General features: G+C 62.9%; 13 protein-coding genes, 2 long non-coding RNA genes and 1 pseudogene across 34 annotated transcripts; 9 read left to right on the forward strand and 7 right to left on the reverse strand.

Moving 5' to 3' along the window:
* Positions 1–8,642: 8,642 nt before the first annotated feature.
* Positions 8,643–12,952, reverse strand: LOC127036917 (lysoplasmalogenase-like). The gene is given in 6 exon segments (XM_050928202.1): positions 8,643–8,828; positions 8,830–9,038; positions 9,881–10,133; positions 12,254–12,370; positions 12,658–12,720; positions 12,935–12,952. Coding segments are annotated over 6 exon segments (846 nt in total).
* A 543-nt stretch (positions 12,953–13,495) lies between these two features.
* On the reverse strand, positions 13,496–38,943 carry PPP6R1 (protein phosphatase 6 regulatory subunit 1). 8 transcript variants are annotated; one of them, XM_050927928.1, is made up of 24 exons: positions 38,764–38,943; positions 33,468–33,700; positions 32,385–32,571; positions 31,686–31,823; positions 30,907–30,972; positions 30,490–30,602; positions 28,144–28,257; positions 27,897–28,062; positions 26,968–27,120; positions 23,554–23,685; positions 23,121–23,185; positions 22,428–22,543; positions 21,884–21,969; positions 21,432–21,521; positions 21,199–21,296; positions 20,531–20,554; positions 19,915–19,972; positions 19,470–19,606; positions 18,170–18,267; positions 17,721–17,886; positions 17,084–17,163; positions 16,159–16,261; positions 15,874–15,987; positions 15,463–15,561 (listed from the first exon to the last, which is right to left on the reverse strand). In XM_050927928.1, exons 2-24 carry the CDS (start codon positions 33,692–33,694, stop codon positions 15,558–15,560), a joined length of 2,535 nt encoding a protein of 844 aa, XP_050783885.1. In that variant the 5' UTR covers positions 33,695–33,700; positions 38,764–38,943; the 3' UTR covers positions 15,463–15,557. The 8 variants fall into 8 exon arrangements, with proteins under 8 accessions (XP_050783880.1, XP_050783879.1, XP_050783881.1 ...); XM_050927926.1 differs by having other exon boundaries at positions 16,159–16,264; positions 38,764–38,942; XM_050927923.1 differs by lacking the exon at positions 16,159–16,261 and having other exon boundaries at positions 13,496–15,561.
* Positions 38,944–40,007: 1,064 nt separating this feature from the next.
* Positions 40,008–48,366, reverse strand: HSPBP1 (HSPA (Hsp70) binding protein 1). Of its 5 annotated transcripts, none has more exons than XM_050927955.1 (9): positions 48,241–48,366; positions 45,172–45,252; positions 44,033–44,208; positions 43,639–43,852; positions 42,990–43,214; positions 42,526–42,681; positions 41,825–41,921; positions 41,546–41,657; positions 40,008–40,783 (listed from the first exon to the last, which is right to left on the reverse strand). In XM_050927955.1, the coding sequence occupies exons 3-9, from the start codon at positions 44,159–44,161 to the stop codon at positions 40,706–40,708; spliced, it is 1,011 nt and encodes a 336-aa protein (XP_050783912.1). In that variant the 5' UTR covers positions 44,162–44,208; positions 45,172–45,252; positions 48,241–48,366; the 3' UTR covers positions 40,008–40,705. The 5 variants fall into 5 exon arrangements, with proteins under 5 accessions (XP_050783912.1, XP_050783910.1, XP_050783909.1 ...); XM_050927953.1 differs by lacking the exon at positions 48,241–48,366 and adding an exon at positions 46,081–46,147 and having other exon boundaries at positions 45,172–45,249; XM_050927952.1 differs by lacking the exon at positions 48,241–48,366 and adding an exon at positions 46,081–46,144.
* A 1,754-nt stretch (positions 48,367–50,120) lies between these two features.
* Positions 50,121–82,596, forward strand: BRSK1 (BR serine/threonine kinase 1). 2 transcript variants are annotated; one of them, XM_050927938.1, is made up of 19 exons: positions 50,121–50,375; positions 58,387–58,481; positions 58,704–58,789; positions 61,652–61,792; positions 62,214–62,330; positions 62,604–62,637; positions 64,701–64,769; positions 67,516–67,662; positions 67,832–67,863; positions 70,456–70,620; positions 72,691–72,788; positions 76,091–76,241; positions 76,554–76,614; positions 78,248–78,455; positions 79,045–79,093; positions 80,185–80,308; positions 80,891–81,071; positions 81,876–81,965; positions 82,390–82,596. In XM_050927938.1, exons 1-19 carry the CDS (start codon positions 50,267–50,269, stop codon positions 82,560–82,562), a joined length of 2,130 nt encoding a protein of 709 aa, XP_050783895.1. In that variant the 5' UTR covers positions 50,121–50,266; the 3' UTR covers positions 82,563–82,596. The 2 variants fall into 2 exon arrangements, with proteins under 2 accessions (XP_050783895.1, XP_050783896.1); XM_050927939.1 differs by lacking the exon at positions 50,121–50,375 and having other exon boundaries at positions 58,392–58,481; positions 58,704–58,793.
* A 4,161-nt stretch (positions 82,597–86,757) lies between these two features.
* On the reverse strand, positions 86,758–90,221 carry TMEM150B (transmembrane protein 150B). Its single transcript, XM_050927966.1, has 6 exons — positions 90,157–90,221; positions 89,873–89,932; positions 89,442–89,509; positions 88,985–89,112; positions 88,482–88,659; positions 86,758–86,957 (listed from the first exon to the last, which is right to left on the reverse strand). The coding sequence occupies exons 1-6, from the start codon at positions 90,219–90,221 to the stop codon at positions 86,758–86,760; spliced, it is 699 nt and encodes a 232-aa protein (XP_050783923.1).
* Positions 90,222–92,894: 2,673 nt separating this feature from the next.
* On the forward strand, positions 92,895–102,394 carry KMT5C (lysine methyltransferase 5C). 2 transcript variants are annotated; one of them, XM_050927934.1, is made up of 9 exons: positions 92,895–92,962; positions 96,412–96,552; positions 97,214–97,379; positions 97,508–97,617; positions 98,446–98,609; positions 99,205–99,224; positions 99,575–99,711; positions 100,220–100,407; positions 100,520–102,394. In XM_050927934.1, exons 2-9 carry the CDS (start codon positions 96,443–96,445, stop codon positions 102,076–102,078), a joined length of 2,454 nt encoding a protein of 817 aa, XP_050783891.1. In that variant the 5' UTR covers positions 92,895–92,962; positions 96,412–96,442; the 3' UTR covers positions 102,079–102,394. The 2 variants fall into 2 exon arrangements, with proteins under 2 accessions (XP_050783891.1, XP_050783892.1); XM_050927935.1 differs by lacking the exon at positions 92,895–92,962 and adding an exon at positions 92,985–93,053.
* LOC127036756 (galactoside alpha-(1,2)-fucosyltransferase 2-like) lies at positions 102,395–134,125 on the forward strand. 2 transcript variants are annotated; one of them, XR_007770221.1, is made up of 4 exons: positions 102,395–104,891; positions 105,822–106,965; positions 133,337–133,664; positions 133,757–134,125. XR_007770221.1 is itself a non-coding variant. In XM_050927950.1 (3 exons), exons 1-2 carry the CDS (start codon positions 104,681–104,683, stop codon positions 106,919–106,921), a joined length of 1,311 nt encoding a protein of 436 aa, XP_050783907.1. In that variant the 5' UTR covers positions 102,395–104,680; the 3' UTR covers positions 106,922–106,965; positions 133,337–134,125. The 2 variants fall into 2 exon arrangements, 1 of the variants encoding a protein (XP_050783907.1); XM_050927950.1 differs by having other exon boundaries at positions 133,337–134,125.
* On the reverse strand, positions 109,514–110,584 carry LOC127036767 (galactoside alpha-(1,2)-fucosyltransferase 2-like). 2 transcript variants are annotated; one of them, XM_050927972.1, is made up of 2 exons: positions 110,437–110,584; positions 109,514–110,373 (listed from the first exon to the last, which is right to left on the reverse strand). In XM_050927972.1, exons 1-2 carry the CDS (start codon positions 110,555–110,557, stop codon positions 109,514–109,516), a joined length of 981 nt encoding a protein of 326 aa, XP_050783929.1. In that variant the 5' UTR covers positions 110,558–110,584. The 2 variants fall into 2 exon arrangements, with proteins under 2 accessions (XP_050783929.1, XP_050783928.1); XM_050927971.1 differs by having other exon boundaries at positions 109,514–110,572.
* Positions 111,985–139,389, reverse strand: LOC127036770 (uncharacterized). The gene is made up of 3 exons (XR_007770225.1): positions 139,183–139,389; positions 138,820–139,026; positions 111,985–112,190 (listed from the first exon to the last, which is right to left on the reverse strand). It is a non-coding gene; the product is annotated as an uncharacterized LOC127036770 (long non-coding RNA).
* Positions 131,242–133,342, forward strand: LOC127036762 (galactoside alpha-(1,2)-fucosyltransferase 2-like; annotated as a pseudogene).
* On the reverse strand, positions 134,531–137,034 carry LOC127036758 (galactoside alpha-(1,2)-fucosyltransferase 2-like). Its single transcript, XM_050927957.1, has one exon. It carries the CDS (start codon positions 137,032–137,034, stop codon positions 135,919–135,921), a length of 1,116 nt encoding a protein of 371 aa, XP_050783914.1. The 3' UTR covers positions 134,531–135,918.
* Positions 139,390–155,353: 15,964 nt separating the features above from the next.
* Positions 155,354–157,310, forward strand: LOC127036769 (uncharacterized). The gene is made up of 3 exons (XR_007770224.1): positions 155,354–155,434; positions 156,576–156,629; positions 157,113–157,310. It is a non-coding gene; the product is annotated as an uncharacterized LOC127036769 (long non-coding RNA).
* Positions 157,311–165,036: 7,726 nt separating this feature from the next.
* TNNT1 (troponin T1, slow skeletal type) lies at positions 165,037–168,162 on the forward strand. The gene is made up of 8 exons (XM_050927973.1): positions 165,037–165,146; positions 165,896–166,012; positions 166,279–166,356; positions 166,465–166,575; positions 166,841–166,950; positions 167,437–167,527; positions 167,682–167,722; positions 167,983–168,162. Exons 2-8 carry the CDS (start codon positions 165,914–165,916, stop codon positions 168,026–168,028), a joined length of 576 nt encoding a protein of 191 aa, XP_050783930.1. The 5' UTR covers positions 165,037–165,146; positions 165,896–165,913; the 3' UTR covers positions 168,029–168,162.
* Positions 168,163–168,526: 364 nt separating this feature from the next.
* PPP1R12C (protein phosphatase 1 regulatory subunit 12C) lies at positions 168,527–189,062 on the forward strand. Of its 3 annotated transcripts, XM_050927931.1 has the most exons (23): positions 168,527–168,829; positions 172,309–172,439; positions 173,609–173,727; positions 173,835–173,994; positions 174,817–174,961; positions 175,156–175,230; positions 175,606–175,694; positions 176,553–176,692; positions 176,849–176,934; positions 180,251–180,427; positions 180,669–180,791; positions 181,362–181,447; positions 181,630–181,722; positions 182,103–182,193; positions 182,714–182,845; positions 183,300–183,390; positions 184,075–184,202; positions 184,538–184,590; positions 185,100–185,205; positions 185,525–185,629; positions 186,696–186,746; positions 186,937–186,987; positions 187,609–189,062. In XM_050927931.1, the coding sequence occupies exons 1-23, from the start codon at positions 168,557–168,559 to the stop codon at positions 187,693–187,695; spliced, it is 2,592 nt and encodes an 863-aa protein (XP_050783888.1). In that variant the 5' UTR covers positions 168,527–168,556; the 3' UTR covers positions 187,696–189,062. The 3 variants fall into 3 exon arrangements, with proteins under 3 accessions (XP_050783888.1, XP_050783889.1, XP_050783890.1); XM_050927932.1 differs by lacking the exon at positions 180,669–180,791; XM_050927933.1 differs by lacking the exons at positions 180,251–180,427; positions 180,669–180,791.
* A 6,047-nt stretch (positions 189,063–195,109) lies between these two features.
* EPS8L1 (EPS8 like 1) lies at positions 195,110–213,361 on the forward strand. The gene is made up of 21 exons (XM_050927940.1): positions 195,110–195,294; positions 196,335–196,383; positions 196,689–196,723; positions 199,765–199,823; positions 200,452–200,613; positions 201,431–201,580; positions 202,733–202,815; positions 203,361–203,503; positions 203,723–203,766; positions 204,192–204,318; positions 204,954–205,042; positions 205,461–205,535; positions 206,143–206,291; positions 207,291–207,432; positions 207,749–207,777; positions 208,965–209,064; positions 209,447–209,617; positions 209,776–209,875; positions 210,581–210,743; positions 211,732–211,864; positions 212,037–213,361. Exons 2-21 carry the CDS (start codon positions 196,367–196,369, stop codon positions 212,121–212,123), a joined length of 2,058 nt encoding a protein of 685 aa, XP_050783897.1. The 5' UTR covers positions 195,110–195,294; positions 196,335–196,366; the 3' UTR covers positions 212,124–213,361.
* A 4,511-nt stretch (positions 213,362–217,872) lies between these two features.
* CDC42EP5 (CDC42 effector protein 5) lies at positions 217,873–231,805 on the forward strand. Of its 3 annotated transcripts, none has more exons than XR_007770222.1 (4): positions 217,873–217,971; positions 222,225–222,521; positions 229,121–231,064; positions 231,216–231,805. XR_007770222.1 is itself a non-coding variant. In XM_050927970.1 (3 exons), exon 3 carries the CDS (start codon positions 229,121–229,123, stop codon positions 229,688–229,690), a length of 570 nt encoding a protein of 189 aa, XP_050783927.1. In that variant the 5' UTR covers positions 217,873–217,971; positions 222,225–222,521; the 3' UTR covers positions 229,691–231,805. The 3 variants fall into 3 exon arrangements, 1 of the variants encoding a protein (XP_050783927.1); XR_007770223.1 differs by lacking the exon at positions 231,216–231,805 and adding an exon at positions 231,141–231,156; XM_050927970.1 differs by having other exon boundaries at positions 229,121–231,805.
* Positions 231,806–233,606: the final 1,801 nt, after the last annotated feature.

Here is a 233,606-nt window from a genome sequence, read left to right on the forward strand (position 1 = left end):
CTCTCCCCGGCTTTGGGAGGGGAGTGGGGTCTAGTGAGGAAGGGGAGACGGAGGGGGCGGGGGATTAGCTAAATCTCTCTCACCATCCTCTGGCTACCAGCTGGCCCTGCCACCTGCATCCTTCCTTGTTGTCACTTGCTGCCTCTACAGCTGGGCAGCTCCCTGGGGCCTTGGCTCTGGAACTGGGGACTGACCCACATCCTGTATCCACAGCCCTCCGCTCCCCTACTCAGCCAGGAAGAGCACTGCCTAGGGGGGGGGCTGGATAGAATCCGTGGGGAGCTGGAAACCAGGACGCCTGCATTATCCAGGGAGCCCTCACCCGGCCCTGAGATGCAGCCCCTCTAGGGTGGAGCACAGGGGCTGGTTTATTCACTCCTCTATATAGCATCCCCCATTGATATAAGCACAATTGGGGGGGTGTGTGCAAGGGGGCAGCGACCTCAATGACCACCCCATTAAAGCCCCACAAGGATGGGATGTTCCACCCCACCTACCCCCATGCCTTGGATCTCTCCTGGATGGCGTCATGAGCTCGGCCTTTGGTCAGAGGCTCGACTTCAGGTCACTGGCTGGAGGGGCCAGGGCAACCCACCGTCAACCCGCTCCCAGGGCTGGGGTGGGGGCAGGTTTCCTTCCCTGGAGCCACTGCGATTGGCAGGACCTCGGCCACCGGGAACCACTTCTGGGTGACGCTCAAGGTTGGCCAAGTCTCCCTGGCCATGGGCCGGCAAAGGTTTGTGGGAGAACTTCTGGATCAAGGGCCCTCCAGTTGGGCGGCCATGACGGGCGTTGTCATGACCATTGAGGGTCGGCGTCTCCTTGGCCCTGGTTCTGAGTCAGCTGGTCACACAAGAGCAGCCCCCGGGAGCTCTCCTTGAGGCAGGTCAATGGAGCAACGCCGAGGTCAACGGGGCGCATATGGCGCTCGCCAATGGGTGACTCCCTGTGGGGCATTGGTCATGGCTGGGGTTGTTCGCTCAGCATAGGGTCATAAGTCAAACAAACAACTTTCAGGTCAGCTCCTGGGTAGGCTGGATTTGTGGGTGGGGGGCCAGGGGGAGGTCAAGGGGTTGACCTCTGGGGACATTAGGTTGTCTCTTTCACATAGCACCATGGCGCTGAGATTTAAGCACAGAGTGGGGAGGGGTCAGGGGTCAAGGGAATAAATTCCAGGGCCGCCCATGACCGTGGGGTCATAGGTCAAGAGACTGACCTTGTGGTTGGCTCTTGGAGCTATTGTTTTTTGACATGGGGTCAGAGGTTTGACCTTGGGGGGGTCCATCTCTTGGACAAGTTCTAGGACACGGGGTGTAACTGTCCGGTGTTGGGGGCTCGGCCCTCTCAGGTGCAACTGGGAGCCAGGGCGCCTCACTACATGTCCCCCCTCCCCCAGGCTGGCTCTTGTGGAGCGGGGCCAGACCCTTCCATACCCCCCAGGTGGGAAAGGAAGTCCATGTTGGCGTGATCCTTCCCGGCCCGGTGGCGAACGGTGAAGGCATAGGGCTGCAGCGCCAGGTACCAGCGCTGCAGCCGCATGTTATGGTCCTTCATGTGGGCCCACCACTGGAGGGTGGCGCGGTCCGTGACCAAGGTGAACGGGGCCCCAAGGAGGTAGTACCGTAGGGCGTCGCAGGCCCACTTTGCTGCGAGGGCTTCCTTCTCAACCACCGCGTAATTTTCTTCTGGGGGGAACAGCTTCTGGCTGATGTAGAGGACCGGATGCTCTTCCCCGTCCACCTCTTGGGAGAGGACAGCCCCGAGCCCCACCTCCGAGGCGTCCGTCTGCAGGATGAACGGCTGGTCAAAATCGAGGCTATACAGGACAGGCTTACGGGAGAGCCTGGCTTCCAGTGTTCGAAAGGCCTCGTCACACTCGAGTGTCCATTTCACGTCTCGCGGGCGGTCCTTGGTTAGGAGCCCCGTCAAGGGAGCGGCGATCGCTGCGAACTGGTGAATGAACCGTCGATAATACCCGGCCAGCCCCAAGAACTGACGTCCTTGGCATTTCGTGGCTGGCGGGGGACAGGCTGCAACGGCCTGAACCTTGTCCACGAGGGGTTTTACCTGTCCATTTCCGATGGTGTACCCCAGGTAGGTGGTTTCTTGCCAGCCGATGTGGCATTTCTTCGGGTTGGCCGTTAACCCGGCCACCCGCAGGGACCTCAGGATGGCCACGGCCCATTCTAACTGGTTCTCCCAGTCGCAGCTGTAAATGACCACGTCGTCCAGATAGGCCGCAGCGTAGTCTTGATGAGGTTGGAGGAGGCGGTCCATCAGGTGCTGGAATGTGGCCGGGGCCCCATGGAGGCCGAAGGGCATCCGGGTAAATTGATAGAGGCCCGTAGGGGTGGCGAAGGCAGTCTTTTCCCGGGAAGCCGGATGGAGGGGGATCTGCCAGTATCCCTCACTCAAATCCAGGGTAGTGATATAACGGGCCTCTCCTAACCAGGCCAACAGCTCGTCTATCCGGGGCATGGGGTATGCATCGAATTTGGAGAGGGCGTTGACACGCCTGAAGTCGATGCAGAACCGCTGGGAGCCATCGGGTTTCGGGACCAACACCACGGGGCTACGCCACTCGCTCTGCGAGGGTTCAATCACCCCCAGGTCCAACATATTCCGTACCTCCTCGTCAACGACACGCCTCCTATGGTATGGCAGGGACCGGGTCGTGCCCTGGATGACCACTCCAGGCTCTGTCTGAATCCTATGGTGTACCAGGGTGGTGTATCCCAGTTGGGCCATGAAAGTGCAGGAAAATGCTTGTAGGAGGCACCGGGTTTGCTTAAGCTGCACCTCCATCAGCGTCTCCCCAAGCTGGGGTCCCTCCGGGTCCTCAGTGTGAGTTACCTGACGTCCTAGCTCAGGTTCTGGTGGGTAGGGGTTAATTAGAAGACCTTCTCTGCTCCCGCCACGGCTTGAGAAGGTTAATGTGGCATCGCTGTAGCTTCTTTCGCCGGTCAGGCTGGTTGATTTCATAGGTAACTGGGCCCACTTTTCTAACTACCTTCTATGGTCCTTGCCACCGAGCCAGGAGCTTGGATTCGTTGGAGGGAAGAAGGACAAGGACCCGGTCCCCAGGTTGAAAGTCGTGGGTCTGTGCGCCCTGATTGTAACTCTGGGCCTGTGTTTCTTGAGCGGCTTTCAAATTCTCTCGGGCCAGGGCGCCCGCCTGCCTAAGATGCTCCTGCAGCTGGATCACATACTTCAAAAGGCCTTGGGCGGGGGACGAGGCTTGCTCCCAGGTTTCCCGCATTAGGTCCAAGAGGCCCCAGGGCTGGCGGCCGTACAGCAGTTCAAATGGCGAAAATTTGGTTGACGATTGGGGGACCTCTCGTACCACTAAAAGGAAGGGTGGTAGTAGCTGGTCCCATCGGCGGAGGTCCTGCGGCGGAAATCTGCGCAGTCTGTCCTTTAAGGTCTGATTGAAACTTGCGACCAATCCGTCGGTCTGGGGATGATACACCGACATCCGCAGTTGCTTGATCCCCAGGAGTTCACATACTTGGTGTAGTAATCGCAAGGTAAAGTTGGTCCCCTCGTCCGTGAGGATCTCCCGGGGCAGGCCGATGTGGGCGAAGACCTTCACCAATTCGTCTGTGATGGTGCGGGCTCTGATGCTTCGCAGGGGAATCGCCTCAGGAAACCGGGTGGTATAATCCAACATAACCAGGATGTACCGAAACCCCGCGATGCTCTTGGGGAGAAGCCCCACTAGATCCATAGCCATGCGCTCAAAGGGGGTGTCAATTACGGGCATGGGAACTAAGGGGGCCTTGGGCATTCTGGCGGGGGCAGCCAGCTGGCACTCAGGGGCAGGAGTTGCAGTAGTGTTTTACTTCCTGATGTATACCCGGCCAAAAGAAGCGCCTCAGAATCCGGGCCAGTGTCTTTTCGTGACCCAGGTGTCCGGCGGCTGGGACGTCGTGGGCCAGCTTCAGGACCGCACGCCGATGACATCGGGGCACGAGGAGTTGGTCCGGGGCTCCCCGGTGTGTGAGTCTCTCTCAACCTGATACAGGCGATCTTGTCGCAGCTCAAAATGCAGCCACTGCGCCGCCCGGCCGGGATCGAGGATGGTTCCATCCACGGTGGCTAGTTGGTCGTACGCCGGCTTGAGGGTAGAGTCGGCCCTTTGGTCTCGGCAAAAATCCGTGGGGGCCGAGGGATCCTCCACCACACCCAGGCCAATGTCCTCCAATCCTTCCGGCTGGCCGGCAGGGTCGGGTGCTTCTGGCTCGTCTTCCTCGGCTTCTGGGGTCTCCCCTTCCAAGGCTGGCATGGGCTCCAGGCCATCCCCGGTGTGGTGGCGCAGGACTGCTGGAAACTCGGGCCAGTCCTGGCCCAGGATCACCGGATAGGTGAGCCACGGCGTGAGGCCCAGCACCATCAACCAACGTGATGCACTGTAGCTGGATTTTTCCCAGGCAGGCATCAACCGGGGGACCCAAGCGTTGCCAGATCAACGTCTGGCCACAGCCCGAGTCGAGGAGGGCCGTTGTCGGGTACCCCTAAACCATCACGGGCACGGTGATCTTGGCTGCCTGGGACCGGCGGGCACGGGCTTCCCCTGAACAGACCTGGCCAAAGGCGGACTCGAGTCCGGGGCAGTCGCGCTGTAGGTGGCTATACTCCCTGCAGGGGAAACAGGGCCCCCGGTCTGTTCGTCCGGGCCGGGGCCAGGCCCTGGGGTTGTCCGCCAGAGGACACCGGGGGCTCCCCCTCACTGTTGGAGTCGGGGTCCGAGCAGATTGGCCAGGGGGGTCGCTGTGGTGTGGGTCCGGTCCTCCGCCCCCCGACCTGAAACTCGTCCATCAGCCTGGACGAGCGCCATCTTCTCGGAGCTAGGGCGCTTTGCCCCCGGTGGGGCTGCTTGTAGCACTGGGCCCACCGGTACTTCGGCCGCCAGGAAGTCCTCCATCCGTGAGACGGCGGTGGCCAGGGTCGCAGGCCGATGGCGGAGGACCCAGGCCCTTCCCCGCGGGGGAAGGATGTGGGTGAACTGTTCAGGCACCACTTGCTCCATTAGCTCCTCCGTCGTCCGGCGTTCTGGCTGCAACCAGCGCTTACAGGTCTCGTGGAGTTCCTGGGCCACCATACGGGGCCGGGCCCTGGCGGGGTAGACCAGGCTCCTAAATCGCTGTCGGAACGTCTCCAGACTCACACCTAGGGTGTCTAGGACCGTAATCCTGCGCTGCCTCTGCAGACAGGCCGCAATAGACCGCCTGGGCAATCCCTGTCAGGTAGGGGGCCAGGATGGCAGCCCACTGATCGTGGGCCCACCCTGCGATGACCGCCACCCGCTCGAACGTGACGAGGAAAACTTCGGGGTCGTCGCTGGGGCCCATCTTCGTCAGTCGGATCGGGGGACTGGGCCGCCCCCCCACCTCCGTGCCCCCTGGCTGGGGTCCTTCTGGCGTGGACCGAGCCGCCGCGAGGTGCTGGAGGCATCGGCGTTGGAACTCCTGGTGTTGGGTGATCAGCTCCTGGAGCAGCTGGTGCTGCTGGGTTCCCAGCTGCTCGACACGTTGCTGTTGTTGTTGGAGGTGGGCGGCCTGCTGCTCCTGCTGCGACTGGGCCGCCTGCTGTCGCTCTTGAGTCTCGGTCACGAGCGCAAGGAGCTGGGAAAGATCCATCTCTCGGGAGGGGAGTCTCTCTCCCCCACAGCCCCCTTCTCACCGGAGTCGAGAGCCTGCGCCCACATCCTGGGCGGAGCTCCTCAGAGAAGGCACCACGTGTAACTGTCCGGTGTTGGGGCTCGGCCCTCTCAGGCGCAGCTGGGAGCGAGGGCACCTCACTACACGCGGCAAAGAGTTCCGGGTCCCGGCCCTTCAGCAGGGGCTGAGCAAACAAATAGTCTCTAAGTCTACGAGGACGGCCTCCTCAGGCCAGCGAGAGGGGGAGTCTGCCACCCTTGGACAGGTGGCGGGGGGACGTGGGCCCTCCTACTCCACTGCGTTCCGGCCCGGGGCCCTAGCAGTGGCCAAGAGTCGCTGCTGTCAGTGGGGATCCTGGCCGCAACACACTGACATGGGTTCAGGCTCTTCGGGAGCCAAACCAGGGTTGGCTACCACCTGGCCACTTCCGACCTCCTCGGGAGACCGGGCCCGGGGCCGGCTCGGCCCGTCCTCCTCGGGATCCCGGGCCCGGGGCCGGCTCGGCCCGTCCTCCTCGGGATCCCTGGAGCAGGGCCAGCTCGGCCCGTCCTCCTCGGGATCCCGGGCGCGGGGAAGCTCGGCCCGTCCTCCTCGGGATCCCGGGCCCGGGGCCGGCTCGGCCCGTCCTCCTCGGGATCCCGGGCCCGGGGCCGGCTCGGCCCGTCCTCCTCGGGATCCCTGGAGCAGGGCCAGCTCGGCCCGTCCTCCTCGGGATCCCGGGCGCGGGGAAGCTCGGCCCGTCCTCCTCGGGATCCCGGGCCCGGGGCCGGCTCGGCCCGTCCTCCTCGGGATCCCTGGAGCAGGGCCAGCTCGGCCCGTCCTCCTCGGGATCCCGGGCGCGGGGAAGCTCGGCCCGTCCTCCTCGGGATCCCGGGCCCGGGGCCGGCTCGGCCCGTCCTCCTCGGGATCCCGGGCCCGGGGCCGGCTCGGCCCGTCCTCCTCGGGATCCCGGGCCCGGGGCCGGCTCGGCCCGTCCTCCTCGGGATCCCTGGAGCAGGGCCAGCTCGGCCCGTCCTCCTCGGGATCCCGGGCGCGGGGAAGCTCGGCCCGTCCTCCTCGGGATCCCGGGCCCGGGGCCGGCTCGGCCCGTCCTCCTCGGGATCCCTGGAGCAGGGCCAGCTCGGCCCGTCCTCCTCGGGATCCCGGGCGCGGGGAAGCTCGGCCCGTCCTCCTCGGGATCCCGGGCCCGGGGCCGGCTCGGCCCATCCTCCTCGGGATCCCGGGCCCGGGGCCGGCTCGGCCCGTCCTCCTTGGGATCCCGGGCGCGGGGAAGCTCGGGCCAGGCGGGAGCTCGGCCACCCGCGTCTGGTCTCTTCAGTGGCCGGCGGCCAAGTGAGCACCGGGGCTGGGCTTTTATACTTCTTGTCCCGCCCCTTGACTTCCGGGAGGCGGGAACGGGCGGCAATGGCTCCGCCCACATTGGAGGCTGCAGGGACTCGGCCCTCTCAGGCACAGCTGGGAGCCAGAGCACCTCACTACACAGGGTCATTACTCAACGAATTAACCGCCTGGCATGGGGGTCAGGGGTCAAGAAGCTGACCTCTGGGGGTGCCTGTTGGGAGGGGTGACTCGTGTGGGAGGTTGTAGGTCAAGGAATCACTTCCAGGGCAGCTCTCGACCCGGGTGACCCCGTGGGCTTGGCCTGGATGGGAGATCACCGGGCTGGGTTGCCCGTTGCTCCAGCGTTGAGCCATGACTGCGTCTCTTTACCCACAATCCCCAGCGCTCTCAGGACCATCTCGCGGGCTGAGAACTGGAGGACGCCGTGATTCCCCCACCCACAAAGTACAGATAGAAAAACCAACCCAGCCCCCCCCTCACAAAACCAGATCATGCCCCTTTCCGGCCTCAAACCCTCCACCCCCAAGCACCGTCTCCAGCTCCCCGAGCTGCCAGACTGCTGCAACCGGCCACAAGAGGGCGCCGTGACACAGGATGTGCCAGAGGCTTCAATCACCATTCATGAGAGGGCTGGAGCCCGGACTCCTGGGTTCTCTCCTGGCTCTGGGAGGGGAGTCGTGCCTAGTGGTTAGAGCAGGGGACTGGGAGCCAGGACTCCTGGGTTCTCTCCCTGGATGTGGGAAGGGAGTGGGGTCTAGTGGTTAGAGCAGGGTGGGGCTGGGAGCCCGGAATCCTGGGTTCTCTCCTGGCTCTGGGAGGGAAGTGGCGTCTAGTGATTAGAGCAGGGGGAGGGGAGCTGGGAGCCAGGACTCCCGGCTTCTCTTCTGGCTCTGGGAGGGGAGTCGTGCCTAATGGTTAGAGCAGGGTGGGGCTGGGAGCCAGGACTCCTGGGTTCTCTCCTGGCTCTGGGAGGGGAGTGGGGTCTAGTGGTTAGAGCAGGGTGAGGCTGGGAGCCATGACTCTTGGGTTCTCTCCCTGGATGTGGGAGGGGAGTGGGGTCTAGTGGTTAGAGCGGGGGGGGCTGGGCTGGGTTCTATTCTGGCTCTGGAGGGAATGGGGTCAGGCTTCAGGTCCATAGAGGGAGGTCATAGGTCACGACTCAACATCCTACTCAACAGCTGGAGACAATAAAATAGTTGGGCCAATAAAAGCTCCCCTGGCCCTTGTTTCTACTGTCCCAGCCCCGACCACCTGCCAGGGGCAGCCCCCGCCAGCCCACATCAGTCAAGGCGTGTCATCAAATGAGCTGTAATTGGGCCTGCAGACAAATGAGCAGGGTCAAAGGTCAAGGCAATTACTTCCAGGTCATTGGTTGGGCAGGTTGGCACTCCTAGGTCACAGGGTCGTAGGTAAAGGAACCAACAGCCAGGACAGCTGGTTCTCAGCCCTGGGGTCAGAGGTCAACAGGGTCAGCAGTATGTTGGGGCTGATGAGGTCAGAGGTCGCTGGGGTCACAGGCGGGTTGGTGTTGATGGGGTCAGAGGTCACTGGGGTCACCCATGGGTTGGTGCTGATGGGGTCAGAGGTGGTGGGTGCCACCTGCCGGCTGCCCCCTGGGGTCAGAGGTCACGGGCGCCCGGCTCAGGTCTCCTTCCAGTGGGGGCTGGCGCGGGGGGCCCAGGCTGCGATCAGCCCCTGGGCCGCGTAGTAGGCCCCCATGATGATGAGCCAGGCCTGGGGCACCGGGGCGCAGAAGTGGTCCCAGGCCAGGACCAGGTCGGAGGCCACGAAGAGCAGGGAGCCGGTGGCCACGGCCAGGTGGGGGGGGAGGCCGGGCCAGAGCCCGCCAGGCCATGGCCGCCAGCAGCGCCCCGTAGCCCCCCACAGCCGGCACGTAGGGGCCCCCCAGGCAGGGCCACAGCGTCACGTAGGCCCCGGCCCAGGCCAGCGCCAGCAGCAGCAGGAGCCAGGGGCGGGCGGGACGAAGGCCCAGGGCCCAGATGTAGCAGACGTGAGCCAGAGCGAAGGCCACCACCCCTGTGGGGGAGGGGGGCATCAGAGAGCCGTGCTCCTCACTCCTGACCCGCAGCCCCCTGGGTGCTACCTCCCCTCCCCTCCCTCACCACTGCTCCTCACTCCCGACCCGCAGGCCCCTGGGTGCTACCTCCCCTCCCCTCCCCCACCACTGCTCCTCACTCCCGACCCGCAGCCCCCTGGGTGCTACCTCCCCTCCCTTCCCCCACCACTGCTCCTCACTCCCGACCCGCAGCCCCCTGGGTGCTACCTCCCCTCCCTTCCCCCACCACTGCTCCTCACTCCCGACCCGCAGGCCCCTGGGTGCTACCTCCCCTCCCTTCCCCCACCACTGCTCCTCACTCCCGACCCGCAGCCCCCTGGGTGCTACCTCCCCTCCCCTCCCCCACCACTGCTCCTCACTCCCGACCCGCAGGCCCCTGGGTGCTACCTCCCCTCCCCTCCCCCACCACTGCTCCTCACTCCCGACCCGCAGCCCCCTGGGTGCTACCTCCCCTCCCTTCCCCCACCACTGCTCCTCACTCCCGACCCGCAGCCCCCGGGAGCCACCTCCCCTCCCCTCCCCTCCCCCACCACTGCTCCTCACTCCCGACCCGCAGCCCCCTGGGTGCTACCTCCCCTCCCCTCCCCCACCACTGCTCCTCACTCCCGACCCGCAGCCCCCTGGGTGCTACCTCCCCTCCCCTCCCCCACCACTGCTCCTCACTCCCGACCCGCAGCCCCCTGGGTGCTACCTCCCCTCCCCTCCCCCACCACTGCTCCTCACTCCCGACCCGCAGCCCCCTGCTGGCCCAGCCCTGGGCTCCTCCCAGCCCTGCTGGTGCCCCTCACTCCTGGCCCCATACCTGGGATAAATAGTTGGGGCCAGACGAGGCGGAAGTCTCCCACGCTGGGGAATATCAGCCCCCAGCAGACCTGGCGGACGGCCGGGGTCCAGGCGCCGTCACCCCAGGCCTGGGCCGTCAGGAACCAGACCAGGCTCAGGAGCGGGAGGCCCTTGACACCGGCGCTGACCCAGCTGGGCTCAGGCAGCCACAGGGCGAAGTACAGGCCGCAGGAGGCCAGGAACGGCAGCAGCTTGTGGCGGCGGCTCTTGGCCTGCAGAGGGGGGTGGAAATGGACACGGCTGGGGCCTGTCTACACTAGGGAGAGCACGGCGCACCCGGCATGGACACTATCCCTCGGTCCAATCAGGGAGCAGGGAACAATCCCATGTGACTCAGACAGCAATGACGTGTCATTTCCCACTGGGGTCAGCTCTGAGGACTACCCATGCTCCAAAGCTAACAGACCAACCTGTTAACTCTTAAACCTACTGATCACCCACTCTGTAAGCACGAGCCTGTTAACTGCCATTGTATTAACTGACACACCTATCATTATGAGAATCCATAGTAATGCACAGTCTGGCTATTTCACCATGTTCACTCTGAAACCTCCTGCCACACAAGGGTTGGAAAACGGGGTGTCATTCGGTTTCAGGGTTAACAGGGAAATAACAGACATATTGATTGTTGTAAATTGGGTTTGGGCAGTTATTTTGCTATGTTAACTCCAAAACCCAATGATAATCTGTTGTAACCAACAATCCTGTTGGCTATTTCACGGTGTTAACACTGAAAACTAGTGAATACAATCAACGCGGATCACTAGCTCCCCTATTGATAACCCTGTGCGCAGTGACTCCTCACCTAACATTGTCCAGTTCATTGGCTAGTTCATCGTTTAGTAACCAGGCCGCCCCTGGGAAACATCCACCCTCTGACTCACCACCTCTCCCAGGCTTCACAATCATTCGTCGCTGGGTCCAGTGTTCAATTGTTTAACATTTATACTGTCTCCATCTATCACAGTTTTTGTCTGGCGAAATAAATTTCCCTGGAACCGAATCCCCCTTTTGACTTTCATTTTTCTGGGGAAATTGGATTAACTTAACATCGTTTGGCATAAAGTCACATTTCTCAGGAACGTAACGACCACGTTAAGTGAGGAGTTACTGTCTACAGCCTCCTAATGATTGGAATTGGAAACGTAACTTCCTTTTTATGACTCTTTCGTGAACTCTGGAACCTACTGATAACTTAAATGAGAGCGGCCTTATTAACTATTTCACCAGCAAGATGCCCCAGCTAAATTGACTCAGCTCATCTCCTGGCACCTTATCCCAGTGGGGCTGGGAAGTGACACCTTTCCCCACCCATTCACCTCAATGAAGTGTTAACTCTGAAACCTACAGCTCTCATGTAACACATTGTCCTTGGTAATTCAGCTGCCAGAGCAATCACAGCAACATCCCGCTACGGCCGCCCTATCCCTGACCCCATTCCTGATCCAGCCCCTCTTTCCTGACGCTAAGCTACTGCCAGCATCACTTCAACCAAAACTTTCCAGTTTCAAAGCCGAGCTAGGTTTCCCTCAGGAATTTCCAGTTGAACCCGGGCACTACACCAACCCTAAAACATCCACCCACCCAAAGTAAAAACGGCCCAGGCCCACTCAGCCTAGCAGCGTTCACTCTGAAACCCACTGATGGCACAATTTAACAACCATTTCACCATTTAGCAGGAAGGCCAAATTAATGCTGCTTTGTCGAAGGGCGAAGTTCTGCTCCTATTGATGCTAAAGTAGCAGCTTTAACTTTGAAACCTACTGATTGTGCAGCTGGCCCTAGACTCTTGGTAACTATTTAAGCACCAGGCAACTGGGCAGGAAGAGGCAGCTAACTTTGCTCCTAATTGTCCCTCAATTCTGCCATGAGCATGCCCCATTCACACCAACATGGTGTTAACTCTGAAACCTACTGATATTGTGCCTTCAAGGTCACCCACGTTGTCACTGTGATCAGGGCTATCCGCGCTGATCCTGCTACCAGCCCCGCTTCCCTTCCCCTCTGGGTCCAGCAGCGTCCCCAGCTCAGGCGGGCTATGGGAAATAGTGCAAACTGAAGTGGAAACAGTTGCAGGGAAATCTCACCTTAATTAACTGGCTCACAGTCCCAGGAGCCATAACAGCAGCACGACGACACACAGAGGACAATGGGGTTCAGTGCAGGGGGATGGGGCTAGGAGCCAGGACTCCTGGGTTCTCTCCCCAGCTCTGGGAGCGGAGCCCAGTGGCTTAGAACAGGGCTGGGGGAACTGGGAGCCAGGTCACTGAGAATCTCTGCCCCCCCCCCCCACTGCTTGTCCCCATTTTATGCCTGAGTTTCCCCCCCTTACATCAGCCGCAATGTTCCGTCGGTAGCGGGTGTCCGTCTCGAGAACATCCGTTCTGCAGGGCAGGGGCTCCGCGACGCACCCTGGCTGCTGTCTCCAACTCCAGGCACCCACCTGGGACTGTCACCTCCCGTGGCTTCAGAGCCAGAGATAAGACCGGGGGGAGGCCGGAGGAGACATAAAATCGATTTCTTCCGCCTCATCCCCACCCAGCACCAGCTGATAACAGGGAAGCAGCTGCTGGGAGGAGTGGGGCTCAGGGGGGCTGGGAAACCAGGCTCCTGGGTGTGATCCCCCCCCAGTGTGCTGCCTCCCACTCCCCCCTGTAGTAAGAGGAGGCCCTGAGATACAAACCCTCGTCAGAGGCCTGAGGCCTGAACTGAAGTAATGGTCAAGACTTTGCTCACATAACGCAAAGCGAAGCGGTGAGCGAGGCCGGCCCTGCTCACAGCCGCTGGCAAGGGCTGAGGCTGCAAAAAGACGGACCCGAAAGGTCCCGGACCCCAGATAGCGGGGGGAGGGAGGGGTCGCATCCTCGCACACGCCACACACGTAACAGGACCAGGCTGAGCCAGCAAAGGGGGATATGGTGGAGAAGTTGTTTTGTTTGAAGCAACACGTACAAGGTGCGAGGCTGCACTGTGCTGCACCTCAGTATGTCAGGGATGTGTAACGCGTCTGTACCTGCGTATAAGGCTGCATCCCTGGGGCGGTGTCTGTCCGGCCTAGGGGGCAGTGGAAAGTCCCACCACTGACTGAGCCGGGGCCAGTGGCAGGGGGCACGTATTCACAGTACGTCCTGTAAAGTCTAGAGGGCAGGGCCGCCCAGAGAACTCAGGGTCTTCGGCGGTGGGTCCCGGAGCGGAAGGAACCCCCCCGCCCCGGAGTGGAAGAAGCTCCAGGGCCCCCGGAGCGAGTGAAGGACCCCGCTTCAGGGGCCCCTGCAGAGCCAGAGGCAAATTGCCCCACTTCCCCCCGCCCCGCCGGGTGGCCCTGCTAGAGGGAACTATTAGTGTGGTTCGTTTGACAATAAACCCGGCCAGGTGCCTTCGTACCTTACTAGTCTGTGGCCCTGGGGGTCTCTCGGGCTCTGCTGCGCCAGCGGGCTGCAGAGCCGGGGCAGCGCGCAGGGGGAGCTCGCGCCCGCCCGCAGCCGACGGATCTCAACCCCTGAGCAGAGCAGAGCAGAGCACTGCCCCGGGAGCGCCTGACACCCCCAGGAAGGAGGCTGTAGCAGGTTCAGGCTTTAACCCATTGGTTTTTATTTTCATCCGGAATAACAAAAGAGACGAGCCGGGGACTCACGGCACAGGGGGGATGGTCGCCAGCCGGGGAGGCCCCGGGGCAACCCCCAAAAGGCCACTTGATTTGGTTCCTGTTTAAGAGCTTTTAAATATTGCCACTAAAGGGTAGCCGGAGGACTGGGGATGGCTACCAGGACATCACTGTTGGCTACTGCTGACTTTGGGAGGGGGCCGGGGGAGGGGGGGAATTCAGTGCTTTTCAAAAGGAGAAAGGTGCGTCACAGGCCCATCTGGCCTGGCGTCTGGCCCCATCTCCCCCCAGCCAGGGGCCGTGCGGGGGGGGGGGGGGTGTTGTTTCAAAGTCTCTTTGTGCAAGGGGAGGGGATCAGACCCCATGCCTCCCTTCCAGCCTCGGCCCCCCCCCAAGCATCTGGGATCCCCCCCAAAACTAGTGCAATGCAGAGCCTCTCTGGAGAGGCCGGGAAGATCAGTGTGGAGGGGGGGGGTAAGGGGGGCAGCCCCTCAACCAACACCTGCTGATTGGTGGGGGACCCCATGCCCCCTATGCCCTACAGCCTGAGCTATGGGAGCAGGGAACTTCCTAGGTCCCCATAAACCTTCCTCCACTCCTGAAGGGCCCTGAATTCCCTGGGGTGGGGAGGGAAAGAGACCCCCTCTCCGTACCGTATGGCCCCCCCCCGCCAGATCTGCTACAGGGTAGGTTTGGGGAGGCTCAGGGACCTGAAGCCCATTCCACGGGGGAGGGAGCTGCCCCTCTGTACCCAGATACCACCCCAATTGTGGGGAGGATCAACAGAGTTAACCCCCTCACCGGGAATATGGAGGGGAGACCATCAGAGTGGGGGTTGGGCTGGGGTCCAGCTCCTTCTCCTAGATCTTCCGGGGGGGGGGGGGGGGGGAGAACGGGACGACACAGCTGGAGGTGCCTGGAGGCCCCCATGGAGGCGGGGGTAGGTGGCCCTGCTCCCCTGCAGATGGGCTGTAGTCTGAGCTGGTGCTGGTGTCAGCAGTGGGATCCAGGAAGTGAGGCCACTGAGTCTGGAGGGGGGAGCACTGGGGGCTGTTTGGATCCCCTCTCCCCGCTTGAAAAGCAGCCAGGGTGGGGTGGGAGGGCAACTACGTCTGACCGGCTGGTGCCGTTTCCTGGGGCGTGACCCATCTCTGCCCCCCAACACCTCCAGCCCCCCAGGCCAGGGAAATAAATAACAATGGGGAGTGGAAAACATGGGGTTAAAGGGGTCACAGAACTAGCCGGGGGGGGGGGGGCGGGGGGCAGGGACCTGCCCCACAGCCCTGAGTTCCACCCCTCCCTTGTAGTGGCCTCCCCAACACCCCCAGCCCAGCCCAACCCAGAGCACTCACCATCCCCCCTCGGGCCCCATCTACCCATGCCCAAACCTGCCCCCAACACTCCCTGGCCCCACCCCCAAGGGCTCCTAAGCCCGCCTCCCCACTCCCTCCAGCATTTCTTCCCCTCCCAGCAAGCTGGGCTCTGGGGGGCAGAGCCCCACCCCAGGCTGAGGCCCTGGACCAGACAAAGAAGGGGCGGGGGAGTAGAGTTGGGGTTGTGCTTATGCTGGAACTGGGTGGGGGGGAGAATCTAATCTGTGTGGGGAGGGGGCCCCCTTCCCGTGCCTGGCCCCCCCAGACGAGGCAGGCTGGGGGGGGCATGGGGGCTGCTAACCTCGGGGGGTTGGAAGCATGGTGGGGGGCCGGTATGGGAAGTGGGGGCCAGCGGGGGGGGAGGTTAGTGCTTCCCAGAGTCACTTATCCGAACAATTCGCTTGGAATTCCGTTGCCCAGCCGCCAATTTCAGTGCAAAGGGGAGGGGGGGCGTGCCTGGGGGGGGCTCACACCAGCCTCCCTGGGGGGGTGCTCAGCCATCTCGCCATGAGGATCCTGTGATGGGGGACTGTGCCCCCCCGTCCTATGCTGCCCCCCTTGCAGGAATGAGCTGTCCTTGGGCAGGGCGGGCTTCGGGAGGGGGGGCTCCCCCCAGCCCCCCCACGATCAGCAGCTTCACCAGGCGCCCTCCGCGAGCTTTATCTGGGGAGGAGAAAGAGATGCACGGGGGGGGGGCGGTGTCACCACTGTTCCATTGTGTGCCCCCCCTCCGCCCAATTCCCAAATCTGGGACTCTCTCGTCTGCCCGGACCTCCCAACCCAGGGCCCATCTCCCTAGCCTGGGAGGGGGGTGGAGCTTGGGTCAATTTAACAGCCCCCCCCATGCACAGGACTTGATGAGGTCACAGGCTGAGCCCCCCCAGATCCTGAGGGGGATCCCCCCTTATGAGCCTCTCCCACCCAGCAGATCCCCCGCCCACCGGCTGAGCTCTCCTCAGGGGGGTCAGGGCTCACCTGGCTGCTGGCTGCTGCTGCCTCTGGGGGGGGCTGTTCTCTGCCTTCGGGGCAGCTGCAGCCCCCGGGAGCCGCTGGGGGGCATCAGAGGTAGACAGGGGGGCCCCTTCCGTGCTAGGGGAGGAGAAACAGCTGGGTGAGGGGTGGGGCTAGGGCTGGCTCCTCCCCCACCCAAGCCCCACCCCCAGCCGAGGGTTCAGCCCTGGCCTAGGGCACCCTTCCCCCCCATCCCCCCACGGGTGCTGGGCACCCCCCGTTGCCCCTCCCCTTCGGCCCCGGCCTTACTTTGGCCTGGCTGCGGCGGGGCCGGGCGGGGGCACCGATTGGCCGTTCAGCGCCAGGTCGCTGCTCTCGCAGGGCGATCCTGCACGGGGGGGCTCTGGGGGGGCTGCTGGAGAGAGGGGGCGTTAGATCCACAGACCCAGCCACCCCCAACCCCCGCCCAGACCCACAGGGCCAGCAACCCTCCCCCCACAGCCCCCCTGATCCACAGGCACAGGCCCATCTCCCTCCCTCAGACCCACAGGGCCAGCAACCCTCTCCCCACAGCCCCCCTGATCCACAGGCACAGGCCCATCTCCCCCCCTCAGACCCACAGGGCCAGCAACCCTCCCCCCACAGCCCCCCTGATCCACAGGCACAGGCCCATCTCCCCCCCTCAGACCCACAGGGCCAGCAACCCTCTCCCCACAGCCCCCCTGATCCACAGGCACAGGCCCATCTCCCTCCCTCAGACCCACAGGCCCAGCAACCCTCTCCCCACAGCCCCCCTGATCCACAGGCACAGGCCCATCTCCCCCCCTCAGACCCACAGGGCCAGCAACCCTCTCCCCACAGCCCCCCTGATCCACAGGCACAGGCCCATCTCCCCCCCTCAGACCCACAGGGCCAGCAACCCTCTCCCCACAGCCCCCCTGATCCACAGGCACAGGCCCATCTCCCCCCCTCAGACCCACAGCCCCCTGATCCACAGGCCCAGCCACCCCCAACCCCCTGCTCAGACCCATGTGCCCAGCAACCCTCTCCCATTCAGCTCAGACCCACGGGCTCAAGACCCATCCCCCTGCCCGCCCCAGAGGAAGACCCCCACTGCGGGGGCCAGTTGTGGAAGGATGATGCAACCCCCCCGGCTCCCACAGCCACCCTGGGGCTCACAGCCCAGGGGTCACTGCTAGGGGGAGCGGGGGCAGGTTGCCGTGGTGACACTCACCTCCCCCCGAAGATACATTGCTGCTTGTCGGTTCCTGAGGGTGGGGTCCCTCGGCAGAGCCTGACGGGGCATCTGACCGGCTGCAGAAACACGCCCCCAACTGGGTCAGACCCACGGTCCCATCGACCTCGCTCCCTCCCTGGCCCGTAGGCCCATCGACCCCTGCCTCCCACCCCTGCCCCATTCCCACGAACCCCAGCCTCACCCCCCAACCCCAGCCCTGCCCCACGGGCCCATCGACCCCTGCCTCCCGCCCACGGGCCCATCGACCCCCGCCCCATTCCCACGAACCCCGGCCTCACCCCCCCTTCCCGGCCCTGCCCCACGGGCCCATCGCCCCCTGCCTCCCGCCCCCGCCCCACGGGCCCATCGCCCCTGCCTCCCGCCCCCACCCCACGGGTCCATCGACCCCTGCCTCCCGCCCCCGCCCCACGGGCCCATTGACTCTGGCCTCCCGCCCCCGCCCTGGCCCTGCCTCACAGACCCATCAACCCCGGCCTCGCGCCCCCTCCCCGGCCCTGCCCTGCGGGCCCATCAGCCCCTGCGTCCCGTTTTCCACAGCAGCTGGTGCCAGCCCCCCCCAGAGACCAATGAGGATGAGGCCACCCCGTGGGGGGTGGAGGGGGTTGGGTCTCACCTGATCTGCGCTGAGGGCGTCTCTGTAAACAGGGCCCAGCTCCCTTCCGTGGGGGGGCGGGAGGCGTCCGAGCCGGGCCTGTCCCAAACGGCCACTCCAGTGTCCACCCCGCCGCTGGCGGGGGGCCGAGCGGGGGCAGCTGCAGGCTCCAGGTCAGGGCTGGCCCCTGAGAAGGGAGAGCAGAGAGCGGGGTCAGCGGCCCGGTGCGCCGATTCCCTGGTACCAGCGGGCGACATCTGGCACCCACCGGGCACAGCAGCTCCAGCTGGCCACCACCCGAAAGCTGGGAAGCGAGGCCTTGATCTGCATTTTTAATGAATATGTACCACCTAATTTACATATATTACTTACACACCACCACCCCCGAGCCAGAGCCAGCCCCCAACCCTCCCTCTGGCTCCAGGCCCACCCCCCCGTTGGATTCACCTCATTCTCCATTGGGGTCTTACCCTCGGCTTCACCGCCGCCTCCGCCCTCCACGCCCCCGCCGGCGTCTTCCTCCTCCTCCGAGTCCCGGCTGCCCTCGCTGTCCGTGCTGCCGCAGCTCCTGCCATGGGGAGAGAATGGGCCTGGATCACCCCCGGGCCCATCTACCGTGGTATCCCGCCCGCTCCCTGCCCCCAGGCCAGCCCCCCGGGCCCATCTACCCCGGTATCCCGCCCGCTCCCTGCCCCCAGGCCAGCCCCCCGGGCCCATCTACCCTGGTATCCCGCCCGCTCCCTGCACCCAGGCCAGCCCCCCGGGCCCATCTACCCTGGTATCCCGCCCGCTCCCTGCACCCAGGCCAGCCCCCCGGGCCCATCTACCCCGGTATCCCGCCTGCTCCCTGCCCCCAGGCCAGCCCCCCAGGCCCATCTACCCCGGTATCCCGCCCGCTCCCTGCCCCCGGGCCAGATCCCCCGGGCCCATCTACCCCGGTATCCCGCCCGCTCCCTGCCCCCAGGCCAGCCCCCCGGGCCCATCTACCCCGGTATCCCGCCCGCTCCCTGCCCCCAGGCCAGACCCCCCGGGCCCATCTACCCCGGTATCCCGCCTGCTCCCTGCCCCCGGGCCAGATCCCCCGGGCCCATCTACCCCGGTATCCCGCCCGCTCCCTGCCCCCGGGCCAGACCCCCCGGGCCCATCTACCCAGGTATCCCGCCCGCTCCCTGCCCCCAGGCCAGCCCCCCAGGCCCATCTACCCCGGTATCCCGCCCGCTCCCTGCCCCCAGGCCAGACCCCCCGGGCCCATCTACCCAGGTATCCCGCCTGATCCCTGCCCCCAGGCCAGCCCCCCTAGCCCATCTACCCCAGTATCCCGCCCCCTCCCTGCCCCTGGACCCATCTACCCCGGTATCCTACCTGCTCTCTGCCCCCAGGCCAGCCCCCTCGGCCCATCTACCCCGGTATCCCACCTGCTCCCTGCCCCCAGATGAGCCCCCCGGGCCCATCTATCCCGGTATCCCGCCTGCTCTCTGCCCCCGGGCCCATCTACCCCAGTATCCCACCTACTCCCTGCCCCCAGATCAGCCCCACGGGTCCATGTATCCTGGTATCCAGTCCCCTCCCTGCCATCCCTGAGCTCATCCAAGCTGGTATTTATCCTAGAGCTGGGGAGAGAACGCAGGAGTCATAGCTCACAGCCACCCTTGCCCCAACCACTGGCCCCCACTCGCCTCCCAGAGGTAGGGAGAGAACCCAGGTGTCCTGACTGCCCCCGAGAACAGGAGGCCCTGTGCCTGCCCCCTTGGAGTCACTGGGGGCCAGTACCTGGGCCCTGTGGGCTTTGGGCACCCCCCCGAGTAGCCCAGCTCCTTCTCCTGCCAGGCGTCCTCCCCATCTGAGTCGTCGTCATCAAACTGCTGGATCCGCTCCTTGTAGCAGACTTCAAACAGGTTGGAGTTGGGCTGGTGGGGAGAGGGCAGAGAGTCAGGGCGCTGGGTGGGGGCACGACGGGGGGGGACAAGGGGGCGGCCGGGGAACAGTCACGCGCTGCTCAGCGAGACGATGCTGGGAACGGGGGACATTGTGGTGGTGGTGGCTCAGCTACTGGAGGAAGGGTAGAGGGCACAGCAGAGGTGTGAGGGGGTGGGGAGTGATGTGGGGCTGGGGAAGGTGGTAATGGGGGCAGTGGGGATGGGACGCAGAGCTGGGGAACATTGGGGGCAGCGGTATGGGGGCTCGGGGGGGGCGACGGTGCGGGGCCAACACTCACACTGTCATCGTCGGCGCTCAGCGAGAAGCTCAGGCTGCCCGTCCTGTCGAAGGGGGCGCTGGAACGGAGAACACACCATGACAGGGGGCCGAGCCGCTGGCCATCCCCCACCACAAGCGTTGGGAAGAGACCAGGGGCTGCTGCTAGATCCCCGCTCCCCTCCCAGAGCCAGGAGAGAACCCAGGAGTCCTGGCTCCCAGCCCTCCCCTGCTCTAACCACCAGCCCCCCCTCCCCTCCCAGACCTGGGAGAGAACCCAGGAGTCCTGTTTCGGGCAGGCCTCCCCAACTAGGATAACGCCCCCTAGACCAAGGGCTCGAGCTGCCAGAGCTCGATTCCTCCGGGGGCTCTGTGCTGGGAAAGGGGGTGCCAGCCCAGGCGGGGGTGGGGGCACTGCCCATGGGTGCAGAGGGCAGTTAGGACCCCAAGGGCTGCTGGGACGGTTAACCCTGTGCAGCCTGGAGCCGTGCTCAGCTGAGTCCCTGATGGCGGGGTGGGGGGGGGGTTTGAAATGTGGTTCTCCTCTCCACCCCTTTGTTCTCAGGGATGGGGAGGGGTCCGGCTGCTGTCACATGCCCCCGCCGGGGGTCTCGGAGGGGGGCACGGGGGGCTGTTACCTCTTGAGTTGGCGGAAGTGGGCGCTGGAGGCAGCGGAGAGAAAAAGAGAAGCAAAGACATGAAACCGAGAGGGGGTTTCGGGGGGGTTTCTGGGGGGCTGGGGTGCCCCACACCGAGGGGGGGGCTGCTCAACGGGCAGGGGGCGCTACTGACAGCACCCCAGCCCCACGGTGGTGTGTGTGTGTGCCTGATGTGACGTTGCCCCGTTGTTCTACGTGAGGTCTCCGGGGAGGCAGGAAGCCAAGGAGGGGGTTATGGGGTGTCAGCCTGGCACGGACTCCCCTCAATTCGACACACAGCCCCCCGCCATGTGGGGGTCCTCGGGGAGGCAGGAGGTTAGCAAGGGGGCCGACGGGGTACCATGTGCAAAGCCGGGTTAGACACACACATTCAGCGACCCCCCTGGAAAGCACAGGGGTTCGTTTGTGCAGAACCCCCAGTTAGTGTGAATGAGTCGAGGGGGAGAGTCACCCCAAAAGGCACAGCACCAAGAGGAGTTGTGGCACAGCTGGGGAGAGAACCCAGGAGTCCTGGCCCATAGCACAGAAGGTGGATCTGGTGCCACCTACTGGCCCTGTTCCTCAGTGCACCCCACCCCAGTGGGTGTCTCCGCCCCGAGTGTGGGGCAGTGGGGGTGGAGTGGGGGGCGTCTGGGGCAGACACACACTTTACGCTCTCCTCCTGCTCCCCGAATTCCTCGTCGTTGAAGCCGAAGTGGTCGATGAAGGCCGACGTCACCTGCTGCATCTGGTAATCCACAAAGGCCTGGCGAGGATGGACAGACACAGACAGACAGGAGCTGGGCGGGCATCGGGCACAGGGGGGCCTGGGTATCCAGGACCCCTCGCCCGGCGCAGGGATGCAGCCCCTCTGGGGTGGGGCTCGGGGAGGCAGACCCACCTGCTGCAGCACGGCCTCCTGGGGGAAGTTAAACTCTTTCAGGTCGTTTTCCTCGTCGTCGCTGGATGAGTGCAGATTGTGCATGTTCACCTGTAAGGGGCGACGGGGCTTGTTAGGGTCATGGTACGGGGGGGGGGGGGGGGGGGGGGCGGGGGAGGCACGAGTCCCATCCCTCCCCCCGACACCTCCCAGCCACAGGGGGCAGCACCGGCCGGGTGGGTCCCTCAGAACGTGACAGAGCTTCAGACATTAGCCAGCGGAACTCCCTGCTACAAGACGGGGCTGGTGCTAAAGCAAGGATGTCTCACGGCTTCCATGGTGGTTGGCACGGGGCAGGAAGCCAGCGGGCACATGGCACTGCCCGGGGGGCTGGCATTGGAGCTGAGAGTGGGGTGGATGTGGGGGTAGCCACGGGCAGGATGGGCCTGCAGGGGCTTGGGGGGGGAACTCACCAGATCCACCACGTTTTTCTTGTTGGTCTCTGCCAGGGGCCCCGAGACAAATTTCTCCCACTGCTCCTGCTCCTCCTCCGGCAGCTCTGCCACGGCAGGGGCACCAGGGTGAGATGGCGCCCCCCATGGGCGGCAGCCCCCCCCCCCCACTGCCCCAGGGGGCCCAGCCACGCCCTCGCATCCACCCCCTATAGGCCCTGGGGGGGGGGCAGGAACCTCCCCAGCACAGGGCGCCCCAGCCCCTATCCACCTCCTACAGGCCCTGGGGGGGGCAGGAACACCCCCACCGCAGGACGCCCCAGCCCCTATCCACCCCCTAGAGCCCCTGGGGGGGGGCAGGAACACCCCCACCGCAGGACGCCCCAGCCCCTATCCACCCCCTAGAGCCCCTGGGGGGGGCAGGAACACCCCCACCGCAGGGTGCCCCACTGACTGCCCACTAAGGGTCACCGCAGGCCCACAGCCAGGCAGGGAGCTGGGAGCCGTGGGGCCAGTTCTGGGCCCAGTGCTGGCCCAGTGCCCCTCGCAGGCCACCGGCACCTACCTTTCAGCAGCTGCCCCACAAGGGCGACGTGAGGGCCCTTCTCAGAGCTTTGGACAAGGGCGTTGGCGATGCGCGTCAGGTGGCCCATGTAGCCCCTCCGCTGGCCTCCGGCCGCCCTGTAACGGGACCCGAGGGCCGGGCGTCACCGCAGTGCCCATCCCCAAGGCAGGGCTGGCCCCAGGGCGGCGCTGGGCTGCAAGGAGCAGGGCGGGGAGCTCGGCAGGGTGCACTGTGCTGCAGGGAACAGGGCGGGGGCTCAGCAGGGGGTGCTGGGCTGCGGGGAGCGGGGTGGGGGGCTCAGCAGGGGGTGCTGGGCTTCGGGGAGCAGGGAGGGGGGCTCAGCAGGGGGTGCTGGGCTGGGAAGCGGGGCGGGGAGCTCGGCAGGGGGTGCTGGGCTGCAGGGAGTGGGGCAGGGGCTCAGCAGGGGGCGCTGGGCTGCAGGGGGTGGGGCAGGGGCTCAGCAGGGGGCGCTGGGCTGCGGGGAGCAGGGCAGAGGCTCAGCAGGGGGCGCTCCCCAGCAGTCTGGGCTGGGCACTATGGGGACACTCTCACAGAGTTCACCCCAGCACAGGGCTCAGGAGAGCTGGGCTCCACCCCTCTCCCTGGCTTGGGGAGGTGGGGCTGGGAGCCAGGACTCCTGGGTTCCCCCCTGTCGTGAGGGTGTCTCGCTCCTCACCCCCACCCACCACTTACTGCGTCTGCTCGTTCTCCTCCCAGGCCGACAGGATTCGTTGCACCAGGCGGCATTTCTGCAGCAGCTGCAGGGGCGGGAGAGAAGGGGGCAGCGGGTCACGGGCGGGCAGGGCAGAGACGGGACCCACCACTGACTCGGGGAGCAGGAGGCAGTGCTGGTGCAGGAGGGGGAGCCAGGACTCCTGGGTTCTACCCCTGGCTCTGGGAGAGGGTGGGGTCCAGTGGGCTAGAGGGGGATGGGGGCTGGGAGCCAGGACTCCTGGGTTCTACCCCTGGCTCTGGGAGAGGGTGGGGTCCAGTGGGCTAGAGGGGGACGGGGGCTGGGAGCCAGGACTCCTGGGTTCTATCCCTGGAGCCAGTTATAACCTTGGAGGAAGAAGGCTGCTTGCCCGCCCCCCTCAGAACTTCGAGCCCTCCCCGCCCCCCCACTCACATGCTTGACGACGGGGCTGTATGGTGGGGGCTGCGAGTCTTCGGCGGGGGTGCCAGCCCGCAGCAGGGTGCTCAGACACGCCTCCAGCTGGGCGTGCAGGAAATTGTTGTAGGTGTATTTGAAATACAGGTCCTGGGCGAGAGAGAGAGAGAGAGAGAGAGATCGGGGCCGCGTGTGCAAGGGACACCGGGCAGCAGCCTGGCCATGGCGCTGAGCCGCTGGGAGCTGGGTATGCGGGGATCCCTCCCCTGGTGCTGGGACGCGGCCCCTCTGGGGTGGGGCGGGGCGGCTCGGTATGCGGTATGAATTCAAACTGGAACAGGTTCAGAGATGGGCTACTAGGATGATCCGAGGAATGGAAAACTTGTCATATGAAAGGAGACTCAAAGAGCTTGGCTTCTTTAGCCTAACCAAAAGACAGCTGAGGGGGGATATGCTCGCTCTTTATAAATATATCAGAGGGATAAATATTAGGGAGGGAGAGAAATTATTTAACCTTAGTACCAATGTAGACACAAGAACGAATGGGTATAAACTGGACACTAGGAAGTTTAGACTTGAAATTAGACGAAAGTTTCTAACCATTAGAGGAGTGAAGTTCTGGAACAGCCTTCCAAGGGGAGCAGTGGGGGCAAAAGACATATCTGGCTTTAAGACTAAGCTTGATAAGTTTACGGAAGGGATGGTATGATGGGATAGCTTAATTTTGGTAATTGATCTTTGATTACCAGCAGGTAAGTATGCCCAGTGGTCGGTGATGGGATGTTGGATGGGATGGGATCTGAGTTACTACAGAGAATTCTTTCCTGGGTGCTGGCTGGTGAGTCTTGCCCACATGCTCAGGGTTTAGCTGATCGCCATATTTGGGGTCGGGAAGGAATTTTCCACCAGGGCAGATTGGCAGAGGCCCTGGGGGTTTTCACCTTCCTCTGCAGCATGGGGCACGGGTCACTTCCTGGAGGATTCTCTGCAGCTTGAGGTCTTCAAACCACAATTTGAGGACGTCAGTAACTCAGACATAGGTTAGGGGTTTGTTATAGAAGTGGGTAGGTGAGGTTCTGTGGCCTGCGTTGTGCAGGAGGTCAGACTAGATGATCACATTGGTCCCTTCTGACCCTAAAGTCTATGAGTCTATGAATCTATGACCCCTCGCTTGGTGCTGGGACGCAGCCCCTCTGGGGTGAGGTGTGGGGGCTGGTACCCGGGGACCCCTTGTGTGGGGCTGGGACATGGCCCCTCTCAGGTGGGGGGGGGGGCTGGGTATATGGTGACCCCTCGCCCAGGGCTGGGACGCAGCCCCTCTGGGGTGCGGGCTGGCGCTAGAGCCAGTTGCTTTGGGACAGGAAGTGAAGCAATCTCCTTCCCAGATCTGGGATTGGAGATGGACCCTAGGGGTTGCACCCTGGTCTCGTCTTTTAACCATGGGGCAGAAATCAAAGCAACCCCGTCCCCTCAGAAACCTCCTGCGGTCGCTCAGCACAGGCCGAGCGCTGACCAGATACCGGGCTAAATGGGCCCCTGGCTCTGAGCCGGCGCAGGAGGGAGGGAGCAGGACCCCAGGGCAGAGGGGCCCCTGGCTCTGAGCCAGCGTGGGGGGGAGGGGGCAGGACCCCAAGGCAGAGGGGCTCCTGGCTATGAGCCAGCGCAGGAGGGAGGGGACAGGACCCCAGGGCAGAGGGGCTCCTGGCTCTGAGCCGGAGGAGAGGGAGGGGGCAGGACCCCAGGGCAGAGGGGCCCCTGGCTCTGAGCCAGCGCGGTGGGGAGGGGGCAGGACCCCAGGGCAGAGGGGCCCCTGGCTCTGAGCCAGCGCGGGGGGGAGGGGGCAGGACCCCAGGGCAGAGGGGCCCCTGGCTCTGAGCCGGGGGGGGAGGGGGCAGGACCCCAGGGCAGAGGGGCCCCTGGCTCTCAGCCGGGAGGGGAGGGGGCAGGACCCCAGGGCAGAGGGGCCCCTGGCTCTCAGCCGGGAGGGGAGGGGGCAGGACCCCAGGGCAGAGGGGCCCCTGGCTCTGAGCCGGGGAGGAGGGAGGGGGCAGAACCCCAGGGCAGAGGGGCCCCTGGCTATGAGCCAGCGCAGGAGGGAGGGGGCAGGACCCCAGGGCAGAGGGGCCCCTGGCTCTGAGCCGGGGGGGGAGGGGGCAGGACCCCAGGGCAGAGGGGCCCCTGGCTCTGAGCCAGCGTGGGAGGGAGGGGGCAGGACCCCAGAGCAGAGGGGCCCCTGGCTCTGAGCCAGCGTGGGGGGGAGGGGGCAGGACCCCAGGGCAGAGGGGCCCCTGGCTCTGAGCCGGGAGGGGAGGGGGCAGGACCCCAGGGCAGAGGGGCCCCTGGCTCTGAGCCGGGGGGGGAGGGGGCAGGACCCCAGGGCAGAGGGGCCCCTGGTTCTGAGCCGGGGGGGGGGGAGGGGGCAGGACCCCAGGGCAGAGGGGCCCCTGGCTCTGAGCCGGGAGGGGAGGGGGCAGGACCCCAGGGCAGAGGGGCCCCTGGCTCTGAGCCGGGAGGGGAGGGGGCAGGACCCCAGGGCAGAGGGGCCCCTGGCTCTGAGCCAGCGCAGGAGGGAGGGGGCAGGACCCCAGGGCAGAGGGGCCCCTGGCTCTGAGCCAGCGCGGGGGGGGAGGGGGCAGGACCCCAGGGCAGAGGGGCCCCTGGCTCTGAGCCAGCGCGGGGGGGAGGGGGCAGGACCCCAAGGCAGAGGGGCTCCTGGCTCTGAGCCGGGGGGGGAGGGGGCAGGACCCCAGGGCAGAGGGGCCCCTGGCTCTGAGCCAGCGCGGGGGGGAGGGGGCAGGACCCCAGGGCAGAGGGGCCCCTGGCTCTGAGCCAGCGCGGGGGGGAGGGGGCAGGACCCCAGGGCAGAGGGGCCCCTGGCTCTGAGCCGGGAGGGGAGGGGGCAGGACCCCAGGGCAGAGGGGCCCCTGGCTCTGAGCTAGCGCGGGGGGGGGAGGGGGCAGGACCCCAGGGCAGAGGGGCCCCTGGCTCTGAGCCGGGGGGGGAGGGGGCAGGACCCCAGGGCAGAGGGGCCCCTGGCTCTGAGCCAGCGCAGGGGGGAGGGGGCAGGACCCCAGGGCAGAGGGGCCCCTGGCTCTGAGCCAGCGCGGGGGGGGAGGGGGCAGGACCCCAGGGCAGAGGGGCCCCTGGCTCTGAGCCGGGGGGGGAGGGGGCAGGACCCCAGGGCAGAGGGGCCCCTGGCTCTGAGCCGGGGGGGGAGGGGGCAGGACCCCAGGGCAGAGGGGCCCCTGGCTCTGAGCCAGCGCGGGGGGGAGGGGGCAGGACCCCAGGGCAGAGGGGCCCCTGGCTCTGAGCCGGGGGGGGAGGGGGCAGGACCCCAGGGCAGAGGGGCCCCTGGCTCTGAGGCCAGGGCTGGTCCATGTTGGCCCCGCCCCCCTTCCCGTGCCATTGGCTGAGCCCGCCCCCAGCACTCACCAGCATGGTGTTGAGGGCGTCCAGGCCCAGCAGCTCCTCCTGCAGCCCCGCGTCCCCCGCGCCCAGCGAGCTGCCCAGCAGCTTCACCACCTGCAGCCGCGTGTTCCCCAGCGGCGGGTCCAGCAGCCCCCACGTCATCTGCAGGGCTGGCCGCTGCGGGGAGCGGGGTTAGCACAGCCGAGAGAACCCAGGAGTCCGGGGGCCCATTACCAGCCCACTCCCCTCCCAGAGCCAGGGACATCCTGGCTCCCAGCGCCCCCGCTCTAACCACTAGCTCCCACTTCCCTCCCAGAGCCAGGACGGAACCCAGGAGTCCGGGGGGCCCATTACCAGCCCACTCCCCTCCCAGAGCCAGGGACATCCTGGCTCCCAGCGCCCCCGCTCTAACCACTAGCTCCCACTTCCCTCCCAGAGCCAGGAACGGAACCCAGGAGTCGGGGGGCCCATTACCAGCCCACTCCCCTCCCAGAGCCAGGGACATCCTGGCTCCCAGCGCCCCCGCTCTAACCACTAGCTCCCACTTCCCTCCCAGAGCCAGGAACAGAACCCAGGAGTCCGGGGCCCATTACCAGCCCACTCCCCTCCCAGAGCCAGGGACATCCTGGGTCCCAGCGCCCCCGCTCTAACCACTAGCTCCCACTTCCCTCCCAGAGCCAGGGACGGAACCCAGGAGTCCGGGGGCCCATTACCAGCCCACTCCCCTCCCAGAGCCAGGGACATCCTGGCTCCCAGCGCCCCCACTCTAACCACTAGCTCCCACTTCCCTCCCAGAGCCAGGGACGGAACCTAGGAGTCCGGGGGCCCATTACCAGCCGACTCCCCTCCCAGAGCCAGGGACATCCTGGCTCCCAGCGCCTCCGCTCTAACCACTAGCTCCCACTTCCCTCCCAGAGCCAGGAACGGAACCCAGGAGTCCGGGGGCCCATTACCTTCGGGGGGTCGATCAGCAGCTGGTGGAAGTCCCGGAGGTAACCTCTGAGGGCCAGCAGGGTGCTGGGACTGGCCTGGCAGGCGCTGCCGTCCGAGCCCAGAGGCCCCAGCTCCAGCTGCCCTTCCAGGGGGCAGTAAAAGCTGCCCATCCCCCCAGCCTCGGACCTGCAGGGGGCAGAGTGAGGGGTGAGCGCAGGCAGGGGGGCCGGCTGGCCCCGCCCCGTCCCGCCAGCTCCGCCCCCTCACCTGGCTCGGCGCGGCTCCAGCAGCGTCAGCAGCACCTGGATCCCGCTGACGATGACGGACTCGTCCCGCTCGCCCGCCAGCATGTTCCCCAGCAGCTGCTCCACCGTCTCCTGCCTGCGGGGGGGGGCCCAAACACCCCACCCCCACCCCAGTCAGGGGAGCTGGCCAAGGGGATCCCCGGGTCCCCCAGTGCCTGGCTGGGGATCCCCAAACACCCCACCCCAGTCAGGGGGGCTGGCCGAGGGGATCCCCGGGTCCCCCAGTGCCTGGCTGGGGATCCCCAAACACCCCACCCCCACCCCAGTCAGGGGGCTGGCCGAGGGGATCCCCGGGTCCCCCAATTCCTGGCTGGGGATCCCCAAACACCCCACCCCAGTCAGGGGGCTGGCCGAGGGGATCCCCGGGTTCCTAAAGGCCTGGCTGGGGATCCCCAAACACCCCACCCCAGTCAGGGGGCTGGCCGAGGGGCTCCCCGGGTCCCCCAATGCCTGGCTGGGGATCCCCAAACACCCCTCCCCAGTCAGTGGGGCTGGCCGAGGGGATCCCCGGGTTCCTAAAGGCCTGGCTGGGGATCCCCAAACACCCCGCCCCCACCCCAGTCAGGGGAGCTGGCCGAGGGGATCCCCAGGTCCCCCAACGCCTGGCTGGGGATCCCCAAACACCCCACCCCAGTCAGGGGGCTGGCCGAGGGGATCCCCAGGTCCCCCAACGCCTGGCTGGGGATCCCCAAACACCCCACCCCAGTCAGGGGGCTGGCCGAGGGGATCCCCGGGTCCCCCAACACCTGGCTGAGAGGTCCCCAAACACCCCATCCCTGGGGCCCCAGAGGGGCCGTGTCTCAGCACCGGGTGAGGGTCTTTGGCTCATTGTTTGGGAGCTTCATGCTTCTGCTTTGCCATCGTTAACTTGAGTTGATACTGGGGGGGCCAGGACACCACCCCCCAGCCTAGAGGGCCCTGCCCCTCACTCCCGACCCGCAGCCCCTACTAGCCCAGCCCTGGGCTGCCCCTCCCCCAGCCCTCCCGGTGCCCCTCACTCCCGACCCGCAGCCCCCCGCTAGCCCAGCCCTGCCGGTGCCCCTCACTCCCGACCTGCAGCCCCTACTAGCCCAGCCCTGGGCTGCCCCTCCCCCAGCCCTGCTGGTGCCCCTCACTCCCGACCCGCAGCCCCCTGTTAGCCCAGCCCTGCCGGTGCCCCTCACTCCCGACCCGCAGCCCCCTGCTAGCCCAGCCCTGCCGGTGGCCCTCACTCCCGACCCGCAGCCCCTACTAGCCCAGCCCTGCCGGTGCCCCTCACTCCCGACCCGCAGCCCCTACTAGCCCAGCCCTGCCGGTGCCCCTCACTCCCGACCCGCAGCCCCTACTAGCCCAGCCCTGCCGGTGCCCCTCACTCCCGACCCGCAGCCCCCTGCTAGCCCAGCCCTGCCGGTGCCCCTCACTCCCGACCCGCAGCCCCCTGTTAGCCCAGCCCTGCCGGTGCCCCTCACTCCCGACCTGCAGCCCCTACTAGCCCAGCCCTGGGCTGCCCCTCCCCCAGCCCTGCTGGTGCCCCTCACTCCCGACCCGCAGCCCCCTGCTAGCCCAGCCCTGCTGGTGCCCCTCACTCCCGACCCGCAGCCCCCTGCTAGCCCAGCCCTGCCGGTGCCCCTCACTCCCGACCTGCAGCCCCTACTAGCCCAGCCCTGGGCTGGCCCTCCCCCAGCCCTGCCGGTGCCCCTCACTCCCGACCCGCAGCCCCCCGCTAGCCCAGCCCTGCCGGTGCCCCTCACTCCCGACCCGCAGCCCCCTGCTAGCCCAGCCCAGCCCTGCCGGTGCCCCTCACTCCTGACCCGCAGCCCCCGCTAGCCCAGCCCTGCCGGTGCCCCTCACTCCCGACCTGCAGCCCCCTGCTAGCCCAGCCCTGCCGGTGCCCCTCACTCCCGACCTGCAGCCCCCTGCTAGCCCAGCCCTGCCGGTGCCCCTCACTCCCGACCTGCAGCCCCTACTAGCTCAGTCCTGGGCTGCCCCTCCCCCAGCCCTGCCGTTGCCCCTCACTCCCGACCCGCAGCCCCCCGCTAGCCCAGCCCTGCCGGTGCCCCTCACTCCCGACCCGCAGCCCCCCGCTAGCCCAGCCCTGCCGGTGCCTCTCACTCCCGACCCGCAGCCCCCCGCTAGCCCAGCCCTGCCGGTGCCCCTCACTCCCGACCCGCAGCCCCCCGCTAGCCCAGCCCTGCCGGTGCCCCTCACTCCCGACCCGCAGCCCCCCGCTAGCCCAGCCCTGCCGGTGCCCCTCACTCCCGACCCGCAGCCCCCCGCTAGCCCAGCCCTGCCAGTGCCCCTCACTCCCGACCCGCAGCCCCGCACTCACTTCTCCAGCGTGGCCAGCAGCTGGTCGGGTTCGGGGCTGTCCTGGATCTGCATCATCTGCTCCCGGCTCAGACGGATGATGTCACACAGGGACTGGGAGGCGTTGGAATGTTGCTGGGGTGTGGGGGGAAGAGACCCAGTTATCGCGGCGATGGGGGAGGCAGGGCCAAGTAGTGGGAGGTGGGGCCAGTCCCTTTGCCCACACCCCATCGGTGCTGCCAGCTTAGAGGGACGGACCCCCAGCGCCAGTAAGGGCTGGTGGCAGCGGGAGTCAGGACTCCTGGGTTCTGTCCCCAGCTCTAGGAGGGGAGTGGGGTCCAGTGGTTAGAGTGGGGGGGTACTGAGAGCTCCCCTCCCATAGCTGTCCCCCCAACCCATGTCCCACCCCCCAAGGCAGGGGCCGCACAGAGCCGCTCACATTGTCGTCTTTTGAGGGGTGAATCATCTCGATCAGTCTCTGCACGATCTTCTCCTCGTTCAGCCACTGTGAAGAGAACAGCATGTCTCAGTGCCCCTCACTACCGACCCGCAGCCCCTGCTAGCCCAGCCCTGGGCCCCCCCATGAGCTAGTTTTGGGGCTGGGTTTCCCTCTGTCTCAGCCTGGCTAGAAGCGGTGACTTTCTCCCTGCCAGGGGGGCAGCAGGCAGGGCTGGCAGTTCTACCAATGGCGTGCCCTGCTGAGCCTGGGGCAGCCCTGGAGCAGAAAACGAGGCATGGGGAAGGGGCAGGGGCAAGTGTGGGGCAGCATGTGGGGCTGGGCACAGGGTAGCAAGTGAGATGGAGCAGGGGGACCCCTCCCCCGGCAGACAAAAAGGGGCCGGGCTAGCAGGCATGAAGGGGCGGGGCAGTGGGAATCTGGGGCGGGGCCAGCAGGCACGAAGGGGCGGGGCAGTGGGAATCTGGGGCGGGGCCAGCAGGCACGAAGGGGCGGGGCAGTGGGAGTCCGGGGTGGGGCCAGCAGGCACAAAGGGGCGGGGCAGTGGGAGTCCGGGGCGGGGCCAGCAGGCACAAAGGGGCGGGGCAGTGGGAGTCTGGGGCGGGGCCAGCAGGCACGAAGGGGCGGGGCAGTGGGAGTCCGGGGTGGGGCCAGCAGGCACAAAGGGGCGGGGCAGTGGGAGTCCGGGGCGGGGCCAGCAGGCACGAAGGGGCGGGGCAGTGGGAGTCTGGGGCGGGGCCAGCAGGCAGCCCCGCCCTTACGTTGAAGACATCCTGGCGCAGCACCGGCTGCTCCACGCAGGTCAGCAGGCGCAGCAGCAGGTCCATGATGGCCGAGGTGCCGATGTGCCGCAGCAGCAGGCTCACGAAATCGTCCTTCTTGCGCAGGAAGGCCACAATCTGCAAGGTCCAGGCCAGACCCCGTTAGCCTGGGGAACTCCCCACCACTGGGGCCAGCCCAGCTTCGGGGCCTGAGCCGATGAGGAGGGAACAGACTCCCAAGCTCTGCAGCCGGGACGCCAGGCTAGATGGGCAGAGGTGCCGCAGTGATGCCCTGGCCTGGAGGACATCTTGGGGGGTCCGGATGAGCCTGTCCCCCACTGAAAGCAGCAGCGAGTGTCTCACTCGCGAGACCAGCGGCACAGGTCTGAGGGGCCACAACAGCCACAACCCTGGGCCCATCTAGCCTGGTCTCCCGCCTGCGCCAGCTGCTTCGGTGTGTGTGTGTGGGGTGTCTGGAGAGGGGCCACCCCCTCCACAGCTCAAGGGGGCCAGCTACTGCCAGGCTATTAGTGGGATTATAGTAACACCCCCCCACACGCAAACACACCCGGCTGGGATCGGGGGGCCACCGCGCCAGGTGCTGCACAGAGGTGGCGTGAGAGGCAGTCCCGACCCCAAGAGCTGGCAGGTGGAAGGGAAACCGAGGCAGGGGAGGCTGGGGCTGGCCGCCCGGCGCACCTGATCTGTCTTGCGGTTGATGAGGATGCCCATGACCTTGCTGAAGAAGCTGGCCAGCAGCGGGTTCAGGACCCCGTGGCCCTGCAAGAAGCCGTAGAGACGCCGCAGCAGCCCCTCGTCCTCGCCCAGCGCATCCGTGATCGGGCTCACGTCTGACGTCAGGATCTCGCACGACACGCTGGGGTATCTGTGGGAGAGGGGACATGAGCACTGGCCAGCTGTGTGTGTGGGGGGGGAGCTGGTGCCCCTCACTCCCGACCCACAGCCCCCTGCTAGTCCAGCCCTGGGCTCCCCCTAGCCCTGCCAGTGCCCCTCACTCCCGACCCGCAGCCGCCTGCTAGCCCAGCCCTGCCGGTGCCCCCTCACTCCCGACCCACAGCCCCCTGCTAGCCCAGCCCTGGGCTTTCCTCCAGCCCTGCCGGTGCCCCCTCACTCCCGACCCACAGCCCTCAGGGCTCTCCCCAACCCTGCCAGTGCCCCTCACTCCCGACCCGCAGCCACCTGCTAGCCCAGCCCAGCTGGTGTCCCTCACTCCCGACCCACAGCCCCCTGCTAGCCCAGCCCTGGGCTTTCCCCCAGCCCTGCCGGTGCCCCCTCACTCCCGACCCACAGCCCTCAGGGCTCTCCCCAACCCTGCCAGTGCCCCTCACTCCCGACCCGCAGCCACCTGCTAGCCCAGCCCAGCTGGTGTCCCTCACTCCCGACCCACAGCCCCCTGCTAGCCCAGCCCTGGGCTTTCCCCCAGCCCTGCCGGTGCCCCCTCACTCCCGACCCACAGCCCTCAGGGCTCTCCCCAACCCTGCCAGTACCCCTCACTCCCGACCCACAGCCCCTACTAGCCGAGCCTTGGTCTCCCCCCAATCCTGCCAGTGCCCCTCACTCTCGACCCACAGCCCCTGCTAGCCCAGTCCTGGGCCCCCCCAGCCCTGCCACTGCCCCTCACTCCAGACCTGCAGCCCCCTGCTAGCCCAGTCCTGGGCCCCCCCCAGCCCTGCCAGTGCCCCTCACTCCCGACCCACAGCCCCTGCTAGCCCAGCCCTGGGCTCCCCCCGGCCTTGCCAGTGCCCCTCACTCCCGACCCACTTGTAGCGCAGCCGCTCGTCCAGCTCGACGGGGGGCTCCTCGGTCACGCAGGTCACCAGCGCCTCCATGTGCTGCGGCTGCACCAGGAAGTCCAGCAGCCGGCGGTTCACCACCTTGCACTCCTGCAGCACATCGTCCTCGTCCAGCAGCTCGCGCAGCGTCAGGTCGGCGCGCTCCAGCAGCGTCTCGATGTGCGAGCTGGAGTGCAGGTCGAACTTCCAGAACATGGCGCCCTGCAGGGGGATGGAAACGGGGGGGTCAGCGGCCACAGATCCCCCACAGCATGGGCGGGGAATGAACTCCGGGATCGGGGAAGCTGGCCCCCAGCCTGGACCAGCCCTTCTGCCCAAGCTCCCCCGGAATCCTCCCCCCTACTCCGGCATTCAGCCCCATGCGGGACGGTCACAGACCCCCCCTCCCCCGAGATCTGGACAGGTGAGGTTGGGGTGAAGGGAGAGATCAGGGCCCCCCTCTCCCCAACACACTGACAAGGGGCCAACCGGGCCAGATGCTTCATAGACCTGGAACTTGATCGGGGCAGATTGGAGCCAGCGCCCCCTAGAGGGGATAGACCCCATGTCCCATTCCCTGCCCCCCTGAGCCAGCCAGTCCCAGCCATGGGGCCGGATGGGAGACAGCCACCCCATCACCCAGATCTCTCTTTGGTTTCTTACAGGGATGCTCCAGCCGGTCAATATCCTTCTCTGGTCAGTCCCGGGCCAGCAGGGGAGACCGGCACAGCCCCCCACCAGCTGGGGGCTGGAGCGGCTCTCAGACAGGAAGGGGGGCGACTCTCAGACCATGGCGCACGGGGGGGAGCGAGGGATGAGGGCCCATCTGTCATGTGCCCTCTGGGCTCCCTGCTCACCAACCTGTTTGCGTTAGGATGTCTGAGATCAGGGCCCTGCCGTGCCAGGGGCTGCACAGACCCCACCCCCGACTGAGATCAGGGCCCCGGCGTGCCGGGCGCTGCACAGACCCCACTCCCGACTGAGATCAGGGCCCCGGCATGCCGGGTGCTGCACAGACCCCACCCCTGACTGAGATCAGGGCCCCGGCATGCCGGGCGCTGCACAGACCTCACTCCCGACTGAGATCAGGGCCCCAGCGTGCCGGGCGCTGTACAGACCTCACCTCCAACTGAGATCAGGGCATCGTCGCGCCTGGAGCTGTGCAGAAACACCCCACCCCCGACTGAGATCAGGGCCCCATCACACCGGGAGCTGCACAGACTCCACCCCCAACTGAGATCAGGGCCCCATCACACCGGGAGCTGCACAGACTCCACCCCCAACTGAGATCAGGGCCCTGTTGCGCTGGGCGCTGCACAGACCCCACCCCAACTGAGATCAGAGCCCCGGCGTGCCGGGCGCTGCACAGACCCCACCCCAACTGAGATTAGGGCCCCGGCGCGCCAGGCGCTGCACAGAAACAACCCCCTCCCCTCCAACTGAGATCAGGGTCCTGTTGCGCCAGGCACTGCACAGAAACACACACATACCCCCGCCTGAGATCGGGCCCATCACGCTAGGCGCTGCACACAGACCCCAGCCCCACCTGAGATCAGGGGCCCATCATGCCGGGCGCTGCACAGACCCCGCCCCCGACTGAGATCGGGGCCCCGGCACGCCGGGCGCTGCACACAGACCCCAGCCCTGACTGAGATCAGGGCCCCGGCACGCCGGGCGCTGCACACAGACCCCAGCCCCCACTGAGATCAGGGGCCCGTCGCGCCGGGCGCTGCACAGACCCCACCCCCGACTGAGATCAGGGCCCCGTCACGCCGGGCGCTGCACAGACCCCACCCCTGACTGAGATCAGGGCCCCGTCTTGGTGAGCGCTGCACAGAAACAACCCCCTCCCGCCCAACTGAGATCAGGGTCCTGTTGCGCCAGGCACTGCACAGAAACACACACTCACCCACAACTGAGATCAGGGCCCCGTCGCACCTGGTGCTGCACTGCCCCCCCCACAACTGAGATCAGGGCCCCGTCGCGCCTGGCGCTGCACTGCCCCCCCCCCCCCCACAATTGAGATCAGGGCCCCGTCGCGCCTGGCGCTGCACTGCCCCCCCCCCCCACAACTGAGATCAGGGCCCCGTCGCACCTGGCGCTGCACAGAAACACCCCCTCCCCACTGAGATCAGGGGCCTATCGCGCCAGGCGCTGCACAGACAACAAGACACTGCCCTGGGCCTGAACCTACACAGATGAAGGCAAGACCCTGCTGGAGCCGTTGCGTCACAGCGTGGACTCAGGAGCTGTCCTGGAGCCGGTGCTCGCAGTCAGCTCTCCCACGCCCTCGCCACTAGGCCAGCCTCCCTCCCGGGTGAGGCCAACAGCCATCGCCGCAAGGTTAACGAACAGGCTCCGGCCCCCCTCCCGCCCACGCAGCCCCCGTTCGTAGCCCTACCCCTGCGGCAGCCAGCTTCCTTCCAGAGCGCAGCCAGGCCCCGCCGGGCAGGGAACGCACGAGGCCGGCAGATACAGCTGCAGAGGCCTGGGTCCTTCCCCGGGCGGCCGGCTTTGGGAGCCGCAAGAGGAACGGAAGCGACAGGAAATGGGTTTGCAGAAGGGGAGCGAGAAAGTGACGGGAGAGCAGAACAGAGCGTGCGAGGGGTGGGGGCCATACCCCAGAACCCCAAACCTGCTGCCCCCAGCTCCCTGCTGGCGTGGGGGTGATGCCCCACACCGCTCCTTAGCCTCAGGGCCCTGTCTGTGCACCCTAGAACCTGCCTACGGCTGTCTCTGGGTAGCGCCTGGTGCAACAGGGCCCTGACATCAGCTGGGCTGGGATCTGCTCTCGCTGAGTCTGGACCGTGCCCGGCACGACGGGGCCCCAATCTCAGCCAGGCAGGGACCCTCTCTCGCTGGGTCTGGACCGTGCCCGGCACGACGGGGCCCCAATCTCAGCCAGGCAGGGACCCTCTCTCGCTGGGTCTGGACAGTGCCCGCCATGACGGGGCCCCGATCTCAGCCAGGCAGGGACCCTCTCTCGCTGGGTCTGGACGGTGCCTGGCACGACGGGGCCCCAATCTCAGCTGGGCAGGGACCCAGCCTCCCTGGTGCAGGGTCATCAGCTTCCTCCCATTCCCTGCCCTTCAGAACGGCCTCAGCAGCACCGCCATGGGCGAGTCCAAAGCTGGAACCGAGGCCCTGCACCCCAGCCCTTCCACGGTGAACTTGGGGCTCCCCGGACCAGCACTGAGCTGGCAACTAACGGCAAAGGCCGAACAGTCACTATCTTACAATAATGCCCCCCTGGCACGGGGCCACAGAAGCCCGTCTGGGTGGCGAACGAAAAGAAGAGGGGAGGGCTGGAGACACGCTGAGGTTACGCTAATTACACTGCCATTTCAGAACTGGATTGTGCGGGGAAGAGGAGTGACTTCACACTGAGCCCACCCGGCCACTGGCAGGTCTCGGCTCCTAGCAGGAGGATTTAGCAGCTGAGAGCTTTGGGCCGGGGACTGTGCTACCCTGTGCAGCGCCTAGCGCAACAGAGCCTGGGCAATGGTGAATGAAACGTGATTAACGATGAGGGCCCCGACTGGAGAGAAAGGGACCCTCGTGCCCCATTCCCCACCCCCCTGAGCCAGCCAGTCCCTGCCCCGGGGCCGGGTGGGAGCCAGCGCCCCTAGAGCGGACAGGCCCCAGGCCCCATTCCCTGCCCCCCTATCCCACAATACACGGGTGAGGAATTCTGTCACCAAGGTACCAGAAACGCCCGCACCCCCCCCCAAGTTGCTACCGATGCTGCTGGCACTAGCCATGGCATGAAGATGGGGCACTCCGCCTAGGCCATGGCACGCTGCCACCCAGCCACCTGCATAGGGCCTTCACCCTTCCGGTGGCCAGGTCAGCCCGACGCCAGGAGCCACGCAGGCCGTTGCCTCCCCAGAGAGCCGCCCGCTGGAGGCCACGGCCGCTAGGACATCCACCCACCAGGCTCATGCTGAGCCCCTCCACCTGCACACGCCGGATGCACCTTCGCCCCAACAATAGGGGAGTCGCAGGTACCTCACCCTGGGCCCCACTTCAGAGGAGAGAAACTGAGGCACGGAGAAGGGACTCACCCCTCCACTGTCACCTGGCCAGGCAGTGGCAGAGGCCGCGAGAGACCCCAGGAGTCCTGGCTCCCAGCGCCCCCTCCTAAACCCGCCACACAGAACTGGGGCACAGGCTCCGTCTCCCTCCAACACGGGGGCTGGATTCCTTTAGCTCCCCCCCGACCGTGACGCGAGCGGAGGGTGAGATTTGGGGGGGCTGCAGAGAGCACATTTATGCAGCACCAAGCAGGGAGTTGGGCTGAGACACCCCCACACCCCCCGAAGTGACTGGCGCCGTCCCCAGCCGGACAGAGCCCCCAGGGCCGAGGCAGGATCCCCGGGGTGTGTGTGTCTCTATGGGCCCGCGGGGGTATCCCCAGGGCATCTCAGGGGGACTCCCTCGACCCAGCTCAGGGGTCTGTGGGGGGCCCCAGCCATACCCAGGTGGGTCGATAGGGGGTCCCAATGGGGGGTCTGTGGTCGAGGGGGACCCTGCTTGGGGGGGCCTTAGAGAGTCCCTAATGGGGGGAGGGACCCCAGGGGGGTCTCTGAGGGTCCCAATCAGGTCAAGGGGGCAATGGAGGGAGTCCTGAGGGGCAATGGGGGGGGTCCCGGCCCAGGGGATCCGGGGCCCCGGGGGGGCAATGGGGGGGGTCCCGGCCCAGGGGATCCGGGGCCCCGGGGGGGCAATGGGGGGGGGTCCCGGCCCAGGGGATCCGGGGCCCCGGGGGGGCAATGGGGGGGGTCCCGGCCCAGGGGATCCGGGGCCCCGGGGGGGGCAATGGGGGGGGTCGGGGGGGGTCCCGGCCCAGGGGATCCGGGGCCCCGGGGGGGGCAATGGGGGGGGTCGGGGGGGTCCCGGCCCAGGGGATCCGGGGCCCCGGGGGGGGCAATGGGGGGTCCCGGCCCAGGGGATCCGGGTGGGGCAATGGGGGGGGTCGGGGGGTCCCGGCCCAGGGGATCCGGGGCCCCAGGGGGGGGCAATGGGGGGGGTCCCGGCTCAGGGGATCCGGGGCCCCAGGGGGGGGCAATGGGGGGGGTCCCGGCTCAGGGGATTCGGGGCCCCGGGGGGGGCAATGGGGGGTCCCGGCCCAGGGGATCCGGGGCCCCGGGGGGGGGCAATGGGGGGTCCCGGCCCAGGGGACTCGGGGCCCCGGGGGGGGGCAATGGGGGGTCCCGGCCCAGGGTCCCGGCGCTCCCCGCGGGGCTGAGAGGCCAACATGGCGGCCACCGAAAGACGCAGCTTACCGGGCCCCCCCTGGGTCTCCTGGCACCGCCGCGATCCCACAATGCCCCGCGCCCGGAACCAGCCTGCGGCCGCTCTGCCGCCCCGTCTCACTGCCGGGGCCCCCCCCCGTCTCCGGGGCAACGCGCATGCGCCGAGCGGACCCTTCCTTCGCCCTCGCCGGGAGCCGGCACATGCGCACACTTCGCACGATGGGGGGGGAGGACCGCGCCCGCGAGAATTCTAGGCCCCGCCTCCCAGCGGATACGCATGCCCAGTTCGGGTGCCTGTTTCCCCGGGAAGATGCGCATGCGCCACACTCCCATTTTTTTTCAACCCCGCCCAACACCTAATGCGGTGCCCATGCGCAGAATAACCTCTCCGCGTTCCAGCCCAGATACAGCGCATGTTACGCCGGTACCTCAGGAAGTGCGCATGCGTATATTGTGCGCCCCGCCTACGAATGTGCGCGTGCGCCTTGTAAATAGGCCGAATGGGTCCTTAGGCGCGCATGCGCCTGACGCAGAGCCAGTCCTCGCCCCTCTCCGGCTCGTTCCCGCCCCTACGCCACGCGCCGTGGCGCATGCGCAGGGGCCACTGGCTGCCAATTAACATTTAAATTAAGGAGGGAACGTTGCGGTGCTTAGCATACATTTGCATATCCAGGTAAGTAACAGCCTGAGTCTGTGACATCACCATGCCATGTGACATCATAGCTGAGCAACAGCACCAACCAACATGACATCATCACTCCACATGACATCACCAGTGTGTGACACCCAGTGCAGGCACATCCTCAGTGTGACATCATCACCCTGACACAGCCACTCCCAGGAGGTGACCTCATCTCCTGATGTGACATCACATGCTGGCTGGTGATGTCACTCTGCTGTGCTATCTCACTGCAGGGCACGTCATCATGGTGTGACAGCAAAACTGAGACTCACTGACATCATCACTCTAAACTGCATCATCAGCTAGATCACATGTGACATCAGCACTTTGGTCTAATTGCTGTGGGTGTGACATCATCACGGTAACCTCATCAGCTAGAATACCCCTAGAGGGGAAAGGCCCATTCCCTGCCCCACTGAACCAGCCAGTCTCTGCCCTGGGGATGGATGGGAGCCAACGCCCCCTAGAGGAGAAAGGCCACGTGCCACATTCCACAATGCCCCACACCTTTGCCTAGGTCCCAGCTCCACCCATGATCCCCCCGCCTCCCTGCCCCCAGCAGCCCTGGCATCCCCCAGGAAACAGAAAAGGATCCACCCACTGCAGAACTTTTATTAGAAAACCATCAGCAACAAGAACACAGGAACAGGCAGAGTAGGAGGACCCCAAGTTGCACCCCTTGCCCCAGCACCCCAACCCTGCCCCCTAGACCCTGCACGTGGGGAGCATGTGACAGCAATGGGCATAGCACCTACTCTCTGGTTTCCCAAGTCAGATGGCAACCCCCACCCTCAGGTGGGCCCAGCTCAGGGCCAGAACCCCCTAAAAGGGAAAGCCCCGTGCCCCATTCCCAGCTCCCCCCCGCATCCAGCCAGTCCCCACCCCGGCAGCACCCCCTAGAGACCTCACCGGAGGGGAAGTGTTCTCAGATTAACCCCTCGCTGCCTGGATTCACCATTACAAATCGAGTGGCAGGGAGGAGGGGGTGTCTCTCGCAGGATCTACACGGAACAAACAGGGGCCAGAAGGCTCCTGGTTCTGATCCAGCCAAGGGCCCTTTTTCTCTCTGGGGTGGCTCCGGCCCCTCTCCCCAGCCCCATGGGTTGGGGGGGGGTACAGCTGGGGGTCCCTCTTGGAAAAGCTGCTCACATGGGACACACAGAAAAGGCCAAGAGGAAACCACCATTCTGAGAGGTGGGCACCTCAGGGAAGCCACCGATCTGGGGGTGGACACCAGGAGCACCAAGACCAGTCACAGATCCAGGGGGGGGGGGGGGACACCAGGGGCAGTCACCGATCCATGCTGCTCTCCTCGGGGGGTGTCTGAAAGCAGACACGCTGGAGCTGCTCGCAGAACTCCAGCTCCTCCTAGGGGGACACAAGGTGCAGGGGTGAGCGTGGCCAGCCTCCTTGCCCCACACACGGCTTGGGGGGCAGCAGAGACGCCAGCGCGGTGGGAAAGTTCCCAAGCTAAGTGGGGTTCAGGTGAGTCGTAGCGTGGATGGGAGACCCAGCAGGGTGTTGCGGGGCGGGGGCTCAGCAGGGGGCACTCTCCCCAGGGAGTCAGTGCTGGCGCGGGCACTACGGGGAACTGTGCTGCAGACTAAGCAGGAGGCCCAGTCCTGGCACTGCTGCTAGGAAGTTCACCACAGTCCAGCTGATGTCCCGCTTGGGCAGGAACCTGGGGTAGGTGGAAGCAGGGACAGTAGGGAGCGAGGACTGCTCTGACTCCCACATACCCATCAGGGTGGAGCAAGGACAGAGATTTTCTAACAGCCGGGCTGCCTGGGCACCAGCTCACCCACAAATGCCTGGAGATGCTCGTGGAGGGGACGGAGTAGATCTGGGATCATTACTGGATAGCATATGGCATGCATTGATCCAAGTACCAGGCAGACGGGGGCAGAGGGCAGTGCCAGGTGGGACACAGCATGCGGCCAGAGGGGATGGAGGGTGGTGCCCCATAGCGCCAGGCCGGGGGGGAACGCGCAGCTAGTGGGGACAGGCAGGGGCAGCGCCTCCAGTGCCAGGCGGAGGAGATGAGGCACGGCTGGAGGGTGGTGCCTCTGGATGACACATGGATGGCTCTGTCCCGAAAGAGCTGCCACCTCCCCCAACCCCGATCCCTACCTGGAACTCCTCCTGCTGCTGCAGCAGCTGGCAGCGCTCCCTCAGCAGCTCCTCCAGCGCAAGCTGCGGCTCCCGGCACTCCCGCACCCCCTGGGGAAAATCCGTCACCAGGCTGCGGGGGGTGGGGGTGGGGAAACAGATGGGGGGTTATTCTCAGCACAGCCCCATTACTCCCACTGACTACCAGACCCAATCTCCCAGCTCTACCCACTAGGCCCCACGCCCCTCAAGTACTGGGAAGGGAACCCAGAAGCCCTGGACCCCCTGTGCCCATCTCACCTGCAGAGGGCCCCCAGGACGTGTTCATGGAAGGGGCTGTGCTCAGAGCGGATCAGAGCCACCAGCTGCTGCACCATCCCCATGGAGCACAGGGTCTCTGGAGAGGGAGAGCAGCGAGTCAGGGGCCTGGAGCACGGCCGGGCTGGGGGAGGGGGACAGGACACAGAGGATGATCATCCCCCCAGTGCCAGGTTGGGGTGGGAGAGGCAGGGCCAGGTGGGGGGCATAGGGCCATGCCTGGCCGGGCAGACGGGGCAGGGACGGGTTGGGGCAGAGGGCCGGGCGGGAGGCAGAGGGCTGTGCCCAGCTGGGCAGACGGGGCAGGGACGGGTTGGGGCAGAGGGCCGTGCCCAGATGGGGTAGGGCCATGCGAGAGGCAGAGGGCCGTGCCCGGCCGGGCAGACGAGGCAGGGCCAAGTGGGGGTAGAGGGCCGTGCCCGGCCGGGCAGACGAGACAGGGCCGGGCGGGAGGCAGAGGGCCGTGCCCGGCCGGGCAGACGAGACAGGGCCGGGCGGGAGGCAGAGGGCCGTGCCCGGCCGGGCAGACGAGACAGGGCCGGGCGGGAGGCAGAGGGCCGTGCCCGGCCGGGCAGACAGGCCAAGGCTGGGAAGAGAAAGAAGGTGGCACCCAGCCGGGCAGACGGGATAGGGCCGGGTGCGGGCAGAGGGCAGAGCCCCCCAGCCTCCCGGAGGCCCCTCACCTTTGTGCTCCGGGTGGTCCAGCAGCAGGTTCTGCAGCAGGAAGGCGGATTTGACCTTGAGCTTCTCCACAGGGCTCTGCATGGCGCGCATCAGCACCGAGAAGCCGTCCAGCCGCAGGAACTGCTGCAGGCCGCCCTCCTGGGCGCGCACCAGGCCTGGCGCCGGGGAGAGGGGCAGAGAAAGCCTCAGCAGGGGCAATGCACACAGCTCCTCCCCGCGCTGCAATGCCGTCCCTGGCCTCCGGGGGCAGAGGAGAGCAAGAGTTCTGCTCCCCCCCCTGCGCCCCCCCGGCTACCACGGGGCCAGTAATCTCTAGGGCTGTGGAGCTGGTGCCCCCTAGAGGGGACAGGCCCCGTGCCCCATCCCTACCTCTCACCCTGCAGCCAGACAGGAGCCAGCAACCCCTCCAGGCGACAGGCCTCGTGCCCCATTCTGCCCCCCCGGCACCCCCTGCAGGACTCACAGGAGATGGCGAAGAGCGCCTTGACACGCACCACGTCGGCCCCGTCGTGGTCCAGCAGGCGCAGCAGCTTACGCATGCAGCCCAGCGCCAGGGCCTGCTCCTGCACCTTGGGCACATTCTGGGCACAGGTGCCCACGAGGTGGGCAGCGCGCCAGCGCAGCTCCGGGATGGGGTGCTCCAGGTAGCGATGAGCCAGCAGCCGCATCCCATCCAGCTTGCAGAAATCTGGGAGGGGAGGGGGGCGCCCATGACAGCAGGGGCCCCGGAGACCATACGGTGCCCATGGGGGTTCTCAGGCAGCTCCGGCTGGGCACTCCCTAGGGTCACCCGCTCAGGGACTCACTTACATGGTTCACCCCCCGTGACCCAGCCCCCATTCAGGGGGCCCTAGCTCAGAGATCAGGCCTCCTTGGGGGGCAGCCCTGGTGCCCTGACAATCCACACCCCAGAACCCTGACTTCCATTTCTCCCAAAACATCACCCTCCACTTCCCAGTCCACCCACTGTTCCCACTCCCCCCCCAGCACTCCCAGGAATCATCCCCCTTCCCGGCTCCCTCCTGCGTGCTCCCCTCCTGCCCCCCAGAACTCCCTGCTCCGCTCCATGTGCCCCCCAGAATCCCCCCTGCCCCAAGTGCCCCACCCCGTACCTGCGGCGTTGTCCAGGTTCTCGCACAGCTCAGCCAGCAGCTCCAGCGCACTGGCCTGGCGGGAGGGGTCCCCCTCAGCTGGCTCCGAGGTCTCCCCACCTTCCCCCCCAGGGGACACGGCCTCCAGCACCCGCAGACACTCCTTCATCTGCTCCACCTCCTCCAGCTGCCCCCTGAATGCCTGGGCCATGGCCTCCTGCAGCCACTGCCGCCGCTGGGGAGTGGGGAAGAGAGGGGGTCAGTGTCCGTCCCCGCCTCAACCCTCCCAGAGCCAGGAGAGAACCCAGGCATCCTGGCTCCCAGCCCCCCCTGCTCTAACCACCAGGCCCCACTCCCCTCCCAAAGGCAGGCTAGGATCCAGGAGTGCTGCTGGCCACAGAGTGCAGCCCTGCACCTCGTCAGACATGGGCTCCAGCTGGCTGGGCTCGGCATTGCCAGCGGTGATGGCCATCTGCAGCAGCCCCTGCAGGTTCTGTGGATGCTCCCGCGGCGGCTGATTCCCCCCGGCGCCCCCTTCAGCCATGGCTGGAGCGGTGCGAGGCCAGAGACCAGGTGCCTCGGCCACGTGCCCTGCAGAGAAAGGCACAGACAACAGGAGTCAGGTATTGAGCTGGGGAGAGAACCCAGGAGTCCTGGCTCTCAACCCCGCCCTTCTCTAACTGCTGGGCCCCACTCCCCTTCCAGAGCAGGAGAGAACCCAGGAGTCTTGGCTCCCAACCCCCACCCCCGCTCTAACTGCTGGGCCCCACTCCCCTTCCAGAGCAGGAGAGAACCCAGGAGTCCTGGCTCCCAACCCCCTCCGCTCTAACTGCTAGGCCCCACTCCCCTCCCAGAGCAGGAGAGAACCCAGGAGTCTTGGCTCCCAACCCCCCCCGCTCTAACTGCTAGGCCCCACTCCCCTCCCAGAGCAGGAGAGAACTCAGGAGTCCTGGCTCCCAACCCCCCCCCCGCTCTAACTGCTAGGCCCCACTCCCCTCCCAGAGCAGGAGAGAACCCAGGAGTCTTGGCTCCCAACCCCCACCCCCGCTCTAACTGCTGGGCCCCACTCCCCTTCCAGAGCAGGAGAGAACCCAGGAGTCTTGGCTCCCAACCCCCACCCCCGCTCTAACTGCTGGGCCCCACTCCCCTTCCAGAGCAGGAGAGAACCCAGGAGTCCTGGCTCCCAACCCCCTCCGCTCTAACTGCTAGGCCCCACTCCCCTCCCAGAGCAGGAGAGAACCCAGGAGTCTTGGCTCCCAACCCCCCCCCGCTCTAACTGCTAGGCCCCACTCCCCTCCCAGAGCAGGAGAGAACTCAGGAGTCCTGGCTCCCAACCCCCCCCCGCTCTAACTGCTAGGCCCCACTCCCCTTCCAGAGCAGGAGAGAACTCAGGAGTCCTGGCTCCCAGCCCCCCCTGCCCCGCTCTAATCACTAGACCCCCCTTCCATCCCAGAGCCGGGGAGAGACCCCAGGAGTCCTGGCTCCCACCCCCCCCCCCACTCTAACTCACAGACCCCCCTTCCATCAGCTAGGTCCAGGGGGTCCAGGCGTTACCAGATACTGTGTCCGCGCTGGGCACTCGGCCTGTGGGGTGTCGCTGGCGTCCGACTCCCCCCGCTGGCACAAGAGGGTCTGCTGGGGGCGGGGAGGGAACCCAGATCAGCACGGGAGGGGGACCCGGCCAGGCTGTGGGGTGCAGGGTACCGAGGGAGGCGGGCAACGGTGCCCCCCAGTGTCTCTCCTGGCCCCCATTAAACAGCCTCCCAACACCCGTCACCCCTCTGCCCCTCCCCCAGCCGCCCCACCCCGTCACCCTCTGCCCCCCCACTCTCTGCCATGTGCCCTTCCCCCAGAGATCCCTCCCCCCTGTGCCCCCCTCTTCTGCCCCGCACCCCCAGAGATCCCTCCCCCTGTGCCCCCCCTCTTCTGCCCCGCACCCCCCGAGATCCCTCCCCCCTGTGCCCCCCTCTTCTGCCCCGCACCCCCAGAGATCCCTCCCCCCTGTGCCCCCCTCTTCTGCCCCGCACCCCCAGAGATCCCTCCCCCTGTGCCCCCCCTCTTCTGCCCCGCACCCCCCGAGATCCCTCCCCCCTGTGCCCCCCTCTTCTGCCCCGCACCCCCAGAGATCCCTCCCCCCTGTGCCCCCCTCTTCTGCCCCGCACCCCCAGAGATCCCTCCCCCTGTGCCCCCCCTCTTCTGCCCCGCACCCCCCGAGATCCCTCCCCCCTGTGCCCCCCTCTTCTGCCCCGCACCCCCAGAGATCCCTCCCCCTGTGCCCCCCCTCTTCTGCCCCGCACCCGGCCCCTCCCCCCAGTGTCTCTCCTGCCCCCATTAAACAGCCCCCAACACCCGTCACCCTCTGCCCCTCCCCCAGCCGCCCCACCCCATCACCCTCTGCCCCCCCACTCTCTGCCATGTGCCCCTCCCCCCTGTGCCCCCCTCTTCTGCCCCGGCCCCGCTCACCCCCTACCGCGCCGCGCGCTCCCCACTCCCCGCTCTGGGCGCCGCCATCTTGGCCGGACATGGGGGGAGGGGCAGGGGGCGGGGCAGCGAGGATGGGGCGGGGCGACCCCTGCTGGCGGGAGCGGAGCATTGGGGGCAGGGCGGGGTTGGGGGGATCCGGGGGGGAATTGCTGGGGGGAAGATCCGGGGGGCTGAGGGGCTCTAGGTGGGATTGCTGGGGGCGCTGGGGGGGCTGGGGGGCTAGGTGTGATTGCTGGGGGGGCGCTGGGGGGGCTAGGTGGTGGGGGGGCTGGGGGGGCTAGGTGTGATTGCTGGGAAGGGGGTTGTTGGGATCCGGGGAGTCTGGGAGGAGGGGGCTGGAGGCTCTGGGAGGGGCTGGGAGGATCTGGGGGGTATTGCTGGGGGGAGATCCGGGGGGCCGGAGGGGCTAGTGGGATTGCTGGGGGGCGCTGGGGGGGCTAGGTGGTGGGGGGGCTGGGGGGGCTAGGTGGGATTGCTGGGGGGCGCTGGGGGGGCTAGGTGGTGGAGGGCTGGGGTGGCTAGGGGGGCTAGGTGGGATTGCTGGGAAGGGGGTTGTTGGGATCTGGGGAGTCTGGGAGGAGGGGGTTGGAGGCTCTGGGAGGGGCTGGAGGGATCCAGGTGGGATTGCTGGGGGGGAGATCCGGGGGGCTGGAGGGGCTAGAGGGGATTGCTGGGGGGGAATTGGTGGGGGCCCTCCAGGGGGGTGGATGACAAAGTGGGATTTTTTTGTTATACATGGATGATGCCTGTGCCTGCCTCAGTTTCCCCCCCCCCCAGATGCCGCATTGCTGCCCAGGTGGGTGTGGAGGGCGGGGGTTACAGCCCGCTGAAGCCGTGTGGCATGGGGGTCACAGGGCCCGCGGGGGTGGAATGAATGGGGCATGAAAGGCCACGACCCAGATCAACTGGAGGGTCTGGAGAGACAATGGGGCACCTCAGGGACTGGGCCATTCACCCCAAACGAGGGGACTCTCCGGCTCTGGGCAGAGCCCAGGGCTCAGTCTTGGAGGCGGGCAGGCAGCAGGGCCTGACTCTGGTGGGAAAGGGGGGGTCTGCCACGCCAGTGACTTCCTCCAAGGGACTGTTTAAAAGCTGGGCCGTGGCCCCGATCCTGGGCAGGGGGATCCAGGAGGGGGCGACGGGGGGCAGGGGGACTGGAGAGGCTGTGGGGGCGATCCAGGAGCAGGCTGCCAGTGGGGGGGGAGGATAGCACAGGGGGAACTGGAGAGGCTGTGAGGGAATCCAGTGGGGTGGGAGTGGGCAGCAGGGGCCTACCACAGGGGGTTGGACAGGGGGCTGCGTGGAGGGAGTATTTGGCAGGGGATCCAGGGGAGGTTTGCAAGGAGGAGGGTTAGGGGGGCTGTGGCGGACTTAGGGTGGGGGGCAAGGCAGTGACTCATCCCCCACCAGCCCCAGTGGAACGAACCCCCCCACCCATCACTGGGATTTCAGCCTTACATTTGAAAGACCCCGAGAAGGAGCCAACCATGGGTTGGGGGCCATTGAATGGGTCCTGCCCCACCATGTGGGGGAAACATCAGGAAAGGTCACATCCCTTTCCGAGCACCAGCCCCCGCCCGCCCAGCGCCTCCCGACCCATGCCAGCAGCGTCTGCTCCACCAGAGCCAGCGCTGGCCCCGGCCCAGGTATTGGAAACAATGTGGGATCATGACAGCAATCCCCAGTGCCGGCTTGAAGACCAAGTGGCATAGAGGTTAGGGACCCAGATCTGGATAAAGCCACAGGCGGAGGGCCCCAGAAGTGGGTCCTGGGACGGCTCCCAAATCTCGGCTTCCCGTTAAAAAAGGAAAAAGGTTTCTAGCCTGCACAGCTCGGGACAACAGTTTGGAAACAGGACTGAAGAGGAACTGAAGCTGCCTGGGTCTGCAGAGAGCCTGAGCTGGCCACTCGCAGGGGTGTGAACTGCCCAAAGCATGATCAAGGGGGGGACATCAGAGCTTGTGTGTCAGCACTTAGCCCGTCTCTGATGCTTTGAGATCGGGAACAGAGCTAATGGGGAAGGTGCAGATCCTCCCCCATTCACCCTCCTGTGGGCTGGCACAGGCGGGGGGGGGGAATGGGGCACGGGGCTTTTCCCCTCTAGGGGGTGGGGAAAGTGATCCTGCAGCTAAAGAGTACCTTGACCAGTGGGCGTCTCATTGGCAGAGGGTCTCGTGGGTAGTGGGGGAGATGGGGGGGCGGATTTTCTCCCCTTTGAACTGTGGGGGGGGGTCGGATGTGGGGCAGGGGGCGCTGAGCAGCTGAGGCCAGACTGTGGGGGTCACATGCACACAGAATGCAGGGCCCAGCCCCTCCAGCAGGGGGCGGCAGACACGGGACATGCAGACACACACATAGACACACTGACATTCACTGTCTTTGTCACACTCTATAACACACAGATGACACACCCTGTGTCTCTTTGTCACAGCCTGTCTCTCTCACACAGTTGCACACACAGAATCACAATCCTACAGTCATACAATATCACAGTAATCACAGACACCATTACATACACTGCAATCACACTGTCACAGCCACAATTATACAACTACACAGCCAAACTATCACAGCCACAGTTACACAACAATCACACCATCACAGCCACGATCACACAGATACAGTCAGTCACAGACACAATTACACACCAGGCAATAACAGCTGCAATCACACAATTACCCAGCCATACAATCACGCTCAATTACACACACAACCATCACACAGTTACACTTATACAATCACAAACACAGACACACAACAATCAGTCATAGCCATGATCACAGAATTATCCAGCCATATAATCACAGATCCAATTACACACACAACAATCACAATTACCCAGTCATTCAATCACAGACTCAGTTGCACACACAACAATCACAGCCGTGATAACACAGTTATAGAGTCACAGAAACAATTATACATACTGCAATAACAACAGCCATCACATAATTACCCAGCCATATAATCACAGCCCCAATTACACAACAATCACACAATCACCCACAATCACACAATTATAGTCATACAATCACAGCCCCAATTACACAGACCACAATCCCCACAATCACACAATGACAGCCACACAATCACAGCCACAGCCACACAATCACAGCCATACAATCACAGTCACAATTACACACACCACAGTCACACAATCACAGCCGCAATCACACAATTACAGTCATAAAATCACAGAAAATATTAAACATGACAATCAATCACAGACACACAATTACCCAGCCATACAATCACAGCCACAATTACACACACCACAGTCACACAATCACAGCCGCAATCACACAATTACAGTCATAAAATCACAGAAAATATTAAACATGACAATCAATCACAGACACACAATTACCCAGCCATACAATCACAGCCACAGTTACACACACCACAATCACACAATGACAGTCACACAATCACAGCCGCATTCACACAATGACAGTCAGACAATCAGACAGAATTACACATGACAATCATACAGTCACAACCACAATCACACAGTTACCCAGCCATACAGTCACTGACCCAATTACACACCCCACAATCCCCGCAATCACACAATGACAGTCACACACTCACAGCCCCAATTAAACACCCCACAATCACACAATGACACACACTCACAGACCCAACTACACACACCACAACCCCGCACTCACCCAGCCAGACACCCGGACCCTCAGTGTCCTCCCCCCCGATCACCAAGACACGACACCTGGCCAGCGACAGCCCCCCCCCGCCTGCGCCCCCCATCATCCCCCGCCCCCCCGCCTGCGCCCCCCCCCCGCGCCGCGGGCCGGGTTCACCCCGCCGGTGGCTGTCACCCGGTGCCCGGATGCTGATGGGGGGGGAAGGAGGAGGAGGCAGCTGGGTGGGGGGAGCCAGGGACGAGCATCCTCCAGCAGCCGTCGCAGCATCCCTGGCTGGAGGGGGGGAAGGGCCCCCTCCATCATGCTGGTACCCGGGCGGTGAGCCTCCCTCCCAGCCCAGCCCCCCCCCGTCCCCGATCCCTCCTCCCCTCCCCGCCGGCCCCCCCAAATCCGCCGGCATGCGGGGCTGAGGGGCCGGGGCCTCCGTCTATTGTTCCTGCCCAGGGAGGGGAATCGAGGCGGGGTGGGGGGGGGAGGTGGCAGACAAAGGGGGCCCGGCCGTCATGTCCGGCGGCAAGGAGCCTGGGGGGCACCCCCCGGGCCCGGCCCCCCAGCACGCCCAGTACGTGGGGCCCTACCGGCTGGAGAAGACCCTGGGCAAAGGCCAGACGGGTGAGTCTGCGGCACCGGCCTCCCCACTCCCCTTCGGTCCCTGGGGTAGATCCCCCACCCCAATACCAGGGGGATGGGCCCCAATACACTATTCTTCCCCCTCATTGCCTGGGGTAGATCCCCTGCACTGAAACTGGGCAGATGGACCCCAGTACACAGTCTTCCCCCCCATTGCCTTGGGTAGATCCCCCGCCCCGATACCAGGGGGATGGGCCCCAATACACTGTCCTTCCCCCCCCATTGCCTGGGGTAGATCCCCTGCCCTGATCCCAGGGGGATGGGCCCCAATACACTGTCCTTCCCCCCACATTGCCTGGGGTAGATCCCATGCCCTGATCCCAGGGGGATGGGCCCCAATACACAGTCTTTCCCCCCCATTGCCTGGAGTAGATCCCCTACCCTGAAACTGGGGGGATGGACCCCAATACACAGTCCTTCCTCCCCCATTGCCTGGGGTAGATCCCCCACCCAGAAACCTGGAGGATGGGCCCCAATACACAGTCCTTCCCCCTCCCCATTGCCTGGGGTAGATCCCCCGCCCTGATACCGGGGGGATGGGCTCCAATACACTGTCCTTCCCCCCCATTGCCAGGGGTAGATCCCGCGCCCTGAAACCGGGGGTGGGCCCCAATACACCATCCCCCCCCATTGCCTGGGGTAGATCCCCTGCCCTGTTCCCGGGGGGATGGGCCCCAATACACAGTCCTTCCCCGACCATTGGCTAGGGTAGATCCCCCGCCCAGAAACTGGGAGGATGGGCCCCAATACACAGTCCTCCCCCCACACACACATTGCCTGGGGTAGATCACCCGCCCTGATACCGGGGGAGATGGGCCCCAGTACACTGTCCTCCCCCCATTTCCTGGGGTAGATCCCCCTCCCTGATACCGGGGGATGGGCTCTACAAGATATTTCATTTCCCCCCCACACACACACTTCCCAGCTTAGCTCACCTGCCCAGACGCCAGGGGGATGGGCTCAGGGTAAAGGCCCCCAGGAGAATTCCTCTCTACCCCCTGCCCGCGGCTGGAGCAGGCCAGCCTGTGGTCAGAGGGACACACTAGGTGAGTGGGCGGTGGGAGGGGGTTTAATCTCCCCCCGGGTGAGTTGGGGGTCAGTGGTGCCAGCAGTTTAGGGTTGGGAGGTTGATAGACTTATGGGGTCTGGGGCTAGGTCAGTGGAACTGTGGGGTCATGGAATGGGGGGGTCCCTGGGCCGATGGGGCTAGGGGGTCAGGGTAGCCATGGGAGCTGGGGCGGGGGGGTCCCTGGGGCGATGGGGCTGGGGGGTCAGTGCAGCAATGGGAGCTGGGGTGGGGGGGTCCCTGGTGCAATGGGGCTGGGGGTCAGTGCACCCATGGGAGCTGGGGTGGGGGGGTCCCTGGTGCGATGGAGCGGGGGGATCAGGGCGGCCATGGGAGCTGGCGTGGGGGGACTGTACCTTTCCTGGGTAGCCCTGAGAAGTGATAGTGGGGAGGGGGAGTCAGTTTCCCAGGAGCTCTGTGCATGGCGAGGGTGGGGGGATGGGGAGCAGCCCCTGGAACGATGAGAGGGGGGATCCCCGGCTGGCAGGGGTGCCTCTGTGTGTCTGTTTCACCTCTGTCCCGGGGGGTGGGGGGTCAGTTTCACACCTGGGCCTTTGGGTGGGATGTGCAGGGGGGCTGGACAGACAGACATGGGGCTTGAGGGAAAATCTCTAGGCAGAGGACAGGTGTTTGTGTGGTGGGGGGGCTCGTTCTGCTGCAGGGAGTGAAGTGGGGGGAGGCGTACAGCCCAGATCTCCGTTAGGTCCTAACCAGCAGCCCGGAAAACCCACCCTCCACCCCACCCCCTTGTGCTGGTGGGGGGGTTTAGAAACACTGGAGGTCACTCGGCCATGAGGCGACCCCCCTCCCTGGCTCTCTCATGCCCTTGTCGCTCTGTGTGTGTGTGTGTGGGGGGGTTATATTTGTGCACTGAGAGGTTGGGGGGGGGTATTTGCTGCAGTGCCGGGCTGTGGGAACCGCACGGATGTCTGGCGGCGGGGGGGGGGGGGGGGAGCTCAAGGAAATCCCTCTGGAAGGGGAGGGACATTGCTGCAAATCTCCAGGCCTTGCTTGGCTCACACAGAGGTCGGGGGAAGGAGGGGGCAGAGCTGACAGTGGATCTAATGTATGTGTGTAGGGGGGGTGGATTCTTGGGCTGAGGATGGAGGGGAGCTGGTTTAATGCAGTGGTTGTATGGAGAGGGGGGATCCAGCTTGTGAGATAGAACCACCCTCCCCGCCCCCCAGGCTGCTGGAGGGGTTAAACTTGCAGGACGGATGAACAGATGGACACGTCTGTCTGGAGATCTGCTGGGGAGAGGGGTCCCATCTTGGCCCCCTAAGTCAGGGGAGCTCTGTCTCTTTGCCCCCCATGAACTCCCCCCCCCATGCAACACAGCGTGGGAATCCATGCTGGGGGAGTTGGGTTTGTGTAGGGCCTACAGAAATGTTTTTTGTTTACTCCGGGGGTGGGGCAGAAGGAGGTGGGGCAGGGGTGCAGGGCCATGGGCCCGGAGCTGGGAAGACTTGAGCTGTATTCCCAGTTCTGCCTATGGGGCCGCATCGCTCTCTGACTCAGTTTCCCCTTCTAGCAAACAGGGGCGGTAGCATCTGCCCAGGGGAGCGAGCGAGAGGGGGGGATGGGCTGGGGTGAAGGAGGTGGACTCAGGAATCTCCTGGTGACTCTGTGGGTGTCCCAGGGCGAGTCCCTGACTCATTCTCTGCCTCGGTTTCCCCATCTTCCCTCGGTCTAGTTAGATTGTGAGTTCTTAGAGCTGGAGGCCGCCCCTTTGCTGCATGTCCGTGCACTGACGGGGGCCGTGCTTATTTGGCTGGAGGGGAGCTGGGGTGGATGGAGGGAGACAGGCGGCGAGGGGCGAATGCTGGGAACAACACCTTACCGAGACCCGCAGACCCACAGGTGGGGCTGGGTGGGTCCCCTGGCCAGACAGATGCATAGCCCTGTGGTGTGGGCTCACCTGGGATGGGGCTTGTGCAGAGGACGAGGGTTCGCCTGGGGTCCCGGCCTTGGCAGGGGAGCTGCTTCTCTCCCCCACCCCCCTGTCCCGACATCTTCCCATTGGGAACCAAAGACTTGTGTATCCCGGGATGCCCGGATCCAGTGAAAGGGGATCCCCAGGGCTCTGTGCTCCAGTCCCTTGGAGAATTTGGCCTCCGGACTCAGGGGAGCGTCTGGTTTTGCTCAGGCGAGATGCTGGGGCTCGAACAGCCTTCGAACCCAGCCCCTGTTGTCACTGGCCGCCCCCTCTCCCACTCCACTTCAGCCCTTGTAGGATAGTTTGACCCTGGTTCTACCCCTGCATGTCCCCCCTGCCATCCTGGAGTCAATCCTGGCCGAACCAGAGCAGATCTTTTGGAGAAACTCAGTGGGAAAGTCTCCCCCTGCCGGAGGATGTGCCCCTCGCCTGGGGAAGCCGGTCTCTCCTTCAATCCGCTCCCTGGTACAAACCTGCCCCTCGCTTCCATTGTGGGGGCAGCAGCAGGCCCAGCTGAGAAAGAGAACAGCGGGGAGGTCACAGCTTGAGACGCTCAGGCACCATTGGGATCAGAATCCAAGGAAGCTTGAAAACGGGCCCGGCCCACGTTCAGTGGGTTCAAAACTGGCTAACTGATGGATCTGAAAATGCGCCGGCAAACGGGGAAGTGACTGAGCTCCCCGGGCGGTGCTGGGACTGAAGAGCTAATGGAATTCTTGGATGCATCAACCGGGGATCCCTGCGTGGGAGCAGAGAGGTGGTTCGGCCTCTGGATCTGGCCCGGGGGCAAATCCGGTGCCCAGCTCTGGCCTGCAGTTCCAGGAGGATGTGGCGAAACGGCAGAGGGGACGGAGAAGAGCCAGGGGGATGACTGAAGGGTTAGAAAATCTGCTGGAGGGCGAGAGATGCCAGGAGCTCCAGCCGTGTCGCTGAAACGGCTTGGGGGGACTCGATCCCCAGCTCTAGGGACCAACGTGGGGAACAAATATTTCATCATGGGCTTTTCAAGCAAGCAGAGGAAGGCCAAACCCAACACGACGGCTGGATGTTGGAGTGAGACGAATCCAGCCTGGGAAGGGGGCCCATGTGGAGGGGAATTAACCCTCAGACCGGCTGGCCAAGGATCGGGGCGGATTCTCAGGTGCCGTGTCTCTGAGGGATCTGCTCTGGGAATGATTCCGGGGCGGCTCTCTGCTGTACAGGGTTATCCTGATGGGCCTTGGAATGGGCAAATTTGTCCTTTTGCTGGTTCAGTTTCCGGCTGTTTCTCCGGGCGCAAGGGGAGATGCTGGCCAGAGGACACGGTAGCGGGGAGAGGTGCACTGAGAGACGGGCCAGTCGAAAGTGGCCACCCTCCCCTACGTAGCAAAACGTCTGTTCACATGGGCCGCCAGAAATCCACGTGGGGTTGGAGGGTGCACCAGGGCGGCAGGGACGGGACGGACACACACACATTAACTGAACGGTTTGGACGATCCAGGGGTCTCCCCAATTCTGGGTGCTGGGGATTCTCTGGGACCCTCTGCCCCCTGGATCCCGATGGGCCCCCATCACAGAGCTGGCGGAGGGCCAGGGCTCCCTCTTGGATGCTGGAGCATTTGGGTCCGGGGAGAGGGCAATGCCAGGGACGAGTGGGTGAGAGGAGATGGACAAATAGACAGAATCAGGGGGAGTTAAATCCCCCCTCAGTCAGTTTCATTTGCCATCTCTAGTCAATTTCACTTAAAAAGCCGGAAGAGCTCACCCCTGACACCACAGCCCAGGCTCAAAGGGCCCCAATCTCGGTCGGGGGTGGGGGCCTCTGTGCAGCACCCGGCATGACAGAGACATTGTGGTTCACTAGGGGCGCTGCACTGCAGGGAGGAGGGCCAGCAGGGGGCGCTGGGCTGCAGCAGGTGTGTGGGGCGCTGTGGGGCAGGGCCAGCAGGGGATGCTGGGCTGCAGCAGGTGTGTGGGGCGCTGTGGAGCAGGGCCAGCAGGGGGCACTGGGCTGCAGCAGGTGTGTGGGGCGCTGTGGGGCAGGGCCAGCAGGGGGTGCTGGGCTGCAGCAGGTGTGTGGGGCGCTGTGGAGCAGGGCCAGCAGGGAGCGCTGGGCTGCAGCAGGTGTATGGGGCGCTGTGGGGCAGGGGGTGCTGGACTGCAGAGGGTGTGTGGGGCGATGTGTGGCAGGGCCAGCAGGGGGTGCTGTGCTGCAGCAGGTGTGTGGGGCACTGTGGGGCAGGGGGCGCTGTACTGCAGCGGGTGTGTGGGGCGATGTGGGGCAAGGCCAGCAGGGGGCGCTGGGCTGCAGCGAGTGTATGTGGCGATGTGGGGCAGGGCCAGCAGGGGGCGCTGGGCTGCAGTGGGTGTGTGGGGCACTGTGGGGGAGGGCCAGCAGGGGGCGCTGGGCTGCAGCGGGTGTGTGGGGTGCTGCTCAGCAGGGCCAGCCGGGGGCGCTGGGCTGTGGTGGGTGTGTGGGGTGCTGTGGGTGCGGTGCTGCAGCAGGTGTGGGGGGCGCTGGGCTGCAGTGGGTGTGTGGGGTGCTGTGGGTGCGGTGCTGCAGCAGGTGGAGGCGCTGGGCTGCGGTGGGTGTGTGGGGTGCTGTGGGTGCAGTGGGTGCAGCAGGTGTGGGGGGCGCTGGGCTGTGGCGGGTGTGTGGGGTGCTGTGGGTGCGGTGCTGCAGCAGCTGTGGTGGCGCTGGGCTGCGGTGGGTGTGTGGGTTGCGGTGGGTGTGGTGCTGCAGCAGGTGTGGGGGGCGCTGGGCTGAGGTGGGTGTGAGGGGTGCTGTGGGTGTGGTGCTGCAGCAGGTGTGGGGGCGCTGGGTTGCGGTGGGTGTGGGGTGCTGTGGGTGTGGTGCTGCAGCAGGTGTGGGGGCGCTGGGCTGTGGTGGGTGTGTGGGGTGCTGCAGCAGGTGTGGGGGGCGCTGGGATGAGGTGGGTGTGAGGGGTGCTGTGGGTGTGGTGCTGCAGCAGGTGTGGGGGGCGCTGGGCTGAGGTGGGTGTGTGGGGTGCTGTGGGTGTGGTGCAGCAGGTGTGGGGGGCGCTGGGCTGAGGTGGGTGTGTGGGGTGCTGTGGGTGTGGTGCTGCAGCAGGTGTGGGGGGCGCTGGGTTGCGGTGGGTGTGTGGGGTGCTGTGGGTGCGGTGCTGCAGCAGGTGTGGGGGCGCTGGGTTGCGGTGGGTGTGGGGTGCTGTGGGTGTGGTGCTGCAGCAGGTGTGGGGGGCGCTGGGCTGAGGTGGGTGTATGGGGTGCTGTGGGTGTGGTGCTGCAGCAGGTGTGGGGGGTGCTGGGCTGCGGCGGGTGCAGCAGGTGTGGGGGTGCTGGGTTGCGGTGGGTGCAGCAGGTGTGGGGGGCGCCGGGCTGAGGTGGGTGTGTGGGGTGCTGTGGGTGTGGCGGGTGCAGCAGGTGTGGGGGCGCTGGGCTGCGGCGGGTGCAGCAGGTGTGGGGGTGCCGGGCTGCGGCGGGTGCAGCAGGTGTGGGGGGCGCCGGGCTGAGGTGGGTGTGTGGGGTGCTGTGGGTGTGGCGGGTGCAGCAGGTGTGGGGGCGCCGGGCTGTGGTGGGTGCAGCAGGTGTGGGGGTGCTGGACTGTGGCGGGTGCAGCAGGTGTGGGGGGCGCCGGGCTGAGGTGGGTGTGTGGGGTGCTGTGGGTGTGGCGGGTGCAGCAGGTGTGGGGGTGCTGGGCTGCGGCGGGTGCAGCAGGTGTGGGGGGTGCCGGGCTGCGGCGGGTGCAGCAGGTGTGGGGGGTGCCGGGCTGCGGCGGGTGCAGCAGGTGTGGGGGGCGCCGGGCTGAGGTGGGTGTGTGGGGTGCTGTGGGTGTGGCGGGTGCAGCAGGTGTGGGGGTGCCGGGCTGCGGCGGATGCAGCAGGTGTGGGGGGCGCCGGGCTGCGGCGGGTGCAGCAGGTGTGGGGGTGCCGGGCTGTGGCGGGTGCAGCAGGTGTGGGGGGCGCCGGGCTGTGGTGGGTGCAGCAGGTGTGGGGGTGCTGGACTGTGGCGGGTGCAGCAGGTGTGGGGGGCGCCGGGCTGAGGTGGGTGTGTGGGGTGCTGTGGGTGTGGCGGGTGCAGCAGGTGTGGGGGTGCTGGGCTGCGGCGGGTGCAGCAGGTGTGGGGGGCGCCGGGCTGAGGTGGGTGTGTGGGGTGCTGTGGGTGTGGCGGGTGCAGCAGGTGTGGGGGTGCCGGGCTGCGGCGGGTGCAGCAGGTGTGGGGGGCGCCGGGCTGAGGTGGGTGTGTGGGGTGCTGTGGGTGTGGCGGGTGCAGCAGGTGGGGGGTGCCGGGCTGCGGCGGATGCAGCAGGTGTGGGGGGCGCCGGGCTGCGGCGGGTGCAGCAGGTGTGGGGGTGCCGGGCTGTGGCGGGTGCAGCAGGTGTGGGGGGCGCCGGGCTGTGGTGGGTGCAGCAGGTGTGGGGGTGCTGGACTGTGGCGGGTGCAGCAGGTGTGGGGGGCGCCGGGCTGAGGTGGGTGTGTGGGGTGCTGTGGGTGTGGCGGGTGCAGCAGGTGTGGGGGTGCTGGGCTGCGGCGGGTGCAGCAGGTGTGGGGGGCGCCGGGCTGAGGTGGGTGTGTGGGGTGCTGTGGGTGTGGCGGGTGCAGCAGGTGTGGGGGTGCCGGGCTGCGGCGGATGCAGCAGGTGTGGGGGGCGCCGGGCTGCGGCGGGTGCAGCAGGTGTGGGGGTGCCGGGCTGTGGCGGGTGCAGCAGGTGTGGGGGGCGCCGGGCTGTGGTGGGTGCAGCAGGTGTGGGGGTGCTGGACTGTGGCGGGTGCAGCAGGTGTGGGGGGCGCCGGGCTGAGGTGGGTGTGTGGGGTGCTGTGGGTGTGGCGGGTGCAGCAGGTGTGGGGGTGCTGGGCTGCGGCGGGTGCAGCAGGTGTGGGGGGCACCGGGCTGAGGTGGGTGTGGGGGGCGCCGGGCTGCGGCGGGTGCAGCAGGTGTGGGGGTGCCGGGCTGCGGCGGGTGCAGCAGGTGTGGGGGGCGCCGGGCTGCGGCGGGTGTGGGGGGCGCCGGGCTGACCCCTCTCCCCGCCCGCAGGGCTGGTGAAGCTGGGCGTTCACTGCATCACGGGGCAGAAAGTGGCCATCAAGATCGTGAACCGGGAGAAGCTGTCGGAGTCGGTGCTGATGAAGGTGAGGGCCTGGGGGTGCCGGGGGCTCAGGGAGGGGCTCAGTGCTGGGGGGCGGCTCTGCAGGCCCCCCTCTTCCCAAATCCAAATTCCCCTCGATCCGTCCCAGCCCCCCCGGGTGTAGAGGGGAGCCCGGCTGAGTTTGGAACCCGGGCTTGGGTGCCCCCACCCCTGTCCCCACCCCGATTCCCTTCCCCATCCCCCCTCTCTGTGTCGCCCCCTGCAGGTGGAGCGGGAAATCGCCATCCTGAAGCTGATCGAGCACCCGCATGTGCTGAAACTGCACGACGTCTATGAGAATAAGAAATATTTGTAGGTATTTATAGACGCTCCCTGCACGATACTCCCCCCCCCCCAGCCAGTCCCCGTCCTGGGGCCAGGTGAGAGCCAGCGACCCCTAGAGGGGAAAGGCCCCATGCCCCATTCCCAGCCCCCCTGAGCCAGCCAGTCCCTGCCCTGGGGCCGGGTGGGAGCCGGCGCCCCCTAGAGGGGACAGACCCCGCGCCCCATTCCCTGCCCCCCTGAGCCAGCCAGTCCCCGCCCTGGGGCCAGGTGAGAGCCAGCGCCCCCTAGAGGGGACAGGCCCCGTGCCCCATTCCCTGCCCCCCTGAGTCAGCCAGTCCCTGCCCTGGGGCTGGGTGGGAGCCAGCGCCCCCTAGAGGGGACAGGCCCCATGCCCCATTCCCTGCCCCCCTGAGTCAGCCAGTCCCTGCCCTGGGGCTGGGTGGGAGCCAGCACCCCCTAGAGGGGACAGGCCCTGTGCCCCATTCCCAGCCCCCCTGAGCCAGCCAGTCCCCGCCCTGGGGCCAGGTGAGAGCCAGCGCCCCCTAGAGGGGACAGGCCCCGTGCCCCATTCCCAGCCCCCTGAGTCAGCCAGTCCCTGCCCTGGGGCTGAGTGGGAGCCAGCACCCCCTAGAGGGGACAGGCCCCATGCCCCATTCCCAGCCCCCCTGAGCCAGCCAGTTGAGGTGCCCCATCCCAACTCACACACACACCCTGACCCTGCTTAGCTTTGGGGCGGGGACACTGGCTGCCTCCTACGCTGGGGCGGCCCTGTGATCTCTCTTAACCCCAGGCCATCCTTGATTGGCTGAGGAGATTGTCAGCCGCCCAATTGGAGCCCTCCAATCTATGCTGTTTCTTCTAAGGGTTTCCAACTGGCCGGGGAGATGGTGAGCCAGCCAATCAGAGCCTTCGAGTCTCTGCTTTTGCTTCTAAAAGGCAACTGCTCTGGAATGCGGGGCAGGGGTGTTCTAGAGCACAGTTCTAGAGTGGGAGGGACCATTAGCCGATGTTCTAGATCAACACTTTACTCACATGAGTGGGGTTCTAGACAGTGTTTCTGTGTTCTAGATCGGCCCCCTAGAATTGGCTGCTCTGGCTTGTCTGGTAGGAGGTTCTGTAGGGAGGCCGTCCTGTATGCAAAGCTCTGGAGTTTGAGTCTAGAATAAGGGCCCCTCTCCCTGCTTTGCTATTCTAGAGCATCGCTTTGCAGTGGGTGGGTTGGGTTTTCTAGATGGCAGTTCGGTAATAAGCACCTTCGCTCTCGGGTTCTAGGTAATGGATCTAGGACCAGGGCAGGACCTTGCTTAGCTGTTCTAGAGCAGCGCTGAGCCACGAGTGTGTTTGGTATTCTGTAGGATGACTCTGCAGTGCTGCTTTTCCTGAATCGAGTGGTCTAGACTCATGGTCCAAGACTTGCTGCGAGGGTCTAGATCATGGTCCTAGAGCTGGGGCAGGCTTTTTGCTTTGATGTTCAGTTTGGAATGGGTGTGTTTGCTTGTCCAGGAAATGGGTGCTGTGACGCTGCGTTCCAGGCGGCAACGCTCTAGCTTGCGTGTCTAGAAGCCGCTGGTATTGATGTTCCCGATCTTGGATCTAGAATGCAGCTGAGTTTGCTTGGTTGTTCTAAAGCCTCATGCGACCGTGGGCGTTTGCTTTTCTGGTGGATTTGCTCTGTGATGATCTCCCCTAAACACGACATTCTAGCTCATGGGTCTAGACCTGGGGCAGCCGCTGGTTTGAGGTTCTAGAGCGTGGCTCTGGAATGGGTGTGTTTGTGTTCCCGGCGGATGGGTGGTGTCACGTCTAGAACAAGGGAGCCCTGACGGCTCAGTTGGGGGAGGGAGGGGCAGATTCCCTGACAGGGCTCCGTGAGTGAGAGCCAGTGCGGAGCCCGTGGGTCCCAGGTCTCCAGAGTGTGTGTGTGTGTGTGTGTGCGTGTGTGTGTGTGTGTCCCTGCTGCCCCCTGCTGGAGGGGCTGGGCCCTGCTCTGTGTGTGTGTGTGTGTGTGTGTGTGTGTGTGTGTGTGTGTGTCCCTGCTGCCCCCTGCTGGTGGGGCTGGGTCCTGCTCCGTGTGTGTGTGTGTCTGTGTGTGTGTGTGTGTGTCCCTGCTGCCCTCTGCTGGAGGAGCTGGACCCAGCTCAGTGTGTGTGTGTGTGTGTGTGTGTGTGTGTGTGTGTGTGTCCCTGCTGCCCCCTGCTGGAGGGGCCGGGCCCTGTGCTGTGTGTGTGTGTGTGTCCCTGCTGCCCCCTGCTGGAGGGGCCGGGCCCTGTGCTCTGTGTGTGTGTGTGTGTGTGTGTGTGTGTGTATCCCTGCTGCCCCCTGCTGGAGGGGCTGGGTCCTGCTCTGTGGGTGTGTGTCTGTGTGTGTGTGTCCCTGCTGCCCCCTGCTGGAGGGGCGGGACCCTGCTCCGTGTGTGTGTCTGTGTGTTAGGAGCAGGGTGTGTTAGAAGCCAGGCAGTGACAGCTGGCTCCCCCCCTCCCCATGCCCACACAAGCTGCCTTTGTCAGCGCTGGGCTGTGACATAACGGACTGATGTGATATGGGGGGGGTGAAACCTGACACAGCAGCGCCCCCCCCCCAGCAGCAATGGGGCAATGGAGCCGGCCTTGCCTGCTGGAGGAGAGCGCCCCCTGCTGGGCTCCCGCCTCACTCCTTGCTGCACACAGTGGGGTCACTGACCCAGCTGGCCGCGGGGGGGGGGGAGGGAGTGGTATCAAGGGAGAGCTCTGATAGGTCGTGACCTTCCCCCCCACCATTCCCTCCTCCCCACCTAACCCCCCCTCCCCTTTCGGCCCTTTCCCCGGCCGGATCTCACTTCCCCTGCCCCTAATCCCTCTCCCCCGAGTCCCTCCTCCTTCCCCGGCCCTGACTCCCCCCCCGCCCCCCCAGGTACCTGGTGCTGGAGCATGTCTCAGGGGGGGAGCTCTTCGACTACCTGGTGAAGAAAGGGCGCCTGACCCCCAAAGAGGCTCGCAAGTTCTTCCGGCAGATTGTCTCCGCCCTGGACTTCTGCCACAGCTACTCCATCTGGTGAGCACCCCCGTTCTCCCACTCCAGCTCAGGCGGCGCTCCCCTCGCTGGGAGCAGTAGTATGGCTTTTATCCTCTCGTTTCTCCCCTCACCACAAGTGATGGGTTTGGGGGCCGGGCCAGGTTCTGAGCTAAGCCCCCCTCGGATTGATTTGAAGTCACCCCTGTTTGCACTGAGTGCAGGGCCGGTTCTGATCTCTGACCACTGGGCTCAATCTGGAGTCACTCCTGTTTGCACTGGGGATAGGTTTCTGATCTCAGCTCCCCAAGGGTCAATCTGGAGTCACTTCTGTTTGCGCTGGGGATAGGTTTCTGATCTCAGCCCCCCCAGGGTCAATCCAGAGCCACTCCTGTTTGCACTGGGGGCAGGGCCTGTTCTTAGCCCCCCGGGGGTCTCTAACCCTCCCTCTGCCCCATTGCAGCCACCGTGACCTCAAGCCGGAGAACCTGCTGCTGGACGAGAAGAACAACATCCGCATCGCGGACTTCGGGATGGCGTCCCTGCAGGTCGGGGCCAGCCTGCTGGAGACCAGCTGTGGGTGAGCCCCACGGGGCGAGGGGCCAGGGGGGCTGAGATCCACGGGGGCCTCGGAGGACTGGCCGGCAGGGAGGAGGGTCTGTTGGAGGCGCTATCTCCCTCGGTGCCCCCCTCCCTGCCCCGGCTGGGGGTTGGGCTGGGCATCCGTGGGGAGGTGTGGGGTGAGGGGGCGGGGCCTGTGTGATTCAGCCGCCCCCCCGGGACTGAGCCTCCTTTTCACTCCGTCTCTCCCTCTGTCTGTCTCTCTCTTCTTCCCCCCATTGCTGCCCCCCAGCTCTCCCCACTATGCATGTCCCGAGGTGATCAAGGTAAGTCACGGAGTCCCGCCCCCGCCCTGCCCCACGCGCCAGCCCCACGGCCCATTGACCCCCATATCCCACCCCCGCCCTGCCCGACACACCAACCCCATGGCCCGTCAACCCTGGTATCCTGCCCCCTCCCTGATCCACGGCCCATCGACCCTCATATCCCGCCCTCTCCCTGCCCCACGTGCCAGCCCCACAGCCCATCGACCCCTGTGTCCTGCCCTCTCCCTAACCCACGGCCCGTCAACCACCATATCCTGCCCTGTCCCTGCCCCACACGCCAGCCCCATGGCCCATCAACCCTGGTATCCCGCCCCCTCCCTGACCCACGGCCCATCGACCCTCATATCCTGCCCTCTCCCTGCCCCACGTGCCAGCCCCACAGCCCATCGACCCCTGTGTCCTGCCCTCTCCCTAACCCACGGCCCGTCAACCACCATATCCTGCCCTGTCCCTGCCCCAAACGCCAGCCCCATGGCCCATCAACCCTGGTATCCTGCCCCCTCCCTGACCCACGGCCCATCGACCCTCATATCCTGGCTTCTCCCTGCCCCACGTGCCAGCCCCACAGCCCATCGACCCCTGTGTCCTGCCCTCTCCCTAACCCACGGCCCGTCAACCACCATATCCCGCCCTCTCCCTGCCCCACACGCCAGCCCCACTGCCCATCGACCCCTGTGTCCTGTCCCCTCCCTAACCCACATGCCAGCCCCACGGCCCATTGACCCTGGTGTCCCGCCCCCTCCCTGTCCCACACGCCAGCCCCATGGCCCATCGACCCTGGTGTCCCGCCCCCTCCCTGTCCCACACGCCAGCTCCATGGCCCATCGACCGTGGTATCCTGCCCTCTCCCTGACCCACGGCTCGTCAACCCTCATATCCTCCCCCTCCCTGGCCCATGGCCCATCGACCCTGGTATCCCGCCAGCTCCCTGATCCACGGCCCGTCAATCCTCATATCCCGCCCTCTCCCTGCCCCACATGCCAGTCCCACAGCTCAATGACCCCTGTGTCCTGTCCCACACTCCAGCCCCACGGCCCATTGACCCTGGTATCCCACCAGCTGCCTGACCCATGGCCTGTCAACCATCATATCCTGCCCCTCCCTGACCCATGGCCCATTGACTCTGGTATCCTGCCCCCTCCCTGCTTCAATGCCAGCCCCATGGCCCACTGACCCCCAAATCCCACCCCCTCCCTGCCCCACACGCCAGGCCCACAGTCCATCGACCCTGGTATCCCGCCGTCTCCCTGACCCACAGTCCATCAACCCCCATATTCCGCCCCCTCCCTGCCCCACACACCAGCCACGCGGCCCATCTACCCCCATATCCCGCTCCCGCTCTGCCCCACACACCAGCCCCACGGCCCATTGCCCTCATATTCCACCACCTCCCTGCCCCAACATCGGCCCCGCAGCCCATCAATCCCCATATCCCGCTTCCGCCCTGCCCCATACACCAGCCCCACGGCCCATTGCCCCCATATCCTGCCCCTCCCTGCCCCACACGCCAGGCCCACAGCCCATCGACCCTGGTATCCTGCCCCAGATGCCTGCCCCTCAGCCCATTGACCCCCCCATATCCCGCCCCCTCCTTGCCCCGTATGCTATTCCCATGGTCCATTGACCCTTGTGTCCTGCCCCTCCCTGCCCCACATGCCAGCCCCACAACCCAGGTAGCCTGGTATCTAGGTGGGTGTGGATGGGTGGGGGGACAAACACTGTTGAAAGTAGCTGGGTGCTGAGTGCGGCCGGGGGTGGGAGGCATGGGGTGGTGGTGGGGGGTTCCCTCATGGTGGGTGTGGCTGGAGGAGGGGCTTTTCCCTGGGGAGGGGGCTAGGCTGTGGGTCCCTCCCTCCCCCTCTCCCCTCTGTTCCTAGCCTGGCCCCTCCCCCTCATCCTGGGGGCCTGTGGTCCCACTTGTTCAGGGGCTTGGTCCCCAGGGAGGGGCGGGGTGGGGGGGCGGAGTCTGTGCCCTGGGGAGGGGCGTCTGCCTCAGAGGGGGGGCTGGGGGTGTCCGCGGAGAGCCCCCCCCCCACTCCCAACTCTGTGTCTGTGCTGCGCAGGGTGAGAAATACGACGGGCGCCGGGCCGACATGTGGAGCTGCGGGGTCATTCTCTTCGCCCTGCTGGTGGTGAGTGTCCTGCTCCCCTGCCCCCCTGCCCCCCGTCCCATGGACCCCCGCTCCCCCTAGACCCCCACTCCCCCTCCCCCCCGTCCCATGGACCCCCGCCCCCACAGACCCCCATCCCCCTTTCCCCCGTCCCATGGACCCCCGCCCCCCCTAGACCCCCACTCCCCCTTCCCCAAGGACCCCCATCCCCCTGCCCCCCGTCCCATGGACCCCCGCCCCTACAGACCCCCATCCCCCTGCCCCCCGTCCCATGGACCCCCGCCCCCACCGACCCCCATCCCCCTTCCCCCCGTCCCATGGACCCCCGCCCCCACAGACCCCCATCCCCCTGCCCCCCGTCCCATGGACCCCCGCCCCCACCGACCCCCATCCCCCTTCCCCCCGTCCCATGGACTCCCGCCCCCACCGACCCCCATCCCCCTTCCCCCCGTCCCATGGACCCCTGCCCCCCTAGACCCCCACTCCCCCTTCCCCAAGGACCCCCATCCCCCCTGCACCCCTGTCCCATGGACCCATGTCCTCGTCACCCCAGACCCCTTCTCCCCCTGCCCCTCATCCCACGGACCCCTGCCCCCCCGTCCCATGGACCCCTGCCCACCCAGACCCCCACTCCCCCTGCCCCAAGGACCCCCATCCCCCTGCACCCCTGTCCCATGGACCCTTGTCCCCGTCACCGCAGACCCTCGCTCCCCCTGCCCCCCATCCCATGGACCTCTGTCCCCCATCTCCCCAGGCCCCTGCTGCCTCTGTGGCTCTGTCCCATGGACCCCTGTCCTCCTGCGCCCCTATCCCCTGTCCCCCTGCATCCCTGTCCCATGGACCCCCATACACCTGTGCTCCATCCCATGGACTACCGCTCCCCCTGCCTCCCCAGACCACTGCTCCCCCTGTCCCCTTGTCCCATGGACCCCCATGCCCCTGTGCTCCATCCCATGGACCACTGCTTTCCCTGCTCCCCCAGACCACCGCTCCCCCTACACTCCTGTCCCCCCACACCCCTGTCCCATGGATCCCATATACCCCCATTACCCCAGACCCCCGTTTCTCCTGCTTCTGACCCCTGTCTCATGGACCCCCATCCCCCTGTCCCCCCAGACCGCCGCTCCCCCTGCACCCCATCCCATGGACCCCCAGACTCCCAGATCCCCATTCCCCCTGCTCCCCTGTCCCACAGACTCCCGTCCCCCTGTCCCCCCAGACTCCCACCCCCCCTACGCCCCTGTTCCCCTGTCCTATGGACCCCATGTACCCCCATCCTCCCAGACCCTCACTCCTCCTGCACCCCTGTCCCATGGACCCCCGCTTCCCCTGCACCTCTGTGCCCCGTCCCATGGACTCCATGGACCCCCTGCACCCCAGACCCCCAACCCCCTGGGCCCCGTTCCCCTCCTCCACCTGTGCCCTGCTCCCCCTGTGCCCTGCGCCCCATCCCCCTGTCCCCCCAGACCCCTGCTCCCCTGTGCCCCAGACCCCCATCCCCCTGTACCCCCACTCCTCCTGTGGCTCACTCCCTGTTAGGGTTCCCTCCCCACTCTGAACTCTGGGGTACAGATGTGGGGACCTGCATGAATGACCCCCTAAGCTTATTGCTACCAGTTCAGGTTAAACCTTCCTCAAGGCACAAATCCTTCCTTGTCCTTGGAGGGTATCGCTCCCACCACCCAGTGATTTAGCCAAAAATTCAGGAAAAGGGTCACTTGGAGTCCGTATCCCCCCCAAATATCCCCCCAAGCCCCTACACCCCCTTTCCTGGGGAGGCTCGAGAATAAAATACCAGGTGAGCACAGACCAGACCCCTAGGTTTTTAGGACACTGAAAATCAATCAGGTTCTTAAAAGAAGAATTTTATTTGTAAAAAAAAGTAAAAGAAGTAAAAGAATCACACCTGCAAAATCAGGCTGGCCGGGAACTTTACAGGGTAAATACAACGATTTGACCCCCAGAGGATTCCCCTCTGGCTCAGCGTCACCGGTGCAAATCAGGACTGAAATGACCTCCTGGCGCAGGGAAAATTCACAAGCTAGAACAAGAGAGTCGCTAATGTGTTTCCTTGCCCCTACTGACAATCCTTGTCATCTTAGATGCTCCATCCAGGTCTGTTTTCAGGAGATGTGTTTCCTGCCTGGACCCCCTCTCTGCCCAGGAAGGGAACTAACCACAAATAACGCCCCCCCCCCCCCGCCATTTGAAAGTATCTTTTCCTCCATTGGTCTTTTTGGTCAGGTGCCAATTAGGTTAATTGAACTGATTAACCCCTCACAGGGAAGGGGATTCAGTACAGCTGCCCTGCGTATATTTATGACACTCCCCGTGCACCCTATTCCCCGGACCCCATTCCACTGTACCCCAATCCTGGGCCCCATCCCCCCCACCTTCCTGTCCCCATGTACTTCCATCCTGCACGCCATCCCTGTGTACCCCCATCCCTGCTCCCCCTGTGCCCCATCTCAAATCTCCCTGTACCCTAATCCCGGGCCCCTGTGCCCCATCCCTGCGCCCCCACTGCTGTACCCCATCCCCCAAACTCCCATCCTCGAATCCCCATCCTACCCCGGACCGCCACTTCTGGGCCCTCATCCCCCAGGCCCCCCTGTACTCCCCATCTCCCTGGAACCCCTGTATTCCTGGTCCCCCCTGGACCTCCCCAGGTCCCCTGGACCCCCAGGGCTGGGGGGCTCCTGTCCCCTGGAGGGATCTCAGGATCACCTCCACCCGCTGAGAGCGTCTCTCCCCCGCTGGCCTGCAGGGGGCGCTGCCCTTCGACGACGACAACCTGCGCCAGCTGCTGGAGAAGGTGAAGCGGGGGGCCTTCCACATGCCCCACTTCATCCCCCCCGACTGCCAGAGCCTCTTGCGCGGCATGATCGAGGTGGAGCCGGAGAAACGGCTCAGCGTGAGTCTGGCTCGGGGTGTGGGGGGCACTGGCTGGGGGAGCTGTGGGGCTCGGGGGAGCTGGCTGGGGGAGCTGTGGGGTGCATGGGGCACTGGTTGTGGGGATCTGGGGGCTGGGGCTGGGGCCAGGCAGGACCGGCCAATTCAGCTGCCATCTCCTCTCCCTATAGCTGGAGCAGATCCAGAAGCATCCCTGGTTCCTGTGAGTATCACACGCAGCCGCCCCCTGTCCCACCCCCGGGCCCATCACCCTGGTGCCCTGCCCCCCAGTGTCCAGCCCCCTGGGCCCATCAACCTGGTGCCCTGCCCCCGGTGTCCAGCCCCCTGGGCCCATCACCCTGGTGTCCGGCCCCCTGCCCCACCCCCTGGGCCCATCACCCTAGTGCCCTGCCCCCTGGTGTCCGGCCCCCTGGGCCCATCACCCTGGTGCCCTGCCCCCCAGTGTCCAGCCCCCTGGGCCCATCAACCTGGTGCCCTGCCCCCGGTGTCCAGCCCCCTGGGCCCATCAACCTGGTGCCCTGCCCCCTGTCCCGCCCCCTGGGCCCATCACCCTGGTGCCCTGCCCCCTGCCCCACCCCCTGGGCCCATCACTCTGGTGTCCGGCCCCCTGCCCCACCCCCTGGGCCCATCACCCTGGTGTCCTGCCCCCCGGTGTCCAGCCCCCTGGGCCCATCGCCCTGGTGCCCTGCCCCCCGGTGTCCAGCCCCCTGGGCCCATCAACCTGGTGCCCTGCCCCCTGTCCCGCCCCCTGGGCCCATCAACCTGGTGCCCTGCCCCCGGTGTCCAGCCCCCTGGGCCCATCACCCTGGTGTCCGGCCCCCTGCCCCGCCCCCTGGGCCCATCACCCTGGTGTCCGGCCCCCTGTCCCGCCCCCTGGGCCCATCACCCTGGTGTCCGGCCCCCTGTCCCGCCCCCTGGGCCCATCACCCTGGTGTCCGGCCCCCTGTCCCGCCCCCTGGGCCCATCACCCTGGTGTCCGGCCCCCTGTCCCGCCCCCTGGGCCCATCACCCTGGTGCCCTGCCCCCTGCCCCACCCCCTGGGCCCATCACCCTGGTGTCTGGCCCCCTGTCCCGCCCCCTGGGCCCATCACCCTGGTGCCCTGCCCCCTGGTGTCCGGCCCCCTGGGCCCATCACCCTGGTGCCCTGCCCCTGGTGTCCGGCCCCCTGGGCCCATCACCCTGGTGCCCTGCCCCCTGGTTTCCAGCCCCCTGGGCCCATCACCCTGGTGTCCGGCCCCCTGTCCCGCCCCCTGGGCCCATCACCCTGGTGCCCTGCCCCCTGCCCCACCCCCTGGGCCCATCACTCTGGTGTCCGGCCCCCTGCCCCACCCCCTGGGCCCATCACCCTGGTGTCTGGCCCCCTGTCCCGCCCCCTGGGCCCATCACCCTGGTGCCCATCACCCTGGTGCCCTGCCCCCGGTGTCTGGCCCCCTGCCCCACCCCCTGGGCCCATCACCCTGGTGCCCTGCCCCCTGGTGTCCGGCCCCCTGGGCCCATCACCCTGGTGCCCTGCCCCCCGGTGTCCGGCCCCCTGCCCCACCCCCTGGGCCCATCACCCTGGTGCCCTGCCCCCAGGTGTCCAGCCCCCTGGGCCCATCACCCTGGTGTCCGGCCCCCTGCCCCACCCCCTGGGCCCATCGCCCTGGTGCCCTGCCCCTGGTGTCCGGCCCCCTGGGCCCATCGCCCTGGTGCCCTGCCCCCTGGTTTCCAGCCCCCTGGGCCCATCACCCTGGTGTCCGGCCCCCTGTCCCGCCCCCTGGGCCCATCACCCTGGTGCCCTGCCCCCTGCCCCACCCCCTGGGCCCATCACTCTGGTGTCCGGCCCCCTGCCCCACCCCTGGGCCCATCACCCTGGTGTCCTGCCCCCCGGTGTCCAGCCCCCTGCGCCCATCACCCTGGTGCCCTGCCCCCGGTGTCCGGCCCCCTGGGCCCATCACCCTAGTGCCCTGCCCCCGGTGTCCGGCCCCCTGGGCCCATCACCCTAGTGCCCTGCCCCCTGGTGTCCGGCCCCCTGTCCCGCCCCCTGCGCCCATCACCCTGGTGTCCGGCCCCCTGTCCCGGCCCCTGCGCCCATCACCCTGGTGTCCGGCCCCCTGTCCCGGCCCCTGCGCCCATCACCCTGGTGTCCGGCCGCCTGCCCCGCCCCCTGCGCCCATCACCCTGGTGTCCGGCCCCCTGCCCCTCCCCCTGCGCCCATCACCCTGGTGTCCGGCCCCCTGCCCCTCCCTCTGCGCCCATCACCCTGGTGTCCGGCCCCCTGTCCCGCCCCCTGCGCCCATCACCCTGGTGTCCGGCCCCCCTGCCCCTCCCCCTGCGCCCATCACCCTGGTGTCCGGCCCCCTGCCCCTCCCCCTGCGCCCATCACCCTGGTGCCCTGCCCCCTGCCCCTCCCCCTGCGCCCATCACCCTGGTGCCCTGCCCCCTGCCCCTCCCCCTGCGCCCATCACCCTGGTGTCCGGCCCCTGTCCCGCCCCCTGCGCCCATCACCCTGGTGTCCGGCCCCCTGCCCCTCCCCCTGCGCCCATCACCCTGGTGTCCGGCCCCCTGTCCCGCCCCCTGCGCCCATCACCCTGGTGTCCGGCCCCCTGTCTCGCCCCCTGCGCCCATCACCCTGGTGTCCAGCCCCCAGGGCCTATCTACCCCGGTATCCTGGCCTCTCTGGTTAGAGCCTGGCAGCCCTTGGGGGTGGGTTTAATTCCAACAGCTGAACATTTTGTATGAGACCCCGGCTCAAACCCCCCCCACACCGGGATCCCCCCCCCGCCGGTAGCTGCAGTGGGGCTGTTCCCCACAGGGGGGGGAGGAACGAGCCGGAGCCGGAGCAGCCGGTGCCGCGGAAGGTGTCGATCCGGCGCATCCAGTCGGTGAGCGAGCTGGACCCCGACGTGCTGGAGAGCATGTACTCGCTGGGCTGCTTCCGCGACAAGGGGCGCCTCCAGCAGGAGCTGCAGGCCGAGGGGTACGGGGGGGCGGCAGGCTGAGGGGTACGGGGGGCTGCAGGCTGAGGGGCACGGGGGAGGGACAGCAGGCCAAGGGGTACAGGGGGGCAGGCCGAGGGGTACGGGGGGGCGGCAGGCTAAGGGGTACAGGGGGGCAGGCCGAGGGGTACGGGGGGGCGGCAGGCTGAGGGGTACGGGGGGCTGCAGGCCGAGGGGCACGGGGGAGGGACAGCAGGCCAAGGGGTACAGGGGGGCAGGCCGAGGGGTACGGGGGGGCGGCAGGCTAAGGGGTACAGGGGGGCAGACCGAGGGGTACGGGGGGGCGGCAGGCTAAGGAGTACAGGGGGGCAGGCCGAGGGGTACGGGGGGGCGGCAGGCTAAGGGGTACGGCGGGGCAGGCCGAGGGGTACGGCGGGCAGGCTAAGGGGTACAGGGGGCAGGCCGAGGGGTACGGGGGGGCGGCAGGCTAAGGGGTACAGGGGGGCAGACCGAGGGGTACGGGGGGTGGCAGGCTAAGGAGTACAGGGGGGCAGGCCGAGGGGTACGGGGGGGCGGCAGGCTAAGGGGTACAGGGGGGCAGACCGAGGGGTACGGGGGGGCGGCAGGCTAAGGGGTACAGGGGGGCAGGCTGAGGGGTATGGGGGGCGGCAGGCTAAGGGGTACAGGGGGCAGGCCCAGGGGTACGGGGGGCAGGCCAAGGGGTACAGGGGGCAGGCCGAGGGGTACGGGGGGGCGGCAGGCTAAGGGGTACAGGGGGGCAGGCCGAAGGGTACGGGGGGGCGGCAGGCTAAGGGGTACAGGGGGGCAGGCGGAGGGGTACGGGGGGCGGCAGGCTAAGGGGTACAGGGGGGCAGGCCGAGGGGTATAAGGGAGCGGCAGGCTAAGGGGTACAGGGGGGCAGGCCGAGGGGTATGAGGGGGCGGCAGGCTAAGGGGTACAGGGGGCAGGCCGAGGGGTACGGGGGGGCGGCAGGCTAAGGGCTACAGGGGGGCAGGCCGAGGGGTACGGGGGGGTGGCAGGCTAAGGGGTACAGGGGGTCAGGCCGAGGGGTACAGGGGCAGGCTAAGGGGTACAGGGGGCAGGCCGAGGGGTACGGGGGGGCGGCAGGCTAAGGGGTACAGGGGGTCAGGCTGAGGGGTACGGGGGGCGGCAGGCTAAGGGGTACAGGGGGGCAGGCCGAGGGGTATGAGGGGGCGGCAGGCTAAGGGGTACAGGGGGGCAGGCCGAGGGGTACGGGGGGCGGCAGGCTAAGGGGTAGAGGGGGGCAGGCCGAGGGGTATGAGGGGGCGGCAGGCTAAGGGGTACAGGGGGGCAGGCCGAGGGGTACGGGGGGCGGCAGGCTAAGGGGTAGAGGGGGGCAGGCCGAGGGGTATGAGGGGGCGGCAGGCTAAGGGGTACAGGGGGGCAGGCCGAGGGGTACGGGGGGCGGCAGGCTAAGGGGTACAGGGGGTCAGGCTGAGGGGTACGGGGGGCGGCAGGCTAAGGGGTACAGGGGGTCAGGCTGAGGGGTACGGGGGGCGGCAGGCTAAGGGGTACAGGGGGCAGGCCGAGGGGTATGAGGGGGCGGCAGGCTAAGGGGTAGAGGGGGGCAGGCCGAGGGGTACGGGGGGCGGCAGGCTAAGGGGTACGGGGGGGCAGGCCGAGGGGTACGGGGGGGCGGCAGGCTAAGGGGTACGGGGGGGCAGGCCGAGGGGTATGGGGGAGGGACAGCAGGCCGAGGGGTACTGAGTGGGCAGGAGGGGGAGGGGGCAAGAGAGACTGGTGCGGGGCTGGCGCGGGGGGACTGGCGAGTGAGATTGGGGGGACGCGGTGGGGGAAGGAGTGAGACTGGTGGGGGAGGGGCATGGCAGTGGTAGGGGACAGACAGACATGGGGGGACATGGGTGTGGGGGAGATGCGGGGAGGGGGGGCAGGAGGCCTGAGAGGCTGGGGTTGGGGGGCGGGTGGGGGGGAAGGGGGCGGAGGAAGGAGTGGAGCAGGAGCAGGCGAGGGGGCTGATCGGGGGGAGTTGGGGGAGGGAGTTAATGGCAGGAAGGGGGTGGGGGGGTTGCCAGCCCCCCCGGCACTGAACCCCCCTCCCGCCCCCCCAGGGAGAACCAGGAGAAGATGATCTATTACCTGCTGCTGGATCGCAAGGAGCGGTACCCCAGCTGTGAGGACGAGGACCTGCCGCCCCGCAACGACGCCGGTGAGACCCCCACCCAGAGCCCGCCCCGGTGCCTGCTGCCCCCCGAGCCCCCTCGGCCCCTGTGCCGCTCCCCCCAGAGCCCCCTCGGGTCGCTCCCCCCCGAGCCCCCTCGGCCCCTGTGCCGCTCCCCCCAGAGCCCCCTCGGGTCGCTCCCCCCCAGAGCCCCCTCGGGTCGCTCCCCCCCGAGCCCCCTCGGCCCCTGTGCCGCTCCCCCCAGAGCCCCCTCGGGTCGCTCCCCCCCAGAGCCCCCTCGGGTCGCTCCCCCCCGAGCCTCCTCGGCCCCTGTGCCGCTCCCCCCCAGAGCCCCCCCGGGTCGCTCCCCCCCGAGCCCCCTCGGCCCCTGTGCCGCTCCCCCCCAGAGCCCCCTCGGGTCGCTCCCCCCCGAGCCCCCTCGGCCCCTGTGCCGCTCCCCCCCGAGCCCCCTCGGCCCCTGTGCTGCTCCCCCCAGAGCCCCCTCGGGTCGCTCCCCCCCCGAGCCCCCTCGGCCCCTGTGCCGCTCCCCCCAGAGCCCCCCCGGGTCGCTCCCCCCCGAGCCCCCCTCGGCCCCTGTGCCGCTCCCCCCAGAGCCCCCCCGGGTCGCTCCCCCCCGAGCCCCCTCGGCCCCTGTGCCGCTCCCCCCAGAGCCCCCCCGGGTCGCTCCCCCCCGAGCCCCCTCGGCCCCTGTGCCGCTCCCCCCCAGAGCCCCCTCGGCCCCAGCACTGCTCCCCCCCGAGCCCCCTCGGCCCCTGTGCCGCTCCCCCCCAGAGCCCCCTCGGGTCGCTCCCCCCCGAGCCTCCTCGGCCCCTGTGCCGCTCCCCCCAGAGCCCCCTCGGCCCCAGCACTGCTCCCCCCAGAGCCTCCTCGGCCCCTGTGCCGCTCCCCCCAGAGCCCCCTCGGGTCGCTCCCCCCCGAGCCCCCTCGGCCCCAGCACTGCTCCCCCCAGAGCCTCCTCGGCCCCGTGCCGCTCCCCCCCAGAGCCCCCTCGGGTCGCTCCCCCCCGAGCCCCCTCGGCCCCAGCACTGCTCCCCCCAGAGCCCCCTCGGCCCCAGCACTGCTCCCCCCCAAACCCCCTCAGACCCAGCAGCACTCCCCCCCAGAGCCCCCTCGGGTCGCTCCCCCCAAACCCAGCACCGCTCCCCTCCCAGACCTCCCTCGGGTCGCTCCCCCCCGAGCCCCCTCGGCCCCAGCACTGCTCCCCCCCAGCCCCCTCAGACCCAGCACCACTCCCCCCTCAGAGCCCCCTCGGGTCGCTCCCCCCCGAGCCCCCTCGGCCCCAGCACTGCTCCCCCCCAGAGCCCCCTTGGGTCGCTCCCCCCCGAGCCTCCTCGGCCCCAGCACTGCTCCCCCCCGAGCCCCCTCGGCCCCTGTGCCGCTCCCCCCCAGAGCCCCCTCGGGTCGCTCCCCCCCGAGCCTCCTCGGCCCCAGCACTGCTCCCCCCAGAGCCCCCTCGGCCCCAGCACCACTCCCCCCTCAGAGCCCCCTCGGGTCGCTCCCCCCCGAGCCCCCTCGGTCCCAGCACTGCTCCCCCCAGAGCCCCCTCGGCCCCAGCACTGCTCCCCCCCAGCCCCCTCAGACCCAGCACCACTCCCCCCTCAGAGCCCCCTCGGGTCGCTCCCCCCTGAGCCTCCTCGGCCCCTGTGCCACTCCCCCCCAGAGCCCCCTCGGGTCGCTCCCCCCCGAGCCTCCTCGGCCCCTGTGCCGCTCCCCCCCCAGAGCCCCCTCGGGTCGCTCCCCCCCGAGCCTCCTCGGGTCGCTCCCCCCCGAGCCCCCTCGGGTCGCTCCCCCCCAGAGCCCCCTCGGCCCCAGCACTGCTCCCCCCCAAGCCCCCTCAGACCCAGCACCACTCCCCCCTCAGAGCCCCCTCGGTTCGCTCCCCCCCGAGCCCCCTCGGCCCCTGTGCCGCTCCCCCCAAAGCCCCCTCGGGTCGCTCCCCCCCGAGCCCCCTCGGTCCCTGTGCCGCTCCCCCCAGAGCCCCCTCGGGTCGCTCCCCCCCGAGCTTCCTCGGCCCCTGTGCCGCTCCCCCCCAGAGCCCCCTCGGGTCGCTCCCCCCCGAGCCCCCTCGGCCCCAGCACTGCTCCCCCCCAGCCCCCTCAGACCCAGCACCACTCCCCCCCCCGGGTCGCTCCCCCCAGAGCCCCCTCGGCCCCAGCACTGCTCCCCCCCAGCCCCCTCTGACCCAGCACCACTCCCCCCTCAGAGCCCCCTCGGGTCACTCCCCCCAGAGCCCCCTCGGCCCCTGTGCCGCTCCCCCCTCACAGCCCCCTCAGGTCGCTCCCCCCCGAGCCCCCTCGGCCCCAGCACTGCTCCCCCCCGAGCCCCCTCGGCCCCAGCACTGCTCCCCCCAGAACCCCCTCGGCCCCAGCACTGCTCCCCCCCAAGCCCCCTCAGACCCAGCACCACTCCCCCCCCAGACCCCCCCGGGTCGCTCCCCCCAGAGCCCCCTCGGCCCCAGCACTGCTCCCCCCAGAGCCCCCTCGGCCCCAGCACTGCTCCCCCCCAGCCCCCTCAGACCCAGCACCACTCCCCCCTCAGAGCCCCCTCGGGTCGCTCCCCCCAGAGCCCCCTCGGCCCCAGCACTGCTCCCCCCTCAGAGCCCCCTCGGGTCGCTCCCTCCAGAGCCCCCTCGGCCCCAGCACTGCTCCCCCCTCAGAGCCCCCTCGGGTCGCTCCCCCCAGAACCCCCTCGGCCCCAGCACTGCTCCCCCCCCCAAACCCCCTCAGACCCAGCACCGCTCCCCCCCCAGACCTCCCTCGGGTCGCTCCCCCCAGAGCCCCCTCGGCCCCAGCACTGCTCCCCCCTCAGAGCCCCCTCAAACCCAGCACCACTCCCCCCACAGAGCCCCCTCAGGTCGCACCCCTCAGAGCCCCCTCGGCCCCAGCACTGCTCCCCCCACAGAGCCCCCTCGGGTCACTCCCCCTAGAGCCCCCTCGGCCCCAGCACTGCTCCCCCCCAAGCCCCCTCAGACCCAGCACTGCTCCCCCCTCAGAGCCCCCTCGGGTCGCTCCCCCCAGAACCCCCTCGGCCCTAGCAGCGCTCCCTCCCCTGAGCCCCCTCGTGTCACTCCCCCCAATCCCCTCGGCCCCAGCACCACTCCCCACCCAGAGCCCCATTGGCCCCCGTGCCGCTCCCCCCCAGAGCCAGCCTCATTCTCAGGGCCGCTCCCCCCAGAGTCCCCTGGCCCCTGTGCCGCTCCCCCCCAGACCCCTCTAGACCCCAGTGCTGCTTCCCCCAGAGCCAGCTGCATCCCCACCCCTGGATACCCAGCCCAGAGGGGCACGTCCCACACTCACCCCCCCCCCCGTTCCCCCCCCGTTCCCTGGCAGATCCCCCCCGGAAGCGGGTCGACTCGCCGATGCTGAACCGCCACGGGAAGCGCCGGCCCGAGCGGAAATCCATGGAGGTCCTGAGCGTCACCGACGGGGGCTCCCCAGTCCCGGCCCGACGGGCCATCGAGATGGCCCAGCACAGCCAGAGGTGAGGCGGGTGGGTGGCACCAAAGGGGGTGAGGGGCGAGAGCTCAAGGGGCCCATTCCACAGCCTGGCACTAGGGGGTGCTGCCCTCTCTCCCCTGCCCCCCAGCCGCACCCCCTCAGAGCACCCCCCCAATTGCTCTGCAAGCACCGTGCTGTGTGTCAGAACCCCTGTACTGCTGAGGGGGATTCCCTGTCTGTGTCCCTGCTGCCAGCCCCCGCCCTGCATGGCCTAGGCCCCATCCTGCCCCTGTGGGGGGCAACCTTGGAGCTGGGCCTGTCTCTCTCCCTGACCCCCCCTGTGCCCCTCACCCAGGTCTCGCTCCGTCAGCGGTGCCTCCACTGGCCTGTCCTCCAGCCCACTGAGCAGCCCCAGGGTGAGTGTCTGACGGGCCCCCATGCGGAGGGGGGTGGAGCTTCCCCATGGGGGGTGGGGCGGTTATGTGGGCAGGGCTGGGGGTGGATCAATGGGGCAGGGACAGGGTGGGGGTCACTGTGGGGAGGGGGGCTGAGGGGGCAGGAAGGGGGGCACGGTCCAGGGGGACTCTTGGCGGGGGGGGGGTGTCACAGACCCTGCAGCCTCATTCCACCTCATTTGGCCTTGGTGCAGAAAGGCAAAATCTGGGGGGGGGAGGGGGGACAGAGACGCCCCTGGGGTGCAGGGGAGCTGGCGGGGGGTGGTGGAGGGAGGAGATAGATCAGGGGTTTGAGGTCTGGCTGGAAGCAGGAGGATGGATCGGGGCTGGGGGAGGGGGGTTATGGGGCTGGGAGATTGGGGGGGTAGATGGGGTTGTGAGGTGAGCAGTGGGAAGTTTGGGGACTGGGGGGGCTGGTTGTGGGGCAGTGGCTGGGGGGAGTTGGGGGGCGAGGCGAGGGGAGGGTTGGTGAGGGTGACGTAGATCAGGGCCCGGGGGGTAAATGGGGGCTGGAGAAGGCAATGGGGGGTTGTAGATTGGGGGCTGGGGAGGGGTAGTTGGGGGCTGGGGGAGTGGAGAGGTGGCGGGTGGTAATGGGGGGTAGATGGGGGCTGAGGAGGGGTAGTTGGGGAGGCTGGGTGAGGGGAGAGGTGGGGGGCAATGGGGGGTGTAGATCGGGGCTGCGGAGGGGTAGTTGGGGGCTGGGGGAGTGGAGAGATGGCGGGTGGTAATGGGGGATAGATGGGGGCTGAGGAGGGGTAGTTGGGGAGGCTGGGTGAGGGGAGAGGTGGGGGGCAATGGGGGGTGTAGATCGGGGCTGCGGAGGGGTAGTTGGGGGCTGGGGGAGTGGAGAGGTGGCGGGTGGTAATGGGGGGTAGATGGGGGCTGAGGAGGGGTAGTTGGGGAGGCTGGGTGAGGGGAGAGGTGGGGGGCAATGGGGGGTGTAGATCGGGGCTGCGGAGGGGTAGTTGGGGGCTGGGGGAGTGGAGAGGTGGCGGGTGGTAATGGGGGGTAGATGAGGGCTGAGGAGGGGTAGTTGGGGAGGCTGGGTGAGGAGAGAGGTGGGGGGCAATGGGGGGTGTAGATCGGGGCCTGGGGAGGGGTAGTTGGGGGGCTGGGAGAATGGAGAGGTGGCGGGTGCTAATGGGGGGTGTAGATGGGGGCTGAGGAGGGGTAGTTGGGGGGGCTGGGTGAGGGGAGAGGTGGGGGCAATGTAGATTGGGGCTGGGGAGGGGAGAGATGGGTAATGGGGGGCATAGATTGGGGGGCTGGGGGGTCATCGCCGTGCCTCATGCTCACCCCATCTCACGGCTCTCCCCCCCTCCGCCCCCTCCCCCCCGGGGGGGCGTCTCTCTGTCCCTCCTTCCCCCCCCAGAGCCCTGTCTTTTCCTCCCCACCCCCGACCCCGGAGCCCCCCCTGCCCCCCAAGACCCAGACGCTGCCGGCCAAGGGCAGCCTGGCCGGGGGGCGGGGGCTGCACCAGAGCCGGCACTCAGCCCCCTTCCCGCTGCCCCCCGCCGCCTCCCCGCCCCCCGGCCCCCCCTCCCGCTTCCGCTTCCCCCCGACTAAGCCCCCCCCCGCCTCTGTGCCGCAGGTCACCCCCCACCCCTCTCCCCGGGGCAGCCCCCTCCCCACCCCGCTGGGCACCCCCGTCCACACGCCCAAGGACAGCCCCTCGGGCACCCCCGGGGGGACCCCCCCCTCCAGCCCCGGGGCCGCCGGCCTGGCCTGGAAAACGCGCCTCAGCTCCCTCAAGAACAGCTTCCTGGGGTCGCCCCGCTTCCACCGCCGGAAACTGCAAGGTGAGGGGCTGGGGGGCCGCGGGGGGCGCAGGGATCGGAGGCCACAGGGGGGCTGGGGGGCCACGGGGGCTGGGGGGATCCAGGGGTTGTGGGGGGACCAGGGGCGGGAGGGGCTGTGGGGATCGGGGGGCCACAGGGGGACCGGGGGCAGCGGGGGGCTGGGGAGATCAGGGGGACACATGGGGGACCCGTTGCAGTGGGTGGCTGCAGGGATTAGGGGGTTGTGGGGGGACCGGGGGCAGCGGGGGGCTGGGGAGATCAGGGGGACACATGGGGGACCCATTGCAGTGGGTGGCTGCAGGGATTAGGGGGTTGTGGGGGGACCAGGGGCAGCGGGGGGCTGCAGGGATTAGGGGGTTGTGGGGGGACCGGGGGCAGCAGGGGGCTGGGGGACATTGGGGGGGAGCCAAGGAGCAAAGCAGGTTGGGGGGATCTGAGGGGCAGAAACCCAGGTGGCAGGAAGGGAAATTGGGGGCGGGAATCAGTGGGGTGTGGCCCCCTACCGGGGGAGGGGAGAATTGGGGTGGGGGGCTCAGGGGTGGGGGGCTTGTGGCTGTTTCTGCAGCTCTAACCCCCCTTCCCCCCACAGTCCCCACCCCGGAGGAGATGTCCAGCCTGACGCCGGAGTCCTCCCCAGAGTGAGTATGGGAGGGACCGGCCCCCCCACAGCGCCCCCATGCCCCCGCCCCCTACTGCCGCCCCATCCCCCACCCCCACCTGCTGGCCCTGCTTGCCCCCAAACCTGCTGCCCCCCCATGCCCTCCTCTGCCCCCTCCGCCCCCCAACACCTGCCGTTCCCCCTGTGTCTGCCCCCTGGCACCCTCCAACCCCCCCAGGGCCTATGGATCCTCCCTTGGACTCACCCCCCTGGCCTGGCCCTCGAATCTCCTACCCCCCCAAACACTCCCCCAGCCCTGAACCCCAGCTCGCCTGCCCCCGTCTGCCCCCCAGCCCTGCCTCCCCAGCTCTCCTGGCCCCATCTCCCCCCAATCAGCCCTGCTCCACCCGCCCTGCCCCGGCTCCCCCCTCCAGCCCTGCCCCCAGCTCGGCTGCCCCTGTCTGCCCCCCCAGCCCTGCTCCACTGGCCCTGCCCCCAGCTCGCCTGCCCCCGTCTGCCCCCCCAGCTCGGCTGCCCCTGTCTGCCCCCCCAGCCCTGCTCCACTGGCCCTGCCGCCAGCTCGCCTGCCCCGTCTGCCCCCCCAGCTCGGCTGCCCCTGTCTGCCCCCCCAGCCCTGCTCCACTGGCCCTGCCGCCAGCTCGCCTGCCCCGTCTGCCCCCCCAGCTCGGCTGCCCCTGTCTGCCCCCCCAGCCCTGCTCCACTGGCCCTGCCCCCAGCTCGCCTGCCCCCGTCTGCCCCCCCAGCTCGGCTGCCCCTGTCTGCCCCCCCAGCCCTGCTCCACTGGCCCTGCCGCCAGCTCGCCTGCCCCGTCTGCCCCCCCAGCTCTCCTGGCCCCATCTCCCCCCACCCAGCCTTGTTCCACCGGCCCTGCCCCTTGCCCCGGCTCCCCCCCCGGCTCTGCCCCCAGATCACCTGCCCGTCTGCCCCCTCGCCCCGCCCCCCCCAACTCCCCTTGCCCCGGCTCCCCCCCCCGGCTCTGCCCCCAGATCACCTGCCCGTCTGCCCCCTCGCCCCGCCCCCCCCAACTCCCCTTGCCCCGGCTCCCCCTGCCCAGCCCTGCTCCACCGGCTCTGCCCCCCCCCGGCTCTCCTGACCCCCATCTCCCCCCAGGCTGGCGAAGAAATCCTGGTTCGGGAATTTCATCTCGCTGGAGAAGGAGGAGCTGATCTTCGTGGTGATCCGGGACAAGCCGCTCAGCTCGGTCAAGGCCGACATCGTCCACGCCTTCCTTTCGGTGCGGGGCCGGGGGGGTGGGGCAGGCAGGACAGGGGGGCTGGGCTGGGGGGCAGGAGAGACGGAGGCTGGGGGCGTCAGCCGGAGGCAGGAGCGCTGGGGGCTGGGCTGGGGAGTGAGGGGCCGTGGGGCAGGAGCGCTGGGGGCCAGGATGAGGAGTGAGGGGCCGTGGGGCAGGAGCGCTGGGGGCCGGTGAGGAGTGAGGGGCTGGGGGCTGGGATGGAGAGCGAGGGGCCGGGGGGCAGGAGGGCTGGGGGCTGGGATGAGGAGTGAGGGGCCGTGGGGCAGGAGCGCTGGGGGCTGGGCTGGGGAGTGAGGGGCCGTGGGGCAGGAGCGCTGGGGGCCGGGATGAGGAGTGAGGGGCTGGGGGCTGGGATGGAGAGCGAGGGGCCGGGGGACAGGAGGGCTGGGATGGCGAGCGTGGGACCGGGGGCTGGGCCAGGCGGGGCAGCAGGGCCAGGTTTGGGGGCACAATGGCCAGGCGCTGGGGCAGCAGGGCTGGGGGCTCTGAGGGGAGGGGGCTGGGCCACGGGGGGCCGGGGAACAGCCGTGGGGATCCTGACCCGCCGCGTCCGCCCCCCAGATCCCCAGCCTGAGTCACAGCGTCCTGTCCCAGACGAGCTTCCGGGCCGAGTACCGGGCGTCGGGGGGCCCGGCTGTCTTCCAGAAACCCGTCCGGTTCCAGGTGGACATCAGCGCCTCGGACGGGGGGGCCGCCCCCAAGGACAGTGGGGTGTTCTCCGTCAGCTTCACCCTCATCTCAGGTGGGGCCCCTGGACCCCGTTCCCTGCTCCCGGGGCCTCTGTTCCCCCGGGACCCCATTCCCCGGCCCCGGGGCCCCGTTCCCTGCTCCCAGGGCCTCTGCTCCCCTCGGGAACCTGTTCCCTTCCCCCGGGACCCCGTTCCCTGCCCCTGGGGCCTCTGCTCCCCCGGGACCCCATTCCCCGGCCCCGGGGCCCCGTTCCCTGCTCCCGGGGCCTCTGCTCCCCTCGGGACCCCGTTCCCTTCCCCCGGGACCCCGTTCCCTGCCCCTGGGGCCTCTGCACCCCTGGGACCCTCTTCCCCTCCCCTGGGGCCCCGTTCCCTGCTCCTGGGGCCTCTGTTCCCCCAGGACCCCGTTCCCTGGCCCCGGGGCCCCGTTCCCCTAGGGACCCCGTTCCCTTCCCCCGGGACCCCGTTCCCTGCCCCTGGGGCCTCTGCTCCCCCGGGACCCCGTTCCCTTCCCTTGGGGCCCTGTTCCCTTCCCCTGGGCCCTCCGCACCCCTGGGACCCTCTTCCCTTCCCCTGGGGCCCCGTTCCCTGCCCCTGGGGCTGCCCCGGGACCCCGCTCCCTGCCCTGGGCCCTGTGCTGGCCAGGGACCCTGTTCCCTTCCCCTGGGGCCCCCATTCCCTGCCCCTGGGGCCTCTGCTCCCTGGGACCCATCCCCTGCCCCAGGACCCTTCCCCTGGCTCCCCACCCCATTCCCCCAGGCCCCCCATCACCCTCAGCCATTGCCCTGGGACCCTCCACTCCCCCATCTCCCCCAGAACACAGGGACCCCCCCCCTTAACCTCTCACCTCCCCCCAGGGCCCAGCCGCCGGTTCAAGCGGGTTGTGGAGACGATCCAGGCTCAGCTGCTCAGCTCCCACGACCAGCCCTCGGTGCAGGCCCTGGCCGGTGAGTGCGGCCCCACGGCCTCTCCGCTCTGGGGCCCCGTCGGGGGGCTGCACGTCGGGAGTGAGGGGCACCGGCAGGGCTGGGGGGAGCCCAGGGCTGGGCTAGCAGGGGGCTGCGGGTCAGGAGTGAGGGGCAGTGGCAGGGCTCGGGGGGCAGGGCTGGGCTAGCAGGGGCTGCGAGTCGGGAGTGAGGGGCACCAGCAGGGCTGGGGGGGGCAGGGCTGGGCTAGCGGGGGCTGCGGGTCGGGAGTGAGGGGCACCGGCAGGGCTGGGGGGAGCCCAGGGCCGGGCTAGCGGGGGCTGCGGGTCGGGAGTGAGGGGCACCGGCAAGGTTGGGGGGAGCCCAGGGCCAGGCTACCGGGGGCTGCGGGTCAGGAGTGAGGGGCAACCCTCTCCTAATCCACGTCTCCCCGTCCCCCCACCAGACGAGAAGAACGGGCAGCAGCCCCGTCCGCCGGGCACCCCCACCCGCGTGGCCCCGAATTCCCGGCGCTCCGACCCCGACGTCGCGGAGCAGCCTCGCCGCGGCTCGTGCAAGGAAAAGAAACTCGTGTCGTCCAACGGGACGCAGGCCCCCCAGCCCCCGCAGCAGCCATGACCCCCAGGGAGCCCGGCCCCTCGCTCTGGCCCCAGCCCCCGCGGCCCCCTGCGGCCGGCGCCGGGGCGGGAAGCAGAGGTAGAAAGACACGGATGGGACCTCACCCCTGACGGGGCTTTGGGGGGGGGCCACAGGGGAATTGCCCCCCCAACGGCTGACCAGGTGCCGCCGTCCGAGCAGGCCATACTGTGAACCTGTAAATATTGAGAACAAACAAGCCCCCCCCACCCCCCGACACAGAAGAACGAAAAGGAAACTGCAAATGACAAGAAACCCCACAAAAAATCCACAGAGGAAAAAAAACTGAGCCGGGGGAGGGGAGCGGGGTGGGTGGGGGCGGCTGGCTGGCTGGCCAGGGTGGTGGGGGACAAGATTTTAATTTAATTTATTGAATGGGGAGGGAGTGGATAGGTGGGTTCGTTACCCTCTCCTCTGCTTGCCCCTCCTCGTTCCTCTGCCCCACGACCCCCCACGCCCCAGTTCGATCCGCCCCAGACCTTGGCTGGCTTCGTCCCAAACTGCTTTCATGGCCCCCCCCCGACGAGGTTTGCCCCTTGCTGCGGGGAAGCGAAGCAGGAGGCTCGGGTCCCCGGGCGTGTGTGGACGCCCCGTTGCTGGATCGAAGCCAGTTCGTGTGCTCATGCTGGTCCTGGAAAGGCGGGGGGGGGGGGGGCTTTCTTCTCCCGCGAGGCGAAACTCTCCTGGTCCCCCGAAACCTGGGGCCACGTCTCTGCTCGCCCCCAGCTCCGGAGCCAGGCAGAGAGGGAACCGGCGCTTTCCTGGCCCCTGCGGTGGAGCCGAGGAAAGGAACCGACTTCGCTGCAGCCGGCCGAGGCCCCGGCCTGCTTCGTCCTCCTCGCGCCTCGGGGGGATGGGCGACGCCGCTTTCTGCTCGGCCGCCCGGGGCCGCTGTTTCTTTCCGTTTTCACGGTTGCGCAAAGTGACGGGCGAGGGGGGGGGGGAAGCCGCCGGTTTCTGAATGACGGCGGCTGTTGGGAACCAAACCGTCCGCACGTTATAAGCCATTAAACCCCCCTGGCCCCGGTAAACGCTCAGAAGGCAGAGGAATAACAGTGGGCTTTGGCTGCGTCTTTTCTTGCTTCGCCTTGTGGCCGGGCTCGATGCGCCTCCTTTGCGGGTGCCTGAAAACCAAAGGCTCCCGAGCTTAATGGTCTCTCTCCTGGGCTAGGACATGGCAAATGGGCGCGTGTAAACCCGGTCGAAATCAGTTTTGTTAAACCAGAGTGAAACCTCCCCGCTCCCAAGTGTAGACGTGCTTCACCCAGCTTCGTAGCAGCAGCAATGATTTCTGGGCGGGGAAAGCACAGATCTGCCCCACATCCAGTGGGAGTTGAGTCACTAGCTGGCCAGGGGGGTGTCGGTTTGGGGGAGCGAGCGAATAGCCTAGTGATTCGGGTCAGGTGCAGATCCGTTGGCTGCTGGATTCCTACCTGGGACTGGAACTCGGGTCATCCAGCTCCCGGCTGAGCACACGCCCGGCCCGGGCTCCAGTGAATGATTTATACAGAGGGGACCGCCCCCGCACCCCCGAGCAGCCAGAGGCCCTGGGCTGAGCTGGAGAAGATCCCAGGGCCAAATTGGAAGCCTGGGGTCGTAGGAGGGTAACGCATCACGTCACCGGTCCCCAAAGCAGCTCCACCTAGGCCGGGAACGAGAGTCCGTGCCAAACTGATGCACCTTGAGTGGGTCCGTGCCAAACCGATGCAGACTGGGTCAAAATCCATTTTGTGAAACCCACTCCAAGTGTAAACACGTTTCACAGGAGCCATGAGCCACCGACAACGATTTCTTACCCAGTGTGAACGTCAACCCCTTTGCCCCTCTGCCCCCACACCCCCTTCTGGGGGGCTGAAAGCCGGTTTGCACCGGAGTAGTCGGCCCACCTCACTTTTCCGGAACCCGACCTCAGCCAGCTCTCGTTAAGGGCATGCCGCGTCTCCAGCCCCCCGCCCATCCTACAAGGGAAGTCGCTGGTTAAAACTCAGGTTCAAACTGGCTCCGACTCAAACGAGTTTAGCCTGCAGCAGCATCAATCCTGCTCCAGCCTGGGGCAAGGCCGGGGGGAGGGGGTAACAGGCCCGGAAAGGCAGGTGGGGCAGCATCTGCCCCCCCGCAGCTTGGGGGGGGGGGTGTCTGCTCTCGCCTTGACCCGCGCAGGTGCCAACATGGGTTCTGCGCCCCGGCTACGAAAGGTGATGGAAAATGGAACCAGATTTACACTGAACTGTTCTGAAGCTGGTTAAGAGCGTTTACATGGGGGCACGGCCGGAGCAAAGCCACCGAGCCATATAGGTGTAGCTCAAAGGGGAAGGTGGCCCCCCACGCCTCCCTCTGCCAGTTCCCCTGGCCCCCAGGCACCAATTCCCAGCATGGAGCAAACCGGACCCCATGTCCCACCCTGCTCCCTGCCCCCCAAGGATTCCTTTTCAGCCTGGGATCGACCATAAGACGCAGCCTCTCTGGGGTGGGGCGCGGGGGCCGTTCAGGACAGGAAGTGAAGGAGAACCTGCCCTGGCTTCCATCAGCGTCTGGGACCTGCTTCTCCAATGAGCCAACAGCCCAGGGCTGGGCGAGCCGGGGCTGCGGGTCGGGAGTGAGGGGCACCGGCAGGGCTGGGCAAGCGGGGGCTGCAGGTCGGGAGTGAGGGGCACCGGCAGGGCTGGGGAAGCCCAGGGCTGGGCTAGCAGGGGGCTGCAGGTCAGGAGTGAGGGGCACTGGTGGGCTGGGAAAGCCCAGGGCTGGGCTAGCAGGGGCTGCAGGTCGGGAGTGAGGGGCACCGGCAGGGCTGGGGGTGCTGAGGGCTGGGGAACCAGGGGGCTGCGGGTCGGGAGTGAGGGGCACCCCTCGGGTCGCTGGGTCTCACAGCTCTAAAGAAATCCTGCAGCCCCCCCCCAGTCGTCCCCCCCGGGCGATCCTGGTGGGAGCTGGGCTGCATGCTAGCGAGCTGGTGCCTGTGAGCACTGCCCCCCCCACCTGCCCCCCCGACACCCGTGTCTCTCTCTCTCGCTCTGTCCCCCCCCCCCCATTTCACTCTCTTGGGGCTCACTGATGGTCTAAAAAAACAAAAATACAAACAGAAAAAACTGACCAAGAACCACCCCCCCATGGGGGGGCCTCACACCGTTTGTTCCCCCCTCCATGCCTGGGCTCAGACAGCCCCGTCCCAGCCCCTCCCTCTACGTCCCCTCCCCCCGGCTCTGCCCCCTCCTCCAACTCTTCATTTGCTGTCCCCCCGGATTTCCCTCCCCTCTCCCCATCCCTCCTAACCTCCCCCACCTGCCCCCGTCCCCCGGGGGCTACAGGGGTTTGTTCTCCTCCAACCCCCCGCACCACTTGGACTCCCCTTCCCGGTCCAGCTCCCCCCATCCGTGCTACCAAACGCAGGCTCCCCCCAGCCAGGTGCAAACCCCCGTGGGAGGAATCTGGGGAGTTGGGGGGGGCGGGGAATGGGGCCCAAGGCCTGTCCCCTCTGGGGGGTGCCGGCCCCAGGGCACTCTGGGTAGATGACCCAGACAATGACAGGGGGTGGGGCTCTGGGGTGCACCCAAGGCAGAGGGAGCTGCTGGTACGTATCCCCCCCCGCCCCATGGAGAGATGAAAGGATTGTAACCCCCAGCCCTGGGCCTTTCCCTCTCCTCCCCTGCTGATTATAGAACCCAGGCGTCCTGGTTCCCAACCCCCCCTGCTCTACCCACTAGACACCACTCCCCCCCAACATCAGGGAAAGAACCCAGGAGTCCTGGCTCGGGCAAGCTCCCCCGACCCCCGTTCTGAGCAATGCCCTGCCCTGCCAGGCAGTGTGAGGAATGGGGGGGGCAATCTCTGCTCCTTCCCCTGCCCCCCCAGCCTCTCCCCCTCCAAATGTGACACAGGCACCAGCTATGAGAAACCCCACATTTATTACAACCCCTCCTCTCTGTGTGGGGGGGTCAGAGCACTTCTGTCCCCGGGGAGAATAGGGGGGGTCTCTGAACATTCCCCCCCACCCACCAGAACTGAGGCTCCACCAGTCTCCATCCCAGCAGCCAGCCAGCCCCCAGCGCTGCGAGCTTCACCCTGGCAGTGCCCCCAGCAGGGGGCGGAGGGAAGAGCTGGGGGTGGCCATCCAGCCCCAGAGGGGCACAAGGGTCCCTGCCCCCGAGCCATGGGGGCACCTGTCCAGGCAGGGCTGGGCCTAGGGCGCCAGGGTCTGCGTGGAGGCGGCGCCCAGCTCCAGGGCGAGGGCGGGTGCCCGGCGCTGCAGCCGCAGGGAGCAGGACTCGATGTGCCGGAAATCCACGGCGAAGAGGCCGAAGAGGAGGAAGAGGGTCAGGGCCAAGGTCCATTCGCAGGCGGCGGCTTCCGACCGCAGCCCCAGCCCGTGCAGAGTAAACACAGAGCCCAAGTTAAGGGGCAACAGCGGGCGATGCCCCTCACTCCCGACCCGCAGCCCCCGCTAGCCCAGCCCCGCCGGTGCCCCTCACTCCCGACCCGCAGCCCCCGCTAGCCCGGCCCTGCCGGTGCCCCTCACTCCCAGCCCGCAGCCCCCGCTAGCCCGGCCCTGCCGGTGCCCCTCACTCCCAACCCGCAGCCCCCGCTAGCCCAGCCCTGCCGGTGACCCTCACTCCCGACCCGCAGCCCCCTGCTAGCCCGGCCCTGCCGGTGCCCCTCACTCCCGACCCGCAGCCCCCGCTAGCCCAGCCATGCCGGTGACCCTCACTCCTGACCCGCAGCCCCCGCTAGCCCAGCCCTGCCGGTGACCCTCACTCCTGACCCGCAGCCCCCGCTAGCCCGGCACCGCCGGTGCCCCTCACTCCCAGCCCGCAGCCCCCACTAGCCCGGCACCGCCGGTGCCCCTCACTCCCGACCCGCAGCCCCCGCTAGCCCGGCACCGCCGGTGCCCCTCACTCCCGACCCACAGTCCCCGCTAGCCCGGCCCTGCCGGTGCCCCTCACTCCTGACCTGCAGCCCCCTGCTAGCCCGGCCCTGCCGGTGCTCCTCACTCCCAACCTGCAGCCCCAGCTAGCCTGGCCCTGCCGGTGCCCCTCACCCCCAACCCGCAGCCCCCGCTAGCCCAGCTCTGTCGGTGACCCTCACTCCCAGCCCGCAGCCCTCGCTAGCCCGGCCCTGCCGGTGACCCTCACTCCCAGCCCGCAGCCCCCGCTAGCCCGGCCCTGCCGGTGCCCCTCACTCCCGACCCGCAGCCCCCCGCTAGCCCGGCCCTGCCGGTGCCCCTCACTCCCGACCCGCAGCCCCCGCTAGCCCGGCCCCGCCGGTGCCCCTCACTCCCGACCCGCAGCCCCCGCTAGCCCGGCCCTGCCGGTGACCCTCACTCCTGACCTGCAGCCCCCTGCTAGCCCGGCCCTGCCGGTGACCCTCACTCCCGACCCACAGCCCCCGCTAGCCCAGCCCTGCCGGTGACCCTCACTCCCGACCCACAGCCCCCGCTAGCCCGGCCCTGCCGGTGCTCCTCACTCCCAACCCGCAGCCCCAGCTAGCCTGGCCCTGGGCTCTCCCCAGCCCTGCCAGTGCCCCTCACTCCCGACCCACAGCCCCCGCTCACCCAGCCCCGCCCACACAGCACTGCCGGTGCCCCTCACTCCCGACCCACAGCCCCCATTAGCCCAGCCCTGGGTGCCCCCCATCCCTGCTGGTGCCCTTCACTCCCGACCCGCAGCCACCCGCTCGCCCGGCCCCGCTGGTGCCCCTCACTCCCGACCCGCAGCCCCCGCTAGCCCGGCCCTGCCGGTGCTCCTCACTCCCGACCCGCAGCCCCCGCTAGCCCGGCCCTGCCGGTGCCCCTCACTCCCGACCCGCAGCCACCCACTAGCCTGGCCCTGGGTGCCCTCCAGCCCTGCCCGTGTCCCTCACTCCCGACCCGCAGCCCCTGCTCGCCCCCGCCCCTCACACCAAGGATACTGGCCACGAGCAGGGCCGTGCTGCCGGCGCTGAGACAGAACCGGGTTGGCCCGATCCAGCGCCCGCCGCGCTGCGGCTTCACCCGATGGGTCAGCACCGCCTGGACCCAGAAGTAAATGACGCCCACGATGAAGGCCAGAAACGCCCCAAACAAGTGAGTCTCCAGCTGGTTACTTTGCTGCCAGGGCAGGAAGGGGGAGGTGGGAGAGCGGCCCCCTCACAGCACGCACACTGCCCCCCCCACTACCTCCCCCACGCACAGCACCCCCCAGGGTCCCCCCACACCGCCCCCCTGCACAGCACAGCACCCCCACTTCCCCTCAAGGTGCCCCCCACACTGCCCCCCCACACAGCACACCTCCGGGCTGCCCCCCCACAGCGCTCCTCCACTCTCCCCCCACCATGCACAGCGCCCCTCCCCCCCACTGCCCCCCCCAGATTCCCCCACACGCCCCCTGCTGGGCCTCCCTCCCTCCTGCCCCCAACGCCCCCCAGCACTGTACCTGGAAGTTGCCCACGAGGGAGGCTCCCAGGGCGCAGAGCAGCCCCAGGCAGAGGCCAGCGGCGTTCAGGGCACAGGGACCCCCCCAGTCCCGAACTTGCTGGAACCTCAGGCAGCTGATCCAGACAACTGGGAGGGGAGACAGCCCAGGTCAGAGGGCCCAGCGCCCCCTAGAGGGGACAGGCCCCTTCCCCATCCCCTGCCCCCCCCCGAGCCAGCCAGTCCCTGCCCTGGGACCGGCTGGGAGCTGGTGCCCCATAGAGGGGACAGGCCCCTGCCCCATCCCCTGCCCCCCCGAGCCAGCCAGTCCCCACCCTGGGGCGAGGTGGGAGCCGGCGCCCCCTAGAGGGGACAGGCCCCATGCCCCATTCCCTGCCCCCCTGAGCCAGCCAGTCCCTGCCCTGGGGCTGGGTGGGAGCCAGCGCCCCCGAGAGGTGGCTGGTCCCAGCATCACTCACCCAGGAACGCCCCCACGTTCAGCACTTGACTGAAGATGCAGCTCTGGGGAGGGTCGGAGCCGCAGGTGCTGGGGAAAGAGGGGAGAGACCCCAACAGATACAGCCGGGCTCTGGCCCTGCCCCACCTCTCGCAGAACCCAGCCCCACCTCTCGCAGAACCCAGCCCTGCCCCCACTGCAAACAGGAGTGACTCCAGATTGACCCCTGGAGGCTAAGCTCAGAACCCAGCCCTATCCCCACTGCAAACAGGAGTGACTCCAGATTGACCCCTGGAGGCTAAGCTCAGAACCCAGCCCTATCCCCACTGCAAACAGGAGTGACTCCAGATTGACCCCTGGAGGCTGAGCTAAGAACCCAGCCCTACCCCCACTGCAAACAGGAGTGACTCCAGATTGACCCCGGGGACTGAGATCAGCATCTGACCCACCTACCTGATATACGGGAACCCGACTGTGACGTTCACAGACCCGTTGGCCACAGACATGGCGTATCTGTGGGGGAAAGGGGGGCATGTGACAGAGCTGGCCCCGAAGGGAAGGGGAGCAGGAGCTCAGGGCCTCAGAGTCACCCCATCAAATCCCCTCCTCAACGCCGTCCCTCAGACCCACCCCCTAAAGGGGACAGGCCCCATTCCCCATTCCCCACCCAAGGCAGGCAGGAAGCCTCAGGCAGAATGAGGGGGGAGGCTCACCTGCCCCCCATACATGTTACTTACACCACCCAGAAGCCCACGGTGCCCCAGATGGCCAGCAGGATGGGGAGCAGGGCCCAACCCCACATGGCAGAGACCTAAATGGGGAAAGGGGGTGAGATGCTGGTAAAGGGGGAGAGCCCCCCCACTCCTTCCCTCTCCAGAAGGCTGGGTTCCCTCCCCCCCACCAAAGAGAGACTGTAGTATGTGTGTGTGGGGCCTTTAAAACATCCCCCACCCCAGCCCCCTCCCACTATTTAAAGGCACAGGACGCCTCTAATGTCCCTCTCCCCCCATGCAGGAGAGTCATGGCAGCCCCATGCTGCTGCCCGGGGGAGGAGGGAGTTCTGGGGGTGGGGTGTCTCAGAGACACCTGGCTTGGCTGGGGTGTAATCAAGAGCAAGAAATATCTCGCCCCCGCCAGGATCAGGGCTGGGGGTTCTGGGTTCTGTCTGCAGCTCTGTGCAGGCAGTGGGATCTAGTGGTTAGGGGAGCAGAGGGGCTGGGAGCTAGGACGCCCGGGCTCTGTCCCAGCTCTGGGAGGGGAGTGGGGTCTAGGGGTTAGAGCAGCAGGGGCTGGGAGCCTGGGTTCCTTTTCTGCTTCTACCGCTGCTGATCACAGCTCCCCGGCTCAATTGCCTCAGTTTCCCTCACATGAGATAGGGTGGATGGATACCTACCCCTTCACCGAGCTTCTGTCACAGAGACATCTCCTGAGCTGCCGGGCTTCTCTGTCCTGGCCCCCACATCTCTGGCTGGGGGCACAGGGGCCCTGTCACCTGGCATGGCCCCACCCCGGGACAGAGAGCAGCCCTGGGCGCTGGCTGGGGCCAAAGTGCAGGTGTGGAGGGTTGTACTTGGGAGGGACTATCCACAGGGCGGGGGGGCTCACCCCGATACAACACCGTGCTCTGTACCCACAGCCCCCCTCCACCATCACATTGGCCCAGGGGCTGGGCAGGAGATTGTTGAATGCTCTAAAAAACACAGACTCACGACTCCTGGGTTCTCTCACTGGCTCTGAGAGGGGAGTGGGGTCTAGTGGTTAGAGCAGGGGTGGGGCTGGGAGCCAGGACTGCTGGGTTCTCTCCCCAGCTCTGGGAGGAGAGTGGGGTCTAGAGGAGATGGGGGGCTGGGAGCTAGGATTTCTTGGCCAGAATCCCCCCAGGGATTTGACTCCCCCCCACTCAGGCCTAGAGTCAAATCAGAGGCAGTGCCCCCTAGTGAGGAAAGACCCCATATCCTGCCCCACTGTCAGCCTGCCCCCTAGCAGAGCCCCCATCAGCCTCATCTGGGCCTCACCAGTGGTTCAGGGAGGTCTGGGGGTCACTCGACAGCAGGCTCGAGCCCAGTCGGCTCCCCAGGGCGCCAGGGCCGGGGAGTGCGAATCTTCCGACTGCTTGTTCCTGCCCACATCTGAAGACCTCGGCCTGGCCATGTCCAGAGGGGTAACAGCCCCTCCTGGGCCTGCGGGCGTCCAGGAGCCAGGAATGGGTTTATACAGGGACACTGAGATGCGACCGCCTCTGGGGTGGAGCTTGGGGGCTAGTTATCTAGGGACCCCCTCACCCAGCTTAACAGCTACTCCCCCCCTTAACTGTTCCGTACCCGTCTCAGCGTGTGACTTCGAGGAGCCTTCCTCCCCTGCCCCCAGTTTGGTTCCCCTTCCCACCTGTGAAATCCCCTCGCTTGGATTTAATCGCTGGTGAATGTTTGTTTGCCATAGAGCCTATCAAAACTCAAGGCCTGAGAGGGGCTTGCGCAATGCCGACCCGCTGGTCTTGTTTTGAGCCTGTTTCCTTTTTCTAATTTAAAGCTTGAGAAATATTCATGCAGTGTTTACTATAGGGCCTACAAAAATTCAAGGCCGGTATGTGCCTGAGAGAGGCTGGCAATAGTTGGTTTGCTGCGGACCCACGGGCCTCATTTTCCATCTGCCTGTGTCTATCTTTATTTACACCATGGGGAGTGGCCAATATGTTTACCAAGTGTTTATTGTAGGGCCTATAGGAAACCACGGCTGGTGTGCACTTCAGCGGGCTGTCAATAAAGTTTTGTTGAGATCCCCTGCCGCTAGAATCCCACGTGGGCTACCCGGGTAACAATAGATGATTGGCAGATTTCTGAGCCAATAATCAGAGGTTATGGGCCAATCAGGAAGGAGTTTGGGTGGGCTTGCGGCTGGGTGTGCCACACAGTAGTGATAGCCAGATTGACTGTCCAATAGAATGGGACGGACTTCGACCAATCAGAGAGGACACTGGAAGTAAGGGGTGGGAACAGGATGATCGACAGTGACCTCGGCTAATGGACGCTGGTAGAGGCAGCGAAGTGGTCATCTGTCGGTGAGTGGGCGGGAGTGAGATTAGATTGATAGCAGGGCGAACCAATAGTAGCCGGCGATGCTGGCGAAGGGCCAATGGATCCCAGAAGTCAGGAAGGACAGGATTGGCACCCAGTAGTCCAATAGGAGGTGATGTAGGGCGCGGTGGGTGGTACTTGCTTCTCAGGAGCCCAATGAGGAGCGAAGGGGCCGGACGAAGGGTTGACAGACACCTAGTCTCACCAATGGAAAGAGTCGAAAGCCGGGCGGGACGGGTGAGGGGGCGGGATGAGCGGGTGACAAACATTCCGCCCGCCCAACGGCAGCCGGAGGTTGGAGGCGCGGGCCCGCGCCGGAGGGCGGGGCGAGAAGCGACCGACAGGCGGGCTGCCCAATGGGAAGCAGCGGGGCCCGGCCGGGGCCCAATGGGCCGCGCGGGGGGCGGGGCGAAGGCCGCGAGGGCCCCGCGGGAGGGCGAGAGACGGGCAGAGGCGGCGGCTGGGGCAGGTGAGGCGCGAGGGGCCGCGGGGGGAGGGGCGCGGTGCTCGGCGCTGCACAGACGGGCCCGGACCCCCCCGGCGCACAGCGGGAAACTGAGGCACGGAGCGGTGACAACGCGGGGCCCCGAGCCGGGCCGAGAACCCGGAGCCCGGGCGGCCCCCAGGGACCCCCCCGCCCGCCCGCCGGGCTGTTCCGGCCCGAGCCCGGACTCCTGGGTTCTCCCCGGCTCGGGGGGGGGGAGCCCGGACTCCTGGGTTCTCTCCCCGGCTCGGGGGGGGGGGAGCCCGGACTCCTGGGTTCTCCCCGGCTCGGGGGGGGCTGGAGCCCGGACTCCTGGGTTCTCTCCCCGGCTCGGGGGGGGGCTGGAGCCCGGACTCCTGGGTTCTCTCCCCGGCTCGGGGGGGGGCTGGAGCCCGGACTCCTGGGTTCTCTCCCCGGCTCGGGGGGGGCTGGAGCCCGGACTCCTGGGTTCTCTCCCCGGCTCGGGGGGGGCTGGAGCCCGGACTCCTGGGTTCTCTCCCCGGCTCTGGGGGGGGCTGGAGCCCGGACTCCTGGGTTCTCTCCCCGGCTCGGGGGGGGCTGGAGCCCGGACTCCTGGGTTCTCTCCCCGGCTCGGGGGGGGCTGGAGCCCGGACTCCTGGGTTCTCTCCCCGGCTCGGGGGGGGGCTGGAGCCCGGACTCCTGGGTTCTCTCCCCGGCTCGGGGGGGGGCTGGAGCCCGGACTCCTGGGTTCTCTCCCCGGCTCGGGGGGGGGCTGGAGCCCGGACTCCTGGGTTCTCTCCCCGGCTCGGGGGGGGGCTGGAGCCCGGACTCCTGGGTTCTCTCCCCGGCTCGGGGGGGGGCTGGAGCCCGGACTCCTGGGTTCTCTCCCCGGCTCGGGGGGGGGCTGGAGCCCGGACTCCTGGGTTCTCTCCCCGGCTCGGGGGGGGCTGGAGCCCGGACTCCTGGGTTCTCTCCCCGGCTCGGGGGGGGGCTGGAGCCCGGACTCCTGGGTTCTCTCCCCGGCTCGGGGGGGGGCTGGAGCCCGGACTCCTGGGTTCTCTCCCCGGCTCGGGGGGGGCTGGAGCCCGGACTCCTGGGTTCTCTCCCCGGCTCGGGGGGGGGCTGGAGCCCGGACTCCTGGGTTCTCTCCCCGGCTCGGGGGGGGGCTGGAGCCCGGACTCCTGGGTTCTCTCCCCGGCTCGGGGGGGGGCTGGAGCCCGGACTCCTGGGTTCTCTCCCCGGCTCGGGGGGGGGCTGGAGCCCGGACTCCTGGGTTCTCTCCCCGGCTCGGGGGGGGGCTGGAGCCCGGACTCCTGGGTTCTCTCCCCGGCTCGGGGGGGGGCTGGAGCCCGGACTCCTGGGTTCTCTCCCCGGCTCGGGGGGGGGCTGGAGCCCGGACTCCTGGGTTCTCTCCCCGGCTCGGGGGGGGGCTGGAGCCCGGACTCCTGGGTTCTCTCCCCGGCTCGGGGGGGGGCTGGAGCCCGGACTCCTGGGTTCTCTCCCCGGCTCGGGGGGGGGCTGGAGCCCGGACTCCTGGGTTCTCTCCCCGGCTCGGGGGGGGGCTGGAGCCCGGACTCCTGGGTTCTCTCCCCGGCTCGGGGGGGGGGGGAGCCCGGACTCCTGGGTTCTCTCCCCGGCTCGGGGGGGGGGGAGCCCGGACTCCTGGGTTCTCTCCCCGGCTCGGGGGGGGGGGAGCCCGGACTCCTGGGTTCTCTCCCCGGCTCGGGGGGGGGGGAGCCCGGACTCCTGGGTTCTCTCCCCGGCTCGGGGGGGGGGGAGCCCGGACTCCTGGGTTCTCTCCCCGGCTGGGGGGGGGGGGGAGCCCGGACTCCTGGGTTCTCTCCCCGGCTCGGGGGGGGGGAGCCCGGACTCCTGGGTTCTCCCCGGCTCGGGGGGGGGGGGAGCCCGGACTCCTGGGTTCTCCCCGGCTCGGGGGGGGGGGAGCCCGGACTCCTGGGTTCTCCCCGGCTGGGGGGTCTCCGGGGGAGCCAGTAACGAGTCGCTGCACGAGGGGGGGGGGACGGGACGTTCTTTGCTTGTTGATTTTTGTCCCACTCCTGGTCCCCGCTCCAGGGACCCCCGGGGGGCTCTGCGAGCCTGAGCGGTGCCCCCCGGCTAGTGGGGGGAACAGGGGGCTGGGCTGCAGCGAGCAAAGGAGGGGAGGGATCCCTGGCTACCCAGAGGGGCCGCAGCCCAGCCCCAAGTGCCCCCCACGCTGCCGGAATTGGGTGGGGCCGAGATGCCGAGGCCTCCCCCCCCGGGGCTGAGCCTGTCTGGCCGTCTCACCCCCCCCACCCCCCGCAGGATCCCCCCGGGGTGGGGCCCCAGGCCGTCTCACCCCCCCCACCCCCCGCAGGATCCCCCCGGGGTGGGGCCCCAGGCCGTCTCACCCCCCCACCCCCCGCAGGATCCCCCCCGGGGTGGGGCCCCAGGCCGTCTCACCCCCCCCACCCCCCGCAGGATCCCCCCCGGGGTGGGGCCCCAGGCCGTCTCACCCCCCCCACCCCCCGCAGGATCCCCCCCGGGGTGGGGCCCCAGGCCGTCTCACCCCCCCCACCCCCCGCAGGATCCCCCCCGGGGTGGGGCCCCAGGCCGTCTCACCCCCCCCACCCCCCGCAGGATCCCCCCGGGGTGGGGCCCCAGGCCGTCTCACCCCCCCCCCCCCCCGCAGGATTCCCCCCGGGGTGGGGCCCCAGGCCGTCTCACCCCCCCCACCCCCCGCAGGATCCCCCCGGGGTGGGGCCCCAGGCCGTCTCACCCCCCCCACCCCCCGCAGGATCCCCCCGGGGTGGGGCCCCAGGCCGTCTCACCCCCCCCCACCCCCCGCAGGATCCCCCCCGGGGTGGGGCCCCAGGCCGTCTCACCCCCCCCCCCCCCCCGCAGGATCCCCCCGGGGTGGGGCCCCAGGCCGTCTCACCCCCCCCACCCCCCGCAGGATCCCCCCCGGGGTGGGGCCCCAGGCCGTCTCACCCCCCCCACCCCCCGCAGGATCCCCCCCGGGGTGGGGCCCCAGGCCGTCTCACCCCCCCCACCCCCCGCAGGATCCCCCCGGGGTGGGGCCCCAGGCCGTCTCACCCCCCCCACCCCCCGCAGGATCCCCCCCGGGGTGGGGCCCCAGGCCGTCTCACCCCCCCCCACCCCCCGCAGGATCCCCCCCGGGGTGGGGCCCCAGGCCGTCTCACCCCCCCCCACCCCCCGCAGGATCCCCCCGGGGTGGGGCCCCAGGCCGTCTCACCCCCCCCCACCCCCCGCAGGATCCCCCCGGGGTGGGGCCCCAGGCCGTCTCACCCCCCCCCCCCACCCCCCGCAGGATCCCCCCGGGGTGGGGCCCCAGGCCGTCTCACCCCCCCCCTCACGATCCCCCCGGGGTGGGGCCCCAGGCTGTCTCACCCCCCACTCCCCGCAGGATCTCCCGGGGTGGGGCCCCAGGCTGGGCCTCTCTGGCTGTCTCATCCTCCTCCCCCCCCCCGCAGTGGCAGTGCCCAGCATGCGCCTGGCCGGACCATGGGCTCCACGCGGGTGACGGCGAAGGAGCTGTGTGAGAACGACGACCTGGCCACCAGCCTGGTGCTCGACTCCTACCTCGGCTTCCGGACCCACAAGATGAACGTCAGGTCAGGGCGGGGCTGCGGGTCCGGAGTGAGGGGCACCGGCAGGGCTGGGGGGAGCCCAGGGCTGGGCTAGCAGGGGCTGCGGGTCGGGAGTGAGGGGCACCGGCAGGGCTGGGGGGAGCCCAGGGCTGGGCTAGCAGGGGCTGCAGGTTGGGAGTGAGGGGCACCAGCAGGGCTGAGGGGAGCCCAGGGCTGGGCTAGCAGGGGCTGCAGGTTGGGAGTGAGGGGCACCAGCAGGGCTGGGGGGAGCCCAGGGCTGGGCTAGCAGGGGGCTGTGGGTTGGGAGTGAGGGGCACCAGCAGGGCTGGGCTAGCAGGGGCTGCGGGTCGGGAGTGAGGGGCACCGGCAGGGCTGGGGGGAGCCCAGGGCTGGGCTAGCAGGGGCTGCAGGTTGGGAGTGAGGGGCACCAGCAGGGCTGGGGGGAGCCCAGGGCTGGGCTAGCAGGGGGCTGTGGGTTGGGAGTGAGGGGCATCAGCAGGGCTGGGGGGAGCCCAGGCCTGGTTCAGCAGGGCCTGCAGGTCGGGAGTGAGGGGCACCGGCAGGGCTGGGGGGAGCCCAGGGTTGGGCTAGCAGGGGCTGCAGGTCGGGAGTGAGGGGCACTGGGGTGGGGTGGGGGGGCCTTGGTCAGGACTCTGTAGCACCCCAGTTCTCTCCCTCCCCCCAGCCCACTCCCCGCTATCCGGAGGCAGCACCACCTACGGGAGGCGGTGGAGGCGTTTCGCCGGCGCCGGGACCTGGACGCCACCTACCGCGCCCTCATGCTGGGCGAATGGGCTGGCTCCTACTTCAAGAGCCGCAGTCGCCAGCAGGAGACGGCACTGAAAACCCACGTGAGTCCCGGGGCCTGGCCTGGCTGGGGAGGGGGCCGGTGGTTAGAGCAGGGCAGGGAGGTGCTGGGAGCCAGGACTCCTGGGTTCTCTCCCCGGTTCATGGTTCCTCTCCAATCTTCTCTCCCCAGATACTCCGCTACCTCCGCATCTTTCTCCCGGAGAGCGGCTTCGCGATCCTACCGTGCAGCCGCTACTCCCTGGAGACCAACGGCGCCCAGGTGGTGTCTACGAAGTCCTGGTACGGGGTCCTCTGCTCACCCCACCCCCATGGGCCAGGGGTCCCCAAAAGAACAGCTCCCTGCCCCACCCAGAGTGGCCATGGCCCAGTGCTGGGCGAGGGGTCCCCAAAAAACCAGCCCTCTTTTCCACCCCAGAGCAGCCGCGGCCCAGTGCCGGGTCCCTGAAAAACCAGCCCCCTTCCCCACCCCAGAGCGGCCGCGGCCCAGCGCTGGGCGAGGGGTCCCCGAAATACCAGCCCCCTTCCCCACCCCAGAGCAGCCATGGCTCAGTGCCAGGCGAGGGGCCCCCAAAAAACCAGCCCCCTTCCCCACCCCAGAATGATTGCGGCTCAGCGCCAGGTGAGGGGTCCTTGAGAAACCAGTCCCCAGGCCCCACCCCAGAATGGCTGCGGCCCAGTGCCGGGTGACAGGTCTCCAAATAGCCAGTCCCCTTCCCCACCCTAGAAGTGTCGCAGCCCAGCTGGGCGGGGGGTCCCCTATATCCTGACCCCACGCCCCACCCCAGAGGGGTCGCAGTCCCGTGCTGGGCGACGGCTCACCAAATAACCAGTCCCCGCACCCCACCCCAGAGACGTTGCAGCCCAGCTGGGTGAGGGGGTCCCCATATAACCTGACTCCACGCCCCACCTCAGAGGGGCTGCGTCCTAGCAAGGGGTCCCCGTATAACCCTGCCCTGCACCCCACCCTGGAGGGGTCCCTGTATACCCAGCCCCACCCCAGAGGGGTCTCCATCTGAGCAGCCCCAGTGCCTGACCCCATAGCACCCGGCGTGGGGGCTGTGCGGAAGGCTGGGCAGCCCCCCTGACTCGTCTCCCAACGCCCGGCAGGAGGAAGAACGACAAGCTGGAGCTGCTGGTGGGCTGCATCGCGGAGCTGACGGAGCCAGACGAGAGCCTGCTGCGAGCCGGGGAGAACGACTTCAGCATCATGTATTCCACGCGCAAGCAATGCGCCCAGCTCTGGCTGGGCCCCGCCGCCTTCATCAACCACGGTGCGGGGGGCTCCTCCCCTGGCCGCGCCCGGCCCGGCCGGCCCTGGGCTCCTCTCCCAACCGGGCTGGGCCCCCTGCTCCTGACCCAGCCAGCCCTGGGCTCCTCTCCCAGCCCAGCTGGGTCCCCTGCTCCTGACCCAGCCCGCCCTGGGCTCCTCTCCCAGCCCAGCTGGGCCCCCTGCTCCTGACCCAACCAGCCCTGGGCTCCGCGCCCGGCTCTGGGCTCCGCCCCCCCCTCGCTCCCAGTCCGGCCAGCCCAGCCCTGGGCTCCTCTCCCAACCCAGCTGGGCCCCCTGCTCCTGACCCAGCCAGCCCAGCCCTGGGCTCTGCCCCCGGCCCAGCCCCCTGCTCCTGGCCCAGCCCTGGGCTCCTCCCCGGGCCGGGCCCCCTGCTCCTGACCCGCAGCCCTGAGCTTCCGCTGAGATCTGCACAGACACGAGCCTCCCTCCCACTCGGCCCCATGTCCCATTCCCTGAGCCAGCCAGTGCTGGGGGCTCTGTGGGGATCTGCTCTGAGCCTGGGGGACTCGGAGGCGTCTGACCCTCTTCTCTGGTTTCTCTTGTGTCTCCTGTTGTCCCACCATGGAACCCACCAGACTGCAGGCCAAACTGCAAGGTAAGGCCGGCTCCTGGGGTCCGTCCTGGCTCCGGGAGGGGAGTGGGGTCTAGTGGTTAGAGCAGGGGGTGGGCTGGGAGCCAGGACTCCTGGGTCTCACATTCAGTGGAGGGAGAGCCCCGGGGAAGGGAGGTGCAAGGAGAAGTGCCCCCCCATCTGTAAACTGGGACTTAGGGTGGATTAGCCAAGGACTTTGAGACCCCTGCTACGAGCCGCACGGGGGCTTCACAGGGAGATCAGCATTGCTATGGGGTGTTGGGGGATGGAGTTGACACCTCCCCCTGTCCTGTGGGCATGTCTGCGCCCCGTCTCCCAGCGGGGCCCCGGCTGACGCCCCCCTGTCCCCCCAGTTCGTCCCGACGGAGGGGAACACGGCCTGCGTCAAGGTACTCAGGGACATCGAGCCGGAGGACGAGATCACCTGCTTCTATGGCGATGGTTTCTTCGGGGAGAACAACGAGCTGTGTGAATGCCGCACCTGTGAGAGGTGGGGGGGCTGGAAAGAGGGGTTGGGAGCCAGGACTCCTGGGTTCTGCCCCGGCTCTGGGAGGGGAGCGGGGTCTAGTGGGGAGAGCAGGGGCTGGGAGCCAGGACTCCTGGGTTCTGCCCCGGCTCTGGGAGGGGAGCGGGGTCTAGTGGGGAGAGCAGGGGCTGGGAGCCAGGACTCCTGGGTTCTGCCCCGGCTCTGGGAGGGGAGGGGGGGTCTAGTGGGGAGAGCAGGGGCTGGGAGCCAGGACTCCTGGGTTCTGCCCCGGCTCTGGGAGGGGAGGGGGGGTCTAGTGGGGAGAGCGGGAGGGGCTGGGAGCCAGGACTCCTGGGTTCTGCCCCGGCTCTGGGAGGGGAGCGGGGGTCTAGTGGGGAGAGCAGGGGCTGGGAGCCAGGACTCCTGGGTTCTGCCCTGGCTCTGGGAGGGGAGCGGGGTCTAGTGGGGAGAGCGGGAGGGGCTGGGAGCCAGGACTCCTGGGTTCCAGTCTGCCAGGTCTCTGTCTCCTCAGGAAGGGGGAAGGCGCCTTCCGGCTGCGGGGGAAGGCCCCCTCGCAATCTACCTCAGCCCAGAAGAAATACCTGCTCCGGGAGACGGACGGGCGGCTGCAGCGCTGGAAGGGGCGGGTCTGCAAACAGGGGCAGCAACAGAGCACGAGGCGTCGGCGCAGGGCCCGGCGCAGGAGGGAGCGTGGCTGCGGTAAGCGCCCTGGCCTGGGGGGCTCAGCAGGGGGGCGCGTATCCCAGATACCCACCACCCACATGCCATCCGGACGCCTTTCACTGACGTCTGTTTCTCTGTCCTCTTGCAGCTTCCCGGCTCCAGGCTCTGTGCCGTGGGCCGGCCTCCTCTCTCGCGGCTCTGGGCGCCGGCCCGGTGAAGGACCTGCGCATCTCCCTGCACGACTGCGTGGCCTGCCGGGCCGCGGGGGGAGCCGGCTGTCGGCTGCGGAAGCCGCTCTGGGTCACCCTGCCGTGGTGGCGCCCCAGGGCCGGGCAGTCTGGCCCTGCGCCGGCCGGCACCCTCGGCCTCCGTCGCTCTCTGCGCAGACGCCGCCGGGCGCAGCGGGACGACAGCTGCTGCACGGCCGCCGGCCTGGGGGTCCCCTGTTCCACGCCGCCCGGCCCGACCTACGTGGAGCTGGGGGGGAGGCTGCCGAGGGGGCTGGCAGGGCAGGGCTCTGGGGCGAAATACCCCCTGGCTGGGGAGCAGCACACGGTCAGAGCCGCCGGGAGCTGCCTCAGACAGGGCCTGCAGGAGACTCGGCCGTGCGCAAGGCCCTCGGGCGGAGTTCTGCAGCTCCGGGCTGGGGTCACGGGGCCCCCTAGTGGAGCTCTGAAGCTGTGCGCTAGGGACACACAGCTCCGTGCTGGGGACTCAGGGCCCCCTGGGGGAGCTCTGGAGCTCCGCGCCGGGGACTCAGGGCCCCCTGGGGGAGCTCTGGAGCTCCGTGCTGGGGACTCAGGGCCCCCTGGGGGAGCTCGGGAGCTCCATGCTGGGGACTCAGGGCCCCCTGCTGGGGGGACACAGCTCCACGCTGGGGACTCAGGGCCCCCTGGGGGAGCTCTGGAGCTCCGCGCCGGGGACTCAGGGCCCCCTGCTGGGGGGACACAGCTCTGCGCCGGGGACTCAGGGCCCCCTGGGGGAGCTCGGGAGCTCCATGCTGGGGACTCAGGGCCCCCTGCTGGGGGGACACAGCTCCATGCTGGGGACTCAGGGCCCCCTGGGGGAGCTCTGGAGCTCCGTGCTGGGGACTCAGGGCCCCCTGCTGGGGGGACACAGCTCCGTGCTGGGGACTCAGGGCCCCCTGGAGGAGCTCTGGAGCTCCGTGCTGGGGACTCAGGGCCCCCTGGGGGAGCTCTGGAGCTCCGTGCTGGGGACTCAGGGCCCCCTGCTGGGGGGACACAGCTCCGTGCTGGGGACTCGGGGCCCCCTGGGGGAGCTCTGGAGCTCCGTGCTGGGGACTCGGGGCCCCCTGCTGGAGGGACACAGCTCCGTGCTGGGGACTCGGGGCCCCCTGGGGGAGCTCTGGAGCTCCGTGCCCCTGCTCCTCAGCCCCCCAGCCAGCTGGTCTGTCGGACCAGGAGCATGGCCCGGCGGCAGGCCAAGGCCACACTCCCTGCCAGGTCCCACCCTCCCACCCCGAGCCGCCGGCGGCCGGCCAGCAAGGCGCTTCCGGGCAGAGACGACCCCAAGCTCTCCCTCTACGCCCACGTCCATCTGGAGCCAGTGAGTCCGCGCCGCGCGGAGCAGGAGGAGCCCAAACGGACGGTGACCTTCCACCCCTTTGTCCCCCCGAAACGCCTGCGGCTGGTGGTGAGCCATGGCTCTATCGACCTCGACGTTGCCTCCAGCGAGGAGTCGGCCTGAGGCTCCGGGGCCAGGAGGGGCTCAGCTCCCTCTGCACCTGGCTGACCCCCGCCGCCCCCCCGCCCACGGGATTGCACTGAGCGCCGCCCACCTACCCCATTGGACAGAGCTTTTCCGGGGCTCCTCCCATGCCAGGGGGCCCCGGGGTTTAACCGGGCCCCTTGGGGGTTATTTATAGTCAGTTGGACAGGAGGCCCCAGGCCTCGTAAGGGGTGTGGATGCGAACAGGTTCCTGGGACGTGGGGCCTTTCCCCTCTAGGGGGCGCTGGCCCAGGTCTGGCCCCAGGGCAGGGACTGGCTGGCTCATGGGGGTGGGGAATGGCCTGAATCCAGGGGACCAGCTAGCTCAGGGGGGCAGACCTTGATGCGACCCGAGAGTGGGAAGAGGTTGGAAAGTGGGGCACTGGGCAGCAGGCTGGGGGGCACTTCTAGCCCCCGCTTGCCCCCCAGGCCGTGGGGCACAGATCTGCCCCATACTGCCACTGGCCGTGTACAACACCCAGACCTTGGCTAAGTCTTTCGGTGGAGACTGGGCCAGATACCCTGGGGAGGGGCACAGCCCACTGCCTGGCATCCCCATGCATCCCCTATAGTTGGGGGGGCTGCACCCAGGGCACCACCAAATCCCATGCCCCTTATCTCTGCAGCATCCTTAGCCCTTTGCAGGCCAGCCCTGCGGTGGGGGCACAGAATGGCGCTCAGATGCTGGCCGGCCCAGGATGCCTGGCCGCCCCCCCCCCCCCCCCCGACTGTACAGGGGGCTGAGTTCATTAGTTGATCTCATTAGGGGCTTGGTTTGATCCCCCCGTCCTCACCTCAGAGGCGTCCTTTGCGTTTAGATTGGAAGGGCCAGATCTCCCCCTCCCCTCCCTCAGTGTCACTGGGCCGGAGCTCCATTGGACTCAGTGGGGCCAGCCCCCAATGGGGCAAGGGCCGATTAACCCCAGTGGGGTCCAGGGCCATTTCTCTCCCCTCCATCTCTGGTGCTAGTTCTGCAGTTTTTCTCCCTCAGTCCCCAGCTGCTGGAGTCAGGGGATGAGGGGAGAATAGTGTTTGATAAAAAACTTTCCCCCATGGGAGGGGGCCCAGGCGGCTCTCCCCTAGCCCCCCGAAAAAGGGGCCTGGCCTGAATGCATTGAAAGCTCCTGGGGTGGTTTGCGATTGCATCAATTTTTGTCCCTGAGGCCCAGCTGGTGGATTTTGATTCTGGGGGCCCCCCCAAAGGGATTAATTTCTAGCAATCCCCGGCAATCCCCAGAGCTTCGTGTCCCTTGCCCCCTTACTGGCTTCGGGGGTTACCCCAAGCTGGTTAAAGGGGGTTGAATGCCCCCTACCCTGGTTGCTGCATGACGTAGTCTTTAGGTTTCTCTGTATTGGGAGCTGGGTCCAAAGGATAGTGGGGGCAGTAGAAAATGGGGGAGGGGGGGAGCCAGGACTCCTGGGTTCTGGCTCCAGCTGTGGGAGGGGAGCGGGGGTCTAGTGATTGAGAGGGGAGGGCTGAGAGCCAGGACTCCTGCAATCAGTCTCCGGTTTTGGGACAGGAGTGGGGTGGGAGGAGGAATGGGGGGGTGGGAGGCAGGACTCCTTAGTCCCAACCCCAGCTGTACCTGGGTCCAGTCACGTCACCTCTGTGCCTCAGTTTCCCCATCTGCAAAATGGGTTTCACACTTACCTACCTCACTGGGGGAGGGAGGCGAAGCCATTTCTGAAGCATCCAGGCAACTCCACCCCCTGCCAGGGTGCATCACCCCCTTTCCCTCCACCCCCCATGGGGCCTGCAGAGCCCAGGCTTTGCGGACAGGATGGGGGAACCTCCTGTTCCGGCCCAGCTGACCTGGAACTCCCACTTGGCTTGTGTTAGTGATAGATTTCCCCCCCCCCCCCAATTCAGCTGCCCCTGCTCCTCACACCCCCCTTGGGACTCAGGGTTGGCCCTGCCAAGGTAGAGGGTGTCTGGACACCTGGGTTTTTCCGGGCAGGGGGAGGGCGGTAAGGCTGTTACAGCTGCTGAGCCGTGTGTCTCGGTGGGGGGGGGCGGGGGCTGGGGACTGGAAATGTGTGGTGACTTGCACCCCCCCTGGGCCACCCCCACAGCTGATCCCAGGATGAGGGGGGGTGGATTGGTGCTAGGGGCACAGGGCACAAAGCTCTGGGGGAGGGTGGGGCCTGAGGGGGTTCCCAGCCCCCCCCTCTGGGGGTGGGGCCTCATGGGAGGGGGAGGAGCTCAGCTTGGCGTCTTTGTGTCGGGGTTTTTTTGGGACAAGGGAGAAAATCCCCTTTTTAAGGGAAAAAAACATGGAATAAAGATTTTTTTAAAAGCGATTGTGTCTGTCCCAAGAGCCCATGCGGTCGGGTGGGGGGAGTGGGGGCTAGTGGTTAGAGCGGGGGGGCTGCAGGAGCCTGCTGTCACTGCCCTGCAGAGCTCCCAAGCTCCACCAGGGGGCCTGTGTCACCAGCAGGCTCAGGGCCCAGCAGGGGGCGCTCTCCCCTGGCAGTTGGGGTGGCCCCAGGGTGGTGCTGGGGGGTGCTGAGCTGCAGGGGCCTCGTGGTCCCCAGGAAGCTCCAGCTTTCAGCTACGTGACCCTGCCCCATAAGGAGGGACATGGGGGGCAGTGCAGAGCCCGAGAGCCAACCGCTGGCGCCTGGCCCCGACTGGCCTCTTCCTAGTCCCCACCCCTGGGGGCAGGGACCCATGGGCCCTCCCCAGCCCGAGGCGGGTCCCCTCCCATCCAGCCCGGGCCCAGCCACCATCCGCCACCTCAACCTGGACCTATACAAGCCGCTGGTCTCCCAGGACTGGATCCTGTGGCCAGGTACGGGCCAGCGGGTAGGGGGGGAAGAGCCATGGGGCGGGGGAGAGATGGGGCGGTGGGGACCCTCCTGCCCCCCTGTGTCTCGGGAATGGGCCCTAAACGGGGCGATTGGGATGGAGGGGTCAAGGAGGGAATGAAAAAGGGGAGGTGGGGCAGGCTCATGTAACCACTAGACCCCACTCCTCTCCCAGAGCCAGGGAGAGAACCCAGGAGTCCTGGCTCCCAGCCCCTGTGATCGACCCCCATGACCCTTTGCCTGCCCTAGGTGGGCTGGTCATGGCCTGGTTCTGGCTGGAAGACACAAGATCAAAACTAGCCAGGCTGGGAGCCAGGACTCCTGGGTTCCCTCCCCAGCTCTGGGGTGGGAGTGGGGACTGGAGTTTAGAGCAGGGGTGTGGGGGCTGGGAGCCAGGACTCCCGGGTTCTCTGCCTGGCTCTGGGAGGGGAGTAGGCTCTAGTAGTTGGAGCAGTGGGGCCCCCAGGGATTGTCCTTGCTCCAAGGAGGAATTTTTAGTGTTTGCTTTTCCTTTGCTTTGATCAGAAAAGAAAGTGGGAATTGCCCCCTCGGCCTTGACCTTCAGCACCTGCACTAATCCAGGGTGGGGCCAGCAGGGGCTGCAGGTCGGGAGTGAGGGGCACCGGCAGGGCTGGAGGGGGGGCTAGTAGGGGACTGCAGGTCAGGAGTAAGGGGCACCGGCAGGGCGGGGCCACGGGGCTGCAGGTCGGGAGTGAGGGGCACCGACAGGGCTGGGGGGAGGGGGGGGCTAGCAGGGGGCTATAGGTCGGGAGTGGGGTACCGGCAGGGCTGAGATGGGGGGACACAGAGGCAGCTGAGTTGGGACCCTGGGAACAGCAGGACTGGGGCCTGGAAGACCCCTCCTGTGCTCATCCCCTGCTCCTCCCCCCTTTCTCCCCACCCCCTCTCCCCAGGCTGGAACCTCCTCCCCTTCACCTCGGTCATGGCAGCCTCCATCTCCTGGGTCCCCTTCTGGTCACCCCTCCGGCTTTCCATCTTCCTGCTGGCCATCATGACCACCTCCATCTTCCTCCACCGGAGGGGCTGGTTCCCTGCCAGAGGACAGAGGCTCCCCTCCTCCAATGCCATGGGGCGGCCTCCAGCCATGTCTCTCATCTTGCCCCCAACTACACCCCCTGCCACGGAGCAGGGCATGTGGACCGTGCACTCCGCCGGGCGCCTGGGGAACCAGATGGGGGAATACGCCACCCTCTACGCCCTGGCCAAGATGAACGGGCGCCAGGCCTACATCCTCCCACAGATGCACCAGCAGCTGGCGCCGCTCTTTCGCATCACCCTGCCCGTGCTCTCCAGTGACGTGGTCCGGAACATCCGGTGGAGGAACTACGGGCTCCACAATTGGATGTCGGAGGAGTACAGGCACATCAAGGGGAAATACGTCCGGCTGACGGGCTACCCCTGCTCCTGGACCTTCTACCACCACCTCCGGCAGGAGATCCTCCAGGAATTCTCCTTCCACGACCACATCAAGGAGGAGGCCAACCGGTACCTGGCTGGGCTGCGTGGGCAGCGCCAGAACGTGACCTACATGGGCATCCATGTCCGGAGGGGGGACTATGTCCGGGTGATGCCCCAGGTTCGGAAGGGGGTAGTGGCGGACAAGGCCTACCTGGAGAAGGCTATGGGCTACTTCCGGGCCAAGTACCAGGAGCCGGTCTTCGTGGTGACTAGCAACGGGATGGAGTGGTGCCGGGAGAACATCGACGCCTCGTGGGGGGACGTGTATTTCTCGGGGGATGGGAAGGAGTCGTCGCCGGGGAGGGATTTTGCTCTCTTGGTCCATTGCAACCACACGATCATGACCATCGGGACCTTCGGCATTTGGGCTAGTTACCTGGCTGGGGGGGAGACCATCTATTTGGCCAACTACATGCTCCCCAATTCCCCCTACCTGCGGCACTTCAAGCCTTCGGCAGCCTTCCTGCCCGAGTGGATTGGCATTGATGCCGATCTCTCCCCACTGCTGAATGGGAGCTATAAAAACAATAAATAAGAAATGGAAGAAAGGGGCAATGGATAGTAATATATATAAACTAAGTAATATATAGAAACTAGGGATTGTAGAAAATTGATAAGGGAAGCAAAGGGGCTCATGGAGACGTCTATGGCAAGCAAAGTTAAAGACCATACCATGGTTTTTAAAAAAATGTATATTAGGAACAAAAAAGAATGCAGAGACTGGCATTGATCCCTTTTAGATGGAAATAGTAGAATTTTCAATACTGCAGACCAGGTAAAATTTTTCAATAAATAGTTCTGTGTCTGGAAAATAAACCAAAACAGATGATGATGTCATAGCATATGATGATGTTAACACACTTTCCATTCCACTAGTTGCTCAGGTGGATATCAAACAGCCGCTACAAAAGTGAGTTATTTTAATAACAGGGTGCAGTAATATGCATGGAAGAGTTTGAAAAGAGCTGGCTGAGGAATTGACGGCACTGCTTATGTTAATTATGGGCCTGTCACCTGACCTCGATCCTGGGGAAGACAATGGGGTGGCTGATACGGGACTCGATTGATCAAGACTGAAAGGAGGGTGCCATAATTCCTCAGCATGGGATTGTGGAAACTAGACCCCGTCACACTAACTTGCTAGCCTCTGTCGCTGTGGTCGCATGGTTGGTGAAGGAAGGTGACAGGGTTGTTGTCACATCTGTAGATGTCGGGAAGGCGCGGGAGCTGGTGACTGATTAACAGGAACGTCAGGAAATGAGTGTGTTAAAGAGAGTCGCAGCCACCCAAATGGCAGGTCTCAGAATGTACCTGCACTTGGAGACGTGCCATCGAGCGGCAGAGGAGGCGGGGGAGGGCATTTCCGAGGGCAGGTCCCGCAGGGGTCGGTTCTAGACTCTCAGCTTGTTCATGTCAATGACACGGAAGAAAATATTCAAGCCTCACAGATCAAGTTTTCAGAGGCCACAAAACCTGGAGGAGGGGCTCCCAGCTGGGGTGGATCAGCCATCGCTCAGCAGCCGGGTCGAGTGGTTAGAGCCGGTGTCCCTTCCCCTGGCCTCCCCCTCCCCAGCATGGGGCCCACGCCAGCCACAGAGCGCAGGCATTCGGGGTGTGGGAGGGCTCGCCTTCTTGCGGCTGGCCTAAACCTCCCATGTGGTTTGTGTTGGTGATGGACAGAGAGATCCCCCCCATTCTGCCCCCCAAGATGCAGACACCCCTGCTGCCAACAAGCCCTTGGGGCTCAGGGTTGGCCCTGCCAAGGCAGAGGGCGGCTGGATGCCTGGGTATTTCCAGGGTGGGAGGAGGGCTCTAATGGGTCACAGTGGCTGAACTGTGTATCATCCCGTGGGGGGTGGGGGTAAATTCCCCTCAGGGTTGGACCCCCCCCCCCGCCATTCCTGCTGGCCCAAGAGCAAGTGATTACAGCGGGGAGTCAGGACTCCTGGGTTCTCTTCTTGGCGGACACGGAAGGGCGGTATTTAGTGGGGCGCTCCCTTTCTAGGGCTGGGCTAGCTCCACATGTCGGTGAACTCTGGGTGAGGGATTGGCCGTGGGGGTGGGGTGGGGTGGGGGTGCTGGTGGAGGGGTGGGGCCTTGTGACTACAATTTTATTGTTGCTTGTAAGAGCTCATCATTGCTTTGCCATTCTGGCTTTACAGCCCTGTGCCACATGCACACTGGGGCCGGTTGATAGCCCAGTAATGTGCCCACTCACAGAGCCCTGCTGAACCTGCCCCACTCAGCCAGAGATAGAACCCAGGAGTCCTGGCGCCCAGCCCTCCCTGCTTTTTTCAAAGGGTCAGTTTCACCAAGCTGAAAAGAATTGGGAACGAACGGAAGGAGACCCATGTGGCTATTGATTGGGGATTGTTTACCAAACAGCTGACTAGGTTCCCCAGCAGCCACTATTCCACACTTGAGAAAGGCCCTACTGGTCACAGACTGACCTGGTTTAGAGGGGAAGTGACAGCAGCAATAACAAATGGACGGCTGGGAGAAATGGACAGCATATAAACCAGAAGCTAGGAATGGTAGAAAATTGATAAGGGAAGCAAAGGGAGAGATGGCACATTCTATGACCCACAGTGTTGAGGACAATAGGGAGGCTGTTTTTTAAAAATGTATATTAGGAACAAAAAGAATCCTGACAATACTATAGGTCCAATTTAGGTGGAAATGGTAGAATTATCAGTAATGCAGAAAAGGCAGAATTGTTCAATAAATATTTTTGTTTTGTGTTTGGGGGAATAAAACACATGATGTCATATCATACGGTGACGATAATGGCTCTTTCCATTCTGCTCGTATCTGAGGAGGCAGCTGAACAGCAGCTATCAAAGTGAGACATTTTAAAATCAGCAGGTCCCAATAACTTACAGCCAAGAGTTTTAAAAGAGCTGGCCAAAGAGCAAGTTTTAACCATTCAGCCTCATGATGGACCCATGTGGTGACTCCTAGGAGAAAGTTGGCAGAAACAACCCACAGCGTCTTGATTCCCTCCCCCCCCCCCGCCCCCGTGCCTGACCAAGGTCCATGCTGATGCCCCCTAAACTCTCCAGCTGGGGCCTGGCCCACTATCCCAGAGGATCCTGCTGGTGGCCTGCAGGCTGGATCCTTTCTGTCCCTATGTCCCACCCAGCAGCGGGGAGAGATCGGCGTTGATCCCAATCCACTCGGGCAGGAAGGCGGCCTCAGGCTTGAAGACCCGGAGGAAGGGGGAATCGGGGAGGGTGTAGTTGGCCAAGTAGATGGTCTCCCCGCCGACCAGGTAGCCCAGCCAAATGCCGAAGGTCCCGATGGTCATGATTGTGTGGTTGCAATGGGCCAAGAGAGCAAAGTCCCTCCCCGGTGACGACTCCTTCCCATCCCCCGAGAAATACACGTCCCCCTGTGAGGCGTTGATGTTCTTCCGGCACCAGTCCATCCCGTTACTGGTCACCACGAAGACCGGCTCCTGGTACTTGGCCCGGAAGTAGCCCATGGCCTTCTCCAGGTAGGCCTTGTCCGCCACAACCCCCTTCCAGATCTGGGGCATCACCCGGACGTAGTCCCCCCTCCGGACATGCACGCCCACGTAGGTCACGTTCCGGCGCTGCCCACGCAGCCCGGCCAGGTATCGGTTGGCCTCCTCCTTGACGTGGTCGTGGAAAGAGAATTCCTGGAGGATCTCCTGCCGGAGGTGGTGGTAGAAGGTCCAGGAGCAGGGGTAGCCCGTCAGCCGGACGTATTTCCCCTTGATGTGCCTGTATGCCTCAGACATCCAGTCGTGGAGCCCGTAGTTCCTCCATGGGACTCTCCGGACAACGTCGCTGGAGACAACGGGCAGGGTGATGCGGAAGAGCTGCGCCAGCTGCTGATGCATCTGTGGGAGGATGTAGGCCTGGCGCCCGTTCATCTTGGCCAGGGCGTAGAGGGTGGCGTATTCCCCCATCTGGTTCCCCAGGCGCCCGATGGAGTTCACGGTCCACATGCCCCGCTCCGTGGTGGGGGTTGTGGTGGGGGGCGTGGTTGGGGACTTGTCCGTGGCATTCGGGAAGGGGAGCCTCTCACTTGCAGTGGGGAACCAGCTGCATAGGTGGATGAGGAAGGAGAAGGTCATGATGGCGAGCAGGTAGAGGCTGAGCTGGAGGGGCAGCCGGAAGGGGACCCTGGAGTCCAGGGCAGTCATGGCTCCCAGCAGTGATGAGGGAAGGAGGTCCCAGCCTGGGGAGAGGAGGAGTGGGGGGAAGAGAGGAATGGGGGGGATGGTGTGAGGAGACGGGAGAGGGTCTCCCAGGGCCAATGACCCCCATTCCCCACAGCCCAGCTGAGGGGCCAGGTGACCCCAGCTCCAGCAGTAGGTCGACAAAGGGGAACAGAGTCACTCAGTTTCTGGGGGGCCGAAGCCCCTTGACCCCAGATTAGCCCTTTCAGCCACCAGCCGACACCGGGCCAGGAAGAGCAGTCAGAGCAACTGTATTTCCCCCCCCCCCCTCCCCTTCCCCCTCCACCACGGTGCCCCTCACTCCGGACCCGCAGCCTCCTGCTAGCCCAGCCGTGGGCACCCCCCCAGCCCTGCTGGTGCCCCTCACTCCCGACTTGCAGCCCCCTACTATCCCAGCTGTGGTCCCCCCATAGCCCTGCCAGTGCCCCTCCCTCCCGACCCGCAGCCCCTGCTACCCCAGCCCTGCCGGTGCCCCTCACTCCCAACCCGCAGCCCCCTGCTAGCCCAGCCCTGGGCTTCCTCAGCCCTGCCGGTGCCCCTCACTCCCGACCCGCAGCCCCTGCTAGCCCAGCCCTGGGCTCCCCCAGCTCTGCCGGTGCCCCTCACTCCCAACCCGCAGCCCCCTGCTAGCCCAGCCCTGGGCTCCCCGCCCAGCTTCTGTGGGTTAAGTGCAAGGTTGGGGGAGTGGGCCGGGGTTGATGTGGCACTGGGCTTCTTTGTGCCGTCGTCCCCTTTGGACCCCAAGAGGCCCGGGGGTGGGACTGTGGGTGGCCAGGCTGGGGTGGGGGGGGTGTGGGGGGAGGGAATTTCCTGTTCAGTCTCAGATGAGATCAGAGAAAAAGTAAATAAGGAAAATTCCTCCCAGGGTGAAGACACGCTGGCATCTGTGATGAGCATGACACAATCCTGGGTAGGGGCAGAGCTCTTGCCCCACCAAGCCCCCCCTCCCTCCCCAGAGCCGGGAATCACCCTTTGGCCCCCCACTTCTAACCACTAGCCCCCACTCCCCTCCGAGAGCCAGGGAGAGAACCCAGGAGTCCTGGCTCCCAGCCCCCCCTGCTCTAACCACTAGCTCGCACTCCCCTCCCCCAGGGAAGGTGGAAGATCAGATGGGTCTATTTGTAGCTGGATTCTTTCTCCCCTCCAACCTCACCGATGGGACTGTCCCACCTGGGCCCGGAACGGGGTGGGGGCTGTGAGAAGGAACAGACAGGAGCCAAATTCTCCCCCCCTCCCCCTAGCCCAGATATTCCTTCCTTCCTATTAACCCTTCACCAGCCGAGACACACAAGCTGCCTTGGCTGAGGGGCTTGGAGCCAGGGCTCCTGGGTTCTTTCCGTGGCTCTGGGAGGGAAGTGGGCTCTAGTGGTTACAGCGGGCGGGCTGGGAGCCAGGACTCCTGGGTCCTCTATCCCCTCTCAGCAAGGATCCAGCCCCCTCTCCCTTTCCCTTGTTCCAACCACCTGAGCCCAGAGATCCCCCTTCGTTGGGTGGGGCAGGATGGTCCCTGCTTCCCTGGACCCTCTGTTCCTGCCTTCATCCCCCCAACCCCTGACGGGCTCCCTGCTTCCATCGCTCCCACCCTGCCCGGCCGCACCTGTCAGCAGGATGGATCCAGCCTGCGGCTGCCAGCAGGTTTCACTGCTCAGAGCACCTGGGCTCGGCTGCACCCGGCAGATGGGAGGGAATCGCAGCCCTGCCTCCGAGGGTGGGGACAGCCCTGAATTTGTGCCTTGGCGTGTCTGCCATCTGGCCCTGGCACTTCCTGGCCCCGACCCTTCTGGCCCTGGCACTTTTCGGCCCTGACTGACTCCTCTGGCCCTGGCACTTTTCGGCCCTGACCGACCCCTCTGGACGTGGCACTTTTCGGCCCCGACCCCTCTGGCCCTGGCACTTTTCGGCCCTGACCGACCCCTGTGGACCTGGCACTTTTCGGCCCCGACCCCTCTGGCCCTGGCACTTCACGCAGCCCAGTGCCCCTGGCACTGCCCTGGGACTTTGGGCCCAGCCCTGCCTGCCAGGGAAGAGCGCCCCCCCCAGAGCCCGCACCTTCCCACTCAGCGCACCCTGGCCCCAGGCCTGGGTACAGCTGGAGCAGCCGGACAGGGCAAACTTCCCCCGGCCGGCTTAGTCAGCGGGTCGCTAACACTGTGTCCTGATGCCGGGCGTGATAACGACACAGCTAATGGGCCGGGGCCATGCCAGGCTGCGCTGCTGGCTGGGTGCCACCCATTGCTGCTCAGGGTGAGGCTGCAGGATCCTGGAGTGCAGCCGGCCCCCTGGAGCGGGGGGGGGCAAATGGGGGTGGGGTCCCCTGGCAGGCAGGGCAGGCCCCATGGCCGCACTAGGGGGTGCTGGGCTGCAGAAAGGGGGTGGGGGGCCAGCAGGGGGCACTGGACTGCAGGGAGGGGGTGGAGGGCCAGCAGGGGGCGCTGGGCTGCAGGGAGGGGGTGGGGGGCCAGCAGGGGGCGCTGGGCTGCAGGGAGGGGGCGGGGAGCCAGCAGGGGGCACTGGGCTGCAGGGAGGGGGTGGGGGGCCAGCAGGGGGTGCTGGGCTGCAGGGAGGGGGCGGGGGGGCCAGCAGGGGGCTCTGGGCTGATCACTTGGGGGCGCTCTCTGGGAGTCTGTGTCAATCTCTGATTAAATATAACCCGGTGGAGAGAACCCAGGAGCCAGCAACTGCCCGTCCCCCATCTGCGGGCTCCCCATCTCTTTGGGCTGGGGTAGCAGCCCCAGATTCGCCCCCCTCTGCCCTTCAGCACAGGATGGCTGGGCCCCTCCTCTCCTATTTTCATGGGTTGGTCCTGTTCCCCTCCCTAGCCTGATTAACTCCCCTCAACAGGCTCCCTCCTCCCAGATCTGGGGGACAGGGCAGGGAGGTGCCAGTGTCTGGGGGCGGGGAGTTGTATCCATTAATCTGACCACACTGTTGGACCACATTGAGTGCGAAGGGGGAGCTACTGGCCTCCTGGGCTCTCTCCCCAGCTCTGGGAGGGGAGTGGTATCTAGTGGTTAGAGCAGGGGAGCTGGGAGCCAGACTCCTGGCTCTGTGAGGGGAGTGGTATCTAGTGGTTAGAGCAGGGGGAGGGGACTGGGAACCAGGACTCCTGGGTTCGTTCCACATAGGGTGACCATATTTCCCTATGCTGAATATGGGACATCTGGTAAAGTTACTCGTATTCAGGCAAGTTCGATGACAATCAATGAGATCTACGCAGCACAAACCTTCAAATTCACGTGAAGGTGAATGAGCCCCTGTTAAAAAGAAATTCTGTGTAGCTGGATTCTTTTTAGTGACCGTCTTCTCTTTAAGGCTTTAGGGTTCACATGGGGAGAGGTTTTACACACACACACACACACACACACACACACACACACACACACACACACACTCCCGAACCCCTCTCTCATGTGGGGGGGTGACTGACCGACCCAAACCTCTCTGTCCAGAGCTTTTTGCCCTCCATGCCCGGCTGGGCCCCCGGGGATGGACCTGTTGGGTGGGGAGCCCAGGGCTGGGCTAGCAGAGGCTGCGAGTTGGGAGTGAGGGGCACCGGCAGAGCTGTGGGGGTGCCCAGGGCCGGGCTAGCAGGGGCTGCGGGTTGGGAGTGAGGGGCACCGGCAGGGCTGGGGGGGCAGGGCGGGGCTAGCAGGGGCTGCGGGTCGGGAGTAAGAGGTGTGACGGTGCTGCCCGTGGGTGCCAGCTGAGGTCACTCCATCAGGGAGAACTGCAAACAGGGGCAGACAAGCCCCCAGAGCTGGTGGATGTTCCAATACTAAGATTCACCAAGTCAACACAAAGCAACTTATTTATTTCCTCACTGGTTACTCAGACATCCAAACACCACAGTCCCCTTAAAGTGCCCAGCCTCAGGCCTCCATCCAGACACACACGTCAGATATGATGATGATGATGATGATGATGAACTGAAAATCTTCTCTCATCATATAAAGAAAAGGACCAGCCACACACCCAAAGGACCAGCCCCAAAGGACCAGCCACACACCCAGGTCCAATTATGACTTAGATCTTACCCAAAATACACACTTACAGCCAATTCTTATGAACTAAGCTAAAATGTATTAAAAAAGAAAAAAGCGAGAGAGTTGGTTAAAAGATCAATGTACAGACAGACTTGAATTCAATTCTTGAGATTCAGACACAGCAGAGATGAGTTTGTAGTTGCCAAAAGTCCTTTTAGATAGTCCAGAGGTTACAGTCCGAAGTCCATATTCAGGGTGGCTCCAGTCAGTGGCTGGGGATCTCAGTCCTTATGGCTTAAGATTTCCCCCTCTTGAAACCCAAAGCGGATCTCAGATGAAGCAGGATCGTGTCCCAGGGTTTTTATATGTTTCCAGCAGCCTTATGGCCTGGGAAAACAATCTCCTTAACTCTCCTTCTCCCAAACATCCTGGCACTTAGCATAGGGGAATTTATCCATTAAACAGTTCCAATAGTTCTACTATTTCACTCAAGTATCATCATAAATGTTAATATTCCTTTTTTGATCTTTGAATTAAAGCTATAGCGATAGACAAAACTTGTTTGTTGACATCACAAGACCTGAGCAAACATCTACCCTTCTACCTCTGACAATGCAGATGTTAGAGATCATACATACATACAACGGATGTTCCATTCCATGCATCCGAAGAAGTGAGCTGTAGTCCACAAAAGCTTATGCTCAAATAAATTTGTTAGTCTCTGAGGTGCCACAAGGACTCCTGCTCTTTCGTATAAAATCGCTTTCTAGAGATTGGCTTCTGTAAAATGACCTAATTTCGTAGCGTAGACATACCCTAAGAGACTACAAGATATCTCCAAAACATCTACAGCCGAGAGCTTTCCTGCTTTCCCCAGCATCCTTGTGGGTTCAGGCATAAGGCTGGTCTGCTCTGAAAAACCAGTAACTGGAGCTTTCCTCAGTCCCCGAGTCACTGGTTGGTCACTTAAAGAATCGACACGGAGACATCCATGTCCCAACAATGTTGTTTCCCCCCAACAAACGGGTTAAGCTTACAGGGCTGTTTAAACTCCCTAACAATTTTTATTCCATCTGAAATCTCCTTCCAGCTGTTCGCACTGGATTTTTTCAAAGCAAATCCAGTGGTTTCATTTCCCTTTGAAAGACTCTAGTCACTAGGCACCAGCACACTTTCCTGGGAAGAGAGACCGTTTCTGATCAACAATGACCCATTCAGAGTCAATAGAAACAATTCCTTTTCACAGGCTTCATAAAGAAAACCCTTTCCTTCTGCAATATCCTGCTCTGCGAGAAGTTCTTTCTGAGCTTTACTCATGTCCAGACCCGACTTCGGCACAACAGACAAATCACCAAACTCCTTCTGAGTTTCACCTACATCCAGAATCACCGCTGGCCCATCTGGAGGATTTTCACAAAACCCCCTTGCAGGTAAACTGAAAGGATACATTTCACAAGATTAGAAGCGTTCTTTTCCTGGTTACAAGTTTCCACACTGCCAGCAGGTAACAATGTCCAATCACCATTATGCTTTCCTTGTGCCCTGATATCACCCCAGTCAGACAAGGTTGTCATATCTTTACCCAGCAACACGCTAGTGTGACGTTATTGATATAATCTGGGACCATATAGAACATGGTTGCAACCAAGGTCCTGCAGTGGCACCAAATCTTATGTAAAGGGGGTCATATAAGGTGTCTAAGACTAGGCCATGGGTTGCTGGTTATAATTATGGTGTCTATATGTATGTATCATGTTGTAGTTGAAGTTATGAGTATTGGCTCTGTAATGTCTGTATTTAAAATTTGTGCTGTGCTTCTGGGAGACATCCCAGACAAGCTGGTGTTAGCTCTGCCTAGCCTGCTTGATGGCCCATTAAGGACCATCAGCTACACAATTGACCCATGGAGAGAAGGCAGATACGCCTTGTAACTCAGCAAAGTGCAGAGACTGACCCATGTGACTCCAGACTCCATTTTGCTGTAATTTTCCACAGTAAGGACGAAGAAGTGTTCTTACACCTGGAAGAGCCTATATAAGGCTGATGCCTCATCTCCGTCTTGTCTTCAATCCTGCTTCTTACCTCTGGAGGGACTTGGCTACAAACTGAAGCTCTGAACAAAGGACTGAATGACCCATCCCAGCGAGGGATGTTCCAGAGACTTGATTTGAACCTGCAGTTTACTCCATCACTGCTACAAGCCTGAACTAAGAACTGTGCCATTACTGTATGTAATTGATTCCATTTAACCCATTCTAGCTCTCCTCTCTATCTTTTTCCCTTTATGAATAAACCTTTAGATTTTAGATTCTGAAGGACTGGCAACAGAGTGATATGTGGGTAAGATCTGATTTGTCTATTGACCTGGGTCTGGGGCTTGATTCTTTGGGATCGAGAGAACTGTTTTCTTTTATTGGGGTGTTGGTTTTCATAACCATTCATCCCCGGGACGAGTGGGACTGATGGTGATATTGGAAGACTGGAGTGTCTAAGGGAATTGCTTGTGTGATTTGTGGTTAGCCAGTGGGGTGAGACCAATGTCCTCTTTATCTGGCTGGTTTGATTTGCCTTAGAGGTGAAAAAACCCCAGACTTGGGCTGTAACTGCCTTGTTTAAGCGATTTGTCCTGAACTAACACTCTCAGTTGGGTCCCGCCAGAACTGCAGCGTCACAACTAGAAACAGGCAAAATAGAAGCACCTGAATCGCTTGGTCTCTGGGAGCTATTTATGACATCAACTGGAAGCAACCTGGTTACGGTGTCATCATCCGTAGCAGACACCAATTTAGGACCACTTCTGTCCCGGGCTTTAGTTGTATCCAGAATCAATTCGGAGTCAATTGATACATTTTCAACCATCGTAGGCTGACAGGCTTCTTTAGACTGCTTTACAGACAGAGAACTAGACCCAGACTTTTCCTCCGCAGACATACTGCTATTCAAACCAAACAACTGGAGGTCTCTTTTTCTTTGTCCCAGCACCCATGGCTGATCTGAGACACATGCCTGATCAGACAGCTTCCTTACCTGGCAAGTGGCCACTACCAACAGATAAACTGCTGTTCTCCACGTAGAGTGTCTCGTTACACGGAGCTACTCTAACCACGTCACTTTTACCTGGGCCAGGCTCACTTTCCCAAGCTTTACCAGCCAACAATTTGTCACTCATAAAAAAATCTACCCTGTTCTTCCTTAATTAGGGATTTCACCTGATCTTCAACTTTAATTTGCTCTAGAGAAACATTTCCTTGAGCCATATCGAATGCCAGATTCACTTCTGAGATACCAGAGAGACACTCAGAAATGTCTTCCACACATGCACTGCTTCTTTGCACAGACAAACAGCCATCTTCCTCAGACGAACATGTGGAGAAACCCTCCAGAGGCAAATCCTTGGCCCTAGTAGACACAAGTCCAGGATTATTTCTTGCCTGTGGTTGGTTTATGTCATCAGCTTGACTGAACAAAGTTTGAATATCATCCCCAATCAAAAGTTCCTTAGGCAATCAGTTCCTTACAAAAGGTATAACTGTTATACCAATAGACTAAAACCCAGCAGGATCTTATTAAGAGGGTTAAGGCAAATATAACACATTTATTGTAAATATAATAATAAAGCAAAAGATAAAAGTAAACAACATTGTTTAACTACTTATTCCTTACACACACACACACACACACACACACACACACACACATATTCATTCACACAATCATTCATTCAGGTTCTTTATACGTGTTATAGTTACCAGCCTAGAAGTTGCTCGTGCCAAGTTACTGGCCAGGTATCTTGGTCATGAGGATGGAGCCAAGTCTATGTCAGATGCACCTGATGCTCCTGGAGGTTGGCAGCAGAACCAGAGACTCAAAGTCCTCAGTCTTTGGAGTTCATTCTTGTAGGAATTAATTCCTATGTTAGTCTATGGGAGCTGTTTCATCCTGCTATTGCTGACTCAATCAGCAGATGGCACATTCCTGGTGGCTCCACACTGTTCAAAATTTGTGTTTCTCATCCTTCCAGGTGTTGGGATGGATCGGGGGTTGTCTGGTGGCCCACTTGACACATTCTTTGACTGATGGATGCTCCCTTTCTAGGCTGGCACCTCCCGAACCATTCACGCACATCAAGCATTCATCAACATACATTCCATATTGTAACTATATTTTAATTTACTGTCTCCACCACTTTCGGGATGTGTGTTAAATCATTTGAGACTCCCGGCCCTGTAATCACAGAGGGTGGGGGTCTGTTTGTTTACATTGTATCAATTACAGCTTAAGGCTCACAGCAGGGGTGGTAGCAAAGTGTTTACTTCAAGAACAAAATCAATTAACTTGTTTGTAAGTTTTACATAGTAATAGGGTATCTTTCACAGGACAGATACGATCAATGGTTGCTACAGACAGGAGCTTACAAGTTTTAACAGAAGAACTAAAAGATTGTTGTACTTGGTGAAACTGGGGGGGTCACTGTCACTTGGGGGAATCACTGTTAGTACTTTCTTTAATATCCCTATATAACGACATGTTCAACACCATTCCATTCCGGGCGGATACCGGCGAAAGGCACACGTACAGCAAACTCATCGAGGGTTTCAACATCCACATCCTGATTTCGTAAGAAACCTTCCTCTTTGATAAGATCTGATTTAACGAGAGTGATGTTAGAAGCTGTAATGTGCCCTGAGCAGCGTTTACCATTGACTTTTACATTCTCTGCGCAAGTTATGGGGTTACCTTCCCCTGAGCTCCCAGTAAAAGCGTTTACATAAAAGGTGGCCACGTTGGGGTGAATTTGGTTACCCACTGACAACTGCTTAGAGTAGAACCACCTACCAACATTGTTACAAACTGGAGAGATTCTATCCCCATCTTTGTTGTTGAGAGGAGCTGGTTTTTCAGGAGGATACATCCTGTTCCTTTATTCGCTTGCCCTGGAGAGGATGTCTGTCCACTTCTGCCATTCTTTGTTCGTGTTCTAACCACGGCGGTTCTCTTTCAGCCGCTTCTCCTTCCAAATCAGCCATTTTCCCTTTTACTCAGGTTCTAGCTGTCGGTTTCTCACAGTGAGCATTTTCGCTGCGTCCGCTTCCTTATTGCTGTTCAACTAACAGATTTCTCAGTTCCTGCTCTGAGGCCTTTTGCTTTCTCTGGGCGCACAATTCTTCCAGACTTTTTCTGGCAGGATCTCGATCAGGGGTCACTCACTGTAACTGATTTTTAACCCTTAAACTCTTCCAATATACAAATGAACTTTTGAGAAGCATGTGGTTCTGATGCAAAAACCCAGTGAACCTGTGGTGATGTGCATCGAAGCAGGACTATGCCACTGTGACTGGGGTCCCAGTGGGGACCCAGCTGTGGTCACTCAATAGGGGTGAACTGCAAAGAATGGGGCAGACAATCCTCCCAACAGCTGGTGGCTACTCCAGTACCTAGATTCACCAAGCCAGCATCAAACAGCTGCTTTATTACCTCACTGGTTACTCAGACGTCTCAACAACACAGTTCCCTTCAAGTGATCCCACCTCAGGCCTCCATCCACGTACCCATGTCAAATAGATGATTCCTTGATGTCACAGCCCATGGGGGAAGGGGTTTGAATCATGACTCTGAAGTGGGAGAGCAACTCCCCACCACTCCTGCTCAATTTCCACTAGGGGGCTGGGCTGGGATCTCTAGGGAGGGAAGCACAGGGAAAAAGTCTCCCCTATGGAACCCAGGAGTCCTGGCACCCAGCCCCCTCCCTGCTCTGACCACTAGACACCACTCCCCTCCCAGGGTGGTGCAGGGGTCACTGTGTCTGCGTCTCAGCTCTGCTAAGGGCCTTGACTGATTTTCCCGAAGTGCTTCCTTCTGAAAAAAAAGTGGAGGGGAGGGATAGCTCAGTGGTTTGAGCATTGGCCTGCTATACCCAGGGTTGTGAGTTCAATCCTTGAGGGGGCCACTTAGGGATCTGGGGCAAAATCAGAACTTGGTCCTGCTAGTGAAGGCAGGGGTTGGACTTGCTGACCTTTCAGGGTCCCTTCCAGCTCTATGAGGTAGGTATATCTCCATGTATCTAGCCTGTCTGACTCATGAAAGATACCCCCCACCAGCCTCTGCTTGACCTAAAACCAATCAGAGAAGAGGCTGGCAGACAGCAGCGAGGGGCATCGGGGAAAAACACATCTAGACCCTTCCTGACAAGATTAAGACATCTCCATTGCCATACAGAATGGAGAACAGAGACAACTCCCCCAGCCTCATCTGCAGGAAAGATGGGGCAGGGATGAGCATACAGAATGAAGAACAGACAACCACACTGAACTCTGGGAGCAGTGAAGAAGTGAAGCAGTGCATCATGGGAATCTCTGCTCCAGCTGTTAATGAACCTACACCTGCCCACACCCAGCTCAGCCGTTATCAGACCAATGCTAGTCAGGAATCCTTGATTGGGATCCAAAATACTGAAGTAGCCTAATTGCACTGGGAGCTCCCTGGAAGAAAACACCACCCATAGCCAGGAGCGATCAGCTCCTATTGTCTAGCCTAAAGAAAACCCATAACCAAATCTACTGCTCTCCCTTCAACCATTGTCATTTCTCTACAAAACCCCCAACCTGTGCCCAAGGAAGTGTTCTGATGCACGGACCCAAACTCTGCATCAGTTCCACAGAGACTCCACCTTCTCCTGACTGATCATGCTGGAGGCTCTGCCTGTCTCCAGCTCTCAGGACCCTGAGCTCCCACCATCCCCTGGGACCCCCGACCAGTTCAAGCTTCGTGACGTGGTAAGATCCCTCCCTCCGTTTTCGTTTCTACCTCAGGCACAACTTTCTAACCCTGACTTGTTTGATCAGGTAGCGTTTTCCCTAGCTGACTTTTGTAACCTTTAATAACGTAACCGTTATGCTGGTCTGGGCTTTCCTTGTGTAGTTATCACTATTATTCAATACGTAACTTGAATGGTGGAGCGGGTTGCTTCTCTCTCTGAACTTCACTCCTCTGTGTTTCCAGCTTCGCCATTTACTCTGCAGCAACTCTTCCTTTGCCTAAGCCAAAGATCCCTGTTACGCCCCAAAATACTGTGGGGTTTGCTCACCAAGTGGGTTACTCCCAGGACAGTAGTAATGTGAACGTGGGAATAGGATGTTGTCAGGGTTTCCTCCCCACTCTGAACTCTGGGGTACAGATGTGGGGACCCACATGAAAGACCCCCGACGTGTATATTCCACCAGTTTAGGTTAAAAACTTCCCCAAGGCACAAATTCCATTTCCTTGTCCTTGGACGGTATTGCTGCCACCACCAAGTGATTTAAACAAACATTCAGGGAGGGGCCACTTGGAGCCCTATTCCCCCCCTCCCAAATATCCCTGCAAGCCCCTTCACCCCCTTTCCTGGGGAGGCTTGAGAATAATATACCAACCACAGACCAGACCCTTCGGTTTTTAGGACACTAAAAGAGGAGGAAGTTTATTATAAAAAAAATAACAAGAAGTAAAAGAAGCACCTCTGTAAAATCAGGATGGAAGGTAATTTTACAGGGTAATAAAAAGATTTAAAACACAGATGATTCCCCTCTAGGCTCATTTTCAAAGTTACAAAACAGGGATAAACCTCCCTCTTGGCATAGGGAAAATTCACAAGCTAAAACAAAAGATAATCTAACGCATTTCCTTGCCCTTACTTATAATTTCTGTAATTTTAGATGTATCATTTCTGTAGGTGCTGGGTTACCTGCTTGCTCTCTCTCCTTGTCCCAAGAGGGGCCACACACAAAACCTTCTCGCCCCCCGCCCCCCAGATTCAAAAGTATCTTCCTTCCCCATTGGCCCTTCTGCTCAGGTTAATGGAACGGATTAACCCCTTACAGGCAAGTGATTCTGTCCCTCTGGCCAAGAGGGATTTGATGTTACAGTGTATGTAAAGGTTGTTACCCTTCCTTTTATATTTATGACGGATGTGCTGAATCTGTGCCATATAAGGGGGTCAGCTTGAGCGTGCTGATTGACCCGGTCCGCTCAGACTTGCTCTGTTAATGTGAGTGTGTGTGTGTGTGTGTGGCTGCATGTTCATCTGATTTTGGGGCTGGAGGACCCAGCCCTGGGGAACCGAGGTCCTGCAGGACAGCGCCATGGGGAGGGGACTTGCAGCAGAAGGAGCAGAGCTCCATATGAAAACACACGTGACATAGAAGTACAGACCCCACCCCCCCCCGAGAAGAGAAGAGTAACCCCAATAAATGAACATACCCCAAAGTAACAGGCACATCTGGTAACAGTGGCTGGTGCTTCTCTCTATGTGATTCATGAATGGCTCTGGGAGTGTTCGTGCCACCTCCCATGCGGTTGTGCTGAGTGATCCCAGCGCCGGGAGGGGTTTGCTGCTTGTCACTAGCAAAGCATTGTGAGAGAGAGCCCAGGCTAGAGCATTAAGGGTGCCCAGTGGTGCCACAGTCCCAGGCTGCACCCCGGGGATCACAGACCCGTTCCCAGCCTGCCCAGGCCTGCGCCCACCCACTGTTCTCCTTTGGCTCCCCCCCCCCCCCGTGGTCGCCTGAGCACAGGATTCCCCGCTCAATCGCCTGGCTCTGGAACAGCTGTCGGAAGCCAGGCTGCTGGGGCCAGACAGACCCCGTCTTTCGTGCTGCCTGCCGCACGCCAGACCCTGCGTCCCGCCCACGGATTTCCTCTTGGCACGGTGGTGGCTCTGCCAAGTCGATGCCTGCCCAGACAACGGAGCGTGCAGCTAATTGCCAGGCCTGTTTCCAGTGGCGGGAGAGTGTGTGGGGGGGTGTTTGCTCCTCGGTGACTCTGCGTTTACTTTGGCACGATGCTCCGTTGCAAAGTTTACTATCTGCTTTCCGAGAAGTGGGGCCTGCCAGCCAGGAATACAGTAGCTGCAGCAGTCCTGGGCTTTCACCCACTTCTCGGCCTCCTGGCTGGCGGAGGATAGGCACCGGGGCGAGGGGCCGTGTTGCGATTAGCAGCAGCAGAATCCGCCCAGAGTTGGGGGCAGCCCCTTCACCCTGCACCTCCCTCCGGTGCCCACACGGGGCAACTGACCGGGATGCAGAGAGACATTTGGGCACCCCCACTCCCCAATGGGATCTCTCGATATTCATCTCTCTTTGAAATGTCCTGTGACTGGTGGAGGAACAAGCAAATGGCCGTACGTTAATTGGTATAACTAAATACCTGTGATGGACTTCCTTCAAAGTCACCCTCATTTCCTTTTGTTCCCTGAGGAAATCCCAACTTGTCAAAGGGGAAATGAAATGAAAAGACCACCTTGGCTTACCCTTGAGATCTTGCGTGACCTACAAAATAAAAAGGCGTCATATAAAAAATGGAAACTAGGGCAGATCACGAAGGATGAATATAGGCAAATAACACAGGAATGCAGAGGCAAGATTAGAAAAGCAAAGGCACAAAATGAACTCAAACTAGCTATGGGAATAAAGGGAAACAAGAAGACTTTTTATCAATACATTCGAAGCAAGAGGAAGACTAAGGACAGGGTAGGCCCACTGCTCAATGAGGAGGGGGTAACAGTAACGGGAGACTTGGAAATGGCAGAGATGCTTAATGACTTCTTTGTTTCGGTCTTCACTGAGAAGTCTGAAGGAATGTCTAGTATAGTGAATGCTTACGGGAAGAGGGTAGATTTAGAAGAGAAAATAAGCAAAGAGCAAGTAAAAAATCACTTAGAAATGTTAGATGCCTGCAAGTTACCAGGGCCTGATGAAATGCATCCTAGAATACTGAAGGAGTTAATAGAAGAGGTATCTGAGCCTCTAGCTATTATCTTTGGGAAATCATGGGAGACGGGGGAGATTCCAGAAGACTGGAAGGGGGCAAATATAGTGCCCATCTATAAAAAGGGAAATAAAAACAACCCAGGAAACTACAGACCAGTTAGTTTAACTTCTGTGCCAGGGAAGATAATGGAGCAGGTAATCAAAGAAATCATCTGCAAACACTTGGAAGGTGGTAAGGTGATAGGGAATAGCCAGCATGGATTTGTAAAGAACAAATCATGTCAAACTAATCTGATAACATTCTTTGATAAGATAACGAGCCTTGTGGATAAGGGAGAAGCGGTGGATGTGATATATCTAGACTTCAGTAAGGCATTTGATACAGTCTCGCATGATATTCTTATAGATAAGCTAGGAAAGTACAATTTAGATGGGGCTACTATAAGGTGGGTGCATAACTGGCTGGATAACCGTACTCAGAGAGTAGTTGTTAATGGCTCCCAATCCTGCTGGAAAGGTATAACAAGTGGGGTTCCACAGGGTTCTGTTTTGGGACCGGTTCTGTTCAATATCTTCATCAACGATTTAGATGTTGGCATAGAAAGTACGCTTATTAAGTTTGCAGATGATACCAAACTGGGAGGGATTGCAACTGCTTTGGAGGACAGGGTCAAAATTCAAAATGATCTGGACAAGTTGGAGAAATGGTCTGAGGTAAACAGGATGAAGTTCAATAAAGATAAATGCAAAGTGCTCCACTTAGGAAGGAACAATCAGTTTCACACATACAGAAGGGGAGGAGACTGTCTAGGAAGGAGTATGGCAGAAAGAGATCTAGGGGTCATAGTGGACCACAAGCTTAATATGAGTCAACAGTGTGATACTGTTGCAAAAAAAGCAAACGTGATTCTGGGATGCATTAACAGGTGTGTTGTAAACAAGACACGAGAAGTCATTCTTCCGCTTTACTCTGCGCTGGTTAGGCCCCAACTGGAGTATTGTGTCCAGTTCTGGGCACCGCATTTCAAGAAAGATGTGGAGAAATTGGAGAGGGTCCAGAGAAGAGCAACAAGAATGATTAAAGGTCTTGAGAACATGACCTATGAAGGAAGGCTGAAGGAATTGGGTTTGTTTAGTTTGGAAAAGAGAAGACTGAGAGGGGACATGATAGCAGTTTTCAGGTATCTAAAAGGGTGTCATCAGGAGGAGGGAGAAAACTTGTTCACCTTAGCCTCCAATGATAGAACAAGAAGCAATGGGCTTAAACTGCAGCAAGGGAGATTTAGGTTGGACATTAGGAAAAAGTTCCTAACTGTCAGGGTAGTTAAACACTGGAATAGATTGCCTAGGGAAGTTGTGGAATCTCCATCTCTGGAGATATTTAAGAGTAGGTTAGATAAATGTCTATCAGGGATGGTCTAGACAGTATTTGGTCCTGCCATGAGGGCAGGGGACTGGACTCGATGACCTCTCGAGGTCCCTTCCAGTCCTAGAGTCTATGAGTCTATGAGTCTATGAAATTGTATAAAAGACCTTTGGATCCTGATTCTGTCACCTCAGATCTGCTTAAGCTTCATCGGGGGAAGTTTGAGTCGCAAGACTGAGGTCCCAGTTATGCTGGTCCACCCTGAATGTGAGATTTGGACATTGGACGATAAATATGAACTATTTCTCAACAAACTCCTCGCAGCTATGAAGCACCGTCCCTGCTATGAATCTGCACCTCAACGAATTGAACTCACGGCAGTGTGTACATTGATCTTTTAAACAGACTCTCGCTCGCTTGTTTTTTAATCAATTTTAGTTTAGTTAATAAGAATTGGCTGTAGTGTGTATTTGGGCGAGATCTGGAATATTCAGTAACCTGGGAGGTGATGTGTCCGCTCCTTTGGGATTGGTGGAAGCTTTTCTTTGATATGATGAAATAAGATTTACAGAAATCATCATATTCGACGTGGGTACCTGGATGGAGGCCTGAGGCTGGGTCACTTTAAGGGAACTGTGGTGTTTGGACATCTGAGTAACCAATGAGGTAATAAAGAACTGTTTTACGCTGGCTTGGTGAATCTAAGTATTGGAATATTCACCATTCTTTGCAGTTCACCCATATTGAGTGACCATAGCTGGCTCCCCTCCAGGACCCTGGTCAGAGGGGGGATTGTGACAGTCGTCCCTGGTGTGCAACCTGGAACTGTGGTACCACTGTGCCCCCTGTCTCCCCAGCCAGGGCGGCCTCTTGCACTGTGCTACTGTGTCAAGCTGCAAACCTCTCCAGGTCGTGCACTCACACAGGCAGGGACACACCCAAGCTGCAGTTAAATGAATGCTTTTGTCTGCCACTCATCAACAAACAATAGGATCCCTGCCTCTCTCTTCTACCTTCTTCCAGCTTGCTAGAAAACTCTTTTGCTGTGACATGAGCCAAACCCTCTTCATTGTGCAGGGATAATCCTTGGGAGCGTCTCAATGGGTCATCAGCATTGTTTGGCCTGTTCCTCCTTGTACCTGATGACTGCTTTTGGGTGTTCCCAACTGTGATGGTACCTCCCAAAAGGCTTTATGGAAATATGCTTAGAATGTGTTTTATGCTGCATATGCCATGTAACATATCTCAAAGGTTGTGATCTACTGAAAGTCTTAATCCTATTTGTAGGTGTAACAGGGTGCTGGCGAAAAGGCACTGACTCAGGCCCTGCTAGCACAGAGCCTGCTCGCTCAGCCGCCCGTAAGGGGAAGAGATTGGAGCTGACAGGCGGTGGCTGATTAAAGCCCCAGAGGAGAGACACCTGTGAGCGTGATGGGGGAAGGTCTATAAAGCCAGCAGGAAGGAAGTAGGCATGGAGAAACAGGAAAGTGAGGCACGAGGGCCTGTTGCTCCCAGCTGGCTGGAACAACGAGCTGTTCCCCAAGGGGGCTATCTGCCTCATAGCGAACTGTACGAAGCTGTATATACGTGTTGGTGGTGGGAAAACACAAGGAAATGAAAGGGCGCTGGGGTTTGAAGGAGCGCTCTCCCGCGAATGTCTGCCACGGAGCAACGAAGCGCACGTCTACAGCATGCAGGTGTCATTGCTGTATTCGACGTTATGAATGTTGGCCGTGTACCGGCTGGATTTCTAAATAAGCTTAGTAGAGCACTTGGTCCGTTCCTGGAGAAAGGAATGTTGAAGTTAAGCACCTAATCAGGAAACACTTAAGGGACAAAGGATCTTGGAAGGCTCCAATCCACAGTCTACTTGAGGACGTTCAAGGTAGTGTGTGAACCGGGGGTAGGCAACCTATGGCGCAGATGCCGAAGGCGGCACACAAGCTGATTTTCAGTGGCACTCACACTGCTTGGGTCCTGGCCACCGCTCCGGGGGGCTCTGCATTTTAATTTACTCTTAAATGAAGCGTCTTAAACATTTAAAAAGCCTTATTTACTTTCCATACAACAATAGTTTAATTATATATTATAGACTTATAGAAAGAGCCCTTCTAAAAAGGTTAAACTGTATGACTGGCACGCGAAACCTTAAATCGGAGTGAATAACTGAAGACTCGGCCCAGCACTTCTGAAAGGTGCCGACCCCTGATGTGAACAATGGCAGCTACCTGTAAAAACTGTGAGTCATGCATGGACCTGTGACTTGCCCAGGTGACTTCTAAACTCCATCTTGGAGCTGGACTTTGTGTAGGAGAGAGAAGGGGGTCTCCTCCCACAAGAGAAAGTCTATTTAAACGCCTGGGAGACCTCTCCATTTTGTCTTCAGCTGGCTCAAGAGCGAGCCTCTCCACCCCCCAGGATACTTGGTAGAAACTGGACCAAAAGGCAGTGACTGCGAGGGGTGTGAGTGATTGCTGGGCCCAGGCTAAAAGGAGATTAGTCTGCAAAAGGAAGCATCCTGGAACTGGTGAGGATCTTACCTGTATTCAGTTTGACTAGACATAGATTTGCGCATTTGATTTTATTTTGTTGGGTGCCTTACTTTGTTCTGTCTGTTGCTACTTGGAACCACCCTGGACCCTAGCCCTGCCCTCCAGCGTATCTACCTCTCCCCTTAGCTTAGTGTCATCCGCGCTCTTGCTGAGGGTGTATCCATCCAACCATCCAGATCATTATTAAAGTTATAGCTCAGTGGTTTGAGCATTGGTCTATTAAACCCAAGGTTGTAAGTTCAATCGTTGAGGGGCCATTTAGGGATCTAGGGCAAAAATCTGTCAGGGGATTGGTTCTGCTTTGAGCAGGGGGTTGGACTAGATGACCTTCTGAGGTCCCTTCCAACCCTGATGTTCTATGTCTATGTCTATTTATCGGCCCTGCCCAGCCTGCAGGACTCTGTCCCAGGCTTTGGGGGTTGATGTTGTTGAACTGCTCCCCAGAACCGCCCGGGGTTGGTTGTTACCAAAATTAAAACAAGGGGGTGAAAATGGGAGTGAAAAATTCCTCGGGGAGAGTAGCAGGGGTGGGAGGGGAAAAAAGCAATGGCGACCACAGTCACTGGGGTGCACACCAAGAATGCTCGATCAGGCCAAACTGCAAAGAATGGGGCAAAGGTCCCCCAAACTGGTGGGTTATTTTACTAATTAGATGCACCAAGCTGGGAACAAACCAGCTTCTACAGTTCCTTACCAGTTCTCCACATGCCAAAGCCACAGGCTCCCTTTAAACAACCCAGCCCTGGCCTCAGAGGCGTCATTTCAGATTTTCGTACGGTGTGTGGGTGTCTGGGGGGGAACCACAGGTTTAACCGTGAGTCCAGGGGCTACTTAGGGACTTGAAAACTCGAGGCTTTTGGCAGATAACATAGCCGTTAGCTGACAGGATACCTGCATCTAATGCCTTTGTAGAAGAAAGAAAATTAAATATTAGATCCACTCAGCTTTAATACTAACATGCTCTGACATCTTGTGGCAAGTCACTTAAGGGACAGTGGTTAGGTTTAAAATGTTAATGAATATTCTTACTTTATTACTAATGCCACGGGGAGAGAGAGAGAGACCCCGTCAGGACTCCTGGGTTCTATATCAGCTCTGGGAGGATTCCAGCCGGGGCAGATATATCTGTGTTCTATATAAGAACAGAGCGGCTAGACTGGGTTAGACCAATGGTCACTCTAGCCCGGTATCCTGTTGTCCAACAGTGGCCAGTACCAGGTACTTCAGAGGGAATGAACAGAATAAGTAATTCCCAAGTGATCCATCCTCTGTCGGCCATTCCCAGCTTCTGGCAAACAGACTGGGGACACCATTCCTGGCCATCCTGGCTAATAGCCATTGATAGACCTATCTTCTATGAATTTATCTAATTCTTTTTTGAACCCTGTTATTGTCTTGGCCTTCACAACATCCTGTGGCAAGGAGTTCCACAGGTTGACTGTGCGTAGGGTGAAGAAATACTTCCTTTTGTTTGTTTTAAACCTGCTGCCTGTTCATTTCATTGGCTGACCCCTAGTTCTTGCTTTATGAGGAGTAAATAACACTTCCTTTTCAATGTTTCCACACCACTCATGATTTTATAGACCTCCATCATATCCTCCCTTAGTCGTCTTTTTTCCAAGCTGAAAAGTCCCAGTTTTAGGAATCTCTTCTCATACGGAAGCCGTTCCAGACCCCTAATCATTTTTGTTGCCCTTTTTTGAACCTTTTCCAATTCCAGTATATCCTTATTGAGATGGGGCAACTACATCTGCCCGCAGTATTCAAGGTGTGGGCGTGCCATGGATTTATATAGAGGCAATAGGATATTTTCTGTCTTATTATCCATCTCTTTCTTGATGATTCCCAATATTCCGTTCATTTTTTAGATGAGCAGATGTTTCCGGAGAACTATTCCCCCCCCCCCTTTGTGACGGAGCAGGAAACAGGGGGGATCTGACCTGGAAATGTTGCAGGGTAGTTACACTGGGGACGGGGGACTTCCCTTGAAGGAATCTCCCTGAGCTTCTAACCAGAGCCAGGACAGGGGTTGGGAGATGTGACACCTTCTGCCTGGGAGACTGAAGAAAAGAGAGGAGGAGCAGGGGGAGGGGGAGAGAGCTGCTGGAGGAGATTCTGTTTTCAGTCTTGGGCTGGGGGGTTGTCATAAACAGATAGCTAAGGGTTAATGTCTCTTTCACCTGAAGCACCTGACCAGAGGACCAATCAGGAAACCGGATTTTTTCAACTTTGGGTGGAGGGAATTGAGTGTCTAGGGTCTTTTGTTTTCTGCCTGCCTGCTTTCTCTGTGCTTTGGAGAAGTAGTTCTACTTTCTAGTCTTCTGTTTCTAAGTGTAAGGACAAAGAGATCAGATAGTAAGTTCTATGGTTTTCTTTTCTTTGGTATTTGCATGAATATAAGTGCTGGAGTGCTTTGATTTGTATTCTTTTTGAATAAGGCTGTTTATTCAATATTCTTTTAAGAAATTGCCCTGTATTGTGTCATCTTAATACAGAGAGACTATTTGTATTTTTTCTTTCTTTTTTATATAAAGCTTTCTTTTAAGACCTGTTGGAGTTTTTCTTTACTTCAGGGAAATTGAGTCTGTACTCACCAGGGAATTGGTGGGAGGAAGAAATCAAGGGGAGATTTGTGTGTTGGATCGCTAGCCTGACTTTGCATTCCCTCTGGGGGAATAGGAAAGTACTTTTTGTTTCCAGGATTGGGAACAGAGAGGGAGATTCACTCTGTTTGGGTTCACAGAGCTTGTGTCTGTGTATCTCTCCAGGAGCACCTGGAGGGGGGAAGGGAAAAAGGATTATTTCCCTTTGTTGTGAGACTCAAGGGATTTGGGTCTTGGGGTCCCCAGGGAAGGTTTTTCAGAGGGACCAGAGTGCCCCAAAACACTCTAATTTTTTGGGTGGTGGCAGCAGGTACCAGGTCCAAGCTGGTAACTAAGCTTGGAGGTTTTCATGCTAACCCCCATATTTTGGACGCTAAGGTCCAAATCTGGGACTAAGGGAACCCCAACCTGGGGTCTAAGCTCCCTATACCCCCCAGAAGGACTCGATTGAGGGGTTCTGACTGTACCTACATGCTCCGCTTGGGGCTGTGTTCCTGTCATCTAATAAACCATCTGTTTTACTGGCTGGCTGAGAGTCCCGGTGAATCTCAGGAAGAGGGGTGCAGGGCCCTGACTCCCCCACACTCCGTGACACTCTTTATCTAGCTAATTTAGACCCCATCACTGGATATGTACGGCTGGGATGATGTTTTCCAATGTGCATTGCTTTGCATTTATCAACACTGACTTTCACCTGCCATTTTGGTGCCCAGTCGCCCAGTTTTGTGAGATCCTTGTGTAGCTCTTCGCAGTCTGCCTGGGACTGAACTATCTGGAGGATGGACTACAAACTTTTGTGGAGGAAAAAGCTTTGGCTAAATTTTGGTCAGGTGAACTGTATGTGTGGCCTGGAGGAAGGAGGAAAGGGGTGGGGAGTGTGACGAATTGGGAATGTTCTTAATGGTTTCTCTGAATACTGTGTTGGTGCCTCAGTGTCTCCCATGCAGTTCTTAAGTCTCTAGGTGGTGGGAGAAGGGGGTGTGATTGCTGCAGAGCAAAGGGCCAGTGCACATAAATGCCTGACCCTCTGTCTCCTGGCAACTGACGGCGTGGACCCCTCCCCTGCATGGTGCCAACTAAAGGTGTTGGAGACAAAGAGATCGGATGGCCTCCTGGCCCGGGAAAGAGACAAAGGCCAGAAAGGAGGAGCTGGAGGTATTTTCAGTCTGGAGCCCTTCCTTCCCACAGATGCACGCAGGGCCGGCTCCAGGAGTTTTGCCGTCCCAAGCAGCCAAAAAAAAAAACAAAAAAAACCCCACGATTGCAATCTGCGGCAATTCAGCGGGAGGTCCTTCGCTTGGAGCAGGAGTGAAGGACCGTCCACCAAATTGCCGCTGAATCCTTGTAAGTGCCACCCTGCTCCGGAGTGGCCACCACAAGCACCTGCTTGATGAGCTGGTGCCTGGAGCCGGCCCTGGATGTGCCAGCAGCTGGTGCCACTCTTCCGCATCACCCTGCCCGTGCTCTCCAGCGACATGGTCCAGAGCATCCCATGGAGGAACGACAGGCTCCACGACTGGATGTTGGAGGAGTACAGGCACATCAAGGGGAAATACATCCGGCTGACGGGCTACTCATGGTCCTGGAGCTTCTACCACCACCTCTGGCAAGAGATCCTCCAGGAATTCTCCTTCCACGACCATGTCAAGGAGGAGGCCAACCGATACCTGGCCAGGCTGCGCGGGCAGCGCCGGAACGTGACCTACGTGGACGTCCACGTTTGGAGGGGGGACTACGTCTGGGTGATGCCCCAGGTCTGGAAGAGGGTGGTGCAGACAAGGCCTACCTGGAGAAGGCCATGGGCTACTTCTGGGCCAAGTACCAGGAGCCGGTCTTTGTGGGTGACCAGCAACGGGATGGAGTGGTGCCGGGAGAACATCGACGCCTTGCGAGGGGACATGTATTTTTAGGGGGATGGGAAGGAGTCGTCACCAGGGAGGGACTTTGCTGTCTTGGTCTCTTGCAACCACATGATCATGACCATCGGGACCTTCGGCATCTGGGCTGGTTACCTGGCTGGGGGGGAGACCATCTACTTGGCCAACTACATGATCCCCAATTCCCCCTACCGGCGGCTCCTCAAGCCTTTGGCAGCCTTCCTGCCCAAGTGGATTGGGGTTGATACCGATCTCTCCCCACTGCTGAATGGGACATAGAGGCAGAAAAGACCCATCCCACAGGCTACCAACAGGACCCGCAGGGATAGGAGGCCAGCCATCAGTGAGGGAAGAGGGCGCTGGAGAGTTCAGGGTGTATTGGAGCAGATGCTGGTCAGACACAGGGTGGGGTTAAGACAAGCTGGCTCCCTTCTGCCAACTTTCTCCTAGGATTCCTCAGAAGGGGCTATCTTGTTCCTAGGTTGAACTGTTAGAACAGGGAAGCTGTGAGTCAGGATTAGAAGTGAAGTGAAGTGAATCAAGGAAGTGAAGCCAGCTATAAAAATAATAAGTAACAAATGGAAGAAAGGGGCAATGGATAGTAATATATATAAATCAGAAACTAGAGATTGTAGAAAAATGATAAGGGAAGCAAAACGACGCACGGAGACATCTATGGCAAGCAAAGTTAAAGGCCGTACCATGGTTTTTAAAAAAATGTATATTAGGAACAAAAAAGAATGCTGAGACTGGCATTGATCCCTTTTAGATGGAAATGGTAGAATTTTCAATACTGCAGACCAGGTAGATTTTTTCAACAGAACCCAAAAAAGATGATGTTGTCATAGTATATGATGATATTAACACACTTTCCATTCCACTAGTTGCTCAGGTGGATGTCAAACTGCAGCTACAAAAGTGAGTCATTTTAATATCAGCAGGGTGAAGTAATATGCATGGAAGAGTTTGAAACGAGCTGGCTGAGGAATTGACGGCACTGCTTATGTTGATTTTGCCCTGCAGGAGGCCCAGAAGAAAGCTCACGTTGTGGCAAGTTTTAAAACGGGTAAATGGAATGACCCGAGTAATTATGGGCCTGTCAGCCTGACCTCGATCCTGGGGAAGACAATGAAGTGGCTGATATGGGACTCGATTGATCAAGAATGAAAGGAGGGTGCCATAATTCCTCAGCATGGGATTGTGGAAACTAGACCCCGTCACACTAACTTGCTAGCCTCTGTCGCTGTGGTCGCACGGTTGGTGAAGGAAGGTGACAGGGTTGTTGTCACATCTGTTGATGTCGGGAAGGCGCGGGAGCTGGTGACTGATTAACAGGAACGTCAGGAAATGAGTGTGTTAAAGAGAGTCGCAGCCACCCAACTGGCAGGTCTCAGAATGTACCTGCACATGGAGATGTGCTATCGAGTGGCGGGGGGGGGGGGGCGGCATTTCTAGACTCTGAGCTTGTTCATGTCAATGACACGGAAGAAAATATTCAAGCCTCACAGATCAAGTCATCAAAGGCCACAAAACCTGGAGGAGGGGCTCCCAGCTGGGGTGGATCAGCCGTCGCTCTGCAGCCGGGTCGAGTGGTTAGAGCCGGTGTCCCTTCCCCTGGCCTCCCCCTCCCCAGCATGGGGCCCACGCCAGCCACAGAGCCCAGACGTTCGGGGTGTGGGAGGGCTCGCCTTCTTGCAGCTGGTCGAAACCTCCCATGTGGTTTGTGTTGGTGATGGACAGAGAGATCCCCCCATTCTGCCCCCCAAGATTCAGCCACCCCTGCTGCCAACAAGCCCTTGGGGCTCAGGGTTGGCCCTGCCAAGGCAGAGGGCGGCTGGACGCCTGGGTATTTCCAGGGTGGGAGGAGGGCGCTAATGGGTCACAGCTGCTGAACGGTGTATCAATCCTGTGGGGGGTGGGGGTAAATTCCCCCCAGGGTTGGGCGTCACCCACCCACTGCTTCCTGCTGGCCCAAGAGCAAGTGATTACAGTGGGGCAAGGAGGGGAGCCAGGACTCCTGGGTTCTCTTCTTGGCGGACACGGAAGGACGGTATTCAGTGGGGCGCTCCCTGGCTAGGGCTGGGCTAGATCCACATGTCGGTGAACTCTGGGTGAGGGATTGGCTGTGGGGGTGGGGGCGCTGGCAGAGGGGTGGGGCCTTGTGACTACAATTTTATTGTTGCTTGTAAGAGCTCATCATTGCTTTGCCATTCTGGCTTTACAGCCCAGTGCCACGCGCACACGGGGACCGGTTGATAGCCCAGGAATGTGCCCACTCACAGAGCCCTGCTGAACCTGCCCCACTCAGCCAGAGATAGAACCCAGGGCGCCCAGCCCTCCCTGCTTTTTTTAAAGGGTCAGTTTCACCAAGCTGAAAAGAATTAGGAAGGGAAGCAGCCTGGAGGAAGAATTTAATCAGACCCATGTGGCTATTGATTGGGGATTGTTTACCAAACACCTGACTAGGTGGCCCGGCAGCCATTATTCCACACTTGAGGAGGAAGGCCATACTGGTCACAAAATGACCTGGTTTAGAGGGGAAATGAAAGCAGCAATAACAAATGGAAGGCTGGGAGAAATGGACAGCATATAAACCAGAATCTAGGAATGGTAGAAAATTGATAAGGGAAGCAAGGGGACACACAGCACATTCTATGGCCCACAGTGTTGAGGACAATCAGGAGGCTGTTTTTAGAAAATGTATATTAGGAACAAAAAGAATCCTGACAATACTATTTGTCCATTTTAGATGGAAATGGTAGAATTATAAGTAATGCAGAGAAGGCAGAATTGTTCAATAAATATTTTTGTTTTGTGTTTGGGGGAATAAAACACATGATGTCATATCATACGGTGACGATAATGGCTCTTTCCATTCAGCTCGTATCTGAGGAGGCGGCTGAACAGCAGCTATCAAAGTGAGACATTTTAAAATCAGCAGGTCCCAATAACTTACAGCCAAGAGTTTTAAAAGAGCTGGCCGAAGAGCACGTTTTAACCATTCAGCCTCATGATGGACCCATTTGGTGACTCCTAGGAGAAAGTTGGCAGAACCAACCCACAGCGTCTTGATTCCCCCTCCACCCCGCCTCCGTGCCTGACCAAGGTCCATGTTGATGCCCCCTAAACTCTCCAGCTGGGGGCTGGCCCACTATCCCAGCGGATCCTGCTGGTGGCCTGCAGGCTGGATCCTTTCTGTCCCTATGTCCCACCCAACAGCGGGGAGAGATCGGCGTTGATTCCGATCCACTCGGGCAGGAAGGCGGCCTCAGGCTTGAAGACCTGGAGGAAGGGGGAATCGGGGAGGGTGTAGTTGGCCAAGTAGATGGTCTCCCCGCCGACCAGGTAGCCGAGCCAAATGCCGAAGGTCCCGATGGTCATGATTGTGTGGTTGCAATGGGCCAAGAGAGCAAAGTCCCTCCCCGGTGACGACTCCTCCCCGTCCCCTGAGAAATACACGTCCCCCCGCGAGGCGTCGATGTTCTCCCGGCACCAGTCCATCCCGTTGCTGGTCACCACAAAGACCGGCTCCTGGTACTTGGCCCGGAAGTAGCCCATGGCCTTCTCCAGGTAGGCCTTGTCCGCCACAACCCCCTTCCAGATCTGGGGCATCACCCGGACGTAGTCCCCCCTCCGGATATGCACGCCCACGTAGGTCACATTCCGACGCTGCCCACGCAGCCCGTCCAGGTATCGGTTGGCCTCCTCCTTGACGTGGTCGTGGAAGGAGAATTCCTGGAGGATCTCCTGCCGGAGGTGGTGGTAGAAGGTCCAGGAGCAGGGGTAGCCCGTCAACTGGACGTATTTCCCCTTGATGTGCCTGTACTCCTCCGACATCCAGTCGTGGAGCTCATAGTGCCTCCATGGGACTCTCCGGACAACATCGCTGGAGATGATGGGCAGGGTGATGCGGAAGAGCGGCGCCAGCTGCTGGTGCATCTCCGGGAGGATGTAGGCCTGGTGCCCGTTCATCTTGGCCAGGGAGTAGAGGGTGGCGTATTCCCCCATCTGGTTCCCCAGGCGCCCGATGGAGTTCACGGTCCACATGCCCCGCTCTGTGGTGGGGGTTGAGGAGGGGGATGGGGACCTATCCATGGCATTTGGGGAGGGGAGCCTCTCCCTTGCAGTGAGGAACCAGCTGCATAGGTGGATGAGGAAGGAGAAGGTCATGATGGCCAGCAGGTAGAGGCTGAGCTGGCGGAGCAGCCGGAAGGGGAACCTGGAGTCCAGGGCAGTCATGGCTCCCAGCAGTGACGAGGGAAGGAGGTCCCAGCCTGGGGAGAGGAGGAGTAGGGGGAAGAGAGGAATGGGGGGCATGGTGTGAGGAGATGGGAGAGGGTCTCCCAGGGCCAATGACCCCCATTCCCCACAGCCCAGCCGAGGGGCCAAGCGACTGCAGCTCCAGCAGTAGGTCGGGGAAGGGGAAAAGAGTCACTCAGCTTCTGGGGGGCTGAAGCCTCTTGACCCCGGATCAGCCCCTTCAGCCACCAGCCGACACCAGGCCAGGAAGAGCAGTCAGAGCAACTGTGTTTTCCCATCCCCCTCCCCTCCCCTCCCCCTCCCCCTCCGTCACGGTGCCCCTCACTCCGGACCCGCAGCCTCCTGCTAGCCCAGCCGTGGCCCCCCCCCCCAGCCCTGCTGGTGCCCCTCACTCTGGCCCCGCAGCCTCCTGCTAGCCCAGCCGTGGGCCCTCCCCCAGCCCTGCTGGTGCCCCTCACTCTGGCCCCGCAGCCTCCTGCTAGCCCAGCCGTGCCCCCCACCCCAGCCCTGCTAGTGCCCCTCACTCCGGACCCGCAGCCTCCTGCTAGCCCAGCCGTGGGCCCCCCCCTCCAGCCCTGCTGGTGTCCCTCACTCCTGACCCACAGCCCCCTGCTAGCCCAGCCGTGGGCCCCCCCCAGCCCTACTGGTGTCCCTCACTCCTGACCCACAGCCCCCTCCCAGCCCAGCCGTGGGCTCCCCTCCCAGCTCCTGTGGGTTAAGTGAAAGGTTGGGGAAGTGGGCCGGGGTCGATGTGGCACTGGCCTTCTTTGTGCCGTCGTCCCCTTTGGACCCCAACAGGCCCGGGGGTGGGGGGGCGGGACTGTGAGTGGCCAGGCTGGGGTGGGGGGGAGAGGTGGGGGGCGGGAGGGAATTTCCTGTTCAGTCTCAGATGAGATCAGAGAAAAAGTAAATAAGGAAAATTCCTCCCAGGGTGAAGACATGCTGGCATCTGTGATGAGCATGACACAATCCTGGGTAGGGGCTGAGCTCTCGCCCCACCAAGCCCCTCCTCCCTCCCCAGAGCCGGGAATCACCCTCTGGCCCCCCACTTCTAACTATTAGCCCCCACTCCCCTCCCAGAGCCAGAGAGAGAACCCAGGAGTCCTGGCTCCCAGCCTCCCCTGCTCTAACCTTTGGACCCCACTCCCCTCCCAGAACTAGGGAGAGAACCCAGGAGTCCTGGCTCCCAGCCCCCCCTGCTCTAACCTTTGGACCCCACTCCCCTCCCAGAACCAGGGAGATAACCCAGGAGTCCTGGCTCCCAGCCCCCCCTGCTCTAACCTTTGGACCCCACTCCCCTCCCAGAGCCAGGGAGAGAACCCAGGAGTCCTGGCTCATAGCCCCCCCTGCTCTAACCACTAGCTCACTCCCCTCCCCCAGGGAAGGTGGAAGATCGGATGGGTCTATTTGTAGCTGGATTCTTTCTCCCCTCCAACCTCACCCATGGGACTGTACCACCTGGGCCCGGAACGGGGTGGGGGTGTGAGAAGGAACAGACAGAAGCCAAATTCTCCCTCCTCCCGCCACCCCAGATATTTCTTCCTTCCTATTAACCCTTCGCCAGCCACTAGGAGAGACACACAAGTTGCCTTGGCTGGGGGGCTGGGAGCCAGGACTCCTGGGTTCTTTCCCTGGCTCGGGGAGGGAAGTGGGGGCTAGTGGTTAGAGCAGGGGGGCTGGGAGCCAGGACTCCTGGGGCCTCTATCCCCTCTCAGCAAGGATCCAATCCCCTCTCCCATTCCCTTGTTCCAATCACCTGAGCCCAGAGATCCTGTTTCGATGGGTGGCGCAGGACGGTCCCCGCTTCCCTGGACCCTCTGTTCCTGCCTTCATCCCCCGCACCTGTCAGCAGGATGGATCCAGCCCGCGGCTGCCAGCAGGTTCCACCTGGGCTTGGCTGCACCCGGCGGATGGGAGGGGATCAGAGCCCTGCCTCCGGGGTGGGGACAGTGCTGATATTGTGTCTTGGCATGTCTGCCATCTGGACCTGGCACTTCCTGGCCCTGGCACTGACAGGCCTGGCATTTCCCGGCCCTGGCCCCTCTGGACCTGGCATTTCCCGGCCCTGGCCCCTCTGGACCTGGCACTTCACGGCCCTGGCACCAACAGGACCTGGCACTTCACGGCCCCAGCACCAACAGGCCTGTCACTTCCTGGCCCCGGCACCATCAGGCCTGGCATTTCCCAGCCCTGGCCCCTCTGGACCTGGCACTTCACGGCCCCGGCACCAACAGGACCTGGCACTTCACGGCCCCAGCACCAACAGGCCTGGCACTTCCTGGCCGCTGCGCCTCTCGCCTGGCACTTCTGAAGTTCAGATGTGGGTGTCTGGCTCACTGCCTCCCAGAATGGACCCGGCTGAGGGATCCTGTTCTCTGTACCTACAAGCTCTGTTTTAGACCATGTTCCTGTCATCTAATAAACCTCTGTTTTACTGGCTGGCTGAGAGTCTCGTCTGACTGTGAAGTGGGGGTACAGGACCCTGTGGCTTCCCCAGGACCCCACCTGGGCGGGCTCGTTGTGGGAAGCGCACGGAGGGGCAGAGGATGCTGAATGCTCCAAGGTCAGACCCAGGAGGTGAAGCCGTGTGAGCTTCTTGCCCTGCAGACAGTCTGCTCCAAGGAAGAGGAGGCTCTCCAAAGTCCTGCCTGGCTTGGTGGGGAGCAGTTCCAGAGCATCACCCAGGGACTCCGTGGCAGGGAGGTAAAAGGAGAAGGGTAGTGTGACAGATCCAGACCAGTGGGGTACAGGAGTCTGGTCGAATGCAAATATACTGGCCACTGGATGAACAGTTTTCTGGTCCCTGAGTGACCAGAGCAGGGGCTGCCTTAGAGCAATCAGGAACCTGCTAGACTCAATGATGGCGGGCAGGCTCATCAGGACACCTGGTTTAAAGAGGACCTTCCATCAGTTAGTGAGGGGGGCGTGCAAGGAGCAGGTGCTGCTGGAGGAGTGAAGCGGTCAAGCGTGGCCAGGCTTCAGGAGGAAGATCCTGCACTGAGGCTGAAGAAGGTACTGGGGGAGGCCATGGGGAAGTAGCCCTGGGAGTTGTAGCTGTAGCTGTCACACAGCTGATACAAAGAACATTGTAGACAGCTGCTATCCACAGAGCCCTGGGCTGGAACCTGAGCAGAGAGTGAGCCCGGGTCCCCCCCATTTCCCCAACTCCTGACCAGACACAGGAGGAGTTGACCTGGTCTGTGAGAAACACCAGAAGGGAAGGTTTAAATTGGAAAGGGATCTGGCCTGTTCCCGACCCACTAGGTGGGACACAGAGACTGTGGGGATTGTTCTCTGTTTCCCCCATGCTGGCCAGGGTTGAGGTTAGCCGAGGGGACGGCAGGTTTGAGCCACTAGCCAAAGTAGCCAAACTGAGGGGCTGCCGTGAACCTCTGAGGTGAGCAAATCTGCCAAAAAGCGCAGGATCCGCCAAGGCGGAGGAGGAACCTTGTCACAGTAGCCAGAAACTACTGAAACAGAACTAAGCATTTGTAACAATCTGTGATTAATCGCTGCCAGGTGGCAGAGCAAACGGCAAAGGCACAGCTAAGAAAACAGGAGAATGCTTGCTTTGCTCCATCCCTTACAGGGGTGTACAATTTTAAGGATGTATATGTAATGTTGTGGTTTTGTCCTAGATAAGTTCTCGTATTTTACCCATCGAGGGGGTTCAGCTGCCTTGGTTGACTCCCCCCATGGATGCATGTTCGATGAATCAGTACAGGAGCCTCAGGCTGTCTGATCAAAATCAAGTGTGTGGTCGATTTGCCACCACACGGTCAGGAAGACAATTTCCACCCCATCATCAACCTCCACCTGGGCCAAGAGATCCACTTCCTGGACACGACAGTGCAAATAAGTGATGGTCACACAGACGCCACCCTAGACCGGAAACCTACTGACTGCTTGTAACGATGCTGGTTCTGGCGGACCTGACTGAGAGTGCCAGTTCAGGACAAATTGCTGAAATCAGGGCAGTCACCGCCCAAGGCTGGGGTTTCTTCGCACACCACGGCAAAGCAAACCAGCCAGCCAGAGAGGACTTCAGTCTCACCCCGCCGGCAGTTCCCTCAGGGCATGGCTATACATGCAGCTGTGGACTGCGGTGAGTTAAACCCACCTTCGGAGAGCACACCAGGGAAAGCGCTGCAATCTGTCCACACTGCCAGCTGCCAGCGCACTGGCGTGGCCACATTAGCAGCTCTTGCAAAGGCCACAGAGCGCAATGCATTGTGGTAGCTATCCCAGCATGCAAGTGGCTGCAACGTGCTTTTCAAATGGGAGTGGGGTGGAGTGTGACGGGGAGTGTGTTGTGTGTATGTAGGGGGGGAGAGAGTGGGTTTTAAGGGGGGGGGGGCTGAGAGCATGTCAGCGTAAGCTCAGACAGCAGCAGACACCTCCCGCCTGTCTCTCACATGCAGCATTCCACAGTAACGGTTGCTTTGTCTCGGAGCAGATAAGCAGCCAGCTGTCAGAAATGGAGCTTGCAAAGGGCATAGCCACGTTCCCGCAGTGATTCCAAAACAATGACAAGAGTGGCCACTTGACTTAAGGGGATTATGGGACGATTCCGGAGGCTGATCAGAGCGCAGTAAGGCAACACTTCATTCACACTGGCGCCGTGGCGCTCCAGCGGGGACGCATCAAACGTTATTCCACTCGCCGAGGCGGAGTGCCAGGAGCGCTTTCGCTGTGGAGTCAGAGCGCTCTATGTGCCTTGCTAGTGTGGACGGGGAGAGAGCTAATGCACCCAGGGCTGCTTTAATGCATTCTAACTCGTAAATGTAGCCAAGCCCTCAGACACTCCAGTTCCCCAGTATCACCACCACTGCCTCTCGTTATGGGGACAAATAGTCATGAAAAGCAATACTCCTGTAAAAGTTTCTCCCAATCCCAAAGGACCAAGCCCCAGACCCAGGTACAAGTCAGATCTTACCCACAAATCACACTGTTGCCAATCCTTTAGAATCTAACAGTTTATTCATAAAAGGAAAAAGATAGAGATGAGAGTTGGAATTGGTTGAATGGAATCAATTCCATCCAGTAATGGCACAGTTCTTGGTTCAGGCTTCAGTTTGTAGCAAAGTCCCTCCAGAGGTAGGAAGCAGGATTGAAGACCAGATGGAGGAGCTGCAGCCGCTTTTTATAGTCTCTTGCCATGGGGTCTCTGCTTTCTTTGTCCCAAAGACAAGCTGCCCGCCTTGCTGAGTCACAAGGCGTGTCTGCCTTCTCTCAATGGGTCGATTGTGTAGCTGATGATCTTTAATGGGCCATCAAACAGGCTAGGCAGAGCTGACACCAACTTGTCTGGGGTGTCTCCCAGAAGCACAGCACAAGTTTGAAATACAGACAGTATAGAGCCAATACTCATAACTTCAGCTACAAAAACGATACACACAGACAGCATAATCATAACTAGCAAACCACAACCTTGTCTTAGACACCTTATTTGACCCCCTTTATACAGAATTTAGTGCCACTACAGGACCTTGGTTGCAACAATGATCTGTACGGTCCCAGTTCATATCAATAACGTCACTCCCCCAACGCACAATTGATGCAGGAAGGGAATACAAACATCACTGCCTGCATCCCACGAGCTCCCGTCCTCGATTCTGTCTCACTACAGCTAGTTCTGGGTTAGCGGCCGAATCAGCGTATAACAGAAATGGTATGTCTCATGTGATCTTGCCAAGAGCTAAATAACAGAGCTGTTTGATCCATACAAGCTCTGGCAAATGTTTAATATCAAGTCAATATAGATATTAATGTTGTCCATAGTACAGGAATCTTGGCATTTAGCCGTGAAAGCAATGTGGCAGTGTGCCTCAGTTTCCCTGGTCACACAGCACATCAGGTCTGGAATGGCTTTTCCCCTGTGAAAGGTTCCAAGACTGTTTACAGGCATTAACAGTGCAACATTAACATTACAAGGCCTTTTAACGTACAATAAGTTTTTATGTACCACTTTCAACGTGTTTAAGGGGTTTTCCAAAAGATTCAGCCCATTGTACATTTGTACAGTTGTGGGGAATAGCAACACATTAGTTACAAAACCCACCATTAGCAACAACAACAACAAATCCATTGTAAGTGTCCATCTGCAACTGTGTTTGTCGTGCCACAGCTTTGGCCCAATACCACTGGGGTTTGGGCATTTTAGGGTCACCCTGCGGCTTCCCTTTGCAAAAGGAAGTTCTCTCTTCTTCTCAAGGGTCAAACCCGGATTTCTCGTGCATAAGAGAAGTCAGTGGCTGATGGGGCTGGGCTCTGTGGGCTAACAGCTATTGGCCAGTCTTCCTGCTCCCTGCCAGTCAGGCAATTTGCATCTACACCAACAGGAGCCAGTTCACCAGTGTTCAGATCCTTAACTGCTACCAGTTCCAAGGCTGGGCTGTGTCTGGAAGAGATGCCGTCCGTTTTCACTAACAGGCGAGGGTCAAAGCTCTGTGGCCTTTCCCTTGCGAGCCTCTGCTGCCACGTGGAATCAGATGTTAAACCCTAGAGAGGAGAGTACCCGCCATGCCCTGCATTCCCCACAGCGTTACCAGCTTTGAACGTGCAAAAAAGAGAACACTCCATGGGGGGTCGGCCCTACCCAGTCTACCCCTGTTCCTCCTGTGCTGTACCCTCACTCTGCCCTAGGTCCCACCCCCTCCCTGCTCGGCTCGGCCACCACACCCCCTCCTCACCCCCTGACCCGCGCTGGCTTGCTGAGTCCCTCCTCAGTCCCCCCCCCCAGCGCTCGCCTCCTCTCACCTGCCACTCGCCTCACTCCGCTGCCAGAAACCCCCGTGCCCACCCCGAGAACCCCCACCTGCCGCTGGCTCGCTGCTTCTTGCACCCTTCCTCACCCCTGGCCTCCTGCCCACCTGCCGCTGGCACCCTCACCCCCCCCCGCCCTCCCACCTGCTGCTGGCTCCCTCGCCCCCCCCTCCTCACCTTCCTGCCTGCTGCTGGCTCCCTCGCCCCCCCCGCCCTCCCACCTGCTGCTGGCTCCCTCGCCCCCCCCTCCTCACCTTCCTGCCTGCTGCTGGCTCCCTCGCCCCCCCCTCCTCACCTTCCTGCCTGCTGCTGGCTCCCTCGCTGCCCCCTCCTCACCCTCCCACCTGCTGCTGGCTCCCTCGCCCCCCTCCTCACCTTCCTGCCTGCTGCTGGCTCCCTCGCCCCCCTCTTCTCACCCTCCCCCCTGCTGCTGGCTCCCTCGCCCCCCTCTTCTCACCCTCCCCCCTGCTGCTGGCTCCCTCGCCCCCCCCTCCTCACCCTCTCACCTGCTGCTGGCTCCCTCGCCCCCCTCCTCACCTTCCTGCCTGCTGCTGGCTCCCTCGCCCCCCCTCCTCACCTTCCTGCCTGCTGCTGGCTCCCTCGCCCCCCATCCTCACCTTCCCACCTGCTGCTGGCTTCCTCGCCCCCCATCCTCACCTTCCTGCCTCCTGCTGGCTCCCTTGCCCCCCCCCGCCCTCCCACCTGCCGCTGGCTCCCTCGCCCCCCCTCCTCATCCTCCCTCCTGCTGCTGGCTCCCTCGCCCCCCTCCTCACCCTCCCACCTGCTGCTGGCTCCCTCGCCCCCCCTCCTCACCCTCCCGCCTGCCGCTGGCTCCCTCGCCCCCCCTCCTCACCCTCCCACCTGCTGCTGGCTCCCTCGCCCCCCCCTCCTCACCCTCCCGCCTGCCGCTGGCTCCCTCGCCCCCCCTCCTCATCCTCCCACCTGCTGCTGGCTCCCTCGCCCCCCCCTCCTCACCCTCCCGCCTGCTGCTGGCTCCCTCGCCCCCCCTCCTCACCCTCCCGCCTGCTGCTGGCTCCCTCGCCCCCCCTCCTCACCTTCCCGCCTGCTGCTGGCTCCCTCGCCCCCCCTTCCTCACCCTCCCACCTGCTGCTGGCTCCCTCGCCCCCCCCTCCTCACCCTCCCACCTGCTGCTGGCTCCCTCGCCCCCCTCCTCACCCTCCCACCTGCTGCTGGCTCCCTTGCCCCCCCCACCCTCCCACCTGCTGCTGGCTCCCTCGCCCCCCCTCCTCACCCTACCACCTGCTGCTGGCTCCCTCGCCCCCCCTCCTCACCCTCCCACCTGCTGCTGGCTCCCTCGCCCCCCCCTCCTCACCCTCCCGCCTGCTGCTGGCTCCCTCGCCCCCCCTCCTCACCCTCCCGCCTGCTGCTGGCTCCCTCGCCCCCCCTCCTCACCTTCCCGCCTGCTGCTGGCTCCCTCGCCCCCCCTTCCTCACCCTCCCACCTGCTGCTGGCTCCCTCGCCCCCCCCCACCCTCCCACCTGCTGCTGGCTCCCTCGCCCCCCCTCCTCACCCTCCCACCTGCCACTGGCTCCCTCGCCCCCCCTCCTCACCCTCCCACCTGATGCTGGCTCCCTCGCCCCCTCTCCTCACCCTCCCACCTGCCGCTGGCTCCCTCGCCCCCTCTCCTCACCCTCCCACCTGCTGCTGGCTCCCTCGCCCCCCCTCCCACCTGCCACTGGCACCCTCGCCCCCCCACCTGCCGCTGGCTCCCTCGCCCCCCCCTCACCTTCCTGCCTGCTGCTGGCTCCCTAGCCCCCCCCACCCTCCCACCTGCCGCTGGCACCCTCGCCCCCCTCTTCACCCTCCCACCCACCACTGGCTCCCTTGCCCCCCTCCTCACCCTCCCACCTGCTGCTGGCTCCCTCGCCCCCCTCTCCTCACCCTCCCCCCTGCTGCTGACTCCCTCACCCCCCCTCACCCTCCCATCTGCTGCTGGCTCCCTCGCCCCCCCTCCTCACCCTCCCACCTGCCGCTGGCTCCCTCGCCCCCCCTCCTCACCCTCCCCCCTGCTGCTGGCTCCCTTGCCCCCCCCTCCTCACCCTCCCCCCTGCTGCTGGCTCCCTCGCCCCCCCCTCACTCTCCCACCTGCTGCTGGCTCCCTCGCCCCCCCTCCTCACCCTCCCACCCGCCGTTGGCTCCCTCGCCCCCCCCTCCTGCCTGCGGGGAGCCCCGGCGCTGCTTACCTGGGGCGGCTCCCAGGAAGCATCCGGCAGGTCCCTCTGCCTCCCGGGGCAGGGCGGGTTGGGGGGTGTGCATGTCCCTGCCCACTACCCGTGCCTGCAAACTTCACCCCCGCAGCTCTGATTTGGGCAGAAGGGATCCGGGGCAGCACACGGAGACCCCCTCCGCCTCTGTGCCTAGGGGTTGCCCACACTGCAGGCTCCTGCCAGCGGACGGCAGCCGGGAGCTGCCCCAGGAAGCGCCGCTAGCCCTGGGACTTACGGTTACCATACATCTGTATTTTCCTAGACTTTTTAGATATTTAAAAATTCCTCCCGGATGCCGATTTAAGAACCGAAAAGCCGGACATGTCCGGGAAAATACGGACGTCTGGTAAACCTGGTTCCCAAGAGATTAACTACACAGCTCTGCAGACTCAGCTACCCTGGCTTCCCTCCGAACCCGAGACACTTACAGTTCACTCGCAGAATCAGCCTGGAGACATTCCTCTCTCAACAGCCTCATCTTCCCAACAAGCTGACCAAACCCAGCCATGTGGTCACAGGGCTGTTTAAATCCCTGATCAGCTTTTACTCCATCTGAGACCTCCAAACTATCCACAGTGGATCTTTCGAAAGGAAAGTCAGTGGATCCCTTCACACCAGCACATTTCTGGCTGTTAGGAACTGAAACTTTCTTAATTAAATCACTTTCACACCCTTCAGTTGCAGCAAACTGCTGGCACAGACCACACTGCTCTGCTCAGCCACTACCAATTTCTGAGTTTCACTTACAGCCAGAATTACCTCTGGCCCATCGGGTGGGTTCCTACCCAATCCCCTTTCAGGTGAACTCACAGACTCACTAGCTAAAAGGTTGGATGCATTCTCCTTCCTTTCGCCACACACAAGTTCAGGAATTTTTTCCTTCTTGCTGCAAGTTTGCAAACTGTCAGCAGGTAACACAATCAAATCACTGTTGCCGACACAGAGGGTTCCCAAGGCAAGCAACGTTGGTTTGTTGCCCAGAGTGCGAAGCGCCCATGAACACACACCAGGGTGGAGAAGCAAGCAAAGTTTATTGGGATCTCAGAGCGGTGCAAGGAGACGAACGCCTCAAATCATGCACCCCTACATAAGCGGCTTTTCCCTTTTTATAAGTTTTTTTTTCTCTTTCTTCTTTCTTCCCCCTCCCTCCTTCTCCTCCTTCCTCCCCCTGTAGCAGTTACGTAAGCGCAGGTGCATCAAGTAATCTTGGCTGCGGCAGCTCGTTAGTAAGTTTTCCTTCTGCAAGTTATCATGTCCTTCTGCTAAAGGTGCACAGGCCTTATCACTGCTGCTTTAGACTGGTTTGGGCTGTGCTGCCACTGATAGCTTACTGCTTACACCACAGTTTCGCAACTGCTGGCATTTTAGGTGGATTAAAGTTCAACATGGAGGAACATTGGTTCATTGAGGCCTAGCGCAGGAGGGTTTCATCGACACTCGTGGTCTTCCACCCACCCGAGTTAACTAGGGTTATGCCGAGTGACACCAACATCAACTTTTGTCACGGACTCACAGATCGTGCCCACTCTTGGCCCCGTGCGGTCCGTGGGGGGTGCCCCTTTCAGTGCAACAGCCCTTCTCGGGGGTCTGCTCTCTCTTGGGGTCAGGCCCCTCCACCTCCTGCAGCTGCACCTCTCTTAGCAAGTCTGTCTCTGTCCTGGGTCCCCTAAGGGAGTCCCCTCGCTCTGGACCCCCGGGGCCTCCACCCCCGAAGGGGTTGATGCCCCCTGTTCTCTAGCCCAGAGCGACTCTCAGCCAGCGTAAAACAGGAGGGTTATTGAGCGTCTGAACCCAGCACAGGAAACTCTCAGGGCCTCAGGCCTGGCCTCTCTCAATAACAGCACATCCCAGTCTCCCCTGCAGCCAGGTGGGCTCTGCCTGCTCTGCGTATCCAGCCCTGAGCCCCCTCTGCTTCCCAGCTGGGCATTTGAGATCACTGGCCCCAAGTCCCACCTCTGCCCATTGTCTTCTCTCCAGGGAAACAGGGCCGTAAACCTGGTCACCTGGGTCTTCTCTCCTCTCAGCCCTCCTCTGGCCCATCTGGCTGGAACCTGCTGGTCAGGTCACCAGGGTCCTCTCTCTGCAGCCCATTGTCCTCCCACTGGCCAGAACCAGCTCTGTCTCCTGAGCCAGGTCTCCGGGTCACCAGGTCACCAGTCACTGGGGTCTCCATCCTCCAGGCCGTTGGCCGGCCGGGGTCCCAAGTTCCCTCTCCGGTCCTCTGTAACCACAAACTCCCTCTCCCCTCCCCTCATTAAACCAGTAACACCCGGGGACACTGAGTCCCACCCCGTCTGCATGCAAACTATTGGAAAACCAAGGAAAACACAAGACAATCCCCCACTTTGTCACAAGTTGTCACTAAAATATGCTGTGGGTGTGGGAGGTGCCCAGATACGGGTTCTCCAGAGACACTGACAAGGGAGGTAACCAACCCGTGGGTGGGCACTGAAGAGACATCTGTGACAAAGTGGGAATGTTCATAATGTTTTCTCTGAACACTGTGTGGGTGCCTCAGTTTCCCCTATGCATTTCCTAGGCAGGGCTGGTGCAACCACTAGGTGAACTAGGCAGTGGCCTAGGGCGGCAAGTGGTTGGGGGTGCCCAGGGCTGTCCTTAGGCATAGGCAGCTGCATAGGGCACCTGAAAATTTTGGGCACCACCGGGTCTTAGTGTCCACCCATCTGGTTTTCCTACCCCTGTTCTGACCCTTCCTGCAGGCTCTGAGTCTTCCTGGGAAGGGGATCTAGTAGTTAAAAGAGAAAAAGTCTCCAGCCTGCCAGAGCTATTAGCACATTCATAACGTTACTCTACAGGACCTTCGTTTAAAATTTGCTTTAAAAATCTTTCATTAGCGAGTTGGTGAAGATTATAAAATCACATCTCTAAAAAATCCTTGCATATATTTTTAGATGCACAATCATCTTTAGCATTAAATGCTTGGATCTTCAGACATACAGTTTTTTAAATAAATCCTTCAAAAGACCCCCCCTCAGCTAAAATACACATTTTAATGACTATAGTAAAAAAAAACTTACTTCCAAAGTCTTCCTGTCCTTTTCTGTCCACCCATTTCTCCCTTCACCCTCTCCCTCCCCCATTGAAGGAAGCAACAGCCCTTTGTTTTTAGATAGCTAGCCAAAGAGGTTCCCTTTCTTTACTTCTGATTCTCTGATAAACTAGTTTTAAGAGAAGCCGCCAGCAAAGTCAGTATCTTAGTAAGATCTAAAATCCTCTGTTATGCCTAAAATCTTTGGAAACGTATTTTTTTAAAGTTGGTGAAATTTCCTAAACGTGTGTATTGTTACGGAGCTCACACACGGTAAGCTCGTGTTCTCTTTTTCTCAAAGCAATGAACATTGTTACGAACACACTAAACCTCTGCGACTGATTGATTTAAAATAACATCTGGTTCAGGGAGTTAAACGTGGCGATCTGGAATGAGTACATTTACGAGAAGATCTAAAATATAAAATCAGCTCAGAAATACTGATGAAGGAAATGTAGAACGGAGAAGAGGTGCATCATGTATTCCATAACATTGAATGTTGTATTCAGCAGGACAGCTGACTCACCCTTACTACAAAGTTTTCACAAATAAATGTCTAACAAACTTCCGGGCATATCAAAAAGCCTGCAATGAAATTTTTTATTCCCCTGTTTTGTGCTGTTAATTAGGTACCTTCTGCATGTCCATTCTGTGTGAGGGAGAGGGTACGGGGGTCTCTGCGGGGAACCGTGACTCTCCGCCACCGTGAGGCGGGCCGGGCGTCTTGTTATTCTTTCTGCCCTGTCCCTCCGTCCCGGCCCCCACCAGGCTGCAAGCTCAGGCTGCCATGGGGCATAGCGGCACCAGTTTAATAATACTGCGTTGGGCCCCATAAATCCTAAGAACGGCCCTGGGGGCGTCAAAAAGTGGTGCCCTGGCTCGGCAAGAAGGAGCCGCCTTCCAGAGGCACCGGAGGGTCAGGGCGTCGGCTTGTGGGGGCGGCGAGCCTCAGCGATGGAGGAGCCAGCATGGCACAGGGGGGCAGGAGCCCTGCAAAGGTGGCAGCAGCGCTCGTTTGGAGCAGCCATGCCCTCCCCCGCCCCTCCTGCCCCGGGCCGGGGGCTCCTGCAGGCTGCAGCGGATGCATGTGGGTGCCAGCCCCCATGCACCCCCCAGCTCCCCCCTTGCCATGCTCGGGCTCTATGGCTCCTGGGCCTGTGAGCTGCTGTCGGGGCGTGGGGCCCTGAGCCTGCTCCAGGAGGGGCAGCGGCAGCAGCAGCTCACACTCCCAGGAGCTGCAGAGCCTGAGCACGGTGAGGGGGGAGTCGGGGGGTGCACAGGGGCCTCTGCCCGCATGCATCTGCTGCAGAGCCCCCAGGAGCCTCCAGAAGGCAGATCCTGCCTGCCAAGCTGCTGCAGCACCTCAAGTCTGGCAAAGGCTGTGAGCAGACTCAGGGTGGGGGTCACCAGCGTGGGGAGGGCTCATGGAGGGGCTGTGCACCCTCCAGGGGAGTTCAGGGGGCGGGGAGGGGGGGTCTGGGGAGCAGCCCCCGGGCACGGCTGGCCTCTGGGGTTTATAAAGGCTTGTTGGGATTTGCCCCTCAATGAACTGATGTTATGGCAGGGAGGGGGGCTGCAAGGTGGAAGTTTTGCCTGGGGCACAAAATATCCTTGCACCGGCCCTGTTCTTACATATCTAAGTGGTGGGATAAGGGGGTGTGGTTGTTGCAGAGCCCTAGCGGGCAGGCGTGATGGTGTCTGCACAGAATGGCCGACACCCTATCTCCTGGCAACTAATGGCCTGGCCCCCCCTCCTGCAAAGGTGCCAACTGAAGGTGTTGGAGAACAAAGAGATCAGGTGGCCTCCTGGCCCAGGAAAGAGACAAAGGCCAGAGGACGGGCTGGAGAGTTTCAGTTTGGAGCTGGCTGGGGAGATGGGGGGGAGCTGGACGGGGCTCTGGACTCCTGGGCCCCAAGCTGGACCGGACTCAGGGATCCTGTTCTCTGTACCTACAAGCTTTGTTTGGGACTGTGTTCCTGTCATCTAATAAACCATCTGTTTTACTGGCTGGCTGAAAGTCACGTCTAACTGACTTCGTAGGGAGCAGTTCCAGAGCATCACCTGGTGACTCCACGACAACATCACCAGCCCTCGTTCTGCCCGGGAGTTACAATTCGATGACTCACTCACTCACAGGAGACACAGCGTCATTTTGGCATTTTGACCACCGACCAGGACGCATTCGCATTTAGATGCCCCCGCAGGTGCCATGGCGCTCGCGGGCACCACTTTGGGGACCCCGATCTAGATGTTGCCCAGTCTAAAAGTGTTGAGAGTTTTACTCCTGGGGGAATTCTGCGCCAAAAAAAATTGAAAATTCTGAGCACAATATTTTAAAATTCTACAAAATTCTGCACATTTTCTTTTTCAAAATAACACACGATAATCACCCCACTTTCAATTATTTTTCAGTCATTTATTTGAAAATACCTGTCAGCAAGGAGATCTGTAACACTACAGATAACAAAAAAAGAAGCAGGAAATGTTTTTTGACAAATAGCTTCCTTACTAAATATATTAATATCGAACTCTGAGTAATAATTCAGAACCATATTTCCCGCCCCCCACAGAAGCAGTACAAAGGCTGGGGGCAGTCAGCGGTAATGGAGGAGCTGAGGGAGAGGGAAGTAAATTGCTAGGAAGTCTCCTGGGTGTGAACTTGAAGCTTTGTTGGGTATGGGTGGGAAAAGTATGGCAGTTTTCTTCCCCCATGCAGACCCTGGCTGACCCCTAACCTCTCCCATTCAGTCAGGCACATCTGTCCCTGTCCCCATGTGTTCCAGCACCCCATGTCCTTGCATCTCCTCTCCACATGTGTCCCTCCACCTCCACTCAGACACCCCCCCATCCCCATGTGATCCTGCACCCCCTCTCCCTGTCCCTATGTGTCTCTGTGCCCCCACTCAGCCACTCCTTGTCCCTATGTGTCCCTGTCCCCCCTCCCACATTACCATGTGGCCCTGCACCTCCCTCCCCCTGTAGCCCTGCGCTTCCACTCCCATTCAGTCTCGGACCCCCCAGATGCCCACACTGTCTGTCTCCCCATAGCCCCCGTCTCCTGACCTGGCCTGACATGCATTGCAAAGAAGGCTGGCTCTTTCTCTTCCCTAGCTGGCCAGGAGCTGCTGCTTTGTACTAGCATCACAGCGCCCTCTGGTGGGCAAAAGGTGGAACTGCAGAAGTTATTTTCTGCAGAGAGCTGCTGCTGTTCTTGCGCCACATCGCCCTCTGGTGAGTAAAAGGTGGAACTGCAGCAACATATTGGCAGAAGCTTTTTTCTGTGCAAAAAATTATAAATATGCATGGCTTATTAATTATGCACATGCGCAGTAGCGCAGAATTCCCCCAGGAGTAGAGTTTAGACTGTATACTTATATTTTATCTTCTTTTGGTAACTAACTGACTTTTTGCCTATCACTTATAATCACTTAAAATCTCTCTTTTCCAGTCAATAAACTCATTTCACTGTTTATCATTACCAGTGAGTTTGCCTGATGTGTTTGGTAAATCTGCTCAGGTTTGCAAAGACTGGTGTATGTCCACTTTCCATTCATGAAGTGGTGAACCAATTAATAGATCTGCACTGCTGGCCCTGGTCTCATCTCTTGACACTGCACCCAGCTGTGGCCCTGCTCTCATCTCCTGACACTGCACCCAACTGTGGCCCTGGTCTCATCTCCCGACACTGCACCCAGCTGTGGCCCTGGTCTCATCTCCCGACCCTGCCCCTAGCTGTTGCCCTGGTCTCATCTCCTGACACTGCCCCCAGCTGTGGCCCTGGTCTCATCTCCCGACCCTGCCCCTAGCTGTTACCCTGGTCTCATCTCCTGACACTGCCCCCAGCTGCTGGCCCTGGTCTCATCTCCTGACCCTGCCCCCAGCTGTGGCCCTGGTCTCATCTCCCGACCCTGCCCCCAGCTGCTGGCCCTGGTCTCATCTCCCGACCCTGCCCCTAGCTGTTGCCCTGGTCTCATCTCCTGACACTGCCCCCAGCTGCTGGCCCTGGTCTCATCTCCCGACCCTGCCCCCAGCTGTGGCCCTGGTCTCATCTCCCGACACTGCCCCCAGCTGTGGCCCTGGTCTCATCTCCCGACCCTGCCCCCAACTGTGGCCCTGGTCTCATCTCCCGACCCTGCCCCCAGCTGCTGGCCCTGGTCTCATCTCCCGACCCTGCCCCCAGCTGTGGCCCTGGTCTCATCTCCCGACACTGCACCCAGCTGTGACCCTGGTCTCATCTCCCGACACTGCCCCCAGCTGTGGCCCTGGTCTCATCTCCCGACCCTGCCCCCAGCTGTGGCCCTGGTCTCATCTCCCGACCCTGCCCCCAGCTGCTGGCCCTGACTGTGGCCCGGCAGCAGCTCTGCTCCCAGCCCTGACCGCAGCCCCGCTCCCAGCTCCAGCTCCACCCTCCAGCCCAAGTCCCGTTCCCAGCTCCACTCCCAGCCCTGTCCCCCACCTCAGGCTCCACTCCCAGCCACGCCCCAGCTGCACCCCCCCCGCCCAGCTCCAGCACTGCCCCCAGCTGTGCCCCTGCAACCCAACTTCCAGCCCTGCCCCTAGCTGCGGCCCCTGGCTCTTGGCTTGGCCGCAGTTCCAGCCCCAGCCCCGGCTCCCAACCACAGCTCCTGGGCTGGGGCGGGGAGGGATGGTTCATGGACAGGGGTAAAGCCGGGGGTGACATGAAAAGTTTGAGGAACTGGCATCAGGCCATTTACCACTCACAGGTTACTGGACCCTTCACCACAAACTCCAGCTCCAACCAGAGACGCCGGAGCTGTTTCCCCGCCTGGTTCCTCTTGCCGCCAATGTCCCCCTTCGATCTCTGCATCAGCCCCCGGGAACGGAGGTGGCGCATCCCCCGGCTAATCTGGTGGCGTCGGTAAAACCTCACCAGCCGGGGAAATGCAGTCGGCATCTTCTTCCAATTCACGAAGGTGGCGAGTGGCCGTTTCCCAGCCCCGGGCTGCCGGACATGGCTCGGTTTCCTCGGTACCCAGCACGGGCCCGAAGGACCAGTTCTCTGCCTTCCCAGTGTGCCTTGAAAGGGGGGATTTGAGGCATTTCGCCCGCTGGCAGCTTCACCCTTCCCACAGTAGAGACAAGGGCCGAGGGCGGAAGGCAAAGCGGAGTGATGCGACGGTGGGTTTATTTCGTGGGCCGCCTGTTCCCAGGCAGCTAGGAGGGGCAGCTCGGTGGTTGGGGGAGGGGCTGGCTGGCCAGGGGGATGTGGGATGGATAGATGCCTCCCCACCCCCGACAGACTCCCTTCTCCTCCAGCCGTGCCCCCATGGCCCAGGCGGTGCCGGTCCCATGAGCTCACTACTCCCGGTATAGAACAAAAAGAAATGTTCTCACCGCAGTGACAGGTGCACGGGGACTGGGAGTGAGATCAGGTACCTGGGGAGAGAACCCAGGAGTCCTGGCATCCAGCCCCCCAAACTCTAACCCACCCGATCCCACTCCCCTCCCAGAGCCAGGGAGATAACCCAGAAGTCCTGGCTACTACCATCTCCCCTGCTCTAGACCCCACTCCCCTCCTGTAGCCAGGGAGAGAACCCAGGAGTCCTGGCTCCCGCCCCCCCCCACCCCACTGTGCCTGGGAGGCATGGATTCTTTCTACAGAATTCCCCAACGTGCTAGCCCATCCCTGGGCTCCCCCTAGCTCTGCCGGTGCCCCTCACTCCCGACCTGCAGCCCCCTGCCAGCCCAGCCCTGGGCTCCCCCCAGCCCTGCCGGTGCCCCTCACTCCCGATCCCCCACCCCCAGCTATGTTTATCTCCCCTCTGACAGCTGCAGAGGCTCAGGTTACCCTGACATTTCAGCCCAGGCATCCCTGGAACAATGGACTCAGAACCCAACAGTATCTATTCTTTCACTCTCCCCAACTTCCTGCCCTCCTTGGCGGGGGGCACTGCTGTTGGGAAGCTCGCAGCACCTGGGGCACTGCTGTGAGGAAGCTTGCAGCTCCGGGGTCCCCAGCTGGGGCACTGTTGTGGGGATGCTGGCAGCCCCAGGGTCCCCGGCTGGGACACTCCTGTTGGGTAGCTCACAGCGCCGGGGTCCCCAGCTGGGGCACTGCTGTGGGGAAGCTCACAGCGCCAGGGTCCCCGGCTGGGGCACTCCTGTTGGGAAGCTCGCAGTGCCATCGTCCCCAGCTGGGGCACTTCTGTGGGAAGCTCAGAGCACCCCTCAAGAATCCATCTGTCTGGTCATGTCCCCCTGGTCCTGTTCATATAAATTTTTCCCCTAGGAATTTGCCGATGACATCGCGGGCATGTCACACTCCCTCCGGCCAATCATGTGGGAGGGAGCTGGGGGGCATGGTGTCCAGTTCCCCCTAATAAATCCCCCCCCACAGCACAGAGAGCGACTGTGTGGAGCCTGAGGAAGCTTGAACGAACTGCCCATCCCCAGGTACCAGGGCTGGGGAGCTGGGGGGCTGCAGGGTGGGGACGCCTGGGGTCCCCCACTGGGGGGGACTGATGGTGAATACAGAACTGCCAGAGACCCCCTCAACCCTGCCCCCAACTCACCCCTGACCTCCCAGTCCTTCCTCCTGAATGCACCCCATAACCTTCCCCCAAAGTCATGCCCTGACACCCTAAACCTTGCCCCCAACCCCACCCGCAGCTCCTCCAAACCTTCCCCCCAAACTCACCCCTGACCCCTGGAACCTTCTCCCTGAACTCCCACCTGGCCCCCCAAACCCTCCTGTCTCCCCAGCCTCCCCAAATCCTCCCTCCTAAAGCCACCTCAACTCCCCAAACCCTCCCCCAGTCACCCCAGACCCTGCAAATCCTCCCTCCCAAAGTCACCCCCGAATCATCCCCCCAAACTCCCCCTGACTGCTCCCCCGCAATCCACTCCTGGCCCCCAAACCCTTCGCCGGTCACCCCTGATCCTCCCAAACTCCTCCCTGACCCCCCCAAGCCTGCCCCCCAAATTCACCCCTGAACCTGCCCAACTCACACCCACCAGGCAGTGAGCCACAGGGTGCAGGGGGTGCAGGGAGCCAGCGGACGGTGCCCCCAGAGACCCGGGGGGTGGAGCAGCTGCATCTCTCGGCCCAGCTGAGCCCGGGACGCTTGGCGCAGGAGTGACGGGGGGGGGGCAGAATGGAGGGGAGGGGGGCTGGCACAGGGCAGATCCCGGCACCTGGCTTCCCGCCCACTCGCATTGTTATTTGGAGACACAGAGAGACAAATGCAGGAGACAATGGCAGCCAGATCCCGAAATAGCTGTGACCTTTCAGCAGCTGCCAGCCCCCCCCCCCCAGCGCACCCCGAGCTCTGAGGCCGCCCCAAGGACAGCCCAGCCCCCCACCCTGATCCCAGGGTGCTGCCAGTGCCCCTCACTCCCAACCCGCAGCCCCTGCTAACCCAGCTCTGGGCCCCCCCGCAGCCCCTGCTAGCCCAGCCCTGGGCTCCCCCCAGCCCTGCCAGTGCCCTTCACTCCCAACCTGCAGCCCCCTGCTAGCCCAGCCCTCAAATCTTCCTCCACCGAAATTCTCCCACCACCGAAGTGCTGATCCATGTCTATTTCTCTCCACCCCCAGGTGAACCCCATCAGCCAGCACCATGTCTGACGCAGAAGAGGTGGAGTATGAGGAGTAAGTGAATGTCCCCCCCTCCCCCCCGAGCCAGCCAGTCCCTGTCCTGGGGCCGGATGAGAGCTAGCGCCCTTTAGAGGGGACAGGTCCCGCACCCCATTCCCTGCCCCCCCTAAGCCAGCCAGTCCCTGCCCTGGGGCTGGATGGGACCCGGCGCTCCCTAGAGGGGAAAGGCCCCGTGATCCCCCCATCCTCTCTAACCAGCCAGTCTCCGCCCTGGGGCAGGTGAGATCCAGTGCTCCCTAGAAGGGAAAAGCCCTGGGCCCCATTCCCTGCCCCCCTGAGTCAGCCAGTCCCTGCCCCGGAACTGAATTAAGTTGGGCTGCCCCATGGATCTTACCCCTGGGTAGGCCGGGGGGTCCCCAGCACACAGCAGCCCTGGATGGGTCAGGACCCAGGTCAGGTGCTGGCTACACAAATGTGCAACAAGCTTCTCTCTCTCTCTCTGTCTCTGTCTCTCTCTCTCTCTCCTCTTCTTCCCAGGGAGCAGCATGAAGGTACGTGACGCTTCCCCCATCCTGCCGCAACAATCCGTTAATCCCTGGTCGCTGTTAATTAGCCACTATTAATGACTGGGGTCCTCCGCTGGCAGTGAGAGAGGAGGAGAAGACCTCAGTGGGTCAGTCTGGGGCAGGAGTCATCTGAGCCAGTGGGGAAATGGGTGGCCAGGGAAGAAGCCCAGGCCCCCTCAGATGGGTCAGGTCAGGGGTTTCCCCAGGGCCGTCCAGAGGCGGGGGCAGGTGGGGCAATTTGCCCCAGGCCCTGCAGGGGCCCCCATGAGAGTTTTTCGGGGCCCCTGGATCTGGGTCCTTCACTTGCTCTGGGGGCCCCGGAAAACTCTTGCGGGGCCCAGGTCCCCGGAGCTGCTTTCACTCCGGGTCTTTGGCGGCAATTTGGCAGCGGGGGGGTCCTTCCGCCCCAGAACCCGCCACTGAAGACCCCAGGCCCCCTGAATCCTCTGGGCAGCCCTGGATTGCCCTTCTCAGTCGCTTCACCCCTATTTGTTTTTAGGCCAACCCGGATAATCGGGTCATGTTACAATGGACATACAGGGATTCGTCCCTCGATAGGAACCTCTTCTTACCTAACAGGGCAATAGGTGCAATCTAGTGCAGCTAATAACCCAGAAATAGCCAGGCGGGTTAGTAACTTCACCCTTGTGTAGCTGTGTTAACAGACAAATAATCAACGAGAGGTGGCGCAGAACTATTTCCAATGCTAAATGGTCAATCGTTTTCTTGGCCTGTTTAGATGTTAATATTCACAGACAATAACAGCGAATATAATCATGACGTAAATATTTTATTATTCAAATATTGAATGATAGCAGGTTATAATTACTATCACTGATGGTAGGTAATTTAATCGTTACCTATCTAACGTTTACTTAGCTAACGACAGGTGATTAATGATGATATAGAATCGTTAATGTAGCTATTATTTAAATATTGTATGATTCAAATATGTATTGATGGAGAGATAATTAGTATCGATGATAAATGGTTGATAAGGTAATGATTCTACACAGATTTTAAGAGTCAAATATTTAATGGCAGATACTTAACAGTTATCAATTAGAAATGGTTGACAATTTATTATATACATATTTTAATATGTAAATGTCAGTAACTGGTGGCTAATAATGATACTTAATAATTGGCTAATCACTGATTTGCGTAGTTGATATTCAAATATTTAACAACAGATGGCTAATCAATACCAATGATTACTTTATATAGATATTTGATATTGAAATGTTTACTGATGGGTGTTTAATAATCAATTATAAACTCTTACTAATGTACTACATACAGACTTTAGTGCTTAACGACTGAAGGTTAATAATTATCAGCCATCAGAAATTATTAATAAATATCAGCTTTGTTCAGCCTGATCCTTTCCCTTAAAGGCTATTTCGTAGGGACATTATTAATCATCGCTCTATTTTTTGGCTATTTATTTGACCCACACCTTATGGCTGTCTCACTGCTATCTTGAGAGGGGCTGGGTTTAGGGGTATTATTATTAGAATCACCCTCCAATTCCCCTTTAATTTTTAAATTTCTGTCTGCAGACAAATATTGGTAGGGCCCGCCCTCTTAAAGGGAAAGTCACCATCCGACGTGGACTCTGCAGATTTATCAGCCCCTAAAACAGGATGGCAAAGTGGCTTCCCTATGCCCCACCCCCAACTCCCCTTTAATGTTTCAATTTCTGTCTGCAGACAAGTATTTGTAGGGCCGGCCTTCTTAAAGGGCAAGTCTGCTTGGCCAGGAATCCTCCTTCTTTCACAGACTTAGCTGCTCTTCTGAATGGAATCGGGGTGAGGTGGGGAGGCTTATGCCCCCGCCCCCATTCCCCTTTAAATCATCACATTTGTGTCCAAAGTCAAATATGCTCTGAGTCTGGCCCCGGCGTGAGGGGGAGAGGGAAGGGGGTGGGGTAGGGTGATGGATGAAGGGGAAGGGGGAGAGAGGGAGGAGGGGTGGAGGGTCCCAGCTCTCCCACCCCCACATCTGTCTCTGACCATCTGTCTTTTCCCCCCCAAGAGGAGGCGACCGCAGGGGAAGGGACGGAGCCACCGGCTTCCTGGCCGGGGCTATCACAGCCTTGGGGAGACCCCGCAAGGCCTGGTTCTGCCCCCCCACTGTCCCCCTCCCCAAAAAAACCCTTCCCCCTGTGACCGGCTGCCTGGATGGGCCGCACTGAGAAGGTGACCCTCAGGGCAGCCGACCCCCCCGCCATCCAAACTAGTGGTTTACAATCAGATTCACCAAGCCAGTAACAGACCAGCTTCTACAGCACGAGGCCGGTTACCTCGAAGCCGAACGCTGATCCAGTCAGCCCAATCGAATACAGTGAGAAGTTATTCAAAACCCCATTTCACCCTGGGTGAGGTTCCTTCTAATCCCAAAGGATCAGACACAATGGCTCCCCGGTCAATGAATATTTCAGATCTTCCCCCACCTCCCGCCACCCAAACACCCACTCAGGGCCAGTCCTCCACCCCAAAATCTGAGACTGCTCAGGAAAAATAAGAGACAAGGTTCCCAAAGGGTGAACTGCGGGTTTCGAGGACAGATGAGGACCAGGGCGTTATTACATCACACATCCCATCTGGCAGATAAGATTTGCTCTCCAAGTCACTGGAAGCCAGCAACGGGGCATTAGGGGTCAGGAACGGGACGGATGCAGCATCCACCAGCTAATTCGATCCCACCGGTAGCTTGCGGTAAACGGAGACACATTTAGCAGCTGCTTTTTGAGTCTCTAACGGTGCTGGCAAACGGGTTAAAGGCTTGAGGCTCCTCAACACGGCTCTGATACCTGTCTACCAGGAATGGCCTTGTTCACCGTGGCTGTGCCCTTTTGAAACATCCTTAAGGGTTGCTTTCAGGTCACCCAGCCTGATGATTTGTTTAATCTTCTGTTGCCTGGCGTTACACCCCTCCCAACCTTTCCCCCAGACACCCCCACCCCCGACTCCTGCAATCTGCCCCTTGAGATGGGACCCTGGGAACACAGAGCCCAGCACTAACCCCTCACTCTCTTTCTTTCTCTCTCTCTGAAGAAGAGGAACAGGCTGAGCAGGCTGAGGAGGAGGAAGGTGAGACGGCTGCACACAGCTGCCCTTCCCTGTGCTGTGGGGACCCCCCTCTTTCCTCTAGGTCACCAGGAGCAGAGACCTCACAGCCCGGCTGGAATCAGGAAGAAGCAACTTGATGGGAGTGGGGGCTAGGGGTAGAATGGGGCGGGGGTGGCAGCTGGGGGCCAGGACTCCTGGGTTCTCTCCCCGGCTCTGGGAGGGAAGTGGGAACTAGTGGGTAAAGCAGGGGAGACTGGGAGCCAGGACTCCTGGGTTCTCTCCCTGGCTCTGGAAGGGAAATGGGAACTAGTGGGTAGAGCAGGGGGGATTAGGGGCCAGGACTCCTGGGTTCTGTTCCCATCACATTTGTTCTCTCATCCATGTTAGGTTTCTCTTCACAGGCTTCCTCCTTTCTGGTTTGTCAGCTGAAGGGTTTTTCTTCCCCTGGGGGCGGGGCAGCCATGGGGGCATCAGCCAGGGTCGGGGCAGCACGGAGGATGCCTGTGTAAGACTCAGGCATGTACCTGACCTGGGACACCCTCACATTGCCCTTCCCCCCTTCCCCCACTGCATCACTTCAGGGCGCTTCACCCACAGTGACCCACTGCATCTCTGTCCCCCCCCCACTGCATCACTGCCCCCACTGCATCACTGCAGGGTCTTTCTCCCTTCATCCCCCACCATTGTGTCACTGGAGGGCCCTTCCCCCACAGCCCCCCCTACTGCATCACTGCCCCCACTGCATCACTGCAGGGTCCTTCTCCCTGCACCCCCTACTGAATCACTGCAATGCCCTCCCCCCTCCCCCATTGCATCACTGCAGAGCCTTCCCCCCCACAACCACCCACTGCATCTCTGCCCCCCCCACTGCATCACTGCCCCCACTGCATCACTGCCGGGTCTTTCTCCCGTCACACCCCTTGTGTCACTGCAGAGCCCTTCCTCTACTGCATCACTCCCCCCCACTGCATCACTGCCCCCCACCACATAACTGTAGGGTCCTTCTCCCCTCACCCCCCACTGCATCACTGCAGGGTCCTTTTCCCCTCACTCCCCACTGCATCACTGCAGGGCCCTTCCCCCACAGTGACCCACTGCATCTCTGTCCCCACCCCCTGCATCACTGCCCCCCCACTGCATCACTGCAGGGTCCTTCTCCCATCACTGCAGGGCACTTCCCCCACATCCATCCACTGCATCACTGCCCTCCCCACTGCATCACTGCCGGGTCCTTCTCCCCTCACCCCCCTAACTGCATCATTCCAGGGCCCTTCACTCCCCCCTCACTGCATCACTACAGGGCCCTTTCCCCACAGCCCCTCACTGCATCATTGACCCCCACTGGAGGATCCTTCTCCCTGCACCCCCCCCACTGCATCATTTTCCCTCTCCTCTCATATCCCAGCCCCCTCCGCAGTGTTGGGGGGGGGCCCATTGTGATCTGACCAGGGTGAGAGAGGGAGATGGGCAGAGACATTGGAAGGGGGGGCAGAGGGAGTAGTTCCCCCCCACTAACGAGTAACCGGATTTAACGGGCCCCCACCCGAGCTCCCTTGGTTTAACTGCCTCTCCGTTTCTCTCCTGTGCTCGCTCCCCCCACCCCAATCTCTCCTCTCCCCTCCCCCAATTTTCCCTCCCATTCCCCTCCCCCATACCTGTCCTTAACCCCCCACCCCATGGCTGTGTGCAGTGTCTGAGGAACCCCAGCCGGCCGCAGAGCCAGGTATTTTCCTGCTTCGCTTCCTTCTTGGAGAAATACCCCTGAGGTGGGGGCTCCCATGGGGTGCCACCCTGCCCCACCCCGCCGAAGGTGGGGGGGTGCCGGCACAGTGGGGAATGGGCAGAGCTGGGCTGGGCCCCCCAGACCTCCCCAAGGTTAATTCACACCCCCAGGACCTGGGCCTCTCAGGCATCGCGCCCTCCCCCCCATCTGTCCATCCGCACTGTCTAGTCCCCAGAAGGGGCAGTTACAGATGGATTGACATGGGGGGTGGCTGGACAGACACAGGGGTGGCTGGATGGGGGTGTAGCTAGGGGTGGATAGAGGGGGTGGATGGATGGGAGTGACTAGAGTGGGGGTGGATAGAGGGAGGTGGCTGGAGGGGGTGTAGCTAGGTGTGGATAGAGGGGGTGGATGGATGGGTACTGGTCTGGGGTGGATAGAAGGGGTTGGATGGATGGGGTGGATGGATGGGGTGTAGCTGGGTGTGGATAGAGGGGGGTGGCTGGATGGGTACTAGCCTGGTGTGGATAGAGGGGGTTGGATGGATGGGGTGGATAGAGGGGGGGGTGGATGGATGGGGTGTAGCTGGGTGTGGATAGAGGGGGTGGGTGGATGGGGGAGACTGGGGTGGGGGTGGATAGAGGGAGATGGCTGGATGGGGTGTAGCTGGGCATGGATAGAGGGGGTGGATGGATGGGTACTGGCCTGGGGTGGACAGAGGGGGTAGCTGGATAGCGGTGGCTGGAGGTGGATAGAGGGGGGTGGCTGGATGGGTACTGGCCTGGTGTGGATAGAGGGGGCTGGATGGGGTGTAGCTGGGCATGGATAGAGGGGGGTGAATAGCTGGGTACTGGTCTGGGGTGGATAGAGGGGGTAGCTGGATGGAGGTGGCTGGAGGCGGATAGACGGGGTGGCTGGATGGGTACTGGCCTGGTGTGGATAGAGGGGGTTGGATGGATGGGGTGGCTGGGATGGGGGTGGATAGAGGGGGGGTGGATGCATGGGGTGGCTGGGATAGGGGTGGATAGAAATTGCTGGTTATTGGCATGGGGGGAGGGCGCCACCTAGAGGCCGGAGATCCCTGCAGCCCAGTGACTGACACTTCCACCCTCCCACTCTAGCCTGGTCCCTGGGTCCCTGGCACGCCCCCCCCAGCTCTGCCCAGGGCGCCCCTCCCCTGTATGTTTCTCTCTATATCTCAGCCCGGGGGCTGGGGCAGGTGGTAAATCCCTCCTGAGCTGGGCTGGGCTGGGATATAGACGTGGGCTCCTGCAAACCTGGGGTGCGTGGCCGGCCGGAGCGGGTCCCGATACATGGGCGGTGGGGCACGTGCCCACCATGTATCCGTGCTGAGTCCAGGGTGCAGCCTGGGGGCGGGCGGGAAGAATGTATCTATACGCCCAGCGGCTGTATGGGATACAGTTCGGTTCCCGGGTGCATGGCAGTGACCCAAATATACATTCAAGGGGCTCTGTTGTCATGGGGGAAGGTCTGAGCTCAGCTTCCCCAGGGTCAATCTGGAGTCACTCCTGTTTGCAGTGGGGTCAGAGCTGGAATCTGAGCTCAGCTTCCCCAGGGTCAATCCGGAGTCACTCCTGTTTGCAGTGGGGTCAGAGCTGGAATCTGAGCTCAGGTTCCCGAGGGTCAATCTGGAGTCATTCCTGTTCCCAATGGGGTCAAAACTGGAATCTGAGCCCAGCTTCCCCAGGGTCAATCCGGGGTCACTCCTGTTCCCAATGGGGTCAGAGCTAGAATCAGAGCTCAGCTTCCCCAGGGTCAATCCAGAGTCACTCCTGTTTGCAGTGGGGTCAGAGCTGGAATCTGAGCCCAGCTTCCCCAGGGTCAATCTGGGGTCACTCCTGTTCCCAATTAGGTCAGGACTAGATTCGGATCTCAGTCCTGTCCCCCACCCCAGAATCCAGAGTCGCTCCTGTTCACAATGGGGTCAGGGCTGGATTCTGATCTTAGCTCCCCCCAGGTCCATCCAGAGTCACCCCTGACTGCACTGGGGAGGAGGGGGCTGGAAGGGGAGCTGCTGGGGGGGGAGTGCTGAATGTATATGAGCCTCTATCCGTAGAGAGACACGGCAGCCGCCGAGTTCGCTTGCCTCTAAAACTACTCACGAGAGACACGGTCTGGTCTCCTGGGGTGGGGGAACCACCCCCACTGCTGGCTCCTTCCTGGGGCCCCGTCCTCCTCACCCCCCTTCTCTAACCCTTTACTTGGTCCATTGGAAGGACATTTTTGCTCATCCCCCTGGCTTCCTCCAGCATCATCCTCCCCCAAACCCTTCTCCGCGGCTAACGTTATGATACTCCCCTTGGATCTCTAGTGCTGCTCCCTGCACCTCACTTTGCAGCCCCCCACTCCTCCTGGATTTTCTTCTCTTCTTCAGGGATACATTTTTTTCCCTCCTTTTTTTTTATTCAACAGCCAGGACTCTCTCCTCCTCGTTGGGGGTGGGGGGGCATCTGTCCATGGATCCCCCCACATCAATTCTCACCTCCCCCTTATGAAGGTACCCCGACATCTGAACTGGAGACAGGTGGAGCATATCAGGGGCTTTCTTGCTAAGAGGTTTTTGGGGTGTTGTCTCCTCCCCGGATCCCCCCAATTCCCCCTCCCACATAAACTGTTTCCCGATCTCTCTTTCTAATAACAATGTTTCTCCTGTTCTCTTCACAGAAGAGGAGCGTCCCAAACCCAGGTAACTGCGGTACCCATGAGGAGGGGGGTAAGATGGGGGATCCCCCACTTCCACCCACAAGTCAGAGCAGGGAACCCCACAACCTGGCAGTAGTGCTGTCCCAATGCACTGAGCGACTCAGCCCCTGGGCCCCACCCCAGAGGGGCAGCCTCCCAGCCCTGGGCGAGGGGTCCCCGCGTGCCCAGCCCCCGCGCCCTGCCCCAGAGGGGCCGAGTCCCAGCCCCGGGCGAGGGGTCCCCGCGTGCCCAGCCCCCGCCCCCCGCCCCAGAGGGGCCGCATCCCAGCCCCGGGCGAGGGATCCCTGCGTGCCCAGCCCCCGTGCCCCGCCCCAGAGGGGCTGTGTCCCAGCCCCGGGAGGGGTCTGAACTTGTAACAGTCAAGCGTAAATACCTTTCCTCTTTGTCGTGTTTCTTATCCCTCCTCCCCGCCCCCCGCAGCAGGCCGCTAGTTCCCCAGCTGGCTCCCCCGAAGATCCCCGATGGGGAGAGAGTGGACTTTGATGTGAGTATCGTAAGAAAGATCCTGCTGGGCTGCAGCGGGTGGGGGGCTCAGCAGGGGGCGCTGGACTGTGGGGAGCAGGGTGGGAGCTCAGCAGGGGCGCTGTGCTGCAGGGGGCAGCTCAGGGGGCTCAGCAGGGGGTGCTGGGCTGCAGGGGACGGGGCGGGGGGCTCAGCAGAGGGTGCCGGGCTGTGGGGGACTGGGCGGGGGGCTCAGCAGGGGGCGCTGTGTTGTGGGGAGCAGGGTGGGGGCTCAGCAGGGGGTGCTGGGCTGCAGGGAGCAGGGTGGGGGGCTCAGCAGGGAGTGCTGGGCTGCAGGGAGCAGGGTGGGGGGCTCAGCAGGGGGCGCTGTGTTGTGGGGAGCAGGGTGGGGGCTCAGCAGGGGGCGCTGGGCTGCAGGGGACGGGGCGGGAGGCTCAGCAGAGGGTGCCGGGCTGTGGGGGACTGGTCGGGGGGCTCAGCAGGGGGCGCTGTGTTGTGGGGAGCAGGGTGGGGGCTCAGCAGGGGGTGCTGGGCTGCAGGGAGCAGGGTGGGGGCTCAGCAGGGAGTGCTGGGCTGCAGGGAGCAGGGTGGGGGGCTCAGCAGAGGACACTGGGCTGTGGGGAGCAGGGTGGGGGCTCAGCAAGGGGCACTGGGCTGTGAGGGACCGGGCGCTCAGCAGGGGGTGCTATGTTGCAGGGACCAGGCACTCAGCAGGGGTAGCTCCCCCCACATGGGGTGCCCCCCAGGTCACACACTTTCTCTGCCCCCCAGGACATTCACCGCAAGCGCATGGAGAAGGACCTGCTGGAGCTGCAGACGCTCATCGATGTGCACTTCGAGCAGAGGAAGAAGGAGGAGGAGGAACTCGTCGGCTTGATGGAGAGAATTGTGGGTCCTGGGGCGCACGGGGAGGGGCATTTGTGGGTACATAGGGCAGGGCAGGGGATTGTGGGTGGGGGGGAGGGGGTGTGCTAGCAGATTATGGGTATGGGGGGCAGGGCAGGGAATTGTAGGTACCGGGGAGGGGGTGTGCCAGGCGGATTGTGGGTGTGGGGGGCAGGGAACAGATCGTGGGTTCCAGGGAAGAGGTGGGGCCGGCCGGGAGGGTTGCAGGTGACCAGCCGTGCCCTGACCTGTCCCCGGGCCCCTGGCAGGAGCGCCGCCGAGCGGAACGGAACGAGCAGGTGCGGGTCCGGACCGAGAAGGAGCGTGAACGCCAGGCCAAGCTAGCGGTGAGTTTCCCCACATCCCCCCACCCTGGGCTGGGGGGGGGTCATCCCCTCCAGTCTCTACCCGCCCAGCCGCATGGCTGACAGCTCTGCTCCCCCCTACACATGCAGGAAGAGAAGCTGCGCAAGGAGGAGGAGGAGGCCAAGAAACGGGCCGAAGACGATGCCAAGAAGAAGAAGGTTCTGTCCAACATGCCGCATTTCGGGGGCTATCTGGTCAAGGTGAGGTGGAGGCAGGGAGGGGGTGGGGGGGAGAGAGGTTGGACAGGGACACTGGCTGGGGGGGTGCTGTGCTGCAGGTATCGGGGTGTGGACTCAGGGCTGGCCCCCTTGCTGCCGTCCGGGGAGTGGTCTGAAAATCACCAGCTGCCCTGCCCAGAGGCAGCCGCATCTCAGCGCCGAGCGAGGGGTCCCGCTATAACCAGCCCCCTGAGCCCCACCCCGGAGGGAGCCCGTGTTGACGTGACCCCCATGCCCTGTTTGCCAGGCCGAGCAGAAGCGGGGCAAGCGGCAGACGGGGCGGGAGATGAAGAACCGGATCTTGGCCGAGCGACGGAAGCCCCTAAACATCGATAGCATGCGGGAGGATGAGCTGAGGTATGGGGGTGAGGGGGGGCACTCAGGGGGAACTTCATTTCCCATGATGCTCTGTACTTGGCTCCCATTTCCCATGATCACTTGGGGTTAGCAACCATGGCTACCCCTTGGCCATCTATGGTCCCATTTTCCATGATGCTCTGCACTTGGTTCTCATTTCCCATAATCCCTTGAGTTTAGCAACCCGATCCACTACTGTGGTCATCTGTGTCCATTTCCCTGGATGCTCTGCTCTTTGTTCCCATTTCCCATGATCCCCTGGGGTTAGCAACCATTGCTACCTTGGCTGTCTATGCCCTCCTTTCCCATGATGCTCTGCGCTTTGTTCCCATGAGCCCCTGGGGCTAGCGAGCACTGCTACCTCGTGTGGTGCATGCCTCCCGTTTCCTGGGGCGCTCTGGGTGTGAGCACCCCAGGTGGGCATGCTGGGTGGGGGGGCTGGATAGCAGCCTCCGATCCTGACAGCACCTCCTTCTGGCCCCACAGGGCGAAGGCCAAGGAGCTGCATGACTGGATCCACCAGCTGGAGTCGGAGAAGTTTGACCTCATGGAGAAACTCAAGCGCCAGAAATACGAGGTGAGAGAATGGGGCAGGGGAGCCTTTCCCCTCTAGGGGGCGCCAGCTCCCATACAACCCCAGGGTGGGGCATTGGCTGGCTGCGGGGTGGCGGGGGGGACGGGACTGGGGCTGACTCAGCTGGGTAAAAACTGGCTCTTCCACCCCTTTGCAGATTAACATCCTTTACAACAGCATCAGCCATGCCCAGAAATTGTGAGTAGCCTCCGCTGTATCCATCTCCCCTGCTTGGGATGGGGGTTGGGGTCCTCGTCCAGAGACCAACCCCCCCAATCCTTCTCCCCCGGGGGGGGCAGCACTGGGCCATGGGGGAGGGGCGGGAGGAATGCTGAGACCAGCTGGCCTAGTGGGGTGAGGCCTAGGCTGGGCCGGGGGGGGGACACTGTGGGGTGAGGGCGCGAATCTGGGGGGCTGCTGACACCTTTTCTCACCCGCCCCCCCTCTTCTTTCCGCAGCAAGAAGGGGGCCCCCAAGGGCCGCCTGGGCGGCCGCTGGAAATGAGCCCAGAGACGGAGCAGCCTCGGCCCCCCCCGCGGATACCCCCCCGGCCCACACTGCCCATCAGCGGGGCGGGGGGAGCCCCCCGTGCCCCTCCCACCGTCCCGGGCAATAAACCGGCCTCCCGCCCGCACAGACGCCGCCTCCGTGTGTTTTGTGGGGGGGGGGGGGGGCGGCGAAGGGGCTGGAGAATGACCCGCCCCCCGCGGCAACCCACGTGCTGTGAGTGGGGGCGGGGCTCTGCCAAGCCCCGCCCACAAAGGGCGTCCCGCCCACTCGGGTGTGGCCAAAAGGAGGGGCGGGGCCCGCCCCCTAGGGAATCGATGCCGGCGGCGGGAGGGGGCGGGGGACGGAAGCCGGCGAGGGGGCGGGGCCAGGGCCGGACGGAAACCGGCGGCGGGAGGGGGCGGGGGACGGAAGCCGGCGAGGGGGCGGGGGACGGAAGCCGGCGAGGGGGCGGGGCCAGGGCCGGACGGAAGCCGGCGGCGGGAGGGGGCGGGGGACGGAAGCCGGCGGGGCCGCGCCGCGAAGATGGCGGCGGACGCGGGCGCGGCGGCGGCGGCCCGCGAGCGGCGGCGCGAGCAGCTCCGGCAGTGGGAGGCGGCGCCGGCCCCGCCCTGCCCCCCGCGCCCGCCGCGCGCCCGGGCCGTGCGCTTCGAACGCGCCGCCGAGTTCCTGGCCGCCTGCGCGGGGGGGGAGCTGGGCGAGGCCCGGGCCATGCTGCGGGGGGGGCCCGGCGGGGAGCGGCCCGGGCCCGGCCTGGTCAACGGCACCAACGCGGACGGGATCAGCGCGCTGCACCAGGTGGGGGCGGGGGGGCCGGTCACTCGGGGGCTGGTCAGTGGGGTGGGGGGTCGGGTCAGTGGGATGGGGGGGTCGGTCAGTCGCGGCGGGGGGGCGGGTCAGTGGGATGGGGGGGTCGGTCAGTCGCGGCGGGGGGGCTGGTCAGTGGGGTGGGGGGTCGGGTCAGTGGGATGGGGGGGTCGGTCAGTCGCGGCGGGGGGGCGGGTCAGTGGGATGGGGGGGTCGGTCAGTCGCGGCGGGGGGGCTGGTCAGTGGGGTGGGGGGTCGGTCAGTCGCGGAGGGGGGGCAGGTCAGTGGGGTGGGGGGTCGGTCACTCGGAGGCTGGTCAGTGGGGTGGGGGGGGTCGGTCACTCGGGGGGGGAGCGGGGAACAGGTCAGCGGGAAGGGGACGTGGCGGGATGGAACGGGCCCAGGAGGGGGGAGCTGCGGGGGGGGCAGGGTCAGTGCCGAGGGGAGCTGCGGGGGGGGGGCAGGGCAGGGGCAGGGGCAGGTGCGGGGGTGGAGCCGCAGGGGAGGGGGCAGGAGGGCTGTGCGGGAGGCCGGGGGCAGCGGCAGGGCTGTGGGGAGCTGGCAGCCGTGGGGACAGGCTGATGCGATGCGGGGACTCTGGGTTTAGACTTGGCTGCCTTCCCAGAGCCGGGGGAGAACCCAGGAGTTCTGGCAGCCAGCCCCCTTGCGCTAAATGCAGGGGAAAGGCCCAGTTCAGGTGACCCACCAGTCTCCAATCCGCCGTCCTCTCGGGGGTTCCTGGGGGCGCGGTGGACTGGAGTGAGGAGCCCTGGGCTCCCCCAGCCCTGCTGGTGCCCCTCACTCCCGACCCGCAGCCCCCTGCTAGCCCAGCCCTCCCCCATCGCAAGCCACAGGCTCTTCAGGGCAGTGGCCAGCCCGACAGAATTCCCAGCCCCGGTGGGGTCTGTGCGGTGACCAGCGTGTGGGGACCCCCCGACTCCTGGCCGAGGGAGAGGGGTCTGTGCTGAGCCTAGTCCAACGGGAGGCCCCGATTCTGGCCTGCAGGGAGATGCGCAGTGACAGAGCCCCCATCTCGCTTGTGCCCGGCTGTGCAATGAGTTGGGGAGGCCTCAGCCTGGTGCCCTGTTGTGGCCCACAGCCTGTCCCTGAGTAGCAGAGCCTGGTACGGGCCAGCAGCTCCGGGGTTTGCTGGCTGCCCCGTCAGAGTGTCACGTGCCACCGCCGGCCACGATGAGCTGAACAGCCCTCTGCTAGCCCAGCGTCCCCGGTGCCCCTCACTCCCGACCTGCAGCCACCTGCTAGCCCAGCGACCCCCCCCAGTGCCCCTCAGTTCTGACCTGCAGCCCCCTGCTGGCCCAGCGCCCCCCCCCCACTTTCCCTCACTCTTGACCTGCAGCTCTCTGCTAGCCCAGTGCCCCCCCCAGTGCTCCTCAATCCCGACCTGCAGCCCCTTGCTAGCCCAGTGCCCCCCCCCCACTCCCGACCCACAGCCCCCTGCTGGCCCAGCCCTTGGCTGCCCCACACAGCTGTGATCTTGGGAGGCTGTGGCGGAGCAACCCATTGACAGGGCCTGTAGAACTGTTCAGGGGGTGGGGCTGTCTCCGTTCACCTGGGCCCTAGCTCTGCCCCCCAGGATCCAACCCGGCCCCATGCCAGAGCCCGTCTGGGAGGTTATTTTAGGCTCCCCTCAGTTCCAGTCCTTTTCTGGGTTTCTCATCAGGGAAGCTCCCAGCTCCCCCTCCGTCCCCCCTGCCCCGACTTTCCATGACTTCATTCTCCTGACGGCCTTGGCTTCCTTCCCTGGACCCCGGCCTCCCTCCGCCCCCAGCTCCTCCCAGCAGGGCTGGCAGCTGACAGCTTCTGCCTCGGGGTGCGGGGCCTGGCCCCCCCTCAGCTCAACCCCCATTGCAGATCCCCCTGCTTTGCCCAGTCCCCACCTCAAACCCCGCAGTGGGGCGTAGCCAGGGAGGAGAACTGGGGGCCGCGTTGGTGAGCAGCGGGGACAGGGGGCCGGAGCTGCACGGGAGGCGGAAGGGGGTGCACAGGAGGGGGCTGATTGGGTGAGAGAGGCAGAGGTGTGAATTCAGGGGTGCTGCCCAGCCTTCCCCCCCATGAGGTTACGCCCCCCCAGTAAGCGTCAATTCTGAGGCGCCTGCCCACATGCGAGTGAAGTTTGAGGTCTCCCAAGTGCCCGTTCCTGGGGCAGTGTCAGGTCCATGTGCCCCAGCAGCCTGTTACCATCTTCCCATGGGAGCGAGATGCCCACCCCCTACAGACAAGAATCTGGGGTGCCCCATATCCTTCCACCCCAGGGCATTCTGGGTGGGCCCATGGAGCTGAGGGGTCCACACAATCTCCCCCAGTCCCGATCTGCCATTGAGGCAACTTCTTCCAGGACTCGGTTTCCCAATGGAACGGCTGCGGTTGAATTGAAATCGGCTCCAGATCCCTGGAGGCTGCTCAGCTCCACCTGGGGTTCAGCTCCCCGGCGAGGGGGTTTGGGGGAGTCCCCCTGCGCTGGGGGGTTTCAGCCCCTTCCCCAGCCCAACTGGGAGGTGAAAGTTGCCGGTGCCCGGCCAAAGCACCCCCTGCGATTTCAGCCCCATAGAACTGAGGGTTCTTGCTGCTTGTGTCCATTCTCGGGCCCTGTGCCAGGTGTCTTCCCCCTCCCACCCGGCCTGCTGCCTGGTTTCTCCCGTGTCCCCCCGAATCCCCCTGCTCCTTGGATGGCTGCATGCCAGGATGGTGGGTGGTCCCCGGGCCCTGTACAGAGCCCACCAGGGATGAGGTTGGGAGTTCTCTGTCTTCACTGCGCTGGGTCGGGAGTAGGGGGCACGGGCAGGGCTGGGCTAGCAGGGGGCTGCAGGTTAGGAGTGAGGGGCACTGGCAGAGCTGGGGGGAGCCCAGGGCTGCGGGTTGGGAGTGAGGGGCACCAGCTGAGCTGGGAGGGGGGACCCAGGGCTGGGACAGCAGGAGGCCATGGGTTGGAATTGAGGGGCTGTGGGGCAGGGAGCCCAGGGCTGGATAGCAGGGAGCTGCGGGTCAGAAGTGAGGGGCACCAGGGGGGAGGGCCCCAATCCTCCTGTTCAGGACCTGAGCCCCCCCACTTCTCCCAGCACTGCTGGTGCCCCTCACTCCCAACCCGCAGCCTCGTTCATGCGCCCGGCTCTCAGGGCTGGTGAGAGCGGTGCCTCTGCCCAGCGAACCCGCCCCTCTCTGGCTATTTCTGGCTGCGCTTTGGGAGCTGGTGCTGATGCCGGATCCCACGTCCCCCCCATGTCCCAGGGGCTGCAGGGGCCGGTTAACCTGTCCTGCCTGAGCCCGGCCCCAGGGCTGCTCTGGCCCAGGGCCAGACAGATGGATGCGTGAGGGAGCGTCTATTGGCAGGGGCTGGATGCCAGGACTCCTGGGTTCTGTCCCTGGCTCGGGGAAGGGAGTGATGCCTAGTGGGTAGAGCAGAGGGGCTGGATCTGCTCAGTCTCTGACCCCCCTCCACCCCCGCCCCCCAGGCCTGCATTGACGAGAACCTGGAGGTGGTGCAGTTCCTGGTGGAGAACGGAGCCGACGTGAACCAGGCAGACAATGAGGGCTGGACGCCCCTGCATGTTGCTGCCTCCTGCGGCTACAAGGAGATCGCCCAGTGAGTGGGGCAGGGAGTGGGGGGCTGGTCAGACCCATGGGACCATCTATCCCGGTATCCCAACCCCTCCCTGCCTCCCGGATCAGAGCCATGGGCCCATCTACCCCGGTATCCCGCCTCCGCCCTGCCCCCCGGATCAGAGCCACGGGCCCATCTACCCCAGTATCCCGCCCCTTCTGGGTCCCCGGATCAGAGCCACGGGCCCATCTACCATGTTATCCTGCCTCCTCCCTGCCCCCCGGATCAGCCCTATGGGCCCATCTGCCCTGGTTTCCCACCCCACCCCACAGGCCCATCCAGCCTGGAGTTCCACAGCCGCCAGTCACAACCCCTGAATTCACACTGGGCTGGACATGCCCAGAAGTCGGATCTGTGCGGGCGGCAGGAGAGCCGGGCTCTGTGGGTGCATTTGTCTCCATGGGTGCAGGAGGGACCCTGTCTGGGCAAGTGCAGGGTGAGCCCCATGTGGGTGTCCTTCTGGCAGGGGCTGGGGACTCTGGGCATAAGGAGCAGACGCCCCCTGTGGGTAGCCAGGTCTCTCCTCTCCCACCTGCCCGCGCTGCTAGTCTCACAGGCCAGTCACTGGGATCCCAGCCACACACTGATCCCTAATCCCCGTCACATGGCGCTAATTCCCGGTCATGTGCTGCATAATCCCCCCCATGGGCCGAAGAGACCCAGGCTCCCCCTTCCTGCTCCAAACTCCCACCCACCAGTTCAGGGCTCCCCCCACCGCACCAGTTCCAGGCTCCTCCCTCCTGCTCTGATCACCCCCCCCGTTCCGATCTCCCCCCCTGCTCCGATCTCCCCCCCAGCTCAGATCCCTGCCCTGAAGAACCTCCCCCAACAGCTGTGAGCACCCCCTGCTCGCCCCATGCCTCCCCACATCAATTTCCTGCTCCTCCCCACGAGTGGGGCAGGTGCCTTCTCGTGGGCCCCCGTCCAACTAGGGAAGCTCTCCAGCAGAAGCTGGCGTCCTGCAGCCCCCCCCAGCCAGGGGAAGCTGGTGTCTTGCAGCCCCCCTGGCCCCCCAAGCCAGGGGCTCAGCGCAGCCTTGTTACCGCAAAAGGATGGGGCTAGGGGAGGAGTGGGTGGGGCTGCCTCGTGGCCATGGGGGGGCTCCATGGGCCGGAGGGGCCCTGGGGTCCGACGCTCTCGCCCGCCCCCAGGTACCTGCTGGCCCACGGCGCTCAGGTGGCGGCGGTGAACAGTGACGGGGAGATTCCCCTGGATATCGCCGAGGATGACGGCATGGAGGCGCTGCTGCGGGAGGAGATCGCCAAGCGAGGTGCAGGGAGGGGCGGGGCCGCGGGAGGGGGGCGGGCACGCGCGCTGGGAGGGGGGCGGGGCCCCGCGGCACCCGGCCCCGCCCTCACGCCCGGCCTGTCCCCGCAGGGGTGGACGTGGCAGCCGCCAAGCGGGAGGAGGAGGAGCTGATGCTGCAGGACACGCGCCAGTGGCTGAACGCCGGGCACATCGACGACACGCGCCACCCCAAGACCGGAGCCAGCGCCCTGCACGTGGCTGCCGCGAAGGGCTACATCGAGGTCATGAGGTGAGGGGGGCCGGATGGGAGCTGGCGCCCCCTAGAGGGGACAGGCCCCGTACCCCATTCCCCACCCCCCGAGCCAGCCAGTCCCTGCCCTGGGGCCAAGTGGGAGCTGGCGCCCCCTAGAGGGGACAGGCCCCGTGTCCCAGCCTTTCCCTTCTGGTTCGTTTCAGGCAGCGCTGTGGGTCCCGGTGGCAAGTTTCCTTCTCGCCCATGGGTGTCACTGACATGCTCCCTGCTCTCCTGGCAAGTCTGGCCCCCAGTTCCTGCCAGCTCCCGCCCCCACTGGGCCGGGCTGGGGGAGCTGCCTGCCCCCCTAGAAGCTCATGGGAACTGCGTTGGTTGCTGAGTCCCTCCCGCCCAGCCCCCGAGGGTTTGTGCTGCCCCTCCCAGTCTGACCAGCTTGGCAGGTCCGAGGGGCTCCCAGTCCGGCCGGGGGAGCAGAGTCAGCACATTCGGATTCCCACCCCCTCGCCCCTGCCCGTCTCCCAGGGCCAGTTAATACCCGCCCAACCCACCTGGGGTCGAAGCTGTGGGTTGGGAGCAGCTGTTCGTCCTAGCCCCCGCTCCAGTCTTTCGAAAGAGGTGTGGCCCCTGTTTACAGCTGGGGAAACCGAGGCATGGAAGGGAAGTGGCTTGCCCAAGATTAGTGGGGTTAGAAAGGAGTAATCCTGGCTCCCAGCCCCGCCCCTGCTCTAACCATTAGACCCCACTCCTCTCCCAGAGCTGGGGATGGAACCCAGGAGTCCTGGCTTCCAGCCTCCCCCAACCCACTAGACCCCACTTCCCTCCCTAGGCGTCCTGACTTCTCTTCCCCCCACTGCACAGGCTGCTCCTGCAGGCTGGTTATGACCCCAATGTGCGGGACAAGGACGGCTGGACCCCCCTGCACGCGGCGTCCCACTGGGGGGTGGAGGAAGCCTGCCGTCTGCTGGTGGAGCATCTGTGTGACATGGACACCCTCAACAACGTGGTGAGGGGCGGGATCCTGGGAGGGGGTGGCATTGAGGGGGGCAGGATCTACTGGATCACAGCAGCCCTGGCGCCGTAGGAGGTTGGAGGGCAGCAAAGGGACTGGGGGAAGAGGCCTGGAAGTGGAAGTTTGGGATGGGGGGAGGGCAGACGGAGGCCTGGGGCTGCTCTCGACCACCCCTTGCTCCCCACCAGGGCCAGCGGCCGTGCGACCTGGCAGACGAGGACACGCTCAGCCTGCTGGAGGAGCTGCAGAAGAAACAGGAGGACGTGAGTTAGGGGGCCCCCCAGCCCTGTTCTCCCCCCCCCGGTGCCCCTCCCCCTCCAGATCGGGGCGGCACCTGCACTGCTTGGGCCTGCCTATCCATTCGGCAGCATGGCCGGAAAGGGTTAACCCCAGGTGGGGCTACTGCTCCAGGGAGCGGAGCGTTGGTCAAGTCCCCCACTCAGCCAGGTAAGGGGGCAGCCATAATGGGGGGCTGTCGCCGCCCTGCTGCCGCTCTCACCCAGCCCTGAGCCCACTGGATCTCCCAGCATCCTCCCTGCCTGGTGGGGATTTCCTTTCCCACCTGCCCGGGGTAGGGAGGTAGGGAGATCACAGGGGTCCCATGACAGCAACGGACCCTCCTCCCCTTCCCTCCTCAGCTGCGCAGCAAGAAGGAAGCTCACCTGAAGCAGGCAGTGATCGATACCAGCGCAGAGCAGCAGCCCGTGTACAGCGCCAAGCACAGGCGGTGAGTGCGGGATGCTGCAGGTCGGGAGTGAGGGGCACCGGCTGGGCTGGCAGGGGCTGTGGGTCGGGAGTGAGGGGCAACGGCAGGGCTGGGGGGGCCCAGGGCTGGACTAGCAGGGGCTGCAGGTCAGGAGTGAGGGGCAGCGACAGGGCTGGGGGGAGCCCAGGGCTGGAATCGGGGGGCTGTGGGTCGGGAGTGAGGGACACCGGCAGGGCTGGGGGCGGGGGGGGCCAGGGCTGGAATCGGGGGGGCTGTGGGTTGGGAGTGGGGATACCGGCAGGGCTGGGGGGGACCAGGGCTGGAATCGGGGGGCTGCGGGTTGGGAGTGAGGGGCAGTGACAGGGCTGGGGGGAGCCCAGGGCTGGAATCGGGGGGCTGTGGGTCGGGAGTGAGGGACACCGGCAGGGCTGGGGGGGAGGGGGGCAGGGCTGGAATCAGGGGGGCTGTGGGTTGGGAGTGGGGACACTGGCAGGGCGGGGGAGGGCCCAGGGCTGGGCTAGCAGGGGCTCCGAGTCGGGAGTGAGGGGCATCGGCAGGGCAGGGGGGGGAACAGGGCTGGAATCGGGGGGCTGCGGGTTGGGAGTGAGGGGCAGTGACAGGGCTGGGCGGGGCCCAGGGCTGGAATCAGGGGACTGCGGGTCGGGAGTGGGGACACCAGCAGGGCTGGGGGGCGCCCAGAGCTGGAATCGGGGGGCTGCGGGTCGGGAGTGGGGACACCAGCACTGCACACTCTGGGGGTTCACTTCGAGCTCCCTGCTGGTGCCCAGTAGGATGGGTGGGGTTTGCCCCTTGCTCATTTGCCCCGAAGGTGCCTAACAGGCCCCGCCCCTGCTGACCCCCCCCCCCCATCTCCCCCAGGAGCTCCGTGTGCCGCATGAGCAGCCGGGAGAAGATCTCGGTGCAGGACCAGTCCAAGGAGCGCAAGACCCTGGGCCCCATTGTCCCGGATGAGGAGAACAGCTCCGCCTCCGAGGGGGAGGAGCCGGAGAAACCCACCGGTAGGCGGGGCTTGTGACCTGGGGCGGGGCCTGGGGCTGATCCGGGCGGGGGGATGGGCCCCTCAGGGCAGATGGTGGGGAGAGGTGCAGGGGCTGAAGGGGGGGGGGGTTATGCCAGGCCCCCGTGTCACCCCAGCTCCTCTGTCCTCCCCACAGAGTCCACGAAGCCCCTCACTCAGGAGAGCAGCGGCTTGAATGGGATCGCCCTGCCCCCCGTCTCCCCTGCACCGACGGGGCCCAAGGTGAGTCTCCTCCAGCACCCCCCCAAGGGGTCCCCATTCCTGTCCCCCCCGCCCCAGGGCTGGATTGTGAGGGGCCTGATGGGTGCTGACTCCCTCTGGTGGCTCACTTGCCTCATGGGGGCGTGGCTAGAGGGCCCTTGGGGGCGTGGCTTCATGGACAGGTCCGCCCCCCCTCCCCCGGATTACTACTAAGATGAAGACTTGGCTGTAATATTGCAGTCTAGTTGGTTTTGAGCCGGGAGGTGTGGGAGCCAGGACGCCTGGGTTCCTCTCCCTGGCTCTGGGAGGGGAATGGGCTATAGTGGTTAGAGCAGGGGGGCTGGGAGCCAGGACGCCTGGGTTCTATCCCTGGTCTAATGCCACCCCCATGTGACTAGACCCCGCCCCATGTGAACTGGGTCTTGATCCCAGCATGCCCCCCTGTGACACTGGTGTTCTCCTGCGCTTCTCATACGCTGATTCTCTCCGCCTGTCTGGCTCCGGCTTATTCTGCGATTTGCTAATTACACCTGAGGGGGCGGGGCTGCCTGGAGGGAGTAGGGCCCAAACCCTACAATCCACTCTCCTTCCTCCCCTCTTACCATTCAGGGGGGCACTGAAACTGAGCAGCCAGGAATGGGGCTGGGATCTCTTCCTCCAGGCCCTAGTCAGCATGATCTAGGGGCCTGCGCCCCAGCCCCTTGTTGTTCTGGCCCAACCCCTCCAATTTGGCCACATCTAGACTCTCTTCTATCTCTGCCCTATATTGCTCCCCCCTGCCTGCCCCTCATATTTGTTTTTCTACTGCTCGGATCCTGCCCCCCCCCGTCTTCCCCTTAATATGCCATCAGTCCCCGCTGGCCTGCCCCTCTCCCACCCTGCCTGCCCCGGACCCCCCTGGGCCGGCATTGTGGCGCCAAAGCCTACGCAAAACGGGCATCATCCTGGTCCCGCAGGGGGGTGAAAAAGCCACAGTGAGTGACACCCCCCCGCTCCCCAGCATGAGAGCCTCTGCTCCCTTCCCCCTGGAGGAGGCCGAGTCGCCTCCGGAGACCAGGGTCTGGCTCTCCAGCAGTGTCATGAGTTGGCCAGGCTCAGCTGGCTGACTCTGCTTGCTGTTCATAGGATCACAGGCTGGGGGAGACAGAGGGTGGGGATTGAGGGGCCTTGCTGAGCTTTTAGGGCGGGTGTTTCTGGTTCTAGACATCTCCCAGCAACCTCCTCCATCCCTGGTGTTGTCTAGAGAAGCAGAGATTAACTGGTTGGAGTGGAGTCTAGTGGGTCAGAGGGGGGGGGTTGGGCACCAGGACTCCTGGGTTCTCTGCCTGGTGCTGGGGGGTGTGGGGGTGTCACGGAGTCACCAGGTCATGCTCTGGAACTACTCCATGTGAAGCCGGTCAGGACTCTGGGGGAGCCGCCTCTCTCTGACCAGACTGTCCCCAGGGCAAGAAACTTACACAGCTTCGACCTTCCTGGGTCTGACCTCAGAGCATCCAGCATCCCCATCTCCCGTGCGCTTCCCACAGCGAATCTGCCCAGGCGGGACTCCTGGGGGAGCCAGTGGGCCCTGCGCCCCAGCCTCCGCAGCCAGACCTGACTCGCAGCCAGCCAGTAACACAGAAGGTTTGTTAGACGACAGGAACACAGTCTGAAACAGAGCTTATAGGTACAGAAACCCCAATTCAGATCCAGCTTGGGGCAGGGAGGCCAGAGCCCCGTCTGTCCTCCCTGCCCCCCATTTCCCCGGCCAGCTCCAAACTGAAACTCCTCTGGCCTGTCTCTCTCTCTCCCAGGCCAGGAGGCCACCTGATCGTTTTGTTCTCCGACACCTTCAGTTGGCACCTTTGCAGAGGAGCGGCCCAGGCCATCTGTTACCAGGAGACAGTGTGTTGGCCATTCTCTGTGCAGACACCATCACACCTGCCTAGGGCTCTGCAACAATCACACCCCCTTATCCCACCACCTAGATACTTAAGAAATGCATAGGGGAAACTGAGGCACACACAGTATTCAGAGAAAACATTAAGAACATCCCCGCTTTGTCACAGGGGGCTAGTGGTTAGAGCAGGAGAGCTGGGAGCCAGAAAGGGAGTGGGGTCTAGTGGTTAGAATGGGGGGGGGAGCTGGGAGCCAGGACTCTTGGGTTCTCTCCCCTGCTGTGGGAGAGGCAAGGGGTCTAGTGGTGCAATCTCATCACCCCTTCTGTGGGAGCCTCCCTCTGGGTTTAACACTTGTTTGAGACCCTCGATTGGATCCAGACGGTCCCGGTTCCCACCACGTAGGGGGATATTGTTTGCTTTTCTGATTCCTGGAGCTCGGCAGCGAGTCGGGCTCCGATCCTGTTCCCGTGGCCCTGCGTACAGGGAGGATTCACAGCGGTGGTCCTGCCGGCTGTTTGAACCCCACCTTACCTGGGCAGTAGTGCTGAGATACACTAGGTGGGCGGGGGCCCTTCCTGGGGGGACACTTGCTGAGAGGATGCATGTCCCTTTGGCTGGGAAGCGAATAGCTCTGGAGACCTGGTAACTGATCAATTTTCCCCACTAGGGGGTGCCAGCTTCCTTCTGTTCTCAGGGCCGGAGGCCTGGTTGGCTTCGGGGGGGGGTGGGGAATGGGGCACAGGGTGGGGGGGAGCCCATGGGGCAGGTGGCGGGGGTAGCATCTCCACCCCTCCACCCCCCCGGCTGTGCATGGTGGGGCGGGGGGGGGTGTTCCCATTCACGGGAGTTAGACTCCTGCCCCCCTCCCCCTCCCCTTGAAATTGACTAGCGATCCCTCTTCTAAGCCCTGTCCCCATATAATTGGGGAAGTTGGGGGCAGATTGGGGAAGGACACCTGTCACCTTTCCCCCTCCTGTCCCCCCATCACATAGGGGGAGGGAATCTGCCCCCTCCCCCCCCGAGCTCCCCCATCCTGCTTCTTACCTGTAGTCTAGCATACAAGGCGATCGAAGGCCAGTGCGTTTTGGGGGGAGGGGTTAATTACACATCCCTCAGCTTCATGGGATGGAGCTGGGGAATGTGAAGGGGAGTGTGGGGCGGTGCGTGTCGGTTTCAATGGGGATTTGGGGGGGTGAGTGGGGTGAGCAGGGGTCAAGATGGGATCAGTGGGTGGGGGCAGAATGGGGGGTAGGGAGGATTCAGGGTGCATGGGGGTCATGTGGGATGGGGGGGTATGGGGCAGACTGGGCCCACTGGGGTAGCGTGTCCGCTGCCTTTCGATCCCCTTCCGTGACCCCCTCTCTAGGTTCAGCTCCCTCCGCCCATCCTGATTCCATCCCCTTCTCCCCCCCCAACTCCCCTCCCCGTTTTTCTCGTCCCTCCCCCTCACCACGCAGTTCTCCGGAGGCCGCCCCACAGCGCCGGAGGATTCGTCGGCACCCGCCTGGAGGGCGGGGCTGCGGAAGACGGGCAGCTTCGGGATGCTGCAGGACGCCCGGCTGGACGAGGGGCCCCCCAAGGAGGGCAGAATCAAGCGCTCGGCGTCCAGCCCCAGGCTAGACACAGAGGAGAAGGTGAGGGAGGTAGGGGGAGAACCCTGTAGTCATGGGGGGCACGCGACTCTGACACTCTAGCCAAGGGGGCACTGAAACACAGACCCCTCCCTCTCTGACCATGGTAAATGCCACAGCAGAGAGGATTCTGGGAGGGGAGGTGTTCTTTCCCACAATGCAAAGCGTGCCTTTGACACTTCTCGCACCTGTCTGTCTGTCTGTCTCTTCCACTAACTATCTCCTGCTTTCCCTCCCCCTTCAGCCACAGGACATCTGGGAAATCCTACAGAAGTGGAACAGGACTCTGATTGGCCCGGGGTTAGCCAATAAGAGCGTAGCCTCAGAGCTAGCCAATCGGGAGGAAGGGAGTTCATCAGGTGACCTGGTAGGAGGCTCCGCCCATAAGGGAGTGGCCTTATTCCCCTCCTGCCCACCTGCTTATTCGCCCATGTCAACTGTGTCCTGGTGCATTCTGGGACGCCTTATGCTGTTAGGTGCTTAGTTCGAGCTACCCTTCTCCCCTGGCAACGGTGGGGGGCACCATAGGGCATCTTGGGGGCAGGGATCACTTAGGATCCCACTGGATCCCTCAATCCCGATGTCTGTCTGTTCTCCAGCCGTGCCTTTTCCCCTTAACTCTGCCCCCCCACCCAGGTCTGTTTCTTGCTCCTTAATTTTCCTGATTCATGACTTTGTGCCCTAACTGCTAGACCCCCGCAGCTGGGATGGAACCCAGGAGTCCTGCCTCCCAGCCTGCCCTGCTCTCGCCACTAGACCCTACTCCTTTCCCTTCCCCCTGCACTCCATTAGCTGCAGCAGGACTGACACCCTGGCACCTGGAGGGTATCGAGCAGTGCTCTGGGCAGCGCCCCCATCTGGCTGGAGGCTGGGGTAGCCCTGAGTGCCCTGCTGTAGCCGAGACGTTCACAGGCCCTTTTTCTGCTTCCCCTGCCAGAGCAAGGAGCCACCACGCCTGGCCCGGGTCCCGCCAACACCCACCCGGCGTATCTTCACCCTGCCAGACGCAGAGCCAAGCCGAGCGTGAGTCGCCTGGGTGCTGTCCCGGCTCGGGAAGGGGAGTGGGGGCTAGTGGTTAGAGCAGGATGGGGCCTGGGAGCCAGGATGCCTGGGTTCCGTCCCAGCTTGGGGAGGGGAGTGGGGTTTACCAAGGTGGCGCTGTGTCCGGTAGCTTAGCACACCCTGTTCTTGTACCCACGCTATAGGAGCTTGGAAGATGGTCTGCAGATGAAAATCGACGTGGGTCCTGCCCCCAACCAGCTCCCCACTTCCAGCACAGACCCCCGCGACCGTCGAAGGTGCGGGCAGGCCGGGGCCAGAGGGCTGTGGGTGTGCTGGTGCTCCACCTTCAGGGGGTACTAGCACCGTGTCTTCAGGGGGAAATCTCTCCTGTAGCACCCCACTTACAGCCCCCCAGCCTTGGCTGTGGGTGCAGAGTGCGGCTATGCGGGGGGAGGGCCTGCGATAGTGGTTGGGAGAGACCATGCTCGATAACCGGTGTTACTGTGTGCTGTGAAATTGCTACCCCGTCCCAGAGGGGCCGCGTCTCAGCACTGGGCGAGGGGTCCCTGTATACCCAGCTCCCGCCCCGCACCCCAAATGTGGCCTGTGTCCCAGCTCTGGGCAAGGGGTCTCTGCTCCTTCCGATCTCACTAACACACACCTCCACCCCGACCAGATCGTATCAGACCCCCGTGAGGGATGAGGAGTCGGAATCACAGCGCAAAGCCCGGTCGCGTCTCATGAGGCAGTCCCGGCGATCCACCCAGGTACTTCTACCAAGCGGTTAGAGTGGGGGGTGGGGCTGGGAGCCAGGACTCCTGGGTTCTCTGCCTGGCTCTGGGAGGGGAAGGGGCACCTAGTTGTGTGAAGCTGCGCGGAGGCTGGGAGCCAGGACTCCTGGGTTCTCTCACCTGCTCTGGGAGGGGAGTGGGGTCTAGTGGTTAGAGCAAGTGTGGGGCTGGGAGCAAGGACTCCTGGGTTCTCTGCCCTTCTCTGGGAGGGGAGGGGGGACCGAGTAGTGTGGAGCTGCATGGGGGTGGAGGGCCAGGGAGCCTGGACTCCTGGGTTCTTTTCCCAGCTCTCGCTGACTTTGGACCGGTCCCTTCCTCTGTATGTTGGGGGTGCAGTGAGTCTACCACACCTCCTGGGGGTGCTATTTCCCTTCCTGCGGGAGTGACCGCCACCCTGGCCAGTGACCCTGCTCCCTCCAGGGGTGTCAGCCCTCCCGCCAAACCAGGGTCCCAGCCCTGGTCACGCCCCTCCTTGACCCACGTGCTCCCCTCCCAGGGCGTCACACTTACAGACTTGAAGGAAGCCGAGAAGACCATTGGCCGATCTGGTGACACCAGGGCCCCTGAGCAGCGAATCGGGGAGGACGGGAAGCGGGGCCGAGAAGGGGAGCAGCTGCTGGACACCATGGTGAGGGCAGGGGTGGAGCCAGGGCCAATCAACCCTGGCTCTAGCTGCAGCTGGGTCGTTAACCTGCGGAACTCCCTGCCTCCGGACACTGCAGTCGGGTAGCGGAGCTGGGTTTGTGGAAGGGCTTCAGTGAGTTCATGGGCCCGGGGGTCTCACTGGCGGGGGCAGGGAGAGTGTGGGATACTGGGATAGATGGGCCCATGGGTCTGATCCAGGGGAGGCAGGATACCGGGGTAGATGGGCCCATGAATCTGATCCTGGGAGAAGGGAAGGGGCAGGAATCCAGGGTAGATGGGCCAATAGGTCTGATCCAGGGAAGGCGGGACACCGGGGTACATGGGCCTGTGGGTCTGATCTGGGGGTGGGATCCCAGCTTTCTGAGGCTCAGAGAGGGGGTTCGCCTTGCCCAGCAGACACCCCATGTCCATGGGTCATTACCCCCCCTCCCCCGCAGGACTCGGCCAGGCGATGCCGCACAGCCAATCCTGAGGGCTCCTCGGTGTATCCCGTGAATCCCATCGTGATGAACTCTCGGGCAAAGAAAGGTGAGGCTGACCCCCTGCCGGGCCCCCACCCCGTCTCGTCCCATTCTGATCCTGGTTCAGTAGCCAGGCAGCCTGTTCTGCGGGGAGTGCGGCTGTTCTGTCCTCTTGGGTCCAGCCCAGCCCCTGGGAAATGGGGGGGTTGTTGAATGCTACTGCCCCCCTAGATCCTCCAGCCAGCACCTGCCTGCAGTCCCAGGAGGTGGCCAGCAGAGGGCAGCGCAGCAACATGTTCTACCCCCTGTGCTGTCTGGTGTGAAATTAGGATCTAGTGGTTAGAGCAGGAGGGCTGGGGCCAGGACTCCTGGATTCGAGGGGAGTGGTCTCTAGTGGTTAGAGCGGGGGGGGCCAGAAGCCAGGACTCCTGGGTTCTCTCCCCTCTCTCAGCCAGGCAGTGGGATCTAGTGGTTAGAGCGAGGGTGAGGCTGGGAGCCAGGACTCCTGGGTTCTCCCCCTGGTCTGGGAGGAGAGTGGGGTCTAGTGGTTAGAGTGTGGCGGGGGCAGGACTCCTGGGTTCTATCCCCGACTCTGCCTGGCCATCTCGTTCATCAGTTGAATTAACCCCTTGTGGCTTGTTCCACTCATGGGACGCCTGTTGCTGGGTGAAACTAACAAACTGGCAAAGAGGCTGGGGTAGAGGTGCACCAGTCCCTGCCCCTGAACCCCTCCCCCCCGTCTCTGCCACAGCGCTGGAGCCCGAGGGGCTGGGGATGGGCTCTGAAGTGGAGGCTGAGCTGCGGAACCGACTCGCCGTGCGGGACCGCCGGAAAGGCCGGCGGGAACGACGCTCCACGGGCATGGTGCAGAACGCAGAGGTGAGAAGAGGGGGCCAGGCCCCGGCAGGCAGGGCAGTGGGGTGGGAGGGTGGGGGGGGAGAGAGCCAGGCACAGCCTCCCCAGGGAGTAATAACTGAGCAAGGAGGGGGACTGGGATTCCACATGGGGGGACAGCGAAGTGAGGGGAAGGATTGGGGGCTGGCACTCTCGGGGGGAATTGGAGGGGGCCGAGGGGGCCTGGGATTGCATGTAGGTGGCTATGGAGGGCTCATACATGGGTCAGCAGGAAGATCTGGAGGGGAGGGTGTGTCTTCTCGGGGTGCATCTGTTAACCCCCCAGCCCCATGGATTCCTGCCCCTCGGCCTCTCTCTAGGGCGACGAGACCGAGGAGCCAGAGCAGCTGAACGACGCCACCCTGGGATCCAGGTACCAGCTGGCCCCAGCATTGCCACGGGGTCCTGAGAGATGCTAAACGGGGGCACGGGGGTTCAGGCCCGGAAGGGAGACCTCTGGGGGGGCACTCTCCGCCGACAGGCAGGGCTGGCCCCAATGCCCAGGGTGGCAGAAGGGGACACACGGCTGCGGGGGGGGCTCTTCCCTAGCAGGCAGAACCCCCTCCCACCCCATGCCCTAGGGGGTGCTGGTCTGCATGAAGTGGGACAGAGAGCTCAGTAGGGGGCGCTCTCCCCTGCAGGCAGGGCCCTCTCAATGCCCTAGGGGGTGCTGAGCTGCAGGGAGGGGGACAGAGAGCTCAGTAGGGGGTGCTATAGCACAGCTGTGCTTCAAGCTAGAGACCACCAACAGCTCACCCGAGAGGTGGCTGCATCTCGGTGCCGGGTGAGGACCTGGGGGCTGTAGGGGGGGAGCCTGCCCCTTGCAGTAACAGAGCGGGGTGTGTCTGTGTGTGTGTGTCTGTCTGTCTGTCTGTCTCGCAGCACGTCCGACCACTTGAACAGCCTCCTGCCCCACCGGACGGATGCCTACGGCTGCGCCAGGCTCAGCAGCGTGAGCAGTGCCGGGGACGAGCATGAATACAAAAAGGTGGGACAGGGACCAAACCCCCCAGCACCCTGAACCCCACCACCAAGTGCTGGGGCATCTGGCCCTCCAAACCTCCCCTTCACCCAAGCACTGGGCTGGCTAGTGGTTCGGGCGGGGAGGGGAGCCAGGACTCCTGGGTTCTCTCCCCAGCTTGGGGGTGGGGGGTCTAGTGGCTAGAGCAGGGGGAGGGCTGGGAGCCAGGACTCCTGGGTTCTCTCCCCAGCTTGGGGGGGAGGTCTAGTGGCTAGAGCAGGGGGAGGGCTGGGAGCCAGGACTCCTGGGTTCTGTGCTCAGCTCTGTGCCCCCCCTTCCCTCCCAGCTCTATGAAGATCTCCAGGTGGAGAACGAGAAGCTGAAGGAGCAGCTGCAGGAGACGCAGCTGAAGCTGACCCAGATCAAGCTGGAGCTAGAGCGGGTGACGCAGGTGAGAGGGGCAGGGCGCCAGGGCTGGGGTGGCACTGGGGGCAGGTGATGAGGGGCGGGGCTCCCTTCCCTTCTTCCAGCCCCCCTGCCCCACGGCCTGCTGGGGAAGGAGAGGCCTACTGCAGGGGGAGACCACACAGCCACCACTGCAAAGGATTCTGGGATAGCTAGCCAGGGTGACAGGAGAGCGGCAGTGTTGTGCCCCAGGGCATTATGGGGGACGAGGGAGTTCCAGGCAGTGTGGGGGTGTCTCTTCCTGCCCAGACCAACTACCCACAGCTCTGCCATGTTCCCTGTGGAACCCCACCACAGCCGGGCTGGGAGGAGAGACCTGGATGGAAAACCCTGGTGAGCTCAGCAGGGGGCGCTCTACGCGTGCAGGCAGGGGTGGCCCTAGGGGGCGCTCGCACACTCCCAGGGCAGGCAGGGCTGGCCCCGGGGTGGCCCTAGGGGGCGCTTTCCTCGGGCAGGCAGGGCTGGCCCCAGGGTGGCCCTAGGGGGCACTGGGCTGCAGGGGGTCCAACAGGGGGCGCTGTCCCTGGGCAGGCAGGGCTGGCCCCGGGGTGGCACTAGGGGGCACGGGCTGCAGGGGATGCAACAGGGGGCACTCTCCCCGGGCAGGCAGGGCTGGCCCCGGGGTGGCCCTAGGGGGCGCTCTCCCTGGGCAGGCAGGGCTGGCCCCGGGGTGGCACTAGGGGGCAGTGGGCTGCCTTGGGGAGACGGGGTGGGGAGCTTGATGTCCGTGTCTGATGTCTCGCTGCCCCCACACAGCTCCCCCTGCTGGCAGCCCCCTGCAGTTGCACGCGCTGCCCAGAGATGCTCAGTAAATATTGACCCAGGGCGCTGGGCCGGGCTGGTCCCTCTCCAGCCGGCTGCTTTTGCTCTGAGTCACCTGCCGGTTCTCTCCAGTGGCCAGATATTGCCCCGGGGGGGGGGGGGGGGGAATTTAAGGTGGATCCTCTGTATAGCGGGGCCCTGTTTCTGGCCCCGGGGCAGGGGACTGGCTGGGGTGGGGGCTCGAGTCGGGCAGGCGCCATCTCTCACCCTGTGCTTGGTGTCGTTGGCAGAGGCAGGAGCGCTTTGCCGAGAGGCCAGCGCGGCTGGAGCTGGAGAGATTTGTAAGTACCTGCCCTGCTGTGGGGGCACTGGGCCCCCAGGACACTGCCCCCCATCCCCACCCCCAACCCAGCTGAAGGGGTCTTCACTCTGCCCCCCTGAGGAGTCCACCCTCGGGGTGAGCTGCCCTGTCCCACCCCCAGCTGGGGCTGTGTGGCCTCCACTCAAAACCCCCTCTCTCTGGCCCCCCAGGAGCGCCGGGCCTTGGAGCGGAAGGCGGCGGAGCTGGAAGAGGAGCTGAAGGTAATTGGATCAGCACCGTCCTGGATAGGTCCCTGTGGGCAGCGAGGGGGTGGGATGCTGGGGCAGATGGGGCCGGGGGGCTGGTCTGGGGGAAGGGAGCGGGCGGGACGCCAGGGCAGATGGACCCGGGGGGAGGGGGCCGATCCGGGGGAAGGGAGCGGGTGGGACACCGGGGCAGATGGGCCCGGGGGGCTGATCCGGGGGCAGGGAGCAGGCAGGATGCTGAGGTAGATGGGCCCGGGGGGCGGGGGGGACGCTGACCCAGGGGAAGGGAGAGGGTGGGACGCTGGGGAAGATGGGTCTGGGGGAAGGGAGCAGGCGGGATGCTGGGGCAGATGGGCCTGTGGGAGGGTGGGGGACTGATCCTTGGGCAGGGCGCGGGCGGGACGCTGGGGCAGATGGGCCTGTGGGAGGGTGGGGGACTGATCCTTGGGCAGGGCGCGGGCGGGACGCTGGGGCAGATGGGCCTGGGGGAGGGGGGACTGATCCTTGGGCAGGGCGCGGGCGGGACGCTGGGGCAGATGGGCTCGGGGGGGCGAACCGGGGGAAGGGAGGAGGCGGGACGCTGGGGCAGATGGGCCTGGGGGGCTGAGCAAACACTAACCCCCTCCTCTGCCCCAGGCTCTCTCAGACCTGAAGGCCGATAACCAGCGCCTGAAAGACGAGAACGCGGCTTTGATCCGGGTCATCAGCAAACTCTCCAAGTGATGCCCCCTGTCCAGGGCAGGGAGTCACCCCAATTCCCGGGCCAACCCCTTCCAACCGGCAGGGAGCCCCCCACACTCCAGACCAGCTCCCCCAGCCAAGGTGCCATGGGAGGGGGGAGTCTATGGACCAGAATAAGCCCCTTCTCCCCACAGCAGGACCACACCCCCTTTACGCCTCCCCCTCAAACCAGGGATCTCCTGATAAACCTCCCCCACCAATCTTTCCTCTGGGAGGAGGGGTATCTGAGCCCCCCCGATCATCAGACCAAACGCGCTCCCCCAAACCCAGCCCCCTCCCTGGGACAAATATTTATTATTTGTGACTCTTGACAATTCCTGCTACTTGTTAAGTGACGCTTGTTGTCAGTAGCTTGGGGGGGGGGAGATTCCCACCTGCCCCCCTTCCTCAGTCCCAGCCTCGGGGTGGGGGGGGGCTTGTAAGCCAAAATGATTCTCTCCCTCCCCCCGCCCCCGTTTGATCATGGGGGTGTTAGCCAAGATGGGGATATTGCAAGGGCCCCCCCTCCCCCCCGCAGCTAAACAAATCCCAGAACATTAATTTTCTTCCCACCTGGCAGCTTTGTTTCTGCCCCCCAGCGCCCTCTGTGGATGCCAAGGATCTCTCTCCTGCCCGCCCCATGGGAGCACCGTGCCATGCCCCCCCACCCCCTGACAGGGAAAACGCCAGCCAAAGGGGGGCTGTTAGGGGAGAGGCGTACGGGAATGGCAGACAGGGGAGGTGGGGGGCAGCAGGAAGGGGGGTTATGCCAGTATTGTGGGGGCCCCTGGGGAGAAACGGGGTGGGGGTCCAAGGAGGGCTACTCTAGGGTCAGCCCCCAGAGGGGCCCAGTAGGGGGATGTGGGGGAGGGGACCCCCGAATACACAGCCCCATTGGGGTGTCTCCAGTGTGCACTGCTTGGGTCCGAAGGGGGCAGGGCCCATCTGCTGTTCTGCCCCACATTCCTGCCTTGGCTCCACCCCCTCGGAATCTTAGTGTTAAAAGGGGGCGGGACTTTATAGTCACTTCCCCGCCCCCTTTGCAGTATCTGGGCCAAACCATGTGGATGGCGGGGAATGGGTGGTGCCTCCCAATTCTTCCTCTTAAGGGCTTCTTCCATTTTAGATTTTGGGGGAGCAGGCATCAAATAACCACATGACCAAAGTGGGGGGGTGCCCCATCTCCCCAATATCCCCCCAACACGTATGGACTGAATGGGGATTCCCGGCTTTGCCAAACTCCCCAGCTTGTGGGGGTGCTCCCAGGATTGTGGGGTTCAGGTAAGACAAAGGGCATTGCAGATCCTGCTGCCCCCCAATGTGTGGGGGGCAGGTGTGGATCTCAGAACCAAGCTGCCGCTTCACCCCCCCCCCCCCAAAACGTGCTGTGGATGGCTTCACCTCCTAGTTTTCTGCCTCCTTCCTTAATGGGCTCCAAGCACTGCTTGTCCACCCCTTGAAGGGGTGGGGGAGGGGGGCACTTTGCACAGATGCAAGTACAAAAAAAGTGGGGTTCAGGCTCTTTAAAAACTGCCATGCAAACTGAATTGTCAGTTTGGCCCCAGAATGTGGCTTCCTGCAAAGTATCCCCCCACAATTTGAGGGGACCCCAAATTTGTGCAATGCCATGCCTCCTGCTGAAATGTCCCCCTGAAATTTGTAGGGGAATCTCAACTTTCCATGCCCTTACCCTCAGTTTGGAATCCCCCAAATTCCTAGGGGGAACCCCAAAATTCAGTGCCATGCAACTGATTTCTCTCTCCCTCAGTGCCCCCCAAATTCATACAGGGCCTGAAACTGATTCCCCCTTCTTTCAAAATCCCCCTCAAACTCAGAGGGGACCCCAAAATTCTGTGCCATGCAACTGATTTGCCCCCTCAGCAAAAAGCACTGCCCAAACTTGAGGGCATCCCACTTTTTTCCAGGTCATGCAACCATCTTTCCCTGCCCCCTAGTCCCTCAGCAAAATAAAAATTGCCATGAACTTTGAAGAGGGAGTTCCCCCCCAAATTTTTATGCGGCCGCTCCCCCCACGCCACCCCTGTGAACATATCTGTATATAAAGGAAAGTATTTTCTATACAGCGCTCCCCGCCTCCCTGAAAGATATGATGTGTGCAATACCGCAAAGGAAATTCTATATATTGTATTTGTTTATTTTAGCAGCTCGGCTGCAGATCTTTAAAGCACAGGGCTAGAAAAACAAAAATCTTACAAAAAATGAAAACTTTAACAAAAAAAAAACAGAAAAAAAAAAAGATTTTAAAGCCCGTCCCGCTCCCTGGTGGTGTGGTTTTTAAAGGGCTTGGTGAGCCGGGGTGGGGGCTGGAGGGACGGGCACAGGGGGATGGGTGGATAACGGGGTGTTGCAGGGGTGCTGTGCTCCTCTGTGGCTTCCTTTAAAGACGGCTGGGGTCAGCTGATTCCAGCAGCCGGGCCCAGCCGGCTTCCCCGCAGCCCAGGCCTGGTTATTGAGGATGAAAGTGTGCTGGAGAAAACAGACCCTGAAAGGGTCTCTGGGCCCAGTCGGGGGGCTTCCCTGTGGGGGCCAGTACAAGCCGACCGGGACTCTTCTTCAAGGAGTCTCTCACATCAGGCTGCTGCTTTACCCCAGTTTGGGCATCTGGGACTGAGGTCTCTGAAATGAGTCTGTTCTGCAGCGCCTGCCACTTCCAAGAGGGGGGGAGACTCGGGAGATTGGCATGGGGCTGCTCCGAGTGCTCCCCCACAAGCCCACCGAGGTGTATAACCCTTACTGGTAGGCTGGGGCACAGGGGAGCACCCGCAGGCCCTGGAGCGGCTGGCACCTCTGGGGGAAGAAACCAAGACATATCCACATGCCCATTTTAACCTACCAGTCCCCACTCCCCTTAGCCAGGGAGAGAACCCAGGAGTCCTGGCTCCCAGCCCCTCTGCTCTAACCACTAGACCCCACTCTCCACCCAGGTCTGGGGAGAGAACCCAGGAGTCTGGAGGGAAGAATGAAGGGGCTGCAATAATTATTAAAGGGGGGAGGGTGAGAGGCCAAAAGCTTTATAACAATTCAAACACAGATCACAACCATCCCCAGCTGCTGTTTTCCGGCTCTGCCTCTCGGGAAATTTCCCTGACCGCCAGCACTATTTTTTCGCTGATGTAAGTGCCGGTTGCTGGCGTCTCTCCGGAAAAACCAACCCCTTCCGAGCCACGCTCTGCGGGACGGTTGCAAGACTCAGGCCCGGAGCTGGAGGAGGCTGAGGGGTGGATGTGAGAATGGCGAGGGGGGAGCTCAGAGGTTGGAAGAACGATTGTTCCGTGTCCGGCCGGGGCCGGAGAAGAAGGAAGCTGGAGCTTGCCGCTAGGGTGATATTCGGACCAACTCTCTGGCCCAAATTACCTGGCATCCCCGGCGCTGGAGGGTTTTAAGACCAGGTTGGACATGCGCCGTGTCAGGACGATACGGGTTTCCGTGGCCCTGCCCTGGCGCATCCACCCATCATGCTTCCTCCTGGCCCAACGTTTCTAGGACTCCTACCCCCACATGAGCCCCCGAAATTTGTCATGGCTCCCTAGCGGCTGAACCTTTCCTCCTGCCAGCAGCTCCGCTTGGTCAAGTTGGGATGGTGTAACCTGGTTCTTCCTTGCTCCCAGCCGGCCAGGCATCACGCCCACATCCTGCGCCCCACTTGTGTGCCGGCTGGCTCCCTTCCCGCTCCTGCATTAACCGCTGTGCAAAGCCGAGAGGGAAAGCGAGGCACGAGGCAGGCTCATAAACGCATCACAGCAACTTCCTGCGGTGGCTGGTGCTTCTGACAAACATCTTCTGGGGCAGGCTGCTGGTCTGGCTCCGAATCCACCACCAGGGCAGCCGGGCGCCATGCAAAACTGGTGCCTGATTTGGAGTTGGGACGGGTCCTGCTTTTCACTGCGAGGTGGAACGGCTGTTTGACCCGGGGTATTTTCTCCCTGTGCAGGTGTTTACGAACGGCATAAAATCGCCTCTTGGGTCAACTCAACCCGTTCCCTCCTGCAGGCGCCCTCTGCAGCCCTGGAATTTCGTGGCTTTGATCTGCATCCAGAACTTCATAGATGCACATCAGAGCGGCCAGACTGGGTCAGACCAAAGGTCCATCTAGCCTGGTCTCCTGTCTACCGACAGTGGCCAATGCCAGGTGCCCCAGAAGGAATGAACAGAACAGGGAATCATCCAGTGATCCATCCTGTCACCTATTCCCAGCTTCTGGCAAACAGTTACTAGGGACACCATCCCTGCCTATCCTGGCTAATAGCCACTGATGGACCTGTCCTCCACGAACTTATCTAGTTCCTTTTTGAGCCCTGTTATACTCTTGGCCTTCACAGCATCCTGTGGCAGTAAGTTCCACAGGTTGACTGTGCATTGTGTGAGGAAGAATGTCCTTTTATTTGTTTTAAACCTGCTGCGTGTTCATTTCGTCAGCTGACCCCTAGTTCTTTTGTTATGAGAAGGAGTAAATAACACGTCCTGATTTACTTCTCTGCACTAGTCATGATTTTATAGACCTCCATCATATCGCCCCTTAGTCGTCTCTTTTCCAAGGTGAAAAGTCCCAGTCTTATGAATCGCTCCTCATACAGAGGCCGTTCCAGAGCCCTCATGATTTGGAGGTGGAGAATATCCCTCCTTGACCCACCGGGTGCGGAGAAACCGGCGCTGAAAGGAATGAACGTCGAGCAGTTCCAGGCTTGAGTCTGAAGCGAGGGAGGCCGGGCACCAAGAGGCTCGGGCCGGCCAAGAAGCGGGGCAGAGACTCCCAAAGCCAGGGGTGTGGCTGAGGCTTAAATTCCCCTCTCCTAGCTCCAAGGGCGAACTCCCAGCCGTCCCTGAGGGTGCTCCGGGCGGGCTGGCCACCAGGGCCATCTGGCCTAAGTGATCCACAGGCACTTGCCCCAATGGGCCCAAACTGTTCAGGTCGCTCCCTGGCCCGAGAGATCAGGCCCTGAGCCTGGGGCGGTTTGACGCGAAACCGGCGCGGGCAGCCCGGCTGCCAGCAAACTCCCTGCAGATTTAATGGGGACAAACCAAAGAGTTATTGGCTGGTTCAAGCCAGCGATGTGTCCACCCAACTGCGTCGGTCCGTGGTTCCCAAAGGGGACAGTCTCGCCATGGGGGGGGCCCAGGGATCTTGGCGTCTGGTTCCCACGAGAGTCCAAAGAGCAGTGAGCGAAGGATCAGCCGTTCTCGGGCTTTTATGGCCTTCCCGAATTGCAGCCTAGGGAGCCGAGCCTGCTTGCACGTAGCCTGGGCCTGGGCGTGGTGGGGCTTTCCATGGGGGCTGGGGGCTGCACGGGGCCCCGTTCACAGCCGCTGGGCCCACAGCCGGGTGTATGAATTCACCCGGGGGGCAGGTGCCATTTGCTCCCCGGTGGGCCAGGTTCAGAGCCCAGGTTTTCCCAGGGAGGGAGCCTGGGCCAGCAGGCACAATGGGCCCTAGCGATGCAGCATTTTGTGGGGTCTAAACGCGCTGGGATAAGTCCAGGACCCACCTTAACCGGGCCAACGCCCAGGCCAAACAGCCGGGTTTCGAGCAATGAATGTGGCAGTGCTCAACTGAGGCCTTAAGCCTTGGGAAAAGCTGGCACCTGGTTAGCCACCGTCACACCCAGGAGCCCTGGCTCCCATCTGTTCCCCTCCCAGAGCGGGGGGAGAACCCAGGAGTCCTGGCTCCCAGCCCCCACAGTGAGTAGGCTCCCAGCCCAAAGGTGTTGCCAAAGCGGTGGCCAGGCCCCCAGAACAAACACACGCAGGCTCCTCACCCAGGTCAGCTCCAGCTGACCTAGCCTTGAACCTGCCGCGCCTGGATGTAAACTCCCAAGCTGGCCGGATCCGCCCTTTGCCACCAAGCCCATTCTGGCTCCCTCCTGCCCCCCCGGCTCTGAGATGTCTCAGATGGAGCTGAAGCAGTCCCACTGCAAGACACCACCATAGAACCCAGGCGTCCTGACACCCAACCCCCGCTGCTCTCACCCACTAGACCCCGCTCCCCTCCCAGAGCCGGGGAGAGAACCTAGGAGTCCTGGCTCCCAGCCCCCCTACTCTAACCACCAGACCCCACTCCCCTCCCAGAGCCAGGGAGAGAACCCAGGAGTCCTGGCTCCCAGTCCCCCTGCTCTAACCACTGGACCCCACTCCCCTCCCTGAGCCGGGGAGAGAACCCAGGAGGCCTGGCTCCCAACCCCCCCGCCCGCTGTAACCACTGGACCCCACTCCCCTCCCAGAGCCAGGAAAGAACCGTGGTTCGCGCTGGCCCAGGTTGGTTCCCCCCCAGCCTGGGCTGGGCTCTCGTTTCCCTCCATTGTTCTCCCTGGTCCAGCTCCGGCTCCGTGTGAATTCGATCCTGGTTCAACCAGTCCCAGCCGGAGCTGCCGGGTCACTCTGACCCCAGCTGCAGGGAGTGGGATCGGGGGGGGGAGGTCAGCAGAGGGCACCGGACTGCATAGCGTGGGGTGAGGGGTCAGCAGGGGGCGCTGGGCTGTGGGGTCAGTGGGGGACGCTGGGCTGCAGGGATTCGGGGCAGGGGGTCAGCGGTAGGTGCTGGGCTGTAGGGACAAGGGCAGGGGGTCAGCAGGGGGCGCCGGGCTGCGGGGGGTGCTAGGCTGCAGGGATCAGGGCAGGGGGTCAGCGGTGGGTGCTGGGCTGTAGTGACAGGGGCAGGGGGTCAGCAGGGGGCGCCGGGGGGCGCTAGGCTGCAGGGATCGGGGTCGCTGGGCTGCAAGGGGGTCAGCAGTGGGTAGAGCGAGGGGCTCAGCAGGGGGTGCCAGGCTGTAGGGAGAGGGGCAGGGGGTCAGGCTGTGGGGAGCAGAGCAGAGCAGGGGGCTCAGCAGGGAGTGCCGGGAGCAAAGCGCGGGGGTCAGCAGGGGGCACTGTCCCCTGGCAGTAAGTACTAGGCGAGGGGTCCCTGTATAAACAGCCCCTCTGCCCCACCCCAGAGGCGGCTGCACCCCAGGCCGTGGCGACTGACTCGCTGGGCTGGTATTTCCCGCTTTGGGCCCCGGCACGGGACACACCCAGCGCTGGGTTCTGGCTCTGCCTGTCAGACACACGAGAGCCTGTTCTAGCCCCGTCAGTGCAGCTTAGTCTGTCCCTGAACCACCACCCCCCCTGCTCTAACCACCAGACCCCACTCCCCTCCCAGAGCTGTGGAGAGAACCCAGGAGTCCTGGCTCCCAGCCCCCCCTGCTCTAACCACTAGACCCCACTCTCCTCCCTGAGCCGGGTAGAGAACCCAGGAGTCCTGGCTCCCAGCCTCACCTACTCTAACCACTAGGGCTGAGGGGTTGTTATTTTGCACCTTCACAGCTGGTTGAGCAGCTGGTGCAGGGAGGGAGGGGGTGGAAGGCTGGGGGGGGCGGGCCCATGGTTACCTGCCCAGGTATGCTGTGGGCGCGGCTGCTGGGGATCGCGCCACACACCTGTGCCCAGGTGACAGAGGGGAAAGGACGGTTCCCTGGACACCTAAGAGCTGGATCTGGTGGGACTCAGGGGTGGACCCCCCCCTTTTCAGTATCTCCCCACACACACACTTGAGATGCCTCTTTCTTCCAGCCCTGGGGGGCAAGGTCTGAATAGCTGGTGAGAGATCGGGTAAGTGGGGGGGGGGACAGACTGGAGGGGCTCCATGCCAGGGAATTGCAGGTTATCAGGCCTGAGTCAATATTGCCAAGCTCCTGTGTTGGCCTTGGTCTGGGGAGGGGATGTGGGGTGGGGGCGGCTGGGATGGGAGGTTGGGGGGGCAGCCCCTTGGGGAGTGGGGATCCCCCCCATGGATGTGGGGGCAGGTGGCAGGAAATAATCTGTTTCCACACCCTTGATAAACACACCAGTTGCTTGCGGGGCGAACAGGAGGCATGAGGCGAGGGAGAGGCCGGTCCCGGACGCCTGGGTTCTCTCCCAGCTCTGGGAGGGGAGGCGAGTGGTTAGAGCAGGGGGAGGCTGGGAGCCTGGACTCCTGGGTTCTCCCCCCGGCTCTGGGAGGGGAGTGGGGTCTAGTGGTTAGAGCAGGGGGAGGCTGGGAGCCTGGACTCCTGAGTTCTCCCCTCAGCTCTGGGAGGGGAGTGGAATCTAGTGGTTAGAGAGGGAGCCAGGATGCCTGGGTTCTCCCCAACTCTGGGAGGGGAATGGTATCTAGTGGTTAGAGTGGGGGGGGCAGGGCTGGGAACCAGGACTCCTGAGTTCTCCCCTCGGCTCTGGGAGGGGCATGGTGTCTAGTGGTTAGAATGGGGGGGGCAGGGCTGGGAGCCAGGCCTCCTGGGTTCTCCCCCTGGCTCTGGGAGGGGAGTGGGGTCTAGTGGTTAGAGCAGGGGGAGGCTGGGTGCCTGGACTCCTGAGTTCTCCCACAGCTCTGGGAGGGGAGTGGCATCTAGTGGTTAGAGCGGGAGCCAGGACGCCTGGGTTCTCCCCAAATCTGGGAGGGGAGTGGGGTCTAGCGGTTAGAGCGGGGATGAGCTGGTGGCCAGGACTCCTGGGTTCTCCCCCCGGTTCTGAGAGGGGAGTGGGATCTAGTGGTTAGAGCAGGGAGGGGCTGGGAGCCAGGACACCTGGGTTCTATCTCCGGCTCTGCAGGGAGGGATGGTGCCACCTCTAGACTCTGTCAATGATTCTCTCACTATCTTTGAACCCTCAAGGTGAAGTGTGAATTGTGGATTCTGTCAACACCATGAGTTCCTCAGGCAGGTGAGTATGCGGTGGGAAGCCCGGACTCCTGGGTTCTCTCCCCGGCTCTGGGAGGGGAATGGGGGCTAGTGGTTAGAACGGGGGGGGGGGGGGCTGGGAGCCCGGACTCCTGGGTTCTCTCCCTGGCTCTGGGAGGGGAGTGGGGTCTAGTGGTTAGAGACAGGGGCTGGGAGCCAGGACTCTTGGGTTCTCTCCCTGACTCCGGGACAGGAGCAGGACCCCAGCAATCTGCTCTCCCTGTTGCCAGGCCCTGGCTCTGTTCTCCTGTTGTTTAACTTTCTCGTTCTCCTTCCCGCTCTCCGCAGTGAGGTCTCCAAGCCCAGCGCCAGGGAGATCTATGGTGAGTCTCTGATGGGGGTGAGGGGAGGACTGGGGGGGGGGGAAGAGCAGCTGGGCCGCGTTATTATTGTAGGGTCTCTCGCAGGTCTTTGGTGAGCTGCTGTGTTGTCGTAGGGTCTCTCTAATGGGCAGAGGAGTCAGGTGTGTTCATTTCTTATTGTCGGGTCTCCGCTGAGCCCTGGTGTTACTGTCGGGTCTCCGCTGAGCCCCAGTGTTATTGTAGGGTCTCCGCTGAGCTGTGGTGTTATTGTCGGGTCTCTGCTGAGCCCCGGTGTTATTGTCGGGTCTCCGCTGAGCCGTGGTGTTATTGTCGGGTCTCCGCTGAGCCCCAGTGTTATTGTAGGGTCTCCGCTGAGCCGTGGTGTTATTGTAGGGTCTCTGCTGAGCCGCGGTGTTATTGTCGGGTCTCCGCTGAGCCCCGGTGTTATTGTCAGGTCTCTGCTGAGCTGTGGTGTTATTGTAGGGTCTCTGTGGAGCCCCGGTGTTATTGTCGGGTCTCTGCTGAGCCCCGGTGTTATTGTAGGGTGTCCGCTGAGCCCTGGTGTTATTGTAGGGTCTCTGCTGAGCTGTGGTGTTATTGTCGGGTCTCTGCTGGGGGGGCTTCTCCATGGGGCGGTGTTATTGTAGGGTCTCATGCACCCCCCCGCGCTGGTTGCAGTCGCTGCATTTCCTCCGGTGCAGGGTGGCGCAGACCAGAGGCCGACCTGGCAACAGCCCAAAAGGAAACAAAGTGCTTGACCCCTCCCCCCCAGGGTGTATCTCCCCCCCCCACTTCTCCTCTGGCGTCATCAGTACAACCTCCCCACCCCGCCCCTGGGTGTATCTCTCCCCCAGGTTATATCCCCCTCCTCGCCCCAGGGTGTATCTCCCCTCCCCCCCACTTCTCCTCTGGCGTCATCAGCAGAACCTCCCCACCCTGCCCCAGGGTGTATCTCCTCCCCCCCATGGTGTATAACCCCCTCCCCCCCCAGGTTATATCCCCCTCCTCGCCCCAGGGTGTATCTCCCCTCCCCCCCACTTCTCCTCTGGTGTCATCAGCAGAACCTCCCCACCCTGCCCCAGGGTGTATCTCCCCCCCCCCCACTTCTCCTCTGGCGTCATCAGTACAACCTCCCCACCCCGCCCCAGGGTGTATCTCTCCCCCAGGTTATATCCCCCTCCTCGCCCCAGGGTGTATCTCCCCTCCCCCCCACTTCTCCTCTGGTGTCATCAGCAGAACCTCCCCACCCCGCCCCAGGGTGTATCTCTCCCCCAGGTTATATCCCCCTCCTCGCCCCAGGGTGTATCTCCTCCCCCCCATGGTGTATAACCCCCTCCCCCCCCAGGTTATATCCCCCTCCTCGCCCCAGGGTGTATCTCCCCTCCCCCCCCACTTCTCCTCTGGTGTCATCAGCAGAACCTCCCCACCCTGCCCCAGGGTGTATCTCCTCCCCCCCATGGTGTATAACCCCCTCCCCCCCAGGTTATATCCCCCTCCTCGCCCCAGGGTGTATCTCCCCTCCCCCCCACTTCTCCTCTGGTGTCATCAGCAGAACCTCCCCACCCTGCCCCAGGGTGTATCTCCTCCCCCCCATGGTGTATAACCCCCTCCCCCCCCAGGTTATATCCCCCTCCTCGCCCCAGGGTGTATCTCCCCTCCTCCCTACTTCTCCTCTGGTGTCATCAGCAGAACCTCCCCACCCTGCCCCAGGGTGTATCTCCTCCCCCCCATGGTGTATAACCCCCTCCCCCCCCAGGTTATATCCCCCTCCCTCCCCAGGATGTATCTCCCCCTCCCTCCCCAAGGTGTGTCTTCCCCTCCCTCCCACTTCTCCTCTGGTCTGATCAGCAGAAACTGCCCCCACCACCCCAGGGTGTATCTCCCCCCCAGGTGTATATCCCCCTCCCTCCCCAGGGTATATCCCCTTCTCTCACTTCTCCTGTGATCTGATCAGCAGAAACTGCCCCCCCCCACCCCAGGGTGTATCTCCCCCCCAGGTGTATATCCCCCTCCCTCCCCAGGGTATATCCCCTTCTCTCACTTCTCCTGTGATCTGATCAGCAGAAACTGCCCCCCCACCCCAGGGTGAATCTCCCCCTCCCCTTCACTCTGGTCTGATCACCAAGACCTGCCCCCCCCTCACCCCACCCAAAGAGGGAAACCGAAAGAGAAACAGATCAGGCCCCGGGTTGGAGCCAAAGAAGTTGGGGGCGGGAGTCCCTGCTAATCCCCAGCCGCAGCCACCAAACTGGTTTCCCCAGGCCACACTGGGAAAGTCACTCCCTGCCCTGGGGCCGGATGGGAGCCAGCGCCCCCTAGAGGGGACAGGCCCCTGCCCCATTCCCTGCCCCCCTGAGCCAGCCAGACCCCGCCCTGGGGCCGGATGGGAGCCAGCGCCCCCTAGAGGGGACAGGTCCCGCGCCCCATTCCCTGCCCCCCTGAGCCAGCCAGTCCCCATCCTGGGGCCGGATGGGAGCTGACGCCCCCTAGAGGGGAGAGGCCCCGGGCCCCATTCCCTGCCCCCCTGAGCCAGCCAGTCCCTGCCCTGGGGCCGGATGGGATCCAGCGCCCCCTAGAGGGGACAGGTCCCGCGCCCCATTCCCTGCCCCCCTGAGCCAGCCAGACCCTGCCCTGGGGCCGGATGGGAGCCGGCGCCCCCTAGAGGGGACAGGTCCCGCGCCCCATTCCCTGCCCCCCTGAGCCAGCCAGTCCCCATCCTGGGGCCGGATGGGAGCTGACGCCCCCTAGAGGGGAGAGGCCCCGGGCCCCATTCCCTGCCCCCCTGAGCCAGCCAGTCCCTGCCCTGGGGCCGGATGGGAGCCGGCGCCCCCTAGAGGGGACAGGCCCCGGCCCCCATTCCCTGCCCCCCTGAGCCAGCCAGTCCCTGCCCTGGGGCCGGATGGGAGCCGGCGCCCCCTAGAGGGGACAGGCCCCGGCCCCCATTCCCTGCCCCCCTGAGCCAGCCAGTCCCTGCCCTGGGGCCGGATGGGAGCCGGCGCCCCCTAGAGGGGACAGGCTCCTGCCCCATTCCCCCTTTATAATTTGCCCGTCTCTTTACACAGAGCAGAGGAAGAAATATTCCAACTTCATCATGGCCGACGTCTCCCAATACACCGTCAACGTGAGCCTGGGGCTCTGGGGGTGCAGTTGGGGGGACCAAGGGGTGGAGGGGTCACATGGGCCCCACTGGGGAGAGGGTAACTAGGGGCCCCAAGCCCCGATCTGGCCCCAGGGCAGGGATTGGCTGTCTGGGGGGGCGGTAATAGGGCAGGGCCCCAAGGGGGGCTGTTAGGGGCCGCAGGGGGAGTGCTGGGTGGGGAGGTGTTACGGTTTGTTTGGGGGAAAGGGGCTCGGGGGCTGGGTGTGGGGACCTGGAGGGAGGGGCTGGGTGCGGCTGGGGGTGCAGGGGAGTGTGTTGGGAGCCTGGCAGCTGTGTAGGGGTTGTGGGGGGCTGCCAAGGGGGGCATTGGGCCTGGGGGGGCTGTGGGCTGTGGGGAGGGGTGTTGGGAGCCTGGGAGGACCGGGGGGGGGCTGTGGAGTCTGGTGGTCTGCATATGGGGTTTTCGCTTGGGGGGGCTGTGAGGAGGAGTGTTGGGAGCTGTGGGGGGCCTGGGAGAGCTGTGGGGGGGTATTGAGAGCCTTTGAGGGCTGCATAGGGGTTGGTGGGGGCTGGGGGGGCTTCATAGGGGGTCTTAGGCCTGGGGGCTGCATGGGGGCAGCTCTGGGCTCACCCCCTGTCCCCCCCCCAGCACCTGGTGACGTTCCCGGTGGGGGAGGCGGCTGAGCTGCGCTCGGTGGAGGACGCCGTGCGCAAAGTGGCCGCCATGGATGCCCAGGGCCAGCTCTGGGCCCAGGAGATGCTGCTGCAAGTCACTGGGTCGGCCATCAGGCTGCTCGACGTCCACTCCAAGGTGTGTGGGGGGCCTGGGCAGGAGGCGCTGGGGGTGCTGGGTCTGAGGGCGCTGGGTCTGGGGGTGCTGGGTCTGAGGGTGCTGGGGCTGGGGCAGGGGGTGCAGGCGCTGGGTCTGGGGGTGCTGAGTCTGGAGGTGCTGGGTCTGTGGGCGCTGGGGCTGGGAGTGCTGGGTCTGGGAGTGCTGGGTCTGTGGGCGCTGGGGCTGGAGGAGGGTCGGGGGGGTTGGGTCTGAAGGTGCTGGGTCTGGGGGCGCTGGGTCTGGGAGTGCTGGGTCTGGGAGTGCTGGGTCTGTGGGCGCTGGGGCTGGAGGAGGGTCTGAAGGTGCTGGGTCTGAAGGTGCTGGGTCTGGGGGCGCTGGGTCTGGGAGTGCTGGGTCTGGGAGTGCTGGGTCTGTGGGCGCTGGGGCTGGAGGAGGGTCGGGGGGGTTGGGTCTGAAGGTGCTGGGTCTGGGGGCGCTGGGTCTGGGAGTGCTGGGTCTGGGAGTGCTGGGTCTGTGGGCGCTGGGGCTGGAGGAGGGTCGGGGGGGGTTGAGTCTGAAGGTGCTGGGTCTGGGGGCGCTGGGTCTGGGAGTGCTGGGTCTGGAGGTGCTGGGTCTGTGGGCGCTGGGGCTGGGGGAGGGTCTGGAGGTGCTGGGGCTGGGGGAGTGTCTGTGGGCGCTGGGTCTGGGGGAGGGTCTGGAGGTGCTGGGGCTGAGGGAGTGGTTGGGGGTGCTGGGCCTGGGGGAGGGTCTGTGGGCGCAGGGGCTGGGGGTGGGTCTGGGTCCAAGGGAGGGTCTGGGAGCGTCAGGCCGGCCGTGACTCTGTCGCCCCCCGCAGGAGGAGCTGGAAAGCTACGGGCTGGCGGGGGTGCTGCGCTGCGAGGCCGTGCTGCCCAGTGCCCGCGCCCACTCCCTGTTGCTCCTCGTGTGCCAGGAGCCCCAACAGACCCAGCCTGATGCCCACTTCTTCCAGTGCACCCACATTGGGGTGAGCAGCTGCCCTAGGGGATGGCAGGGGGGAGGGGGCAGCCTCGCCCGGACGCCTGGGTTCCTACTCTGCCCTGGGGTTCCTGCCTTTTTAAATGCCACTGGCTCCGCCCTCTTTGGTTGACATAACTAGCCCCGCCCCTTTCACTTGATGGCATTGGCCCCACCCCTTTTAACCCAGACTCCTGGTTTCTCCTGGTGGGATGCCCACACCATGCACCCGCTGCCTTTATATGGCACTGGGATCCACTGGCCCCGCCCATATGGTGACATCACTAGCTCCACCCCCTTTTTTGCTGCCCTGACATTCACCTGGACTCCTGGGTTGCCTTTTAACAGCCTTGGGCAGCGATAGCTCCACCCCTTTTTGCATCATGCCCCGGGGCTCCACCGCTGTCCCTAGGGACAAGCCTTCATGGGCCAATCAGATGTGGCTCCCACATGGCAGGAAGTCCCGCCTTCTGATCAGAGGGACTTCCATGCGGCTTGAGCCAATCAGCTTCCAGAGCCACAATTTCCATTGCTAAAAGTCCTGCCTTTCAGCCAGCGTGAGGAGCCTCAGCCAATCAACTTCTTGAGCCATGACATCACAGCGAGTCCTGCCTTCTGGGGGGGCGGGACTTCCATGGGTATTAGCCAATCAGCGTCCCAGGACTGTAGGGTCCAATGCAGGAAGTCCCGTCTTCCAACAGGAGGGATTTCTCTGCTGAATCAGCCAATCAGCTTCAAAGGGCCTTGGATGCATTTCAGGAAGTCCCGCCTCCCCATGGAGGATTGACAGCTGTTGGCCCCTCCCTCTAGTGGGGAAGTGGGGGGTCTGACGCTGGGGGAAGGTGGGGAAAATGCTGTTGTGTCCTCCAGTCCCCATGCCAAGGGGGCTGGCCACCCCGAGGCATGCTGGATAGCAGGTGGCAAAAGCTGGGTGTTCTGATCTGGCTGGCACGGACCCACACAAGGGAGTTCTTGCTATCCCGGCCCCTCCCTGCCCCCTGGATCAGACCCACGGGCCCATCTACCCTGGTATCCCACCCCCTCCCTGCCCCCTGGATCAGACCCATAGGCCTGTCTGCCCTGGTATCCCACCCACCTCAGAACAAACTCATGGGCCCATCTACCCCGGTATCTGACCTGTGCTGTTCCTGCCACCCCGCAGGCGGAGCCGATCCGAGAGGACATTAACAGTGCCCTGCTGGACTTCACGTCGGGGAGCAACGCTCAGAGGAGAGAAGCGCTCAGGTGGGGCAGGACTCCGGAGTCCGGGGGACTTTGGCTGGGTGGGTGCATTGTGGGGGGGGCCATACTGGGGTGGGTTGTGGGGTGCAGGTGCTCTGGCCTGGATGCAGGTTTGACCTTGGGGTGAAGCGGAAGCCTGATGTGGGGGGGGGTCGTTGGAGGAGTTTGAGGGGGGCTGAAGTAAAGGAGGGATGCCATAGTGGGTGGGGGTCATGGGGCGGACTGGGGGGGTGAGGCTATGGGGGAGCCTTACAGAGGCATGAGAGTGGGGTGATGGGGGGTCTAGAGGGTGTGAAAAGGGAACCTCCACATGGGCTGGTGGAAGCTGGAGGGGAGAGAGAAATGGGGGTAACAGAGGCAGCCTCCAGGGGAGATGGGACTAGAGGGGTGTAGGGGGAGACACTGAGGGGCTGGGGGGACCCCCTCTAGGCTGGGGGTGATGGAGCAGGCTGGGGAGCCAGGGAGTGTCTTTCTGAGGGGTGGGGGCTTGGGTACAATTTTGGGTGTTTCCCATCCCTCCCTCAATCCCCACCCCATATTGTTCACAGAGCAAACAATGAGAAGATGCAGAATGGGGCACCACCGACCCCGGCGGGGACAGGCTCCCGGCCCCCACCCCCCCACAGGAAGGTGGTGATCACCCCCTCAGCCACTCTGAATGAAATGAAGATGCAGAGTCAGAGAGACACAGGTGTGTGTGTGGCGGGGGGAGGGGCAGAGCCCGGGAGGGAACCCAGGAGTCCGGGCTCCCAGGTCCCTCTGCTCTAACCGCTAGCCCCCACTCCCCTCCCTGAGCTGGGAGAGAACCCAGGAGTCCTGGCTTCCAGCCCCCCTGCTCTAACCACTAGGACCCACTCCCCAAGCTGGGAGAGAACCCAGGAGTCCTGACCCCTGTCCCTTCTGCCCCCAGCTGACCCCTCGGACCCAGGCGCGCTGCGAACTGAGCGTGATGTGGTGAGTTGAGCTGGGGGGTGGGATTTGGGGGTGTTAGGGTACAAGGGATGGGGTGTTGGGGGGGAGATGGGGGCTGGGCAGCAGTGGCGGGAGGGGAGATTTGGTGGGGGTGAAGGATGAGGTGAGGTTGGGGGATGGGATTTGGGGGTGTTGGGGGTTAGGGTACAAGTGATGGGGTGTTGGGGGGGAGCCGGGGGGCTGAGAGGCAGTGAGGGGAGGGGAGATTAGGAGGGTGAGGGATGAGGCGAGGTTGGGGTTGCATGTTCACCCCATCCCCTGGTGGCGAGGGGGGGATGATTTGCTGCAGCCCCCCCGCCCCCCCCCGAGCTGGCAGGGACTTGGGGGTCGGGGCTCTGGGGGCTGCACAGAGGGGCCCGGCCCCCCTGCTCACCCCCAGGCCTCCGCTTACCACCTCCCCCCCCCAGGAGCTGCTGAACCGGATCTTCGACGACATTGAAGCTTTCGTGGGCAAACTGCAGAAATCGGCCGAGGCCTTTCGGGTCCTGAAGCAGCTGAAACGGCCGAACCGGGGGCGCCGCCGGGAGCCGGGGGGTGAGAGATTCCCAGGCCCCCCATCTGCCCCCCGAGACCTCCCATCTCCTCCCCACCCTGTCCTGCCCCCCATACACTCCCCACTGCAAACCACCCATGCCTGGGGGCACTGCCAGGGGGTGAGACACCCTGAGACCCCCCCATCTCCCCCACCCCAAGACCTCCCGTCTCCTCCCCATCCCATCCTGCCCCCCATGGACCCCATTGGGAACTTCCCATGTCCTGGGGGCGCTGCCATGGGGTGAGACACCCTGAGACCCTCCCACCTCCTCCCTCCATACACCCCGCACTGGGAACCTCTCATGCCTGGGGGCGCCGCTGCCAGCCAGGAGTGAGAGACCCCAAGACCCCCCCATCTGCCCCCTGAGACCTCCCCGTCTCCTCCCACCCCCTCCTGCCCCCCATACACCCCACACTGGGAACCGTCAGTGCCCAGGGGTGCTGAGGGTGAGAGAAACCCCTCTGCCCCCCCACGTGAGATCTCCCCATCTCTCTGCCCCCCCAATACACCCCATACTTGGAATTACCCGGGGACACCACCGGGTGCTAAGGGTGAGCTATCCCCTCCCTCTGCAGCCCTCCTCGGAAACCCCTTCCCCCCGCAACATGGGGTTAACCCTTTCCTCCCCATGCAGAGGGGCTGCTGACCCTGCGGGCCCGGCCACCCCTCATGGAAGAGTTCCAGGACACTCTGGCCAAGTTGAAATATTCCTTCAGCCTCCTGGTGAGTGACCGTTTGGGGGGGCAGGAGGGGAGACACAGCCCTGTATCTCACCTCACAATGGGGACCTCCATTCGCCCCCTCAGAGCCCAGGATGGGACCCAGGAGTCCTGGCTCCCAGCATCCCTTCCCCCCTGTTCTAATCCACTAGTGCCCACTCCCCTTCCAGAATCAGGCGTAGAACCCAGGAGTCTTGACTCCTTCTCTAACCACTGGACCCCACTCCCCTCCCAGAGCCAGGGAGAGAACGCATGAGTCCTGGCTCCCAGCCCCCTGCTCTAACCACTGGACCCCACTCTCCCCTCCCTAGCGAAAGAACCCAGGAGTCCGGTCACTCTCCCTCCCCCTCGCTATCTGGAATTTGTGGGGTTTACTGACTCAGAGTCGGGGGTCTCTCTCCCTTCCCTTCTCCTCCCCCCAGGCAAGACTCCAGTCAAACATCTTGAATCCCACTTCAGAGGAGCTGGTTCACTTCCTTTTTGGCCCCCTGAAAATGGTGAGCGGGGGGTTGGGGTTCAGAAGTGTGTGTGTGGGGGGGCTGCCATAGCCCCAGCTGTGGGGCTCGGAATTGCCAGTGCTGGGGTTGGGGGAGGGAAGGGAGGGGCCTGTGGGATTTGGGGTTGTGGGGAGACCCTGGCTTGGTGGGGGCTGAAGTGGCCAGGGGCAGGACTAGAGGGGTTGGGGGGAACATGTGATCCCAGCTCCTGGCAGGGGCTGGGCATTTGGGGGCTCTGAGCTGTGGGGGGTAGGGGAGGAGGGCACTGCAGGATCTGGAGTTGTGGGGATCTCGGTGTGGGGGGGTTGAGGGGAGGGATCCCAGCATGGGGGGAGTTGGAGGGGGTGGAGAGAGGAATCCTATCATGGGGGGGCTTCAGGAGGGTTGTGGCTGGAGGGGGGGCAGTTGGTGTTTTCTTGGAAGGGCTGGGGTGTGGGGGGGGTTCTGGGGGGCTGCAGGGGACGGGAGGGGAGATAGCGGGACACTGGAAGGGGCAGATCTGTGGCTGTGCATCCCAGTAGGGGGGGCGGTCTCTCGCTGACCCTGGTCAAAGGGGTGGGCTGGGATCCGGGGGTCGCTTTCACCTCTCCCTGTTCCCTCCCCCCAGGTGGTGGAGTCATCGGGGGGCCCAGAGTTCGCCAGCGAGATCCGCTCCCCAATGCTGACCCTGGAGGCTGTCACCCTGCTGCGGGGCTGCCTGGGGGCTCAAGAGGCCGAGCTGTGGCGCTCGCTGGGCGATGACTGGACCCGGCCCAGGTATCCCGCTCGCCCTGGGGCTGGGGTGGGGTGGGTGCAGAGCTAGGCAGCTGCTTTTGGTTCTCCATGATGTCTGCCCTTGATTGTACCCGGCCATGCCAGGCCTGGGATCTGCCCCGGGTGCCTTGATTTTTCACCCATGATTCCACTGGTTTGCCTGTGATTTTCACCCATGATTCTCACCCACGATTCTGTGATTTTTACCTATGACTGTTGCCTGTGATTCCTTGATTTTTCACCCATGATTCCATGTTTTATCCATGATTTTTACCCGTTATTCTGTGATTTTTCACCCATGATTTTTGCCCGAGAGTACCTTGATTTTTTTAACCCATGATTCCACTGTTTTGCCCATGATTTTCACCCATGATTTCCACTCATAATTCTGTGATTTTTTCACTCATGATTCTGTGATTTTCACCCATGATTGTCCATGGTTCCTTCATTTTCACCCATGGTTCAGTAATTTTTTTACACATAATTGCCTGTGATTTCTTGATTTTTCACCCACAATTCCATGTTTTATCCATGATTTTCATCCACAATTCTGTGATTTTTCACCCATGAATTTTGCCCCAGGGTACCTTGATTTTTTTCACCCATGATTCCACTGGTTTGCCTGTGTTTTTCATCCATGATTTCCACCCATGATTCTGTGATTTTCCAGTCATGATTCTGTGGTTTTCACCCACAATTCTGTGATTTTCGCTTATGATTGTTGCCCAAGGTTCCTTGATTTTCATCCGTGATTCTGTGATTTTCACTCATGATTGTTGCCCGTGATTCCTTGATTTTTTTCATCCATGATTCCACATTTTGCCCATGGTTTTCACCCATAATTGTTGCCCACAGTTCCATGGTTTTCACCCATAATTGTTGCCCACAGTTCCATGGTTTTCACCCGTGATTTCACCCCCAATTTCTGCCCGTTGTTTTCTGCCCATGATTCTTGGATTTCACCATGGTTCCAGCCATCCCTGGTTCTGTCTCTCCCCACAGGGTGGAGTTCCCCGGGGACTACGCCGCCCCTTATACCCTGAGCTTCCAAAGTGGCTGGGCACCGCCCCGCCTGGGCCCCGATGGCCAGCCCTGGGAGGATCCAGTGGAGACCCAGCACCGGCATGAATTGCGCCGGGCACAGGTGACTGGTGTTGGGAAGAGGTGACCCCTTATCCAATGAGGGCAGAGGGGAGTGTGGGGTGGGGAGGAGGCAGGTGTGGGGGGGTGGTTATGGGGGATGGGAGCAGGAACGTGGGGTGTGGGGGGAAAGGTGGGGATTGGGGGGCACAGTGGGGGGATGGGGGACTAGAAAATGGGGATAAGAGAGATCAGAGGGTGGGAGGTGGGGCAGAGGCCTGGGGGGATGCAGTAGGGTAGGGGGAAGGTTGCGGGGGGGGGTCACAGCAGGGAGGTCGCTCACCTGCCACTCACTCCATTCCCCCCACTTCTTTCTGCAGCAATCGGCTCCTCCAATCGAAGCCAACGGGTATGTAGCCCCCCTGCCTGTGTCCCCCCCCATGCACACTTCCCCTCCCCCCCACCAAACTGTCCCTATCCCCATGCATGGGAGGCAGGTGGGAGGGGGGTTCTGGGGCTCAGAGAGGCTGAGGGGCCTGTGGGGGGGAGGGAATCGGTGCAGGGAGGTTGGGGGGCTCACAGAGTGGGAGGGGGATGAGGGGAGGAAGGAGCTGAGGTTGGGGAGGGGGTCGAGGGGGCATTTCAGCTGAGGAACCTAAAAAGACCTTTTCTTTGTTTTCTCTCTTTGTTTCTCTTTGTCTGGTGGGGGGGCAGGTGGGTTCGGTGGTGAGGGGGGCGGGGGCAAGTTAGGGGGTGGGAGGGAGGCTGGGGGGCAGAGGGGGTTGGGGGGCTGGCTTGGGGGTGTAGGGTGGTTGAGGGAGAGAGGGGATTCAGGCTGGAGGGGTTAGATGGAAGGGGTGAGGGGAGGGGGCGGTGGAGGGGGTGAGAGAGGTGGGGGGTAGGGGTTGGTTGGGGGGCAGGGATGGGTTTAGATATTGGGGGGCAGAGGCAGTGAGGGGGCACGTAGGACCCTAGGTCTCAGGGACGGCGACTGGGAAGGGGGCACACCGGGGGGGGGGGCTGCCCCAGATGGCACTTGACAGGGATAGAGAGGAAGGAGGGAACGAAAGAGGAAGACATCGGAGGAGAGACAGCCCGTCCCCCCAGCAGCCCAGCCAAGGTAGGGAGTGGGGGGGAGGACTTGGGGGGGGCATCGACCTTTCTCCCTCCTTCCCCCTGCATGGGCTTGGCTGCTGGGGATGCCCCGTCCCCCACCCACCCCGCATTGCGAGATGTGACCCATCGGGCCCCAGCGCGGTGCAGACGCTTTGACTTCGCAGCATGTGTATGGCGGGGGGTGTGTGTGTCTATGCCCTGAGACGGGGGGACAAGGGAATAAGGGAGAACCCAGGAGTCCTGGCTCCCAGCCGCCTCCCCCTGCTCTAACCACCAGCCCCCACTCTCCTCCCAGAGCCAGGGAGAGAACCCAGGCGTCCTGGCTCCCAGCCCTCCCCCCCCCGCTCTAACCACTAGACACCGCTCTCCTCCCAGAGCCAAGGAGAGAACCCAGGAGTCCTGGCTCCGAGCCCCTCCCCCCCCGCTCTTACCACTAGACCCCCCTCCCCCTGACCCAGTTTTCCTCCCCTCTCCTCCCAGCCACAGAAGGACAGAAGAGAGCAGGCTTGTGAGCTGCACATACGACTTTGTAGCCAGGAACAGCAATGAGCTGTCTGTCCTGCAGGGGGAGGTTCTGGAGGTGAGTCTGTCTGTGGGTTTCCCTGGCTGGGGCCACTACTGCGGGGAAGCTCACAGCACTGGGGCACTGCTGGGGGGAAGTGCACAGCTTCAGGGATCCCCGGTTGGGGGCACTGCTGGAGGGAAGCTCACAGTGCCGGGGCACTGCTGGGGGGAAGCTCACAGCGCTGGGGCACTGGTGAGGGGAAGTTTGCAGCATCAGGGATCCCTGGCTGGGGGCACTACTGGGGGGAAGCTCACAGCGCTGGGGCACTGCTGGGGGGAAGTTTACAGCATCAGGGGTCCCCGGCTGGGGGCATTCCTGCGGGGAAGCTCGCAGAGCCAGGACACACCTCCCTGCCCCGGCTGGGACAGTGCCCGTGGCTCAGCATCTCTCCCGCCAGGTGCTGGACAACACCAAGAAGTGGTGGAAGGTTCAGAACCGCTCTGGCCAGCAAGGCTACGTCCCCTTCAACATCCTCAGCCCACTCCCGGCCACCCAGAACCGCAGCCCGGGCGTCCCACTCAACGGTACCGGCAGCGCCGACTGCAGCCCCCGCCAGACCAGAGCCCCGGTGAGCCCAGCAATATGGGAGTGGAAAATTGGACCTCTAGGGGGCGCCAGCTCCCACCTGGCCCCAGGGAAGGGTCTGGCTGGCTCAGTGGGGCGGGGAATGGGGCATGGTGCTATGGGGGACTAATATTTCTTCCCCTTGCCTCTGATCCTGACTAGGGCCCCCCAGGCTTGGCGGCTCTGAAGAAAAAGGTACCAGCCCCGAATGGGACCCAGTGGAATGGCTCCGAGGGGCTTGGCCTAGACCCCAATGAGAGAGGTAAGGAGCCCCCTATATGTGAGGGGAGAGGGGCAGTACCCCATGGAGACCTCAGGCCTCGCCTATTGTGTGTGTGTGTGTGGGGGGGGAGAGTATCCCCATAGAGACCACCCACCCCACCCCTTATAGCTTCCCCATGGTGACCCTGCAGCGTGGGGCATGGGTCGCTTGCTGGTGGTTTCCCTGCAGCTTGAGGTCTTCAAACCATTTTTGAGGATTTCAGTAACTCGGTCCTGGGATAGGGGTTGTTATAAAATTGGATGGGTGGGGTTCTGTGGCCTGCCTTGTGCAGGAGGTCAGACTAGATGATCAGATTGGTCCCTTCTGACCTATGAGTCTATGAGTCTATGAGTCTATGAGACCCTGCCCTCTATAGGAGGGGGGAGGAGATCTGTGCCCTATGCCAGGCCCTGACTCCTCTGTGTGGGGAGGCCAAGGGGGGGGGGCTGTATCCCATAGGGGGTCCCCAGACCCCGCCCCCTCTGTGTGGGGAGGATGGGGGGGTCTGTATCCCAGAGGGATCCCCAGGCCCCGCCCCCTCTGTGTGGGGAGGCTGGGGGGAGGGTCTGTATCCCAGAGGGGTCCCCAGGCCCCGCCCCCTCTGTGTGGGGAGGCTGGGGGGAGGGTCTGTATCCCAGAGGGGTCCCCAGGCCCCGCCCCTCTCCCGGTGCATGCTGGGTAACGGGCGGCTCTCCCTCCCGGCAGAGCGGCTGAATGAGGAGCTGCTGCAGCGCCTGGCAGCCGGCCGGGGCACCCCCGCCAAGCCCTTCCGGGTGCACCGGGCGCCGGACACGTCGGTGCCGCTGGACCACGACTCCGACCCCGCCCAGGTCCAGGCCTGGCTGGAGGCCAAGGGCTTCGAGCCCCTGTGAGTAGGCGTCAGGCACCGGGACAGGGCGCAGGCACATGGGCGTGCTCTGATTGGCTAGCTTGATACGTCTCTGCTTTCCCATTGGCTGGCTTGGCACCGCCTGGCTTCTGACTGGCGGGGGCATCCCGCCATCCTCTGATTGCCAGCCCAGCTCTGCTCTGATTGGCTGGCTCTGCAGCTCCTGGCTTCTGATTGGTTGAGGGGGAGCACTGTGACATTGTGGCTGTCTGATATGTCCTTTCTGTCTGCTGTGATTGGCTGATGTGGAGCCTCGTGACTTCTGATTGGCTTGTGGAACTCAGAACCTCCCCCCCCCCTCGATTGTTTGAATCACTTTCCTCTCCGCTGTGATTGGCTGGCTCTTCCCTGCTGGAGGCGCCCGCTTCTCCCTGATTGGTGGTGGCTCACCACCTGCAATTGGTCAGGTGGATGCCAGGCGAGCTGTGATTGGGTGGTGCCTTCCCATGGAATCCTTCATGATCGCATTTCATTGGACAGCCGCGGAAGCGCAAAAGAATGCTAATAATTAATTGGACCAATCAGAAAATAGGATGGGGGGCATTAACCAATCACATGGCAGCTGAGGGGCGGATGTGCGGTGCTCTTTAAAGTCTCTTGCCTCAGTGTCCTCCAGTGTCATGGCTGGGGCCACTGCTGGGGGGAAGCTCGCAGCACTGGGAGGGTCACTGGCTGGGGGCACTGCTGGGGGAAGCTCGCAGCACTGGGAGGGTCACTGGCTGGGGCCGCTGCTGGGGGGAAGCTCGCAGCACTGGGCGGGTCACTGGCTGGTGGCACCCCTGGGGGGAAGCTCGCAGCACTGGGAGGGTCACTGGCTGGTGGCACCGCTGGGGGGAAGCTCGCAGCACTGGGAGGGTCACTGGCTGGGGCCGCTGCTGGGGGGAAGCTCGCAGTACCAGGATAGGGGGTATCAGTGGGAGGGGCTCTGAGGGGCACTTGGCCTGACTGCCCCCCCTGCCCCTCCCAGGACGGTGAGCACCCTGGGGGTGCTGAATGGGTCCCAGCTCTTCTCGCTGTCCAAAGCCGAGTTCCAGGCCGTGAGCCCCGAGGAAGGAGCCAGAGTCTACAGCCAGGTCACCGTACACAAGGCCATGCTGGAGGTACCACGATCTGCCCCCAGGACTCCTGGGTTCTCTCCCCAGGTCTGGGAGAGGAGTGGGGTCTAGTGGTTAGAGCGGGAGCTGGGCGCCAGGACTCCTGGGTTCTCTCCCGGCTCGGGGAAGGGGCTGTGGGTACCTAGGGCCGTGACTAATGCCCTCTTTGCCCTCCCAGGACTTTAGGAAAACCTCTGAACTGGAAGCCGTGATGGAGAAACGGAAGAGGAAATTGGAGGGCAAGACAGAAGCATCCCGCTCGTGAAGAAGGCAAGGACATGGTGCCCCAACCCAGCTGGCAGAGCTCCCCCTACTGGTGAGGGTGCTGCTTGGGGGACTGGACCACCGGACCCCCACCTGGCTCACAGACTTCCCCCTCCCCAGCTCTCTGTGAGGGCGTCTCCCCAAACTAGACACGCTAAGGACCTCTGCACGGGTATAAATTTCTTCACGGGCATCTGGCTACCACCTGCTCCATTCAGGCTACCACGCCTCTTAAAGGAACACCCCCAGCGCATATGTGGTGTTGTTGTTTTTTACTTCCACTATTTATTTAAGAAAGGGGGCAAACTTTGAAATGTAGCCCCCTCCCTTTCCCCTCCAAATGGTATGACCTTCCTTGTCCACAATCCCCCCTCTGTTCCCCCCAAGTGGGTACAACTTCTATATTCCAACCTCCCTGGATTTTGACTCACGTGGTACAGCCCCCCAGTCTGCACAGCCCCTCCCCCTGGGTATAATCTCCAACACTGCCTTTTCCTCTCAAGTGGTATGTCCCCCCCATTTTCTCCCCCCAATTTCTCTGCCAAATGATACAACCACCACCATCCCTGTTTTCTCAATTGGTATGTACCCTATTCTCCAAGTATGACTCCCCAGCCTTGGAAACCCCCCATTGCCCCTTAAATGGTATCACCTCAGTCTTCACAGTGCCCCCTCCATGTCCTCACCCCAGAAATGGTATGACCCCCTCCTCATTGTTCAACCCCCCCCCAACGGACCCAACCCACCCACCTCCTCTTCTGATTGGTGCAGAGCTGAGGCTAGGGGGCGCAACAGGGAATCAGAGGACCTCATTGCATGTAGTACCCCCCGTGGCCACCAGAGGGGGACGCTCTGTGCTAGTCAGGCCACCAGTCCTAAGGTTGCTTAATGGTTTCCATTCCCAGCTCCCTATTTTGGGGGCTGCTTATAACTCAGCCAAAGCAGAACGGCTGGGGCAGAAAGTTCCCATCTCTGCAGCAGGCTGCATTGGGGAAGGGGGGAGGATATTCGGGGCAAATCGATTCAGCCATTTTCGAGATGAAGGCCGCTGGAGGGGAGATGTACACGCACTACGTGCCCTTCGCGGCTGCTCGGCTCCTTGCTGGAGGGGGGGTCGACTCTCCCTACCCCCCCAAAAAAGGAGGGGGAAAAGCAATAAATAGTGGGAAACGTTGACCCTTCGGGGCCTTTTCACAAGTGCAGTATTTATACGGGGCGACGAATCTGGGTAGCATTTATCTCGCGTGAATAAAACATGCTACAAATGTGAGGCTCGCGTGTGGTCTGAATTATGGGGCGCCTCAGCCTGAGAGTGGGACCAACACTGTGCCCAGAGGGGAACAGCCCCATTCCCTGCCCCCTGAGCCAGCCAGTCCCTGCCCTGGGGCCGGATGGGAGCCCATGCCCCCTAGAGGAGAAAAGCCCCATGCCCCATTCCCTGCCCCCCTGAGCTAACCAGTCCCTGCCCCCTCAGCCAGCCAGTCCCTGCCCTGCGGCCAGGAGGGAGCCGGCGCCCCCTAGAGGGGAAAGGCTCCATGACCCATTCCCAGCCTCTCCCAGCCAATCTTCGAAAGTTCCTCAAACTGGACAGCTGGTGTTGCCAACTCCTGTTTTCTGATTCTCTGTCCCAGTTAGGGTCACATCAGTAGGACTCCTGGGTTCTCTCCCATCTTGGGGACGGGAGGGGGGTTTAGTGGTTAGAGCGGGGGGGAGGGGCTGGGAGCCAGGACTCCTGGGTTCTACCCTGGCTCGGCTGGGAGGAGTGTCTAGTGGTTAGAGCAGGGACCAGCCCTACACTGCTTGGGCCGGATGTTTAAAGAGCAGATTCCTCTCATTCCTGATGGGCTGCCCTGGTCTGGGATGGAGGGGGGCTGAACCGCAGAGCAGCAGCAGGGCATTCTGGGAAATCACAGTCTCACTCTGTTTCTTTCTTTTCTTCTTTCCCGACATCATTTTTTTATCTCCTTCATCCCTGAGATTTCTTCTTTCTTCTCCTCCTTCTCTCATGCAATCTCCCCCGTCCCTCCACTGTCACACGGGCAGAGCTGGGGGGAGCCCAGGGCTGGGCTGGCAGGGGGCTGCGGGTCAGGAGTAAGGGGCACCGGTAGGGCTGGGCTAGCAGGGGCTGCAGGTCAGGAGTGAGGGGCACCGGTAGGGCTGGGGGGAGCCCAGGGCTGGGCTAGCAGGGCCTGCGGGTCGGGAGTGAGGGGCACTGGCAGGGCTGTGGGGAGCCCAGGGGCTGGGCTAGCAGGGGCTGCAGGTCAGGAGTGAGGGGCACCGGTAGGGCTGGGGGGAGCCCAGGGCTGGGCTAGCAGGGCCTGCAGGTCGGGAGTGAGGGGCACCGGCAGGGCTGGGTGAGCAGGGGCTGTGGGTTGTTAGTGAGGGGCACCAGAAGGGCTGGGGGGAGCCCAGGGCTGGGCTAGTAGGGCCTGCGGGTCGGGAGTGAGAGGCACTGGCGGGGCTGTGGGGAGCCCAGGGGCTGGGCTAGCAGGGGCTGCGGGTCGGGAGTGAGGGGCACCGGCAGGGCTGGGTGAGCAGGGGCTGTGGGTTGTTAGTGAGGGGCACCAGCAGGGCTGGGGGTGGGGGGGGTGACATACAGGAGTGAATCTCTCCAGCTGTGGTTGGGCCTCTAGGGATGACTCAGAGGCAGGAGGTGGCTGAGCTGGGCAGGGGAAATCCCAGGGCCCAGAGGTACCTTCCTGGCCCCTTCTCCTGCCACCCTGGCCCTGCCCCCCACACCGGAGCCTTGGGCCCCTGGAGCTGATCCCCAGAGTCTGGTACAATCTCCAGCCTGCCCCACAGAGCTGGCATGAGGCCTGGGCGATTGGGCCAACTTGGGGTGCTGGTGGCCTGTGTGAGGGTGGGGAAGGGGCTGGGAGCCAGGACTCCTGGGTTCTCTCCCCGGCCTGGGAAGGGGAGTGGGGTCCAGTGGTTAGAGCGGGGGAAGGGGCGCTGGCTCTGGCTAATCTGTTTCTTTCTGGGGGCGGGTAAACAAATACCTGTGGCTGCTGCCAAAGAACCAGGCAAAACAGCTGCTGCCCCGTCCGGCTGCAGGGGGCAGCCAGGACAGCTCTGCCCCCATCAGGACAGCTAGTTATATGGGGACCCTTGGGCTGGCTCGGGGCTGGGTATATGGGGGACCTCTCACTTGGCTCTAGGGTGGGGCGTGGGGGACTTGGCTGGGGAGCGGGGGCTGGATATACAGGGACTGGCCCTGGGGTAGAACACAGGGGCTGGGTATAGGGGACCCCATACTCATGGGTAATGCTGGCTTCCCCCGTCCCTGGGCAGGGGGGGGGTCCACATGGAACAGAAGATGAGGGGCTGTCAATCCTCCAGCCGTCCCGCACCCCCCACTTCCCCGTCTCAATCCCCCGCCCCAAAAATGGGGCGGGGCCCGATCCTGGGCAGCGCCTGGAGGCTTCTGTGCTCTGGCGTCTCTTGCGCAACCTGGTCTACGCTGCCCCCCACCCCAATTCATCACCACGGCCACGTACCCTGGGCGGGAAGGGAGAGGGGGGCAGCTCGGGCCGGAAATGAACTCCAGCTGTTCGCTTATCGGCAGGATGCGGCCGAGTCCCCAGGTGGCCAGATCGCAGGCTCCGGCCCCCTCCCCAGCTGGGGGTCCACTGGATTGCTGGAGAGTGCTCCCCTCCCCGAGCCGGGGAGAGAACCCAGGCGTCCTGGCTCCTAGCGCCCCCTCCTCCCCTTTCAGAGCCGGGGAGAGAACCCAGGCGTCCTGGCTCCTAGCGCCCCCTCCTCCCCTCTCAGAGCCGGGGAGAGAACCCAGACGTCCTGGCTCCCCGAGCCGGGGAGAGAACCCAGGCGTCCTGGCTCCTACCGCCCCCTCCTCCCCTCCCAGAGCCGGGGAGAGAACCCAGGCGTCCTGGCTCCTAGCGCCCCCTCCTCCCCTTTCAGAGCCGGGGAGAGAACCCAGACGTCCTGGCTCCCCGAGCCGGGGAGAGACCCCAGGCGTCCTGGCTCCTAGCGCTTCCCCCCTCTAACCACTAGACCCCACTCCCCTTTCAGAGCCGGGGAGAGAACCCAGGCGTCCTGGCTCCTAGCGCCCCCTCCTCCCCTTTCAGAGCCGGGGAGAGAACCGAGGCGTCCTGGCTCCTAGCGCCCCCTCCTCCCCTCCCAGAGCCGGGGAGAGAACCCAGGCGTCCTGGCTCCTACCGCCCCCTCCTCCCCTCCCAGAGCCGGGGAGAGAACCCAGGCGTCCTGGCTCCTAGCGCCCCCTCCTCCCCTCTCAGAGCCGGGGAGAGAACCCAGACGTCCTGGCTCCTAGCGCTTCCCCCCTCTAACCACTAGACCCCACTCCCCTTCCAGAGCCGGGGAGAGAACCCAGGCGTCCTGGCTCCCAGCCCCCACCCTGACCACTAACTATGGAAGCCTGCTGGAGTGAGGAGGGGTGTGTGTATCTCACTCACTTTATCTTAATTAGCTAAACAATAACGCCGTCTGGGCCCCTCCCCCCAAGGTGTGACTGTCGGGGGGGGGGGAGCGATTCTGGCTGGCACCTGAGCATTGGGGTTGGGGGGAGCTGGGAGCTGCTGTGTATCTCGATGATTTCCCCATCTGGACTCAGTAGGACACGACCCCCCCACCAGGAAGAACCCCCCGCAGCAGCAGCGCAGGCTGGTTGCGCTGGCAGCAGTAGTAAGGCCGTTATCTGCGCTGAGGGGCTCAGTCCCAGAGCAGGGCGCTTGGCTGGGGGTTCATGTGCCCGATACGGAGCAGGACACCAGACCCCCCGGCCGGCCCTGGCTCTCAGGGGTTAATTACCGTCGGAGGCTAGAGGCAGGGAGCCGGGCGGACCCAGCGCGTCCCCCCTCTCCGGCCCCCCTGCATTTCCTGCAGCAGGATCCAGAGCCGCGGCGACGGGAAAAGGAGAAATGAGCAAACCCCCCCCCCCCCGCTCTAACCACTAGATCCCGCCCAGGCGAGAACCCAGGAGTCCTGGCTCCCAGCTCTAACCACTAGACACCACTCCCCAGTCACAGCTTGGGCTGCACTGTCCTCGGTCTGCCCAGATCCAGTCATCGGCTGGGGTGGGGAGTGCAGGGGAATGAGTGGTGGGTGAACAGACAGAGGGTCTGTGGGGATAGAGAGCTCAAGAGAAAGAGAGAGAGACCAACCTATCTCTGTCTATCCCCGTCACCCCCTCTATCTATCCATCATCCCCATCACCCCATCCATCTCTCTATCTATCCCCATCACCCCATCTAGTTCTCCATCTCTCTATCCACATCTATCTATCCCCATCGCCCCATCTATCTACCTATCCCCTCCACCCCCTCTATCTATCTATCCCCATCACCTTCCCCCATCTATCTATCTACCTATCCCCATCACCCCCTCTATCTATCTATCCCCATCACCCCCCCCCCCCCCCTCCGTGGCTCACACGGGTCTGGAAGTTGTTACTGGCTGGGACGCCCGCCTCCCTTTCAGGAAATTCCAGCGTGGGGCGGGGCCCCCTCTGGTGTGGGATTCCCACCATTTCCTCCCCCCTCCCCCACTTCCCCATCCTTCCCCTTCCCTCCTTCACATAACGTTTCCCCGGGGACGGGAGGGGGGGTAATTTTGCCGCGCGCCCTCCCCCCCGTCGAGTTTCTCTCTTGCAAAAAAAATCCTCGAGCCTCTGTCTCTTTAAGAAGAGAGAGAGTTGGGGAATGGGCGTGGCTGGGGTAGGCCCCGCCCCTTTAACCCTTCACGGGCAGAGTTTTTTTTTCTAAGCCAGGCGCTGACTTTCTCGCCCCTTGCGCGGCGGGACCCCAGCTGAGCGGAGCGGAGGGGGTCGCCCTGCCGGGCCAGTGCCCCACTGAGGATGCACGTTCCTGCTAGAGGTGGGGAGCTAGGGGTTGAAGGGGCGGCTGGGTGGGGGAGCTGCCGGGGGACAGCTGAAGTGGGGGAGCTGGGGTGTGGGGTCAGGATTGGGGGCGATGAGGGGGCTGAGAGTGAGGGATCTGGGGTGGGGAGCTATTAGGGGGCTGAGTGGGAGATCTGGGTTGGGGGGCTGAGGGTGGGGAGAGCTGGGGGGCTGAGTGGGGGATCTGGGGTGGGGAGAGCTAAGGGGAAGGAGGGAGGCAACTGGGGGAGGATGGGGTGGGGGAGGATGGAGGTAGGTGGGGCAGCTGGGGGCAGATGTAGTGAGTGCGGGGCAGTGGAGAGGGATCTGAGTGTGGGGGCAGGAGTGGGGGAGCAGCTGGGGGTCTGAGGGTAGGGGGCAGCTGGGGGGATTGGCAGCTGGGGGCATCTTAGGTGAGGGGCAGGAGTGGGGGATCTGGGGGGTGGGGGCAGCTGGGGGGAAGGGGGAATATTCCTGCATCTCGCTGAAGCTGGATGCAAGACCCTGTGCTTGGGCCCCACCCCAGACTTGGCCGCCCTGACCCTGCCATGGTCCAGGTGGGGCCTCTGTTGGGTCCCAAGCCTGCCCTGGGTCACACGGTCCCGGGCATGTTCTACCCAGGTTAGAAACCTGCCCATCCCGCCACCAGATGCCAGGGAGGCGCCCGCTGTCATGACAGAGGTGCGGGCGGGAGTTGTTTTATGATTTGATGACATTAGCCCCCATCATGCTCTTACTAGCTGCTGGATTCCTGGTGGTCCGGCCCTGTTACCGATGGGCTGCATAGTCATTTGACTTCCTCCGCCGCCGGGTCATTTTAGTCCTGATCTTGACGTTAATTTGCTGTAGCCTTTAGGTGCTGCAGAAGACACTTGCTCTTTTGCTGGAGAGTTTATTTGCTAACTTGCTGTAGAAATACATTTGCTATACTGGAATCTAGCCGCCATGTCTTAGACCCAATAGCTCAGACTGCGAGCCGGCCCGTACGTCAGACTGCGAGCTGGGCCATACATCGCGAATTGGCTGGTCAATTCTATAGCAAAACCACCACTTAACAACTATAGCAAGCTGGGAAATAATGAACGTGTTATACAGCCAACGAGCAGTGAAATAACAAATCAATTCTATAGCAAACTAGCAAACGACTAATTTATTTGTTTGCTGCTTTGCCGTATAACTTATTTGTTATTAAGAACATAAGAACGGCCAGACTGGGTCAGACCAAAGGTCCATCCAGCCCAGTGTCCTATCAGCCGACAGTGGCCAATGCCAGGTGCCCCAGAGGGAGTGAACCCAACAGGTAATGATCAAGTGATCTCTCTCCTGCCATCTATCTCCACCCTCTGACAGACAGAGGCTAGGGACACCGTTCCTTACCCAGCCTGGCTACTAGCCATTGATGGACTTAACCTCCATGCATTTATCCAGTTCTCTTTTAAACCCTGTTTTAGTCCCAGCCTAACAACCTCCTCCGGCAAGGAGTTCCACAGGTTGACTGTGCGGCTGCGTGAAGAACTTCCTTTTATTTGTTTTAAACCTGCTGCCCATTAATTTCATTTGGTGGCCCCTAGTTCTTGTGTTACGGGAACAAGTAAATAACTTTTCCTTATTTACTTTCTCCACGTCACTCATGATTTTATAGACCTCTGTCATATCCCCCCTTAGCCCTCGTCCAGACTAACCCGCGGCATCGGCGGGTTAAAATCGATTGCTCGGGGATCGATATATCGCGTCTAGTCTGGACGCGGTGTATCGATCCCCGAGCGCGCTTACATCGATTCCGGAACTCCATCAATCCGAACGGAGTTCCGGAATCGACGCGGAGAGCCGCGGACATCGATGCCGCCCCGTCCAGACTGGTGAGTACCTCGATTTTAGAAATTCGACTTCAGCTACGTTATTCTCGTAGCTGAAGTTGCGTATCTAAAATCGATTTTAATTCCTAGTCTGGACGTGGCCTTAGTCTCCTCTTTTCCAAGCTGAAAAGTCCCAGCCTCTTTAATCTCTCCTTATATAGGACCCGTTCCAACCCCCTAATCATTTTAGTTGCCCTTCTCTGAACTTTTTCTAGTGCCCGTCTATCTTTTTGGAGATGAGGGGACCACATCTGGGCGCAGTATTTATTTGCTCCATGATCTATTTGCTAAACGACGGCTTCGCTGGCTAATATCCTGTTTACGTGTTGGCCATAAAACATCTGACTTCTTTGCTAGGTTGCTTCTGTAACTTTCCTGCCTTCAGACTTGTTTGTCGTTTGGCTGTTTGAGTGATTTGAGATGTTGCTATTTTTCTGGCTGGGTCTGGACTCTTTTTAGGATGATTTATTAGTAGTTCCTTGTGTTCCGGTACCACTTGGAGACCCAAACCGAGACTCCTGTCCCACCAGGCGCCGCTGCCCAGACCCTGCTGGATGCGTCACAGGCCCCCTGTCCATCCTACCAGGCGCTGCCCGGACCCCAGCAGTAATCGCAAAGACGCCAGCCTCCCTTCCCCCAAGATCGCCTCTTCCAAACTGGGTTTAGTTTTTACCCCTGATTCTGCAACCGAAAACACGGCCCGCGGGATTACAAGTCTGTGTGTGCTTATGGGTTAGATTCACCGAGCGTTTAAATATAGTCTCAAGTCCCGTCCACCAGAAGGGGGCAGGGGGTGGCTGGGAGCCAGGACTCCTGGGTTCTAGCCTGACTAAGAGGGGAATAGTGGGGTCTAGTGGGTTAGACCGGGGGTGGGGGATACCGCTTGTGCTTAAATTTGAGCTGGGCAGCAATGTGCTTGGCTTTATCTGAGCAACCTTCATTCTGTCCCTTGGCTGGTTATTGACTCTGCAACGGGGGCTCCGAGTTCAGCTGATCCCGACTCCTTGATGTTACCCCTCGGATCAGGCAGCTGGGGACGGTGTTTCTTCGCCATCCGCCTGCCGCGTTAACCCCCAAGGGACTTTGCACGCGCCGGCGCCGCGGCTGACTAGGGGCGGCTCTAGGGATTTTGCCGCCCGAAGCACGGCAGGCAGGCTGCCTTCGGTGGCTTGCCGGCGGGAGGTCCCCGGTCCCGTGGATTCGGTGGCTTGCCTGCGGGAGGTCCCCGGTCCCGCGGATTCGGTGGCTTGCCTGCGGGAGGTTCCCGGTCCCGCGGATTCGGTGGCTTGCCTGCGGGAGGTCCCCGGTCCCGCGGATTCGGTGGCTTGCCTGCGGGAGGTTCCCGGTCCCGCGGATTCGGTGGCGTGCCTGCGGGAGGTCCCCGGTCTCGCGGATTCGGTGGCTTGCCTGCGGGAGGTCTGCCGAAGCCGCAGGTCTAGCAGACCCTCCGCAGGCATGCCGCCGAAGGCAGCCTGCCTGCCACCCTCGCAGCAACCGGCAGAGCGCCCCGCACGGCTTGCTGCCCCAGGCACGTGCTTGGCGTGCTGGGGTCTGGAGCAACTCCTGCGACTGACTGTGCTCTGACCGGCCTTCCATCGGGGCCTGCGCTGGCTGTCCTGGGCCTTCCTTTTTCCCCTCCTGGGGACTTCTGTCAGTGTCCGCATTTCCTGGCCCGTGCGGAGCCGGTCAAACATTATCTATCTCTCTATCCCCATGCACCCCATCTATCTATCTATCTATCTATCTATCTATCTATCTATCTATCTATCTATCTATTTTTAAATCAGTCCCATAACTTAAAGTCCTCTTCAATAGGGAATAATTACTTTTAAATTATCTAAATCTATTCCCTCCATCCTCACCCAACCCCCCTTCCATCCCCATCCACACCCCTCTATCTCCTATCCCCCCCGCCACTTTTCTCTCAGGGTAGCTGTCTATCCCCCTACACACCACTCCCTCCCCGAACCATCCATCCTGCCCCGCTCCGAACCGCTCCCTCTGCCATCCCCGTATTATAAAATAGATCCCACCGCTTGCTTTCCCCTCCGCTCCCCGCTCTGCACGGCTTCATTTTTAAATAGACCCCAATGTCAAGTCGTTCTGCCCCCAGCTGCTCCCTGGCCCTGTTTGCAAACAGAGCCCAGGCCGAGCCAATCGGGACTCACACCTCCCGGAAGTTCAGGAATGCAGTGAACTTTATAAGTTGACCCGTGCAGGTTCCCCCCCTCGCCCCATGGGATAATATTTGCTTTGACTTCTGGATCTCGACTTTCCTGGCAAAGCCCGTGCGGCCTGGGGTCTGACACGAAGGCGGGCGGCGTGGGCGCATTTGGACGAGCGGCGTGGGTAGGTTTCCCTCCCGCTTATTTATGCTTTTTGGTTTTGGAGCCAGGTAAATAAAGATCCAGCCTACTCCGCCCCAGAGGGAGGAGAGAAAGCGCGAGCGGGGAGGAAAAGGGGCAAAGGACACCGAGGAGCAAAGGCCACCCCCGAGGTTCTCGGCGCGTTTGCATCAGGGCGCGGAGAAATGGCCAGCTAGAGAGCGAATCCCAGCCCCGCGCGAGCTTGGGTGGCGGTGGATTGTCCTCGGGAAAGCGAGCTCCGTTTCTGGATTACAAAACAGGAAGACAGAGACTCTGGCTGGCTCTGTACGTGACTCATTGATCTCCGGACTTGGGATTCGTACAGGGTGAGTAAAGGCCTCGGAGGGGATCTGGCTTCATGACGGCGGGTGTGGGGGGCAGAGCGGATGCTTTGAGATCGTCAAGCTGGTGGGTCGAGATGACGGAAGAACCGCCGTGTGGGGTTGGGGCGAATGGGCGGAAGGACTCCTGGGTTCTGTTTCAGGGAGTGGAGGGGAAGCTGGTTGGTTGGAACATGTGACGGAAGACGGGAAACCAGGACTCCTGGGTTCTTTCCCTGGATCTGGGAGGGGAGTGGGGTCTAGTGGTTAGAGCAGGGAGCCAGGGCTCCTGGGTTCTATCCCTGGTTCTGGGAGGGGAGGGAGGTCTAGTGGTTAGAGCAGAGGGGCTGGGAGCCAGGACTCCTGGGTTCTATCCTTGGTTCTGGGAGGCGAGGGAGGTCTAGTGGGTTAGAGCAGGAGGGGCGGGGAGCCAGGACACCTGGGTTCTATCTCTGGCTTGGGGACAGGGGATCCAGTGGATTGGAGCAGGGGGACTGGGAGCCAGGAAACCTGGGTTCTCTCCCTGGCTTGGGGACAGGGGTACAGTGGATTGGAGCAGGGGGGCTGGGAGCTGGGACTCCTGGGTTCTATCCCTGGTTCTGGGAGGGGAGTGGGGTCTAGTGGGTTAGAGCAGGAGGGGCGGGGAGCCAGGACACCTGGGTTCTATCTCTGGCTTGGGGACAGGGGATCCAGTGGATTGGAGCAGGGAGACTGGGAGCCAGGACACCTGGGTTCTCTCCCCAACCCTGGGAGGGGAGTGGGGTCCAGTGGAGGGGCTATAATCCTTTATGTCTTGCAGAACCCCAGGGAGGGCTTCTCCCTCCAATCCGCAGGGGGTTGGATAAGATTAGAGGCGGCCAGGAGACCTGATCATAGTTCGGATCTTAGAGCCAGGATGGGAGTGGGAGCTTTAAGCAAACAGCCCTAGATAGATGAGAGAAGAGGCCACTGGTACCAGTCCAAAACAAGGGGGAGAGACCTTAGCACCTCTTGGTCCCAGACAGTTACTGGGAGACTGGGATAGAACCCAGGAGTCCTGATTCCCAGCTCCTCCCTCCGTGTCAATAGACCACACTCCACCCTGTAGACTTTCTCTGGTGGAAACATGAAAATCCCATGGGAGAAGCTATAATCTCATTGCTAAGGGGGAAGATGGTGGGTGATTCAGAACTCCTGGGGCCCATCCCTGGCTGTGGGAGGGGAATGGGGTCTAGTGGTTGGAACAGAGGATGGGGCTGGTATCCAGGACTCCTGGGTTCCATCCCTGGCTGTGGGAGGGAAGTGGGGTCTAGTGGTCAGAGTGGCAGGGGCAGGGTGGGAGCCAGGACTCCTGGGTTCTATTCTAGTTGGCCTCTCCTGGTTCTCTTCCTTCCTCTCTAATTGCTCCTTCAGTGTTTCCTTCGGAGGATCCTCCCACTGGCCCCCTCCACTTTTTTGGGGCGGGTTCCCCCAGACTCCGTCCTCGGTCGCCCCCCATCTCTGGGCCAGCTCGTCCACAGCCCTGCTGCCTTTTCTCCACTCTCCTAGATCCCATGGCCAGATGGGGCCCGTTGTGAGCCACCTGCCTGGGTGACTGGGATAACCCAGCCCATGGCGCTGCCCCGAATTCAGTCCTGGCTGATCCAGATCAGGTCTTTGAGAGGCCAGTGGCCTTGCAAGCGTAGCCAAGCCCTTGGTAAATTATCCTGAGGGAAAAACTTCTGCCGTGTTCCCAGGCTGGGTTTGTCTCCCATCAACTCCCGTCCGACCTTTCTTTGCTCCACTGAGGAGCCCGTTAGTCAATATTCGTCCCTCATGTCGGTACCGACAGCCCGGGATCGAGTGCCCCCCAGACCTTCTCTCTGCTCAGCTAAATAGCTGGAGCTCCTGGTGTCTCTCACGCCCAGGCAGGGTTTCTAATCCTTCAGTCGTCTTCCTGACTCTTCTCCGCCCCGTCTCCAATTGATCAACGTCCTCCTTGAATTAGGGGCCCCGCAATGGGACGCGGGATCCCGACAACGTCGCCCCAGGGTCAGATCCAGAGGTGAAATCCCCCCGCTCGAGGTTCCCCTGGGGACGCAGCCTGGGATCCCATTAGCTGCTCCGGTGTCCGGTCATTGCAGAGCTGTCTCCGTCCGTCCCCGCCTCATCTCCTCGTGGATGTCCAGCCGTCAGCCCCTGCTCAGTTCCTCATCTTCTCCCCCACCCCCGAGTCCGCCAGCCTCCCTTCTCTCTGTCGCTGCAACCACGACCGTCTGGCCTGACGGGTAACGTGGGTGTCGTCTTCCGCTCGGGCCCCTCGGTCTTCAGGCCGAAACCTCGCCGAGCCGTTCTTCCCATGTCCCGATGCCGGGCCCGGGCGCCTAGTGGCTAAGCAGAACCAACGGCTGGGAGTCGAAGCTCAACAATTCCCACCAGGAAATGAGGGGACGAGTTTTTAAGAGGGAGGAAAATGACCCGTTGGGGCAAACTTCCCAAGAGTTCGGCTCTAGAGCGAGCAGGCCTCAGCTCAGGGCCGTTGTGTGTGTGATGCAGGAGGTCGGAGCAGATGCTCACAGAGAGAACCCAGGAGTCTTGCCTCCCTGATCTCCCTGCCCCAGCCAGGAATAGAACCCAGGAATCCTGGTTCTCAGCCCTTCCTGCTCTAACCACTGGATCTCACTCCTCTTCCTGAGCTTGGAGAGAACGCAGGAGTCTTGGTTCCCAGCCTTCCCTTCTAACCCACTAGACCCACTTCCCCTCCCAGAAGCTAGGGATAGAACCCAGGAGTCCTGGCTTCCTGCCCCCCTGCTCTAACCATTAGACCAGGGGTGGGCAAACTTTTTGGCCCGAGGGTAACATCTCGGTATAGAAGTTGTATGGTGGGCCATGAATGCTCACAAAATTGGGGTTGGGGGGTGGGCTCTGGCTGTGGGGAGGGCTCCAGGGTGGGGCCAGAAATGAGGAGTTCAGGGTGCGGGAGGGGGCTCTGGGCTGGGGCAGCAGGGGTGGGGGTGGGGTGTTGTCTCCAGCTGGAGGTGCAGGCTCTGGGGTGGTGCTGGGGATGAGGGGTTTGGGGTGCAGGAGGGTGCTCTGGGCTGGGACCAAGGGGTTTGGCGGGCAGGAGGGGGATCAGGGCGGGGGTAGGGGGCTGGGGTGCGGGAGGGCCTCAGGGGTGCAGGCTGCAGGCGGTGCTTACGTAAAGCAGCTCCCAGCACGTCTCTCCTCCCCGCCCCGGTTTCTATGCAGAGGCGCGGCCAGGCGCCTCTGCTGCGCGCTGCCCTGTCCGCAAGCACCGGCCCTACAGCTCCCATTGGCCATGGTTCTCGGCCAATGGGAGCTGCAGGGGCAGCGCTTGGGGCGGGGACATCAGACAGAGTGGAACCCCCCGGCTGCCCCTATGCGTAGGAGTCGGAGGGGGGGACATGCCGCTGCTTCTCGGAGCCGCTAGGAGCGTCCCCAACGCTGCTCCCTGGCCAGAGCAGGGCCCCTTTCCAGCAGCGTCCCCCAGCCTGTCACTTTGGTCCCGTCGCCCCCTCTCTGCGTCCCACCACTGGCTCCCCCCTCCACCTTGTCTGCTCACCTAATCCTCTCCCCATCCCTCTCCAAGGGGCCTGGGGTCCCTGCCACCGTCGCCTCCTGGGGAAAGGCTCAAGCCACCCCTGGGTGCCAGCTCCTTGGCCACCCACACCCAGGGGAGATGCTCCCCATAAACACCCCCAGAGCCACCACTGTCAGGTCTCTCCTGGGCCCCAGCGCTGAGTACCCTGCCCGTCACGCCATCCGATGGGGCCTTGCCCTGAGCAGGTGCCCCCCTGTCCATCTGCCCATCCATCGCTGGCTCTTGCTGGCTCCTTGGGTCAGGGATGGGATCTTTGTTCTTGGTCTGTGCAGCACCCGGCACCCCAGGGGCTACCGTAACACACCTAATAGCAATGAAATCTACAGTGCCTGGGGGGCCTTGGGCATGGCTGGAGGGGCGATAGAGGGGCAGTGCTTCGGGGCTACCATAATACCCCTAATAGCAATAAAATGTACAGGGCCTGGCACTGTGAGTCCATGGTAGGGGGGAGGGAAGGTTGAGGTGTGACTATAATTCACCTAATGAACAACACCCAGCACCTTGCACAATGGGTTCTCTCCCTGGCTCTGGAAGGGGAGTGGGGTCTAGTGGTTAGAGCAGGGGGGCTGGTAGCCCGGACTCCTGGGTTCTGTCCCTTGGCTCCCAGCCCTGCTAACTCCGCTCCCGGGGACTGGCCGTACCTCTTGTTCACGTTTGTTGTGGCTGGGACTGGACCCAAACCTGCCCTGCCCCCGCCCGCAGAATCATTGTTCCCCTGAAGCCTTACTCAACCCTACCCATTAGATCCTCTCCCAGCCGCCAGCGCTGCCAGCTGGGATCCCACTGCCAGCGCTGCCAGTATGACTCACCCACAGCCAGGGAGAGAACCCAGGAGTCCGGGCTCCCAGCTCCCCTGCTCTAACCAGTAGACCCCACCCCCCTCCAGGAGCCAGGGAGAGAACCCAGGAGTCCGGGCTCCCAGCTCCCCTGCTCTAACCAGTAGACCCCACCCCCCTCCAGGAGCCAGGGAGAGAACCCAGGAGTCCGGGCTCCCAGCCCCCCTGCTCAAACCACTAGACCCCACCCCCCTCCAGGAGCCAGGGAGAGAACCCAGGAGTCCGGACTCCCAGCTCCCCTGCTCTAACCAGTAGACCCCACCCCCCTCCAGGAGCCAGGGAGAGAACTCAGGAGTCCGGGCTCCCAGCCCCCCTGCTCTAACCACTAGACCCCACCTCCCTCAAGGAGCCAGGGAGAGAACCCAGGAGTCCTGACTCCCAGCCCCCCTGCTCTAACCACTAGACCCCACCTCCCTCCAGGAGCCAGGGAGAGAACCCAGGAGTCCAGGCTCCCAGCTCCCCTGCTCTAACCACTAGACACCACCCCCCTCCAGGAGCCAGGGAGAGAACCCAGGAGTCCGGGCTCCCAGCTCCCCTACTCTAACCAGTAGACCCCACCCCCCTCCAGGAGCCAGGGAGAGAACCCAGGAGTCCCGGGCTCCCAGCTCCCCTGCTCTAACCAGTAGACCCCACCCCCCTCCAGGAGCCAGGGAGAGAACCCAGGAGTCCGGGCTCCCAGCCCCCCTGCTCAAACCACTAGACCCCACCTCCCTCCAGGAGCCAGGGAGAGAACCCAGGAGTCCGGGCTCCCAGCTCCCTTGTTAGTTATGGCACCAGGCTCAGCCTGGATCCGGGTCCCCTGGCAGCGGAGCGGAGCAGGAATCTGGTCAGACAGGTTCCCCACCCCACTCCTTTCCCCAGGGGAGCGGCTTGGGAGTGGGGTGGGGGGCGGTGGCTCATGGGAACCGGGTGGGGTGGGGTGGGGGTGTTCCCTGCCCCTCGGCCCCCCCCCAGAAAGGGCCCTTCTAATCCCCTTCTTCCCTAGTCACTGTGTCCTTCCCCCTGTTCCTTCTCGCCTCTCATCCGTCTTTCCTTCCTCCCTTTTTCTGCCCCTCCATTACTCCCCCATCCCCCCAGTCCCTGTGGAACCCCAGCCCCGCTGCTCCAGATTCCAGCTGTTGTTCTGATAGAGGGGGGCTGCCTGGTCCCTCTGTGCCACCCTATACCCCCCCTTGTCCCGCCACCCTCTCCTCTGCCCATCTGATCTGCCTCATCCCTGGCCCTGTCCTGCCACCCCTTCCAGGAGAGCAAGCCCCATCCTGTCCAGCTGTCCTCCCCAGCGGAGTCCCCTCGATCCCCTGCCCCCCCAGCTGTCTCCCCCCCATCAGAGCCCTCCCATCACCTGGTCGGCCCAGGCTCTCCTCACCCCCAATGTGAGCTCCCCCCACCAGATCTGATCTGGCACAGAGCCTCAGGTCCCAGCTGGCTGCGGGGAGACCAGCCAGAGGAAACTGACTTCACTTCCCCAGGACAGGAAATGCTGCTTCCCCCCCCCCCCGAATCCCAGCTGACCAGTCCTCCCTCTTCAGCGGAGATCCTCGTCCCTCTCAATCCCCACTGGCCACGTCCTCCCTGTCACCCTCCCCCCCTCTTCTAACCACTAGACCCCACCGCCTCCCAGAGCTGGGGAGAGAACCCCGGAGTCCTGGCTCCCAGCCCACCCCCAGAGCTGGGGAAAGAGCAGAGGAGTCCTGCCTCCCATCCCCGCCTCTGAAATAATCCCATGTCACAGGGTGGGGGATATTTTGCCTGGGATCAACACCCTAGTGGGTGACCCCTATTTATCCTAAGATATGGGGTTGTAGGAGACAAACCCTTTCCCTGTGGCCCATTCCCTGCCCCCCTGAGCAACCCAGTCCCTGCCCTGGGGTCGGATGAGAGCTGGCGCCCCCTAGAGGGGACAGGCCCCGTGCCCCATTCCCCGCCCCCCTGACCCAGCCAGTTCCTGCCCTCGGGCTGGGTGGGAGGCAGCGCCCCCTAGAGGGGACAGGCCTCCCCATTCCCTGCCCCCCTGAGCAACCCAGTCCCTGCCCTGTGGTCGGATGAGAGCTGGCGCCCCCTAGAGGGGACAGGCCCCGTGCCCCATTCCCCACCCCCTGAGCCAGCCAGTCCTGGATCGGAGTGGTGCCCCCTAGAGGAGTGGGGCCCTTTCTCCCTGACCCCCATGTCTCTCTCTCTGTGCCCCCCAGATGCCGATTCTGAAGCAGTCCCCCATCTCCCAGTCAAAGAAGAGGCCCCGCATCGGCCGGGACATGATCAGCGCCCCGCTGGGAGATTTCCGGCACACCATGCACGTCGGCCGGGGCGGGGACGTCTTCGGGGACACCTCCTTTCTCAGCAACCACGGGGGCCCCAAGGCCAATGGGCTGCCCCCCGCCACCGAGGCCCTGGCGCCGGCTCAGTCCCCCAGCCGCCTCTCGGGGTCCTCCGGCAGCCCAACTGATTTGGGGGGCGTCCCGGGCATCCTGGATTTGCCCCCCACTTCCTGGGAGGGGGAACTGCAACAGGCCGAGTCCCTGTTCTCCTTCGAGTTGGATCTGGGGCCATCTATTCTGGATGAGGTGTTGGGGGTCATGGACAAGGGCGGGGAGCAGCCCCGGAGTGAGGACGTCAGGCCGGAGAGGCCGGTGGGGGGACAGGGGCTGGGCCATGGGGTGGCTCCCCAGGCAGGGGAGGAGGAAGAAGAGGAGGAAGAGGAGGAAGGCACTGGGCATGGATACACATTTGACGATGAGCTGGATGATGAGATTGGGCTATAGGAGAGCGGGTTCAGCTCTCCTCCCATCCCTCCAATTCCCTCCACCCCTCCATCTGTCTGCTACCTTGTCCCTTCATCCACACCCCTCCTGCTTCAGCCACCCCCCCCCTTCCCTTGTGTGTGTTCTCTCTTTCTTTTCCTCTTTCATTCTTCCTTACCCTTCTCTTTCTTTTGCTCCTGCTCTCTTTCCCTTCCCCTCTTCCTCCATTGCTTCCTTTCATTCTTTTTTTTTTCTTTCACTTATTCTTACCCCTTAGCCGGCCCCCTCCCCATGGCAGTATCGGTTCTGTGAGGATGGTGATGCTATCTGCAATGGAAAGCCCGATGTGTTTGATCCTAATTTTCACCTCCTTGTCTGTATGGATTTCTGGAATCCTAATCCACCCACCCGCCCGTTGACTGGTCAACTCATCAACATGTCTGTCTATTACTGAGCCCCTCAATCAATCCACCAACCCACGGATTGCCCAATCAACCCATTAATACATTGATCGACTGATCAACCAGTCAATCCGTTTATCAATCAGCCTGTCAATTGATCAACAATCCATCTACCACCAAAAAACGATCGGCCCACTGGCTGACAAAATGAGCTATCAATAGTCAGCCCTCTTCCCCCCCCCCCACTCATCATTCAGCCGATGGACCCATCAACCATCAATCCACCAATTGACCTGCCAACTAAGTTATCGACGGATGGAACAGTTAACGATCAACCAACCAACCAGTCAACCCATCAGCAGACTAGTCAAGAATCAACCCACCAATCGACCAGTCAGCCAATCAGTGAAACAGTCAACAATCAACCAACCAGTTGGTCAGTGGAATGGTCAACGAGCAACCAATCAACTAGCCAAGCCATCAACGAAATAGTCAAGAATCAAGCCACCAATTGACCACTCAACCAACCAACCAGTTGACCAACTAATCAATCAATCGACTGATCATCTCAGCAGTTGACCAAATAACCCACCAATCGGTCAGCATCCCACTTCCTCTCCCACTGGGAGAAGGAACTCCTGAACTGAAAGCCGAGACAGTTTGATGTTGGTTTTGTGTGTATCCGTCTCACACCCCATCTGGACTCTGGGCTCACAAGAGATGGACTCGGACAAGAGCAGTGGTACCGGGGTGGTTAGGGGGGCACGGATCAGCCTTGAGAAAAGTGATTTGGGTAATGCTGTGAAAATGACCTGGGTTCCCTCCTCCCCCACCCCCTATTTCATGCTTGGGGCTCCCCCCACATGGAAGGAGAGTTACTTGAGACGTTAACGGATTATATTCACCGGGCGTGGAAGGCCTGGGGTCTAATGGCTTAGAGCAGGGGGGCTGGGAGCCAGGACTCCTGGGTTCTCTCCCTGGCCCTGGGAGGGGAGTGGGGTCTGGTGGCTTAGAGCAGGGGGGCTGGGAGCAAGGACCCCTGGGTTCTATCCCTGGCTCTGGGACGGAAGTGGGGTCTGGTGGCTTAGAGCAGGGGGGCTGGGAGCAAGGACCCCTGGGTTCTATCCCTGGCTCTGGGATGGAAGTGGGGTCTGGTGGCTTAGAGCAGGGGGGCTGGGAGCCAGGACTCCTGGGTTCTCTCCCTCGCCCTGGGACGGAAGTGGGGTCTGGTGGATTAGAACAAGGTTGGGGGGGCTGGGAGCCAGGAGCAGTTTATCCCAGCCCAGAAAAGGGTGGGGTGCGGAGGGGAACATTTCACTTTGAGGGCAGGGGTGTTAAGATTATTTTCCCTGCTCCAGATTTGATGAGGGAGGGAAGAGGGGGAGGAATGTTATTAAGTGGGACAGCAGCTGGGATCCTAGTGGTGAGTGTCATGGACTGATAAGGGGTCCCCTAATCTGGGCCTATGAACAACAGGGTCAAATGGAGCCAACACAGTGTGGTTTTGTCGCCCTCTAGTGGACTGATTGGGTAGAAAGGCTACTGATGCTGTAGCGCGGGGCCTGCTCTTACGGTTGTGGGTTCGAGTCCCCGCAGGGAGGGGGACCGGGCTTGGGATTGGCCCACACCCCCTGAGGGAGAGGGTAAGATGGCTCAATGGGACCCGTATTGGCTGGAATAAGGATGGGACACAGGAGACAGCTGAGGGAGGTGAGAGGAAAGAAAGAAAGAAAGATGTGGGTGAAGAAATGGAGGTGGAAAAAGTAGAGTGTGTGTGAATGTGAAAGGATGGGAAGGGAAGCTGGGAGTAATGTTAAATAGGACTCCTGGGTGCTCCACCTGGCTCTGGGAGGGGAGCGGAGTCTAGTAGTTAAAGCGGGGGGTGAGGACTGGGAGCCAGGACTCCTGGGTGCTCCCCCTGGCTCTGGGAGGGGAGCGGAGTCTAGTAGTTAAAGCAGGGGGTGAGGACTGGGAGCCAGGACTCCTGGGTGCTTCCCCTGGCTCTGGGAGGGGAGCAGGGTCTAGTGGTTAAAGCAGGGGGAGGGGGGGACTGGGAGCCAGGACTCCTGGGTGCTCCCCCTGGCTCTGGGAGGGGAGCAGGGTCTAGTGGTTAAAGCGGAGGGGGGGGAGACTGGGAGCCAGGACTCCTGGGTTCTCTCCCTGGCTCTGGAGGAGGTGCGTGGGGTCTAGGGGTGAGGGCGATGAGGGCTGGGAGCCTGGACTCCTGGGTTCTTTCCCTGGTTCTGTCATTGGTCCCCTGTGTAGCCCCAGGAAAATCCATATGTCAGTCCGTGCCTCAGTTTCCCTTTCTAAAGTGGAGCTTATGGTAGTGCCCCAAGGAGGAGGTGAGGGGGAGGCTCTGAGTTTCTCTGATGAAAGCTGCTCCCCGGGTGCTAAGGATGAGCCCGCCTCCAAGCCACTGAGTGCAAGGGAGGGGCTGGAGGCTGACCTGAGCTCAATCCGGAGCCACCCCAGGCTGCCACGGGGCCAGGGCCGGGTTCTGATCTCCCTTACGCTCTGTCTGACCTCGTGCTAGTCGCTGGGTCTCCTCACCCCAGTCCTTTGGTATCTCCCCATGCCTGGGATACTGACCTTAATGTCTGCCCCCAGCCCTCCGGGTTCCCCCACTCCATGTTAAACAGCGGGATGGATCTCTGCCTATATTTTTTTATATGTCTCTATATTGCCCCCTCCCCCCCCGGGTATAAATGTCCATTCCCCTGCCCCAGCCCTGCGTCGAGGTCACTCCAAAGCAAATCTTTCTAGGGAGAGAAAAATGTTTGTATTTCTTACCATTAAAGCGCGACCTTCAGTCTGGAGCTGGGCCAGTTCTTTGAGCCTCTTTACCCCCGGAATCCATTTCACAGCACCCCTGAGAAGCCCCTCCCTACCCCCCAAGCTGGATAACCTGCTGGTTAGAGCCTGGAGGGGACAGTGGGGTCAGTCCTGGACATGCAGAGGTGGGGAAACACAATGGGAAAATGGGGAGCAGGAAGGAAATAGTCTCAGAGCTGTGAGCTTTATGTGTGGGTGCCAGGACTCCTGGGTTCTCTCCCTGGCTCTGAGAGGGGAGTAGGGGCTGGTGGGTTAGAGCAGGGGAGCTGGGTGCCAGGACTCCTGGGTTCTCTTCCTGGCTCTGAGAGGGGAGTGGGGGCTGGTGGGTTAGAACAGGAGAGCTGGGTGCCAGGACTCCTGGGTTCTCTCCCTGGCTCTGAGAGGGGAGTGGGGGCTGGTGGGTTAGAGCAGGGGGGAGCTGGATGCCAGGACTCCTGAGTTCTCTCCTCAGCTCTGGGGGGGGGGGGGCTGGTGAGTGAGAGTGGGGGGCTGGGAGTAGGGTGATCAGATGTCCTGATTCTATAGGGACAGTCCTGATTTTTCGGTCTTTTTCTTATATAAGCTATTATCCCCCACCCCCGTCCCGATTTTTCACACTTGCAGTCTGGTCACCCTAGCTGGGAGCCAGGACTCTTGGGTTCTATGCCCTGCTTTGGGGGGTGGGGGGCTGGTGGGTTAGAGCAGGGGGACCTGGGTGCCAG

This window comes from Gopherus flavomarginatus, chromosome 18, assembly GCF_025201925.1.
Source record: "Gopherus flavomarginatus isolate rGopFla2 chromosome 18, rGopFla2.mat.asm, whole genome shotgun sequence".
Taxonomy (NCBI): domain Eukaryota; kingdom Metazoa; phylum Chordata; order Testudines; family Testudinidae; genus Gopherus; species Gopherus flavomarginatus.

Excerpts from the sequence above, each read along its gene's own strand:
- PPP6R1 (XM_050927923.1), bottom strand. The coding sequence starts at position 33,694 with ATGTTCTGGAAGTTCGACCTGCACTCCAGCTCGCACATCGAGACGCTG. Across the intron at positions 28,063-28,143 it reads CTGGAGCCGCGCCGAGCCAG|GTCCGAGGCTGGGGGGATGG; the intron begins GTGAGGGGGCGG and ends TGCCCCCTGCAG. Across the intron at positions 23,686-26,967 it reads ACGCCCTCAACACCATGCTG|GACCTGTATTTCAAATACAC; the intron begins GTGAGTGCTGGG and ends TCTCTCGCCCAG.
- HSPBP1 (XM_050927952.1), bottom strand. The coding sequence starts at position 46,141 with ATGTCCGGCCAAGATGGCGGCGCCCAGAGCGGGGAGTGGGGAGCGCGC. Across the intron at positions 45,253-46,080 it reads AGCGCGCGGCGCGGTAGGGG|CAGACCCTCTTGTGCCAGCG; the intron begins GTGAGCGGGGCC and ends CCCCGCCCCCAG. Across the intron at positions 43,215-43,638 it reads GAACCTGGACAACGCCGCAG|ATTTCTGCAAGCTGGATGGG; the intron begins GTACGGGGTGGG and ends CTCCCCTCCCAG.
- BRSK1 (XM_050927938.1), top strand. The coding sequence starts at position 50,267 with ATGTCCGGCGGCAAGGAGCCTGGGGGGCACCCCCCGGGCCCGGCCCCC. Across the intron at positions 67,663-67,831 it reads AGCCGGAGAAACGGCTCAGC|CTGGAGCAGATCCAGAAGCA; the intron begins GTGAGTCTGGCT and ends CTCTCCCTATAG. Across the intron at positions 80,309-80,890 it reads TCGTCCACGCCTTCCTTTCG|ATCCCCAGCCTGAGTCACAG; the intron begins GTGCGGGGCCGG and ends TCCGCCCCCCAG.
- TMEM150B (XM_050927966.1), bottom strand. The coding sequence starts at position 90,221 with ATGTGGGGTTGGGCCCTGCTCCCCATCCTGCTGGCCATCTGGGGCACC. Across the intron at positions 89,510-89,872 it reads GTCGGGTTCCCGTATATCAG|CACCTGCGGCTCCGACCCTC; the intron begins GTAGGTGGGTCA and ends CTCTTTCCCCAG. Across the intron at positions 88,660-88,984 it reads CCCTCGTGGGCAACTTCCAG|CAAAGTAACCAGCTGGAGAC; the intron begins GTACAGTGCTGG and ends CTGCCCTGGCAG.
- KMT5C (XM_050927934.1), top strand. The coding sequence starts at position 96,443 with ATGGGCTCCACGCGGGTGACGGCGAAGGAGCTGTGTGAGAACGACGAC. Across the intron at positions 99,712-100,219 it reads GAATGCCGCACCTGTGAGAG|GAAGGGGGAAGGCGCCTTCC; the intron begins GTGGGGGGGCTG and ends CTGTCTCCTCAG. Across the intron at positions 100,408-100,519 it reads CAGGAGGGAGCGTGGCTGCG|CTTCCCGGCTCCAGGCTCTG; the intron begins GTAAGCGCCCTG and ends GTCCTCTTGCAG.
- LOC127036756 (XM_050927950.1), top strand. The coding sequence starts at position 104,681 with ATGGGGGGCAGTGCAGAGCCCGAGAGCCAACCGCTGGCGCCTGGCCCC. Across the intron at positions 104,892-105,821 it reads GGACTGGATCCTGTGGCCAG|GCTGGAACCTCCTCCCCTTC; the intron begins GTACGGGCCAGC and ends CCCTCTCCCCAG.
- LOC127036767 (XM_050927971.1), bottom strand. The coding sequence starts at position 110,557 with ATGACTGCCCTGGACTCCAGGGTCCCCTTCCGGCTGCCCCTCCAGCTC.
- LOC127036758 (XM_050927957.1), bottom strand. The coding sequence starts at position 137,034 with ATGCCCCCCATTCCTCTCTTCCCCCTACTCCTCCTCTCCCCAGGCTGG.
- TNNT1 (XM_050927973.1), top strand. The coding sequence starts at position 165,914 with ATGGAGAAGGACCTGCTGGAGCTGCAGACGCTCATCGATGTGCACTTC. Across the intron at positions 166,357-166,464 it reads AACGCCAGGCCAAGCTAGCG|GAAGAGAAGCTGCGCAAGGA; the intron begins GTGAGTTTCCCC and ends CTACACATGCAG. Across the intron at positions 166,576-166,840 it reads TCGGGGGCTATCTGGTCAAG|GCCGAGCAGAAGCGGGGCAA; the intron begins GTGAGGTGGAGG and ends CCTGTTTGCCAG.
- PPP1R12C (XM_050927931.1), top strand. The coding sequence starts at position 168,557 with ATGGCGGCGGACGCGGGCGCGGCGGCGGCGGCCCGCGAGCGGCGGCGC. Across the intron at positions 176,693-176,848 it reads GGAGCCGGAGAAACCCACCG|AGTCCACGAAGCCCCTCACT; the intron begins GTAGGCGGGGCT and ends TCCTCCCCACAG. Across the intron at positions 181,448-181,629 it reads GACGCAGAGCCAAGCCGAGC|GAGCTTGGAAGATGGTCTGC; the intron begins GTGAGTCGCCTG and ends CCCACGCTATAG.
- EPS8L1 (XM_050927940.1), top strand. Across the intron at positions 207,778-208,964 it reads CCTCCAATCGAAGCCAACGG|CCACAGAAGGACAGAAGAGA; the intron begins GTATGTAGCCCC and ends CTCTCCTCCCAG. Across the intron at positions 210,744-211,731 it reads GCCAAGGGCTTCGAGCCCCT|GACGGTGAGCACCCTGGGGG; the intron begins GTGAGTAGGCGT and ends TGCCCCTCCCAG.
- CDC42EP5 (XM_050927970.1), top strand. The coding sequence starts at position 229,121 with ATGCCGATTCTGAAGCAGTCCCCCATCTCCCAGTCAAAGAAGAGGCCC.